Below are 264880 nucleotides of genomic sequence, written 5' to 3'. Positions count from 1 at the left end.
AAGTAGATTAAAACCGACTCTACAATCCCATAAGTCACATTTGAGCTGTGCAAGTCGCGTAGACATGTTGTTGGCATTGTTCCAATTGTTCTGAGAGTTTCCAGTCACTAGACATCTTCCGTCCTGTGACCTGAAGACATGAAACCCAATAACGGTGCATAGTTGGTCTTTGGGACCTGTCAGTCATTTGTATTGAAATTTTACCATTTGTAACAAACTTACCAGCACACATCCAAAGATCATGTAAATGAGCGAACGTTGGTAGACGAAATCCAGTTGCTGCCGCTTTGAGGCATTCGTATAGCCACACAAGCCCAAAGGTGACCAGAGATAAGGCAATTTGAAGTCTTAGGAACATGCTTGGCACCAGATGTTGCCCTGATATCAAAGCAGGAATGATCATGGCACACCCGACACTGTGGCTTAGAGGCCCCCAAAGGCACGCAAGGCCAATCCATGTCAGAAGTGACCTCGAGGCAGACGGAATAGACTCCTTACTTGCCGCCCAAGGAGTGGCGATCATTTGGGTGCAACCAGTCACCCACCGTCGCCTCTGCCAGACGTGGCCTTCCAAGGAGGTCGGCACGCGTCCAAGCTGAAGCATCTCTTCCAGGGCTAGTACGCGTTTTCCATATGCTGGTAGTATTACCGATAGAGTAACATCCTCGATTTCGTTGATTGTAGGAAAGCCTCCCACTTGGATCGCCAATTGGCGGCGCATAACAAACCCAGAGCCAGTTGCTATACTTGAGCCCAGTTCGTTTCTTACAGGAAAGATGATCTCCCGGCAAAACGCTAGATCTTGGCCAAGCGGATCTCCCAGAGGTAGGTTATAAAAGTCTTGATGTGCACTCACTAGTCCAATAGTATCATCTTTCAATAAATGGGGAAGCGTGGCGCGCAGGAAGTTCGGCGCAGGAAAAAAATCAGAATCGAATCCAACGATGAATTCGGGCGGCTGTTCCATCTCCCCATGGATGTCAAAGAGGGCGTGGTTTAGGTTTCCTGCCTTGGCGAAGACTTTTTGGCTCGGCTTAATTCCTCTGCTATAGTAGAGGAGATTTGGCCAAGTATCGCGTAGCTCCTCCATCGCCTCTCTCAACTGCATGGAATTTCCATCGTCCAGGACGAGAATCCGAAATGAGGACTTGGGGTAGTCGATAACACAAATAGCGCGTATAGTATCAAGAAGCATATCTAGTGGCTCCCCACAACAGGGCAGGAAAATGTCCACTGACGGCAACGCAGTTTCCGTTGCTAAATGAAGTCGTTTTGTAGTCTTGCCAGGATTTTGAGGGAGCTCTATGCCCAGAGATTGATCTATAGTCATTGGCAGATTTACAGTTTCGTTAGACAGTCACGGCACCCCTGTTGATATTTCCAATAGAACAAGAGGTATACATGAATAAAGGAATTCAAATATGAAGATCATCCACATCCAGCAGTTCGTCTGAGCTGCAAATATCAAACATGACAAGCGGGTGGCAATATAGACCGTGAGAAATAACAATCCTGCTAGACGAACTCGACCGGCATGTTTCTGGGCGAAGAGTGTGAAGGCTGTCTCCATGGCCACGGATTATACATAAATACCTTGTCCAACCCGAAATTCATAATCAGAGAAAACTAGGACTTGAACAGCGAGATGTTGTGGTGGGTTGGTCAGAGTCAGCAGAAACAGTCGCAAACTCGATCACAGCATGGGAGAAAACAAAAGTGTGAACATGGAATTCGTGAGCCAGAGGCCTCAATGCAAAATATAAATCGAAATTTGGGGTGGGGTCCTCAGCCATTGAGAATGGAGACAGATCACACTGGAATGCTTGAAATACCCCTTTGTGGACAACGGCGAGGACAGCTCACTGGATATCCACAATCCCACATAGCTGTAACCATTGAAGATATCGTCCGTATGCATATCAAGGTTTAATAGCGGGGCGTTAGTTCGTATCTCGGAAGGGATAGTACGTGGGACTATTATCTTTAGATATTATTACAGCCAACTTTAGATACTGTGACTCCACTTTTCAGCTGAATGCCAGCATGCGTATCGCCGAAATCAGGGCTATGTTGGGTCTCACGTGCTGTCTTTAACTCGTGTTCAGGTATAGAACTGCACATGGATCTTCAGCGTTAAGCATTTCCCAAAGAATAGTTTAAGCTCCGTTCATAATCAGGTAATACCCATTTGACCATCCACTCCGATTTTAGCACCTCTTCAGCAGTCGGCCGCTCTTTCGGCCGGAATGACAGCATTTGGCGCATCAAATCCAGGAACGCAGCTTTTTCGTTTTCTTCAAACTCGTCGCCCACTTTCCGTCTCCACTTCTGCACACCGACCTCAAATGAGTCCTGAAGCGGAGGCCATCTATTTTCCCTATAAGATTCCGTTGGAGACCCCTCCTCATTGAAGAATCGGGATCGTCCTTCCCACTGCCGTCACCACTCCGAAGGCATAGGTCCAAGTACATCAATGCACTGAGATACTATCTCATCCTCATGCACGAAATCGGTGCTAAAAATAGCTTTCATTCCCACGATCTCCCAGATTGCCGTAGCCAGACTCCAGATATCAGAGGGATATGCCAGGGGGGTCTGCGGTTCGAATTTGGCTTCTGGAGCTCGAAACGCGGGTGGCGTATGACAGTCTTGCCCAAGACGAACTTCTGCAGCGGGTGAAAACGCCTCACCAAAGTCACTCAGAAGCAGGTGCGCATCGGATAGTGAGAACTCCTCCGCATATTTCCCCAGGAACAGCGGCACCACCGCCTTAGCTGGCACATTAGGGGGTAATGACTCCCCGTCACATCGGGTGATAGGGACTGTCTCAGGCTTGCCATACTTTTCATATAATTGCTCGATGGATAAGTTATCGAAGCTAGACGGGAGTTTGACCAAAATGTTGCCTAGATGAATATCTAAATCCACAAGTTCTAAGTGTCAGTTTACTGATATCAGACCGGAGTGGATACCGTAATCGCATAACGAACCTCCGTGAACATAACCTTGAGAATGTGTATAAGCCACGGCCTGCGTGAGTCCATATGATAGTGCCCGAGCAACGTCGAGGGAGAAAAGACGGCTAAAGGAAATCTCTCTGAGGTTGCATTGAGCAGGGTTCACCGTGTAGCACGTATGCTTTCCATTTGGACCCTGCACTTTGAATTCGTCCAGGAAACAAGGTACTGAACCACGCCCGGGGTGTACGGGTGAGGATGACGGAAGAGGAGCAGACAGAGTTTTGAGGACTTTTGCCTCACATGGAAGCGAGTTTGCTATATTGACCTTCACTGCAACGTATCGCGTTAGATGAGTATCTAGAGCAAGCCAAACCGTCGAATAGCCCCCAAAGCCAAGTTTGTCTGCAATGTGGTATCTGTCATTTAACACGTCCCCGACCATGATGGGATGGTAGCCTCCAGGCTGATATTCTTCCAGTGTCTCTACACCCTTGATCCAGTTGTACTCGATGCGATGGTTCTCGGCCATCGTGGAGTCCAGCCGCGCCCCTGGCATGAGCTGTTGAGGGAAGGAAAGGGATTGGAATATTGCAATTGAAGGTCTACGTGAGGGAAGCGGTACACAAAACAACACAGAGTTCGTGATTCTTTTCAGGCAGCGGGCCATGGTATATCGGCGTGATCGTTCAAAGACATTGGTGGAGGCGCCCTAGAAACATGAAACGTAGGCTATCCTAAAGTTCACGTCTGTAATTTAGTCAACTAGCCCCCTAGATTAGTCATCTGTAACTAGACCTGGCCTGGGCTGGAAACTGTGAAGTTAAGCTGAAGCGTTTGCTATGGCATGATACTTAACTACAGTCATATAGATGATTTTTTTTCTGCAGCTTGCTGCGTAGAGTCTATAGTACACCGAGTTGGTTTGGAGTCGGGGAGAGTTCTGGTTTTATGTCTTATGCAAGACTTATCGGCACTTACTGCCCAAGACGTACCATATCTGTCCAAGGGTCCACGATCGGTTTCTCGATAAAACGTAAGACCGACGTTAATATGATCATTCAGGGAGGAGTTGGACTATTTAGACAAAGTAGGAGATATTATGCGTTTGTCATGGAGCAAGGGTGAGGATATGCTATTCTGCTCCTCATAGGGCTCTACGAATTAACGAAAAGGAATGTGTATGTAATATCAGCTGCTAATCTATGAAAAGGACAACTATGTATCTCTACATCGTAACCGCTAGGTATTGAATGACAATATCGTAACATGCACATAAACCCAGGATATCCAGACGCCTAACAAGAAGTCATCATACACAACGCCCTAGAATATCCGTGTAATGCTTGGCTTCACCCACATAGGCTTCTCGCATCGATGCGAATCCCGCCAAGTTCGCATTTTCTCCACATCCCACCCGGCAGAGAGCCGCACTTCCTGCGTAGGCGGCTTACTATGGCCCAGTCGCATTGTCCGCACAAAGATACAATGGCCGGAATGATCGTAGGTATACGACAGGCACTCTGGATGCTCATGGCAGGCAGTCCGGCAGGCTTCCATCGAGACGTGTGCCGGCGACTCATTGGGCTCTCTGAAACCACCCCAGTCCCCGTTATCCCAGTCGGCTTTGCTTTCAAAGGTCCCCATGCGCGTGTATTCAAACAGATCCGCGTATAGCAAAGGTTTCTAACAGTGGCAGTTAGTTGTAATTGACGGGAAAATGGTTGCTATTGGACAAACCTTGCGATCACGTTGGTTTTCCCAGTCGATCAGTCCCTTCATGTCTGACAACAAAGTCTTGTGCATGCTGATGACCGGCTGGCACCAATACGCATGGTCGAATGGGATGCTATGGAGCGGATGCGGGTTAAACATGGGCCACAACCCCGACAGTTTGACGCCCTTTTGGTACAGCGCCCAGCCCAGCACGGAGTCCCCACAGCAGTCGCCCTTCACTATATCTTCAAACTGCATACTCAAAGATGGTTCGATGTATTCACCCATAGAACCGTGACGCCTGTGCACCGCCTTGTTCATCGCGCCCCTGGAAAGAACAAACCCTGCGCCGCCGTACGCAAAATACATGGGCTTTCCTTGGGCGATCTCCTGTCCGGGTGACGGCGACCCGAAATACAAGGGCTCTGACGGGTCGTACTGATCAAGGAGGCGGAAGAGATTGTCCCAGACGTAGTAGGTGTCGGACTCCAGGAAAACGTACCACTGCGCGGTCGGGTTCATCTCGTGGGCGCGTTCGACCATGGGCAAGAACTTGAAGCGATCCAGATACCAGCCTTCGTCGCTTCCCACCGCTTGCTCATCGCCCCGCCTCAAGGCCTCATAGGGCTCAAGGTCCGTCACATTGAAGCGGAACGATTCGGGAAGTGTCGCGAGGATGTCGTGCACGCGATGACCATTAAGCTCGCCTTCGCGATCGGAGGCGATGAGGAGGTTCGGAATACAGCGGGTGACGGTCGAGATCTGAGCGTCCACGCGATCAGCGGGCTCGGACGCCCCGATCTTCAGCACGACCTGGATACGTGACAGCACATAGGTGGGGAAGGAGTCACAAAGATGGTCGTCATCCGTGCTGGAACTGGCGGTGAACTGATTTTTGGGAGGAGCGAAACGCGTGGTGGTTTCCCATTCCCAGTAGTCTGCTTCGCCTTTATCCTGACCGGTGGTATGGTGGTAAAGGCCTGCCGGGTGTAGGGAAGTACCATGCAGACTGATCTTCAGCACTGAGGCCACGATCGCCACCAGCAGGATGAATATCAGTAGATTCGTGGTTTTGCGGGACAACGTCTTCCGCGCCATTACCTATGGTGGAATGTCGAGGGATTATATATTGACCTCAATAAAACAAAGTTCAAGATAGTACCAAAAGTGATCGGCCTAGCCTCCATCCATGTAGTATGAATCAATCAGTTAAACAGGCAAAAGGTCACTAAATGTGCTGTTGCACGTTTGGTCACATGGGAAAGAATTTACAATATAGAAGAAGTATCCACAGCGACCATGGTACAATAGAAAAGAAGACCGGAGAAAGTGTCAGGAACCAAAAGAACAGGATAGGTGGCGGAGAAATTGATAAAGGTGGGTTAACTTAGGTTTAAAAGTCAAATCTCCAGACCCAGCTAACGGACGATAGCGGGCGAAGAATCTATTGCTCCATCCCACTTATCTAAACGGATTAAGCCAACATGAAGAGTTAGTCCCTGGGCCAGAAAATTAAATTTCATGGTAACCGTGGGGAGTTTGGGCCCATTGATTTACGTAGGGAAAAGTGACTGGTGGCGATCCATTGTGTCATGGTGGGACCCTTTTCAGCAATATCAGAACCATGGAAAAGAGTAGATGGATTGTGATCATCCCGTTACAGTGAATATCAAGAAGTCCGTCACTGTTGAAGCATTTCAGTGCTCTTCGCATGGTAAGAAGGGGCTCACCCTGTCATATCGTTCTTTGGCGGAAAAACCCTGGCATTATGACAGTTGCTATTGGAAACAAAGTCAATCATCATGTCAGAGAGAACCAGCGAATCAGCCCCAGGCCCCTGTTATAGGCCAGCTGGAGGTCCACTGCGGAACCTCTTGATGGGCCGTTAAACAAATGAGGTTCAGGGTCCATCACCTCACCTGCTGCCAAGAGCCCTGGCGGCGGACGGTCACTGGACCACTTGCCAGGAATTAAAACTGTTGCCTGAGGCGTGTCGTGTCATGCTTGCCAAGACCGTCTAGTGCTCTTTATTACGTACCTGGGCGATCCTGGTGTCGCGTCGAATATTATATCAGTCAAGATAGACACCACTGAACAGAATATGGACAGAATTACTCCGTAAAGTGATGGCCCATGGCGATTTTCCATTATTGTCTATGTTTTAATCAGAAATATCAAGGACTTTTTTCTTTCCTCTTTCTATAGTCTAACGTACACATTAAGGTCAACTTTTCTAGCCGGGTCACATACACACATAGAATCTACACCTTTTGCCTCGCTGCATTTGTGAATACCTTAGACATGAGTCGTGATCGTTGCCATTGCAGCGCTGTCTAGTATTGAACTCTTGGCCCACTGGGCTAGGTCAAGCTGGACATGCAGAATGATGCCTCGGGTAGGAGGTGCGCCTAGAATGCCGAGCAGCCCCACAGGAAGAAACCATGGACCATGCTGAACCACAAGAAGCTTTGACAGAACACACGTGCTCTGGCACTGTTATAGCAACTGTTTATATTGTCGTTGAATTGTAGCGTCAAATCGGTTGATTGTTTCGGCAAATTCCGAGGGCTGCACCACGTGGGAGATGGCCGCACGTGAGTGGTGGACATGTCACAGTCCAACTTCAACTCATAATTTATAAATAAAAGCCACACGCACAATGGCAACAAGATGCTATCGGTGTACGAAGGTCTTCTAGAAATGATTTCACTCATTTTAACCCTCCTCTCCGGGACGCCATCGTTCGCGTCTCGAGATACCTTCTATCCGCCCCTCAACCACACCACCTTCATCACCAATGCCTCCCTTGGCACGTACGGCGGCATCTACAACGCGCCGGCCGACCAAAGCAGCCCCTTAGGTGATGTATACAACTACTGCAGTATGCCTCATCCTACCGAGGATACATACTCACTGCCACCTCCTGTTGCCAATCACTCCATTACCGCTCGCCTTGTTTATCTTGAGTATCTCCAGCGCCATCAGCGTCGCACTCCCTATAACATTCTTCCGGGTGGCGAGGTATGTCGTGGTTTACGGTAGCATTCTCCAACTATTTGCTGATTGTCACAGAACCAAGAGTACAACTGCGACAACATTCATCCCCATCTCTACGCAGCACCAGCTTCTCAGTGGACCCTTCCGGCGACAGTCTATGGTCAAGCCTACTCCGACCCGTCCAACCCATTCTTGAATAGCTACGTCAATGGATCCTGCCAGTATCCGCAGCTTACGATCGGCGGCCTTCTAGACGGTTACCAACACGGTCGCGATCTCCGCGCCGTGTATGGCGACCAGCTCGGCCTGATTCCCGACTCGCCCGAGGGGAAGGTCTGGTTCCGCTCTAGCTCCTCCGCCCTAACCCAGGGCTCAGCGGGCGGTGTCCTCCGTGGAATCTTCCCCGAGCACTCAGGGCCAATCCCGCTCCACCAGCAGGCCTCCAGTATTGACACTGTTGACCGCGGCTTTCCCTGTTCCGCTCGGGACACGCTGCTCTCATCTATTCAATCCACCGCGGAATGGAACGAACATCTATCCGTCACTGAGCCACTACGCACGCGCTTATCTACCATGTTTAACGCCACTGGGTCTTGGACTTCGACCTTTGACCACTTCGCCGACAATTTCCAGGCCCGTCTATGCAACGGCTACGAACTTCCCTGCCGCGTAGGGGATGAATCCGACTGCGTGACAACCGACCAGGCAAATGAGGTTTTCCGCGCCGGCGACTGGGAATGGAACTACTGGTGGCGGACCAACGCGAACGCCACGCAATACATCCAACTAGTGGAGGGACTCTTTATCGGAGAAATCGTGAGGAAACTGGAGGCCGTAGAACAGTCCAGGTCCGACTTAGTGTACAGCCATAATTTCGTGCATGATGGCGATATCGGACCAATCCTTGGTGCGTTGGGGATCAGATCACTTCGCTGGCCGGGAATGGCATCGAACATTGCTATTGAGATTTGGTACGCTGATTCCTCTTGCTCGTTTCTTGTGATCGACCTTAGCTAATCAGACAACAGGGAAACCTCCGAGTCGGAATTCTACGCTAGAGTTCTGTACAGTGGATCTGCGATTGAGACCATCCATGGTACCCTGGATTGGATCCCGTTGGCTGCGTTGATCAACATCCTGAAGCCGTTCATCCCCGACGATATTATATCGATGTGCAACTAATGATGATTATTCTTGTATAATATTATACCATGTGCAACCGAGTGCATCAATCAGTCATCACAGCAGTAACAATACACCCCATCTGTGCAGCACTGAGGAAACCGTCCATGACAACACACCGCGTGTGAACAAGGGGAGGAGCATGTGTAGCAGCCTAGAATGCTCAGTTCATCTCCACAGCTAAGATGAATAAAGACGTAACGTACGGCTCTCATCGGTCCCGAGCCCTAGAACACTCTGCTCCGACTTCAAGGCTGGGATTTTATGACCCTCCTTTGATGTCGTTCGTAACGCTGCATTTGTTAGCATATCTGTTCCATTCCCATCAGAAGGTAAGTAGTACAAGTGTATTGATGTTGCACGGCACTCGCGACACCGACGACGGTGAGGAGCATCGTGGTGATAGACTTTAAGTTCATGGTGGATGGTAGGATCTCAGTCGGTTCCGGATAACGGAGACACAAAGACGTTAATTCAATCTACTTTCTAGCTCGAAGATAGTAGGGCTGCTTTATACGTATATGTTAGAATCAGGTGCGGATGTCATCTGCTGCTGGGATTGGGTGTCATATGCCCTAATTCATCAGCTGATCACGTTGCATTCCAAGACCAATCCCTGTGCTTGTCGCAATGCTGTCATGTTTATGTGATAAATGGTATTCTATAAATGTCTATATGAGTCAATTGCGACATGCAGATAGAAATGTGAAAGAATCATGATAAATACAAGAACTGGTGAAAGAAAAGAATATGCCCGGTTCTACCAAGGGTATCCAACAAGACAATCAACCATGCTACACCGTGCTTACAATACCCGAACCACTGATCTAGGGGAGATATAAGTACAATGTCTAGCGAATATGCAGAAAATATAAAAGATGTAGAAAAGTAAACTACTGATCTGGACTCAGGTTCTCCTCCGAGGTCTTAGCCGTCTCTCCCATCGCCCTGTCTGAGAAGGAGCTCCTAGAATTCTATTAACTAGCCGTTTGAGATGAAGTTCCCGAGCTAATTTCAATGCAGCTTTTCCATTGGCGTTAACAGCCTGCCGTTCAGGATACCGATCCAGCATCCTATTGCAAGCTTCGCAGGCGACGTCCATGATCATTTGCTCCTCGGCTGACAGTGGACGAGGGCGCCACCGTTGCTGATTCTGGGCAGTACCATCTGGGTTACGTGCTGGGGCGGGCGGATTCTCGTTATATATGTGGCCCCATGTACTCGCCAGTAGTGTGTGCAACGGTGTTCCCTGCGCGCTCCCAGCACCGATATTGACATCGATATGACGAAGGAGCTCCTGCAGAATATCCAGATTCACTGGCCTTTGTCTACAGGCGAGGTGGAGAGCTGTTTCTGCGATCCCAGCGATATGACCCACATCGACGCCACGCTCAATGTAGAGTTTCGCGACATCTGGCTTCCCAGACTCTACAGCCGGGAATAACGGGGTGCGACCTTCGGAGTCGTAACTATTGAGGCTGGCAGCGCACTCACGACACAGTACGTGTATCAGGTCCATTGCATCATCGCGGAGTGGTGCAACGTGCCATGCTCCTTCTTGTGAGGTCCGATGTGCGGCTAAAGCCAGCCTCAGTCCCATACGAGCCGCACGCTCGATTAAAGGAACCGGAAATGTCCTGACCACTTTGTAGGTGGCATCTGGAGTGATATTTGGAAGCAGTATTCTATGCTGTTGAGTCTGGTTATAGTGGTCAAAATGATCGAGCAGCCTTTCATACCCATATTCATACGTCTTGTCCCCGGTAAAGGTCATCAACCAGTTAGGAGCGCTAGCCCGAATTCCGGTATCCTGTCGTAGAACGTCTTCGTCAGGCTGTGCAGCGCAAAGCAAATCGAAGCACCTGTCTGCTCTGTAATGAACCGCCACAGCGAGGGGACTCCAACCACACTTTGTCCAGCATTCAGGCGGTAGCCCGCCCTCCAGCATAAACTGCAGTCGGTCGTGACGATCCAGCGCAATGCAGTGCGTTACGGGGTCATCGTCTCGATAGACAACGGGTCTTCTAAGATGGCCGTCCTCTTCCAGCTGTCGGAAATAGTTGTCATTGCGCCAAGTTCTCCATTCTTGATCGTTCGTGAAAACATAAAAACGGTTGCTGAGGAGTAGCTCTCTTAGCCGGACCTGGCTGAGAACCCGAATGCCAGCTGACTGGATTTGAGTTACATCAATCAATTCCCATAGGTCCGTCATACGCACGAAGTCGATGATTCTTCTCATCACCTCCACCGGGACACGCTGCGTAAGGTAGTTCGGCCCCATTGCATCTTCGCGTGAGCTGGCGGATTCCGCTTCGTCAGCCATATTGCACAGCAGAGCAGATTGGGATCTTCAGATTTAACTAAGAACGCTTAGACAATGAATGTTTCTCGCTATTAATGATAGTATAGACTGACATGACTACATTTCAACTTGGAAACAGCCAGGGTTTTAAATCCATACAGAGCTTCGACATAGTAGGTCCTCCCCATTGACCTAGCCCTTGTACAAAGGCCACTGAATGAATAATATGAAGGACAATGTCGGATTCATACTGTAAGAACGCAAATTGAAAAGGAAGATAAAGCGTCTCGTACATCACAGTATCTACCGTAGCTTAGGAATGAATTGCATCGCAGCCGATCCCAGCATAGGATTGGTTTGATGGTGATAATACCCATTGTTAAAAAGGAGAAAACGTATTTATGCGAAACATGGCTCTGGAGGAGACCTGATCAAACACGCTTTGTTTTAAGTATAGGTCAGGTATGAATCTTTCATGCTTTCTGAAGAAAGCGTATTGAGCTTATAATGCTATTCTTTGTAAGTAGGATTTCGCCCAGCACCAAAGGTCTCTTTGATCATAATGTCAACATTGGATGCATTATTTGCCATATTGTAAGCTTGCTTATCGCAAAAAGCATTCATTTAGGTAAGATAATCATAAGCCCATCAAAAGAAAGAGACAGCACAAAAGAACAGGGATTAACAGCGACAAGCATGGAAATGCAAACGCCTGTAGTGAAAACAAAGTAATACAGAGAGTACATATGTCTGGCCACATGATACAATTCATGCGTTCCAAGATGATCGGCACATAGGGCACTGTGCTTGACGACCATCCTTCTGGCATGCTTTTGTCCACTGGTCCATACAAGACTTATGGAAGTTGGCACCACATCGCCTCTTGCACCAGACAAGCACCTGGGCATGTCCTTGAAAGGAGCTGTTAGGGGCTGAGAATTGCTTTGTTTGGTTTCCCCCCCTGGAATTCCCACCGTTGTTACCACTGGGCCCTTCGCCATTGTTGGTCGAATGTTCTGACTCCCCTAATGGCATTAAGCAAATTGAACACTCCCCGTCGACCTGCCCACGAATTACCGAGGACCCTGCAGAGCCCGTGGATCCAAGTCTTCCTGGAGCTGTCATTGCCGCGATGTCGAGATGTTGGGTCCCTGTGGTTCCAGCTCTTATGGCTAGCGACTCGAGTGGGTGTCCAGTATGACCAGCCATTGTCGACAAGTATCGTTCCCTTTCCCGTTGCAAGGTAGCACTTGCAGGTATCACAGCCCTCGTCGCATGAGCGCCAAGAGTCCTTAGGCCCGCCGCTGTGGCGCTCAGTTCAGAAAGTTGCGTGTGAAGCTGTGTGACAACTTGAGATGTCCGGTCCATCGTGTGCCGCAGTTCTGTGCTAAGGTCGTCCTCCAACCATATCTGATCCATCAACGCCCTTAGATCCGTCTGGAAGCGTTGTATCTGCGCGCCCCAGGTCACAATTAGATCGGGTGCTTGTGCCTGACGGTGAGTTCTGCAAAGAACTAGTGATGCCAAATCCTGAAGGTAGTGATCTATGGGGCGTCCGACATGAAGATCCTCAGTGGCCCGGTCAAGGAGCCTACAGGCAGCGGTGGAATCGGAAGCGGGGATATATTGATGGCATTGGTGTCCTTGTGGGGTGGCGTATCCAGCACAGCAAGGGTCTTCTCCAGGGTGGAGGTTTATGATATCGGCAACATGACGGAAAAGTCGACCTGTTGAGGGTATGGACATGGTGACAACCTTCGCGTTGAGGACAGAGTAAAGTAGACATTTTGTTCTCGGCGTGGTGAGGTAGCTATAAGCAAAAGGAGATCTTCTGCTTTGAAAAGGGATGATCAGCCAAATGACTTACGATGGGGAGGGGTTTTGAATGGCATTTTATATCCGATATATACTGGCGAGGGGCAAAGCCATACTCACTTGCGTTGCCACACGGTCGCAGTTGGCCTCGGGATCGACCACCATCAGCCAGTTCGGGCAGGATATTCTCGTGGCTCAGGATTAATCCCTGGTTCTAGACTATCCAAGAAGCTGTTATTGGTAGAGGACATCAATGTGAAGAGTATTGAATATGCATCCCGGGCGGCACGAACCTTAAGTTAAATACTCGGCACACATTGTGATAGGTTCATCCGGTGGTAGACTGTGCACTGTTAATAGCCAATTCACCAACAGGTCTTCCAACAAAGACATGTAGGGATTCCCTCTTAGCTTTGGGCTTTGTGCCAATGTACTTGTACCGATTTGGTACTGAGCTGATTCACACGTGAAACCAGAAATAGGAGCCAAACCTGTTTCCATGACTGTTTCTGTAGCATGGACCATGGAACAAGGACGTGGCTGGGTTCTATTTCTCACACTGTCACGTTTAGATGGCACTCATTGTAAGGTTACATCTGTATTCTAGAGTTACGGTGTGCTTGTGCAGCGGTTCACCGTCTTGCTATGCCTCAATCAATCCGTACAATGCAACAGCGATAGACTCATTGCAAAGGCATCATCCTCGATAGACAAATATAAAAGACGTTAGCCATACATACATTATGCCGATAGCTGCTGCGCCCTTACACTTTCTACCACTGATCTTGAGACCAAAATCTAAACTTCGCGTATCCCAGTTGGTTCTCTAAGGCTATTCTGGGTGGAGATGGAAAATGATGGAGATAATCGAATTAGTTATATGACATGGAAATGAGAGACATGTTGTTTGAACGATCATAAGGAGGGTCCAAGCCAGAGCCAGCTGCATTGATAACAATCAAAATGAGATCAAAGATATTTCAGGACGCAGTGATGTAAGAAGAGGCCTGGCAGTAAGCCATGTATTTTTGAAGCTCTTGGCTACCTTACTCGTCGCAGTCCTCTCCAGCGCCAGCATCAGCGCCAACACCGGCATTGGCGCCGACGTTTCCACCGACGTGTCCGCCCACATTGGCACCGACCCCTGCACCAGCATTACCAACAAGACCAGCGATACCACCGAGGATACCTCCAACATTGGCTCCAACACCGGCACTAAGATCACCGTTAGCACCAACGCCAGCGCCGACATCACCACCGACATTGGCTCCTCCACCAACATCAGCGCCAGCGTTGCCGCTAACATCACCTCCAACGTTGCCACCGACATTTGCACCAGCATCCCCGTTAGCACCGACACCTGCGCCGACATTGGCTCCTCCATTGACATCTCCGCCAGCTCCAAGATCACCACCAACGTTGACACCGCCAGAAACATCTCCACCAACATCAGCGCCAGCGTCACCACTAGCACCAACATTACCACCAACATTACCACCACCGGAGACATCTCCACTTCCACTGGCGCCAGCATCGGCTCCAGCATCACCACTAGCACCAACGTCACTGCCGGCATTGACACCTCCTCCAACAGTGGTACTACCAGAAGCATCACCACCAACGTTAGCTCCGCCGCTAACATCTCCTCCAGCGTTGGCACTGCCACTAACGTCGCCGCCAGCACTCGCACCGGTATCTCCGCTGGCGCCAACATCTCCACTGCCCGTGGCACTCACGCCAGCTCCGGCGTCACCACTGGCATCTCCTCCAACGTTAGCACCACCGCTAACATCTCCGCTGCCGCTGGCACCAACGTCAGCTCCAACGTCACCACTAACACCGGCATTGGCACCACCACCAACATTGGCGCCGACACTACCACTACCACTGACGCCTCCGCTCACACTTCCGGTAACACCACCACTGACACTGGCGCCTGCAGAGGCACTAGGGTCGGTTCCGAAGCTGACGCTCACGCCAATCCCATGGCCATTCTCACATTTTTCGCAGACGGTGGGAGTCACACTAACAGCGCCGCTGCTAGTCGCGCTACCGGAAGCCTCGCATGTTTCACAAGAGGTAGTGGAAGTGGCCGAGCCGTGATGGCCGAGCCATTCAATAAGAGGCAGGAAGGTACGAGACTGCAATCCAGCACGATCTCTGGATGGGGGGGTAATGGGGGTACCGATTCTGCCGGGGACGTTCGGCAGGGTACCATTGTGCGGTATCACAGACACCGGGACCGCCAGGGTCGAGGTTGCCCCAAGGGCGAGGGTATAAAGAGCGTAACGCATATCGAAAATTAACAAATATAAAACCGTTTAACGAAAGATGAATGACTTTTTTGTGGATTTTTGAGTGAAGTGGAAGGAAAGAATGTTGATGCTGGCTGGATGACAGGATAATGGGAGTGCATTGCAGGCCTTTATATAGACGTGACTTCTCCCTTTTTGCGCACTTGATGTTGCTATCCAGACTCCGATGGAACCATACCTCCTAATTGAACTAACGATGAAACCATTCTACTCATGGCATGGGCAAGATTAGCTGTAGATCTGCGTTTCACAGAAGGACGCCATCGAGAGACCCAACCCTAGTGTGGAAATGTGCTTAGCTAGACCGGATTGGTAAGTCGGGCTTTTGGGGTCCTCGGTTTATACTTCAAGAACAGTATAGGCGCTGGTGTACGGTGACCTGCTTTTTTAATGTCTTATATTTGTGATCCCCTTTACTACATAGAATGCAAGTAGGTTGACTGATAATCACGATATTTTGCAATTGAACTCGAGAAACAACAGCGGCTCTGCAGTGTCTTCTCCAAACACCATATCTCTTAACCCGATAAACGCACCAAGTCAGCGTACCCCAACACCCTATCCCCATTCCGACGGACGGGATGCCCTGGCCCCTAGGGCTCGGAGTCAGGGTTAGTGTCGGTTCACTCCAAAACCTCTCCATGAATCATGCCCATCGACCATCGATCTGAAGTATAATTAGAAACCGTGTTTGCATGAATCAAGCTACAAGCGCAAATAAACTTTTTAATGTGGGGAAATATGGCAGCAAAGGAACAATAGAGAGAACGCATCTTCAATGTGAAACGGTCGGGGAGGGTCTTCGCTTTTCTTGTGCTAGGGCTACCCACGGTGATTTAACCATAATCGGTAAGCCGGGATTGCCGGCTAGTTTTCGGGTCGAGCTCTTTGGTGCCCTGAAGGACTCAAACTCAATTATGAGAACTTCCTTCCGATATCGCCGGGCCAGTAGTCTAGGACTATTCAGCATGATGCAATAGGCCTACCTCTTCTACTTTCCGGTCTATAGGAGAAGTATACTATGGATATTGAAGAGTTGAGATGTTTGGCAAGAGAGGAAGCGTACTGTTAGAACGGCTTCCCAGCAGAATATTCTTTCACAGCCAGTGCATGTAGAGTGACTGACACGAAGCAATGATATTGCCAACACCGTATTTCGAGGCAAGACAACCCGCATGATTGAAACAGACTAGCCCACACTGAGACCATTTAATGGGGCTTGATCTCTAGAGCTCGAAAGGTGCCCCCCTTTTTTTAAGTTTTCCTTTTGCTCAACCCTTTTGGGGACTCAAAAGTCGAAACAACTCTAAAAGATCCACCACAGCCACTAAGGCCGATCTGGAGCAGGGACGAACGCATCATCGCCCGCACGAGGGGAGGTTCATCGACCACTCGGGAAGTGGATCAACCGTAAAATACCCGAACCCCTGGATCGATGCCGAGCCCTAATTTACCTGAACCACCCCAGGAGTTTCTGGTCGTACATTCCACAAATAGGATAATGATCTCCCAATGGTGTAAATCAGTCTGTTCCCAATTATAGGACAAGCCTTCTGCCCTGGTGCTTGTGGTTGGTTAGTTGTGGTCAGTGGTTCGGGTTCAAGCTCGGGATCGAAGTCCCACTCAATAGGGTTCGGACTAGGGGAATAACCATCAAGAACCGAAGTTGACCCGGGCCCAATGTTTGATCATGGATGGTTCTATTTTTGTACTACTATATCACGGAAAGTGTTGCTCTGTATTTGAATATCATTCTGCCGGTTATGACACATTGTGCAGTTTAAGAAATATGTGCCTGCATCTAAGTAGGGAAAATTGCTCCCCTATCCTACAACTCGCGGTTGTTTCTGTCGATGCTTCATGTGCGCGCCAAGCTGCTCAACAGTGCTTGAGTGAACACTATCTTAAATGCGATCACGACCCTGGGGCCTAACTCTTCCAGATCAGAGCCACACAATATCAGTGTGCCTTTGAATGCATCCTTCCGTCTCTAAACTGGTCTCCACCACGATGATCTGTAGGATTCTGAGACGATGACGGTCATAGCACTCTCCGCTTACATTCCGAGTACCTAATAAGCACCAGAGATCCTGCAGGATATCCAATCCTTGCGGAATGTCTCAAGTATTCCATTAGTCCTAGCCTATGGCGACTCCACTAATAAACGATCGGCTCATATACTACTCCATGGCAATAACACGGGATTCCAAGCCGAATCCACAAACAACAGTCTATATAGACCCATGGAACTGCACTCAGGTATTCCGCTGAATAATACGGTCCAGACGGTTCTACCCATCAAGGCATCACACAATATGTTCCGCGATAGATCGAAGACAGATGGCCCAGAACGCCCTATTCGGCATTTGGCCTATCATGCCAAATAGAAAAGTTGTTTCGACCATCCCTAGAATAGAAAATGTTTAGGTTCTTCCATGGATGTGCTTTGAAAATCAAGGCCTGAGGGAGTGGCGGTCCAGAGACCTGGTATCCCTAGCCGTGCTTCGTAGAATAGTCCATTTTCACTCATTGATGAAGGTCACAGGCGGGGTACGCAAGGGAAAGGAAGGATGAAGCAATGGTACGAAGGATGCGGCCATGTCAAATGGGGTTGTGATCTGAGTTTCTCCGAGATCCTTCCGCTATGCTTTCTCGTCAGTAGCGGTCCATAGGAATAACCTCTTGCTCAACGAAGGAAGCTCTTATATCTGCCCGAGCCCGGTAAAGACAGTCGTTAGTCACATCGGATGTTTGAGGATTCAAATTTCTATACAGCAAAGGCCATAATTTCCTTAGTTTTTCATTGATCGTGCTCTACCAATCCCATGGTGGTTTATACATTCTACAGTATGATCCTGGTTCTGTACCAAGATATAATGATGCTAGAAAGAATCTGAGAAAGTACACAACATAGCGGGGAGATGTCATGTAGCTTTTACCCGTTTAGATACAATGTGATAATTCATTGATGAGCCCTGTCGCCTCAATGATGGTTTGACATACCCAAAGAACCAACCTTGTAGCCGTATCCTAGAGTAAGAAGTCTTAGAAGGCTATCACATGTCCCAGTGTGTCCCTGCTTACTTTTCCTGACGTTTTCGGGACAGAATCAGAACAGTCAGACACGAAAAGCCAATATATATATATTTCCCATATAACATATTGATCCTCATAACAACAAAATAGGCTTTAGAGGGAGTAATAAAATAACTGGAATAAATCGTGAACAGAACAAGTAATACGAGTTCTTTACTTTAATGTGCTAAATTTATTTGTATCTTTTGGGAGACAACCAGCATTCGGTGGTGTTCATTGTCTCCATCCAGCATCGCGTATAGAATGCGCTATACCCATATAGGAATGGACACTAACGCTAGATGGACTAGAAGATACCTAAACAGGTTAGACTGTCTATGTTTCTACAGAAGCTTAAGAAGTTGTGCAGCGATGGAAGGGAAGAGCTAACTGGAAAAGTGTAGTCGAGCAATCCTCCAGGTCAAAATAACATCAGATGATAACTGGACACCCAACTTACTCACGGGTGCGATAAGTTACTCTTTCCACCGAGCCGAGGGCTTGATGCCTCACTTGGACCACACTACATACATGCCTATCATGTAAGGCTGAACATTAAACTGAACATCAGCTAAGACTCAATAAGACTTCTGATAAACCAGTCAAAATCCAGAAGCATTATCTCCATGAGCCATTTTTATGACTCATAGTACATTCAATCGGACGCCATGGCAATTGCTCTCTCAGTACAAGCCATCCGGAAAGCTTGGGGGAAGCGCCAATATCGTTGCACAAAATACCCCCTCTTATAAATCTCGACCGATTTCTTTGATTGTCCGTCATCTTGAGGTACACGTCCTCCCGGTTACATATTTTCAAAAAAAAAGGGGTTATTTGTCAGAAGACGTTGTATAGTGCGTGATATTTCCTAGATTAGCCCACTTGAGCACATATCATGAATCTGTAGGGAGCAGAATGTAAATTGCCATGATTATAGTCGAGCGGGAGTTTCGAAGCGCAATCTTGTTATCTAAAAATATTTTCTATAGATCTAAGATGGGTTGGCATTTAAGGTCGACATAAACCTTTTTGGATCATTCGGAACTGGGGACCTGGGAGGAATCAATGTCCTGGTATTTTTCTGGGAGGATCTTGCTTTGCATGCGGGGGAAAACCGATTGCCCTTCCTTTTCTGGTTGCCCGCAGTATTGGAGAGACTTCGATCGTATCGGTAGGCGAGTCTTATCTCCGCCGTAGGCTACGGACCGTAGGTCTAAAGAAACTCTTGGCTGTCGATGCGCAGAAGAATTGTCTGGCAACAACACGCAACGGCAATTTCTGCGATTGTGTATGTTGGGAATTGACTGATAGGATGCTATCCAATGCATCGTAACCCTTGTCAGAATCCTTCGATGTTAATAAAAGCGAAAAGAAATTGTGAACGTCCGGGATTCATAACCCTTTAGGGTTGTTGGATGCCGTATCCGTATCCATATCTCGGCAGGTCTTCCGAGAATAGTTCCTCCCGCCAGTCTACGGACTCTGTACCCATAATCTCCTACGATGTCGACTTAGGCTCTGCTTAAAGCAACTAGAACCCCACAACTATAGTCTCGACTATCTCTGTCGGTGAGCTATCCCCTCATGGTGTTTCCCCTCACCCCTCACTAAAGAAATTATTTTCTTTCCGTCGTGGGTCTCATCTCATTTCCGTCTCCTTGCCTCATAGTTTTGTTTGTATGCGATGCACCTGCTTTTTTCAATAGCTGCTGTTTTCTTTCTTTCTTCCTTTCTTCTTGAGCTCTTCTCTCCTTGTGCATTTCTCAGTTTCTAGAATAGAATTGCTGAGCGCACTTCATCCACAATGGCTAGTACAGTTGGAAAGGTATGCCAAATCCAAAACCCTGACCTTCCTTGGAAATTTACTAACAATTAATAAATAGACCATCACTTGCAAGGTACGAATTGATGCACCATGTATCGAACAGAGAACAGATACTGAGTATCCAACAGGCCGCAATCGCCTGGGCAGCAGCAGAGCCCCTTTCAGTCGAGGATGTCCAAGTCGCGCCACCAAAAGCCCATGAAGTCCGCATCAAGGTCCTCCACACGGGAGTTTGCCACACTGGTGAGTTGGGATTCCTTTGAAAGTCGTCAATTGTCGTGTAACGGCGTTATCTAATCACCTGCAGATGCCTACACGCTTTCCGGCAAGGATCCCGAGGGTGCTTTCCCAGTGATCCTGGGCCACGAAGGTGCCGGTATAGTTGAGTCTGTTGGCGAAGGTGTTACCAATGTTAAGGTCGGCGATTATGTGATCGCTCTCTAGTATGTTTCGATCCCCTAAAAAAAATACAACGAGCTGCTAACAACATAATCAGTACACCGGAGTGCGGAGAATGCAAATTTTGCCGGTCCGGGAAGACGAATCTGTGCGGCAAGATCCGGGCCACGCAAGGCCGCGGTGTCATGCCGGATGGAACGACCCGGTTCAAAGCCCGCGGAAAAGATCTACTCCATTTCATGGGCTGTTCGACCTTTTCCGAATATACCGTCGTCGCCGATATTTCAGTTGTGGCGGTCACTCCATCGTGTCCGACGGACCGTTCCTGTCTTCTGGGGTGCGGTATTACGACCGGGTACGGTGCCGCTACGGTCACCGCTAATATTACGGAAGGAGCAAATGTGGCGGTCTTTGGCGCTGGCTGTGTCGGTTTGTCGATCGTCCAGGGCGCGGTGAAGAAGAAGGCCGGAAAGATTATTGTGGTGGATATTAATGACGGAAAGGAAGCGTGGGCTTACAAGTTCGGAGCGACTCATTTCCTCAACCCTGCTCGACTGAGGAAAACCGTTCAGGATGAGCTTATTGACATGACTGATGGTGGATGTGACTACACATTCGACTGCACGGGCAACGTCAGCGTCATGCGCGCTGCTCTGGAAGCCTGTCACAAGGGCTGGGGTGAGAGCATCGTCATCGGCGTGGCTGCTGCTGGTCAAGAGATCTCAACCAGGCGTATGTGCAGTCCTTTAAAGCTCCTATTGTGCCGGTGTGTACTGACTTTGAACAGCATTCCAACTGGTTACCGGTCGCGTATGGAGGGGATGCGCTTTTGGTGGCGTCAAGGGTCGTTCTCAGCTTCCGGCCCTTGTGGAGGATTACCTGCGGGGTGACTTGAAAATCGACGAATTTATCACACATCGTGAGAAGTTAGCCAATATCAACGTGGCCTTTGAGCAGATGAAGCAAGGGGATTGTATCCGATGCGTTGTTGATACGGTGGCATCGTGAGGCAACGGGTCAACTATGGAGTTATGAATTGTACATATAGAGAACGACTGAAAATGATGAAATTAACGTGATGATCGATCTAAATATCTTGCACTGGTCTTTTCATATTTCGGGCTATGAGATTCAGTAGTATAATGGTGATTGACTTGTTGTAGATGCATATACATTCCAACACTTCGCCGTAAGAATGGACGACGGCCCTGCTTCGGATAACCCGTGAGAGGGAAGTAAGGGAAGTGAGAACTGCCGATAGCACGCAATGGAGACAATCTCGGGAAGGGGTCCGAGCAAAGATGGTCGATTTGGTCCTCCGTAGCCCGGCCACGGGGCCGGAAAGCACAACCGCATTGAGTAAGGAAACCCCCGGACCGGCCGACACGGTCCGTCTACGGATCTGCCAGCCGCGACGTGGAGACTGCAGATAGAAAACCCCTCAATAATTCACCAATTGGTCTTGGAGTTTGGTCTCCTCATGAGGGGACTCGTCGTACAAACCATGGCGCGATCATGGCTTTATATCTTTATAAATGTGAGGACCGTGTAGGAAAACTGACTTGTAGTATTCAGGAAAACTTCACATAGCGAAAGATATCTTACCAATCGTTTCGTTTCTACTATACCTAATCTACACTTCTTTTTTTGAACACCAATCAAAAGCCGCCATGCCTGTCTCCCTCCATCCTCTCGTTGACAATGGCCTCGCCAAGGGCGACGCGAACTTTCCCGGTGGAAACCTCTACTGTCTCTGCCCTCAGAACAAAGTCACAGTCGCCCTCAAGGGTAATGTCGCCCACAACCACGCCTGCGGATGCTCGAAGTGCTGGAAGCCCGCTGGCGCACTCTTCTCCGTCGTCGGTGTGATCCCCAAGGAGAATCTCTCTGTGGCTGCCAACGCCGAAAAGCTCCACATTATCGACAAGGCCGCTGCCATCCAGCGTTACGCCTGCAAGGAGTGCGGCACCCATTTGTTCGGACGCATTGAAGTTGACCACCCCTTCAAGGGCCTGGACTTTGTCCACGTCGAGCTTTCGGACAAGAAGGGCTGGCAGGAGCCCCAGTTCGCTGGTTTCGTGTCCTCCATCATCGAGCAAGGCTTCCACCCCAGCGGAATGGATGAAGTTCGCTCCAAGTTCCAGTCGGTCGGCTTGCAGACTTACGATGCCTTGTCTCCGCCTCTGATGGATCTCATTGCTACCTACACCGGCAAGAAGTCCGGAAAGCTGTCTGCCAACCTGTAATGCGGTTCGCTGGATCGACTGCGACAGTGTGAAAAAATAGTGGTATACAAAGCGATTCTGTTTTTGATGTATTCTGGTGGTTTGGGGATGTGTTATGTTTACTGATCAGCGTTGCATGAGGGGAGCGGGTGGATGTTGTTTGGCGGGTGTGGTCGGATTTCGATGTAAAATGGTGGGCTGGTGGGCGGGAGTTAGATTATGATTACTATGTGAATGAACAAATTTTTCATATGTGATGTCCCTCTTCTACGAATTGTAGTTACTGCTCTGGGTGCTCACCCATCTGCCTTGGTGACGTTTAGGGTTGCCCGCACATGACGAGCACATGCCCTGCCCTAAATGGGAGCACGAGAGCGTGGGTCTACATGCTCGTCATGTTTTTCCTGGGGTTCGATACTAGAAGTCTGAGTGCTTTCACATTGTCACCGTTCAAAGATAACACAGGAATTCTGTGTAGATCGATACGGTGCTCGGCTGCCTGGATAGATTCGACGTATGTTTTATCCGCTTCTGTGCGATACAGCCTGTGGCCCATGGTTGAATCGAGTGTCCTAGCTTTGCATGTACTGCTAATCCTAATTCCTATACATTGGCGACATTTCTTTATTTCCCACGAGGATTGCTTGTCCCTTTCTTACAGTCCTCTAATAACCTTCAATATCGTGTTCCATTAGCTTCTTTGTGCGTTTGACACCCCGCAGTCAAATGGATCACGACTTCAGTTTCAATATCACGCTGTATGCTCGCCATTTTGACTTTGCGTCTCCTGGATCAACACAGAATGCCTGAGTTGGTCCGCCTCAAAGGCGTCTCCATTGAAATGATCCGGCCAACCATGCTTGGAGTAAAGGTCTCTCAAAGGAAGCTGCTCGTAGTCCCATTCGGGTCTGGTATTCTCACCACCACCAGGCATTATCTCCAATGAACGATACCAGCGGGTCATATCTCTGAGCACATCACCAGCAGGGCGACTAGGTACATGCTGAAAGCTGTTGTCGTTGTTGCTTTTCTCCCCACACTCATATTCATCACCAGCCACGCTGTCTGGCATGTTCCTGAGCGCAGGATCACTTGTGTTCCAACTCTCCTGATCAATGATCCATATCCGATGCCGCCGCGCATCATAAAGAATGACGCTTTGATGGTTCCCTATCAATGAGAGTGGGGTTACCCACGGCCGCATGTACGGGCCATCTTCATCGTCATAGTCATCGTCACCCGGACAAATATAGAACGGGTCGCGTCCTTGCTCTATATCTTCCGCTTGGCGGAAATCTGCGAAAATGCCCCCCTTGAAGAAATCGGTTTGGCCAGCAAGGGGGAAGTCAATGTACGGTAAGATGCTGTAGAGATATATGATCGAAGGGTCCAGGCCCAGTTCTTCACACAAGTTAAGAACATTGCCCATATTATGTGGGCCTTTGATGATTCCGGCAGAATTGAGAAAGCGCATGTTGGCGAGAGTTTGGTAGATTTCTAGCATGATGTCAGCGACCTCGTGCAGGTTCGCTTTCTGTGTTGACGTGAGTTGCTGGTCCATTGTGCTTGGGGGTTTGTTGGAGTTTGCCAATAGGGCTTTGCAATAGTAGTACCCTACGATAAGGGGTCGGGTGGTTATTTAAGGACCACCGACCAGGCATCAGCGGTCCATTTCGTATTCTGCACTCTTAATGCCTTGGGTCCACCGCGGAGCTTGCAAATCAACGCCTTGGCTATGAAGTGTGGGGCTGAACATAACTCATCATTGGTGCTGTCCTATAGATCGTCAAAGGTATATCTGTCCTGAGAATGACTCCCTCGTACCTGAGTACGTGTCAACGAATACGGGAGAGCGCCATGACGAGGACACAGTTCGCGTCACCAGCTAACATCGCCCTCCCTACTCCTCTTCTCGGACTTGTATCACTTGGGAATTAAGTTATGAACATCAGTTGGAGGTGGATGCATTGAACTGGCTATAAAGCATCGACGAACGGGGTCCAACCAATACATGCATAACGAGTCCACTATTAATGCGACTTGCATATTGCGGCAATTCAACAGGAACTCACTGCCTGCATTGACACCACATACACCTCGAAAAGAAAAGCATTATTGCTGATCAGGATCCGCATCGGCAAAAGTCGTGCCAGCAACGATCTCATCATACCACACCTGGCGTGTCCCCTGGGTTCCCTTCATACCACCATCATCATACCAGCCATTAGCATACAGCCCAACCCGGAACTGGAACGGCCGGGGATCATCAACGGTGGTATCAATATTATACTTTTCAAGCACCTTCTTCCCATCAAACCACATCTTATAGTACCCCGTACCGTCCGCCCGCCACTTAGCCTGGATAATGATCTTATGCCACACGCCGGGGCTCACAGTGGCCAAATTGCCAAAGGTAGTTGTCTTCTGCGCGCACACGCTGCCCGTCTTAACCCGCGTAAAGAGCTGGTCCCCGATAAGCCACACCATGCTGGACGGCATGTAGTCGTCGCAGCCTGTGTCGCCGAAGTCGGCAATGAACTGTGCGATATTGTACGATTGGGCCGGCGAGAACTGCCACGATTCTTGGAGACGGAACGTGAAGCCGTAGAAACCTTCGTCGCCCAGCTTGTACATGTCGTTGTGCACCACCTCCGAGTGGTAGCGACCACTGTAGCTCGAGTCGTAGACCTGCGTCATTTTGAGCGCGGTTGACCCGCCGTAGACTACATTTGTGACTTGTTGCACCGTGCCCTTGTGCTCGTGGTTGATGGAGCTCCAGCCGGAAGTGGTGCCTGTGTTCTTGAAGGTTTGGGTGGCGTGGATTGTGAAGCTTAGGCTAAGTAGTAGAGCGGCTATTACTGATTGAAAGCGCATCTTGAATGGGAAGATAAATGGGCAATGTTTCGTTGTTACTCCCTGTCATTCTTAGCCAGGTGGCACTTTTGGAGACTTTTGTACTCTGAATCCCCATCTCATGTAATAATCGAAACGTGGCAAAGAGCTCCCTCGCAACTAGGTTGTTGCTCGTGTCCAAAGTGGGGACTTGTGCAGCCAAGCTACTCTCTAACCTGCTGGGTTGCATCCGCTCGGCTGGAATTTCCTATGCTGCAGCAGAGTGGAGTCAATTTATCAGCCAGTATTCCGAGGCTGAGACTAATGCAAGTGACTGGTGCAGTTTCACTCCTAGGAGGCATAATTGCGTTCATTATTGGTCATGTTTCGCAAGCCACTTGAGAGATGCAGCTGCTATTTTAGGGAAATGGTCAACAGTGGCCGGAGCCCCGGACTTGGCCACAATTTATGGCTATAATGTCAGCACACGTTGGGCATATATCAAGTACTACCTCTTCCAATTGTCACTATTTATTGACTGAATTAAAAGCAAAATAGCACGCAACAACCTGCCATAAAGCTATAATCGAAATATTTCAAGTACACCATTGAATACATCGCTTGTCTACCAAAATGATCGGCAGAAAATAACATGTAATTGACTCACTGTACCTTCACTGAGTTATTCTTTACATCATGATAGCATCAATCAGCAGCTACCGTAGCTCCAAGGTCTTCACACCCCGTACAACATTACAAACGTGCCAGAGGAGCCTGCGTCTCAGAGTCTTTCTTGATCATATCACTGAGCTTATAGGCCATGGCCCCAATGGGGGCAGTGGGATGTCCACTAATTTGCTCCGGGAACACACTGGCATCCATCACCCTCAGGCGTTTGACACCATGCACTCGACACTGTACGTCGACCACACTGTCCTCAGGAGACGTTCCCATGCGCGCGGTGCCGACCGGGTGGTACAAGGTAAACGCCTTTTCATCCATCCAGCGAAGAATCTGGTCATCCGTGATGCGATCAATGTCGCTGCTGGAGTACGGCCACCAGTAAGACCAGGGATCGTCATTAACGGGCACACGCTCGAGGTACTTCTGAAACACAGGACTCCGCATGATCCGTAGGCACACGCGGATGCCTGCCAGGAGAACTGCGCGGTCGTTACCCTCTTCATCGCTGAGGTATTTAGGGTCGATTAAGGCTGCCGCAAGAGCGCCGTGTCAGTTTGCGTTGTTATATTAATGGGAGAAGGGAGATGCTCACGATGATCAAAGGGGTCCCTGCTCTTTAGTGTGACAGTTCCCTTGCTTTGCGGACGAAGGCTGATCGGGGCAAGGGTGAATACACTAGCCCCATCCAGGGGTGGCTCTTCACCATGGTGGATGAAGCCAAGCGGTGCGCCTATGATTTCCACGTCCGGTCCAATCGACCCAGAGGTGTAATCCTTTGGCGGGCTACGCTCAGAAGATGAACCCGGGAAAGGATAGTGCTCCCAGGATCGAATGAATGCAGCTGTTTCGCCCGCATTGTGAGCCAGGGGACCTCCTCCCAGAAGCATCCATCGAGCTAAGGACGGCAAGGCCCTGAGAGGACTTCCGAGATAATCGAGGGTGGCTCCCGCCTTTGCCTTGCACATCACGGCGGTTGTCACCAGGTGATCTTTGAGATTTTTCCCTACTGCATCGCTGGCACGCACAATGGGAATACCATGCTTTTCCAATTCATCCTTGGGCCCGATACCGCTCAAAAGCAACAGCTGCGGCGTGTTAACCGTCCCGCCGCTGAGAATCACCTCTCTGCGTGCATGGACATGAAAGAACTCTCCTCCTCGTTGCTTCTGAAACTCCGCTCCAATCGCTATTGGCTCCTCGCCGCTGAGCGGGTCGAAGAGCAGCCTAGTGACATGGGCATGGCATGCGATGAAGAGATTCGGGCGCTTCCTCACTTCCGGTGTCAAGTATGCCGTCGCCAAGGAGGACCGCTGTCCCTTGGGATCAATAAACGTCTGGAACCGAGTGGCGCCCAGGGTGCCGCCGGGCGTGTTAATGTCTTCGACAGCCGGAATTCCGGCATCATAGCAGGCGGGCAGAAAGCCCTTTTCGCCAATCTCAGTCAGGTATGAATACCCGGTTTGCCACTCACCCGCACTGCCCCGATGCTGCAGGTCAATGCGTGGACGGTTTGGATTGGGGGTGAAGCGCTCCATGCGCTTGAAATACGGCGCCAGATCGTCGTAGCTCCAGCCTTGGCATCCGTAACGAGACGCCCATTCATCGAAATCTGACCTGGAGCAATGATGGTACATCATGGCGTTGATCGACGAGCTACCGCCGATAATGCGACCTCGAGGCCAGTATAGGCGACGCGACGCAAGGCCGGGCTGCTCAACGGTGTAATAATCCCAGTCATATTCTCCGTGGAAGAGCTTTGGGAACCCCAATGGCATTTTGCTCTCCGTGACGCCGGTGTCATCCCCTCCGGCCTCCAGCAGGAGAACCGAGACATTGGGGTCTTCAGAGAGCTTGCTGGCAAGCACAGAGCCAGCGGCACCCGCTCCGATGATCACTGAGCGGTGAGTTAGTTTTGAGAGACATACGCGTTTCTTCTCAGCTCACCATAGTCATATCCCTTCAACAAGCGTTGGGCGGAGGAGTACGTGACCGGTGGTCCTGCGCTTGTTTGCGGTGTCGCATAGTGCAGCGGGTTAGATAGCGGATTGCGATTTTTTCGACTCATGGTGAAGCGCTGCAGACCAAAACACCACGCGTCGGGGGCGCTGGTATTTATTGGTCTCAACAGGATCGACACTGAGCGGGGAAGAGACCCCACATGGGAGACCTCTGGCCCGAGGCATCGTCGTCGCAAGAGCTGCTGTCAAGGTTGTGAGGGATGGGTCTGTGCTGGTGACAATATACACTTTGTGGGGCCGCAACAGCTTATCAGAGCTCTCCATGGTATGGTCAGTACCGCGGGTCCGCGGGTCCGCAGGACGAGAAATGCAAATTCGAACATGCCCGAGGGCTATTTTTCACTACTGATTCCAATTAAGGCTTAGCTGTCCCCTGAGGTGCCTTCATCTCCTTGCCTGGTCTCACTGTTTCGAGCCAATCTGGTGCCGGATTATTTTGATGCAGCATTTGGTCGGCCATATGTTTTGGTGACATGACAAATTTCTTGACTGCTGTGTGGTTAGATAGTTGTTCCTGTTTAGTAGGGCATGCTGAATATGACTTGGCTCTACACTAACGAACATACAGTGCCATGGTATATTTTTTAACTGAAGGTACAGGGTATAATATTGTAACCATGTTCAAGTTTTTGCACTCCTGAACCATCTCGACCTGGAGTCTTTGCGACGAAATCCTAAACTAGCGATATATTTCAGGTTACATATTTGGGAACTAGCGATTTCGGTAATCCTGGCTGTTCGATGAGCGTACAAAATCTTCTGCAGCTGGCCAGGTGGCAGATCGGCAGATATCCGAATGCCAAGAGGTTGCAACAAGTGGCTAGTGTGCCTGGAGAATTCGCGCTCGACGCTATTGATCATATAAAAAGATAAAAATATCCTTGGAATATGTAGTATAGGTCGAACATGGTAAATGCAATGAAGCCCCTTTTTAGGACATCAATTCGCGTCTGTATAAGTGTAAATGGTCGAACTTCCTCTGCCTCATAACTGACTTTTCAGGCGTACCACATAGACACTACCTTCCAGCGTAAGCAGAGTAGATGGCTCTATTGGTCGCGTGGACAACGACAGTCTCCCACTTATCACCTTTCGCATGGCACTCCAGCCGCTCAGAGACTTAGGGATATAATTATATATTATGATTTATGGAAGAGGTGTGTTTGGATGGCTCCTCAGAGGAAAGCTGATGCGCGAATATCGACGTGTATTGGCAGTGGCCCTACTAAAGACCTTGCTATCTTATGATCAAGAGCAAAAATCGGTACCGAAATTTGAACGTACGATCTTGACCGGGGTCTCACTATGCATCGAGATGATATGAAGTGTGTGCCTGTTGCAACGGTTTCACCATGATACGTGTGAGATCATCGCGCAGCTGAACCCACCCTTCCCAATTGTGTGTCTCTCACGGCAGCTACAAACAAATATCTCTTTAGTTTAGTAAAAAGTGGAAGGACTGTGATGCTGTTGTTCTTGGGGAGCGATAGTTGAGGATGGCAGTAGGGCCTTGTAGAACGGATATCCGGGAAATATGAAAATAATCGAACCACAGCTCTACGGCACTGTTGTTAAAGAAAAAGTCGTAAAGACTAGAATTACCCAGTAGTGTGACCAGGACCCTGACATGCAGGGACCTTTGCCGCTTGTCTTGCTTGGTTGGTATATCGAGGTGGTGAGAAACGTTCTACATACCTCAACAACGGGCGGATATCGTGGCCTACTCCGCAATAATTCTGTACAATATGATTAGACGCGACTGAACAGGGGTCGCCTAGCTCAGTATTGCAGTGGCTGTCCCCAGGGCTTGGCTAAGCAGACCCTTTGCTGACACTACCGACGCTAACATGCTTCAATGCAGGGTGAGCATTTTTTCTTGGCAGGGCTGCTCGAATCCGCTGAGGTGTATAGACACTACCATTTGGATAGTTTTGTATACTGAGATACACAATATAAATATGAAGCTCTTTCGCGTCATTCAGAACTGGTATCACTCAATCAGAAAAAACAAACTTCAATTCTACATCCAAAATACCAACAATCCTCACATCTTGTACCTGAGCTCACAGCATCACCAACCCCCGAATTACCTGGTCCATTGGTGCACGCAACAATTCACCATGCGGGCTTCATTATCTGCTACTATTTGCCTTAGCCTCCTCCTTCCCGCCGTTCCCACCCTTTGCAACCCTCTATCTGCAGGAACCTCGAACACTGATTCCATCCGCCATGAGGATGTTCGAATCCAACCATTGAAATCGGTCAACACCGCCCATCCGCTCGCAGTACGCGCCCCCGACGACACTTCGCTCTGTAAGAGTGACGAGAAGATCTGCGCCTTCTGGTGTATTCCCAAGGATCAGCACTGCGGCTGGAATGACGGCCCGCACCCTTGGCCCAGGAGCTTGGACAGCCCTGACCCTTCGCAGGAGTTGACAGCACGCTCTCCTGACGGCTGGGGGTGCTCCGATGATAATTACCGATGCGGTATAATGTGCATTGGCAAGGATGAGCCATGCAATAGTAAAACAGGTGGCTGGGATTGGTGGCGACGGAGTCTTGAGGAACATACTCATGCTTTGGCCGCGCGCTCGCCTGATTGGGGATGTGCTGAGGACAACAAGCGATGCGGTATAATGTGTATTGGCAAGGATGAGCCATGCAATAGTGAAACCGGCGGCTGGGGTTGGTGGCCAAGGAGTCTTGAGAAGGACAATTCTCATGCTCTGGCCGTACGCTCGCCTGACTGGGGATGTGCGGAGGACAACAAGCGATGCGGTCTACTCTGTATTCCAAAGGACGAGAAATGTGACCATAACTATGGGTGCTCTGCCGACAACAAGCGGTGCGGCTGGATGTGCATTGACAAAAATCAGGAGTGCAATGAGGAGACTGGCGGTTGGAATTGGTGGCGAAGGAGTCTTGAGGAGGACAATACTCATGCTCTGGCAGTGCGTTCGCCTGATTGGGGATGTGCTGAGGACAACAAGCGCTGCGGTATCATGTGCATTCCAAAAGACGAAAAATGCGACCCGAACTACGGGTGCTCCGATGATAACAAGCGGTGCGGCATGATGTGTATTGACAAGAATACGGAGTGCAACAGTGAGACTGGCGGTTGGGATTGGTGGCGTCGAAGCCTTGAGGCCAATCCCCATTCTCTCGCAGTGCGCTCACCCGATGGCCTGTGGTGCTCTGATGACAATCAGAGGTGCGGCTGGATGTGCATCTCCAAGGATGAGCAATGTTGTGGCAACCAAGGCAGCTGCGGTGCGAATGAAGAATGCCACAAGAACGATAACGGGGAGTATGGCTGCTGTGCCAAAGGAGAGACTTGCACAAATAGCAATGGCACCTGGTTCCATGGCGTCAGGCAAGTTGGCAATGATATCAAAGATGGCGTGAAGGATGTTGTCGGTGGTGGAGCTGCTGATTTGCGGCCTGGGATGGCTTCTGTCTGGATGTTGACCTCTACCTTTATTGTCGCTCTGATGCTTTAGATGGTAATGGCTGGACCGGCATGGTATTCAGGACGGTTGGGCATATTGGGAACTGTCTTGTATCATTTTTCTTAGTTATTCCTTTGCATGGTTATCTGATTGAATGGGCATCCACACCATCCTGGAGATGATGTGGCTTTTCGATTTATTGCTTCTTGCGTAAAGTATCCCTGATTAGCTCTTGTAGGAGCAGTACCCAAGTCCTAAGGAGTGGCTAATCTTATGGAGTGGAAGTCTGTTGCGTCACGCAGTGGATCGCGCCGCCATTCAACGCGATGTCTTCGAGATAGATCTGGACCACCTGTCGGATTGGAAATGTCTTTTGGAGTGTTCGTATGGACATGGTATCAGCCTTCTCAACCCCAAAATGTGGAGAATTAACTGCACCATTCACGAGCACAAATTTCACGTAGCTCAGGCATAAACCCGCAGCAGAGGGAATAGGCCCATCCATGCGCGCTTCTTGGATGTGAAAAAGTTCAAAGTACCCTCTTTCACGTCTGTAGTTCGGCTTAGGAACTCCCAACTTGTGCCATAGGCCGCTCTTAACACATCGTTATCTGAACTTGGCTTGCTCAGGACAACTTTACCGGGAGCCACAAAGCGGGCCCAGTATCGCTATGCGCGTCGGGCAGTTCATAATACTTTAGACCAGGCAGCCACATTATTTTAGATAGACTTAACAGCCTTTGAAGCTTGTTTTAGATTGTCACTCGGCTCACGCTCGGATTACGGTTAGGGTTGTGAAGGGAGCGTTCTGTCGCTAGAAAGGTTATTTCTCCGTCGGTCTCCAACGCGCCGCCTTCTAGAGCGATTGAAGTCTCCACATGGGGAATGTGTCTATCCAACAGAAACTCCTTCGCGAGAAGTGTATTGGTAGTGGAGGGATATCGGCCGTCAGCCATTGAAGGTAAAATCAGCCCCGTGCAGAATCGACCGGGCCGTGCCTTCACTCATCACAAATAATGGAACTACATCGGGCATCCAGAATTTCAAGTCGCCCATTTCAATGGCTGGGATCTCCAACCCATGACTGTCATAGTCTTGGGATACCCGTGCGGCTTCAGGTACCTCGGTGGCAGGAACCAGAAGAATCACAGTTTGAAGCTGGCAAATAGCCGTCGCAATACCGATGAGCTCGTTCTTTATACGGGCAATCTGGCATTTCTTGTAATTTAAGTTGCCAGCCCGGCCAAGCCATGATTATCTTCCTATGGCAGGAAGCATGCCCTTCAAGGGTCATGTAGAACCTCGCGTGAATGGCCATGGCGCTCAGTGGCAACGCAAGGGATGGCAAACAAGGAGCAAGAATGTATGAAGGAAAGTCCATTCATCGGAAACAAAGTGGGTGATAAATATTAGGCACAGTGTCATATTTAATGAATCCCCGTCAATGTTGGAATGCAATGCTGGGACCCTTCACTTCACCTGTCATCAGATGAAATGCATTCTGCTTCCGGTCTATGCCTCCATGAGCTACTACTGAAAGCAATTGCAAAAAGCAAACCAAGACATTCTACATAAAGTCCCTGTCCCAGGCCACAATATTATTAATTCTCACCATCAGAGAGTCTTCTCCTAACACATGACAACTGCTCCTCGACTGAACACTGAACAAATTCCATAATGGGTGGCTACCTGAGCACCAACCGGACAGCGTCGTCCACTACTAACAACGAACAACACAAACCGCGCAAGAACGACGCTCCCCTCGAAACGGGCCGTTTCACCTTCCCCCCAGAATGGCACCCACATCTTGCAACCATGATGGGCTTCCCTTCCAGAGCCTCCTGTCTAGAATTCTTGTGGGAGAAGAACTGCGAGGAGATCGTTGACCTTGCCGCGGCAATTGCAGAGTTTGAGCCGGTGCGACTGTATACTCGCCCTGAAGATATTGAATATGCCCAAGATCTCATCAACAGGAAAGTACGCATCCCATCAAAGGTGCACGTTATTCCCATCCCAATCAACCACTGCTGGATTCGCGATACAGGCCCAGTCTATGTCCACGATGCCACGGGAGACCTAGACGCACGGCAGCGGCTAGCTATTGACTTCAAGTTCAATGAATGGGGGAATAAGAACGGGTGGGAGGGGACACATGGTCACTACCGCTATGGCAACCCCTCGATGACCAAGAAGGAATTGCAGGAGAATGCTGATTTCGCACTCAATGTGATATCTTCTGATCAATTACCATCACCTGCGCAGCGAGTTGTGCCCAAGATCCGAACTGAGGGCGGGGGCTTGGTCGTTGATGGAGACGGCACGCTCATCGTCGCGGAAAGCTACATGATCTGTGAGCAGCGGAACCCGGGGCAAAGTCGGGATGAGATTGAACAGGAATTGCGACGCCTCCTGGGGGTTGAGAAAGTGATCTGGGTCCCTGGGCGCAAGAATCTCGACATTACCGACTGTCATTTAGACGCCGAGGTGCGGTTCGTACAACCGGGAGTAGTGGTCCTGACGCGTCATAGCCCTGACGCAGTGGATGGACCAGAATGGATGAAATGCGGGCAGGAGATCTTGCAGACGTTGCGGAACGAGACTGATGCCAAAGGTCGTCAGTTCGAAATTCATTTCATCGACGAGCCAGACCCGAAAAGTCTTGGGATCTCGCCGCAGGATGAGTTTGTCTCGTCGTATCTCAATAGCTACTTCTGCAATGGTGGGCTTATCATCCCCGCGTTTGGATCGGAGGTTCACGATCGGAAAGCTCTAGAGACCTGGCAGTCTCTCCTGCCAGACCGTAAAGTGCGACAAGTTCCTCTTCGTACGATCCCACTTAGTGGAGGTGTTATCCACTGCGTTACCCAGCAGGTGCCTGCGCCACGAGCGTAATATAGCATTCTTTCTACATATGGACTGTTTTATGTGGTATGCCAGTCTTGTCTGATTCTCTGATCACTGTATAATATTGCACTCAATTGCTTGTGGATTAGCCATCAAGTCTTGTTGAATCCATCATCTGTCACTGCTGCTGCCGCCAACTGTTTTCACATCTCATCATGTCCGGATAGGTGGGTGTCCAAGTGGTCCTTACAAGACCAGCTCTCTTACAAAGCTTTCGCCTAATATGGACATAACAAGTTCCAGTGGTGGAAGGAGTCAAAGCCCATTCCCACCAAGCCTTACAGCGTAGCAATAAGAATGAGGCATTTTACAACTTGCGGCATTTTTCAGTGCCACGGTGTCATGTTAATTTAACACCTTCCCGCAAGACTGGAACAAGCATAAAACATTTTAAACTATCTTCAATGCACGTTGTGACGTGGACTGGTGGTCTGGCCATCATACTCTTAGCTACTACTTTAGGAAAATTCCAAGAACGGATTGTATGATCACGAAATATACATACTCCAAGCACGTCATACACAAGGAGATATGCACCTATACGGAATCTGGAACGACGTGCACGGACGCTTGTGGGTATATATTCATGGCTGCCTGAAAGGTCCCTCATGCAAGGGATGAGGCAGGAATTGAATCTCACTTCCGGAGTTCCGGGTATGATTGCAGGCGAAGAAGGTAGGAGTCTCATCCTGTCAGCGCCGGATCCGGTGATGAGGCAACCTGTCATTTTGAATTGTTCCTGCACGGCTCCACAGACGATGTTTTCGACGACGGACTAGAAGCAGACACAGCTGCTACGTGTCTGGATTTGCAGGCTTCATACATTTTGGGCCGTGGTACGACATTTGCTATATTGGCTGAGCTGCGCATTGTAAAATATAGAAGAAGGGGTGCATCCCTTGTTGCAGAGTATTTTGACATCTGGATCATGTGTCCTCTAGTTCACCATACTTCGCTCCCATCTGCTTTCTTTATGTGATCGGCATGCCAAAAACAGAAGATGACCTCAGGTCCGAACAGCTGGTCAATCTCGCCATTGAGTTCCAAACTCAGAGAATCAACAGCGGCGTGCCAAATGTTGAAGATAATCCATTCTTCGTCGCAGACCTAGGGCAGGTTACGCGTCAACACAGAGACTGGAAGCTGAACCTTCCCAATGTCCAACCATTCTATGGTAAGCGGTCGTTTGTCAACTGAACAAATAGAGGTTCTAAGTGCTCAACCAGCGGTAAAATGCAACTCAGATGCTCTGTTACTTCGCTCCCTCGCAGAACTGGGCACCGGCTTTGACTGTGCCTCGATAGAAGAAATGCGTGCCGTACTGGCTCTGGGCGTCGATCCATCCCGGATCATATTCGCCAATCCGTGTAAACCAGCCACTGCGCTCAACTATGCCAGGGAGGTTGGTGTTGTGACTACCGTCTTTGATAATTTAGACGAGCTTGAGACAATGCATACCTATATGCCCCATGCACAACTCCTGCTACGTATTTATGCCAATGATGCCAGTGCCTTGATTAATTTTGGAGACAAGTTCGGAGCGCCGGCAGGTATGACTCGGGATTTGCTGAAGCGGGCAAAGGAACTCGGTCTTGATGTTGTTGGGGTTAGTTTTCATGTTGGTGAGAAGACCCTGCTCCTTTTTGTGGATAATACGATTTCGATCTAACCAACGAGTAGGCACCGGTGCCAACGATCTAAACTCCTTCCGAAAGGCCATCAGAGAAGCGAGACAGGTCTTTGACCAGGCCGAAGCCCTCGGCTTCAAAATGAGGATAGTTGATGTCGGGGGCGGATTCCAAGACAAAAACTTCGGAGAAATAGCGCGCACAATCCGTGACTCGTTAGCTGACAACTTCCCCAGCACCACCAGATTTATCGCAGAGCCTGGTCGGTTTTACACTCGATCTGCGTATACCCTAGTCTGCAGGGTGATATCCCGGCGGCGACAGGTTAGAGAGGTATACAAGGATCAGCCAGACATGTTATACCAAAACGATGGACTGTACGGGAATTTCATGAATTGTCTGATGGAGAAAGAGATTTTCCATCCCATTCTTATACCGGATGACAGTGTGTTGGGGGATAGGGAGGTCGGGCCTCATAGGTATACGATCTGGGGGCCGACTTGTGATGGATGCGACTATGTTGTTCGAGATACTACTCTTCGGTGTGAGGCGAAGGTCAGGGATTGGTTGGTGTATAAGAACATGGGAGGTGAGTTGAGGTTCACTGATTGTGGACAAGGCTGATAGAGATTACAGCGTACACTAATGCAACAGCTACTCGTTTTAATGGTTTCTCGAGTAATCTCTTGACTTTATACGTGGACAGTGAGCTGTGTGGCAAGTTTGAACCCCAGATATACGGCTGAGTACTTAGAAGCCAGGCCCACAGAACAGATCAAATCCAGGGTCCCAGTTACTGCCATCATCTGAGTGAAGTAAACTGTTGATTGTAAAGTCGGAATCAAGGAGTTCCGGGAAAGCCCACGAAACATCGCCGCTGCTTCCACCGTGGTTGCCACTCGAGTCCGGTGCGACATACGAGGGGTCAAGGATTTGGTCCAGGATGCGGGTCAGTTTCGCCTTGACCTTCTTGCAAAATCCCAGATTACCACTCCCAGGCCTAGCTACCCAGCTTAGGCAGGAGATGTAGAGGGTCAACTCCCGTATTACCTCTGCCCGGGGCAAACCAGGATAGGTGGGACGACCCAGTAAAGGGTTGGAGGATTGGAGTAACTCCGTCGCAAGAAGTTCGGCACTGGGAAGACCGTATGGTAGGAACTGCAGCGTGCGTTAGCTTATCCGTGAAGGGCTCATCGTTCTAGTCTCAACGCACAATGCTGGAAAAGTCACTTCTGACCTCTCTTGCTCTTTCCCGGTGTTCATTGATCACCAGGACGGTGGAGAGGATCGTCTTTGCCACAAGGAGAAGCTCCTTGGGCTTCTCATTTTGGCATTCTTGGTTCGCGAATCGATGCAACAGGAAGATTGAGTGAAGGTAATCCAGATAAATGGAGAGAAGAGCGATAATATCCTGGCTGGGCATCTGTTCATACCACATGTCCGGTGAATATTTCATATGACTAGGACACGTATCCCAAATTGATTGCAGACTTTGCAGGATATTGCTATAGACGTATTAGCTCAAGTAATGGTGCTGGCCCTTCAAATACCTCATACCTTGTTTTTCCCTCGATGTCGACGTAATTAACCCCAAGGTGTAGCTCAAGAATCTCCTCTCGGACTGTCGCCAGAAGGAAGCGAAGACGAACTATAGTCGCGGGACGTCGTTTTCCGTCAGTATTCCACCCATTGCTATCTAGCATTTGAAGACTGCGCTCGTAGTCTGGAAGATCTATGTCATCATCAATGTCCAGTGGCGGCTTTAAGACACAATAATGTCGAGTCATTGACGGTGGTCGACCAAGTATTGTGGCAATGGTTTTATCCATACTATATACTACGGCGAAGCATCTCCTCTGCCACAGGTCGATAAACCCCGGATACTGTCCCGTAGGGATGTTGTATTGGTGGATTCCCGTAGCGTAAATACATGAAGAGAGTTCCCCAAGCGAGGAGTATAACCAGCGGCCTAGACGTCAAAGGTCAATACTACTCTCGCAAGAAACAGGGCCGTCACAGCTCCATACTTGAGTCACCAAATCTCTGAGAGGCGAGCATCATCTGATAATATTTCAGGCACACCATGAGCTGATTGACAACGGGCAGTGCATTGCTCAGTGGTAAGAGTTGGTCAATGACCTCGAGCATCTGCGCGAGAGACTCATCCTTGCTTCTCTGCTGGGGGTCAATCTGGGTAACATCACGCTCGGGCATATAGATCAAGCCCATGATGGCAATCTGTATCACGCTGCCGATGGTTTCCCACCTGACATTCTTCCCACTGATCCAATGGCTCAGCTCACCGGCATGCATGGCAAATTTGCGAGGGACTTGTTGGTAGGAGTTTTCGAAAACACGAACAACTGTGCCTAGTCTTGATGGTTCATCTTGTGTCATATAGTCCCCAAAGGTATCCCATAGCATATCGAGCGCGGGAAACATAAGCACTTCCGGGACAATAGGCGAGCGTCCAAACACATACACCTTTCTCACTAAACCGCTCACGAGCTGTGCATTATCGGCCAGGAAATCCAAGATCTTGAGTCCCTGATCGAGTTGCCGCGGGTCGATTGTATACGTTGTACGATCAGTGTCTGCTACGCCAGGGTCACTATCACTAACGCCCTCACTCATCAAGGAGCGATAGCTGGTTGGACCGAGGAAGCCAGCACTCTCCAGTGGCGGCGTACTCACCACGACCGCCTGCCCATGCGATGGAATTAGCTCCAACGATCCCGGTGGGTGTACATCACGACTATTGCAAAGGAAGAATAATGAGCAGCAGGTTCACAGTCATTCAGAGAAGCGGCAAGACCCACGATGCGGGTGATCCGGATATCCTTGGCTTCCGTCGTCCTCTGCTCTTGGTTTCTGATAGAGGTCGAAAAGCCCTTGTCATAGGCGCCGGAGCATAAATACACACAGCATTCTTTTGTGCACATCGACCGCACTTGGGCAATGCGTGGTCGCATTTGGTTTTCAACTTCCGACATGCTTCACACGAACGTCGGCTGCCATTACGACGAAACAAGCTTTGCGAAGGGGAGTCCATAGAAAAAAGGGCGGAAAAATATAAATGAAGACTTATAACATAATTAGCCAGAATTATGCATGCCTTAGTTCAGGCTGGCTGGTATAGTATGATACTAGTATAATGGTATGATAGTATAGTAGGAATGGAATTGTGGTCGTCGGGAAGAATCAGAAAGACGGAAGTCCGGTCGGAGGACCCGGAGTAAAATTGCCTAATTCGGAAGACCATCCAGATCCACTCCGTTGCTTGATTTTCATCCAAAGTTGTTGCCTTCTGGAACTTGGTATATAAACATGCGATTCATAGCAAATCTTAACTGGGACATACTAGTGAATGTCTCTAGTTCGTGGTCCTCGTGTTGTCTGTTGACACTAAGTTACTAAGCTTGTTTGACTGGTGAGTTTCTCAAACATATATCTACTAACAACTACAACTAACTATATAATCATAGTTTTTTGCACAGAGATCCACCTGCCTACTTATGCGATGAATCAACACTCTCATCAAAATCCTCCCAAGGAAAGGGAGGACCGAGACCTTGAGCAAGCACAACCCGAGCATGAGAAGAGTGGTTCAGAGCCACCATCGAAACTTGTACAATACCAGACCCGGACGCCCCTTCTCGAAGCTGGTGTACTGACAAGCTCAGGTGAAATGGGAAAGTCTTGACGATCCGGAAAATCCAAAGAACTGGGAGACAAGCAAAAAGTGGATGGCAGTGATTACTGTGTCGTGTTTTACATTCATATCCCCAGCCTCATCCTCCATGGTAGCGCCTGCCCTTAGTACCATGGCGAAGGATTTTCATATCCACGACGAGATTGAGTCTCAGATTATGTTATCAGTCTTCGTCCTGGCATATGCTGTCGGGCCACTTTTTCTCGGCCCTCTCTCAGAGATCTATGGGAGGGTGCCCGTCCTCCAGCTGGCTAACTTATTCTACCTTGTGTTCAACGTTGTTGGGGGAGTAGCAAAATCCAAAGGCCAGATGATTGCGTTTCGCTTTCTTGCAGGACTAGGAGGCAGTGCTCCTCTAGCTGTAAGTTGTTCTTCCTCGCCATTTAATGGCATGACTAACTAAATCTCGATGTGTACTTAGATCGGAGGCGGCGTATTAAGCGATCTGTTTACATCCGACGAACGTGGGAAAGCTATAGCTATCTACAGTCTTGCACCTCTGCTCGGCCCAGCCATAGGACCCATCGTGGGTGGATTCATAACAGAAAATACCTCCTGGAGCTGGATTTTCTACGCCACGTCCATTGCCGATGCTGTGATCCAGCTGTTCGGCCTCTTCTTCCTTCGCGAGACATACACTCCCGTGCTGCTCAAGCGCAAAGCCAAAAGGCTTCGTAAGGAAACCGGAGACCCCGGATACCAAACAGAGGCCGAGATGTCGCGCGACCAAACTGCCCTCCACATACTACGTGGTTCCCTAGTCCGTCCCTTCAAACTCTTAACCACGCAGCCCATCGTCCAATTCATCGCCGTCTACATGGCCTTCATGTACGGCCTAATGTATCTCGTGATGGCCACATTCCCCACTCTCTGGACAGGCCCCTACAACGAGAGCATCGGCATCGGGTCCTTGAACTACATCGCCTTAGGTCTGGGCTACTGGGCCGGCTCCCAGATCTGCGCCCTGCTGAACGACCGCATCTACCGCAGACTCAAGCAGCGAGCCGGACAGGGGAAGCCAGAGTTCCGGATCCCGCTGCTCGTTGTCGCCGTCGTGTTCACGCCCATTGGGCTTTTCATATACGGCTGGACCGCCCAAGCACACACGCACTGGATTGGACCAGATATTGGCGCCTGCGTCTTTTCCATCGGTATCATCACCGCTTACCAATGTATGCAGACCTACATCGTGGATGCTTACACGAGGTACGCGGCCAGCGCACTGGCCGCGGTAGCTTGTTTACGTTCGCTCGCCGGCTTCGGGTTTCCACTTTTTGCCCCGTATATGTACCAGGCGTTGGATTATGGCTGGGGGAATAGTCTTCTGGCATTTGTGTCGATTGGACTCGGGCTACCGGCGCCTATCTTCTTGTGGCTCTATGGTGAGAGGCTGAGGAAGATGAGTACGTATGCTGCTGGGTGATTATGGCGTGTTGCATCGCACCTGGGCTCTGGCCAGTAGATGGGATGCGTGGGTGAAATGCTAAGAGCTTATCGCTAAAATAAAACCAAGTATATAGATGGATAGACATATATACATACATAAATAAGAAGCATATAATATTATTCCCTCACAGCCCATCACCACTGCGACCTTTGACGCTGGCTAATTCGCAGGTATCGTCTTGCCTAGATAGAGTCATATGTGGCAGATTCCAGAAGAGAACTACTTGTAATCGCAGATTCGGAATCTTGGAAGAATAGGAAAACATAGATAGAGCAGTCAATTGTCTTCAAGTGCCAATCTAAACAAGTAGGCAGTTTGCTATGAGCAACAGATAATCCAGGATCCAATCTCCTGCCACATATAAGGAATAAATCAACTAGAGGCCTTTAGTAAAATGACTGGACGCTCAAAATATAGAAAGAGAGAAAGGAGCAAGGTAGTCAGAAATCCAACAGCCACCTGATCAAGTAAAAACTAGAGGAATTCTAATATCCTACCATCGTTTTTATTGGGCTTCTAATCTAGACGGATACCGGCTCGTCGTATGAAGTCGGCCTCCGACTCCCTTTCGATTGCTAGTGTAGATACGTATTATACAATGTTAAACTCCTGGATACTCCGGATCCTTGTTGATCATCTGTCGGTACCGCAGTATCATGTTGTGCAAGCTCGGGCTTACTTTGAATAGGTGGTTATTAATTAATATCTGTTCGCTGGGAGGGTAAACCCCCCATGTATATGACAGGGCATGAAATTTGCCCCGGATATCAGCGAGAGATACTGTAGCCATGGAGCATTGCACTTCATTATTGGGGTGCTCTTTGAAGGCGGGTGCACGGCCAGCACATGGATTTCCGACTTGGCCGAGTCTAGGGTACGATATAGTGGCTCCATGGAAGGTGATTTGATGAGAACATCTCAAGTTTGCGATTGATGGTCACTGGCACCCAGGATAAAAAGAGATGACTGAGAACCCCAATAGTGGGGTTCTTACTTGGCAGGTCGGACCAAATGTCCAGAGACAATCTTAGCCATTGTTGATCATTTGAAGCTATATCTACGTACCAACACCCACGAAATCAGGATTCAGATAAGAACTCGAGTAAGAGTAACCGGCAGCTGCCTGTCCTGATACGAACAGCCTTCCAGCACAATATTGAGTAGTCGCTTCAAAGGAACAATATGTACAACGTATACCAGGGCGTTATTTACAGTGTCATATCGTTGACCAGCGTCCGTGACATATCGCAAAGGATGCAAGGAACCACGTCATGCAAGGTTCATAACCTTCTTCAAAGCTTTCAGTGAGATGGGTTTGACCATGTAGTCATCCACACCGGCGGCCAGCGCCTCTTGCAGGGTCTCCGCTGAGCCCAACCCGGTGACAGCCATGATCCGCGATGGCTTAAGCTTCCGTTCCTTCTCATACAGTCGGATGTGACTTGTCGACTGAAGCCCATCCATTACGGGCATTGATATATCTAGGTTTGTCAGACAGGAGCGCTCCTAGCATAGGGATCACAACATACCCATCAGGACGTAATCATATCGTCGGGGGGAGTCTTTGTATTTATTGAGGGCTATCAATCCGTCTGAGGCAGTGTCGTAGCTGCATCCTAATTTGCGGAGGAAGGTAGACAGGATCTACCGAGGGAACCGTCAGTACACAACCAATGGTCACATACATCGTAGCCAACAGTACTTACTTTTAAATTGATGTCATTATCATCAACGACGAGACAATGTATCATATCAGGGTTCTGGGGCGGCTGTGGAGCACGAAGAGGCAGTGCTACTCCCTTATCTTGTGGAGCGTCTGGACTGGCTGGTAACATGAGCTCCGGCGAGGGACGCTTTGACATAACTAGCTCGTCGGGAGTGGGAAGAGGAGGACTGGGATTTTCAAGTGACTTTAAATAAAGTTCCTGTGTCCTTTGAAGCACCTCTTGGAATTTTGCCGGTCCAAACGGCTGAGATACACGGATCACATTCGGTGGTAGGTCATGTAGATGAGGCTCCGTACCACTCAGAATGATGAAAAGGTGGATTCCGGTTTTCTCGCGAAGTTCGCGCGGTAATTGACCGTTGCATGTCGCCTTGGCGTATTCCTCCTCTTCAATGATGGCCACATCACCGTGAGCATTTTCTATAGACTCCGCTATGGAAAGACTCCAACCGCATTGCGCCATCAGCAAGGGGGCCAGTGAGCTCCGAATAGCGAGTTTCCTCTTGGCCTCGACAGCCAAAATCCCTGTGGGGGTTTCCTTTATATCTGGATATCCTTCGAATCCAACCAGGCAGGCCTTCACTGGAGCGCTAGACATGGAAGTTGAAGAGGAATAATCACTGGCAAAGCGTTGAACAGGGATGTAGATGTCAACCTGTGTACCAACACCAACCTCACTTCTAACATTAACATGCCCGTCCATGGTGTCAACTAACTGACGCACGATGCTGAAGCCTAGTCCGAGGCCTTCCGATAAAGCATTCTCTTGTGCGAATGGGGAAAAAAGCTTGTTTCTGAGGAACATCGGATCAATCCCTCTACCGGTGTCAGTCACACAAAGATGAGCATAAACTGAGTCGGGGTCCGACTGCTTCATGACTTTAGAGAGAGAGACCTCCACAAACCCAGAACTTGTGAATTTCAGCGAGTTGCCGAGGAGGTTCATGACAATTCGTTTCCAAGCCCCCGCCAGGGATCGCACTTTCCACGCATGCCGTTCCTCAATGCGAACAACAACCGTCGTTTCGCCGCTGGAACCATTGTTCTTGGGAGTGGCTAAGGGGTCCACAAAAGGCACAGTCGCTTTAGGTACCCGTTGACCAACATATTGAACCCTTGTGACCTCCTCAATCAGGTTAGCCAGGTCAAAAGTCGTCGCCAGACTGCCGTCGGATGCTCTGATGCGGCCCTCCCGTGCGGCGTCCTCAGTAGTTAAATTGTTGATCTTGGCAAAATCGAGCCTGCAGGAAGAATAAGCAAGTTGAAGCAGAGGTTTTGTTAGACAGATATTTTCACCCACAGATGATTCAATGTATCAAACAAGGCCCAGCCGCATGTCTTTAGCATGTTCATCCAGTGAAGCTGGGTCGGTTGAAGAGGAGTACCTTCGAGCACTTCTGCGCTAGCTAGGATGCCATGCAGCGGCGAGCGGAGCTCATGGCTAACTGACGAGATGAAATCGGATTTGGACTGTTGCGTGGTGGACCAGTCGATCCGAGCCAATTCGGAGATAATGGAATCTCCGAGTACTCTCAAGTACGGCAGGTCGTACACTCCTAATGCACGATCGCTACCACGAGACCACGCAAGGGTGCCGGCAACCCACCGTGATTGCCTCCAGCACCACAAGGGCGACCAAAGAACACTGTACGCATCTGGAATGTGGTGACGGAGCTGTCGGACAAGGTCACGCAGGTGTTCGGGGTTCGCCCCATCATCCTGTCGTATTCCTCCATCTGACTCACATCCATCCTCATCCGCCCATTCATGGAGATTAAAGAACTGACCCTGCGGAAAAGTTGCAATCAATTGGCTGAGAAGTCTCTCGGTGACCGCTACGGTATCAGAACCTGTGGTTGACGGTGTATTTTGGGACCAGCCCAGCACTTCACATGGTTTTTCTGCAATTTTGGATAGTGATCCTACCCCCGGTAAATCAAGCGGACTAGGGAAGGGGTCGGCAAGGAATTCTGGATTTGCTGTGGTGGGAAGCGGTTCCCAACTTCGAGCCTCGTCAGCCGATAGCACCCTACTTCCTTAGTTAGCGACCAATCCAGTGCAGCAGACAATAAATACACTTACACGCCCGAGTTACATCGACTCGCATCAAGGAAGAGTACCCCATCTAGATCCAGGGAATCCTGCAGGGAGACACTAGCTCGAGTAAAGACCCGAGCGATTTGGTCCGCATTTCTGACGCCGTGTTTCACCGACACCGTGGGCGGCTCCTGGCGCTCTGGTGCAGCCTCCCGGGGGCTCAAAGTCTCTTCGGCTGGCGTTGGCGCCGCGGACTGTGATGAATTGTAAAAAAAAGACGACGTCTTGGTTTGTTCGGACGTCACTCCTGAGAATAGCGACGACAACTCCACCTCGGACGCAGTCGAACCGCTCATGATCGGACCCTCTATGTTTCCAGATCCCCCAGCACCTGTGGTGGGGAGACTCAGCGACGATCGATCGCGAGGAGAGTTGAGTGTGTTGAGCGTTGATTGTCTGCTGGTAGGCAGGGGCACCTCGGCCGGGTCGAACTCCCCATGGTCCTTGACAAAATTGGTCAGGCCTTTAATCAGCTTCTCCGTCCGATGATGATCAATCGAGATGCGGACTTTATCAAGATGTAATGCTACCGCATCAGCGATCTCTTTCAGGGCATCCACTTCTTCTTCTGCAAAGTGCTCTCGTGGTTTGTTGTCCACGACACAAAAGGACCCTAACACGACGCCGGAGGGGCTAAAGAGGGGCACCTCGGCATAAAAGCGGAAGTAGGGCCATCCCACTACATATGGGCGATCTTTGAAGAAGTCCTCTTGGGTGAAATCCTTGACAACAAAGCGGGAACTATTCGCGATCATGTTAGGCGTCTCGACCGCCTTAGACATGTCCTGGCCGGTAAACAGGGAGATAGTATGCGGGCACACCCCCCAGGCAAGATCGATCGTTCGCACACCAAGGTAAATTGCATCATCTGGGGCATGCCGATCCTTGTCACGTAGCGAGATGGAGCCAGTAGCCTCTGCGATAAGATGCTGGTTCCCATCATCGATAATGGAGATAAAGGCTCGATTGCATCCGAAGCGCAACACGGCCAATTGACTCAGGGCCGTGAGGGTGATGTCCGAGGACAAACGAGGTGAATCCTCGTCAGCATCTTCTTGTCCTGCTGTGGTCCGTTCCTCATTGTTGGGCTGCGGAAGGGAGGGGATGCGATCGAGGGTGCAGTAATACCTGTGTAGTTACCGACGACGGAAATGATCAGCGGATCAACAACCATACAGAATCACCATTGACTAGTACTATATTAAGTGACTTACCTGGATAACTCTCTGATCCTTTCACGTTCGGCATCTGTGGGGGGAGGCCGCGGAAAGGAAGCTGCCATCCTCACATATCTTCCAGGGAAGTGTTGTTGTTACGATTGTGGAGGAAAGAAAGAGAAAGGGAAAAGAAGTGAGAGGAACCTGACTGCCTGAGGCCGGAGTATCGGGTCCTGAGGTACACCAGGATTCCCTTGTTCTAATTGGCCGGAACTGGGTCTAGACTCGTCTGGAAACATGGAAACCAAGAAAAACGTGTCGGGGTGGCAAGCCACCCAATCACCTGACCTATGTGGCTCTCACTGGTGGACCCGATGACGTCGATTCTCTCGAGATTTATACTGTTGTTCGCCGTTGAGTACGGAGTGACTCCCCCACATCGGCCCTGCAAACCATTGTCCCTTCGGCCGAAATGCTGATTTACGATACACAGTACACTTGTTCCTGGCTAACAATACGCTAAATCTTGATCAAACATTTAGTGACCTTATCGTATAACTGAATCTGCCCTATTCCTCGGTTATCGATTGTGCTTAAATCACGTGATTGATTAGACACCTGAGGAGACAAAGGTGTTCATTTCCATCCCCTTGACATTTCCATACAGCTTAGTTCTAGTAGTGGGATTTGTATAGCTCTAGAAATCACTCTCTATCCTCATCTGAGGTTGTCTGGTGGAACTATGGCAGAGCACATAAACACTCACCGATTCCTTCGTTGTACCGCCACAACATATATAGTAGTTCCAAATTGAGATGCGACCCGAAAGACACAACATTTACTGGATGAACGTCCACCACTTTCCCAGTAGTATCCTTTTACCCAATACTGGATGTGATTCACACTGATTCTAGGTATCTTCTTTCAATGAGGCTGTAAACAAAACCATGATCACAAATAATGAACAAAGAGGCCGCGGCAAAAGCCCTTAGTTTAAGAGCGTTTTTATTGGTACGTGAAGTATGCACTTGGAGATAAGTAATAATTCATATTATTTCCCGAGCCTACACCTATGATCTGGAAAGGCCCATAGCTACTCCAGTAACAATGTCTATTGTTGTACACGGTTTCACAATCCTTTTCTCTGATAGACATTATAACAATAGTAATGCCCCCCATCACTGGGATATTTCAGCCGCGTAGAGCAAATGTATGTAGTGGAAGTACTGGAAAGCAGCGATATGCATAATGAAATAGATTGCACTTGGAGTCAACTTGCAACGTATAAGAATTCCATCGAAAGCCTGCCGAGTTGAGTTTCCAGTGCCTTGACATCTATCATACACTGCTCAAGACCTAACTCCGCGACGAAAAACCCAATTTCCTAGCATCTTCTTTAACCCGGTTAACCAGATTCAGAGACTAACAGTATGGTCGTCATCTACATCACCTATGCGTACAGCGCCGTATTCACGACCGAGAGAACCATATTGAGGTCCGCACACAGCCATATTAGTCACGACATGTTCTCACTGTCGTGGCATCCGCCCGAAAACGACCTCCCGCCTGGTAGGCAGTGTCGAGGGATCTCCATCAATCCTATCTGGACAGGATGGGACGTTAACCATCACTGGCTGCGACTGGCTGTTAAGGATCGCGCGTTGGAGGAACTTGCTGCAGAGTGGAGAGGAGAAACTGGTGAGGAGTGTATTTGGAGGACTCTGAACGAGGGTGTGCTTCCCCCAGAGAGGGAACTGCGCATAAGAAGACGAAATAGAGAACGGAGATAGTGGGTCTAAACTGATAGGTTGCGCAGGTTTGGAGTTGGTAAACATGGCATTCATAGAAGAATTTTTGCTGGTCTTAGACAGACAACAGATCATAGACGAAAGCAACGAATATTTGTGGTAGCCCATGCCATGTTAATTGGCGCTGGTCATGGGGAAACAAATATAAAGAGGCGAGTTGATCAAACTTGCACCCGTGACGTGGGTAGATGACGACCCTTCTGAATGAACCGGGACACTATTTGGCTCCAGAAAGTATGTATGTACGCTCCGTCTTGAGCTTCCGTGTCAAGATCGCGAAGGCTTCCAGTTCATAGGGAACGACAGACCATGCTCTGGAGATTAAGACTTGTGGACATAGACTATTCAAGCACTTCAGTAGGCTTTCTATGCCGCTTCGATATTCGCCCATCTAAAGTCAATTGCTTTATCTAATTGACCTTTGTGATGAGAGGACGCTTGACGATGAGGTCACTAGCATCTTCAGAATCCTGGTTATCTGGCTCCAAAAGCCGCTTAAGCACGTTAATGGTACTGCCCTTAGCCCAAGGCGGCCTACATGTCAGGCAAACATGATCAGAGATGAAGAATGTCTCTGGAATGGCTCCATGGAATGTTAAGGTCCACACATATGGTTCGAGATCCGTGTCACCTCCACAATAAACGGTCATGGACGGGTGTGGTCTCAGTTGCAGCTTCATGTTGCGGACTGGTCTCTTAGAGTGTCATAATTGGTTGAGTTCCTGGCGTTGACGGTGATGATATGTCCAAAACCGGAGAATTCCTTCGGAGAACGCAGTCTCAGTCCCATCGTAATGGCCTGGGGGGGAAGCCAATATAATCCCCGGAATGATATCTTGAATAACCTAATGGCCAAGATCCACGAGTGCCAGGGCAGCAGGTTGACCCCGTGTCTGTGACCGTATGTCGGCATTCGATTGTTTCAGCCAAGTCCTCGTTGCGTCGATATCATTCCGGAGAGCACTTCTTGAGCGCTGCTAATATAAGATGGGTGACAGTGTTCATAGATGAATGGACATCTTGCAGCCTCTTCATTACTTCAATGCATGATTCAATGTCTGTCATGGTTACCCGTTGCTTTACCGGGGAAGAGGCCTGAACCTCTGCCAGGTGGATTATCATCGCAATCAGAATAGTTGTAGAACCAATAATCGGGAGCGAATGCAGAAGGTTCATGTCATCTAATTCGGTGGCGATCTCGGTGATCTGCCTAGCAGCATGCTGCATGCGGGACGTCGACGATTGGAATATTTGCGACTGATACAGCACGCAAACCACTCCCTGATAGATCATGTGCAAGACGTTGCGGTGGAGCGTAACTAGCGGGCTTTCGTGGCTGTCGATCCCAAACACTGTGGGCGGACGTTGAGATATGGGTGATAAGGAATATTCCCAGTCGGTTAATGCCTTTTGACACATCCAAATACTGCTGAGGTAGTCTGAGTGGTGCTTGTTCGGAGACTCTGGTGGTGTGGCGATGGCATCGGAGGATATTTCCGCAGAGTTGCGCCTGGCCTGCACGTTCAGCACTCTTCTGATGCACAAGCATAACTGTGTTTGAGAAACGCAGATATCGGCCAGATATTTTTGAACTTGGACACAACGAATAAATGTGCACCAAGGAAGCAAGAGTTGGCTGTCCATGCTTATGTGACCAACATCAAAGTCATCTTCAGTTAAGAGGGAAACGTTGAAATCAACACTCCGAATCAACGGCAGGCATCTTAGCCTAAGGGCGATCAAGGAGTCCGCCATATAACACGTCCAGGCAACTCTTCTGTGAAGCTTCTGATTGTAGTGTCTACCATAACCAGTGGGAAGGTCTCGAAAGAGCCCCATCATTAGCGCCAGCGAAATGGCAACCTCAATCCAATATCGGCTATCTTTCCCGTCCGTGGCTTTGGCTCGGTGTGTCATGAGAAGCAGGGCTTGAAGAGTTGTGAGTGGATCCGATTCGTAATGCGATTGGTACAAAAGCTATAATGTGGTTAGCATGAAGAAGCCTTGATGAAGTACGTTGGGAGTTACAAACATGTGCTCTTTGGAAGAAAGCTTCATGAGCTTCCTCACGGCTCGAGTAGCCAGCCTTTTGAAGGTCGTCAAGATCGACAAACGTGGTTGCCGAAAACATGATAGCTTGGAACAGGAGCAAGCTGACCTTGCCTTGACTACCTTCTTTATTGCTCACACTATTGATAAACGTCTGCCAGTTTATGATTGGCATAGTAGGCAAAACACATTCGAAGAATGTTTGTAGTAGGGCTTGTTGAAGTGGAAAGCTTGGTAGGGTCAATGCCCCTTGTAGTAAAAGTTGTTCATACCTATCCTCACCTATAGCAGTTGAGATTGGCCTCACAAATCCCGGTAAATCGCTTGCCAGGCATGTCTCAGGAGAAGATGACAGTGATTGAGGGGTTAGGTCAATGAACACGTTCCTGGAATCCTCTTCTAGATAATCAAGTAGTACCTCCATTTTTCGACGACCGGAATTTGAGCGATTTGGAGGTCGGTAGAGCAGCTTAGCAGGTGTAGTCTTTGTGGCAGGTCAATGAATTAAAAAAAATATATCGATCGCCAAGCTTTGCGCGTGCCAACCCAATGAGGCAGAAGGGCTGAAAACATAATTTTGCTGCCTAAAGCTATGAGCGAAGTCTTCGGATTGGGTTGAGAAATATACCCTGAGAAAGCTGACGCAGATATAAGGACCCCTGCTTCGTCCATGCTACATATGTGCCGCTGTGAGACAGGAGAATGGATTTGTCAACACGGAGAGAATAACCAGCCGACGGTTCCTCGGAGGCGCACGGAGCTACCCCGTATCTACTCCGTCGCCGAGGACGTGTAATGTGGGGAAGATAGTCTGGGGGAATGAAATCGTATGGTCATTGTGGTTAACTCTAAAACCTAGTCGTAATTGCAGAGCCAGCTCAGCTGCCTTCAGAAGTGAGATACAGTGTGGGCTTAATCGTTCGTCTCCCAAAATTGTGTTAAGATTTTGCAAGACACCGCGGAGCCGCGGAGCCTAAAATGGACAACCAATCGAGGTCGTCGCGGCAACTTATCAAGAATTTAAGGTTAGAGTGTCGAAGCAATTACAATGGTCTGGTTATAACCCTGTATTAAGGTATCTGCAGTCAATGTGGGATCTATGTGGGATCTGAGGAGGCGTATTTGTAGCCCGCAGGTACCGAGGTAGGGATTTCCTGGTTAGGTCTAGTCCAGTGCTGAGTCTGGAATAGTTCGCCAAGAAAGGAATCAATATCGTCTGTAAACGGTTCCGGTGTCCCCAGATAAACTCGGTTATCCTATATAGGTATGGCCCCAGAACCCATGAGCGTTGTTCCAGCCCTAAACTTCACAGGATTAAGCCTTTTCCAACCTAAGCATGTACCTCCTTCTGCTGGCTCAAGGGGACAAATCGAGCTTCACAGTCCGCTAGGGTTTGTTAAGGCTACTATTTCGTGGAGAACTCTGAACTAGTATAGTACAATACATTGCGTAGAAGGCCAAGATAGTCGGTTTCGCCTCACCAGACCATATCTTATCCTGGGTTTGCTTAACATAGACGTGAAAACATAGGTCCTGTTCATTGTATGCAATGTCCATAGTATTGAGGTAGGACACAAATCTAATGATATATATAGTGGGAAAGCACAAGTCACGCGTGTAGATGTCACTTAAAAGCACAAAGATAATAATGCAACATGAATCATAATTTGCTCTTCAAGGCACCGTGATGGTAAAGCTTGTTAATCCCTTCAATTGCCAACGCTGAATCCCGTTCGACACGACGAACTAGCTCTTCACATGTAGGAATGTCCTGGATCAATCCGATAGCCTGGCCGACCGTCCATACCTAGAATGCCACTGTGTCAGCTTCGATTGGTTTATTATTGACTCGGATGGTCCATTAACTCACCCCATGATTGATATTCCCATTCAAGAACACCTGCCGACCACGCTGACCACTAACAAAGGGCGCAATCTCAGAGAACTCGCCCGATGGCGATTCTTTTTCAATTTTGAGCGCAGCTTCAGTCACAGTATTCGCAAAATAACGACTGGTGTTTCTCCATCGCCGCATCACCAACGTAGTATCCGTTTCCTGTGCATTGACAATGGCCTCCTTAATCTTCTGGTGGATAGGAGCTTCGACTGTGCACATAAACCGAGTACCCATATTGATTCCTTCTGCGCCAAGAGCCAGAGCAGCAGCTAGTCCTCGCCCCTCCGCAAACCCACCCGATGCAATGAATGGCACTTTGAGTTCTTGTCGAGCGCGCCCAAGGAGGATGAAGCTTGTCAAATCATTCTCTCCGACGTGGCCAGCACATTCGAAGCCATCGATGGAGAGGAAATCCACACCCAGCTTGATGGCCGACTTTGCATGTCTGATAGTAGTACATTTGTGCAAGATAACTATATTTGCCTTCTTCAGCTGGGCAATGATTGGCCCCGGATTATGGCCTGCTGTTTCGACGATTTTCACACCCTCTTCGGCTATCACGCGTGCGTAGGCTGCGTAGTCTGGGGGGTTGAGAGCGGGTAGTAGAGTAAGATTGACCCCGAACGGTTTCTTGGTCATGGACTGGCATTTTCGGATCTCCTTTCGTAAATCATCAGGGGTGGGATGTGTGAGTGCACTGAGCTGGATAAGGAAGAACCCAAGGAGCTGTTAGAGTAGGTGTACATATCAGAAATGGTATTCGGACGTAAGCGACACGTACTATTCCCAATCCACCGGCGTTGCTGACTGCGGAAGCAAGCTCTGCATAAGCAACCCATTGCATACCCCCTTGGATGATCGGGACTGTGAGATAGTGAGCAACTGTTTGAGCGGATATGGGGGGATACATCACCTGCAATCCCTAACTTCCGTGTCAACGCGGTGTTGAAAGGCATTTTGGCACAAGATAAATTTGCTAAGATAGGTACGATGCGGGTAGGGTCTGGAATAGATTAATCGAGGCTATGGTAGAAAATCGGGGGGAGAGATATTGTTCACTTGGCAAAACCTGGGTGGGAGCGAGTTAAATGCTCAATCACTCTCTACACTATAATATAATCTTTCATAGAATGTATTTGCACATAACCCTTGGCACTGGATTTGATTAGCTGCATCAGTTATATTGTGGAAACAATCCAGAGCCATGTTGTTTTCATGGAAGTTTCATTCTTGAGATTCTATACTTACTTCCAAATTAGGGAAATATTGCGCCCGAAATTAAGGTTGTGCCATTTTAGATGCCAGCCACAGCAAGGAATATACAGCCCTACTGTCTTATTTTTGTGGGGTATAGCTACACTGATGGGCGATTTCTAGCAGTGAACCGGAGCCGCGTGGGCCGGCTTTGAAATCAGAAGAGTCGAGAATGTTGGTGGTTGATTTCCGTCACCGTACGCTGCTAGAACGCCTGTAATGAAAGATACTTTATATATCTACATTAAATACTAGCTTAATATGGCATAGTGCATGGTAAGATTACCGTACGATAGTAGTTCTAGAGTAGGAAAACTCTGAAAGTATGCATGTTAGGGCTATTATACTGGATCCAGTATCCCTGCAACAAACTTTATCGAATGGCTACGGAGAGTTGATGGAAGAGGTAAAAGCCACTACTAGGTACGGCGTATGTTTACCCATAAAGAGATTAGCATTCAGCATTGACAAGGTGTCGAAAGACGTCATAATTGAGGCTCGAGCATAGATTCGCGTTTGCAAGGTTTGCCCCTGTCTACTCAGTACGCAATAAATGAAGTGGATGACTCCCCGATCATCTCAACTTGCCTCGGCCCCCCGAAGTTTCCAAGTGCGAAGGTTTATACTACCCAATAAGATTGATAGCGTGTAGAGAGGCTCCGACATAGGGTTCAACCTGGTTCCACATATACCTCGGTCGATTAGGTTTCTGGGTGGCTGTACACGGTCTATTACGTTTCCGATTGGCAGGTTTACCTCGGATGGCGGTCGTATGTCATCAGGATTAGCTTGGTGACCCACCCCCTGACAATAAGGCCCACATTGTATGATGAGCTTTCACTAGGCATGTTGGGAGTTAGGGTCCTCTCAACAGCATTGTTTGGTTATTTGCTTGGCAGTGACTGCTGTCCAGTGCTGACTTGTGTCGTCGAGGGCTGATCTAGGACAAGAAGACGAAGAACAGCGTGTCATACTTGTTACAGCGAAAGCTGGGAAGCAGAGAAAACGATCCCAGGAGTCTTATAGAGCTATATTGCTTATATTTATTAATTAAAGGCGCCATGAGAGTTTGAAATGTTGGTGGGTAGTCGCCATACTAGGAGAACCGCACTCCTTTGGAATTTAGGGAGCACTGCACCGAAGTAAGGGCCATCTTTGCATATGGCCTACTTTATATCATCAGGCTTTTGTCGATAAAATAGAGTGTAATAAATAAAACTAATGGCGAAAATGCCGGCCACAGTCAATGACGACCAATTCATAAAATACAGCATCACGGGGAGAAAGAGTGGGAATGACGCCCAAGTAATAGCCCACATATTCCAGATAATATCAATTGTAGGCAGAGGACTCCCCCCCACCCCTACCCCAGGTCAAGTCAATGCTGTGGATCAAGGGAGTCGCTGTGGGGTCCATTGATGTTATGATCGGTGCCTCATTTCAGAGTCCAGCTTCAATCGTTGCGCATCGGGTATTCATGTATGAGCTGAATTGGCGGCGCAATTGGCGCGGAAGATGTTCAGTGGCGGTTCTTGAACGTGGCACTTTGACAATCGTGATGGCCACTAACGACATAGATAGTGAATAGCGAGGAAATTCTCTATTTACAAGGATTACTATCTTGTAAAGATGCTATGCGTTGAGCACAACGCTGTTCAGCCACTCTCACGCTGGTTGATATAGCCCGATCCTGTCGTGGCCGCCACCAAGAATTGGTCTTTGAGTATAATCCATCCATGATCAGATCTCATTGAACATCGAAAATAGCAGATCTTTTCCATAGCCCAGGCAGCTTAAAGACATGCACTCCGTGTGCATGAGACATGGATTAGGTATGGATGTGGATTCTTGGCTGGGTTCGGCGGGTTTCATGGCTTTTAGCAGAAACCATCGCTCTCACAGTTGTATCGCATTTAGACGTAGATGGAGGTCCGTACTATCCATTCAGGATGCAGTGCGGACGAGTTCTGGATCACCATATGTTTCTTATAACATATTCGGGCACGACAGGAGTGTGCGACCGTTGAATATATGATGGGTTGAATGGTTAATGTCTTCTGGTCTTTATCCGGTTTTGTACACTTATTGCTTTTTGCTATGTAACTTTGAAGCTGCTACGAAAGATATGACTCAATACTTATTTGTACGTAAAAGCAGATTCAATTTATGCATTCATCACCAAGCCACACGATAGAATTCACTCCTCCAAGTTTATCACTAAAGACATATACAGGTACTTGCATACAAACGCGTCCGGCAAGTCCATTCACTCAGTATTCCATGGCATCATTGATGCCCGTCAATCGTATTGGCGAGAGATTGTAGCATAGCTACTTAGCCACACTTCCTGCAGGAAGCCTGTTTCGATAGTCAGAATAATATTACTTAATAAAATGACAGACAGTGTGAAGCTCACAGTAGAGGTACCGACAGAAGCGATACAAGCCGCATCCGCGATGGGATCTAAGAGCCCAAATCAGTAAGACGTCCAGCATATCGAGAATGGAAGAAGGAAAGCATACTAGCACCAAGCTCTGCTGCAGCTGCAGCACACGCAGCGCTCTCTCCAGCAAGAGAGGAGACGCAAGCTATTCAATAATGTCAGTAAATTGCATGGTGAAAATCCGTCGCCAACCACCTACCAAGCCAATCACATCCTGAGGCCTTCTTGGCTTCCATAAAAGCAGCGGCGTTGCTCTGGACGTCTTGAATGTTCTGCGCAGTCGAGGCTGGCGCTGCAGTGGCAACGGCCAGAAGAGTTGAGATAGCAAGGAAGAAACGCATTGTGGATTTGGAAGGGCAAAGACGTTTTTGATTATGCTGGTGGGAGTTTGGATATGTGATCTCTGTGTTGATGAATTAAGAACTCTAGAGAGGGTGAGGCAGGCCTTTATATAGATGGAGTTTGGGCTTGTGTTGGTGATGTCCCGCGTATGACAGACTCCATCTCGTATTAGAATGATACCCTGTTGTGACTCTCAATGGCTATCACACACTTTGTCTCCAGTTCAGTTCTATTTCGAGAATGGCGAGGTATAGCAATACGAGAGGCATACTGCTACACGAGAGATCTTCATCAATACGGTGTCTATCGACCTCATAGACATGAGGGATCTTACCCGGTGGAGTCGAGCCTTCGAGTATAGTCAGATAATAGAGACTGGGGTTACAGTGGGGTATCGATCGATTATGCATCTGGGGCACACCAAGGCACCGCTCATATTCGCCAGTATATCTGGACTTGATTATACTTAGCGGAGGACACGCTAACATCTCGTGTCCGAGTGGAGCTTTACGTGAGCTACATTTTAGTTTACGAAGTTATACAATCGATCATTTTCTATGTCCTATACTGCACCCTTTATCATTCATGAAATTTAATAGGTTACATCTACCTACGTCGTTATTTCACTGTCCAATATCGGGTCATGCAAAATCGTGCAAGGTCTTTCACTCCTGGTCGAACGGAAGATGAAATAGATCACGATGCATGTAGCGCTAACCCGCAGATCGATATCAGTACATACCAGGCGCATCATGTAACCCAATTGCCGATCAGTCCAGATGAGTCGTATTACTCGGTTAAATTCCGTCGTGAGGAACAGTCAGCGGGGAATTTCAGGGTAGATCTGCAGAGCCCTTGCCTTGCTAGACATTCCGAAGAGGAACATCAGACCACCAGCCCACGAATGAGAATTAAGCATCGTGGCTTCTGCCAAGATTAGCTTAGTTTAAACAAGACATTCTCTTGGCGGGAATGGTAGCTTATGCCTCGCGCCTCGTGAAGATGCGGATACGAAAGAACCGACCCACCTTGCGCATGGTGAGACCAACGGGAACAACTGAACCAGGGATGATCGGCATCAGCCCGCGAGAAAAGAATGTTTCCTTCCCGGCTTCTAAAAATATCTTTGTTTTGCTTTTCTGCATAGGGAAGTGACTTTAGCACTCCTCTGCATTTCGATATCGATACTCAACTCGAATCATGGCATTGCCCGGCGAGATGATATATGGCAAAAGGAATAGTGGCCCATGTTAGCGTGACTTACGAGGGAAATACGACTTTGGTCCACGATTGGCTTATAGACGACAATTCCAGGTCGTGTAGGTCCGTCACTTTCTCTTCTGCTTGTGCTAAGGTAGATACCAGACGTACAAGATCTGGTAGCCATGCGGAGAGACTGAAGCAGTAAAATATTTGGACCGTATCCTCCGACGAGGCCATTTCCGTATTCCTTGTTCCCCGCCGTGGGGCTTAGGGTTAGAGATGATTGATGGCGTAATATTCTTGCCTGATATGACTTACCCAGAGGATCTTTTTGGAAGAAATGGAATCCTATCACTACTTTATGTAGGCTTTCAAGGGCAACCGAACGTGGCACCCCAGTTCAGCCCAACCAGACAGGGATAATCAGGTTTGCGTTACCGTATAAGGTTGCCGTGATTTGTAGTGTTCTATCACCCCTTCTTGTTCTCCGGGCAGCCTCTATCGCAGAGTCTAGCACAATAATACTAGATATATGTCGGAAGTTCTATATTTGTTCCAGTTGCTTGCGAAGGTCCTTTCAAGGACACAGCCATGACGGCCAGACTATTATTGGGTTGTATGCAATTTATTTATATTTCTACCCTTTTGATGCGATCTTTTGTGTAAGCCTGCTCCGGGTTGGACCAGTTTATATCCTACCCTACACCTTCATTATCTCACAACCGAGCCAGCGGGGATAGCTTGCCAATCCGTCCAGCCGCCAAAGAATTGGAAACACCAATCGAACATAGAATTACAGACAATCAAGGAGATGACGGCTATTCGTATTGTTATTGTAAGTCCGGACTAGCTCCTTCCTGCACGTGATGGTGATCGTTGTGCGGAGAAGGCGCTTTGGCGTCTTTTCTTTGCCCCCCACCACTTTCCATCCAAGTCAGACCCCGACATCGAATTGTGGCCTCGTAGTAGTGGCGATTCATGCCTGAGAGCCTTTTCTACATGGCGTACATTATCACTGGTGCCAATCCAAAGTTCTTGGATCCGACATACCGGGCTAAAACCGGAGACTTTCGAGACGCATTTGCTCGTGAAGCAACCAGGCGTCGGGACGAGACACGGACGAGTAAAGGTCCAGTTTTCAATAGGGAAAAAGTCTATACCAAGTCATATAATGAGCGAAAACGCTTTTCGTGGATTCCATACTTTTCTCGTACCACTGACGATGAAGAACGCCCGAGAGATAAGCTAAACAAGCAGTTCCGTGAGGTTTGTTTACTCCTGATTAACGTCGACTAGGCCTAGGCACTTGGAACTCACACGTTGTGAAGAATTCTGACCTGCGTATACACCGGATGCGAATACCAATTGCATGGAGTCGCATTCCCGTTGGTGGTGGAAAAGATACCCTTTTCTTAGCAACGGATGAAACCTCACAGATGAGAAGTCCGGGCCCAGGAAGCCGAACACTTCACTGGATGTGAGAAGACACAAGTTTAAATTGTGTCAATTAAACTAATAGGGCCATCCAGACATATACAACACTGTAAAGGAATTGAATTCGATACATTCAAGGTATGACTTTCAGATATTGCTGTATCTCCGATGGCTGATTCACCATGTTTCCACAAAGTCTACAGCATTGGACGGAATAGACCTTCCGCTGAATGCGAAAAATATGATAGAAACATGGATTTCAGATATTTATTCTCTAGAAGCGCAAAGGATATTCGGCGGGAAAGCTCTGGATTCATGTTTCCAGAAACAAAGGCTGTCTTCCTTAAGTGGACAGTCTCTTGTTTGTGTGTTCTTCGCCCTTCCCTACCTTCTTCTCAGCGAAAACTGCCAGTCTGTAGCGGATAAAAATGCCAATACGGATTTGCATCCGATCAGAGGATTGGTTCAGTCGGCATACCGGACCGACTCTTCATTCGCTCGTGAAAAGTCGCAGGCGGTCCGCAAAGTGCTAGATTTAGAGGGGAATACGCTGGTCTACGTCCCGCAGCTATGGGGTTTGATAATCGGAGATTGTACCCTACCTTCCACTTCTCTGCTTTTCTTTATCTTGTTTTACGATGAATCCCACATCTTAAAACATGGTACACAACTGACATGTTGCTAGATTACTTGGTTACCTGTGCTCCAAGTCAGCTCCATACCCATCGACAGAGTTCAATTCTCCCTCTTCCCCTAGAAGAATTTCCGCCAGCGATCCGCCTAGTGCACGAGGATGACAGCATATTTTATATCAATCTGACTGAATGCCCTACATGGTTTGTGAGTGAGGTCGCACTGAACAAATAGCAGGATTCAGAGGTTGGTAGCTTGTGCTGACCCTAATTAGGATTTCTTGATCAGGATCCATCACATTTACTCGTGTTGGCTAAAGAAGCATATTGACGCTGAGAAATGCAGGTTCTGCGATGCAGAGACGGGCGAGGTTCTGACCGCTGACTCCTGGCCTTCTGTTTTGTATAAAGCAAGGGCATGCGGTACTTGCATCACCGTTATTGTTGTACTCTATACACAACTGATAGTGTCTCCTGGACCCAATCGGGAGAATGAGGCATACTTTATCGAGCCAGATACCGATACAAGGACATGGGTGAGGGTTTCAAAAAGGTTTATGGACGTGGAGACCTTGGAAGCGTTTAATCTACCATGGGCAGAGGACACCAAGGTAAACCGTTCTGTTACCTAACTCGCATTTACTGCTCTAATCGCCTATTAGGACTCGACAATGCTCATAATCCAGACGTACGTAGATGTCGATTTTACTGAAGTTTTGTTCGAGCACACCCGGAGGTCCCGAAGAATGAGACTAGAAGATGAAGTTCGTGAGTTGCCAGAGAATGATCCTGAAGATGGGAAATCTGTTAATCAAAGTGGACCTGCTTGGCATTGGCCTGGTTGCTATGAAAAGGACCCTGCCGATGAGCTGAGAAGGGCCGAAGGCGAAATACTCTGGACTCCAAAATCATCTTGGCTAGATGGTTTGTTTTCAGAGATTGACAACTACGAGAGCCCTGGTTCAGCCCATGATCCTTCGGGTGCTTCGATCAAGTCCCCTAGACTGTCTACAGATAGCCGAGCTCAAACAACTATCCCGCCGTACCTATCGTGGCCACTAGCTTCTGAAATGTCTGCCCTGTCGCGCAGTCAAGGTCAGAAAGCAGTAACACGAGTACCCGAATCACAGAAAACACACAACTCGAAACGTGTTTCCCCTTCGCTCCCTGTTAAATTCCTGTACGCGGTGCTTCAAAAAGAGGAAGCCTTTGCAAAGCTGCCAAGGGCCAAGAAAGAAGATCTAGTTGAATTGCAAATGTCGTTCTTCGGTGGGGTTCCAGCCGCGAGTTACCATCCGGAAATTGCATTATGTAGTTCTCTGTGCGACTTGGTCGATCACTTTCTCCCAGACGGGACAGAATCCTTACTCAAAGATAAGATCCACGGAGGGGTTCATACGATTCTCAAGGTATGTTTTGTGTGTATGGATACATGAGAGGCTGTAAATAGACTGAGGTTTCGTAATAGGAGTGTTTTATGTCCTCTCAGGAAACAAAGCTCATCAGGCTCCCGCTCCTGAAGGACTTTGCTGACTGGTCTTCGAACATGTTGAAGTTTTCTAGCGAAGTCCGTGCTGGCATCCAGACCGATATGAGCCGCCTACCTCTTCTTACAGCTCATGTAGAGTATTTAAAGGAGCTGTGCAGGGTGGTTAGCCAGCTATGCTGCTCTATCCAACAGGCACTGTCGGCCGAATCAAATTATATGGGGACCCGACCGGAAACGAGTCACCCAGAGCCAGATATCCTACACAAAGCTTCAGACTTGGATGTTCCCACAGAAAGCACTCCCAAGGCAGAAGATGGGGACCCTGATTTCAGTCCGCCTCCTGAGGCTTCCATCACTGGAATATCCAAGATAGAAGACCGACAAATCTCTCGGAGTACACCCCGTCAGTCAAAAGGTACAGACGGGGCTTGGGGGAGTGACAATCCTGTCCCATCTCGTGGAACATCAAGTCGCGCTGCTTCTGTTCAAAGCGATCGTAGTATTGGAAATACGAGGACTCCTCAAAGGCGGACAACAGGCTCTCAGAAATGGGCTGGGGATGACACCGAGAATGATACAGAGCCTGAAGAGGAAAGAAATCCCTGGGTTTACGGTAGCCAAACTATTAAAAAAGCCGAAGATCTACTGATTGAATCTAAATATTCGATCATCTGCACACTAACGGAGACAAACCCTCTAGATATTGATGAGTACTTCGCCGTGGGACCCTCCCGTATTGCATCTTCGATTTTGGAACACATCTGCTTTGGGCTGAGTGACCTGGAAGGCGCAGGGTCTTTTCGTCTTGAGGAAGTTTATCGGCAGTATTCTTCTCAGTTGGTATGTAATAAAACTTAACCCCTTCTCTGGTCCTCCCGGTCTCAGTTTCTAATGGATATACCTGGAAAGAGAATCAAAGTGAGAGATAAGCCTACTCGAACTTTGCTAGATGACCTGGACCTTCTTGAGGAGGAGTTGGAAACCATTCTCACGATAATGGGGAAGCAGAAGGCACTGCTCGAAAAGTTTACATCCTTCGTCGACGATCCCGTTTCCAATTCCAAGAGAGGACCAAAAGATGCAATGCAGAACTGTATCCGTGAGCTCGATGACAAGGCAGCTTTGTACAGTGAAATGGGCATAGGAATTGAGAAGCTAAGGAGAAGGGTATGTATATATAATTCACCTACTGGTACCCTTCTCCGGCCCAGTTATTCCGTGTCCCATTTCGACCTGAACTCACCCGTTACATTAGGTAGTACGCCAAGTTGATCTCCAGCAAGATAATAATAGCAAAGCGATCCTCGTCTTTACTATTGTCACTGTCGTATTCCTACCCATGTCATTCATGACGAGCTATCTCGGTATGAATACTAGTGACATAAGGAATACAGACCGCGATCAGTGGCTGTTCTGGGCAATTGCTGCTCCTCTTACGCTGTTCATTGTTGGCGTGTGCATGGCCGTTGCTTACGAAGGCGAAAGGATACGCGATGTAATTGTGCAGTCTCTGGTCAAGAGTCGGAGGGAAACTAGGAGGAGCAGAGAGGATATGTAATATTGGCTCGGCAGACCTCTCGCATGCCATTCGATCAGAACAAGAGTATGGAACAGATATATTAGACCGTTGAATTACTTTTAGATGTTCACCAGATCTCTGAACAGGTCAGCCCGGGCGCTTGAGCATCTCAGTCCGCTTCTTCAGTAGCTTGATATGAGTGAGATGGGTTGAGATTTGAGAGACTTCATGGGACACTTTCGCAATATTACTATCCCTTGACAAATATAAAGACGATATTAAAGGTCGCGACTTGCCGTTGTTAAGTATCTGGAGCACATCCTTCCCTTTAGGTTCCGCTTCCAATGTCGTCAGTTGCACAAACCCAAGAAGCTTCTTTGCACAGGCTGCTGCGGTGGCAACTGCATATGCATGCCATTGGTCGTTCTTGTGAGAGTCCGCATAGTTGGATATCCCGCGGATGACGATGCAGGGGAAGTTGTTGATCAATCCAGCTGCCTCCATCTCCAGACAGATAGCGCCATGCCTCTGCTTGATTTGCTCTCTAGTTGGCGCATCTTTCACCACTGCACTTCCTGTGGCCACAATCCCATAATGTATTTCAGGGGAGGTGTCAAGTCGATCTTCTCGATGTATTTGCTGGGAAGGATCACACCCTGCGCAGGATCTACCACCTACATGGCAATAGTCCTCTCGGAACAGTCGATCGTTGGGAGAACCAGGATGAGCAAATCCTTTCATCCTCATGTGCGGATACTTAAGTAGCATACCGTCAATGTATTCACAGATCCTATTCTCACGAGTCTGGTGCTCTGCTTCCATCCTGGCTAGGGTAGTACGCAAAGGTCGGGGCGGTCGATCCAAAGCATACATATTCTTGAATGAGCCATCGGGAAGCCACTTGCCAAAGTCATACACAATAGCCCCACTCGAGCCCCTATCACTGCCTATCACTACATCCCCTAAGCGGATGTCACGCGTTTCATTATCATCGTAGTAAGGTATTCCCGCGCCGACTCCCACCGTAAGCCCAACTCGGATGTTAGGAAAGGTGAACAGTATGGCTCTTGCTACAGCAGCTGCAGAGCTAGCGCCCAGTTCATCCTTTGGTAAGCAAGCGATGACGACCCTGAATCGGCGCATGGATACTAGGAGATATGCATTGTGATCAGCCTCCTGTGGAGGCGTTTGTGGATCACCGTGCTCTTCATCCAGCATGCCTTTTGCTGCTGCCATGTCTATAGAATCTGTCGGGACCCAACCTATTGTGTATTCTTCGTTGCTGTACGGGGATCTGCCTGCCTCGGGCCCTGAGACTATATGGCCCTTTATCTTCTTCGTATCATTCTCACTCTCCTCGACATCAATCAGATCCAGTGGTCTTTTCCCCATTATGATTAATATGGCAAGGCAAGTGCTGTTGTGTCGAAGGATTAATTAGCAAGTACAATTCAAGAATGGATTCTATGGCCCCGATAAAACAGTATGATCCCCAAAACGATAGGTAAAGCAAGGCTGTGCGGATACGCGCCGTCAGCCTCTTCGGGTAGCTTTGAGTGGGGATGCTCGTTTGATGCCCAATTATATACGATGTAACCTTGTCTATATTCTAGATAGACTAGTATGTCAGTTCTGTGGCTGTCCACTGGGCTTGGCGTGAGAGTAAGATGTCCTAATGTTGTGCTGACACTCGGCAGTGACCAGCAATTTATATTCGAGGCATACCCATTTTAGAGACCTGATACTTATCTTCTGTCGCTTTGCAGTCTTGCTTGAGCTTAATATAATATAGTCATCCAGTTTCGGTGTTGTTGTTCGTTTAGTACTTGCGTCTTTTGCGTAGAACTATTCTGGCGCTCAGCAATGTTAAACCCATGGCAATGAACAGCCACGATAGTAGCCAGTACCAGCATCGATTTAACAGTTTGTTACGATCTAGTGATAAATCCCCGCCACCTACCAAGGACCTCTTGTACCAGGGCAGTCCTATGTTGTTAGAATATCATTAGTAATTATCAGGTACTATTATTACGGTTGCTCCGTCCTCTCCACTATAAGACCGATTTGAATTGGATGAGCCCTAGCTACCAACCTATCTGATTTACGAATTTAGATTAACCATACAGAATGTGAATTTAAATAATTGTCCTACCCCGTCAGCATTTGCATTGGCAACGGCTTCAGTTTGAAAGCATTGACAATTAGGACAACGAACATCACATAAGCAGCAAGACACAGAGAGCATCTCTAAACTCGATAATTACCACTCCATTTGTTATAAATATACCATGCTGTATTATCTCGGGACCTCAGTCTGCTACGAGACTGCTTATGTATGACTACAAATTCTACACGATGCGCGATATATATGTAAACCGCGAACTCTGCACTGTATGTTGCTTGAACTCAGTAATACTGCTTGGCAGCTGCAAAAAAGACAAAGCTACCGAGCTTTGTGGAGCATTGCATCGAACTTCGATGCTGTTCTAGGCAAAACATTTAAATAAATAAATAAAAAAAACATACAACAGGAGGGATTCGCTGGTGGTCACCCACCTAACTACTAACCTCCCGGCGTGTGGCTTAAGTACGGCTGAGCGGACGGGAAGCCCTGTTCTCCACACCCTATGGTCGTATGTACTAGTTTTCTCGAACTATAAGACCTATATGGCACATTTTGCAAAAGTACTCCAAATACTAAGACAAGCAAGCCAACGTGGAGGCCAACTAAACAATGGTTCAACACTGACGATTTCTGTAATTCGGCATTGTTACCGTAGGAGCAAAAGAAATGACTTATTACTTATTCTCACACAGTACACTCCTGAATCAGCTACCAGACAAAAAGCCAGCGTTTAACTAACTACTGGGAATGCAAGGCCACAGATTACCCGGCGATTCATAACTTTCAAGTTTTATATATCTTCCATGCGGACATTTCAGTATCACACAACATGCAATATTTTGGATTTTCTACGTTTCCTCAAAACGCCAGGATACCCCAAATAAGTAGAAGGCAGATCAGCACAGTTGTTTGAATTTGTTTGTACCTCCTGCTCTACCAATCTGTATAAGCAACCACAGATGTTCAGGTCGGCTTCTCAACATCAGAGGCAAAGTCCCTTGAGCAATCTTTATACAATCAAGCACAACCACAACAAGACAACAAGAAAGGAGACCCTAATACTCTACGGCATCAATAGCATGGAGAATGAAAATTGTGTTTGTATTTTAGCATTATTACTCAGCTTTGTGAACTGAGTATCAAGAGGAAAGTCTCCTTGCTGCATATAAAGAAAATTACGAAGCCAACATCGCAATATTTTGCTCGTAGAAGTATAACATCTTATTCTAGGGGATCATCACTGTCTGTCTAGGATGGTCCGCCGGCTCGGTCCGACCCCTACTATCCGCCATTCGGCTCTAACGACACACCTCCACATGCAAACCCGTCCTAGACATTTCAACAATAGCAGTCAGATCATCAGCCCTGCCTTCATCTTTTGTTGTCGCTTAAGCAACTTCAAGTGTGCGCTGACGGTATAGCTTCAACACTAGACTTCTTTTATGTGACTATGCCCTTATTTACCTATGCACCACTTCCTTCCCAGCCCCATTCTGCTCTATGTATAAGTCCAGTCAAACCCCATCTCGTCAACACTTCATTTTGAGCAAACAAATATTAACTAACTGTGAATATCGTCTTGCCAGGGGCTTTCATATATAAAAGGGAGAATCGGCGCTGCAGATTTCTATCATCCCAAGCCGAGATTGCACTAAATGGGGCATCGACTCAATGACTATCCTCGCCCAGGGGCCATCAATGTTGTCGGGGCAGAATCCGCACCTATGATGTATTAATAGAGTAATATAATGGAATATCCTAACATAGCTAATATCTGTGAAAATCTTTGAACGTGTTGTTTACATTACACATAGGAAAACACATGGAATTGCCAAGATGGAAGTACAGGGTTCGGGATTTGCAAGTTTGATACCTTAGAGTGTCCCCCCTCTTCGTACATTAGGAACAAGATGCAACAAAGGCCCTTTTCCATACGAAATAGACAGTAGTTCGCAATCTAGCAAGGATCAAGTCATGCAGCCTTGGCCCTACACGTTGTATCGGAAGAAAATTGATTTCCGCCCGATGTCACTTGGTTATGTTGTAAAATTAATGGTTCTCCCGTGGGCCTCCATGCAGAGACTCCACATGTTCGAGTTCGCCCAGCATCAGGGGGATCCACTGCACCAAGAACAGCACTATAAAACCGTTGCAACCTTAGGAAAATCTGATGGCTGATAGCCCTTGCAGACTTAGCCAAGGATGAGGTAAGAGAACCAATATAAGCCCTGATTAGTTCGGGGTTAACTTGTACGTAGCTTCACTGGTCGTGGATTGACCTTTTGCTCTCGGATAAAGAACCCATAATCCGCGACTAGCAAGGGGGGTGCGTCTTTCTAACTGACTACGGCTAGCTCCATACCAGCACATAATGAGATACTACTGGTTTTCCGTGGCCCGTGCGGAGCTTCCAGGCACTGTCAAGTCTGCAGCATATATACCCAAGAAATGAAGTATCCATAGTCATGGCGAACGCGCCCACCACTCCCAGTCTAGGATTGATATACCAGATGAACAACTACTCAGATGCTGCAGGGTGAGGACCCGTCTTAGCAGTGCGGAGTGAGATATACGCGAGGCAAATGTGGTGCCATGTATGCAGCGTAAAGACTGCTGATATCAAATGTAATTTCTCTCGAAACTAGTTTATCTAGTGAGGGGATGTATGCAACTAGGTCCATGCATATATATTTGGATAGCACAGACATGAAGAGTTTACGTAAACAGCCCCCTCCATGGCATACCATGCCAGGCAGTGGACTCCTTCTCTAGTCTCTTGGCAAGCGACTCCGCAGTAGCATATCGCATAGAGTGCAAGTTCACTCTTGGACCCGGTTACTGTCGGTATCCTCGCTAAGATCCAATGGGATAATTACTTCCATGTCTTGCAAATTATGGAAGGAACGTAGTGAGTATACCCTGTACTCTGTTGTCTGGCATAGAGCCATAGAATGCAGCCCGCGGTTGTATTGGCTGAACAGCACTTGCCAGGCCACCCCAGATGAGATGTACGGCTGTGGAGAGTCCGGACAAATGTCTCAATATCATCCGTGGTTCTCGAGCGGCCATGAGCACAAGTAAGACTACAAAGATATAAATAAGGGCACCTTCCCCTGCGTTGTGAAAGATTGTAAATCCTACTTACAACAACGTTCTAATCATTTTCCAACCCTCGTGACATTCTCAGAATTCTCTAATTCGAAATCATGCGTTTCACCACCATTGCCCTCTTCGCTCTCAGCGCCTTAGCGGTTTCGGCTGCTGAGTGCGGCTATCCCAATGGCAACTGCTACGATAACGACTGCAATGGGCAGCTGAGCAACGACAAGATAACCTGTACTTCGGTATGATCCTATCCAAGCCGCACCACTCTCGGTTGGCTAACTTGGCGGCAAACAGGGCCCGTGGAAAGGCTGTCCATGCGGGTACAACTGCGGCAGTGATGTGGGACCCTGCGATGCAAACGAGTGCAATGGTGTGGCTGGCCGTTGCACGAACAAGTACCTTGGCTGCAACTGCCGCGGATGAGAATGTTGAGCTTGGATTGTTCCTTGGGATGTTCAAGGGCGTTGTTACAGAGAGGTTGCAGGTGCTATCTACTTGGGGCATAAGTATCACGCTCAAGTTGGTTTTTCACTCATGTACCGTATTAGGTAGAATGATGGAGTGACATTGCTTAGATTTATTCTTGACACTGTAGTTCTGTAACGGCAAATAGACCCCATGCCAAGCGACTACTTTCACCGATGCTGGGGGAGTGGAGAATATAGTGCTCCTAATTAGTCTTTGAATCTCGACATACACAGGTGGTCCACGGGTGTTGCAAAAGGTTTTGCAATAAATATGGCCCATGGCAAATTAGTATCTGTAGGTATCTATCGAGGTTGTCACAGTGTTCGTTAGTTGTAATACTTACCCTGCCTAGCCTTGGATGTAGCATATGGCGTAGCCACATATCTCGATAGATGGCCTTGTCTCGCTATCTGGGTCCGTCCAGCCTGCAGCGAAGAAATGCCATGAAAGAGCAGGGTCTACTTATCTTTTACGAGGAGCCTGTATTTCTCAGCCGCTTTTCTACAATTCGGGCCCTTATCTTGCATGGGGTAGAAAGTTCTGCTTTGAATTAGTGACTAACGAGTAACTCGAGTGCCTCATGTTGGAGATGATCCATGCTTCTGTATCCACCGTGCCAACACTTCTTGATTATCCTGCCACAGAGAATATCATCAACATTTGGGAATGAAGCCGGCCAACAAAGGTCAGGGTTCTCGGCATCAAAGAAATAGTACTTATGAACCTTCCAGGAAATACTAGAGTAGAAAATCCAACCGATGTGTAGTATCTCAATCTGAACATTTAAACCATCTTCGTCCGTGCAAGTAATATCGGCATCAAGTGGTAATAAGATTGACTGGCCAAAGTCTGCAACTTTAAGCTGATTGTCTATAATTAAAATATTCCGAAGAGCGATATCATCCACAAATACCTTGCAAGAGTGGATATATGAGAAAGTCTGGATAAGACTTAATATCCACTCAACCTTCAAAGTGTCCTCGCATTCTGGATGGGTTTCTAGGTAGGACTCCAGATCCTCCTGCGCACGGGCTAGCTCAATTCCATACTGGGATATTTTGAAGTAGGGGATAATTCCTTCGCAGCTGCCAAGGCGTTCAAGGACTTCGATCTCATTCTCTAGGGTTTGTTGGTTGATCTTGTTCATGTATTCGGCATCACCAGCGTCTGGAAGCTGCAATTGCCTAGCTTTCTTAACAACACGGTCTTGTCCCGACTCGTAAACAATCCCAGTCATGCCCACCCCTAATACGGGGAGGCCGATATAGGGATCATGGGCAAATGGAAACTGACGAATGCTAGACTGGCCATCAGGAGATTGATAAGGCTCTGTGTCAATTCGGGCGGGTTCGGCGTCGATGGGGCCGTGTCGCGGCTGTCCGAAAAAACCCCCTTTAGAAGTTGCCAACCACAGTAAAGGTTATTTAAGCCTACCTTTGTATCGCGAGCTTCCTGAGTGGTGAGGGAGCGGATCATATTGCTGATCAAGTGGCAGATTTTGGGAAATACTCTTACTAGAAAACCAATACTCAAAGATTAACAAACACAAAGAAGAATAGAGTGTGGAAACATCAAGGGATCGTGGTTTAATATAGCCAAAGTCGCCAAGAATAATCAAGCCACAACTGGCTCCACGAAGGAGCCAGATTAATGCGGAAAAATGCTGTTCCAGGGGTTGCGATAATCATCATTAATGGACTAAGATTTCTAGGTTCTACCTAGCACCTCTATTAATATGGTATCAGGTTAAAGAAAGATGTCTGTTAAAGAAGCCTTTTTTAAGCTTCAGCCTTTATAGACTATAAAAGACTAACTAGAATAACTCAATGCCATTCCCACTTTCGCTACTTATCTCGACAGCTCGGACACACGAATCGACGATTTGTGCTTGATGCTTTGGAGGTGGGCGTAGGACGGTCAGGACACCATGATGGGGTTGTGCCGCAAGGGCCTATTATAAGCCTAAAGATTGAACTTAGGCTTACTAGCTAGGGCCCATGAATGGGCCCTGAAGAAGACCAAATATAGTATCCGTCGCCAAAAGAGACCTATTCCCGATAGACTTTAATAGATTATGCCACTGAAATTTACAAGGGGTTGTTAATGAATTAAAACTTTATTCCAATTCTTAATCTACTACGCTCAATGCCCGCTGTTTAAGTACGCCTACTGTGGGAGCCAAGAGCGCCTGGACCTTTATTCTCTGCCATGTCATCTTTGTGGCGAGTCTGGCGACTTTAGGTATTTTATCTTGCTGCCGATTGGAATGGCAGTCATAGCACGGTATGGTTAGGCTTTAACAGCCCAGCCGAGGTACGTATATAAATTATTTTAACTTTTGGCTGATATATTGAAGAGCTGAAAAAGCACCCCGCCGAGCAAAGCTTTGCCCCACCAGGGCTGAAACCATATTATGCTGCCAGCGAAATAGTGGTCCCCGACCAGTGTGGAGGATCTCAACTTCTCTTGAGGCGGCGTGTTAGCTCTGAGAGGGCTCAGGATTTCAGTAAAGTCTAACGGGGTCATTCAGGATGTGACCTGCAAGGCCATCGTGTGGAAGGAACTGCATAAATATATGCCCCTCGACGTGATCATGTTATGGTAGGACCACGCTTAGCCCACTAGTTATATTCTAGCATCGAGATTCTCCCCACGATCTTTAAGCGAACTGCTCCACAGAGATCGACACGATAGCCTGTGGACCAGCCAGATTGCCCGGGGGCGGAAGTAGATTTGAAAGTTTAGCACAGCACTCACTGCTTTCGTTAGTTAACCTAAAAGGTTTGTCTTCTCTATTAATAAAGCTTGTGCCCTGCCCCTCCCTCCGTTCCATCTCGCTCTGTTTCTCTGCCGGAGCCTTCACCACAGAATGATTCGTGTCACGGCAACCTTTCTTCCACAATTCAACATGTCAAAGGCACTCGAAGCGGCCTTGAAGGTCACGCGTCTGGCTACGGAGGCATTCAAGGAGTCCAAGCCGCATCTTGAAGATCTGGATGGTATGTTCTGAGCCCTCTGTTCCTGAAAATATACAAAGGCAGAAACCGCATTGGAGCCAGTTAACTTAGAGGTACAAACAGAAGGCGACAAGGACGCTGCACTTGAACAAATTTATCAAGATAGAGGATTCTATAGTTCCGGGATTTGGGAAAGTGAAGCCTCTTTATTCGCGTATAAAGCGCGAAATGATAGCCCAGTGGTCCGCTGAAGAGGTTGATAGTATCAGGGAAGCCCATCTTGAGGTAACGTTCATGAACCAGATTCATCCGCTAAAAGGCCCCTCTAGTTGCTCACTTGTATTAGCTTTTTAGAGCAGCGCGTGATTACGTCGTAACCATGCGAGACGCAAACCCTTCGCAAGTTCGTTACCATGCCATCGCAGACGGGAATATGCGACATGTTTATCACGAGATGCAGGTCAGTGTTTTTTTCACCTTATAGATGTGTGCTGTGCTGGGGCTGACAAGTATAATTTCATTGTAATAGTATATAAAACCTGGGAGCATTGGGGAGCAATGGCGTCACTGCAATCCTTTTCCCACCAAAAATGATCAAAGTGAGCACCGCAGAAAAACAAGGTCAAGAAAACTGGTTCGATGATGACGACGGCGATGGCAACGGGCATGACAACAGGGATGACGATGGGGATGAGGACTACGGTGATAAATCTTACGCCGGTGAGAATGCAGGCGATATGTGGCTCAAGTTAGCTGACGTTCCTTTCACTACTCTGGTAGCATGGAATGGCGGTGAAAATTTTCTTTAGCTAAAAGGCCCTATTAGAGAGACATGGATCAAGGACTTATTCAGATAGATCCTGCAGTGAAACGATCGTTATAAACATTATACATCCGTATTTCATAGGCCCGGAGAACGGACACGGGGCTGTGCTTCCCTGTGGATTCCGAATAAAACAGAGGGAAAGCTGCATCCAGCCCCCTATTCTCCCTAGTCTTCGTGTTGTGGTATACTGAACCAATCTATATAGACTCCTCATAGGTTTAGGCCCAATTATGGGCCCTGAAGAAGACTAGACGAATCTACAAAATCTAAATACGTACCAAGCCTAGTATAGATTACAGCGTAAATTGTAAACACCTCAAGAGCGAGGGTTAGCGTACGAATACTACTACTGCTGCCACTACTGCCCGGGATAGTGGACAATATACTGATTCGTTCATGACAGAATACAGTAGCTCTACCATTATCACCACTGCTCAACAAAATATCCATAAAAAACGCTTCGCAGTGGAGCGAAAATTAATTATCATGTACTGACTAATGAAGGCATTTTCGCGAAAGATCGCAAGAAAGAGTAAGTCTCACGTAGATCTACATTTCTCTGTCTTGTTCTATACTTGGTCGCCCTTTTTGACCACCCTTCACACTGGATAGTACGACTAATGCTGTATATGGTTACTTGAAGCTGAAGCCTGTCCTATAGGAGAATTACCATCTTGTTAAGGTATAAATGGGGCTTCTCGCAGAGGCGATCACAGGGAGCTTTAACCATAATGGGTGAGAGTCTCCGGGGATATCCCCACTTATTTGGGAGTCATATTGGTGACATAGCTAGCGATAGTGCTTGAATGGCAGCCAGCTGTGTTAGCAATCTGCGAGAAGGTAAGTTCATTGCTCAAAATCATATCACGGATACACTCCAGGTCAATAAAGTTAGATTGGGGGGTCATCGGATTCTCCTACGAGGATGATCAACATGATACTCTGGAAGGATCCTTTATAGGCTTATGGAGATAGATATATCTACGTGTCGTCAACGGTGCACCCGTACGTGAGGATCCAAGTAATGTAAGACACCCTGAGTCATAGGACAGACCTTACCATTCAATACAGAAACACATAACAAGGGTTATCGGAGAATGTTGCAAAAGAGCTTGAGCATGTTTCATATGACCACTGAAAATATCCCAGAGCATAAGTATTTGCACCGGTTCAGCACCCAGCTACGCCGTCTGGAAGATTGGAGAAGAGATGCTCGCATTTGAGATTGAGCACTCCTGATGACACAGTCGGTGATGTTAATCTTCCTGGGATGAAGGGTGTGTTATCTTCAGGGAATGGAACAAGCGTACCTGCTTCTTGTGGAGTAGTGGCACTGTTCCATGGGGGCATGTGGGGGATGAAGGAAACAGAAATAGATATGCAAACGTATACATGCCTCTCACTGCCTCATGCTTGTTTACTCCTGAACTCTCAATCGTCCAACAAGTGGGGGAACTTGTCAAGGAGTCAATTCAAATTTCTAAATTTAAAGGAATTACGCAGAGTACCACGCAAGGACTGGGTTATGCTTAAGATTTCAACGAGCGAGCTTACGAATCCACTGGAAGCTTGCCCCGTACCCTATGCTCTGCTGGAAAAAGATCGCTATATATCCAGCGCCAAGGCTAGTGATCTTCATATACGTTACGACGACGTGCTACACCACCAGGAAATCGTCGTGATAATCTCCCAATCTGGGGTGATGGATCATCATATCGAGGTCCTAGCAAATTACGATTGATAAAAATAGAACTTCCATAACAAATATAGCTACGATTGTGTGCTGTAGTTCTAGTTTCAACATCCTATAATTAATGATCTCAACTCTAGCTCAGGTATAAACATGCCGTAAATCATCCGTCCGATTTCCTCTCATTCTCACCATCTGGCCAGCTTACGGCCAATGACCACCATACGCATTACCCCCTCTGCACTCTCCGTCAAAAGTCGTTCAGCCTCCGCAATAGCCTCATCCAGGGTGGATGGGCGCTGGAGGATTGAGGCATACGCATTGATTCCAACGTCGTAATTCACCTCTGCCTCGTCTCCGATTGTACCTGCCAGCACAATAACCGGGATCTGACGATTCTTTGCGCGTATCGCAACCTCCGCTGGGATCTTTCCCCTCGGAGTCTGGTAATCAATACCCCCTTCAGCAGTAAATACCAGATCGCAATCTTCAAACAATCCGTCAAGATTGAAATACTCCATGATGGCCTCGTATCGTGGACGAAGCATCGCGCCTAAGAGCAGCAAGCCAGTACCTAACCCGCCGGACGCTCCACTTCCTGGCATCTCAGATACATCATGGCCTAAAATGCGCTTACAAACAGAAGCGTAAATATCCAACGCAGCTTGCAACAGCTTCGTCTGTTTGGGAGATGCGCCTTTCTGCGGACCATATGTACACGCCACTCCGTTCGGCCCGCAAAGGACGTTCTTCCAGTTACAAGCAACCTCGATCTCGACTTCTTTCAGACGGGGATGCAATCCGGAAAGATCGATGCTCTCCAGTGGAATCAAGGACTGGCCCCCTGCAGCCCAAGGGATCTCAGTACCTTCACGATTGATCAATCGTGCCCCAAGGGCCTGGAGCATCCCGGCCCCACCGTCACTGGTGCCAGAGTCTCCACAGCCCACAATGATACGCTGTACTCCTTCATCCAGCGCGGAGGCAATCAGCTCCCCTACCCCGAATGTGGTTGTAACGCTTGGGTTTCGGCAGTCGTAAGGCACTAGGCTCAGCCCAGCTGCAGCGGCAATCTCGATAACCGCGGTCTTGCACTGGCCTTGTGCAATGACCCCATAGAACGAGGATATCGGGGCACCAACAGGACCAGTGACGATGGCCTCACGCATTTGGCCATCTGTAGCAGCAACTAGGGCGTGTGTAAACCCCTCGCCGCCATCTGCGAGTGGTACTTTGCGTATCTTGGCAGACGGCAGAGCGCGCATGATGCCCGCCTCGATGCAGTTGGCCGCGGTCTGAGGGTCAATACTCCCCTTGAAGCCAGACGGACAGACCAATATGTTCATTGTGGACAGTCAAAATAAAAAGTCAATAGAGAGAAACGAATGTTATCGGTGAAGCTCTTCTGATGATGAACGAAAGTATGATTATGAACGAGTGTTGTCGATACTTCTTGACAGAAACAGAGATGCCATTGAGGCCGCAGCGCCATTATATACAAGATCGAAATCCAGGAAGCTACAGCGGGGTGAAACCACAAAGAGTCATGTGTTAATGTCCTCCTGTCTCTTTAGGCCATCTCTGTTATTCTCTGACAGGGCATGGTCACCACTAGCATGCCGTCGATATCGTCTAACTGATGAGGCACGGCCACAAACCACGCCTTTGAGCCTGAGACAGAAGCCACTGAGGTGACAACCAGGCATGGTTTCTAAAATTGTTTAATATGGTTGCCTGGACATAAGGCATATACAGATCCCGCGTGCCGTGGTAGACCAGCTTGGCGGGGAAAGCCCTGAGCAATGCTGTGGTCGACCGCAGAATATCTCCAAGAATGACGTCTAAGGGCACGCTTGGGGGACTGGGCTACGAGGCAAGATCGGATTCTACGGATCCACGAGGACAATTTCCCGATTCTACTTGAAGCTTGCTCACACAGCAAAGCCACTACTCCATGCCGTTAAACTGCTGCCTTTCTCCTTGGCCAAACAAAATTCGAACGTCACTAAATTTGACAATGTCTACTCTTCTGCACAGCCTTAGTAGATTGTACCAGATTTGAAATGCGCTTGATACAGGATCAAAAATAGAATATTGGGTATGTAGAGTCTCTGCGGAGTGGGCGCAGGTTGACCAACTCGGATGGCAGCAAGACTTGAAGATGAACATAAAACTGCACTGAAGGTCCAATAGCACCACATAAAAGACACCCCGCGTACACTTTCTTTTCCTTATATCCCTACTTCTATTGTCGCTCGCTTTACCCAGACATTGCTCACACCATGTCACATTTTGTCCCGAGACAAAGTCGTGACGAGGAGGATCGAATGATTCCCCTACCTTCAGTTCAATGCTACACGGAATACGACTCTCGATATGACATTCCCGTGCCCGCAGTTCGTCTGAGTTCTGGCTTGTACCAGAGGCACGGTACACCGTCAAATGGTACACAGGTCGATTTTGAATCGGACCAAGACCGCGGCAAAAGCAGCGGTGAACCGAATTCAGGCTCTCATGATAGCCAACAGAGCCGTCTTTTGTTTGCGGATCAGGATTCATTGGTATGTCTCCTCTCAACTCTATTCTTAGCCCTGGCCTATGCGAGGTGCTGATATAGAATAGGTGACATGGTCCGGCCCAGACGATCCATCAAACCCTCTCAACTGGAGTCGTCCGAGGAAATGGATCTCAACACTCTTAGTATCCTGTTTTACCTTCATCTCACCCGTGTCCTCCACCATGGTAGCACCTGCTTTATCCACCATGGCGGATGAATTTCAAATCCAGTCGGATATCAAGCAATATCTCCTCATGTCGATCTTCTTACTCGCGTATGCACTGGGGCCGTTTATAATCGCACCACTGTCTGAGATGTACGGACGTGTTGTCGTACTGCAATCCGCAAACATGTTTTATTTAGTGTTCAACACCGTATGTGGGTTTGCTACCTCTGGGAACCAGATGCTCGCTTTTCGGTTCCTCAGTGGATTCGGTGGCAGTGCCCCGCAAGCGGTATGTATACAGATTAACATCTTCACGGCGGATTCGCTAATTTCTGTCTAGATTGGTGGCGGAGTCCTCAGCGACTGTTGGCGCAAAGAGGAGCGCGGAGCAGCTACGGCACTTTATAGCTTGATGCCGTTTATCGGGCCCGCGATTGGCCCTATTGGTAAGTGCCGAGAGGAGAACTCCGTAATGCCCCACGATACAAAGAAGCCCAAGACCTAATACGAGCCTTGGATGCAGCGGGTGGGTACTTGACGAAGTATCTGTCGTGGCGATGGATCTTCTGGGTTGTGTCCATGGCCGATGCTCTGGTGCAGCTATTAGCGTTCCTGTTTCTGCGCGAAACCTATGCCCCCAAGATTCTTGCAACTAGAAAAAGAAAGCTGCAGGAATTGACAGGTAACCACCAGCTCCACACCGAGTATGATAGGCCCGATCGGACCTTTGGCCAAGTGCTTCGGAAGAACCTGATTCGCCCGTTCCGGATGCTTTTTACTCAGCCTGCTATCCAAGCCCTGTCCCTATACAGAGGCTACCAGTATGGGCTGATGTATCTTGTGTGAGAATATCTCCAACTTCTGTGATCCCCAAGTTTCCATTACTCATACGCAACAGCCTAGCATCGTTCCCTCTAGTCTGGGAGGGAGTATATAGCCAAGCAAAGGACATTGCCAGCTTGAACTACATCTCGCTTGGCGTAGGCTTTGTAATCGGGCTTCAATTCTGTGGTCGCGTTCTTGACACAGTAAGTATTTCATTCGAGAGTGACGGTGGCTGACCTCCATACAAAGCATGCTAACCGCAGAACTTGAAGATATATGTGCACCTGCAGAGACGTTATGACCATCCAGGACGGCCCGAATTCCGCATTCCGCTGATGCTCCCAGGAGGGCTACTCGTCCCTATCGGACTATTCATCTATGGATGGAGCGCTGAATATCACATGCACTGGATCATACCCAACATTGGTGCCGCAATCTTTGCGATCGGGCTGATCATCTCCTTCCAGTGTGCTCAGACTTATGTTGTCGACGCCTATAGCCGCTATGCAGCCAGTGCTACTGGCGCCGCGGCATTCGTACGAACATTGGCTGGGTTTGCATTTCCATTATTTGCGGAGAGTCTGTACCGTGCCTTGGGTCTGGGATGGGGAAACAGTCTGCTCGCATTCGTCAGTCTGGCGCTTGGCGTTGTGGCGCCGTTGATGCTGTGGTACTACGGGGAATGGCTAAGAGCCAAGAGCCCGTATTGTGCAGGATAGAGTATGTCATGTCATTATCACGCTTCTGCTCTGTTGCCTAGACCGTGGGAGAATGTGGAAATGGGAAATTGCTTTGCATTTCCCTGTGCAAGTGGTACATTGGGACCAGGAAGGTGGCAGTGCATATATCGGCGCGCCAATCGTCGTCGTCGTCCAAACGTCTCGCTGGCGGAAACTCTAATCCCAGTCTTGGTATTTCTAGGCAAAGGCTAGGTAGTTTCTTGGTAGTCAGGTAGTACTAGGATGTATATTGGGTCTTAATTGCATAGACAAAGAAGCTGTTATGGATGATCAGTCATTACAATCTCCGCATTGGCTTCTATTTTTGGTCCATAGAAGTCCTTCGCCATTGGACTGAGATAGCCAAGAGGCAAAGCATATACCAAACTTTCTAATTTATGGATACATAGGTGATGGCAACTATCATTCCAACCAGCATCTCCAAGCGCAGTGCGTGATGTACTCTTGTATTCAATTTCTCAGTCCTCTAATAGGACACTCATCAGACCTACCAGATTCTATGTACAACAACAACCCATCCAACAAAAGATTTCTGATATGGGCCAAGACTCAATCAATCTTCGAGATGCAGAATCCTTTGTCTCCTGTGGTCTTGAGGCAGCAACCTATTTTTAAACTAGATCGCATCATCACTAGGGCCATGTGTAACTCTTCCGTGCTGTCAGGCGGGTAGACGTCATTCATATTCTACGCTCCGCTCTTCATGTCGCTTTAATCTACCTATGTATTTGGGAGGTATTGCAGCTCGCAAATCGATTTTCTTGTCTAGTATGTACTAGTCTACCCTAAGTCTTAATGATATGTAGCACACATCATCGGTGAAAGGGAACAGTATCTTTTATCTACTGTCTGCACTAGAAGGAGTCTTTTGTCAAATAATTACCCAGTCAATGCTTCGATGTCCCTGCCATCCGGGCAGCAGTACGGTATTACTACCTTCCAAGACCCACTGGACGTATGAACCGCGGTGTGCGCGATTGTTGAAGGGCTTTACCACTCTGAAAGCTCTGCAGTACATAACATATCCTAAAAGGAGATATGCTTTATCCCTCATTTACTCCACTCAGTTAACTGAACCATACATGAACGCTTTGCTCCTGGTTGCCACATAATCTCCCAGTTGGTGTTACGGAGCCAATATAGAATCGGCCTGTAGCCAGCAGGCCGCACGGATCCCCCGAATACCCCGGCTCTTCATACATCGTACCTGGTTCGCCATTCAGTCTTGAACCAGTCTGCTAGGGAGATTACCTGGGCAATCAGCCCATTTGTCTTTTCGCAATCTCACCAGGCGAAGGACGCTTCCCGGTTATTCAAAGAGGTGATGGGGCCAAAAGAAAGGAGATAAGAATTATTTCCTTAGTATTCGTTTGAATATCCAGTTAATAAAATAACGTTGCTCTTTTCGCTGCGTATCGTTACCTATCTATCCGGCATAGTAGATACTGCGTTGCATCTTACCAGCAAAACTGGTTAATCCACCTCATATATCAGTAGTCGTATTTGCATATCGGCCATATCGCTTACGCTAAAATAAGTCGCGGTCATCCAGTGTGACGGCGATTCTAATCACAAAGTCGTCAACCACCAACACATGCCACAGGATCGACCATGTAAAAACATGTGTCACGCCTCCAGTTCTAACAGCTTCGCAAACGCTCCATCCGGCTTATCCAGCAACTCGCGCGGATGGCCTGTTTCGATAATTCGACCACTATCTAGGACAGCGACCCGGTCGAAGTCCAACAAGGTATGAATCCGGTGGGCCACCATAATCACGGTACAGTCTGCGAATGACTCTCGTATGACCTTTTGTACTCTGGCATCGGTTTTGCTGTCCAGACTACGGCGAGACTCTAGTTAGAAAACCAGACTATGTTAATAGAGGCCATGAACATACCTGCTAGTTGGCTCATCAAGCAGTAGGATTTTACTCTTCTTCAACAGCGCCCGCGCTAGACAAAACAACTGCTTCTGCCCATTGGATAAGATCTCCTCGTTGAATTTGCTATCTAGCATCCTCTCATCATTGCCACCATGGTGGGCAACGAGAGCATTCCAGACGCCAACACACCGCAGCGCATTGATAATGTCCTGGCTCTCAAGTATATTCAGTGGGTCGACATTCTGCCGGATAGTGCCTGGGAACAGAAATGGCTCTTGACTGAGACAGCTGATGCGCTGTCGGATCGTGGATCGTGACATGGCGGAGATATCTTGTCCATCGATGAGGATCTGTCCTGACACTATCTCGTTGAGGCGGAGGAGGGATAATGCAAGGGAGCTTTTTCCACTAACAGTGCAGGTGCTGGTTAGCCTTGTCGCTGTTGGAAAGAGACCTCCCCCTAGATCGCGACCAGTACATATATGTGTGGCAGTGACTTACCTTCCAGATTTACCACACAGTCCAACCTTTTCGCCGGCACGTATGTGAAGATTAATGCCATCTAGTACGGGCTTAGCCCCCTCCGTGGCATCATATGCGATACTGGCATCGACAAACATGATCTCCCCATGAGGCGGCCATTCCGGACGTGGTTCTGCAGTCTGAGTATCCAGTCCTCTGTCCTCACTGGGCGTATTTTCGGCGAAGTCTTTGATCCGCGCAATCGCCCCCAGGGACGTCTCAAGCAGTGTCCAGTTTTGAATCAGCTCTGACAGAGTCTGGCCTAGATCAACCATCAGTACTAGGGCGACGCCCAGTAGACCAGGGTCGACATGTCTGCGGAGGGCCAAGCCTGCTCCAACCAGGAGCACTGTCAGAGCGGCTACGATTAGATTGAGTACCAAGCTGAGCCAGCGTTGGATGCTCAGTAAGAGATAGAAGGGCTTCTGGGCTGTGTCAAGCATGGACAGCATTCGGGATACAGAGGCGTGAGTCCACGAGAAGGCGCGGATAGTAACCACTCCGGCGAGTGATTCGATAAAGTGGGTATATAGAGGGCTCTTAAGCTCAATTCTGGAGTGGATTGAGTTAGATTGACCAGTTCACAGCCGATGGTGATGTAACATGGGTACGGGTTGACGCTCACTCCAATAATCGCAGTTGGCGAGATGTGCGCAGGTAGAACCGCTGGACAAGGACAAGCACCCCAATGAGAACCGGTAGTGCCGCTGCCATGTAGGGAAGTGAAGCTATAACGACGGCACCTTGAGCAAGAGCGCCGAAAAGCACTAGACGCCGGGCAAGTCAGCATGGAGTTGATTTCATATTGCGTATGCCCCCTGTACGTACGGAACCCTGTAGATATAAAGCCACGAGGCAGGATCATGTCGACCAGTCTCATATCTTGGCTGAAGCGTGTTACAAGAACACCAGTCTCGGTGTTAGACAAGAAGGACAAAGGTGCACTAGAGCACTTTAGTTAACGGCGTGCTCTTCTAGCTATGTGAAAAAGGGCAAACACAAACTTCATACAAGCCCGGAGCACTATAGAGTGCAAGTTCTTAGACGCAGCAGGGACAATGACCACCCATGTCCAGCTGTCAAATGCCAGTGAAGTTAGCGCACGGTGTGTAGCAAGAGAGGATGGCGAAACCTACAATACAGCAAAGATAAGGGCGCTGGCTTCAATGACAGCCAATGCTGCATACAGTCCAAGCCGGTAGCCTAAGCGTGAATTTGAGGCGCCGTCACGACTCGAGGACCATATGTCCACCCAGACGTCTATAAAACAGTAAGTCACATAATACAATAATTGAAGATTCAAGAGAGGGTTGGGACGTACAGCGGAACCCATCAATTCCAGCATTGACGATCAGGAAAAGCAGTAGCATGGAGACGCGCAGCCCGCCCAAACTCGAGAAGTAATACTTATACACAGCTAGATCATTTGCCTGTCGAGTAACATGAGTAGCAGAAGGAGCACTCAGAGAGCCTGTTGCAGTGTTTTGCGACTGGTGATCCTTCTCACTAATGTCAAGCGTTTCGGCTAACCTATCCGTCTGTATTGATTGCATCCCTAGTGTGTGAATATAGCCTCCAGCGTGGCTTCGGAGCTGGGCATAACTGCCTTGTTCCAGGACCTTGCCATTGTTCCCCAAAACGATGATAAAGTCCGCATGTGGTAAGTGGTGGCCTAGATGAGGAGGATCAGTGTGAATTCTAGGTTGTATCAACTTAAATGTTTAAGGAAGTAGGGAATGAATACATACCGCTGTGGGTAGCCAAGAACGCAGTGCAGCCCAGCCGGCGTAGTAATCCAGCCGGACCGAAAACATTGTTGAATACCAGATGAGCTGTTCCATTGTCTAGACCACTGAGGACATCGTCGAAGCAAGCAATACGCTTTCGCGCATAAACGGCTCGCGCTATAGCCTACGGTAGAAATCAAGCTGTAAGTGTTCCACTCATAGCTGGATAACACATAAATATGCGACTCACTATTCTTTGCTTCTGCCCACCGCTTAGTTTAGCACCCTTGCTGCCTACAAGTGTTTGATCGCCGGCCGGCAATCTCTTGAGATCTGGCTCCAGTCCACATGCTCTGACCACGGTGTGATACCACTCAGAATCGAACAAAAATGATAGGTTTTCTCCAATAATGCTTTCTCGGATTGATGTATTTGTCAACCATGAGGCTTGCTCACAAAAGGCCAGATCCGGGTACTTCATAAAGAGTTCCCCCTCCAGCACGGGTGTTTCACCAGCAAGTCCTCTAAGGAAGGTGGACTTACCACTACCTACTGGACCGACAATCATAACAAGGTTACCATTAGGAGAGGATCTCAAAGTAAGCGAGAGGCGAGGTTTATCGGGTAGAGAGTCTTTCCATCCAAAGTGGACATTGTTGAGGGACAGAACGATGTCAGGTTGCTTTTCTAGAACAGGACTGGCCACATGCTGTTCAAGGGTGGGTAGCTCGATAGTAGACGAAGATGGGGATAGAAGGGGAGGTCTGCCTGCTATCTGGGCTATTTGTCTCCTTTCTGTTCGTAGTATTGAATAAGTTACTTGGTTGAGGATATATCTCGAGAGCCTGTCAGACGATAGTAATGGCTGGACGACTTACCAATGCGACCTGGCTTCCTGAGGAAGTCCTGTATTCGGGTGAGACAGCCTATTGACGCGAATGTATCCGGAATCGCCAGCAAGAGATTAGAGAGCGGAGTAACCAGAAGATTGACCAGTGAGAGAGACGTGATGGCTTGCGAGACCTTTAGACCCCCAGAGCCTTGCACCATAGCTACTATGGCGTAGCCAGCGAAGGTTGCGAGCTGCCCAACAATAGTGGGAAGGTTGACTAACGCTCTGTATCAGCTCAATCGTGATCTATTAAGATACATATACATAAGCGAAGGTTAAGAAAGAACGCACCCATGCAGACACGAACGGTCTGGATTCGACGGAATCTTTTGGAGACTCTGAGCTCGTCAACACGCAAGGCGTTAATCATAGCCCCCATTATTTCGGTCAATCCAAGGAACTTGATGTTTTGGATAGACCCGAGGATACCAGTGGTGAAGTTGATGCGTTTCTCAGTAGCCTGGAGCCAGGATTGCTGCCGTGCAGACACGGTATTTCCCATGCCGAGCGATGCGACGGTGAAGACTAAGCGGGAATGGTCAGGTAATGAATATGTGAGCTGCGTCGATAAGTAGACTTACTTATTACGACCACAATGGGTGCGATACAAACAGCGCCTACCTGGGTTTGAAGAAGCCAAGTGGCTAGTCCCAGCTGTATGATATTGGCCCAAATCTCACAAACTGTTGACTGGAAGTATTCGGCAAGCATCTCTATATCAGTGCCCATGAGGGAAATAGCACTAGACTCGTCAACGCTACCTGACGGTAGATTCATCAGGTGCTGAAAGACAATCGCCATAAGACCACCACGGAGCATCGTTGTAACACGATACCCCAAATGCTGGTAACAGGCTGTACACACCTATATAATAAAGGTCAGTACGGTGTTTGCCGACAGAATGAAGCTAGTAATGAAAATCCGGAGATATGTAGCTTACAGCAACTCCGATAAATACAATAGCGGTGGCTCCGATCAAGCTGTAACCCTTATCTAGCGAGAATGAATCATTCTGCTCTAGGATGGTGACAGTCTTACCCACCAGGAACGGCTGGGCGATACTAAACCCCACAACACAGATTCGAGGGAAAGCGATCGTCAGTATCTCCCATCGTAGACAGCTGATTACAGTCAGAAGTAGTGCATTTTGGCGGCTCTGATTAGACGAGGTCCATGATTCCGCAAATTGGGCAGATAAGTCGCGCGACGCGAGCTTTTCATGGATTCTAGGCAATGAATTCTCGGACAGCAGCATGGAGTATCCTTTCCACAACAGGCCGTTCAACCAAGCGAAGAGGCCGCGGCTGAATAGTCCGCTAAGGCTCTCACTAGACCTCATCTTCTGACTAGGCTTCAACCATTTTCGCTTCTCAACATTCTCCAGGATTAAGAGGAGTAATTTGATAGTGAGAGACAAAGAAAGGCAGCCTGCGTAGGCTTGACTGTCTGATAATAGCCAAGCATTACGCACTCGTACCAGGTCACAAAGTATCGTGGCAAACAAGTAGGCAGAGACAAGGAATGAAGGTCGAATGGAACGGATGTGCTCAAGATCAGTGATAATGACAACGGCAAGCCCTGCTACAAGCTCAAGGATGGCGCCAGCAAGTGACTCGCGTCTCCGGATAGTAGGCTGTCTAGCGCCAAGGGCAACCAGGGTGATCTGAACTACGAGCAGAGATACAGCAAGAACCTGCATGAAACCTCTCTCAAAATCTTGTTTTATCGGATGGAGATCGGGGAAGGAATTGAAATACGTACGCATGTCACCACACGTATTGCAGATGAAACTACTTTGGGTGACTCTCTGGACAGTTGAAGTAACCGAAATGGCGCCAACAATAGGAAACAGGCGGCCGGAACGATCGTCAAAATGCTTGCTTCGAAAAGGAGGGTGAAGTCAAAGCCTCCGCGACAGAACGTGGTAACGAAAGGGCCAAATGAGTCGTCGCCACATGGGTTTATCGTAGATGGGGAGGACATTATTGCCCCCGGTCGGAGAATTCGGTGGCCTATCGATCACCCCTTTCGATGTATGTACATATGTACTATTAAATAGCATTAAGAGCCACAGGAATGGAGAATGGGTTTGCCTGTCCTCTGAGGCTGTGAGGTTGTGAAGCGCCAACAGGTCAGTCAGTATTGATGTGTCACACGAAACGGGCTTTTGGCCATATATCCACTTCTCCAGTCCAAACCTTGATACGGAGTAGTTACAGAATGTTTCATGCCATGGCACGGTACAGGGGCCTTATCAGTCGCGGCCTCAGTAGCGCCGATTTCGCGCTCCCAGCCCACTTATCAGCGTCTGGGCCTTCTTTATCTCCTCATTTTGCTTCACTGCACTTAGAGATAATGACTTTTCTTCCAAAGTTACATCCAAAGGTTACATGACACCCCTGTCCATGGACAATAGGATGTACATTACTTATTGGTGATTGGTGTACGATAGTACTTTGTAACCCCAACCAGTGGCAATTATACACTACGGCCGGGGTCCGTCACTCCTACGGAGTACGGGTATCACACCCCGTCGGGTCTTTAGCTCCAATGCCTCACGCTAGTGAGCTTGACCTACCCTAACCCCGGGTTGGCTGCCACCGGGCCGCTAGGCCGCTGTTCTTGACGCGGTCGGAGCTTTCCGGAGCTTTCCACCCCGGAATCCTGTGATACTAGCTGTGACTGGTCACTGAATTAGACAGAGTAATTTAATTTGTAGGCTAATGAGGCCTCTATATGTCTATAGGGCTTAGTGAACTACTTGAAAGATGCTGGTAGTTAGTTAGATAGGCCAAATCAGCGGACTTATCCGAATTAGTACGGATAAATATAGTCATCTGGAATTTCTAAATAAGCTGCAACTATATTTTCCGTGTGTGGTGTGTTTGTCAATACAAGGGTACCGTTGGGTAGCGCCCCCGGGTTTTGGCGAGGCCTAAATTTCCCTATATCGAGGTTTGGGGGAATTTGTGTGGTGTTCTTATGGCGGAGTCGCGTATGGAGTACAGAGTATAGTGTATCTTCGTGGAGCGCTGCCTAGCAGCGGACATGTTTCTTCGTGCATGCTTGATCGCTTGTGATATATCAGAAAGGAGAACGTTCGACGGAGACAATATGGTAAAAAACCAATGCTTGTGCACACTTGGCTGTGCGCTAGCAGATGCAACGCTGTGATAAAGGAATATTAGTAGCAACTACTAGGTACAAGGGTGTATCAAACAGAATTACGAATATTTCTGCCTAAGACCCGTCCTGATCATCTGTCTTCCGCGGGACTTTTGTTCAGGACCACGATAAAGCGCAGCCGTGACTATTCCCCGTCCTAACTTGATCGACAGTAATGATAGGGTTTTGCTTATATGACTGGGCACTGTATTACTCCACCTTACTCTCAGTGGCATTGGAATTGGTTTCGCTTGTCTCGGATCCCTTTCCATGAGTACTAAATGGTCCAGGGGAAATATTGCACTCCCAATCTAGTTATGCTTACCGGCTCCTGAGAATATAATTTTTATGTACAGAGAGAGGTCTTGTTGCGAGATGACCGCAGCGGGTCTTTGCACCTTCGGGATAAACAACTTCCCAGTCGATAATAAATTACAACAAGTGTTCGAGCCAGTCATGTTACAATATAATTCTGGACGCAATGTGAGTACAGTTACATAATAAGATGTGAATCCAGGCAGCACAAAGTCATAATATTCCCTTGGAAAGAAAGCCGTCTGATCTTCCAACCGCTCCGCCGCTATGAGGCTTCATTTCTTTCAACCGCTTTAGCAATCAAGTAAATTTTACAAAGGACTCCTCTAGAGTCTTGGCAGGTCGTGATGTGATTATTGGCAGAGTCCAACCTATTTCAACCTCCTTGGACCCGAACGGCATACACCTCGTACAGTTGTCCGAGTATCCGCCCGAGTCAAAACTATATACTAGAGGACTAATAAGAATTTAAAGCCCGCGCTGAGTACTTATATTTCTTTGAACAGATAGTGGGCAAGGTATGAAAAGTAGTCTATCAGTACCTTAGTAAGAAAATATACGAAAATAGAATTTATGCGGATGGGTGGTATCAGCCTGCATGGAAGTATCTATTTACAACCGAGCAATCGTAGCAGGAAGTTGCTCCATTCCCTCTAAGAACACATCAAACTCTTTCTCAACCTCATCCATATTCTCATCGACATCATCCGTCCATCGATGGATATAAACCGTCTTCATGCCGATCTTCTTCGCTGCTCGTAAATCATACGCATGCGCTGCCACCATGACTACTTCTTCCGGCTGAAGTTTAACAAGCTGTAACGCTCTCCGATACGCCTCCAGATTAGGCTTGTACAGTCCCAGTAACTGGCTGGAGAACAGCATATTAAAATTCAGCCCCGAAGAGCGGACGAGGTCAAGCTGGAGGCGCGTTGTCCCGTTGGCATGCACGAAGACTTCCAAACCGAGATCTTCCCGGATACTGCGTATAGCGATCGGCACTTCTGGCCAGGCAGGTTGAGCGTGCCATGCTTTGATGAGTTGTGCTTTGGTTTCGATGTCAAAGTGGGATGTATACTCCGAGTACGATTTGTTGAGTACGGCTTCAAACACACGAGCCAGGGTGATGTCAATATCTTCGGGGTGTAGATTCCGTTGGAAGCGCTGCTGGTTTTCGATAAAGTACTGCCTGCGCCATTCCAGTGCCAACTTCGATCCTTCATCTCTGGGAATTGACGGGGGCAAAGACTGGACAACACTGGTGTGCCAGTCGAGACATGTGCCCATGAAATCGAAGAAGACTGCTTTGAATTTTGGTTGTTCGGAGGACATGATTTTGTTACTTGTCTCGATGCAAGAAAGTAGTCAAGTCTTTTCCAGGTCAATGTCAAGATGTTTCGGTAGTTGGGCTTATATCCTCAGTTAGGCAACCCATATGGATTTATAAGCGTCGGGTTATAAATAGATCATCTGACCATGCAAGAACTAAACCCATTCGAATATTTCACTCGGTAGTCCTTTCTATGGAGCATTTTGCGAGCGTGCTTCGAGCAATTTCAAAGTGTTGACAATACCTAATAAACGGTACGCCACAGATATTTCTACTCCAATTCATAGTCAATAGTACTGCCTCTAACCATGTGGTTGGCGACGGTATCTAAATACCCCGCATTATCAAAATTGGATAGGTCATCATAACACAATGAATATTGAAACACAATCTATCTGTCTGCGAAGACTTTCTAAATGCAGCGATTCTAGTGAGATGCAAGCTGGAGTCTTTTAACAGTAGCGATTGAGGTAAATAGTTTGGGAATATAATGATCAATATATAGGTTCAACCTCCAGTAAGGCCTCAATGATGTTAGAAGTAGTACTGATATAGAACCAAAGTCATAAAGTAGACTATGATAGTCCTGAAGGGGACATCTAGAACTGCCGTGATGATTATTAGCGCAAGCACTGGTATCTTCGTCTGCAATAAATCACTCGTATTGTGGGTTTAGGTAAACTGGCTGCGAGATGGAAGGAAGTTAAGGATGAGTTAACCATGGGGTGCGAACTCAGCAGATATATATAAGGTGATTGCAGACAGGGCCATTCATAGCTTTGAGCTATCATTCCTACGGTCTTGGTGAATCTATAGCCGAACTCTAGCAATGCTCTGGGTTTCAGAAATTCAATATTATTCAATACTCCAAGTCAGTGAATTGAATAACCAAGTGATTTGCCTAAAGAGGGCAACGGTAAGTTTGACGTTGTGGTGATACTAGCATCCCATGAGTCCTTACAACCTTACCAACTTGATATCCTCAAACCTCCGCTTCCCGAGTATGGGTCATCAAATCGTACTTTTTAACTATAAAACTAGGTTGGCTGACGCAAAGTTACGTAATAGAACAAGAAACATGAACACGCCCGCCATCAGTTCGAACCCGGAGACCCCAGTCCCACATGCCGCAAGATCCTCTCCTCTCATCAATATGGCAGAGTTTGGAGACGGTGAGTTCCTGATGGATTTACCTGAAGGAACTCAAGAACTTGTCGCCACCAACAAACGGGCAATCAAGAGAGCGCTGGAAGCGAAGCTTGACGCGAATAAAGATGGATCCGAATATACCGTCTTTTCATATGTTGGGTCGCACGTTGCTGAGCAACTAAGCAAGGATGGAGGCTTGCGTCGCGAGATCGGCATGAGGATCTTCTATGACGCTACTTGTCGCAAGTTGATTGTCAAGATACCCACAGGGGCTCACGAAGGGGCTACTGGGACCCTCTCATTCCTCATCCTGGAGGAGGCTTCAAGGCAGGGACTGAGGGGCAAGCTGAGAACTGCTGGGGCCCAAACATTTGTGGATGACCCATATCGCAAAGAGCCCGATGCGTCATTTATCCCGGAGGTACCTATTCCAGGGCGGGACAAAAAGTGGCCTTCTATTGTTATCGAAACCGGTGTTTCGGAGAGTGTGCCAAGGCTCCGTATTGATGCTTCCTGGTGGCTTGCCAGATCGAGGGGCTTGGTGAAACTTGTGATCTTGATTTCAATCAGTCGGGTTGAGGCCAAAATTGCGCTGGAGTGCTGGAACTTTGGGGCTGTCCAGCACTCCCATAATCTTCGGAGTTTATCCCAGTTCCCCCTGCGTCCAACCAAGACCCAGACAATTACGATATCTCGCTCTGGGGGTAGTACAACTGTTACCGGAGCGCCATTGGTCATCCAATTTCAAGACGCGTTTATCAACCCCCCTTCTGGCCCTCTTCAAGGTGATTTCATTTTCGGGGCCGCGCTTTTGGAAGAGATTGCTCGCTCAGTTTGGCAGGCCCAGGGTATCATCTAAGATGGATCGCAACACGAAATTGGTCCTTATCATTCTGCTATGTTCCCCCTTTTCTCCTCTCTTTTCAGCTTTCTTTCGATTAACAAAGTATTTTAATATTCTGGGATGAATAACAATCTCTTCGCTATGAAACGTACCGTATCCCACATAAAAGCAATAGAAATGTCTTGTAACCTCGGATAGTAAGCCAAGTTGTAGATTAAGGAAAGATCAATCAAAAGAATAAACAGAGAATCGCCAGCTGCCCCGTTCCCTTGGCCCCTGAGAATCTCTTTCATGGATAAAGTCAGTTTATGTATATAAACGAATGCACCGGGTGCTAAAATGATGGAAACAGGGTGTGAGGTATCTCCTTACCGTTCCAGTATCGACTAGAGAACGTGCTAAGAATTAACAGCACCATATATGACACAGTTTCTAAATGAGCTTTAGGCCAGTCTTCAACATAAGAAGGGACAAACTCAGCGTACTAAGATTTAACCGCGTTAGAGATATATTTAATCACATCTTTAAGAATCCCAAGCCAGGAAAGGTACAACAATACTGCTCTGTGGTATTTTTCACCGATGGTCCATAATTTGGACAGGCATATGGCCATAGCCTAGGATGTTTGATTCTTCTCAACCTCTACCCAGCTAGTTTAGAAAACCCGTTACCGCAAGTAATGATGCCAAAGCCTCCATTCTATCGCCACGCTTACTATCGCCACCAGCCATATGTCTACTAAGTCCACTACTCCAAGCTACATTCCAGGCGAGAACTACATAGAGAAAGAGAATAGTAGAGTCCAGAATCACCTGAATCCAACAGATCATCAGAGTTGACCAGGTTTAACGAATCTATCTAACCCGCTGACTCTCTAGAACCCTAGAACCAGGAACTCGGAGCGCGTTCCCTGCTCCACTCTACTCTGTGGGGCACTAGTCGACGGCTAGAGGACTCTGGGGATCAGATGCACACCCCCGATGTCACCAAAGTCTATTGCATCCTGTTAAGACGCCCAGATCCTAATGCTTGAATATTAGCTAGGTAGACCTTCGGCAAGACTGCATTTCACCCGGTCGATGGGAAAGAAGGTGATGCCCGACACTGAGCAAACCTTGCGTCACTTCGCTCTGGATACAAGTACTAGGTACATACTCTACCATCCAACCAGCTTCCGGTGTGCGCCTGGAAGTCAAACTTGCTACAGACATTCGGCACAGCTCAAGCTCCAAGCGGAGCGCAAGGCCACTGCATCATAGGGCTGGTTATGAGAAAGTCGGTCTTGTTCTCACACTAGGCATCACATGCAGGAACCTGGTCAGTTTCCGTGAAGGTAAATAGCCTAAATTCTGGGGGAGCGCAGATGAATAAGCATGTCGATTTTAGTATTGATCGACATATATCTGTCAAGACAGGTAGCAGAGACCTGGAGTCGGCAGTTGTCAGATGGCTTTGGCCCGACATGACCTCTCAGGACCCAATGAAACGTGGAAAACTGGGGTGGGGCTTTTGGACTCAGCTTTCTACGGGGCTTGGACCCGGTGTGCCGAGACTCAGGAACGGCTGCGAGGTGGAACCAATGCGCTATCCCCACATTCAGTGCTGCCAGGCATTACCCCATCCTCCATAGACGTATTTTCAGCGAGTGTCGACCTCACAGGGGATAGAAATGTACTGGTATTCATTATCCAGATACCTAGGGAGACTATATAAAATACATAGTAACACGATGCTAAAACAAACTGTTTCCACAGTACCTACGTGACAAATGCTAAGTGGTTGGCTTGTAGCGTGGAAAATGTGGTAAAAATCACGACAAGGCAAACGAGTTCAACACCACACTTCCTCCAGCCTCCGTCGTTGCAAAGTTGAAGATACCAAAGCGATACCCCATGAAGAACTCCCATTCATTGTTCAATTCATAGACGTCCCCCAAGTTTGTGAACGTCGCACCATCCAGACTGTACGAGAACTGCCCGCTGCCCGCGTACGGCGTGATATCTGCTTCCACACGAAGCCATATCTCACTCCCAGAGAATTCGGCCGTGGCACTCTCAGTCCCGGTGGAAACGGTGTTCCAATCCGAGTCCATCTCCAGTCCCGTGGTAACGGCGATGTGAGAGGTAGCTCCATCATTGACTACGCCAATCCAAGCGGAGGAATGACGGAGCAGGGAAAGACCCGCACGGTCGCCGCTGGACATGGAGCTAATGTCAAGGTGGATGGTGGCAGTGGAGACAGGGCCTATAATTCGGTGGGTTAAGGTATTCTTCGCTGCGTATAGGTCGTCCGTTACCGAGGCAGTGGTGAGCGTGACCCCGTTATTAATGGACCACTTTTCATTGTCAGGGTTGTGGTTCCATTCCCACTGCGGTGAAAGGGTATCCCCAGTGAATTTATCGGTATATGGTTCAAAGGATGAGATGGGGGTAGACGGCGGGGTGATGTTCAGCGTGTCATAAGTTGTGCTCCATCCACCGTCAACTAACTCCACCGAGGGCCAGCCATCGCTTCCCCAGGTCAAAGGAGCGAGAACGGGAAGTCGTCCTCCCGGATAGGCATCGACAAAGGCCATGTAATACCAATCCCCATTCGGGGTGTCAACAATGCCTCCCTGGTGCGGGTATCCTGCCCCCGAGACAGGATTTCCAGCATCGGATATCAGTAGACGACGCTCATAAGGGCCGAATACACCAGAGGTCGACATAAGAACATGCTCCTCGTTGGCGGGATGTACAACAAAGATGTAGAAGTTCCCATCGTGTTGGTAGAATCGGGATCCCTCCAGATATCCAGCATCGTCCGGAGGGAAGACCATCTGCGAGCTCACTTCACTGAGCCCGTCTTCGGAGAGCTCGGCAACGGTGATCCCATTGTTCCCGTAGGCAACATACATTTTGTCATCGTCTGTGATGAGCAGACCACAATCATAGTAGCATTTATTGATCGTGGAGGCTTGGGTCCATGGTCCTTCGGCGTTGGGGGCGGTATAAATGTACGTGGTACCGTCAATGCAGCCCATCCAGTAGAAGGTCGACGTACTTGGTCGATAGTTCAATGTCGACGCCCATGTACCGCGAATGTAGGCGTTGTCGCCACCTTCGAGGTAGTAATTTGGGCCGAATGTAAGCTCTGGAATGGAGTGGCTAGTAAACTCCCAATTCAGAAGATCGTATGAACTAAGGATTGGAGCACCGGGAGAGTAGTGCATATTCGAGGCGGAATAGTAGAACCTATCACCCACGCGAATGATGTCAAGGTCCGCAAAGTCCTCCCAAAATGTTGGATTGGAGATCTGGGATACTGCTCTGGTAGCCATGCCCATCAATGGCCCCCAGAGGAGAAGATTGGTTTTCATGATGGCTCGTGAAAATTCCCTGAATTCGTAAAGATGCAATTAAGAAAAATTATCTTCTATCTATGGTACGAATGAAGGCTTGGGTATCTTGTCAGCATGCGACCAACTTTTGAAGTAGCTTTTATGCTCGCCGACTTTGAGGGATCAAGTGGATGGATAGCAATGCCACATGAGGAAAACTTCCGTTGGTGATGAAACTTTACTAGAGAGCAATATGAGCACTCCGTAGCTACTAGTAATTTTGACTGGAAGAGGCTACCTCCACCGGAGTTGTGAAGTATGGTAACCCTTGAGGAGCAATATATCCCAATGGGGTCAGCTGTGCAAGAAATCAGCATAGCGCCGTGGGGAGATGAATATGCAACCTAAACAGATGGATGTGGCAACGTTTCATGCCCCATGCAAACCCCTCCCATGGCGCAGCGCTAAACTACTGTTCATGGTGAAGGTATCTGTGCATCACTACTAAAATGGATATAGGCTATTATATGGTTAAGGCCGGGCCAAACCCCGCGAGTCGGACCTGGCCCGTTTCTTGGCGGGTTTGGGGTTGTGAAGAATGGCTTGCAGATCTTTCGGCTGAAGGATTGTTTAAAGCCAAGTGAAACGCGTACTAGCGATGAAAAAGGCAAAAGTCCGGTAGGTGCTCCTGTGGGTAGCATCTACCGATATACCCTGCAGCTCTGTGGATATACTTGAACGCATGAGACACATTCGCGGCTGATTGGTTTCGGATTTTAGCCGGTGCCCCGGATGGGCAATTAAATCAAGGATGTATTGGCGCTATAAATCTGGCCTGGTTTCGTTGTTCTACTTTGCTACACCATTATTCTCCACCTTTGTTCTCCCTGTGTATCATTTAATCCAGAGTTCACAATGAAATTTGCAAAGACAATTGTTGATCAAGCCCTATGTGGCGCAGTATTGCTTTCCTCAGCGCGAGTCGCGGCGCAGTGTGCCCTACCATCGAGCTACAGCTGGACATCAACTGATGTGCTCGCGGAGCCTAAGTCAGGATGGGCTTCACTCAAGGACTTCACCAATGTTGTGTACAACGGTCAGCATATCGTCTATGCATCATTCGCCGATACCTCCGGGAACTACGGATCAATGAACTTCGGCCCTTTTAGCGACTGGTCGGAGATGGCTTCGGCAAGCCAGAACGCCATGAACCAGGGGACTGTTGCACCCACACTCTTCTACTTTGCACCAAAGGATGTCTGGATCCTCGCCTATCAATGGGGCCCGACCTCATTCTCCTACAAGACCTCCAGCGATCCCACCAACGCTAATGGCTGGTCCGCGGCTCAACCTCTCTTCTCGGGGACTATTTCCGACTCCGATACGGGAGTCATCGACCAAACTGTCATTGGTGATGATACGAACATGTATCTCTTCTTTGCGGGCGACAATGGCAAGATCTACCGCGCCAGCATGCCCATCGATAACTTCCCGGGTGACTTTGGTACCGAATCCGAGATCATCCTGAGTGACACGAGAAACAACCTGTTCGAAGCGGTTCAGGTGTACACTGTCGACGGCCAGAACCAGTACTTGATGATTGTGGAAGCCATTGGCGCCAACGGTCGCTACTTCCGCTCCTTTACGGCTGACAGTCTGGACGGTGAGTGGACTGTCCAGGCGGGCGACGAGAGCCAGCCCTTCGCTGGCAAGGCCAACAGTGGCGCCACCTGGACCAACGATATCAGTCACGGTGATCTGGTTCGCAACAACCCCGACCAGACGATGACTGTGGATCCTTGCAATTTGCAGTTGCTCTACCAGGGACAAGATCCTAATGCCAGTGGCGATTACAACCAGCTGCCGTGGAGGCCTGCTGTCCTGACACTGAAGGTGTAAAGTGGTGGCTACGTTATTGGCTGTGTCTAGTGGCTATAGTGAGGATTGGAGGGTGTTACTATTACCTAGTAAATCTTGAGCGCTCGACTTGGTCACGCAAGGCTGGACACGGAAGGGTGTGGTACCAACAATAGGTTATTACAATCCATGTTTTGTAAATATTCCAAATCTTTCTTAGGCTGAATATGATCCCAGTCATCTCTTGCCAATCGTTACACATTGACTGTCAATAGGGCTTACTTTTGGCCGTCCATGATGTCCAGGCTTGTGACCTCGGCCGGACCAAAGGATAGTGAAATGTCTACATTATGATAGAGTATTGAAATGGACCATACGTAGATTTCACTGTCATTGACATTAACCTTCGTTCGCGGCTTCTAACGTATTCGACGCTTCTCAACCATACAAATAAAATTCAACTAGTTTGACTAGTAGTAAACTTTGAAGCTATTTACTGGAGCAACTTCTTATGCAACCTGAATACATGTATCAAGAGAGAATAGCCTAGTATTTGTGCAATAGACGACACGAAAAAGGTTTTCTCCATCCTCCCCTCCATAATTCCATTCCAAAGCAGGTCCGATTGATCCAACTTAGAACTGAGAGAAGAACTCCCAGATAAGACCAGGGGTAAATGAATCCGAAGAACCCGCGTCCGAAGGAAGTGGTTCGTGATCGCCATCAAAAGCAACCCACTGAACAGGATGTCCCTCAGAACAGCCCGTGTAATCAGTGACAACATGTGTCCCGCTTCCAGGCTGCGGCTCAGGAGGAGTCGCGGCATCACAGCCATTCACCTGAACATAGTGGTCTCGCAATGTACGGCCGAGCTCGACGCCCAGCACGCTATCGCTAATTCCATGCTGACCAAAGTACGCAATGGGGACACTACCGCCATCACAGCCACTGATTTCACCACCAGAGAGAACCGCAACAGCGCGGAAGACGTCGGCTCGCGAACAGGCCACCGAGTAGCTCATGCCTCCGCCCCAGCTCCAGCCGGTGGCGAAACGGCGGTCCTGGTCAATGCAGAAGGAGGATTCTATCGCTTCGAGGATTTGGTCGGTGAAGGTGATATCGTCACCGTTGGTGTTGGCCCAGCCGTTGCCCAGGCCCTGGGGAGCGATGAAGATGGTGGGTGTGTCCCCGGCGAGGGACTGCAGCCCGTAAAATCCGTTTTCGACGACATTGTTCATGGTGCCGTCGCGCCAGTGGTACCCGATCACGAGTTTGTGAGGAGTGCTGGCGTCGTAGTTGTCAGGAGCCTGAATAATGTATTCCCGAGGCTGCCCGTTGACGTCCATGTAGTTGAGTCCGTTGCTGAGGGATGGGGTTGTGCCGCATCCAGCGGAGCTAGCTGCGGCAGCCTGTATGACCAATTCGGTCGCTGCAACGCAGAAAGAGGCCCAAGTGCGACGCATATTGAGGGAGTATAAACGTGTCCTTGAGATAAAATGTGAATAAATGAGGAGTTGTTTGTTCCAAGCGGGTGTTGCTGTATGGAATCGAGAACGATGATGTAGATTTTCAGTGAAAGAGCGATGCTGAAGACAGGCTTTCGGCTTCTTTTATGTCCCCAACCTGCTATTACATATACAATACCACAGTTATCCAGAGCTCAGACTAATACTGTACGATTGATATCCTGCGACAGACAAGACCCCTACTCTGGCGATCATTGCCCACACGCAGGGTGGCATTTGAGGCTAAATTGTTTATCCAAATCACACTTAGATAATGAAGAAATTCAGCCGGTTACTTTAAAGTTAGATCGGACAGTCCGCATCATAAAAAGCAAGATCGCGGTGGGAGTGTTGTTGATCAATGTTGAAAAGTACATACGTTCGGCAAGGAAGTCGCCGTTGATTGCCGAGCGCGTAGTCATCTTAGGGTATTCTCGCGCTGACCAAGACCTTAGTAACAACCCCCGAGGCATCCCTTGTCTCACATTGAGACCTTTCGACTTTGCAGAAATGCTGGATAGTAACCCCTATTTTTAGGTGATTCGAACACGAATGGGCAAGGCCATTCTCGTATGGAATCCCCGGGGCAGACCCAAGGTGATACCGCAGAACCCCACATGGTTGGTGACCTCAAACTCCTGGCCAGTTTTCCCGCAAAGAAGTAAGGATGGCTTCAAAGCAGTCAGTTGCACCTCACTCCCCACTGCTGCTCGCTCGAGGTAGCGAGCGCTTGGGTCACAGACTCGAGTTCAACACGGAATTCGCGAATCGTTTCTTCGTGGACTGCAAGCTTTCACCAGCTTGGTGGAGAGACGTGCTACACAAACGCAGCGAGCGCAACTAGGCTCAAGGCCATTGATAACGGCTCTACCATGCTGAATTTGGTTCTGTGGTATGGGAATCACTGAGAACAAGCAGGAGAACGGTCTTGGGACGAGGGAATGTCATGCAAAGTGAATTTTATATTGGGCATGGCGCCTCCGTCTTGGCCCACCGACATCGAAGATCTCGCCAATGAGAATGCGTACCTCCATTTCCCACCCGAGCCAGATTACCATAGCGATGGTGGGGAAATGTTCTGGCAAGGCGCCCACACACGTCAACCACCCCTCCGTCGAATGGCACCACGCTCTCCGGATGTCTTCAACCTCGTGCTAGTCCATAGAGAGTTAGGTTTATGATCAACAAGAGAACCCTTGGCCGTCACTGAGCCCAACCATTTCAGAACACGAGTCTCTCACGGCGACGATCCTGCACTCGGGCGCTTGTCTACTATCAGCTGTTCGCACAGACCTGGATCGTTCCTGGAGTCTGGCCAACTGAAACGGATTTTGTCCGCACTATCTGGGTGGTCCCTTCCCTCGCGACATTTTAAGTGGAGTAATTGGCTGAGAAGCCGCCTGCTCAAGTCATTTTCTCAGATCGAACGCTCTGAACAGCCTCATTTTCCACACCAGATCTGCCCAGACCACCCACATGGGCGCTTACCTCTGACGTCTCATAATCAGTCGCCATCGACCCGCTGCGCCGGGCGGACAAAGTATAATACCCAGCCCGATCCGTCGCCCTTGGGTCGCGCGCAACAAATCCCTGGTCCACCATCCTCGGTTATCTTTCACCCTGAGAAAACCACCAAAACATGGCAGAAACCATCGGCCTGGCCTCCGGACTGCTAGCCTTGGCGACTTTTGCATTCCAGTCTAGCCTCACCCTTCACGAGACCGTGAATAGTTTCCGGTCTCACACCAAACGCGTCCGCGACCTGATAGAGGAGCTGGAGGCTTTGAGCGGGGTTCTCGCCCCACTGCGCGAGCTATTAGATACGCCCAGCGATGTAGATCTATCGGCCCTCGAATTGCCTCTCCTACGCTGCGGCAATGCCTGCACCGAGTTCGAGCAAGAATTAATCAAGTGCTCGTCACGCTCTACTAACAGAACCAGCTTCCGAGACTGGGCCAAGTTACGGTACATGGGTGATGATATCGATGGTTTCAGGCGAATGCTTGCCGGGTACAAGTTGACTATCAATATTGCCCTGACCGATGCAAACCTGTGAGTCTTTGTGGTCTTGTGTCTACCCATCAGCATTTTTTGTTTGCTGCCCTCCCATGGCGCTGCGACCCCGTCTACCATTCTTCTACTCGTTTTCTAGGCGTTCGTGGCTAACTTTATACCCAGCCGCAAGAGCTCGGTCAACGCCGAGGCCATTGAAAGCTATAAGGCGCTCATCGAGACTGCCAAACTTGACCTTGAGTCTCATCTGGAAAGCATCGACGGAAAGCTTGAGGTGATCTTTGGGCAAACCGTGACCGCATCTGATTCAGATGCGTTGGAGCTGCGGCGAATCAAGGAGGAGCGGTTGAGCACCGAGAAATGTCTTCAAATATGTGCCCAGTTATCTGAGCATATTGATCAGATTCAGCTCTCCACCAAGCGCAGTGATAGTTCGCCGGGATCAGATGATTCTGACGCTTTTCCGGAAAGAGTCACCAACGAGGGCTTGGAGGAGTGTAAGAATAAACTTGCCGTCACAATTGCCAGATTGGAAAGGCATATGCAAGACCTGATCGACCGATTACTGGTGAAATCGAAAGCAGCGATGACGTCGGAGGACGAAGTTACCGAACTGAAAAGACTGCGGGACGAGTGGGAAACCGCCCGCCAGTGCATGGACATCTGCTCCAAGGCAGACAACCACCTCAAGGAAAATATCAGCAGCATTCACAACTACGGGGCCGGGGATGCGTTACAGTTCATGGTGTCGACGACCGGAAAGACCATTCATGGCACCAACCGAGGAGTGGGGTGGAGAACTAGGCAGGTTGGAGGTCACCTCAGTGATGCCTCAGTCCAACAACTGTCGCGAGATCTGACCAATATTAACTTTCGGGTGATCGACGCCGACGGCCAACCGATGCGAGAATATACCAACGCAATTCGTGATCGGGATGCTGATACCGGATCTAGGGCGGAATTCAAGGAACGGTATGGGCGAGGTTTCACGCTCACCCCCAAATCTGAGACCCTCCAGATGTCGTCTACAGGCTCTCAGTAACAGATGGGATGGACTGACCCGGTAGTCTAACGTGACATGAAGGTACTGGAAGTCATGGTGGTCTTTACCGATCTATTCTCGTAGTTTCTTGATACATGGCTCCCGAGTTGATGCTTTGGCACTTGAAGTTTTGAATTATTTATTGTACTAAGCGTTGAATAATTTCCATGGCTACTTCAACTTCTGCTTCTACCAACTAGCTCATCGCCCTGACATCGCTTTTCTTACTTCACGGAGTGGTCAGGCCAAGTCATCTTTCTGCATTCGGCATGCCAGCGCCAATATCCTCTAGTTTGTATAAATTCATGAGGTGACCTCTACTACGCCCGGTGGTCCCTGGATTGAAGTATCATGGTCCAAGATTCGAAGTATCCATCGATTGGCCATCCAAGGTTCGTCGTAGCCAAGCTCAAATCCGGGGGAAGGAACAGATAGATTAGAGCCATTTGGCCAACTTGTTTATTGAGTACCTTGGCCTGACACGCGAACATTGAAAGGTCGCAATATTGAATGTGGTTAGGTCGTAATGAATCTGATGGAGGTGCTTCATACTTAGTTTACTTCAGTGAGATACTCAACGGAAGTTGCAATCAAGTGTGACAGATAAGAACACCAGGATCAGATGGCTGATATAGTTGTAGGAAGCTCTACTACAATAACCTCAATTCATACATCCACGCTTGTAGGATCATATCAATATATTAATAGCTTTCTTCGCCTAATTTCCGTGTTAGATATCGATAAAAGATGCAAGTCAATTTACAACAGGCTTCATTGTACACTAAAGCTCAACTTAGGCATCAATTTAATAAGTACATTCATTGGCCTCATTAAACTCAATCATATCCATCATGAACTGCCACTGATTGCGATAATGAGAAGCTATACTAAAGGTGCATTAACGAAAGGGCTAAGCATGTGGATCCTCAATCTCCCCATTAATGATCTTCTCTGGAATCTCAGTCTGCAGAACACCATCCGAGCTTGTATACTCAGGCCGCGAATAAATTTCAATAGCATCGGCCCCAATGCTCCCGACCGCGTTCCAGAACGTCCAGGCTGATTGGAAGGGAACTCTCCACTTCCACCAGATCGTATCATCGGATACCTCCGCAGGCCCTGGAATGGGGTTTGGACCCCAACTTGACTTGTCGTATGTATAGTGCATGACCACTGTGCCCTGCGAGGGCGATTTATCGTCAAGTACCGCAAGCCACGAGTCTGAAATACTCGTTGTCTGAGTATCGGTATGTTTATCAAGGCGTTCTTGGAAGAATCTGCGTAGCTCGGCGTCACTTTTGCCTTCAAAACCGGTGTCGAACTCTTGGACAGGGGTTTGAGTTTGCCACTCGTCTAAGGTTTCCTGGTTTGGGGTGCGGACTAAACTGAAGATGTTGAACGCATCTTCAGGTATGGCACATTCGTTCATCAATCGGTTGATTACCTGGAAGGGTTTAGTAAGTAGTCTTGGAGTGTTGCATGGGAGCACGAACGCTGGCGCGGACGTTTGAAGTGCAGAACAGGAGAATGGCGGACATGATGGGCTTGGCGTTCTTATGTGATCGTTCAAGGCGGTTGAATCATACGGTAGAGGGAGAGTATCGATGATAATGAAATAGGCAGCCGAGTTGAAAAAAAGGAGATTAAGTGAAGTCATATTGACCAGGTGGAATACGATAGTGCCTGATCGGCCAGGCCAGACCCCCCGCTTTCGAGCCCCGCCAGAGAGTTAGTCAGCCTATAGTCAGGGATGTAGCCCTAAGCTGACAGAAGCAGGAAAACAGGGCGATATGAAAGTACCTGCATGTCAGACACACAGCTATGCGACCAATTTGAAGGATCACTTCAGCTGAGTATGCATTCTACCACGCCACCCCTTCATCTGGTTGGTTCCGTTTTACATGGAATGGTTGCTTTTTCTGAGCAGCACCCACTGCAACCACCGATACAGCCGATTGCCGTCGCTTACGAGTCACGACCTTAACAAACGGAATAAGCTGACGGGCCCTGCATCAACAACTAGTTTCAGTCCACTGACAGTGCAGCTAGCGTTACATTCAGCCCCTTGGGGGCGTCATGCGCCGCGACAAACTTCCAGCCCCCGGTGGCACTATTGATTGACTCGATAGCTAGGGACTGCAAAGCGATACGGCTGTACGAATTGAGTTCATCATGATGGACGATAAAAGGTGAAGAATTGCCCTGAAGAAATCACCAGAGTCTATTCAAGCAATTACACTTTCTTAGTCCCGGTCACACCTTGCTTTCAAAATGCTGTTCACCAAGTCCCTCCTGGTATTCGCGCTCTATGTGTTTGGCACGCAGCATGCGCTGGCTGTCCCTGTCAACCCCGAGTCTGAAGTTGCACGCTCCGTAGATGTCTCTCTCAAATCAGGCAGCGGTGATACCAAAAGCGACCCGATCAAGGCGGACTTGGAGGTCAAAGGCCAAAGTGCTCTACCATTTGACGTCGATTGCTGGGCTATTCTGTGCAAAGGCGCTCCAAATGTCCTGTATGTCTCGCTCTGTTAAGGCCCCCCGATGTTGCACGTTTGAATAACATAGGTCGCATCCCTAGGCAGCGCGTGAACGAGAAGACGAAAAATAGTAATCGCGATCGGAGCGGTGCGAACAAAGGGCCTTTCAAAGATCCTACGAAATGGGGCATCAAAGCCCTTCCACCTAAGACCCCGGCTTGGAGCACACAGGACTTCAAGTCACCCGAAGAATACGCGTTTGCTTCTTCCCTTCAAGGTGGAACAAAGTATGTTAAACTCGTCAGAGCCCCGATCAATGGATTGTTGGCTGATCAGGTGTGACAAAGTGCCATCCTTGCACCCGTCAACCTCGCTGCTCAGAATTCCCAAGGTGGTGTCCTAAACGGTTTCTACTCTGCGAATAAAGTAGTGCAATTCGATCCTAGCAAGCCCAAGGAGACAAAGGGTACATGGTTTCAGATCACTAAGTTCACTGGTGCTGTTGGGTAAGAATATCCTATCCAGTATTCTCATCATATGCGGCATACTAAGAAGACACTAGTCCTTACTGCAAGGCTCTGGGGAGCAACGATAAGAGTGTTTGCGATAAGACCAAGGATATCGCAGGGAGCTGGGGCTACGACCCTGCGAAATGGGCATATCAGTATGACGAGAAGAATAACAAGTTCAACTACGTTGGTAAGTAGTCAGCTTGCTTCTATGGCAGGAACAGGGCTTGGATATACATTGTATGCTACTCAGTTGATCTTTTCTGCGCACTTGGTATGAGATATTGTCTAAAGGTGGTACGAAGTCTCAATGATTGCTTGTACGGACAAAAGAATGTACATGAGCTTGAGCTATTCTAATTCCCAATAGAGTATTCATGATTGTCATAAAGAAGTCAGCTTACGTGGCATTCGTTGAGCAATACTAGCATTAACCAGAAAGTAATGTTGTTCAAAACCAGCTTAGCAAGTAAATGTTCACAGATCAGTGAGGACACAAAGTCTCACTATGATACAATGGACATTGAGCTACACTTAAAACAAATCATAAAAACAATAATAACATAGTACAAGATAGAAAAGCCACCCCTTCGTGACTATCAAGCTACATACAATTAACAAGTGTGAGTATCAATAATCAAATGTATTGCTTGGCTCCAAAATACTGAGGTGAGAAATGTGAGGTTTCTTGGCGCCATTCGAGATTGCCTCGTCTTTCAGCCTAACGCGGGGTAGCCCGGACCGCGAGCAGTAAATGTTTATGTCTACGGGGTAGCAGTAATCAATAAATCTTCTTCAGTCATGAGGAAGTTCAATGAACTGAGGAGTATAATATCCTCCAAAGCAAGAAGCAGACATTCCGATGAACCCAGCCAGGGTATCAGTCCAAATTCCACGCACACAAATCAAACTGAACAGCGAGCCTCTCAGCCTATCTCCCCAATTGATAATGACAACAACAGGAAGCTGATTTCAATCCATGAGGACCTTTGGAATAGAGCTTACAAGGAGCTAAAAGCGGATCCGGGCAAGGAGAAGTACATAAAGGCCTATGAACAACTAGTATCGGACATCTTCTTGGGACGACCCACCAATAGCTCAGCGTGTGCCGAACCCATTCATGGACCCAGACGTGATACTGACAATACACCATGGACCGAAGACCAGCTACAGCATATTATTCAGAAAGGGCTGGAGAGAGTCAATGCAAGCCAGAAGCGGATTGACAGTACGTCCGAGGTTTTCGGGGTGGTGCAGAATTTGAAACCCATATTCAACGCCGTCCTGAGCAACACCCCACATACTGCACTTCCATGGGCAATCGTTTCCTCCACTATCGACGTAGGAAATCCGTTAAAATATTGTTGTGAGTTACTGCTAACTCATTTAACAGATCCTTGCAAATCCAGTTCGATCAACCAAAGCTCTGTACGATGGAGTCAACCACGTGGTTGATAGAATGCAGTGGTATTCGAAGATAACCGATAGTCTTCTTCAGAATGGCAGCAATAATAGCCATCGGAAACTCGAAGAAGTTCGTAAGCAGCTAGAGACTGGTATGCTGGGTATGTACAAGTGTATGCTCTTTTATGAAATCAAGAGTGTCTGCTTCTACCACAAAAGCCAGGTTGCGGTCTTTGTCCGTGGTCTTTTGAATGTCGATGACTGGGATGGAAGCCTGGCGATAATCACTGAACAAGAAAACGCTCTCCGATCTGATCTGCAACAATACAAGCTGGAGCAGATCCTCACAATCCTTGATCAGATGGCCATCAATAATAAAACGCGTGATGGGGCTGACGATGAATATCGCCAGTGTCTGAAGTCCTTGGGCGTGGTAAATCCCATGCTGAGAACTAAAGATATTATAGCACGGAAGAATGAGGTTCTTAAAGACTGCTATAAGTGGGTATTTCAGACGAAAGCCTATCAAGACTTCATAGAGTGGCAATTCAAGGACATGCCGAATCTGCTATGGATCCAGGGGCAAGCGGGCACCGGCAAGACAATGCTTCTAGCTGGCATCATGGAAGAATTGAATACAACTCTCGCTAACTCAGTCTCTCCAACAACTCTACATTTCTTTTTCCAAGACAAGGACGGCCAGGTTGATCAGAGTTTGATGGCAGTGAAGAGCCTTCTCTGGCTATTGTTGAGTCAATACCCGTATCTCGTTCAATATGTTCATCAGGAGGCACAGAGTTCTCAGGGGAATTTATTCGACGGCGAATATGCCTTTACCGTGACGTGTGATTTGATCAATACAATGCTCCAAGATGATAAGATCGACCCAGTTATCGTTATACTCGATGGTCTGGATGAATGTGAGTATAAGGCTAGAACAAGGCTAATTAACTTTCTTGGATCACTACTACAGTTGAACTCAGTCGGCAATGTGAGGGTCAAGGTACTCATATCAAGTCGTCCTCTGGAGGAGATTAAAACAGCAGTAAATGGCATCAAGTCAACAATACCAAGGGCTACCCTCGCGGTGGACAACATTTCACTTGAGGGACCTATAACCGCTTTTATCGAATGGAATATTGATCGATTAGAAGAGTCTACTGAAGATAAAACCCTTCTACTGACAATCAGGAGAGAGCTTCGCAAACGGGCAAGCAATACCTTTCTCTGGGTTTCACTGGTGTGCCAAGAGCTCAACCACTATGGACTTCATATGTGGGAGAATATACTTGGTGAAATTCCCGATGGTCTTGTAGAACTGTACGACAAGCTTCTTGCCATGTTAGAAGGATCAAAATACAAACGTCATGTTCAAACTTGCAAGATGGTTCTTACCATTTCAATATTGGCACGTCGCCCATTGAGCCTTGGTGAATTGGCATTGCTTGCCCAGATAGGGGAAGGCATGATACGATCTATCGTCCATGACTGCAGGTCATTCCTCATTATCCAGGGAGATACGGTCTATCTGTTCCATCAATCGGTCCAGGATTACTTGCAAGATAACTACTGCCGACTTCAAGATAAGCCTTGCGAATACATCCACCGATCAATCTTCAGCTTGTCATTGAAAACCATGGAAGACAAATTACAAAGAAACATGTATAAGCTCCCCTATTCAGGATCCACCATCGATGAGAGCCGTCTCCCAGATCCAGACCCACTGCGTGCGATCCGATATTCGTGTCGCTTTTGGGTACACCACCTGAAGCACAGCGACTCCATGTACGATGCAAGTGAGATGATTTACTCGTTCTTCCGAAAGCATTTTCTCCACTGGTTAGAAGCTATGAGTCTCATGCATATGGTGCCCGGTAGTATCAGGATGATGGACGACCTGAAACCACTAACCACTGTAAGTTTCTCTTTCTTCCTGCTGATCCCAAGGTTGCGCTGATTCAAAAAGTCACACTTTATGCTGCACGACTTTCTTCAAGACGCAAAACGGTTTACGCTAAAAAATCAAGCTATCGCTAGTACTGCCCCGCTACAGCTTTATAGCTCTGGCCTTCTATTCTCACCTCAGTCTAGCGTTATTCGACGAAAGTTTGAAAAGGAAATTCCCGCCTGGATAATAAGGCGTCCTTCGGTTGAGATGCAGTGGGATGCAGTCTTACAGTCACTAGACCATCCTGCCGCTGTACGCTTCGCATGCTTCTCACCCGATGGTCGATTCTTAGCATCCAGCTCTTGGGATGATTCATACTACAGCGTTATAAATGTATACGATTCAAACACGGGAGAACTAAAGCAGAAACTGAAATTTTCCAACGGCTTGAGCTCGTTAGCGTTCTCGCCAGACAGCCAACACCTAGCTGCGACGTGCTGGGACAACTGGATCAGGGTTTGGGACACCGTGACATGGACCGAGTCGGAGATTTCTCTCCAATACGAAAGGTCCCTAGTAGGGTTTACTTCAAGAAGCGAGCTTCTGGTCGCTACAGCGGGATTCTCGACACTTTCAATATGGGATATAAGCGCATCAACATCATACCCGAAGATCAAGATTGACACAGAGGCGGAAATTGGAACAGTGATCTTGTCACCTGATTTTCAGCTGCTCGCTCACACTCGACGGGATAAAACCATCAAGATTTGGAGGTCCTCAACCGGTGCACTTATACAAACTCTCGTGGACCACTTAGGTAGTATCGAAGGTGTCTTGGCCTTTTCCCCTGGTAATGATATGCTCGCCTCGGGATCTCGCAATTCTCTGCGATTATGGAAGATAGCGGCTCAGGAGCCGGTCTTTGCTTTCCCATACAGCGGGTCAGTTAAAGCAGTAGCTTTCTCGAGAGACGGCAGCTTAGTTGCATCAGGGGGCTCGGATTGTATGATCCGGTTGTGGAACACACGAGAAGGACATCTCGAGCATATCCTACAAGGCCATGGATCCATACCGATCTGTTTGTCCTTTTCAGTAGATGACCAAGTGTTGGCATCTGGCTCACAGGATCTGACCCTTAAGCTCTGGGACCTTACACAAGGGACACGGGACCCAGCACGGGATTCCGAACAGATACAGCCCCAACAAGTGAACAGCCAGCCGGATATGATCGCTACCATCGATATTTCCCCTGACGAGCAACAGGTCGCAGCAGGATCATGGGGTGGTGTGGTTACCCTATGGGACTTGAAAACAGGAAAATTGCAATATACCCTAAAGCATACAAGGTCTTGTACACATGTGGTGTTCACGCCAGATAGTCAGCAGGTAGTATGGGGAGGGTTTGACAAAGGAAACCACGTGTGTAATGCGAAAAGCGGGAGTTATGAGGGGGAAACAGTGGCACGTCCGGCCCTACTACGTCTAGAGCGTGAGTCCTCAACGCGTAAGCCTGAGGTGCTGTTCGAAAATGGATGGGTAGTAGCTGCCAGCAGCGGACAGAGAATCCTATGGCTACCGCCTGAATACCGTCCCACCTATTGGGTGGATTGGAAATGCATTGAACATGGCAATATGCTGATCTGCGGAACTGATACAGGCCATATCCATCTCTATGAGTTTCAGATGGAGGGGGATTTGACCTGATCCTTTGATTCCATAGATCAAAGTGGGTACAACTGAGTAGAACATATATGCGAAGCCTGATAAAAGAAATACATAGTACTTAATACTTAGGAATCTTCCTCCAAAGATCATAGTTCAATATTATATGAAATTCGGCATTCGATCCGGCTTTTGGCAAATTCATACAAACATTTTGCAAAGAACAGAGACCAGGCAGCTTCTAGATGAACTAGATCATGGTCCCAAATCCTCACTAAACGTCCATGACAGGAGCCAACATTTCCCATAGTACACACCGATCTTGTTGAGTTCCTGGAATGACCTCCATTGCCGTCTGATTTGTCTGTATCTTCAGCCTCTCTCCTGTCCCCCATGGCATCCAGTAAGATGTACCTTCTGCTCTGAAACTGTTAGGATCCAACGTCTTCACAAAACTGATATAATAATTCATGACAACAGGAACAATTCCAGCGTTGATATTGGTAATGCTGCTGCTAAGTCCGCCTCCGTAGTCCGGTCCGAAAATGGCCTCCGTCTCGAAGGTATGGGGGACTCCCAGCCCCTTTTTAAGCGTTTCGGGATCCTGGACATTATATCGATAGCTCCAAACCTTTTCACCACCCACCGGGTAGGATCCTGCCACTCGAGTGCTCATATGTATGCCTGGACAGGTGAAGACGGCATCTCCAAACGCGGCGGAAGCGGCAGGGAAGTATTCTGCATGTAGCGGAACGGACTCCATTCCCTGATAGGCGCGGTTGATCGACTGTAGTTGGTTTGAGCTTAGACTAGGGTAGAGACTAGTCAGGAACGCGGATATATCGGCCGGCCTCGTGGCATTGTATGCGAAGTAGGAGCCTTCGTTGGTGTCTCCGCCAACAATCAAAGGAACACGGATGAATTTTCCCTGTGCAAATAGTGGATATAGACGGTCCTGGATAAGAGTCCCGTCGACAACTGGGACGAACTCCCAGAAGGAGGGCGTTGTACGTGTGGGATCCGTTGGATCTGGTGAAGTAGCCTGTGCTTTCTGAATGGCGGTGATGTTGGCAGATCGCAAACACGACATCGTCGAGCATCCGACAGCCTCCATGAATTGACTGCACTGTGTCTCGGATTCAGACTTATTCCTTTGAGCAGGCCAGAACGGACTCTCAGCCACTGCCCCAACGAAAAGACCATCATTGCGGCCCCCGTATGCTGCAAGATGGTAGGCCACCGAGCCAGCGCCGGCCGACGCACCATGAATGACAACATGATTTGGATTACCGCCAAACTGGGGTCTGTCAGATTGAGGTGATATAACTCGAAGGTATGATGATTCTATTTCCTTACCAGATTAATGTACTTCTTCACCCATTGTAGGGCTTTCCGCTGATCAAGCAAGCCGACATTGAGATCACCGTCTTGCTGGACCTTTTGACCAGCTAGAAAGCCCAATGCTCCCACACGATAATTGAAATTGACCAGTATAATTCCATGCCCGGATTCCTGGATCACCTGGGTACCATTGTAGTTTGCATTTGAATTTGTCGCATATGCACCGCCTTGGATATACACCCAGACAGGGAGGTCGGATGCTGGTGTGGCATTGGATGGGGTAAAAACATTGATGAAGAGACAATCTTCGGCTGTGGCTTCAGTGACATTCTGGCCGGTACCTACACATACTGGGCCAAACTATCAGAGATATTAACAGCCCGTCTTTCTGGGAAACCTGCATCCTCTTACCACCGATGCATCCTGGACGGAAGACGCTCGAACGGGCTCTCGAGGGGCCCGGAAGCGAAGTCCTCCTAGCGGTGGCGCTGCATATCGCATGCCCAGATATTGATCTACTCCACCCGGGAGTCTCGTCCCTTGATATTGGGCATAGTCAAGGCTGATTGTCGGTCGGGGCGGATTACTTGGGGCAGCATTTTTAAGCTCAACCAAAAAGCTTAATAAAGTGGACAAAAATATGGCCAGCCTCATTTTTCCCTCCAGAAAATGTTATTTAAAGACAGGAAACTTGGTGCCACGGCACTATTTATCCAAGGGGCAGGGTGTTGCCGGACGATCCCGGTTGTTGCGGGGCCTTGAGTTTATATAGCATTGCTTTCATGAATTTTTCCTTGGAGCAGTTGCATGCGGGGATAGTATGGTAGGCTATCAGATGGAGTTTGCCATGCTCCAGTAATGAAGCTAGGAGAAGGCACTTTCACGGAAAAATTCCCTCCGCGCTGCTAGGATAGAATTCCCAGTTCTTCATCGTGGGTTGTAGAACATTATCCATTTATGTACGAGGTTCCGAGGTCTCTATGGTTGTGTAGATCATGATAGAGGGAAAATTATATGCAATGCATGCGAGAGCGATGGTAGGAGGTACACTGTATCAACATTAACATCACCAGCCCCGCAGGGTTCCCCGCAAGCCGCCGGGATAATTCGAGCCGAGCCTCTTTAAATCGATTTATGGTATCTCTGGCTTGTTCCTTCCGGGCCACTACAGTTGAGAATTCTGTCTTGTTGTTCAAATCCAACCGTAGTAAATCTCGTTGACAGTCCTGTATCAACAGAGTTAGAAGACCAGGTCTTCGATGGGTATGGTTTTTAGTGGGGCTGTCCGCAACTATGAAAACTTAGAAACTTAGGTTGTTTACGGTCACGTGTTATTCGGGCCCTAAGCCCTGATTTAGTGTTAGTATAGATCGACCATACTGAAGGATCTGTACAAAAAAAAATGAGATACCAGTTTTCATACATTTTAATGGTCTAAGGCTTGAATTCAGCGTATACATCCGAATATGCCCATTTATAATATCATGTTAAATATAATAAGCTCAATCAAGAGATTTCCCAATATTCCTTGATCCACAGTTAATCCCGAGTCTCAATATATATGTTTAGTCGGCAGTCACAAGGCATAAAACCAATATCTACCAGTACAAATCTTTATACAACATTCTTTTATATATGAATTGTACCAATATAGTATAGTCGAAAATGCTAAACGAATTGTCATTGGACTTTTGTCATGCTCTTCCGTGATTTATCTATTTCGGGAATTAGAGATGCTGCGGGTTTGTACCCTGCGGATGCCGGGTCTAGATTCCAAAACGGCACCGCTGCGGGTTTGGTGCGGGTTTGCGGGGATTGGGAACAGTTCAGGGCTACACCATTGGCTTTCTCGTTGAACAATAGAACACGCTGATCAGGATGTTCCAAATTTCTCTCGGCGTGGCTAAGTGAGAGGACTCTTGTGTATATAAACATTGCCTGCCTTGCTTTGAAGCGAGAAAACGAAATGCCAAGAACGCAAAAGATCTTCAATGCAATGGCCGTTCGGACATACACACAAGCAGGTTGAACTTTACGAGAGTAAACTGTGTATATGAAAGGATACTTAAAATAGATCTTCACTGACAACCGTCACAATAGTCTTCCAAGAGTATGGATGAAATCCAGTATGTACGTATTCCTGGTACATATCAAACGCGAACATTGTTTGAGCGGCTCCTGGGGCCCGCTTTTTTCTCTGTCAGTCACTTTTCCACCCTTGATAAGATGAGAGTCTCGCGCACAACGCGCATCATACACCCGCTACGTCTAAGTATTAGCTTCTTCATGCTATGAGTTTTGGCCTTCATTTCGCCAATGTCTCTATCTGTATCAAGAACAATACTGCAAGTACTATTATTAGGATGCCACCGTTGTTGCATGCATCATACGGCTTTTGTGGAGTTACACACCCTGATGTGAGTAATTTCGCTAGTCGCCGTAGCAAGAATACCTCTATCTGAAGTCCCAAGAACAGAATAATTTACTTTGTTGTACCTCCGTGATGTTGTTGCTGGTGGATGTTCTCTGATATTCTTGGCATCAACTATTCCTAATAGGGTAACCAAGATATCGGCAGAGAGAGAAAGTACGAGTACCCGCCACGCAGGACAGAGATGACAATGTAGCACTTATCTAAGTCCTATGGATCTTGTAGATTTTAGTTTACTGGATTATGTCCAGAGTCAGTCGAAGCCTACATGGACCAGTCCTAAGAGTTCTTACGATCGACGAACCCGCGTCACGGGCTCAAGGCGGAAGCGGACGACAGCCAATCACAAGGCAGGACCCAGCCCTAGGCGAAGCGGGCCGTCATGTGACGCACACAACTCAATCTTTTCGGCCACAAAAGAATCTGTTGGACTTTGAAGCTTTCCGACGACGACCCCAACGACAACCGTACCTGAGCCCTTTCACGATCCCTTTTAGGAGGCTCTGTCAAGATGACTGTCCAGAACCACAGTACGTGATTCCTTGAATTTCGATCCGCCGATATCTCTAGATCCTCCCAATCGCTGTCTCGTGGTATCCGGGTGGAGTGTTACATGGTCCGAGTATGCTGATGAATCGTCCTTCAGGTTTGGCCTCTTCCCGCCGGAAGTCGCGCAAGGCGCACTTCAACGCTGGCTCCGGTGAGCGCCGTGTCATCATGAGCGCCCCTCTCAGCAAGGAACTCCGTGAGAAGTACAATGTATGTTCGAACAACACCGGAAACGATCTGCACACCCCTTGAAGAAGTCGAAATGGATTTGGCATGAACCCTCTCTCCTCAGTCGGGATTGGGCTCGCTCGCCCACTGGATCTGGGATGGAGATGGGAGGAAAGCAACACCAACGACATGAAGCTTGGGGTAAAACAAGGAAAATATAAGGAGCATAGTTCTGACGCAGTCCTCGATAGGTCCGCTCTCTCCCCATCCGCAAGGACGACGAGGTCACCATTGTCCGTGGAGGCCAGAAGGGCCGTGAGGGCAAGATCACCAGCGTTTACCGTCTTAAGTGGGTTGTCCACGTCGAGCGTGTCGTCCGCGAGAAGTCCAACGGCCAGAGCGTTCCCCTCGGTATCCACCCCTCCAAGGTCGTCATCTCCAAGCTCCACCTCGACAAGGACCGTGAGCAGATCCTGGAGCGCATCGGAAAGGGACGTGAGGCCGCCAAGGCCAAGTCTGCTTAGAGGGTTTTGTCCGGGGTTTAAGTTCATGTTGCAATGGCGGTGACGGCGCTGGAGTTCTGAAAGACTCGCCAATGCGAGATCCAACCTCCTATGATCAGGATACATCTGCTGGAATGAAAAACGAAAAAATCTACTTCCTCGGTTCATGGTCTGCGCCACGGGTTTTTAAGCCGTAGTGCTGGACTGTTTCCCCTATAAGCGTATCTAGGGATAATTTACCGGCAGCGACTCGATTGTCGGAAGGCCGTTTTCCTTTTTGTTCATTGGGTTCATAACCACCGACTACTGTTTGATCATCCCTCGTAGTGAGGCCCTGCATTTCGTTCCCTTTCAGCGTTACCGTTCGGGTACCAGAATGTGGCGACGACAAATATTCTCGTCAATCCCGTTTGAACAGGCCCAACAGTGGTAAGGGTGAACGAAATGTGTAGAGGAATTGTGAAATCACACTCTGTAGTCACCAACCAGTTCGATTTTGATGGTATCCTTTTCAACAGTGGGGTACGAGGGCACATCAACATACCGAGATCTCTGTAGGACAAATAAACCTTCGAATGAACTTGCATTATGATTCAAAGCGCAGTTTTGATAGCACCACCTGCACACAATCTATTTGTAGGTCTCAATTGGACCTTAATCTTTGAAAAGATAGATATCTATTCATGGAAATATTGGACCCTTAGCCAATGATGCGAATGGGCTAAAGGTGTCTATTTATATATATCTGTGGCTCCGCTGACACTGGAGTTCATCAAATACAGCTCAGCCGCGTAAGAGATTGTTTTCAAATTCTTGTATCAATAAATACCGAGCAGTGTCGACCATAAAACAGAGACTGATAGCTACCTTGCATCGCAAAGACTGATGAGAGCATATTGAAGATCCACGTTTTGACTTTCAGGAACCTGATATTATCGCCACCGCCTTTGTATTCCGCCTCCCTAAACAGGGAGTTTAGCGGCAGAACTCAGCTTATCAGGTCGCATAACAAGTGCCAGACCTGAAACCTCTGCGAATGCCAGTAGCTGTACAGTTATATTGGACCTCACTGGCTTACAAAATATCTACTCTGCCAAGCTTTCTCCTTGACGGCTTTTTCGAACATGTTCGTCTCGTCATCACTCCAATCATATCGAAAGATTAATCTTATAGTCACGTGAGTAGACACTAAACTATTTTGGGGGATTTCGCATGTTCACGTCTTAAGCGAACTTGCCCGATAGGTCAACCAACTCACCGCCAGGCGTCACTCTCATTCACCTCGTCTCTACTCCGCAATCTATATCGTGAAGGCGAAGAAAATGCTCACGATGAGAGAAGCTATTCTAAATGGTTTAAATTGGCAGGAGTTGACTCCAGGGTAAGTTTAAACTGGTAATCTGTGACTGGAGATGTGAACGGAGAGGCAACATCTGTGATATTTTTCATCACCATACTATTTCGCATCGGCGCCTTGAGAATAGAAGTACAGAGTTAAACTAGCTATTGACTTGCGCTATTTATTTGGGGTCTCTTTGGTCTACAGAATTCATGCTCTGTTAGACGACTAAGCCAGCCAGAGCCTAGTTTCTTGTTCCGAATCCCTCGTCTCTCGTACGCTGTCCTAGGGGAGATAGCAAAGATCATGCAGTGTAAGCTCCGGCTTTCATGATCAAGTGAAATATTTGGCTATCAAACTCCGTATCTTCAGTCATGGTCTTGACTAGATTTGACTTTATAGTTCAATCTAGTCGAAGAGGAACAGAGTCCATCTAAGAGTCATAGCTCACCACAAAGCCAGGATACTAGAAAGGCACACGTTCGGTTTATGTTTATTGCTCAACAATATCCTGGCCTGAGTCTGGAATGTTGACTTGCTTCCCAAATGGATACCCAAGGTTTGTTTCCAGGACCTTGGTTGGCATACCCAATGCCTCCCGCATCGCGGACAAGTCAGGGCTCCCTAAGCCGCCGAGGATACGCTATCTCATCGGGACCCCACATCCTGACAGCTTGCCTCACGAACTCTGTAGCGTGTGTCATTTTCTCTTCGAGATCTTCAGGGCTAATGAACCTCTTTGGGAAGGTTCCAGATTGGACAACAAAAGCAGGGCTAAACTTTCAAGGATGTTTCTGTCAGAAAGTATAAGGTATACAATCCCCAATCTACTTAAGTTCACTCCCTGAAGTACTGCTGTCTTGTATTTATGATACATGATTGCCTTGATTCTTATTATTTGCTTATTTGCACCATCAAATAGTCCTTAAATAATGATATAATGCCCGTGCAGTAGAATCAAATGTGCTATTCAAAATATGACAATGTTACATAGAGATCTGACATGTCAATATCAGCCCCTGAAGCGCAATTCAATGGCTAGTATATAATAATCCGCATACTCATCCTAGTTCTGACACGTTCTAGTCATTTGACTATTTACTTCCTGTGGATCCTATTTAGTTGAGCACAATGACCTGTATGTTTAATCTAATGTGATAACATTTGCATCTGCATCCTCTAAACTCCATTCTACCATAACCAGAGGCAACTAGTAAGCAGAAAGTACGATTTTCTTTTTCTACTAGGCAACACGATCGGGTACCTGCAAACTATTGGTACTTTACTGCACATATTATTACTATTATGTGATAGATAACAACACCGCTGATCATATTTCTTGATGAAGAGGAGATATTCTGGGAGAGCTTTTTGTTGTTGCACATTGAATACTTGTCACTTTTTGCACCAATGTAGTTGTCATGCATATCACAACCGATGATCTGAGAAATACAATAAAATAGAGGAATAATAAAAAAGAAAGGGTATAAGAAGGACGAACCCTCCCACGTACATTGTGACTGTCACCTCCTTGAAAACTCTCGATTTCCATCATCAGACGAAGCCTAAACTCTTTTCCAACTACGTTGTACCGTCCAAATTCAGCTCCTCAAAATGAAGTTTTTGCAACACCTCCTTCCCTTGGCTGTGGCCTTTCTGCCCATGACCAATGCACGCCAAGATCCCGTGAGTAGTTCATTCAAAGGATTGAGTCCCAAGCACAAATCTAAACAAATGACTATAGGACATGGTTCAACATGTTGAGCTGAATGCCGACCCCAGTCCACCATCCTTGATCTACAACAATCCTGTCGGTGGCGACGGTGGAAAGGACTTTTCTGTCATTGGCGAACCCTCTGAGACAATTGATACCCTTCAGTTCTGGGTCGGGGAGGACGCTGGTCAACCCAAAGTACTCCGGGGACTCCAAATCACCTGGTCCGACGATCGGAAGAGCACAGTCTACGGAACAACGACGGATGAGTGCCAGTCATTCAAGTTCGAGCCAGGTGAAACCATTACGGAGATGCAGATCGCCGGGGGGTTGCGCGCGGATAGCATCTCTTTCACAACAACATCCCGCTCGTTCTTTGCTGGGGGTCAGGGAGGGAAGAAAGTTACGATGGATGTGGGCAGCGGCATACTTGTTGGTTTCCAAGGGGGCGCGGCGAAGGCCATTGATCGCCTTGGGCCTATCTTTGCACAAGCCCAGGGTGCGACTTTGAAGGTCGAGCAATGCATGGACTGTAATTAGTCGTGAGGAATGATGGGCTTGGGGAATTATTTGGGAACAGACATAGCTAATATTAGCTATAGTGCGAGGGGATATAGTGTATACTGATTCGTTAATAGTAATATTTATGCAAGTTCGAGTCAGGTTCCTTTGCCAAGCTTCCGACAACGCATTGCACTATATGACTGAAGGCACGAGGAGATTTCATCTGGACCAAGCAAGTAGAAGCACTAATTGCTGGGGCAGGTTGACAATATACCAGTCAAGAAGGCATGTAGGGCAGGTGTGGCGCAGCAGTATCTTTGTCTTGAGCACAGCCTCGTCAGTCTTTTTATTAAATACCACGTACGCAGACCCCAGATCACTAAATCAAACATCCAGCTGTCAGATAATATTATCCAACTAGTGGCTTAACTCTCCCAATGATCATGGCAGCAGTGACAACTAATTTTTCCCAGTTTGCTCGCTTCACAAGTCTCCCTCCAGAGCTGCGCTACCTTATATGGCGTTACGCATTACCCGACAACATTGGCCAAGTCCTGTTCCCCTATAAAAAGGGGTGTTGGTGCCCTCGGTACTTGTCAGAATCTGACAAGGCATATAACGAATGGTGCAGTACAGTATTCGAGTTCCGGCACGATTTATTAGACCCGGTCCAGTTTGATGTACCACTAGTCTTCGTTAACAGGGAATCCCGGGCCGTCGCCTTAGCTTGGGTTCGAAAAATGGGCATCCAGGTGCGCTTTCATAGGGACAAGCAGGCCTTCGTCTTTGTGCGCCAGCTATACCCTGTGCGTGATGTGTTATACGTTCCGTTTGACAAGATAGATGAATTCATACTCGAGCCTATCGATCGCCAATTTGAGCCAGATCTCGTCGGCCGGATGGTGGACGTGCAACCAAACGTCAGACACCTCGCCGTGCCAGAGGCGCTGTTGCAGAGTGACCCTGCTGCACTACGCGAGATATTTGAATTATTATATCATCCAGAAGTATTATTTATTTTAATAGGTGCGCAGCCGGATTGGAACGACAGCAACACCAACGTATACCAACGATGGGAGCTCGATATCACGCAGGGAAGAGGCTTCTTCTGGAATTCCGAGCATGGCCACTTTGACTGTGACATTGGACTGCCAATTGGGGGTGAAATCCTATGTCAGCGGATAAAGCGAGCTGTGAAAGACCTCGGGTCATTACTCATGGGAAGCCATGTTGTAGACGGCTTCGAGATCCGGCCTGTCTTCGCTGTTAGAAAATAAATGATGAGGGGGCTTTGTATGCAGTCTTGACTTGGACTTTTCATTTGCCCCCGGCGTTCTTGTGTATACCAAAGTCAACATTTCTCGAGAAACAATGAGAAATGTTTGTAGAAAAAGGAGAATGAACGCATGTTCCAAGCCTATTGGAATCCAAACTCGCAATGATTTCGCAGACAACCTTTAAGGTTCTAGTTCCTATAGCTAGGCTCGTCCTGAACAAAGCAGTGCTTCTTAGGATCTTCACGAAAGCTTTACGTGGGTTCCGGCCAACATTTGACTACGTTATTATTACTTCCATCAATAGTCAGGGCTACTCGCGCACCAAGCTCCAACGGAGTTCCATCGGATATGACCCCATCGTCGGACGTTGGAAGATTAAGAATTTCTTCCAATTGTGTTGAAACCAGAGAATGTATGTACGATGTACCACCCTCAGCGCCTATGAAGCAGTTAGTGTTTGTTTTAAGTTAATTTGATTACTGTAACTTGCCTTCACCATCATTCGCAATGGCGAATTGCACGCCCACTGCTTCCAAGGTTTGCATGAGTGATTTCGTCAGCGGTGGACCCGGTAACATCTCTCTTTCTCAAGTGTATCTAGCTGGCCCCGTGGTGCTGTGATAGTAACTGGGACGTCCAGCCAGGTAGGTTTGTCAGTCACGAGATGAGCTGCTTCGGAGGCGCCGGCAAGCATGATTCTTATGTCCAATTGTTCCTCTTCAGCCTTAAGATTTTCTGTATATCATACTGGTCCTCAGCATACGCAATAACTGGAATCTCACCCACAACTGCTCTCCCGTAAATATTTTCCAGAAATATTATATATTGATTATTCCATAATTAGCAGAGAGGTTCATTTTTTTGTTCCATTATCTTCAAGTCACTAGACTAAAGTACCATATTCCATATCCTTCGGTACAGAATGAAAAAAAGCCATGGTAGCCCTAAAATGAGAGTTATCCCACGAATTCATAACTCTGAGAAACAGTAACCTCCATACGTATACCATGGCGACCAGGAGTATTATTCCGCCGAGAAGGCAGGCTTGTTAACGATCCCTCAGGCGCCTCAGCACATCCAGCAATGGAGATGAGGTGGGTCTGATCATTCTGCTGGGTTTGAAAGGAGTTCGTATGGTTATGGTTTTTGGAGCCAATCATCTTCTTCCAGTTGTCGAGCTCATGGCTACGCAGATAACTGCCACTATTGACGTTGCTGTTCTTGTCCTTAACAGAGATGACATATGCGCTCAACGAGGGAAGACACGCGCAGATTAGCCCGATGGCTGCTTCGGCATTTCTACGCGAAGATTAGTTCAAATCCTAGCTGCTGAGAATGAGAAGGATGGGCCTTACGCTGTCAGCACAACATGGATCCAGGCCCATGTTATATCTGCTGTCGGGGGCTCCCTCACCATCATCACTAATCGCCAGATACTAAACGCAGTGGCTATCCCACCCGCGCTCAAAATACCGATGACCCGGAGCTTTTTTATGGTTGACATGTGCAGTGACCATAGCAATGGTGCCGGTAGGACCAGGATCCACAGGTCGCTAGCAATACTGATGGCTGAGTCGGCGATGATGACTTTCCGCTGGTCCAAGCATGTCCCGCCGTTACTCGTTCCGTACCAAAATGCCGAAATGGGTTTGCAGAAGAACACTTTGATGAACAAGGCTGGGATATAGTATAGCAACAGCACAAGCAAGCTGATGTGAATGACAAGGACCTTGCGACGGTCGGGGGCGAAAATCCGTAGCAGGATGGAGAGGAGGGCGAGCTTGACAACATAAGCCATGGGGACGTAGATGATGGTGATTGCATAGGATGCCTTCTCTCGGATACTCATTAGTGACTGTTGTTTTTTCAATTACAAGGGTAGGAATTGGAGGTGGCTTCCTTCGCTAGGTTATCTACCTTCTGGAAGTCCACGAAGTCACTCTTTGGGACATCCCATCCATGATATCCACCCCCGTAAGCGTTTACTACCTCTGTTAGATACTGTTTCCTACGTTGCTTATTTCCATGGTGATGGGAGCAGACGTACGCACAAGCATGTTAATGCAGAATCCAACGAAGAGTATCTGTTGTTGGACTTCAGTATGTGGTCAAGTCGACTCAGGTATAAAAGGGTGGTATACGCATCCTGCAACAGCTGTATCTATAAAATAAGATTGGTCAATATCAGTATGATAGATTATACATTGCACAGGGAAAGCACGTTACTAACAGTCTTCCCATTCCAGCTTCTTTCGAAGGCGTATCTTCAGAATTACGCGCAATGTCACAGCAACTGTCACAGCGATGATGCACGAGAGTTGCGTTACCAGGTTAATCGTGTGGAGGACGTCGGTCGGATGTGCGAAATTGGAGGTGATCCCTGGAGGGGGAGGGATCAATGGCTCTACAGTCATATCAGCTTGGCAAGGCTGTCAATTGGTAGATGGCGACGAGTATACAGGGGCGTGTCAAGTCGTCTGTAAAGCCTGTATGTAGTCATAGTCTCTGGTCAAGACAAGTCTATCAACTTAGACCATCGTCCACGAAGCAAATGATGACCAGAAGAATTTTTCGGATATGGGATGAGAGGATGGGAGAAGAAGTACGAGAATATGCGAGTGGGTCAATTGCATCTCATGCATCAAATGCCACTAACACCACCCAAAGGGGCACTATGATGCCTCTACCTTTGCGATACTTTACGTCTCCCCTCGTAGACACTGCTTAGATAAGGAATTAAAGAACGAGTTGGTGGTTCAATACGCTAGATCCATCGCGTTTTACCTATCAGCCTTACGTCTCGGTGACCCGTCCCAACAGTCTTCACCCGACACCGTAAAGCATGGAACGGATACTTAAATGCATAGCTATAGCGGTTCTTCACGCTTTAAGGATTCTCGCTTGAATAATGCATTGCCAAAAAAAGACCTGCGCTGGTGGAGCCAGAAGGGGGTAACGGTTTGATCGACCTGATTCCACAAGGGATAGACCCTGATTCAGCCTTAACTTGGCACTTATCTAGGGTTATTTAAGCATTAGTATTACGTTACGGAATGCTATTCTCTGGTGTTTAAGCTCTGTTTCATCCAGAATCCACAGACGATGTAACCTTACAGCAGATAGTCAGTGAGTCTATGCAATGTATCTTCAACGGAAATATTTTCCATTACTCAATCTTTCATAATACCATCAGGGTACATTTTCACCCTCGTCAACTATACCAGTTTAGTGCGGTTTCAAGGAGCAAATGTATGGTTACATCCTGCGACGGGTCGGTGGAGTCGTGAAGGATTCGACGTGGAAATTAATCAATAACGTCTGTCGTGGAACTCCTACACTTCATATGCCCCATCTGCACCCATGACCATTGTTTGTCTCAGGCATAGTGGGGCGTATAATTCTCTCGTCGTACTATAGTAGATCAACAGTAGAAAGTTCGGTCAAACTAAGGAACAGGTCAGACACGTTCCGGCAAGGGCTTCCTAGAGCTTAGGGCATTAAAAACCTATAAAAGCCTTGTTCTGGTGCTCGAGAACACATTACATAGCTACATACAGCTTTGCCTCGCACTACCAGTTACTGTATAGTGTTAAGGATAGCAATGGTTATAAGAGTGAAAAAGGGAAAGAATCCAATGCCGGAGAATACAGCAAGCTATGTGAAACGCTGCCAGATACACCCGAAATTCAACAACTATTGATGCAGTACGTACTCTATGTTACTGGGAAGTAATACGTTTTTTTTTTTTTTGCTGTACCTGTATTTAACATAGAGCCAATTACATCTCAGGACGAATTTGAGTTATCTGCACAGCTGAATGCCGATCCTTTCAAGTCAATGTCAGTAAATACTTTCCTACGGGATAGCCAGCACATACCAATAGTTCCGGAACTGTAGGCATCAATAATCTGGATAACGACACCGTACGTCGCTCCAACCAGAAATAAAAGCCCCAGAAGCACCAGGCCGCAATGAAGAATGAACACGGCCTTGTGTTTCACAGTACCATTCTTGTAGTGCCAGTGGTCGTATAGCCACAGCCAGCCCGGAAGGCTCATGGCGAGGGGGGCAAAACACACGGAGCCAATAAGGGCAATGAGATAGTTAAAGATTGGAATCGCCTCCGCCAAGATGAAGGAAAGGGCACCGAGGATGACAGTGCTTGCAATCCAAGTACCCCAATGGACGACTGTGTTGGCCTGCAGATGCCGCGAGTTTCCTAGAATGCGTACGAAAACATACTTGGCCGCCACCTTCAATGTTGCCATTCTGAGTCAGTCGTCTAATAAAATACATCTGGTTGGTGAAGGGAGACCGTTGAGAAAACGTACATGCAGGTACAGCGTAGCGCTCACGATCAATCCCACCAACGCAACACCGTAGGACACCATCTTTATCGTTTGTCCTGCACTCTATATGACATCCGTTAATAAATCCTCCTCCATGGAACTCATGAGAGTCTGGGAAAGCAATACGCACCCCCAAAGATGGGCTCGCCACCCACTTCCCACACCAGCGATAGACAACCAAGCTAAAGGCGAGGTACGAAGTGGTGACAAGAGTCATACAAAAGTATAGCGGCTTCTTGTAATCTTTTGGGTTACGCATCTCCGAGATGACAGGCAAGAAAGCACTGGTGCCGGCTGATGACACAAATATCGTGCAGGAGGCGACCATGCCGGCCGCAAATCCAGGATTATTGATTGCCACGAAGCCTAGTTCATATGGGCCCTCCTGAGGTGCAGCTGCTGGTCGGTCTCGTGTAGTTACCCCAATCACAACGATTAGTACAGCGGCGTAAATAGAAATAAAGCCAGCATAGGTGAGCCAGCCCACATGCTGAAGTTTGCGCATGGAGGCGGTCACGATAATGACAACTGTGGCAAGAAATGACCACCAGACAGTGCATGCGGCATGGTGCGAAAGGGCATTCAGCGCGGTCGACACACCAACAATGCCACTTCCTGTCGCCAGGACATAGGCAATGATATACAATAACCCCGTTGCCTCCTTCGCAACTATACCTCCGACAACCTCAGCCATGTCAGCGATCGAATGGCAGTAAGGGTGTTTTGTGCGAAAGTTGCCTAGAATGACAAAACAATAGGTATTGAAGCATCCCCAAGCCACGATGCTAATTGAACCTCCTATGGCTCCCAGTGAGTGTAGCGCTGATGGCAGTGATAGGACCCCTGTCGCAAAGAGTATTTTAATGAAGATCACACCCGCATTGAACCACCCAACTTGACGGAAGTTGACTCCAATATCAGTCTTCTTGAAGACCTCTTTTTCCTCGAATACTGACCAATAGGGATTTGTTCGATCGCCATCATACGCCGTGCTGGCCTTGCCCTTCTTGTTGTCCAGCATGGGGAGGAGTTTGGTCCGTGAGAGATGGCTTCGCTAGACGGGATGGAGTCTGGGAACTGTGGATGGGCAGACTGTAAGAATAAAAGATAAAAATAAAACATTTCATAGGGAGGAGGCATCAGTCTTGTCCTTATTCTTCTATTTTGGCCTAGCGAACACGAAATATGGTGCAGGGAGGTAATGGATGATCCTCCTCAACGGTCAAGCATGGTCGTTACTCTAGTTCGCCAAAGCTTAACGGCCTAGGGTTTTAGTAGCTCACGGGGAGTCACGGCCCACTTAATGACAGCAACAGACAACATCCCAGCCCGCCCGACTGGCCCACTCAGTGGGTTGCCTAGGAATTTGCTAGGGTGATAATTTGATATGGTATGATCATTGATCAGCGATATGCCATCCATTCCTTGTTAGTGCCAAATTAGCTTTAATAGTCCAAGCTACAGGAAGTGGGGTCTAGTAAGAAGTCCAGAGCCCAGAGCCCATCTCAGAATGACTAATTCGAGTTGAAGCATTAGCAGAATCGGAAGGATGATTCGATAGAACGGTGGGGTCGAAGACAGACAGAAGAATTTCTGCCCCTCGATATTCTCAAGGGAGCTGAAATTGATTGTCCGGATCCTGAGAGTGGATCTCATTGGTAAGATGTGACAAGTTAATGTACCGGTTTAATCCAGTCCGGAGAGTTGCTGCTTTGCCCGAGAACCATGGAACTACAGAGCCTATTGGTATCTCTCCTTGAATTATAGACATCGGCTACTACCCAAGCTAGTTGTGAAAACTTACTTACCTTCTCATTATCTCTCTACAAGGTTACAGCCTTCCCTTAGTTGAGCACTTTATGTTCTGAATTTCTACTTGCACCACAGTACTCTCCTATCTTTTTACATATCACCTCCACAAGGGGGCCAGTGAAAGCACGGCCCATACATCAAGGTTCAGTAGCAGGGACAGGCTCGAAAATATCTTCTGTGCATAATTAGTGAAGCTATCCTGAACTCCTCTGCTTCAGGTTTACCCCAGGCGTTATACTCTTATCAAGGCCGAGGCTCGGATAGCAGCCTTGCACGACTTGACCGATTACATTATCTCGGCCATAAGATGACTTCAAAAAACATGGGATTCCTAGAACTACATTACTACTCTGTGATGATAATGTATACAATGGTCTATATCAATGTTTTGATTGTCCCAAATCTTGCCCTGCTCTTTTCCACTTATCAGAATACCGCACTACAGTATCAACACCCAAGCATCAAACAATATGACAAACACAACGAACCCACCAGAGTCCTATGAAGCCCTTCCTTTCAAGACCATATCTATTTCCCATGTCCCAGAAGCCTCACCCACCGCTACCAAGGTAGTCATCCTAAAATTAAATCGCCCGCGCCAGTTCAACGCCGCGACAGCGGAAATGATCGAAGAGATAGTGGCGGCATACCAATACTTCGATACCGATGACCGCGTCAAAGCAGTAGTTGTAACAGGATCAGGGCCAGCATTCTGCGCTGGCGCTGACCTCCGAGTCGGGTTTTCTACACTGATCGATGATCTGAAGAAGGATCCCTCGAAGATCGAGTCCCACAGAGACGGGTTCGTATTCCTACAACTATCATATATCCTTCACATAAAGCTTTTCACTAATATAATCAGAGGCGGGCGAGTTGCCCTAGCAATTCACAACTGCTCCAAGCCCACCGTAATGGCCATCAATGGCCCCGCAGCAGGATTCGGAATCACCCTAACACTACCCGCAGCAATCCGAGTAGCCTGCGCAAACTCCAAAATCAGTTTCGCTTTCTCACGACGCGGACTAGCAATGGAGGCCTGTAGCTCCTTTTTCCTGCCGAAGCTGGTGGGAATGTCGCGTGCGCTGCACCTGGCGACGACCGGCGCAACTTATACCGCATCTGACCCATTGCTGAGCAACCTCTTCTCGGAGGTATTGCCAACTCCGGAGGAGACTGTTGCCTCGGCGGTTAGAATTGCTGGAGAGATTGCCGCGAGCACATCTACTGTCAGTACAAAGGTGATGCGTGATTTGATGTATAGGGCTCCGGGGAGCGCGGAGGAAGCCCATTTGTTGGAATCGAAGGTGTTTCTTGGTATGTTGATGTCCCGAGATAGCGCGGAGGGTATGAAGAGTTTTGTGCAGAAGAGGAATCCCGAGTTTAAGGGAACTATGGGTCACGATGCGCCTGTTGGTTGGCCGTGGTGGGAAGCCGTTGACGTTGCTTCGAAGGCTAAGCTGTAGACTGCCTGTTCCGAGGCCAGGTAGCGCCAGGCCGAATAGATATTGCGCATTTATATGTTGTCACATAATCTGCTCCATTGCGCGTGTAGTTATAGTCGAATATCGTCCATAGTGTATGATTCTATCGCGTTAACAGTTCACATACAGCACTAGAATACCACAGAGAAATATGTTTATAGGAGATATCGAACAACATATTACAATGGTGGCACAGTTAAGTCACAGGTAAGTAGTTATTCTCTTATCGGTGTATCATCAATGCAGTTTTGAAGGCTGCTTCGACATCAGTCCGTCTGAAACTGGGCGCCCGGCCGAGGATAACAACCCCGCGGAGTAGCACTGACGCATGTTAGCACTAACACCTAACAGAATGGTATGAAGGATCATCATACTGCTAAGAAACTGTTCAATATCGAGCATACGACTTTTGAGGCACGCAGAGAAAGTCGCGATATCGGTTTCTAGGCAATGTCAGTGCTCTGGATCTCGTCACATCTGCTTTAGCTATACCTTCGTGAGAGTGGGAGTCAAAATCATTTATCGACTGGTAAGCGTCCATATCTCCAGCTTGTCCGTGTGTTTCAGTTGACTGCGATATCTGACTACTCCGTTGATCATGTACGGAAGGGAAGAGAGAAGACGCATCCAGATCCACCCCTTGTTCTCTTAGGAATCCCTCCACATCTCTGCAATCAAACCATTCACCGCCATATCCGCAAACTTCTAAGAATTTCTGATGATCTGGCTGTTGGCCAACTTCGCCCATCCCTCCTAGAGGCTGGAACAGTCCGAGGACTCGTTTAGGGGTCCTCGTATTAGTAGGATATATGGGGTTTCCCAAAGGATCTTTCCTGGGGTAATGTGTTCCAACTCCCCCGATAGAATAGAGCGGAAGGTTTGGTATCTCCAATGCATCTTTTGCTCCGGCACTGACAAGTTTCCGGAAGTACGGGTACATCTGCGTCCGGTCTTGTATGCAGGGAACCAATCTGAATACTCTGTAAACCTCAAGCGGGTGGGATCGTGCGTCAGTGAACAACCGAAAGGCGTACTCCAGGCTGTAACGCTGGAGTCTCCGGCAGAAATCTTTTTCTTGGAACGAGTATGTGTAATGAGTGTCTTTGCTGTGTAGTCGTGCGATGTGCTGAATTCGTGTTGAACGGCTATGCGATTTATCTTCCAGTTCATCACTGAAAGACACATGTCGAGATCTCTTCTTCACGGAGCCTACCGCAGACTCCTTATGCTTCTTATGTTGAAAATCCTCCAAGCAGCCACAATCTATCTTAGGAGTATCTTTAATAGCAGGGTCATTGTACATGGCGTTATGTTGTGAAGTATCCTTATCAGAATCAACACTTGAGGGGGTACTAGTCTGTGTCCTTGGGTGTGTAAGGCGTTCAGAAGTTGATGCCAAAAGATCACTTATGCAATCGAGGTGTCTAACGAGCGCAGGATAGCTCGATTTTATCTCGGACGGAAACGCAGCTTTATAGTCAGCGACTGCGGTAGCAACCATAGTAAGCCTGTCCTCCAGACCTGCTGCACGTTCCTTGGCCTTCTCAAGAGCGGCTTCTTTTTTGAGTCTGTAGGTTCGTTGAGCGCGTCGGATCTGATCTCGACGATCCTGTATCTGGGTCAGCTTACATTGGCTTCATGCGAAGTCTCCCGCAATCATACCTCTGACAGAACAGCCCCACCACTGCTAGCATCCATTCTAGGTCTCCCCGCACTTCTTCGCACATGCAATCGAGATAGCACCTTTGGCATACTGTCTGAGGGGGGATCCTGATTAGCTTTTTCCGTGGGGGACTCCGAGCTCTGAACTGCGGGCGACGAAATGATCTTCTCGTGTCCCTCGCTAGGAACTGCCACAACGTTAGACACGGGCTCCGGCTCCACCGAGGCGCCTCGGTCGGCTGAGATATACCGGCGAGCCGAAAGTACATCTTGTAAGCGAGAGGCCTGGCGAGTTTGACGCCGGTTCTCCATGTTGGCTAGAGGCCGTGCGCTCGGCTAATGAGTAAGAATATGATTCTGATAGTTTAAAGTTTCTATTTGGCCATTAGATCAGTCATAAGGTGGAGTGCATCGGTTCGGTACGTTAAGTGCAGGAGAAAATCGGGAATTGAAGGGCCCGTTGCATCAGAAATGAGAAATTCTTATCTGGTTGCGGCGATAATGTAATCTCGATCGCCTCGGCTTCCAACCGGGCCAACGGTTGGGGCAGATCTTCGCCGTACCCTAACTTTATTGATGAGAATATCTCCACTTGACCCAACAGCATCTCCACCGGCTTAATCTGATGGCAAATGTTGTCAAAAAGACTACCAAAACTCTGTCCATTCCTCTCCCTCATCTATCTATATATCTCTAGTCTATGCTTACTTTATAGCTCACTATGAGCGTCATGTAGCACTAGCCAGTACCCTACTCATCGCCACAGGAGATCAGTATACCGACCCAGCACCTTAGTAGCATCCCCATCAAAAGTATTATGCACGGCATCCCATCCGATCTTCAACTGCGCAGCTTCCAAATCCCGCTTTCTCCGCTCTTCAATCCCGCTCCACGTAGCCACTCCCTCGCCTTCAGACATACTATCCTTAGAAGGTAAAAGACCACATTCAACAAGCATCTGCTCCGGCGGAAAAGTCTTACGCCCCTGCTTAAACACATACCGGGACGCAGCGGATGCGAACACCTGTTTCTCCGGCGATGTATCGGTACCAGGCTTCGGCCGTGTACGGTCCCCGGGTGTATTCGGCTGCAGCAAGAACCTGCGATGGGGGAATGCGCCTCTCTTCACAAAATGCGACACAATGTAGATCCATTTCTCGTCCCAGCTGAGAACCCGGGACCAGACTTCGTACGGCTGGTAGGGCTTAATCTCTCTGCGGAAGACGATCTGCACTCCGCTCAGGATCATGACTGCAGTCGTTGGAGTAGGGCGGAACGACAGGCGTTGGCTGAATAGCAGGAGACTCAGATTGCCGCGGGAGATGTCGAGATCGGTGAAGTAGGTCGAGTTGGACTTGTGGATGTTGTAGTCGCATTCTGTGAGTGGGGATCGCATGCGATGGACTGCTGGAAGAAAAAGGCATTCTGGGCTGAGTTCCTTGTGTGTGATTGGGGTTATGAAAAGCCGTGTGATTAGAGCTCGAAGGAAACGAATCTGCTGGGATGTTAGATTGGAGTGCATTAGTGCACTATGGGTGTGTTACGCACAAACCACACGAAGGGTAGGTTTTTATATGCAGCGACAAGGATGCACAGTGTAATAAGTATCCAGTTATCAAGTATCATCTTGTCGATAGTTCTAGCAAGAGGCAACTTGCTCACCAGAGAAGACCACAGATGACAAAAAATTCTTAGAGAGAGGATACTGGCTTCCAGGGCTGCCCACTATTTATCGGGAAAATGAAACGCTGCTAGAGTCTTTTGTTGGGACTCACCAACAACATTGAGCGGGTCAATGTCAATTCCCTGGTTGGAGAGGATAACCAACGAATGAGTCCTGCTATTAGAATTTCTCCTATCGGATTTCAGTCTTTATTAGTTTTTTATTCTGTTTTCGTTCTGCCTATAGCCCTATATCCACTCTCCTAGTCCCAATTGAATGGATTATTATGACTTTGCAATAGTTCATCAGCTGTCAACAACTGATAACTTAGTAAAGCGCACCGAATTCAGTAGACAACGTAGTACTTTCTATTCCGTAGGACGCAACTGAGTTCAGTCAATCTTATCACTAAGTTCTATCAAATTCATGCATGGAAAGGGCATCCAGCAGCATAATTTGTTCCTTTCAGGCTCTGGAAAATAGCCTCCATCTCATCCTGTCCTCTTTTCTCCTGCGCTGCAGGGCCAATGGTCCGCAGGTCGTACCCTGACTCCTTGTACGAGTCAGCCTCTGTAGGAACAGCCCCATTCCCAAAGAGCCGTACTAGAAGGGCCTTTGGTCCCCATCTGTGCTTAAAGGTGGGTTTGATATACCATGGATGCTCGATCCAGAGATTCCATGTATACAGCCCCGTGGTCGGATCGGGGGAATCACTCAAAACATGCACAGCTTTGGAATCCGGTCTGGGCAAGCTGAGATAACGCAGTATGAACTTTCGCACCACCAGAATACTCTTTGCGAATATAGAGACGAGAATGCCTGGCTTTTCAAATCTTCACCTGGGGTTAGCAAATAGCTCTAACGGAGATATCAGACGCGAAAAACTCACCCCATACTTATTCTGCTGTGTTCTTCTAATTTGGTGACGACAACGCTTTCGATCAATGGCTTTAGTGGCGCAGGCATATTGCATTTGGCCAATTCCATCAGTCTCCGGCCAATGTACCGTGTCGAATCTGTCGGTTGAGCTGCTACCTTCTCATATGCCAGCGTCCAGTCATACAGTTCCTGGGTGAAGTGTATTCCGTCCTTCCAACCAGTCTCATGAGAAGGAAGGAACGTGAAAGGGATTTCCATAGCATCACCCAGAGCCTTATGGAACACGCCAATGGCACATCTCTCTACATCTGTCAACCGACGCCATTCATTCCTATCAACACCCCTGACGATATCCACAACCGCAGAGCCAAGGGTATGCAGCATATCTTCATCCAAGATTTTACCCGCCTTGCGATACCGAGCATGCAGGTAGTTCATCCGTGCAATTCCCATTAGATGGGACTCAGAGCCGGGCTCCCTGTCGTGAACCTCATTGAGGACCACCTCGGTATCCGCAGCCCGTTTGGACGCATTCTTCTCGTTGAGCTGGCGGGTGGCCACGAACAACTTAGTCATTGTAGGAATCGACCCGGTCTTGACCCTTGCATTAGCTTCGATTTCCCACATGATATTGTATAAGAGAACTCACTTTCAATAATGATAGCTTCATGGCGCTGTGCAGGGTATACGGGAACTCCAGTTCTCGCAGTTCGCGGAAGATCTCATGGGCTTCCTTCACGGTCATGTTGGACAGAGAACGCCCGTTGAACTTTGCCTCGATTTTGCGGGCACGTTGGAAACGAAGCCGCTTCACAAGAAGTAGGTATGGCAGCAATACTGCCGCCGCAATTAGAAGGCGAGCAGGCGTTATGCTGAAATGGGCCATGTTGTTAATCGAGAGCATGTTGTCGGTAGGTCTGATGGACTCAGAATTCTAAGTTACAGGTTACCGGCGTTGGCAACTACGTATTGCAGGACTTTATTTATCATTTTAAGGTTCATTCTCTTTCATATGAGAGCCCAAGGAGGGGAGAAAACCGTTGAGCCGAAATTGATGTTGAGATTGTAATAATCAGATTTTGCGGATATCATCCGCCGAGATAATGTAATCCATGCAAATGGCCATCCGCACTACCTTGGTCGAATCTACACCAATATGTTTTCCCATGTGTGCATGTTATGCAGGCATGTGGCATCACGATCAACTCTGTTCTACCAGCATAAACTCATTCGGGGGTGGTTGTGTCATAGTGCCCGACTTGACCTAAACTGTGTCGAGTGGATGGTTAGCTTGAGTACCTTTGTATGGACTTTAGCCACCTTCTCTTACTTATACGATCACACTCTTCATGGCTATGGAGTATATGTTTCAAATGATGACTACCTCTATGCACAGCTTGGGTAGGATTCGCCACTGTACGAAAGGATACCATCTTTCAATGTATCTGGCCGCTCAACAATCCCGAACAGACATAAATTACCCACCGAGAAACAAATTCATAGCAATATATACAGTCTTCGAAAAAGAGAAAAGCGGGATTCTACTCCCGGTCTCCAGTATCCTCGAGATCATCTCTTACTTTTCCATCATCCCGGGCAGGTCTCCAGCCTGTGCCCGCTTGGGCGACCGTTGCTGCCAGGGCCAGAACACAGCTTCCCAGGAGCAGCGTTTTAACCGCTTGTTCATAGCTCTGTACTGCGACTAACCTTTCAACCCCAGTTAATCTCTTTACCAGGGCCGGGCTACCGAGCAGCTTGCGGATAAGTTCATCCCGTTCGGGTAGACCATGGGCTGCGAAACCGGTCTCCAAGGATGTCTTCAACTCGCGTTGGAAGAATCCTCCGCCAATGGCAGAGCCAAAGCTTCCCGCGAAGCCTCTCGACATGGCGATCAGGGCGCTCACGACATAATGCACGTCTGGTCTGGTGAGATGCAGTAGATGGGATAAGCTGTAGTTCATCAAGGCGCCGGCCGCAAGACCGTCCAAGAATGTCACGGCCAGATAGACGATAGTAGGCGAGGTAGGTGTTGAGAGAATTGCGAGGACGAGGTTCGCCAGTGCAAACGACAAGAAAACGATGATATTCGAACTATTTGTGTTTGAAGGAGTCAGCAGGGGTGATAGCAGCAGGGCATGGATCGGTAGCCCTCACATATAATAACTTCCGGTTTTGCGAATATGCAACCAGCCTACAAGAAGGCCTCCAAGACCAAAACCAGCGTTTGTCGGCACTAGGATCAGGCCGGCAGAAGCCGGGGACCAGTTTCGGACGACCATTGCGTACACGGGTGTGAAGAAGAGAACTGACCAGCGGGCCATCATTGAAGCAAGGCCTGAGAGACAGGTCAAGACAACACTTCGCATGCCAAGGACTTCTACCGGGATTATGGGCTCCGACGTAAATCGGGATTCAATCAACAAAAATACGGCGAAGGGGACAAGGCACAAGATCAACGGTACAAGTTGAATCTCTGGCGAGGCAAGGCTGAAGAGAAGCAAGAAGACAGAGATACTCTATGGACAGTCAGCAGCTGCTACCACGTTAGCTTGCCGATGTGTTCTTACCAAAGCTAAGGCTCCGCCATAGTCGACTTTAGCCAGTTTCCGTACCAAGGCACGACCCCAGAGGGGCTCGTTATCCGTTGAACTAGGGGGTATAGCAAGGTACTGAATAGGGCCCAGAATGAGGCAAAGTGGCGCTTGAAACCAGAAGATAATGCGCTGGTGGAATTTTTAGTGAGGGTCTTGAGAGAAAGTATTAGGGCAACCTACCCATCCAAAGGCCGGCGTTAGTAATCCAGCCAGCACCGCACCGGTAGAGACACCGGTCGTCATGCCAACATTGATCAGCCCAATGTATAACCCTCTCCGCTTTTTGCTGGTCAGGTCAAGTGTAAGGATTATTGTTGTGACCATTATACCGCCGCCTCCACATCCAGTAAGTGCCCGCCCCAGAAGGAAGACGGTGAGATTTCCAGCAGCTGCGGTGATGAAAAGACCTATCGATAGAAGTACACAAGAGAAGAGAACGTATACACGGGGAGTAAATATTTGGGAGAGTCGACCAGCAAGTGGGGTGACACTAGACAGTGCTATCTACCGATAAAGGCGGGTTAACTCAGAGACTCTGCACAGGCTATTACCATGAGCTTAACATACTAGATAGGCTGAAGTAAACCATGTTGTTTCTGAAAACGCGTCTAGATCTGCTGCAATATCCGACTGGGCCGTTGTCATCATGGACATGTTCGTAGCTATGATCGGGCTCAGTCATTTGCAGCCCCAAGGCGGTTGCATGCTAGGTCGGGAATACCTTGGGTGAAGAGGAGAAGTCCCATTGCCGACACAATTGTAAAACCTCTGGGGAATGAGATAGGAACATTGCTCTCGTCTAACTCGGCCGGCGAATTATTGAGGAGAGGCGTTGCCTCCGAGGGCAATTCCTCCGTATGTTGTTCTGCAACCATGGTATAAGGCTCTGAAAGACTGGAAGGTAGTCGGGAGGAAGATCTCGAATTTCCCCTCAATTGGGCATATATCGCTACCAATTGAGATGACGTGCAAGAAGAAGATTCACACGTGCTTTTCTGGGGAAATATGCACAAATACTTAAATAAGCACTACGGGATGGCGCCGGATGTGCATTTATAATCAAGGCCGGAGATAAGATAATCAAGGATCAACAACGGTTAATAGGTGCCAAGATACTAGGATGTACCACGGAAATAGACGTGGGGTACTGAAAGGAAATGTGTTGCATTGGTAGAAGAGAATAAAAGGAGAAGATGGAAGAGGAGACAAGAGATAGATGCGTAGAATCACTAGCAATGGTGCCAAAAAGCAAAAAGCAATGACCAGACTGGGGCTCGATCCCAGGACCTTATCGGTGTTAACGATACGTGATAACCAACTACACCATCCGGCCGATTGTTGAAAACCTGCTATGTAGTTAATAATATTAAGCTAGCAAATAATCAGAGAGACGCTGGACAGGGTTCAGTCTTCCATGTAAGTTTTTGAGAGCAATTGAGGGGTTAGAGGAGTATTTTCTGGTTGGATGTATTTGTTAAGCATGTACTATATGTTAAAGATGGCTAGAGATCCTTACACAAGGCTCTGCGATGTGGCGACCGGTAATCTTCTATATCGCACTGTTCACAACTCAAAGATATATATCTTTCTATAGGCCATCCTACCCTATTTCACATCCCCTACAACCAAAATGCCAGATATCCCAGAATATTGGTACACTAGGCAATATCCAAGTAAACCATATTAAAATAAATTCAAAGAATGTATATATGCCCAGAAATCTATCTCTTGCTAGATGGAATATGCCTCTACAGAACGGTGAGTCCATAGCATAATCTTGCAGCCTTGGTGCCTGACACGGTCTTGGCGGTAAGGCCGAAGATGTTCTGCAGATTTTCTCCGCGATCATTGTGATCTTATCGCTTTTGCGACTTGCTACACATTTACGCACCCGCTGGATCAACTACTGGATTTGTACCGCCCTATAATCTACCAAAATGCCACGTGCTGTTCGAGGTATGCGCATATGGCCTCTACCATCCCTTCCGACCGAGCTAACATGAGGTTCCGACAGGAGTCCTGATCGAATGCGATCCATCCGTGAAAGCCATTATCCTGAAGTACGACGAAGAAAGACACGACTACATCGTGGAGGACCTAGATGATGACCGCCACCTGGTTATCAAGGAAAGCCAACTGCAAAACCTGAAGATCCGGCTGGGAAGGGTATGCTTCAGAAGACGGTTCGGTTGGTGACTATACTGACGACGCGCAGGAACTCGATGAAAAAGTCATGCAACCCGATGAGTCGGAATCCGATGAATGAATTTGGATATTTCAATATATCTCCATCGCATTGCATCCACACCGACGCCATCCTTTGGTCGTTATACCCGGGAGGGATGAGGATGATTCGAAGTGTCGTACGACATCGCGACCGTTCTACAACTACCAAAAATCGAAAGAGAACACCTCCATATGGTGAATTCACGAGGCACCACGTATGTCTATCATGTAATCGGCCAATGACTCACCCTGGCCAACAGGGCTGATACAAAGGAAGATTTGGTCCAAGGAAGTGGCAACGATGGGCTCAGTGCTTCCCATCACATTGTCTCGGATCGGCATCAAGAGAAAGGCCGAGGAACTTCAAGCTTGCCAACAGTATTGATTGTTACTTGCTTAGTGCTCGCATAGAACTGGAGTTGACGTATAGAAGATCCTTCTATGTATTGATCTGGCATGGGATTCCCTGTTTTTCAGTTCTTTGAAAGTGTCCAGAACCAGGTGACGAGTGTGAAGAGTGTACAGTACTTTCTAGATATCCAAACTACGAATCGCCATCTAGAGGTCCCACAGCCAATCAAATCGAATCGCACTGCAGACGTCGTATGATTGAAGGTACGGGCTATCCAAGGGTCAAGGTTCTAGCCGGACGGAGACTCCACCTGGGGAAGCGCAGTTGCTCCAGCGGTTCCAACGGCGATCGCCATCACGTGACAACATCGAAACGCCCAGAAGGCTCCCGCACCAACCAGAGGCGCCCAGTGGAAGCTCGAAACGTCTCGACACCTCAGGCACCGTCCAGGTCATCCTGAAGTGATGCCACCAGCACGTCAGCTGTTGGTGAATCGCAGTTTCTGGAACATGGCTGACAAGACATATAAGGGGGCACAAGGCCTCGTCGAGTTTGCACTTCTCTCCATCAGAACAACAGCAATCAAACACAAGAACAACAGCAATCGCCTACAAACCAAACACTTCTTCCACTACTACTTCTACCAGAACAAACCTGCCTCTACTTACTCTTCTAAACACCCTACCTCAACAAACCACCAAGATGTCTCTCTTCCGAACCATGCCTACCGCTGGCGACTTCTCTCCTCTCTTCCGTCTCTTGGACGACTACGACACTCACCGCCAGAGCCGTGGCCAGGTGTCCAGCGTGCGCTCCTTCGCACCTCGCTTCGACGTCCGTGAGACCGACGATGCCTACCACTTCGACGGTGAACTCCCTGGCATTGCTCAGAAGGACATCGACATTCAATTCTCTGACCCGCAGACCCTCGTGATTAAGGGCCGCTCTGAGCGCGAATACCATACCCCTGAGGCCGGCGAAACCAAGGAGGCGGAGGGCGAGAGCAAGGCAGTGACCAAGGCCGAGGACAAGCCTCGCTTCTGGGTCAGCGAGCGCTCTGTCGGCGAATTCCACCGCACCTTCACCTTCCCGTCTCGTGTCGACCAGGAAAACGTCAAGGCCAGCCTTAAAAACGGTATCCTGTCCTTGGTCGTGCCTAAGGCTGCTGCCTATACTGGCAAGAAGATCACCATCGAGTAAACGAGCCGCGAGATGAAACGAGTTACGACCTAGCATGGGAGTTGGGCAATCAGGTTGAGCATCATCGACAGTGATAATTTCCCGTTTGACTTTTATTTAATTCGACCGAAAAAACCAAAAACCAAAAAAAAAGTCTACCTCAGTCGTTGAAGTTGAAGATGTTGATTCGTTTTCATTCCTTTGACTCTGGAGTGTGATGGTGGTGGATGATGGATTTGCTGGCATTTCTTAATTCTGCCTCTTTGTACTTTATCAGTTCACCGTCTAATTAATTCTCTATTTGAACTTCTCTCCAGTAAAGCTCTACAAACGTAGGAACACCCGTAGTAACAGACGAATTATACACATCTGACTAAGCCACGTGAATGCCAAGCCGCATAAATGATTATGTGATCAAATGACATCATGTGCATTTCCCCTCTCGATCCAACTCAATGCAAGTCAACAACACAACATGTAGACAAAAGTATGCAGACACATACACCATGAACATGAACATTCCAAGTATGACATACACCATAAGTACTTATAACTACCCCATCCACTGAATTGAGTAATAGCCTGGAATGCTCCGATCCATGGATACGACCACGAAAGCGTGGACCATTTCCGTGAACCGAGGCATGTGAAGTTCAACCGACGGTTATCAGATCATCATCTTCGTTCCAAGTCCTCCAATTCTTCTCCTGCATATACCCACATTGTTGTACGTATCAGTATATTGGCACTGTATATATCATTCCAATCTATATCCTTCATTGTACAGCCCAACAGTCAACCCTTGGTACCACCAATAACACCAAAAACCACATATCCCCAACACAAACCAGCAATCCAAAATGACGACCTCCCTAAACCCCAAATACTTCAACATAACCTACCCCCAAGAACATGTCGCGCACGTCGAGATCAACCGTGCCGACAAAATGAACTCCTTCTTTGAAGCGTAACTCCAACCCCAATTCCAAAAAACCCTGCCCAGAAGCTAACCACACGGAAAACAAAAGCATGTGGCTCGAACTCCACACAATCTTCAACCACCTCTCTCACTCCCCAACCGTCAGAGCTATCGTCCTCTCCGGCGCCGGCCCCAAAGCCTTCACAGCCGGATTGGACGTCAAAGCCGCCAGCCAGGGCCTCCTCTCCTCGGACGACGACAGCCAAACGGATCCCGCCCGCAAAGCCTTCCACCTGCGCCGCCACATCACCTCCTTCCAGGATTGCATCTCGGCTATCGAGCGCTGCGAGAAACCCGTCATTGTGGCCATGCATGGCTTCTCGCTCGGCCTGGCGGTCGACATCGCCACGGCGGCCGATGTGCGGCTCTGTGCCGCGGACACCAAGTTCGCCGTGAAGGAGGTGGATATCGGTCTTGCGGCGGATATCGGGACGCTGAGTCGGTTACCGAAGGTGGTGGGGAATTTTGGGTGGGTGAAGGAGGTGGCGCTGAGTGCGAGGGTGTTTGGGGCCGAGGAGGCGCAGCGGGTTGGGTTTGTAAGTCAGGTGTTTGGCAGTAAGGAGGAAGTGCTGAAGGGGGCGCTGGAGATCGCCGGGTTGATTGCTAGTAAGAGTCCGGTTGCTGTGTTTGGGACGAAGGATATTCTGAACTGGAGTCGGGATCGGAGTGTGGCGGATGGTATGTTTTCTTTTTCCTTTTCCCTTCTTTTCTTTCTTTTTTCTTTTTTTGATATATGTCCTTCTTGTTGTTGCGTTGGTGCTGGCTAGGGTTTGCGAAAGTGTGCTGACTTGCTATTTAGGTCTTCGGTATACGAGTGTCTGGAACAGTGCTGCGCTGCAGACGAAGGATGTCAGTGCGGCGTTGCTGTCGGGGATTCAGAAGAGGAAGCCTACGTTTGAGAAGCTGTGATCATTACCATCGATACTGCTGTAGATATCTATATCGGGGTAATTTGCATGGGACTAGATAGTACTGTATCATACATCAGACCTATTGATTGACCTCGGATACCAGCCTCTCTCTACTCAAGAACAACCATCCTACACCCTGTACCATATAACTACTAGAAGACTATACCTACATCCCCTCGGTCCAAAACACCCCGAACTTCCACATCCCCGAACAATAACCCGTTGGTGGAAAAAACCAGCAAAGGGCCTCGTATTGCTCAAGGCGGGGCCACAAGGGCAGCCCGGCAAGCACGTCACTCGAGTGATTCTTCACGGAGCGGATAAGCTTCCCCGTTTTCCACTAATAATATATGCGGGGGAGGGACGGGGCGTCGGTTCCCACAAATAGAACCGCGGGCTAATCTATGCACGACGGGGGTACGACGAGATCGACCCCGAGTACTGGTTAAACTATGTACAAGTGACGGAGGGGTGGGGTTGGGTTCTGCTCCTGCGGCGTTGTGTGTTTGGGGAGGAGAAGGGGTGAAACTTCCGTCGGTCCGTGGCTGATACGCTTTTTGGTACCTGAGATGGGGGTTGTGGTGATTGGGAGGTTGGAGATGGGTGTTTTTTTTTTATTTTATTTTGTTCTTTAATTTTTATTTTGATTTGGTTTGTACTCCTGGGCCTTTTTTCCGTTTCTACATGTAGATATTCCGTGGCAGGGGTTGTGTGTGGACTTGGCCTTGGGTATAAATAGCTTGGAGCTGGTCGTGTGCTTGTGGTTGATTGTCCATAGATTCTTCACTGTACTATTACTACTACTCTCATTACAGAATATCTCGATTTTCATCATGAGATCCGTCCTTCTGCCGCTGTCCCTTCTTCCCGGCGTCCTGGGTGCCACCATCTATCTGGCTGGGGACTCGACCATGGCTGCAAACGGCGGCGGATCAGGCACCGACGGTGAGAATGCCCCGAACAGCACCGCGCGTGGAATGCGAACTGACAAATGCAGGGTGGGGAAGTTATGTCGACGACGTATCTGTCACCGTCTCCAACAAAGCGATCGGCGGCCGTAGCGCCCGCTCCTATACCCGCGAAGGCCGCTTCGATGCCATCGCCGACGTCCTGCAAGAAGGTGACTACGTGGTGATTGAGTTCGGACACAACGACGGGGGCTCGTTGAGCACCGACAACGGTCGCACCGACTGCCCCGGGACGGGCTCGGAGACGTGTGAGACCGTCTACGACGGCCAAGCGGAAACCGTCCTCACGTTCCCAGCATACTTGGAGAACGCGTCCAAGACCTTCGTGGGCAAAGGAGCCAAGGTCCTTATCTCCAGCCAGACCCCGAACAATGTCTGGGAGACGGGCGAGTATGTCTATTCGCCGTCTCGCTTTGTCGAGTACGCTCGGTTGGCGGCCGAAACGGCGGGCGTGGACTATGTGGACCACGGCGCTTACGTGGCCGCCCGGTATGAGGCACTAGGGGCGGACACGGTCAACTCCTACTACCCCAATGACCACACCCATACCAGCCCGGAAGGGGCGCAGGTCGTGGCGGATGCGTTCCTGAAAGCGGTGGCATGCAGCAATGTCGCGCTCAAGGATGTCTTGACCAGTACGGATTTCCCGGGCGACTGTCTGTAGATGGTAATGCTTGTGGCGAAATAGTGGATTGGCAGGGAATATGCTATAGCGTATTATGTATATAGTTCTCGATACCCACGCTTCCAAATGACAATTTGGGTAAAGACAGATTCCAGATCCGTCGGCATTATAGGTACGCCATGGTCTTCATAACTTCGTATCGTGAAATAGATCGGAACCAACGTGTAAACAAGACTAGCTCAACTCCTCCAGCGATTTCTTGACAAAGCCACGGTTCTCGACCCGCTGGTAGTACTGGGCCAAGTTGCGATAGGCCTTCACTGAGAATGGCCCACGGGCTTGTACAATCTCCCTCAAGACCGGCCAAAGTGCACAGTCGTCCAGCCCAAACGTGGGCCCGTCCAAATAATACTTGCCAATCAGGGCCCGCTCCCATGTATCCAAAGCCCGCAGATGACCCTCTTCTTCTTCTTTCTGATGCTCACGCCAGCTCTTCAAGAGTTCGCCAATCTCCGCGAATCGATCACCCCCATGCAATGGTTCTACCCCGGGTCGGTTTGACTCCGTAGAACGCCGGCTCAAGTGGGTCAGAATATTGATATCCCCAGAAACCTTGGTGCCGTCCGTATCGACATACAAAGGTCCAGCGTTCCGCCCGCTGCTGGGGGTCTCCAGATTGTACCGGATGCCATGCTCACTCAGACAGAGCAGCACTCGCAGATTGGCCACAACATCTTCGCCGGCGACGAGCTTGTTCGCCGACGCAGTGACAAAGTTAACCCCATCGAACCCTGCCCCGTAGACGGCGTCCCAGTCAAAGTCAATCGCGTGATTTTCTTCCCCGAATGCGCGAATGAGCCGCTCCGTCTCCGTGGGATTGCCATGGATCACAGCATTGGCCTGGTCCTGACTTTTGGACACAGCGCCCTGACCCCAGATTGTGTCGCCGGCGGGATTCAAGAACGTGCCAATTTGGCGGAAGGTGAGCGAGATTCGCTCGCCCCCGTAAGCTCGTTCTTCCATGGACTTCTCCGTGTCGGGGCGTTTGTCGGGACGAATACCGTGGAGCCATCGCATATTGGTTTTCTCGCCGAGAATGAAAAGGGATTCATGGGGCATCGGCACCCGCTGTGTCGCCCGACTGGACTCCCCCTCTTCGGCCTCTTGGGATTGGGCTTTGCTACGGAGGACCATCACCCGCTGCGCGCCAAGGCTGACATTGCAGATCGAGGACCCACGGACGATGTCCAGAGTCTTGTCGGAATGCTCTGAGATACGGTCTTGCCCGTCACGGTAGAGCTGAATGAGGACATGGTTCAGGGGATGCCGCAGGATGCGTTCCACGATCATGCGTACTCGGTCCACCGTGGTCGTGAAGGGCTGCAATGGCGGCGATTCGTCGGCAGGGTGGCGATAGATGGGGATGGAGCCATCCGACAGTGGCTGCCCTTGAACGGCGACGAGGCGCGGAACCTCTCCAGACATGTGGTACATTTTCTGCCAGGCTACCTCCGTGCGGATCTGTTCAAAAGCATTGGCGGGAAGATCCAAATCATAGACGATACGCGAATCGCCCTCCCCGATCGCATCTCCCGGTTTGCGAATATCGCGCGACGGTTTGGATTTCGTGCTTCGTCGACTTTCAATGCGCGATGTGGATTCGGTTTTCGAATCTACCCTCTGCGTTCGGCGCGCTTTCACGCGCGCCTTCTGCGCCTTCTCCGCCGCTCGACTGTGGCGGGTGCGAGCCACTGAAGCCAAAATATCATCATGATCCTCCAGAGGGTCTTCACCTGGACTGGCGTCGAGAGCACGGGGCGGGGGAACCCGCGGCATTGGTTCAGGTTCTTCCATTTTGGCGGGTTTGGCTGGCTTGACGTCAAGGTCATCCATGACCCCCTCAATCCCAGAGGACGTAGCATTCCGAACCGGTCTGTGTCCACCTTTGCGTGCGATGGCATCGGTTTCCTGCCAATCGAGCTCTTCGTAGAGTTCCTCTGTCGTAATGCCATTCGCCCCGAATATGTCGGCCATGCGTCGCATTGCTTCTTCATAGCGGGGGAAGCTGCGGAAACCGAGGCAATCTTCGATCAGGGTGACGGAGAAGCCGTGCCGAACGGCATCGAGAGCGGTGGCATACACCGACGCGTTACACAGAGAGCCACACAGATACAATTCCGTCACAAAACGAGTGCGGAGGGACAGAATTAGGCCTTGACTTTGCAAGGCGGAGTAGTCCGATTTGTCTACCAGGGTGTCCGACTCGGCATCAATGGCGGCTAAAATAGGCGCGGGGAACTGTGCGCCTGGCGTCTGCGGGCGACAACATTTGGATGTTTCGCTCGACAGAAACGCCTCCTCATCCACGGGGTCTTGGGGATCTACGCTTGTTGGACCAGGGGGTTTATCCGACCGAAGTCGTTTGGTAGCCGTCTCGGGGGCCAACACGACATATTCCTGCTCGTCTGGGCCGATCCATGGTCGGCACGACTCAAATTGCGTGCGTACCCAGATGACTTCGCCAGTACGACGGAACGCGCTCGCTAACTGGGGGAGCGTTTCCAAGAACTCGGCAGTGTTGGCCACATGCAGAGCTCCCGACTGTCGCACAAAGTCATTTTGAAAGTCCAGGAGAAGCAACGCTTTCCGGGTTTGAATGATTGGTATATTACCGAGTCGGGATAAGTAAGTCATGGTCAACGCATAGCGAGGATTGGGGGGTAAATTAGGAAATAGTCAGGATGATAAAAGAGAAGACTATTGCCAGATCACCCAAATTACCCACTAAGGAGAAAAGATTATGATGGGGAGTGGGGACTACCAGCTGCAGCGGGCAAAGTTTAACAGAGCAGAGAGATGTTCCTCGCGAATTCTGATGATATGGCCCGTTGGCGATGGTTTTGTGGAGAGTTACCGCCAGACACCTGAGGCATCGGGTTTGCTGGCCTGTTTTGGGGTTAGTGCATGGACCATTGTTTGTACGTACGGACTCCGGAGTATAGGACTTGTAGCATGAGAGACATCGCAAATGCCAGACAAAGACGTGGGGTAACCAGATTCTGGTTCGAGATCGGAGATTCTAGCCCATGACTCACCATGTGTTTAATCAGGGGTCTTTCTGTCATAGACTAATTGTTCGACTTCGGGGGGACAGCCCCAAGCGTTCCACGGAAACGAGGTGCGGACTGATAGAGTATGACTACAAGGAAGCCTCCAGCACGACAAAAACGGCCCCGATCGAGGGCTGACATAATCCCGCTCGAGCTGTCCCCGCCAATCAGGGAGCTTCCAATCCGACATCGGCCGGGGAGGTCCGCAGCAACTCCGGATCACGTGCCGCCCCGACGACCCCAGCAACCAGCTTAAAATGCGAGTCACATCCACCTCCAGCTCTCCCCTTTCTCTCTTCTTCTCCATTCTCTTTTACTATCAATCCCATTCCAATCTCCCCTCTTTCCCTCATCCGCCCTTCCTCCATCCTCAATTCCTCCATATCAATTCACAATGGCTGCTCGTGGACTCCCCCGCGCCCTCCGCCTGGCCCGTGTTGCCGCTCCTCGCTCCGTCGTCTCCGCCGCCCTCCCTCGTCCCGCCCTGGCTAAGGCTGCTGCCAATGCCCTCCCCCGTGTGACTCTGTCCTCTACTCCCGTCCGTGGTGTCAAGAACATTTCCTTCGCTGGTCACGAGGAGACCGTCTACGAGCGTGAGGACTGGCCTCGTGAGAAGCTCCAGGAGTACTTCAAGAATGACACTCTGGCTCTTATCGGTTACGGTTCCCAGGGTCACGGTCAGGGTCTGAACCTCCGTGACCAGGGCCTCAACGTCATCGTTGGTGTCCGTAAGGATGGTGCTTCCTGGAAGGAGGCCGTCCAGGACGGCTGGGTTCCCGGCAAGAACCTCTTCGACGTTAACACCGCCATTGAGAAGGGTTCCATTGTCATGAACCTGCTCTCCGATGCTGCCCAGAGTGAGACCTGGCCCGCCATCAAGCCCCTCATCACCAAGGGCAAGACCCTCTACTTCTCTCACGGTTTCTCCCCCGTCTTCAAGGATCTCACCAAGGTCGAGGTCCCCAAGGATGTTGACGTCATCCTCGTCGCCCCCAAGGGCTCCGGCCGTACTGTCCGCACTCTCTTCCGTGAGGGCCGTGGTATCAACTCCTCCATCGCCGTCTACCAGGACGTCACCGGCCAGGCCAAGGAGAAGGCCATCGCCATGGGTGTTGCTGTCGGTTCCGGTTACCTCTACGAGACCACCTTCGAGAAGGAGGTCTACTCCGACCTCTACGGTGAGCGTGGTTGCTTGATGGGTGGTATCCACGGTATGTTCCTCGCCCAGTACGAGGTCCTCCGTGAGCGTGGCCACAGCCCCTCCGAGGCCTTCAACGAGACCGTCGAGGAGGCCACTCAGTCTCTCTACCCCTTGATCGGTGCCAACGGCATGGACTGGATGTACGCTGCCTGCTCCACCACCGCCCGTCGTGGTGCCATCGACTGGTCCAGCCGCTTCAAGGACAACCTCAAGCCCCTCTTCAACGAGCTCTACGACAGCGTGCGTGACGGCACTGAGACCCAGCGTTCTCTGGACTACAACTCCCAGAAGGACTACCGCGAGAAGTACGAGAAGGAGATGCAGGACATCCGTGATCTCGAGATCTGGCGCGCTGGAAAGGCCGTCCGTGCCCTTCGCCCCGAGAACCAGAAGTAAATGTAATGTGCATTGGGATTTGGGAAAAAGTTATGACTGTACCATGATGCCTTGTTATATTCCAGTTAATTAATTTCATTATACCACGTTCAAGCAATTTCTGAGCATTTGTCGTAAGAGTGTCATGTAGTGGAATCAATTCCGTAAGACTAAGAGTTCAAGAACCTCACATCGACGCTTCGAATATCTCCAGCCAGCTGGTCAAAGCTCTTCAACCTGATTTAACACATCGCCATTGACCTGTCCAAAACACAGTTTCAACGGAAATCCATAGATTGACTTCATGATGTGATAGAGTCGTGCTCCAAGTGAAAATAACCACAGACCTCCCCATTTCATCACTTTCAAACCGGAGAGCTCTAGAACACGTATTGATACATGAGCGAAAACCAACAATCCTGATATAATATATCAAAACGAAGTAGAAGCCAGTTGCCTGTTGTCTTCCTATCATAGCCCATCGGGAACAGGACTCCAGAAGAACCAAAAGAACCTAGTGAACAAACAGATCATCCTTGATCAGTATAATAGCGCAGCACAACCTCCCATGTACGGAGTACGGGGTATGTACATACATCTATGGATGCAAAATCCTTGCTACGACCAATGAGATCAAGTATAATCTTAGATGCAGATCGTGCATGCCGAGTTAATTGAGGCTAAGTATGATCCAATAGAAGCCAGGTATTCGCTACTAGCTGGTCCTCTAGTGAACTAATCTGTCAAGGCACTTCAGATTAGGTTCTGAATAAGCACCTTACTTGGACAAGCTGTCTGGATCAGTCGGGGATGGTAACTGGGGGCTCCGTAATCGGCGGTTGTTGATATATTCGGCAACTGACTTGAAGGGTATGGCTGGAATCTACGACTATATACTGATGTTTGTTTATATTGGTTTTGTTCTTTAGTTCTTTTGTACATTTGCTTTCCATTACGGTGTTAGAGGATCTTTCAAGGGGTTCCACTGGCGTGGTGGTGTCCGTTGGGTAGACTTTACCGCTGCATATACGACCTTCATGTGTTCACTTCAACCCGACTCAATGCTCTATACCCCGAGCACTCAAAGATGACAAGAAGCTTTATCCCCCAGTCCAGACCGTATGAGGGGACTTTACAGTGAATTATAAGGTTTACCGCTGCACTAAGTGACAAGGCTAGTAGACTAAGACTGAGGCTAGTATACATAATCTTACGTTCAAGAGGCTCAGGCCAGGCACCATGACAGTTGTAAATAATTAAAGTGTCAAGATAGTAGAGCTTTAGAAGCTGGGTATTCTATTTTTGATCCCCCTCTAATAATTTCGTAAAATGTATCCCATTATCTAAACACGAATGACAGTTCCATTCTCCTTGCGAACAAAGTCCAAAAAGACATCCAGCTGAGGGCTACGCGCATGGTTGACAACAAACACAGCCGGCTTTCCATAAGGTGCATCAACACGCACTGTCTGTCCAGCGTGGTAAGTCTTGCCGGACCAGACATGGGTGTAAGTGCGGTTTCGGTCAGTGCCGGGCAGATACACATTCAACTTGGTAGTCTTGGGGTCCAACACCGGAGCAACGTAAAGATCGGCGCCGAGGTAGAAGCTCTGGTAGCTGATCTGGCGGGCCTTGGAATCGTCCGGGTGGTAAAGGACTGGCATTCGCAGGAGAGGCCAGCCGCGGGTCTTGCTTTCAGTGTTCAGAACCTGACGGCGGTAGGGGCCGAGACTCTTGAACATCCGCGCGTTGTATGCGTAGTAGGAGTATGTGGAGCTGTTGCTGTAGAACTGAGCGTTGACCTCGGGCACGTTTCCTTCATGAGACCGGAAGACCGCGCTGGAGACTGCGGCCAGTTCTCCCCAACGTCCGAGGATCTCTGCCGAACGTCCAATGGCGCCGGATGAGTTGGCCACGGTAGGTGGGTGGAAGGCGGTGGTATAGCCACCGAGGTCAGAGTGGCTCTGAGCATAGCCGGAAATACCCATCTGGCCCATGATGGTCACGGCAGATTTGATGCCGTCATTGACACCCCAGACAGTGGTCTGATCTCCGACCCAGAACAGGTTCAGGTGGCGGTTAGAGCCGAGCGAGGCAGAACGGTGGAATGTGACCATCTCGTCGAACAGGGGCATTTCCTTAGCCACAGAGCGCTGGAATATAGCCCAGTCACGGGGGTATTGGTTGTGATAGAAATAAGCATCTGAAGAAATGTTCGCCAGCTTGGTGTCTGGGGTGATGGGAGTGTACTCTCCGAAATCCCACATGACACCGGAGATGTTGGCGTTCCAAACTTGCTTGCGGAGGACATCAGCAAACCACGAGCGTGTCTTCTGGTTTGTAAGATCCAAAATGCCGGCCTGGATTCCCTTGCCACTGGAGATAATGGCGGTGCCATTCGTGGTCGAATTCTGAACCATATATCCACCCTTAGTGGCCTCGAGGAAGAGGTTGCGACGGTAACCATCGGCCTTGGAGCTGACATTGGCCACGAAGGGATTGATGTAGGCCAAGGTCTTAACGCCATACTCTTCACGAAGGTCCTGCACGAATTCAGTCCAGGTTGGGTACAGTTTGCTGTCGGATTCCCAGTTCCACCAGAGACGAGAAATCTGCATGTTGCCGTATGGTGCATCTTGTGAGTGGGTGCCAGACCTACAGATGTTAGCGAAGTTTCTCTAACAGGCTCAATCATTCGAAGAACATACCAATCTTGAAGCCACACTGCTGCAACAGGGCAGTCCTGCTTCAGACCCTCTTTAACGATGCGCTCCACCTTTTCTTGTCCGCCTTGAATACCCAAGATGGCGCCGTGATCGACCCATTCGGGCAAGGTAGGCATCTTGCCAACATAGTCGGTGAGCATTGTGATGGCATTGAGCATATTATCCGCCTGCATCACGTGCCCGCCAACTGTTAGAGCATCGTATCGCACAGTCACAGCATTGGGCTTAGTGAAGTCGAATTCAGCAAAGGCTGTGTCTTCTTCCCAAAGGTAGAAAACTCTCGCAGCGGAGCTGATATATTGTGGGATGGCAGTATAGGTCGTGAATTCATTACCACCACTGAACCAGCTCTGAGAATCTTCCAGCGCGGTGATGGGCTGATCGCCACGGCCCACACCCTGTTCACGGGTGAAGATGGGGATAGTCTGGTTCTTCATGGACGCAAAGGATGCCTGAGCACCTAGACCATAAAAGTCCTCCGAGGCATCGGAACTGAAGGTTACATATAGCTTTTTCATTGGAGAGGTGCGCTTGTGACCAGGCTCGACATTGATGTTGAAAGCCACACGATCCGGAAGGGCCTTGGGCACCCAGAAGCTCATGGTATACCCGATAGATTGATCCCCACATTGTTGCAGGTATCCTTGGATGGAGACATCCTCACCATTAATACTATCGTCACGCGGAGAGTGAGTGATTCCAGTGACATTTTGACCCTGGCAACGATTTAGATCAACGTTGGTATAGTTGAAATTGCCATTCGCACCGACCCATTGCTCTTTTCCAGCACTTGCACTGAGGAAGTTCTGGCCAGGGACGGTAGCGAGCAGGGTCTTATTGGCCTGCACAATTGACAGTTGCTGGGAACCCGACTGCCAATTGACTTCAATACCCTGTCCCAGAGTCCACGACGATCGCGACTCGCCCAAAGCGGCCGACGCAAAGACGCTGAAAGCACCCAGATATGAAGAATAGGGCGGCATTGCTGCAATATGGCCGAGAGACTATGAAATTCAGCCCAGAGGGACAGAGTTTTCAGCGGGACACATGCTGGATTTATGTCTTCCACGCCCTAACATTGAAGCTATCATGGCAGAATAAAATGCCGCAGTAAGTGGAGCGTTGCGACTGCCGTTCAGCACCGTCATCCACGATGCAGCGTAGTGTTTCTTGGCTTCAGGTAGTCAGTACCGTTCCAAAACCTCCACCCCGTTTTTCTCTTATAAGCGATCTGGTTCAAAATACCACTATGTGGAACCAGTCGGCAAATTCTTCCGAATCATCGGGATCAAGACAAGCAAACGCCAGACGGTGCCCAGCCGGGGTGTGGGCTTTTCTCCACAATTCCCAGCCCATAACCTGGAGGCTCTCCGCTCTTTCGTCGCTGGGGTTTGTTGACCAGCGTGAAAATTCTGTACACGAGTCATAACCAGACCGAAAGGGGAATGATCGACGTCTTTTTTCCTGCATGGGAAATCTCTACGCTTTGGCTAAATCAACTGCAATCAACCTCATTCTCTCCGGATAATCGCATCTACCACGTGACGTCATAGACAATACTGCAATGACCCACCGATATAGTGAGAATTGTTGTTTCAGGGCTTGAACTAGTCACCTGTCAGAGCTACAAATCCCCAGAAACAATATAGAGATAGAGATAGAACCGTTGATTTAGCTATAGTAGCTCTGTAGATCTGGATTTATAGAAAAGATATGACTCAAGTAGAAGTGAAGAAAGAACCTAGAGAATTGAAAATAAGATTCACTATATAATACAACGGAGGAAAACAGAATCGGCTCCATAGGCGGGTAGGTGGGTTCTACCAAAGCCTATAATCACAATTAATTCAGCATGTCCGCATCCTCAATCTCAAGCATATCACTGTCGGAGTCGGTCTCGACATCAGGGTAGACACCCTTCTGTTGCAGGTACTTGACAGCCGAGTGACAGGCCTCGGCGCGCACCTCACGGGAGGACTTGCCATTCTCAGGGCGAACGGCGATAGTTCCCGTGGAGAAAACTGGACTGGCCTTGACGAGCATGCCATTGTAGGGGGCCAGAATGGTCTTTAACCAGTCCTCCGCATCGACCTGTGTTTTTCGGCCCGTCAGTAACACTGGCTATAAGCTATTGAGGGTTGTGTGCAGGGATTATGCAGGGCTGCAGGCAGGAACAAAACACATACCTGTCCCTTCAGCGATTGGGGAATATAAGCAATGGCACAAATGGTCCCATTGTCACAAGAGAAGATCATCTTGCCGAGCTGCCCAGAACCACCCGTGCGCTCCTCCTTACTCTCATCTGGCTCAGCGTTCATAGCCTCAAGAGACTTGGCTAAAAGATCAAGATCGCCCTCGGGCTCATCAACAGTGGCGCTAGATAGTAGTATAAAAGTGTCAGCAAAGAACGAGCTCCAGATATATACACTAAATATCTTGTGTATCGGATATCCTGGCAATAGACACTAAGCAGAATAGCTCTCTCACGGACAAAGTACTTACCAAGCGTATTGCATACCACCGATGGTTGAAACGCCGTCGAGCTCCACGATGACCGCCTTCTCGGAGGACTTTCTCAAGTTTTGTTGTGTCAACCATTGTCTAAGTACGAATGTCAGGTGAAATGATTTACTTTCGCAATTGAATCTATATTATACGTTACCCAAGACGACGTAGATAGAAGGGAGCAGAGGAAGAGCAGTTACAAGCCAGGTGGAAAGTTCAAAGAAGAGAGATACAAATCTTTGTCCATGTCTAAGTGATAAGCCCCTATTTATCAAGCGTCGGCTCTCAGCAAGAAATCTAATAATAGACATTCAGCTACTGCTGTATGCCGATCCCAAAATCGCCACGTAGACGTGCGCAATGGTTCTACGCCGTATGGAACTGCAACATGTCCTAGCCTCATCACAGGAATCTTATTGATGAATCTTGACTGCCACGTAGGTAGTAGAAAGTTTAAGGCCCATATACTCAAGCGAATGGAATTGTTGGACCAGCCACCTCACGTTAAGCTAAAATAAGTGAAAAAAATACACGATGGAATGGGACTACTCAATATTCGCCTCTCTTCCAAGAAGGTTTAATATCTCCCGTTCAGGTAGAAATTCATTGAAATACCTAGATGAGACAAAGGTGCAGTCATTTGAGTTTCCCAAATTTGAATTACCAAGTTGAAAAAGAGCTAAAAGGGGCAGAATCTGATTCAGAACAGCGGGCTTAAGGGGAGGGCTAAATAGATAGATAAGAGAAGTTAACACGAGTTATCTAGTATGCTGAGCCGTACCATATGGCCCATGGTCGTCCTTCGAGAGCGTGAGATCGTCGTGAAGAAGCCAGTGCGGGGCAATTTCGGCTCATCTTTTTCACTATCGAAATCTTCCATGTCCTAATTCCTGAAAGTTTGTTCGCTACTACTGACTGTTGACTGTAGATATATATAACTCACACTATATATTCCACAACTTAGGGCAAAAAAGTACATACGACCACAGGGTGTGGAGAACAGGGCTTCCCGTCCGCTCAGCCGTACTTAAGCCACACGCCGGGAGGTTAGTAGTTGGGTGGGTGACCACCAGCGAATCCCTCCTGTTGTATGTTTTGGGTATCTTATTTTTTTTATGTCTAGGTAGAATAATGTTATTCCCGAGAACTTTCAAGCAAGTCAAACAATGGCGTGTGAGCAAACCCTCGAATGTAAAATTGGTGGTCCCATCAGGCATGCAAGTCCAGAGCACTTGTCATTGATAAATCGAATTGATTGTCTAGAGGGTAAGATTTGATCTACACAGTATATAATAATATGAATAGTAAAATATTCAGTAGTATGTAGTTCAAGTATAATATATTTAAGCAATGCTCAAGCTCTGGTCCTCCCACATAAAAGGAGACGGGCGCTCTCAATTTGGACCTGGCTTGGCTTCACGAGGGAGACGCTATGTAAATTGGACACGGATCCGGCTGTGCTGAGCAGTGGTCAAATGCGTTGGATTGGAAGACTAAGATTACTATAATATCGCGTCTTTTGGTAGTCAATGAACTGCTCCGAAAAGCAAATTCGACTATATCTTTGGTGACATATGAGAGTAGGACCCGTTTAAGATTCCTTTGTCGCCTATTACGGGCTCACACACTGGTAGTGGAGCAGCTATATGGTACGGATCAGGTTTAAGTTCTCTCAGATGGGCATCTTCGTCAGGAAGAGCCATGCAGGGGGAATGTTTATTAAAGAATGGGATCTGACGCCGTGGAAGCTGACGGGGTCGAATGGATTCTCAGAGTTGGTGATAGAAGACAAAGCCGCCATGACCTCCGAGGCGAATGAGATGAACGATCTCAGGTGGGCAGCAGGGGGTTCTGCTGTCTATACATATTATTTGTGCTAAGTTGGGTGGACGAACGCTGTGATATTTGTCTACTTCGTGACTATGGATATCTTCTCTAGCGCTTACAGCCCTATGTGGATTCTTAGTTGTGCTACTCCCGATATCACTGACATAGATTTTCTACTAGAAATTTAGCTTGAGCAAAAGGCTCACCATAGCGGAGGCCAAAGGGCACTCTATGTCACGGTGTATTTTGTCCTCGCCATTTGCAACACTGTCGGAAATGGTGGGTAAGTTTAGTGAGGTGCTCTGCCTGGTAATGAATCATGGCTTAATCCTAATTAAATTATAGGGCTATCCTCATTTTAATCTCACTATCCACAGCGCGCCGACTTCATGATGTCGCACTGAAGACTGTCATGATGTACATTCAGTTCTTTTTTCTCGCGTCAATACTAAACCGATTTAGCCAGGATAGGACCCTGATAGAAAGCGGTTTGCCTGTTGGCATATTGATCACGGTTTCCAGTAAGACCACTACCACTCCACTCAATGGGAGTATGGCATTAGCACATTATTAACTAGAAGATGATGTATATAATATGCGACAAAAGATTGTTGGTGATTTCCCTGGGATATAGAGGATTAGTAAGCACATAGGACACGATGTCAAGACTCAAGCACCGCAAAGCTTCAAGGAAACCCATCTTCAGTCAAACCACCAGACGATCGCTGATTACCTAAGTTGATATTTACTACGGCCATGCACAATGGAGAATAGCAGTATAGATGAAATTCAGTCTCGCAAACGCACTGCCGTGGCATGCGACTCGTGCTTCCATAAAAAGGTGACTATGGTTTGGGCAGTCTCGCATCCGAAGTCTGACGCTTCTTAGATCAAATGCCACCGAGAAAGGTACCCATGCGAATGGTGCTCAGAACGTAGCATACCATGCACATTCGATCGAGGCCATCGCTTGACTCGAAAGCCTCTCCCGGCCGAGCTGACGTAGGATATCTCTTAGGTGAAATATAAGATTATCCAATCATTAACTTCTCTGACAGGTCGGTATTCACATTGGGTGAGAGTAGTCCCCATAATCACACTGACACTTGGAGTGCACCCGCCCAATGCAAAGATACAGTGAGCCAATGCACTTCACTCCAGCAACTACGAATCTAACGGAGGGCAGACAGATACCATGGCGACAGCTCCAGTGGCCTTGCCACAGCAAGGAGTGGCATCTCGAGAGTTTTACTTTGCGGGCCATGTTCCCAGTCATCTTCGTGCTTTCAATGGAGACTCGTTCTTTTCTTTGGAGAGTCAGCGATGGATGGCATCGTGCACGGGCGAAAGGATCAATTTTGATCGATTCTGCTCACTCGGTCTGCCTTGGCAACGCCCACAACACTACGGCTTTGAGGCTACTGAACAGTTCTTCAAGCGCCACTGTCACCCCGACCTTCCTGACCGGAATGTACTCTTCTCTTTTGTTACTCACTATAGGTCATCCTTTGCAAACCGTTGGTTTCCTTTCATCCACCCTACTCTTTTTGAGTATACGGTAAAGGCTGCATACGATCATCAGCAGTCAATTTATTCGCCTCATATCCCAAGTGCCACAGCCTGTGTCTTTGCCTTCATGGCATTTATGAGCTCATCTTCAAGCATGACGAAACCGCCCATGAATATCGACGGTCAGAAGTATGGTCATGAAGCACAATATCTTCTCTCGAAGATCTTTGATAGTACAGCCACCTTGGATGGAATACAAACGCTCCTCATGATTGTAAGTAATCCCCACGCAGCTACTTTCTCGCTCTATCTTCAATCACGATTTCATGCGCTCTATGTATAGCGATCTTTACGATGGTACCTCTAAGCCCTCAGTTTGCTAAAACTGTCCAGACTCTCGACCGTTCTCTGCGATTCGGCGATACCTCCTTCATTGAAGTGTTGTTCTCTGCTGCTACACGTTTCATCTTCACTTTGCGAGGAAACCAGTACAAACACATTTTACAAGATATGAATGTGTTCAACGTACACTGTAGATTTCTATTCTGGCTGGCCTATGTGTTCGATAAGGAGATGTCTACACGGACGACTCGCCCTCCATCGATATGCGATGATTACTGTGATTTGACGTTTCCGAGTAAGGAGGAGATCGCCATAGAATTCGACCTTCCCATTTCCCAAACCGAAGGAGACACTCTACTCCTTCTGTTTCCTACCGACCTCGGCCTCAGCCTTAACCAATCAAGAATATATACAAGCCTTTATTCACCTAGAGCGCTACAAATGTCAGATGCAGAGCTGTTGAAAGCCATCCGAGAGCTTGATGATGCTATGGATGAATGGTATAACCGCCTGCAACTGCAACACACATTTGACCGGCTTCTCTCTGGAGGGATAGCTTCACATGAGGAGGTAGCCCATCGCTTTACGTTTATCCGTTTGCAGCGTTATTGTTGTATTGCTGCTATTCATCAAATGAGCACCGGATGCGCAGCATGGATGGAAGACCAAAGTTGGCGACTGGTAGGGATAAACCTGAGCCTGGAGGTTGCCATGAATGCTAGCCGTTCTCTTCTACGGGAGTTTCTCGAGGTTCTTGATTGGGCCCAGAGGGATTCATTCTGGTATGTTATGCCTAACCTTGTGCATTGCTATTTCTGTCTAATGGTTGTTGAAATTCAGGGTTTTCTACATCCTATCCCCTGTGATGACAGTCTTCTGTAGCATACTTAGGAGTCCCGAAGGGCCAAAAGCTAACGACGATCTCGCTCTCCTCGAAACAGTTGCAGAGCGTTTTCGTGTATTAGCGGACACTCAAGAATTTCTAGGTTCATTTCAAGATGGGAAGTTATTGAAGGACTTTATATCTGAGTTGCAGCGTCTTGCGAAATGTGCCATATTATACCGAGGGAGCTATGCGCTTGCCTAGCTGAAGCGAAATACTCGATGTTTGATCACGGCACGGTGCTAAATCAGGTACATCAAACGTATCCATGTCACCTCATATATTGCAAAGATTACATTTAATCTAATAATCTATACTTGGGATCCAAAAGATTCAAAAACAAATTATCATGCCTCATTAAAATCACTCTTCATCTGGTGCTCCCATGTGACCAGCCCCTGCAGCGGTTCTCTTGCAGGAATATAATCTAGCACACACCCCTTCCGCATAGCTCGCACCGCAACGAAGTTGAACAGGAACCACCGGATAATTTCACATGGCATGATGTAACGAGCCATGATGTAATAGAAAGCATTGGCCCAGGCGTGCATACGTGATATGGACAACGATTCTTTAGCATCGTCCCGCAAGGGGGCTTCCCTCGACTTTTGGTATTCCTCAAAGACATTGTGCAGATGAGCAACATCAATCGGACAACTAGAATTTGACCTCAGCATACCGTGAAGCTTGTTGCACAGCACCACAACATCCTGAATTCCGTTATTTAGCCCACGGCCAGCGTTGGGGGTGTACTTGTGACATGCGTCGCCTGCGAGAGCAATTCGTCCCCAGCTCCAGTACTTCAGAATTCCCTCTTCCAGATTGGCCATTCCTGCCGTCAGTCGCTTCGCATAGACATCCTTTACCTTCAACGTTCCCGAAATGGGATACTCGGCGAACTCCTGCGCAAAGCTTTCTATGTCCTGATCGGTGTAATCAACACGCTCGCTCGTCGGTACAGGTAGCTTCTCGTACAGGAAGATCCAGCCTCGCTCTTGACCAGTGATGAACATAACAGAGCGGTCCTTGGACTGTGTTTCGCAAAATTGGCCCATTTCTGCTGGTCGTGGAAAGCTACACCACATGCATCTGTATTTTGCCGGAAAGGGTTTCTCCTCGTCCCAGTCACGCTGGGGGTTCTCCGCTATAGCCAAACTTCGCATCAACCGACGGGTTTTGCTATGCGTACCATCTGCTCCCAGGATCATCGATCCATGGTATGTACTGCCGTCGGCACAGATGACGTTGACGCCTTTCTCGTCCGATTCGATTCCGGTGAGCTTCTTATTTAGAAAATACCGCTCTTTTGCTTTGGCCGGAAGTCTATTGTAGAGGATTTCTACGAGCTTGGCCCGGTGAAATGCTACAGGTGCTGATCCATGGCTAATCCACATTCACGTTAGTATGAAGAGATCAAAGCCAGAGAGATCTTGAACTACTTCTTTTTTATTATCGAGAAAGTATCTGAATGGCAGAATCGATATCCTTCTCGAGTAAAAGACTGGTGGCACTGCAGCTCACATCCAACCTTCATCAGCTCGTCCAGCAGACCGAATTGGTGCATTACTCGTAGACTATGTGCTGCAAGGACCAAACTGGCACTCTGGTCAAGGACAACGGACTCCCTTTGCTCCAAGACGACAAAGTCTATGCCGGCGTGATAAAGGGCGTGGGCGGCAGTAAAGCCAACCGGGCCGCCACCAACAATAATAACCTTAAAAGATGACGATTCCATGAGTTGTTAAAAGTGAATTAAAGATTGGATTAAAAAGAATGAGCAATGAGATGGTCCATAGAATGAAGTACCTGGGAGCTACATGTTACATGGCCACACTTATATATCCGATTCAACCTGTGCCACGCGGCATTCGGAACATTCCACACTCCCTTTAGATATACTCAGTGACTAGGTGTAAAACGTACGAGTTCGGATCCAAGCAGGATGCGCCATCTCCTGAAGGATCCCGTCCTGCTCTAGCCAGATTGAGCATTCCAACCGCTTAGTCATTAGGGCTAGTAGACGGGCTAACTGATAATGGTTAGCATCCCGCTTTGTAATTGTTGCACTAGCCAGATCGGGAGGGACTGTTAATTTACTAACTTTACCTAAAAGAAAGCAGATCCGTGCACTCGATATTGATCTCTTTGCTAGTATCGGTCTTGCCTCCGCAATGGTATATCCTTATAACTCTCCCGCATTCAACTGATGCTAATAGACTACCTGACTAATCCGGTGGATGTTCACAGCATTGTCTGTATGTTTACCTGTATTTTAGTGCTGAACGCAGGGAGCATCTGGGTAAACAAGGCTGAACGAGATAAAAGTTAGAAAGATATAACAAAAAACATACAACAGGAGGGATTCGCTGGTGGTCACCCACCCAACTACTAATATCCCGGAGTGTAGCTTCTGAGCGGTCAATAGGTTGCTGCGTACCCCTACAGGGTGAGTATAGATAATGATATCAAGTCGTCGCGCGCTTAGCGTAGGTATATTTTAAAAGGGAGTAATAACTTACCACATCCACCATCTAGCGGTGATAGACCAGAACATACAGTCGTACCCCGTCTACGTCTATCTAGGCCATCAGTACTGCCAGTTCTCTGATTAGTGCATAGCCCGGTTTGGTCAGACGTCCAGCCTCTTAGTAGCTGTACTTCGCCACCTTTCCCACCAGTTAGCAAAAGCTAAATAATTGAGATTCGGACGTGACAAGATAAACATATCACAGTCTCCTAGGTTAATATCATCCAGTTCCGTCCGGGTCTTGGGCGAGTCTCAGAGATATCCTTGTGCAGGCCGTCTCGACAATCTCATATAAGCAGTATGGAGGAAATAACGTAGCCGGTAAGCGACCCGCACCTCAACCGCCATAAACAAAATTTAAATAGTCAGAAAATCATCAATTTTGGTTCCTATATAAAACTGAATGGTTCTACCGATTCAGGCAGTGTGCAATTTTATGGGCCTGTGTACCATAGCCAGAATAGTTAGATGGGGCGCGCCTGGGAGCTGATTTAATAAGTAAAACCCTATCTCCCTGTATAGCTTAATCTGCCTGATTTCTGCGCTCTATAAGAATTCAGCTTCAGATACTAACGTGCCTCGTTCAAAATTAATCTGTATAGTAAAATACCTTTGCTTTTTAGCCTGGTTTTCATGTACAGCCTAATGTTGCTGAAGTTAATACTTCAATATCGTTATATTATATAAATGTTACGCCCGGGGCTTCGACGTCAAGTCCTAGACCAGTTAGTTGACCAGGCATCAAAGGTTACCAACCTGAAGTCGTTCTTTGATTTCCGTTGTTAAAGGGTTGTGGCCTGGGCAGGACGGGAGTCGATACAGGGCTTCTGTCAACACAAGACTGCCGTCGATACTGGACTCGAGTCAAAGGGCCAGACCTATTGAGTACGTATATCCAATAGTTAGAAGTACGAACGAGTTGAAACTAGTCTTGCTACCAAAGGTAACTCTGTAGTAACAAGATGGATTGATCATGAAGAGTAAACTAAGTACATGAATGAGTGTCCTTATATATCCCGAGCCATCCTGCCTTGTAGTTCCTTTGGTATATCGTTGGTAGCGTTCTGGTGTACCATAAATGCTCTAAGTCGTCTAATGGTTTTTACTACGATACTGTGGTTGACCTGAACAAGTATGTGGGAAATAAAGACGGCGTTCTTATAAGAGGGTATGCGCTCTATAGCTTATTTTGAATCTAAAATTTATATACTATAGCGAAAACGTTCTGGGAAATATAGAGTGTAGTATATATCTGTCAATAGAAACGCAGATTAGATGCATGTGTTATGGAAGAAAGGGGGTGTTGGCTCTATCTTTAGTTTTGAACTTGGGTATAGTGTATAACATGTCAGCTAGTCGAGTATCTACTAACTATAGTAGGCGATTTTATTAGCAACCAAGGAGGAACGATAACCTGTGATCAAGAGGTCCAGGTAGCACCACGATAAAACCAGTGATGAGACTAATCTTGTCATTTGTTTGGCCATGGTATCGTAGTACGGACGTATAGAGAAATAAATCTGGCACCGGGAACTACGATAATCCTGTTTAATATTTACATACTCCGTCACTGTGTGGGCTTGCTTCAGGCCGTCGTTTCCCATATATTGGATCTTACTTTGTATCTAGCTGAGGTTAGGTAGGGCTAACCTGTTATATTTGGCATATAAGTGTATATCTCTTAGCACATTATACATGCGGTCGCCTTAAGATCTTTTGAATGAATCGTTAGCTATATATTCTTACTCTTGGGCTGCAGAGGGTCTAGTTTCCACTGTTACCATTTAGATTGTCCAACGGAAATATACTATACCTCAGCACATCTTTCAAAATCGGCCCGATAGTTTATTACTTCATCAAGGTCCTCATAGGTAACGCAATACTGGCGTATAATGGAAAGCATTGAAATGCTGCAAAAGAACAATGCATGGCTGTAATTAAGATCTATAAGCATCTATTGAGCATTATAGACCTGGTTACATACAGGATTTTCGAAAACGCAACAACCACAAGTAATAGCACTTCTAAGTCAAGCCAAGGCATGTCATACCTTCCCTGAGCTTCACCAATCCGCTGGGAATACCGAACATCCTACGCGACGTGTGTTCCTGCCTGCCCGAATATACAGCTTTCCCTTCACCTTCGTTGTCCCGGAGCGACTTCCTTCTGCCACATATAACCACGCCAGATGCAATATCCACGTCGGCCGAGCTCATACTTTGCTTCCCCCGAGCCTAGGTGGCCCAATTCTCGCCAGCAATGGCCGGTGAAGAAATCAAAATAATATCATATAGTTCGGTGGTCAATATCTACCATACATTTGCCTCTTATTCTTTTACAATGGTAACTTTACAACAAACAATGATCAGCATCTCTCACTACCGCGCGCGATACTTCCCCGACCACATACTTCATAGAAGTACGAACTCAATCAGGTAGTATAGGCTGCCAAGAGACCCTGAACAATACCTTCTGCCTCCCAATCATTCTCCGATAAGCGGTCATCTTGGTCCTCTTCCTCTTCCTTTTCTTCCTCTCTTTCAATCTTGGGTGATGGGGGCGGTAAGACAACAGAGCTCGCAGCTTTTGACTCTGGGGTATGGGCTTGGGGCATATCATTCATCTCGTCTATTGCCACCTTCAATTTTGGCCTTTTACCTGGTGGCGGACAAGGCAGAGATCGGTCCTGCTTGTCAAAGTTCCAATCAGGAAAAAATCTCGAAGGAGATGGTAAAGGTGAAGCCTCTGAGCTCGTAATAACGGTCAAAGCTCTGGCCTTCGGCGTCTCCAAACCATGGATGATTGGACCATACTCGCCGAAATGTATCCATTCTAATCTTGCCTTGTAAAATGGATACTGTGTGGTGTGACCTATGAGCTTATTCATGTCCAATGCAAAGCGCTCCTTGAACGTCAGGGCCTGTAACTGCTCACAGATACTAGAAGGCGTAGAAGATTTCCATGCGTCCAGTTGGGATTTAACCTCCTTCGGGGAAAGGTTGATCGTGTGATGGCGGTGGTTAATTAGGATATCGTTGTCCTGAATCGAAGCTTGTGGCGTGAATATATGCATGGTTAAACTCTCTGATGCAGGCTCTGCTGGCTCGGAAATGGTTTCAGTCTGGGTGCATTTATTTTGCCTTTGATAGGTAGAGAAGTGTTTCCTGTGACATTATTGTCAGTACTTGGGTGAATTAGGTAAGTCAATAGAGGAGCTGTACAGCAACTTTCCGCCTGGGTCGGGTATTGGGTCAAATATAGAACGTTTTCCGGCTTTCGGATTCGATGTTGATTTGTGTACATTAGTCTCCAACATTGCCTCTGAGCGTTTACAATGCGCAGTCGTCGCGCGGGCATCTGGCAGCTGGCATGTATCTAATTCAGACGGAGCAACTCTCGTCGGTAGGCTGTCTTTTTGTGGGTCGGTCTCAAGAGTCTGCGTTTTGCGAATGGCCACGATCGATGTCTTAAGCCATGTTAGATCTTCTTGAGAGTATGGAATGATCATTGTATTGTGTTGGGGTTGCCAGTTGGGTCTCCTTAGGTGTTAGTAACGAGTTTCCCTTATGAGTGAGAAATGCCCTCTACCTTTGCATTGCCTTGCCCAAATAGGCCAGCATAGCAACCTGAAACATTAGCGTCAACGTCCCCCTGGCGTCCTTCAGCTCGTCGCGCATTGTATCTATCTCTGGCTGCAAAAATGGCCACTTTAGTCTCTCCACTCGGGTGAGCTTGACGCGAACGATCTTTCCCGATCCATTGCTCAGCTGTCTACTTGCGTTCTGTAACCGTTCGTTCAGACCGCTAAATATATCCTTGCATTTAGTGGCTATCTTCATAGTTGTCTCCAATCCCGAAGTATTGAAGACACCCTGCTTTGCTTCCGTAGACTTAGCACCCTCTCCTGCGACCATCGAATGCTGCTCTTGGTCTCCTTCATTCTCCCAGCGGTCGGGCAGTTCACCACCATCAATGCTTTGCTTGATCAACTCACCCACCTGCTGTAGAATGCTTGTGTTTAAGGAGACATCTTCTGCAATGCGGGTAATTCGCTCGGATGCTGTCTTGACCTGCGCTGCAAATGAAATCAACCTAACGGAGCATTGGGCTCCAACTGTCGCGATCGAGAGGATGGCAGATGCGGCGCCGAGGGCTTCCATGTCCAAAATTTGTGATGATGTTTATCTTCACTACAGTCAGCTCAGCTCAAGCCGCAAAGGTTGAAAGTCGTTAAATGAGGGGGTGCAGGTGGTTTTCATATATGTACCCAGCCAACCCCACTTAAGCCATCTTGGCAATGCAGTAAGCGCCGACCCTAGTTGTCCTGCTTCTATCGCACTCTTGGCATAGTACATCTTCTCGTCAACCTGATTGGGCTTGACATTCAATTCCTCTATTGGGGGCAGCAACCAACAGACCTTTAGGCAGAAACACGTGATTATCGAATGTTTTTATAAGGTTTTAAACCTCATGTGTATCCATGGAGCGGGGTGAGAAGACTTGGGTCAACTTATACCTTTGAAAATGCCCAGGTCCGATCCGACAAGATTTGTGGGCTGGAATACCCAGACGACCCATGTATGCGATCGATGCTGGCAAAATTTCTTTGACACCGGGGCTTATGAGCAATGCTGTACTTGGACTCATTCTAATTACGACTACAAGGAAATAGGGATTGAAACCACTGCTACAATCAGTCAGATCAAAAGCACTCTCTGTAACTGGTGTGCTTATGTTACGAGTTTTATTTCCGACGCCTGGATGCCAGAAGATCGGATTACCACATATTTTGCGCCAACAGTAATACCGTCAGGCACACCCACAGGGAACAACGTATTTTACCTAAGCATCTCATGCCATTCTCCAACGGGGAAGTGGAGAGGAGGTGCTGCTCTGCTTCTCCATGCTTGTACAACAGCAGATGATCCGGCTTCAGACTATGTGACTGCAAGGCCATTAAGGACCGACATTAATAGTGGCGCAGCAAGGATGCAAATTAGGACATGGCTGAGAGAGTGTAAAGGGCACAGGTGCTGTAGCACTTCACATCAGGAATATATCTTACCCACAAGAGTTATCGAAGTCAATCCACCAGGACGGCAATATGCGCGAGTCTTAGAATCTAACAATCTACGTGGGCTCTATGCCACGCTGTCCTACTGTTGGGGAAAAGAAGCTTTTCTGACTTTGAATACTTCGAATTATGTTCAACTGGCTCAATATCTGGATGAAGAAACCCTACCTTCCACCGTCCGCGATGCAATAGCAATTACTCGCACCTTGTCTATCCCATACTTGTGGGTTGACGCGCTCTGTATAATCCAGGATTCTGAAGAGGACAAAGCCAGAGAAATTACAAGGATGAAAGATATATATGCTTCTTCAACCCTGACGATAGTCGCTGCCGCTGCGGAGAGCGCCTCTAAAGGATTTCTCGACCCTCGGGCAAACCAGGAGATTCTTCACACTATCCCCTTCCGGATCAAACCCAACATTTTTGGCCGTATGTCTATCAATAAACTCGATGCCGCATGCTATGATGAGCGACTTGAGCCCATTGCAAAAAGAGCTTGGACTATGCAAGAGCAGTTATTGAGCAATCGCACGCTCACATTTACAACACGGACTATGATGTGGACATGCCATGAGGGCATAAAGAACTTTGCCAATTCCTTGTATTTTCCGCATGACCTTGATGCAGGTTATAATGCGAATGATGAAAAGTACAGCCTTAATCTGCACTCTTTACTTCTTGATCCAGAAGAGGCTTGTGCTGATAAGGAAAAATCTCTAAGTTGCTGGATGCGCCTCGTCACAGCATACTCAATTAGGATTACAAGCTTTGAGCGTGACAAATTAAATGCTCTGGCCGGCATCGCCTCTCATCCTTCATTCACTTATGCTCTTGGGCCTGGTTACTTTGCTGGACTCTGGCAATACAATCTCGCGAGACAACTCACATGGCAAACGTCAAGTTGGCACAGAACGCTAGCCGAGGATGAGAGTTTCACTTTTAGCAGGTCTGTGGCGTACCAGGCTCCTTCATGGTCATGGGATAGTCTTAATGGTAGACGAAAGTTCAAGTTCATATCTGACCGAATTGAAAGGACTTTAACCCCATTTGCCCGGATTTATTCCGCTTTTGATGCCGCCGGGGTTCTGTCCAGATCTCACTGGCGTCGGCGTCATAACATGTCGATTCAGTAGACGAACGAGCCCAGGTATGTCTGGGTAAGCTGTGGAGACAATCAGTTCTGCGAACTGTTAGCAGCCCTGCGATAGCATATCTAACTACACAGAGTTCACGTTCGTACTACCTTTTCTTCTTGTTCGTCCTTTGCCCGAGAAGGTAACGTTGTGGGGAACAGGTGGTCAATTGGTCGACTGAGAAGTTAGAGAGACTGACGAGGGATTAATGTATGCTGCGATCAGATATGCCTACCACAGTTGTGGTGTAGCCGGGAAGAGTAGTCAATGCGACCTGACAAGGTCAACGTTCAACATTATCACGAGAGTATTCTCCTGAGTAATCCAGCTTGCTTTACATGACCGACGTTTATGTTGTCGATTCTATCCGATTGCCAGCATTGCCAGCACCAAAGAACTGTACGCCACGGCAGGGGTGTTGGCGATACCCCATGAGATGTAGCATATTCCGAAAAAGCACGCTTGTCGTGGGTACTGTATCAGTACCACTACAATTGAGTTCACGGGAGTATTATTCTTCAGTCGCTTCGATTGGAGGATTACCGGTGGTTATAATCGCTAAATACCTGACAACTGGACGGTGTATAAGGAACCGTCGTTTGACCAATGCAGCAACAGATGCCTCAGCCTAGGTCGCCTCTGACAGAAAATGTTAGTTTGTGCGTTACTCAAGGTCGCATGCGCCCTACTGGGCTGAATGCAAAACATCTTTACGAAGTCATCGGAACCTGGCCCACTAGAGGAGAATCTCACATATGTGTGTTTCACTCCTCGGAAAGTAGACTTCAACCAGAAGTGGGCTGGTGCAAGCGGCTGCAAAGAAATGACACCATCTTGATGGCTAGCTGCATAAAGAGGCATGGTAGTACACTGGACTTACTTTATAACACAATAAGACGCAGTCGAGGTAGCTGACGGCATGGATGAAGTAGAAGTATCTGCTGTTTGACTTTCCGAACAAAGTGCAGACTTGGGCGAAGTACAGATTTCAAACTTGTGTAAGTTTTAAGACATGAGGATAGCTATTTACCTCGATAGTATCACTGTATCAGAAGATGTTTCTGAGCTTTGAGTCGCTTTCTGGCTGTGTGATGTATGCGAGACCGGTGGGCTCTGTTGTTCCTCGGTAGCTTGTTGAGGCGGAGTGAACTCAGTCTCGTTACTGGCGATTGTCATGCTGGGCACTGTATCGACTGTGCGCGACTCAATCGTTGCTGGCACAGACTCAGCGCTTATCGTCGATGATGAAGAGCGGCCAAATGATAAATGGAATTCGTTGCGATTGTAGGGACGATTCCGTCAGACCTGATTCGTTGTCAGATAATCTCCTCAACGTAGAAGCCTGCCATCCCTACAAGGAGTGAGTACTCTGCCCAAGTGAGCTTCACAGCCCTTCATGAGTGTGTAGACCATGTGTAAGCCTCTGTCAGTTCATTATTCAGTATCGTATGCCCACTTGTGTGTACCCTGAGGCACCAGCAAGGACATTGCACGCATTAATGGATAGCTTTTGTATTGAATCCGACTTCTGCTGGCTTTCAGAGGCAGCGGAACCTGTACGGACAGCCAAACAGATACACAAAAGAGAAAAGAATCTTGGTTGCCGGGAGCAGCCAACAATGAGTGACAAGCGCCATCTTCCAATGAATCTCCGAGGATGCTGATTCAAAGGACAAAGAAGACTAAAAGCGACATCGGCAATACTGTAGGACCCGAAGCAGATTCATGTATTTGTATCAGGACAAGACACCTCATCATTCTTTATTTTCTCTGGTTTTGAGTGCAATGCGAATAATGGATTTACGCAGCATGTCCAAAACAGATGGGGTTCACCGGGTAACAAGGAACGTCCTGGTTGTGCTCAACAAAGGTTTGTTGGTTGAAGGACATTGTTTAGAGAACTCCTTGCGCGTCAACCTGTTTCGCTTCGGTCATTTGCAGAGTTACACAAGATCTACTGGTCTTTCCGACCTCAATAAGGCTGTATAAAAAAGATGCGACATTATAGCTCCGAGAGGTGTTTCTCCACCAATTGCCAAGGTATATTCGTACATAGGACCGTCTTGCAGAGTTTGCTTGACGTATCCGTAATCGTAGTAGTCCAACAGACGGCAAGTGCTGGATATCTCTTTCGCAGGAGCAACAAGATCCCCAATTTTGTGTGGATCGTCTCAGAGTCTTTCTGTATGAACCGCGTCAATGGCCGTTGTACCTACCCAGTTGCAGAAGAAAATAGATGAAGTCCCTATGTTCGACACGCGTGCACAATTGTTCAATGGCACGGCACAGGTAATGTCACTCACATCGCTGAGATGCTGTATGTTCTACGAGCAAAATCGGTCCGTTGGTCTAGTGCCAAGTCAGATCAGAAAACGATCTCGGCCCGACAGAGCTCTCCCAGGTCCTGCTCATATCATGCCTCGCTTAAGTACCCTCGTCGTGGAAGCACTTGCACTGGCGGGAAACGTTGGGACGTTCAAACCCTTTTTTTCGTGTACAGTAAGCTTGATCCGACATGATACACATCTGTGGCATTGTACTGTGCCATTCCGCCAACTGTAGGATCATATATGACCGAAGCACCTGTGCGGGCATTCTTACCAGCATCTAATCAGCTTCTACCTTGAGCAATCGCCTAGATGCATGGATCGCATATGTCCATCCCAAGAAGAACAATAGTAGACTTCATTCCTCATTAAGGCTTTGACCAACGGCAAATAGGCACAACTCCAGATCCAAAGACACCTGGTTGGATCTCTGGATCTCTAAGCCTAAATTTCCTCGTCCAGCTGAAATATATAGATGATAATAAGATTACGACCGTAGGACAGGCAGGCAGTGCTGTGGTGTTGAACTCTTATGTTCTAGCTAAGGTTTGCAGAGCCTGATAGTTCAACCTGCACACTTAACCAACCTATTCTATGCTTCGGCTTTTGAACTCAAGCGCCAAGCAAGAATATGAGGACAAGATTCTTAATGAGGGGTACGTTATCTATAAGGCACAGATATATTCCGATGAGAGGGTTTTCAGGACGAGCGTATCATCCTTACTGTAGTCATTTTTGATAGATATACAGAGCAAGCGAAGTCGAATATATCTGAGAGCCCGTCCAATTCTACCTCCCGAGTATAGCCCACTGACCCAGCGTTAAAGAATTCTGAACGCAACACAGCTGTCGCAACATTTGGATCCAAGAGTGCGCTTAAGATTTCAACAGTGAATAGATATCTACTCACCAATAAGTACGAGAATATGCTGCACAGATTCGACAAAAACTGTCTTTATTTTAGGGCAGTGTCGGAGGCGAATACCATGGGTCCTTATGAATCATAGTGGCGGCCGCTTTACTGCACACCTCTCTCAGAAAGCGTCGTTTTAGGGCCAGCAGGTGGAAAGAGACACGCCACAAATATCTACATATGAAAGTCTTGTTTTGCCGGACGAGCGTCGTGCTTCTTGGCTTCCTATAAGTTGCTCTGGCAAGGGCGCACCTTCAAAAGCCCATGTGAAGTCAGATTGAGTTTTCGCTTGCCATTATGGTGGTCATGATTTCAACTCTTCTTTTTGCTGCCATCGCATCAGCCATCTCTACTCCTCTCACACCCAAACCCTCGCCTACCCCTGGCTTCAGCCCCATGCCCCCACCTCACAAAGTATCTGGTCGCCTAGCCGCGATTAGGGGTAACACAACTGACATGAATTGCTATGTCGAGCTTTCTCACGTGTATGGTTGCACGGGCCAGAGTGACCCAGTAGGAATCTTTGAAAGCGGCCTTTGTCAAAGCTGTTAGTTGCCCGTTCCCTCAATATACACCACTGACATGTCAAGTACCAGACGGACCAGATAATGTGACGGTCAATATCAATATCTGTGACTCGGCTAAACTTCTTTTGGATTTCAAGGAGGCTCTGCTCGAATTTAGTAATCCTTCTCATGACCTCCAAGTATGGAAGCTTCCTCAGGGTGAGCCCGGGAAATTTATAGAAACCGGCGTCGACTCCGGTGGTGCGGATCAGCCATACCAAGATAATGTCCTTTCATAATTTCGGGGACCGTCTTTTGAGCGTTTTTCCTGCCATGCTAAGGATACAATGGAGCTGCTTACAATTATATAGTCCCTTTCATCTCAGGTTCAATTCAAGTCTGCCTCCATTTTGCAAACGTAGTCGATTGTATCCATCCGAGTTCCATGGATTCTACCTTAAGCTTTGGAGTCGAGATTAAACGGCCGTCTGTATACGGAGTAGTTATGACTGTGAACAATCTTCTAGCGGATAATGCAATCTTATATCGTTTTCGCAGTACCATACTGTATTTCCAAGGAAACATAAATGGTGCAGTGCTTACAAGAGTGAAATTCCCAGTGGTAACTTCGCCCCCGTAGATTCCGCCACATGTCCATCAGTAACTGTTTGAGACAAAAGCACGGCATTCAGACAACGTCATAAAGTGCAAGCGGATACACAACCTTATGAAACAAATTAGACATCAATGGCACTATCACTGCGTCTGCCCCTTGAAATTTCGTCCATTCCCTCGGCCAGTGACTTTATTGCGTTTTTCGTTTCCTGTTTATCTTCACCGAGCTTTTCGACTTTCGTATTGGTGCTCTCAATGGCTCTAACGATAGATTCCAGGGCCCCTTTAAAACCCTTGAAATCTTCCGTAAGACCGTCAATGTGCCCTTTAAAATCCTTGAAGTCTTGCGCAAGATTGTCAATGCGCCGTTCCACTGTTTGGACTCGGCTCTCTGTCTCCCCCTGGGATGCCGCTTCCTGGCCGAGGGGAATACCCCGTCGAGCATAAGACTCCTTTTGGACTTGACGCCAGGTCTTCCCCTTTCGCCCGCGTTGCCCCTGGTCAGAGTCATAGGCCAGATTTACTTCTTCGTATTTCATGGGCTCCTCTTCCATGGGTAGGCGTTGGCTGTCCCTTCTTCCGGTTTGCTTCACCCACTCGTTGACCTTCGCTTCCCCACACAATTGTCTAAGATCGTTGAGAAGAAGGACTTTTACCCCTCTGATGAGGTTGAACTCGACGCAACATGTCGTATTGGCGTCACGAGCCATTGAGTCTTTATTGCCTCTCTGCAGCCGACGACAAGCATACCAGTGGAACTTCTTCACTCCCCCAGTCGTCTTTCTGGTAAACTTCTCCTTCTTCGACCCAGCATGGATCACCATCTTTGACTCTAATGTGTTCCAATCGTCCAACAGCGGCTCTACCTCCGCAGCGGATTTTATTTGGCGTTGGTAATTCCCAGTTTTCTGGTCCTTGATCTCAATGTGATAGTAGCTCACTTTCCCATTCTTTGTCCGAATCGACGTTCGCTCAGTCTTTTCCTCGGCTAGTAGGGTGACTCCATCACCGTCCTCGAAGGTAGTCACGTATTTTTAGTCCATGCTTTGTCCAGGTGCCTTTGGCTGACCTGTTCGCCGGATCCACTATACTACTGGATGGTGCTCTGCCATTCCTGCCAGAGCCGTTACCATTGGTAGCGGGGCTATCAGTGTCGTCCTTGTCGGTGTTGTCCTTGTCAGTTGGGTTGTTGCCAGTGCTGTGGCTTTCTTTGTGTTGAATTAATGACGTTTACCCACTCAAGCTGCTTCCTTCCCATTGGATAGATTGTCTCTAGGATAAAATGGATGAGGCCTGAGAAACCATAGTGATCAAGCAGATCAGTGGACGAATAAGGTAAGGATCAAACCAGGGCGATTGTACAATAACTGACCCCTGCTACGTTGCGTCTTACTCATTATGTCGAACTAGGAGGCTTTTGCACGTATCATCATATGATACTACCACCCAGAATGTCCGCTCAATAGCGCCACTTAAGTATTTTGTGTACTATTTGGAGAACTCACGCTGTCCCGACCACTCTCCTCTTTTCCATGTCACCGTAGACTTTCCCTAAAGGCCAATATGTACTTCATTATCCTTCAACCAGGTTACCGCTATAAATTCTATTTAATGACCTGCCTAACCCCCTGAGACATTTCTTTGATTTTTTTTGTCTTCAGCTGGCGACCCCACAAATGGCCTGCCGGAAGATCTAGGATAGACCCCGAGCTAATCAACAAAGACGACGGCACAGCTAATGATTGGTCAAATTTGTGGGCGCAGCGAGTCTTGCGACAGCTGTCTTTACTGCTGTCCACTAATTTTAATTCTGGAAGCGTCTCAGATGTATCCGAGGCTGGTACAGCAGAGAACTGGTTAGCTTGCTTCCCCCTGGTTCATTTGGTGCCGGTCTGCACCCTTGTCGCACAGTACCCCCCACTCAACACTAAGACAATACGGCGGAAGGAGAACAAAGAAATATCAAGGAAAGAAACGGACAGAAAAGGAGATGAGAGATTTCCAGTCTGACCCTTCGCCGCTTAAGTACATAGTATCTCATAGTATCCCCTACTAAAATAACTTATTACAACACAACGAGACGCTGGAATACTATTGAGCTAAAATTCTGAAACTGTACATCTTAACTCTCATACACATCAATAACTCTCAAGGACATGCCGTTCCAGATGGGTAGTCATTAAGCCGTCCAAAATGGATTGAGGAAAGCTACAGCAAGAGGATGGCCATGTAGGACCACCCATCCGCAAGAGTGTAGGTTCGCTTATGAGCGCGCAGCGCGACCCTCTGAGCGAGCACTGAAGATTTCTGCGAAAAAGAGCTTGGAATGCCTGGAGATCAGGGAAAGCACATAGCCAGTCTGGTGGATTTCGACGTAAATAAATTGCCTACAATGGGGTGCCCGAGAAGGCTCTTGTGCTGACTGTCACAGAACTGGGTCCCAGACATACCAGCACGGTGGCACGCATACGGAGACGGTAGACCGGCGACCTTCATGGGAACTTACCCTTTTGAATCCCTGCGGTTTTAATCAGCCGCGCCTAGCCCACTAGAACATCCGATTCACGAGACTCTCTTAGTGGGTGTATCCTAGGGATCGCCTAGTCGAAAAAGACTGGTGGGCACTCGAAACATCGGCGATTCTGGTCAACATCGATGAGAAAGGTAGGTGCTCGATAGCTTTCCCACTCCGCTATTTCGTTCCTGGCTTTTGGTAACCTGGCCTTCATTCTAGCACTTGGGTTCTAATGTGTTGACTTTTACTTCGAGATCCTCAATCTGTCCTTCTACCCAATGAGTATATGTACCACTAGTTGTAAGTCATCTCGCACGCTTCCGCTACAATCGCAAAATTCCCCTCGCTTTAGTATAAGCGTATCAAGACATGCACCCGAAAGATTGGTGTACTTCAGGGTAACCCTTTGAGATAACAGTTTCCGAACTGGATCATCTTGTTTCAGACTATATGTGGGATCATAGACGACGCGAATAGCGGGAGCAAAATGGAGAACAAGTTTTCGTCTCACTGAAAATAAGGGTCTGCGTAAGACGTTGCAGGCAGAATTTTTGATCATGAACGATGAAGCTATCTGAAAAGCAATAACTTAGCATGTAGAGGAGGTTGGACCAAGCGATAATCGTCCTATTGAGGTATTTGTTCTGTGAGAGCACTCTCCGAAACCGCCAGATGTTAAAAATAGCAGTAAGTGTGAGTCGCTAATGAAACCATCGATTCAATACTCACCATGCCAAGGGACTTTGCAACTACGCGTCTCGGAGTCTGATCTCAGCCAATTCCTCAAGAGGCGTGAAAGGAAGCGCGATTCCTTAAGCGTTGAGTACTTAAAATACCATTCAAGCTCGCAATGAAACCCTATATCACACTCTTTACCGTTCGAGCTCATACTTGGGGGGTCTTCATAGGAAGAAAATATCAAATATTCTAGAAATTACAAGTTGACTATCGTTATGACCCGAAAGCTTTGTCCGACTCCAGAGTGGTTCACCTGTCTTTTCTGCATGCATAATGCGACGGTACAGTACCACAAGCTCGCGATGACCTCTACATCGGCCTCTTTACAGTGTGAGTTCGAATTTGGTTGGCTGTCGTACGGGAGCGTTCGATAAAGTTTTGATTCCGAGGATATATGTTCGTGGCCTAGTACTGCACTCAGCCCATCACCTTGGCCTTTGCATCCATACTTATAATTGTATGTGCATGCCGAGCCACAGGTAACTTAAACCTTGGTCAACTTCCAAACGGGGTGCTGTTAGACCCCATTTCTAAGCACATGACGTCCTTTGTGCGTCGCTAAATCACCCTCACTGACGTTTGCGGCATTGCAGCGGACGAGACCATCGTTCGGCCCTGGTATTGGGCTGTTGTTTGAATTCACTGTCATGTCACAAATGGAATAAGGTTTGGCAAAATGTGCTTGTATGATTTCGTCATCACTGATGTTTGCAGCATTGGACTTGACGAGACCGTTGTTAGACCATGGCATTGAATTGTCTTCTCAAACCATTTGATGTATACATACATCTCTATAGTTTATTCAGCATTACAAATGCTAAGAAGAAGCTTAGTACTATTGGCCAACTAGATGGCTACGCCATCATGATATTTGCAGAGCCGTTCATTACATATCACAGGAAGAAGCATTATAGCTGAGTCATGTCAATGCCTTCTAGGCCGATGGCAAGCAGTCAGGTGAGACCAGTCGCTAACGTCATTATTAAATATGGCACAGCCGTTCATCACCATATAAGACAAGCTGTTCTCTACTTGCCCAACGGTGAGAGATCAATACCAGGAATAGTCATTGCATCCTTGCCGCAATATTAACTTGAACATTCGTATATCTCAAAATTCTAACCATGGGCAGAACAGTAGCAAAAGAAGTTACCAACCGCAATGAGGTACGAGCTGCCATCGCAGAGGGGGGATGGAACGTTGTTTACGGAGATCTGATTAATGAAGGAGACGTCCTTACATTCATCATCTCCATACCTACAGGAGCTGTGGGAGGTTGGGTTGCTCAGCAGGTCCAGGCTCAGTTGGCGAAGTTTTCTCAGAGTCTGAGTGAAGTCTCTGATGATGTTGTTTTGCAAGCGACCAATTATCTGGGAAATCTGATAAAGGGAGGCGGTTCTGGAGAATCAGATATCCATGGATTGGGAGTCAAAGGAGGCTTTGCCACCTATAACCGCCATATGGAATATTTTCTTTGGGGTAGGAAGATTGGCAGTCATGATCTGCCAAACAACCATCAACCATACATTGCTATACGCGTTACCAAACCTCTGCCACCACAGGGAACTGTGCCGCAAGTGCCACCTATAACCACGAAAGGGTTAGTTCTTCAAACAGGTACATCGCTACATGAGACAGACAACACGTTCGACTTTGCTGTGGGAGACTGGAATCAGGATGGAAAACCTGACTTGTTTGCCATCAAAAAGAGCAACACAGGCTCTAACAGTACCGAGGTCCATATACTCTCCGGTGCCTCGAACTTTCAGAACTTTATCTTTCAAAAGGGCACAGCCTTACATCAGACAGACGATACGTTCGATTTTGCTTTGGGAGACTGGAATCAGGATGGAAAACCTGATTTATTTATTATTAAAAAAGCAACACGGGCTCCAAGAGCACCGAGGTCCATATACTCTCCGGTGCCTCGGACTTTCAGAAGTTCATCCTTCAGAAGGGTACACCCTTACCACAGACAGACGATACGTTCGATTTTGCTGTGGGAGACTGGAATCAGGATGGAAAACCTGACTTGTTTGCCATCAAAAAGAGCAATACTGACTCCACAAGCACCGAGGTCCATATACTCTCCGGTGCCTCGAACTTTCAGAACTTTATCCTTCAGACTAGTACGCGCTTACATGAGACAGACGATACGTTTGACTTTGCTGTGGGAGACTGGAATCAGGATGGACGACCTGACTTGGTTACTATTAAAAAGAGTAATACAGGTTCTAAAAGCACTGAGGTCCATATACTCTCAGGTGCCTCGAACTTTCAGAACTTCATCCTTCAGACTGGCACACCCTTACACGAGACGGACGATACCTTTAACTTTGCTATGGGAGATTGGAATCAGGATGGGCGCCCCGAATTATTTGCAATTAAAAAGAACGGCACCGGCTCCAAAAGCACCGAGGTCCATGTCATCTCACCCTAACCACGCCTTGGCCCAGTCGAACCTCAGCAAATATCACTGAATATGGCTAAGCAATGTCTCATCCAATGAAGTTCAATCTTTTATCTGGTGATTGTGGTCTCCAGATATTGCCTTCGACTTACAATTTTGGATTTTTTCACTTCATTTACTTTACTGAGAAATTTCTCTAGTAGGTCGCAAATTGAAGCCAACTTCATCAAAGAATTGTGCTTCTCCTGTGATAATTTCTGGCAGCCGTAGCCACAAAATTCTACTTCAATATAAAGATCCTTCTAGACCGTCCTTTACTGCTGACAGGTAAACTCAATAAAAAAGTCAAAAATAGCATTGGTCGGACTGATCTAATGAATGAAGAATAACTGTCGTGAGGGTTGGTTTTGCCCACCACCAATGGTACTTTTCTATGTCATACCTTGTAAGTGTTCCAGGCTGCAGAAATATGCGGAAAGCTCTGTAATAGAGCGGGCTAAATTATGGACGTACGTATTAGACCTATGAGGAATTATCTGTGCCATACGGCCGCATCGTAAACACCAATTTTAGATATTTGATATTTGAAATTATTCCCGCCCACCCACGCTGAAATCTATTAGTATGGATAATTCTGACCTCTGTAAGGCCTGCGAAGCCGCTCAGGCCCAGCAAAGTCTGAATATCTCAAATATTGCGCGTGGCACCGGTGTTCCTATCGGTACACTACGTGACTGTGTCAAGAAGGGCGCGCAGCCTCGCATTGCAGTGAACCAGCGCTTGCGGTGCGTCTTAGTCCCAGCCAAATAGTGGAAAAATCGTGATTGAAGCCCGCATTCGAGCAGCTACTGTTTCCGACCTTCGTTATACATATCGTAACTGATTCTAACACGGTAAAACGATTACAAACACCATGATTGCGTAGAATGGGCCTATCATTCTGACTTTCGAGCCCGATGATCTGCAAAGCATGCCCAAACTCGAGTGGTATGGGATGCTTCGCTAAACCAAGGCGTGGCTGTGGAGGAGTGGAGGAATACTGCCTGGATCTATTTATGACGATATGAAGAGCACATAATGGCATGACAAAGGTATGGTGCACTCTCCGGGAAGCTCCGACCTATTAACATTACAGTCATACGAGCGTCGTTCATGAGGTCTGGGCAGCCGAAGACCATGCAACTTTTGGTTGCGTCCATGGGCGACCCATTTTTACGGTCATGATGATAAAATGAATAAATTGGCATACCTACCATAAGTAGCCACTCTCCGTTCACCTTGTCGTATCGCATGACAGGATATTGCGTAGACGGCTTTTGATCCCACATCAGGGATGAGCTTGATTGTTCTTACTTGTTAACCGAATAGGCTTTCCCGGGTCATCTGCGGTACGTCCCTCTAGATTAGGCTTAAGCGGCTATTCAATTCAACACCGATTGGTTCCCTGACTTGACACGGAGAGACCGCCGCGGATGGCCAAACCGCGGCAGTAACTAAGGTTTGGGCTCGGATGATCGACATGGGCTTTTACGGCACCCGAAGTCGGCTGCGGTCATCTGCTCTGGGTGCTGGACGTTTTAAGAATTAGTTAGCAGTTTATTTTCATTGCCACATGATATGTGTTCATAAATGCATCATCTATCCCCGTTCTACCCCACCTACGATCAGCCCATGCAGAAGCTTGGCAACTCCGATTGACTCTCCTAGACCTAATCTTTCTGGCAAGATACGACATGCCTCAAAGAATCGGTAGACCGCAATAGAATCATCGAACTTTGTATTCCATAGGCATGACCTTGTCGACAATTTCCGACGTCATATAAATCTACTGGCTACTTGCCGTTCGTAAGTTAATAACCCAGCTTGATCTAGGAGTGTATGTATATTTCACCATCGTCTTTATCCTTGCAGATACTTACAGATATATCAGTCCGTAACAACACTTGATTATCTATCCTTATATCATATTCAAGCATGACGGAAAGACTAATCGTAAGGAGCAGCGCATGAAAGTTGCAGACGGCGGTTGGACCATTCTTTATGGAGATCTTATCAACGAATGGGATGTAGTTACGGGTCTTGCCTCTATCCCCATCGGCGCCGCTGGTGTCTGGGCTTCCGAGCAGATTCAAGCTCAACTGCAGAAATTTCAACAAAGTCTGAGTGATGTGTCCGATGATGTGGTCAATCAGGCAACGAACTATCTGAAACAACTAATACGAAACAAGTCCCTCGACGAGCAAGATTTTGATGGATTAGGAGTCAACCCTGGAATTATCACATATAAACGTTGGTTGGAATTCCCTTTTGGGCTCAAGACTGACCTGCCGGACAACTATCAACCGTACGTTGGTTTACGCATCACCAAGCCTCTACCTCCAAAAGTGCCAACTATTACAAAGAGTATAATGGAGAACAAATTAACCGCTGTTTCTTGGGGCAAAGATCACCTTGTGGTTTTTGTTGTTGGGGCTGACACTGCTTGTTGGTGCAGGGTATGGGATGGAGTCCGATGGGAAAATTGGGAGACGCTCGGTGGCAAGTCTCTTAGTTCTGTCACAGCAGTGAGCCGGGGACGCGGTCGAATCGACCTTTTTGGAATTGGTGTCAGCAATGCTTGCTACCACAAATGGTGGGAGGGAACCTGGGGGCCATCTGAGACAGAATGGCAGGAACTAGGTGGAGTGTTCACCAGTCCTATCCATGCTGTCAGCTGGGGGCCAAATCGACTGGACTTGTTTGGCCGCGGACAAGACAATATCTGCCTTCATAAGTGGTGGGATGGTGCAAGGGATGGGTGGTTTGGGTGGGAGTTGCTACATGGCGTTTTGCTAGGTGGTCCTCCCACAGCCGTAAGTCTGAACGGGCTGGATGTCTTCGCTACCGGGACTGATAATGCTTGCTACCATGGATGGTGGGACGGGAGTGAGTGGAAAGCATGGGAATCCTTGGGAAATATTTAGACTGCTACCAAGCTCCGCTCCGGAAGGGGCGATGGCCAAAACAATATTTTCTGATCGTCTGTAGTTACCATCTCAGTTAAGCTTCAAGACGGGACCGCAAGCAAATTGTGCTTGTCTAGACCAGGACACCCCTGCTAGCAGCATTTAATCAAGCGATCTCCTATTCGCCTCGTTTTCAGTGCCCGGCATATTTCGAAATAGCAGATAGAGTGATTCGCTAGTTGCAACCATCGATTCAATACTCACCATGCCAAGGGACTTTGCGACTACGCGTCCTGGAATCTGATCTCAGCCAAATTCCTCAAGAGGCGTGAAAGGAGGCGCGGTTCCCTAACGGTGGATAATTTTAAAAATACGATTCAAGCTCGTTATGGAAGAAAATATTAGATATTCCATAGTTACAGGATTCAGTTCATTTGTCGTGCTGAGACTATCAGTATGACCGGAAAGCAGCTGTTTTGTCAGGCTCCGGTCTGGTTAACCTGTCTTTCTGCATCCATAATTGCAATGGTATGATCGCGTCGACCTACGAATTACTCAACCCTTGTCAACTTCCAAGCGAGGTATGATGGGTAATGTTGGTCCAATCTCTAAGCACATACATATGCTATCAATCATCTCTGTATTCACTGTTTCACTCGGGGGCTGGCGACATGACCCAAGTATAGGTGAGAACCTCCAGCAACGAATGCGCCACCATCGATGACCCTAGACTTAACAGAAATCGCTTGCCATTTCAAGCTTGGTGTATATTCAAGATTCTGTGGCACATTCCAATAGACAAGGCCTCGGGTCTCACGATGCTTGCACTACTCTGTCAATTACTCGCGAATAACTGGTATTCGGCCTTTGTTGATATGAATTATTAGATCCACAGCCTCAGTTTCCAATACATTGCTTGGCATATTTCTTGACAGCCCATCTAAGTACATTCTTTATTCTACACTACTTACCGATACCATGCAATATCGGGCACACGAGGCATGAGAGTTTTGGTCAACCAACCTGCCTCTGAGACCATCTTGCATGGCCTTCAAATGCTCCCAGCTCAGGCTGTCCTCACCAAGACTCCATGCCATCACTCCACCCAGCTTCTCGGCATCCACAATTTCTTTGAATTTGCGAGTAATCAACTCAGGGGTGTCCCAAGTCCAGAAAAGGCTGGCCTGCTCGTCCCAGTAGTACTGCCCGCCGGCTTGCTCGTCCGTCTTGCCGCCCTTGAGAGCGCGACGCCACGAGTCGATGACCGAGATGCCCTTGCACTCGCCATAGTCGGAGAGACAGCCAGCTTGGCAGAAGTCGTTGCCAGAACCGCTGATTGAGCTTGGTTCATGTCATTCAGAAAGGAGAAGATTGAGCGTACCAGTAGCCATACTGGCTGCAACATGAACCGGCCGGGCATTTGGTCCCCTTGGAAAAGCCGCAGGTTCCATCTGCGGAGACTCTCAAATCACCTGGAGCAGCCGCCATAGCGCTTTTCTCAAAGGTCAAGGCTCCTGATGTGCCTGCGTCTGAACCATTGGGGTTCTCCAGGGCCAAAACCCCGCATCCAAGTGGATGTTCATTGCAGTTAGAGTTCGGATCGGTCATGAACCACTTGGCGTAATACGCGAATCCCAGGTTGATCTTGGCAGTGTCGAGACCAATCTCTTCATACGCCTTGATAGCGTCGAGTGAACCCACCACACTCGTGTGATGGTTCGTGACTTTATCCCGACGATTCATCAGATCATACGACATGACGTTCACCAAATCCACAGACGGCCAGATCTTGGTACCTTGTTCCTTCGCAAAGGCCATCATGTCGGTTTTTTTTTTCAGAGACTGCAATTGAAAGGAGCTTGTCCGGGCCGATGGCTTCACGAATTGCGCGCAGAGAGAGTGGATAGGTTTCGATTTCGTCCGTTTTACCGCTGTTAGGTACCTTCATATAATCCCCGCCGTTCCCACCAGGATACTCCCAGTCGATATCCAGAGCCCAGCTCTCAGTATCTTGGATTACTTGCTATTTTCGTTACTCACCGACACCGTCAATGCCTAGGTTGTCGATCATTGTCGCGACATTCTTGGCGTAACGGGCCCGGGACCCATCGTCCTTTGTGCCTTCGGAGAAGCCATTGGTATCGCCCCAGCCTCCAATAGCAACCATGACCTTGGTATCGGGTACAAAGCGCTTCCGCATAGCTTCGACAGGCTCAAAGGGCTCGAACTTGGGGGAAGAGTTAGAGTTGAAAATACTGGAGTTCGCAAAGGCCATTATCGCGTGAGTTATGCCTTCTGTGCGGTCATTACCGGGGAGAGCAGCAGTATGATATCTGGATCGTTACTATGTATAGCTTGTTTAGAAGCGCGGCTCTTACTCATCTATATACATGACGAATCTCAAGCCCAATGTGGCCCGGACAGCCAGAAGGCACAGGAGAGGGACTCTAAGCATGCCGTGCTATGTCAAATCAGTTGACAGAGAAACCGAAAGGAGAGTTTGATCAAGCACTATTTGAACCAAGAAAGCAACCAAGCAACTGGAAAGATAAGTAATAGTGAAACTTACTGGCAGATGAAGCGCGGTGCACTATACCAGGTTATAATAGTCGTTCCTACTAGCATTTGACGCGGACAGTATCATAGCACCTGCCGCCTCAGATCCAGAGGGACCGAAATGATAAGGAAAGTTACAATGCGAAAGACGTCGCAGGATATCTTGACAGTGACCGTGTGCGGCCTCCAGGACGTATTAATTTGGCACCAACATATAAAAGGGCCCCTAATTTTGATCCGGACAGAAGAATGCATGAAAACGATATTACTGTACAGCCGGTGCAGCTGATCTTTAGTTCTACCATTGTGCTTGGTGATCTGCGTTTTTAGCGGGCGTTGCGTGACCTAACGCGTTCTGGAAATTAAACTATCCCTGTAACAATACAGACGTGGTCCTCCTACACGAACAGCTCAGTGTGGAGGAGAGAGGAAGGGGCAAAGGCTCTGAGGTCTGAGACAAATTTCGGGCCATTAGAAATATACCACTATCAGCACCAAAAAAAAAAAAAAAAAGTGGGAAAATCTAGTGTATCGCAAATTTTGCACTACAGTGTGGATTGTCATTGCTGACGCCGTAATGCTCGTTGTCGTGGGGAAACATGTTGCCTCGCCGTGGAGATGGCGAACTTGATTACAGGTCCCTAGAGAGACCAAAGCATTATCTCAGCCCATCAAAGTGCAGCAGAGCCATACAAGATAGCAGTGTCCAAAATTGTTATTGTAGCTATGCGCAGCCATTGACTGGGTCATTCCATCTGGTTTCCTCGTGTCTCCAGTGAAGGCCAGACATAGCCAGGATTGGTTGATGACAGGAGCCCAGTACAATAGATCTTGAACTTGCAGTGGTATGACGCAGCAGATGCGCATGGTCTATAGATAGTATCAAAGTGAAGCGCAGACAGAGGTAACCCACGTTTACTACTACAGGGAAAGCGAGGCCTGTCCCCTGAGTTGGATGAAGTGAGGGACACATAAAGGGCGCTTTCACCCCGTCTAGACTCCCCAGTACACTATTGATTTTCCTTCCTACCCATCTCATATCAAATCTTCAGTACAAATCTCTGCTCGCATGGCTCCTGATCCGTGGGGAGACACGATAGACAATGCCATCCTTATTGACGATGACGATGAGGCTCCCGGAACTGCTGGCAGAGAGACATCTCCCGAAATGACAGCACTGCCTGTAATGATGGCTCATGGTACCGTCGAGAACCCTCCATACGGACTTCCCTTAGGCGTCTTTCTGGACGATGACCAGCATACTGAGTCCACGGAAGTTGCAACCCCACCCCCCAGTCTCATTGAGGACATGGCTGAGGGAATCTACACACCCATTCCCCGGGCATTGAGCGGGACCAGGAGCCAGAAATCACTGACTTGGGAGTTCCTCCTGGTACGTTTGGCTTGTCCTGGATTGAAACGATTGTCTTACTTCTCATTGACATAGTAAAGAATTTATCAATGCCGACACTGAAGGCGAGCATAGGTCTCGCCAACCCGCCATTGGTGTCTCCCACGGCACTGATTATGTCCATCTTGATCACCCCAACCTACCGAATGAGGTCCAGGAGCCTGACAGTACACCTGGACCTGCCACTAGCAACAACTCGGGTTGCAGTGCACCAAACTCGGAAGCATTAAAGAGTTAGCTATTCAGTGTACCACTGAGTATACCTGGCGCTAACTTCAAACAGGCTCAGTCGCCCTAGCACACTCTATGAATTCACTTCTCTATTTCTGCCAACATGGACGATTCTTGATGTTTGTCAAGGCAATGGTCACCTCGACGTACGATTCCGAATTCCTTACGCGGGGGCGCGAAAGAGGTCTGGCCCCGAACCTGAGTCTGCTGCGAATGATGGCCTTGTTGAGGATTCTGCGCCTCGGCTCCGGAGATCAAAAAGGGTGAGGTGGGCAACGACGGTCAGAGGAATATAATACTGTAGCATACGAGTAGATCCCAAAGTGTTGGATACGTCAGAAAGTTTCCTACTCCTCAGAGGCTGGGTTGCTAGTATAGTCTTTCCGTGCAAGCCATTTTACCTCGTCATTATGTTCACTCGGCACTACATGTCCCCTAGATCACAAATGTGCTACTCTGCCTAGATAGTCATCCGCCAGTAAACGTGATCCAATTCGATGAGTTGATTGTGGCCCGCTACTTTCTTTCGGCAGCCGCAACAGGCTGTATATTGGAGTGTACGTTCCTTACTCTTCGATAGTACCTTGCCACCACTGTCATTCTGGTTGCAAATAAAAGCTGTACTAGGACTACAAAAACCACCTTTACTGTTCGTCCTCTCCATATAGCTGGAATACAGTGTCTCTTTTGTCTCCTGAGCTTCCAGCATCCACTTCACATCCCTACCTCCATCTCGTCCTCCTTGAGGGACCATTACTGTCTTTTCGCGTCAACCTACCCTTTATACCGCGAATATGTGAGTACGGCCGTTCGAGGTGGCGTCCGTTGTATCTGGTCGCGCAGCGACAATTATGCTGAGTCCTCAGTCGGCCGACCATACCATGCTGATGGGGCACCCATCACGAGGGACAGAAATGAACGTCTCGGGCTGATACGGCAACGGCAATGTGGCCTCACTGTTCACTACACCATGGTGGCTATCGACGGAACACTGCGCTGCCGCGTAGATACGTGCAGCTGGGCCTTTGGACGATGATCCAGTATGTCTGATTCGCACCTGGCACTTGTTAGGCGACCCGTATAAAGTTGCAAGCCTCTCAGGAGTCGCCTAGCACCGCCGCCCCATGGAATGACACTGATTGCCGTCGGATCAAGCTTCATGAACCTTCGACCGGCTGGCTCGCAGGCTTCCTTTTCAGCACAATATAGTTCCATTTTTAGACCAAGGTAGCGTCTTCGTGCTTAGGTGCATACAGTACCGAGCCCCAAAGTGCCGTATTGATGTACGCTTATTCTTTTTCATAGTTCATGTTGTGGCAGATGCGATGTGGGACTCGTTCCAGCCTAGCACGTAGTTGGCGTTTGAGGATATATAAGTGCCTGTCTGTTCCCCGAACTCAGTTTCGCTTCTTCATTCCAACCTGCACCTTACAAGCCCAAGGAACTGGCAGTATTCTCACCCTACATTTGTCACAATGTCTCTCTTTATTTCTATCCACTGTACCTTCGAACTGCACCTGGCAACTCCCAATAGTCCTGCTGCTCTCGTCCACACGGATTCCAAGACTTCTCCCAGTGTCCAGAATGCCATGGATATAGGAGGGCTGCCGACACTACCGTGTACACTTCCAGGGACAAGCTACGGTGAGCCCTATGTTTGGATTCTTCAGCAATCTACTTACGAGGTTGCAGAGAACCCCATTCAAATCGATACGTTCGGTGACGAAGAGTGTGACTCCAGCCTCTGCCCAGAGAGTCCGCAGCAACCAGGCGATAGTATCGGTAACGTTTCAGTTTCACTACGATCAGAACATGCGCTCTAATTATAACTTAGACAACGCAATTGATCTCGATGCCGCAACATCGGCAGCAAGTAATAAAAATGCCATTGACAACCTACCAGACAGATACCGTCAGACGGAGTGCGCCATCGATGGTAAGAGTGAGCTCCCACCCCTGGCTGGCGTATTCTAGTATTAAAATAAACTATAGGCCGCTCTTTAGAGGAATACTAATGTCCTAGACAAAGCCATGGGAAACCAGCGTTTGGCCTGCGAGTACCTAGCAAGCCGGCAGTATAAACCACGGTGCCCATTTTGTGGGAATCGTATACGGGGCCGATATGCTGGTCAAACTGATCGTGATTGCCTGGACGGCGGATATGTCGGTCTGCGCTGCCCAGATCCGGAAAGCTCCCATTGCTTCATTAAGGACTACATGGTGCAGGGTATCATATTGAAGATACTTTGATTTAACGTCGTTTTTTTCATGTACCGTTCCTTTCGAGTGCTCCTTAGTTATCTACGTTCTTGTTACAGTATCAGTCAATGTAGCGGCTTCCACCCTATTTCAGCAGCTGACTACCAGACGGCGGAAATGGTTGAGTGTCTTCAGAACAGTAATCCGACCAAAAACAAGAAACCGCATACGATACGTCTTCCCAGCTGTACCGTATTGGCTGAGATTCATATCACCGCTGTTGTAGGGCCCTTGCTAATATTTTCAGTCCTTGAGCTACTTGAGGTTTCTGTTACAAACATTCGGACCCTTCGGCAATTACCTTTTTGCCTTAGGATAGGCTTCACCTAATAATTTAGTTTCCCGGTGCTGTTATGTGAAGGCAAAGGTTCCGTGTTTGATCTCAGTCTGATTATCTGTTGTAGACAGTAATAGTTCAGTGTTCTTAATGATGATTTTGATTATTTCTATGTATCTTTGTTCGTAAACATAGCCGTGCAAATTGACAGACCACGTGTAGAGTTATATTTTGCTGGTATCTTTCTTTAATTACAACGGCAGAACAGGCGCGAGAAGAGGTCCAGGTTCCATATTGTATCTGCGCAGGCTGTGTGTCCACACCAGACAGTTCAGTCCTCGAAACCCGGTTAAATCCTGTACTTTGGATCGACCCCAAGAAATCCCAATTGGATGGCTTAGATATTCAGTTTACAGTATAGGAGCGTGACGATATTTTCTAATCAGGATTTGAGGCCGCTATAGCTACTGCAATCAGACTGCGTGCTGCAGCTTCCTGCCATATGCATAACATGATCTCGGTCCGACTTCGCGAATCCAGTCATTGCGTGGATCAGCAGCCAAGAGCAAGCGACGACAAGCTATCGTCCTAGTCTGGAAAGGTTGGTTTCACTGCACGTTGGTCAGGGAAAAGCACCTATATACGGAAGTAACCTGCAAGGTATGAGAAGCATGGTGCAAGGCTCCACCGAATACACTATTATCGCCATTCACTGCACAGTTGCCTTCCATTACAGCAAGGGTGAGGGCACGAAACATTTCCTTCGGGGGGTAAATTCTCCAGGTGTCTATCAATATGGTTTAACAATGTGGCTTTCTTGACCCACTGTTGAAACCGCTCATCCGCTCTCTTTTTCTCATCACCCAGACAGAATGGACATAGACCCGCTGCAACTAGCGTATAGCGGAAGGTTAAGAGCCCGCACCTCGGCTGTAGAGCATGCAGGTGAGATTGGCAATGTTTGATCCAATCTCCTTCGTTGCATATTAATTCAGCGCACAAATAACAGAATTGAACGAAACTTCGACGGGTATGGCGATGGGCACGTTTGCCATTTCTGTAGGTCTGCTGGTAAGGTGTCGCATTCAACGATTTGCGTTTGCACTGCAAAATATGCTTTGACCGTTCTTGGAGACCAATGCTGGCTAACATTAGCAATAGAAAACAACTACCACCAAAAAAACAAAAAAAAAAAAAAAAAAAAAAAAAAAAAAAAAAAAAAAAAAAAAAAAAAAAAAAAAAAAAAAAAAAAAAAAAAAAACAAAGAAAAGAAAGAAAAGAAAAAAGCACACGCAAACCTTGACATCTGCTTGGCACATATTGGACATTTTCCCTTTACGGGAGTCATGCCCGGATAATATGCCACCTTCTCGACTGAAGTACAAAGACTAACTGCATCACGTAAACATTGCCTCCCAAGATCACTATCAAGAGGCACTTACTTGAAAATATTGTCATGTAAGCGTGCTCTTTCAGGCATATATTTAGGGTAGATTTGAAAAACGCAAGTAGTGTCGCGTTCGAAAAAGTCGTTGCCAGTAATGTACTCGTCGTAGCAAACATTCTACCAATTTTCAATGAATTCGGAACGTTTAGTGCAGAGCTTCTTGGCTTTCTTCGTAAAGTTTCGATCTTTCCGATACCAAGTCGGCATGTTTATCAGGCCGGCCACGAATCTCCTGCGTCAATTCACTGATCCTTTGGTTACTCAGAATCACTTCCTCATCTTTTTCAAACTCTACGAGAGAGGCAGCATCAAGTCGAAGCGGAACATTTTAATCACGGTGGTGGGCCATGCTCTGTTCCATTTCACGACATTCATAATCCGGCTCCAGGTTATAGTACAGAGCCATCATATCTACCGCTTTGAGCGATGACTGGTATTTCAAGTAAGAGTCATGATCTATATGATCTAACGCCTGGCCGCGGGTCGCGGCTGTTGCCTTGGCTTAGTAAAAATTAGTTAGCATGATATTCCTCCGAAAATTGATGCACAGCTTACGATCGATTTTATTTACTATAGTACCCCAGATTTCATACACTCGTAAGCGGTCTTTAAAGCCATCCCGTTTAATTAAATTAATAAAATAATAACACAACGAAAAGAATGTCTATACTTCGTTTACTTATATATATAATTATAATTATTTTCGCTAAATAGATAGTAAAGAAAATAATTTATATCTTTCACTATTATTAAAAATTATTCTCTAAGCTTAGTAAAAATACTATATCTTTCTATTAATATAGTCTAGATATACTATCTATAATTAATTATTTTAATAATAAATATTAGGATATAAGCAGCCCATATATTTAAAACATCCTTTTTTAAACCTAGAGAAAATATTTGCGACGTTTCACGCTCCCACTTAAAGATAAAATAAATAAAATTATTATATACTAACCTTTGAGAGAGCTTTATCTTTTGGAAAACAATGTAGCTTTCTGCGAATAGTTTTAGTTGCTGTAGCGTCAGGTCGGGATCTTCTCTGGTAAGACTTGCATCCTTGGGTTTGTCCAGCAACCTTGTCGAGGTGCTCGTTTGAAAACATGGTTATGTGATATCACGTGTTAGTATGGATAAAGAAAGGCAGACGTGTTGAGAATAAAACAAGAAAGGATTTCTTTAAAAAACACAAGATATATTTATCTATATCTCGAAATCCCGTGTCTTTCTAATTTTGGTATAAAAAATTATTATAAATAGCTCTATTATTAGCTATATTATCTCTGGTAAATAGAAATCACCGCTAGTAATAGTTAAATATAAAGCACTTACTCCAATTACCTGCACTCACCCTAAGTCAATAGTTACTATTATTTCAACTTTTTAAAGGGCTAAAGACCACTATACTTACTGACCACGCGTAATATATGGCTTAAGTACGGCTGAGCGAACGGGAAGCCCTGTTCTCCACACACTATGGTCGTATGTGATAGTTATGGCTCGGCTAATAGCTAAGGAGAGGGCCGATTCGCAACTTTTTGACATGGTCCGATAGAATCATTGAGGCTATATCACAATGCATGTTTCTGTCATTTAGCCACATATTAACGGTGCTCTTCTTTATTAGTTCTGTGGCTGCATATCTCGTGTCCCCTAGGGTTTCTTTTTACGCCCGGCGACGATACATGACCGTAAGGTCCAAGGGTATCTGTAGTGCAAATTTGGTGCATGAATTATCAACCCTAGATAGAAGGGCTAGGCCTATTGAGTACGTATACTCAATAATTAGATAGTACAACGAGTTGAGCTGGTAGTAATACTAGAATATAGCGATTAAATAACAATTATAATTGATTACAAAGAACTAAGCTAAATATATAAGTATCCTTATAGTGAGGGTGTGCGATCCAGGCAAACACGCTCCTAGGCCCCAACTAGGCCAAAAGGTCAGATAATTCTGATTCAGAATACCCTGATAGTATACCGCTGTTACACTTATAAATCCTTGGTTCTTGTATACTATAGTATTATATATACGAATCCACATATCCATGTGTCTAATATTATCGCTCCGCTAGTTTTCTGCTAGCTATAAATTAAATATCCCATTTTCTATAGAATATAGAGGAGGCGGGGACACGTTCACTCACCACTAGGTAGGACATGCGCTATACAAAGGCCGGACTACTACTAGTTGGTTAGGGCTGAGAAGCGCGGCACGGGTATTTATCGAAGACCATAGAGGGTCCGCTGTACCCCGCTTCACTTTTCTTGCAGCCAAGAGTCAGTCATCAAGTCAACACGTCAAGGAGCAGTCGCTATGCTATCGTTATTGGATCTCCCCCTCGAGCTTCGGGAACTCATCATCGAGCTGGTTTTGAATAGCCAGCGCATGCCGCCTGCAGCACCATCCCAATCCAACCGAGGGGATTTCCGTGACATCAAGTACAGGGCATGGCGCCATGACATCTATTACGAGCGACGGCAAAGCCACTGTCCCAACAACGCGAGTGGCCTCATCCTGACCAACCACCAGCTCTCGGAGGAGACTCTGGCAGCCCTGGACCGCATCTCGTCTACGCCATACATCCTGGACCTATCGGTCCTCCATGAGGTCGAGCTGTACCCCACCTGGCTGTCTGTGCCGCGACTCACGCACCGAGTCTCGACGCTACTTGTCAACGTCCGTCTCTTTGGCCATATTCTGTCGCGCGCCGCCGCTCGCTCCCAAGTTGGGGCCGGTGGTCATCTAGGATTCCAATGGAGCTTCTACGCCTTGCTCGAGCGGTTCCTCCGGTATGGGCCCGTGGATGAAAAAACAAGCCGAAGAGAAGTGGGTCCCTCCTCCGCAAGTCCCATGTACGCCGACCGGGATGTGACCGTGAAGACACTAGTGCTCGACTTCCAGTCCGCAGAATCAGAACTCTCCTTCCCACCGGACGAAGTCGACTACCCCTGGTGGCGTGATCGCCATCACCTGCGGGATCCTCTTCCTGGAACCCAGACTGGAGTCGCTTTTGAGTTGTCTAACCACAAGGCCCGGCCCGAATGGTTCGCAAAATATCTGTTAGGGTATATCTATGGCCTTCTCGGGATGGGTTACCACACGGCAGAATATGGCAAGATCCTCTACGAGCGGATTGGAACTATCAAGGTTCTCGTGAATGGGGAGCCGAACGCGGAGATTGATCTCGCCGGTCCATTGGCACGCCTGCACTTCTCTCACGTGCGAGATACATTCGGCCATGTCTCAACAGAGAGGCGACTGTCGGCATTTTGGGATTGGAAGAAGGAGACCTTAGCACGAAGGGAACAGCTGGGATTCCGGGTGGTGTGGCTGCATGATCCCGACTTTGCGTAAGCATTCGTGAGAAATATCTCAATGTATCAATGTACTTAAGCAAATGGTGAAACGTGCATAGCCGTGGTGTTGTTTAGCGCAACTTCAGCTATTTATAGGCATTGGGATTCAGGCATAGACCTTACCTTCAATCGATCTGGAGGCTGCTCCCTGGCCATACATTTCAGTCCGCTTCCATGCGCTTCTTGTAGATGGGTCGTCGTACCCCACAGAAGATGTCTAAGAAAGAAGCCGAATTTCTATTTAGATTTCATGTGTCCAAAGATTAAAGTTCGTAGAGATACCTATAACCGACCCCTACACCAGTTCTGCGGTCAGTGATAGATATTCAGCAGCTGCCAGGACAAGGATCGCGTGCGCGCATACCGCGATCAGGTCTGATTCCGGCGGGGAAAATGGTGCTGCCTTGGAACTTATCCTGAAACGGAAAGGGTTTCAACAAGGAGGATGTTTATTTATGGTGATGGAAGAGCCAGTTTGGGTGGGCGACTACTGTATTTTATCACGCCATCTCCATCGCTAACCAGTGAGAGCCACGGCATAACCGCTAGCATCTGACAACCCCTGTCTAGGCGTCCCAATAAGACAGCCCGGCGGCACTGCCGCGCCCAACTTGCAGTATAATGTCACGTCTACTAGTCTGCATTTGATTTATATTGCATAAAAGCAAGAACCTGGCCTTGAGCTGAGCCACGCATATGTGGCTGGACTATCGTACATCCCTCTCGCGCCTTAGGCAGACAAGTAAGTACCCCGGTCTTTCAGGGGTCATATCAGGGTATATAGAGAGTATGACTTTCCTGCGAAATATCCTACAAGTACTACGCCCTAGAGAACACCCAGCTTCCTAGAAACCAACTCGTAAAATCATTACTATGCCTTCTCCATACTCACGAGCTCAAACAACCTTCCTTCCCCACCTCTCCGAGATCATCCAAGTCTACCCAGAGGGGGAAAGATGGTGTGCAGGATACGCTCCATCACAGGGTCGTCGCTGCCATCAATCAACAAATGCGCGGAACCGGCAAACCGCCATGTACTTATTAGATGAAGGGACAGAAGACCTCTATGCGGGACGAGACATCAACGACCTGCTCGAGGCTTTGGCTCCTTACACTCTGTGCACACGGTGGCACAAGTATCAGGCCCCCGAACTTGCCGCAAAGTGGAAGAGGAAGGTTCAACGATTCTTGGGCTCCTGTGTGTCTCCTGCGCCTACTCAGCGAACTGCTGGAGAGCGACAACGGACTAGCCCTGCGGCAGGATCCCGGCGAATTGTAGAGGTGGAATGCTCCAATCTGGAGAACTGGGCTCTAGTCCGTATTGAGGGGCGTGGAAATCTACGGACTGTTAGAGCGTCACCAACACCTTCGCAAGAAACTCGCGTCAATGGACGCGTCACTCAAACCACAAACTCCACCGATAGACGACACGAGCTCTCTGTGAGTGGTGCTGCAGTTCCAACAGAGGAAAGAACGAATAGAACAAGAGCAGTAGCCTACAGCTCCCAAGCAGGCCTCCAGGTTGCCTCCGTTGCAGCATCGAACCGTGGACTGTCGAATATACCAACAGCGACTATTCGCGCGACCTCTAATCGTGCTCTTCTTGGCAGTGGCTCGAGAGCTGCTCTGTCATCTACGGCATCCTCATGTTCTGGCGATTCTACTCGCCGACCTATTGAAGGAGACTGTAGCATCTGCTTTGAGTCCCTGAAAAAGGCTCACCCTGGAGCTAGGCATGGCGCTCACCATGATACGGAAGACGAGGAAGAACAGCAGGAAATATCCTGGTGCAAAGCCCAATGTGGAGTCAACTACCACGCGACCTGCATTGAATCGTGGCTGAAAGTCTCCCCTAAGTCTACATGTCCGACGTGTCGGAGAGCATGGAAGGCTTAGGGTTATATTGTCTTGTTTCAGTTTGTACAGCATGTGCGTTTAGGGTTTAGTCTGGTAGACTAAGCTCAAGATACCCGATCTCGAATACCCCGAACAGAGCGTTCGAAAGTTTGATAGCATTTTGTTTTATTTTTATTGTTATTTATATTCTTTTAACATAATTCTTGGCGTAGAACACGGATATTTAAGGCGATAATGCTAGGTATGATTTATACGCAGTGATCAATAACAACACTGAGAGTCCTTCTACTCGTTCCAAATAACCTTTTGAACTGTTTTATCGAGTAGTCTGTAACTGTTCCAGTCGTACACGTAGTAAAAAGTACCACCCCAAATGGAAAAACATGTGGTCAAGTGTTTATAAACTGTAAAGCGAGCAAGTACCAACTTCTTCCTCGTTCCTGCCTCATACTCCCATATTTTACACCTACTCGGTGGTACCTGTTATTTCATTTTCACCCACTTCAGCCTTGTGCTCTTTGGCAAGTTCCCTTTCACCCTTTCCATCAAATCACGGCTGCATCCTCAGTGCAGTGGCTGACGTCTCCAGATCGATTTATGGGGCGCTTCAATTGTACAGAGTAAATTATGGGCGGGGTCAACGAAGGATTGAATCATAGTCAGGCAGAATTGCAGGTATCCATCAGGCATGGAATGCACTCCTCTTTATTTCCATCGAGTGGCCCAGACCATTACGAGACCTCAGCCTTGCATAAAAAGAGGGGTTTTAGCTTATGGAAAATTTGCCTAGTCAGCCTCGGTCCCTTTGTCGATGTCCCGGGCACATTTTCACAAGTTACAGGGGGTTTGCAGTTAGCCTCGGCTTGAGGCAGGGAGATATAAGTGGAAATGCCGCTGTGAAGTATTTATCATAAAAGCGGTCATTTTCTGCATGTTGTTCCACAAAGCCTCTGATTCCTTAAGCGATGATTTGGAACAGGAACAGAAAAGGCAGGTATATAATAAAACAATAGACGCATGTAAATGAGTGGTTGTATCTAAATCCACAGGTGGATTCGTTCAGCATCCCCACCACCAAATCAAGCGTGACCGATGGCTTCAACCGCAATTGCCTTGGAAGATTAGATATAAACCTGGTTTCGGAAAAGGTCTATGGTGTGTACAGACATTCTGTCAATTACTTCCGGTAGTTTAGTCTACAACAGTGCCTTCACCACCAGGCAGGCTCTGCATACCCACGCATGATGCGAGGTTCCATGTCATTGATGGATAGAATTTATACATAAACGCGCTCTATTCAGAAATGGGGTGGGGATGTTGGGAACTGCAAGTCAAAAATTAACATTCAGCATTTTGCTGCACACTTCGATGAAGAAAGCCGAAGCTTTCAACGTAGCTGTCCTTGTCTATGATTACTGGGTCAATTATTAACATAGAAACGAAGTGATTCCGTTCCTAGATTCAAGAAGCGGACAGATCATCCTCGATTGTCAGCCAGCTTCGTCTGGACCCGTCATATTTTGCTGCGAACAGGCGCTGTGAATTTGTGCGTCGGAGATTGATTATGTTTTCTCATGCTACGATCGTGACGTTGGAGGATCTTCTGGGGTGATCGGTTTGGCCCAGCCCCTTGAAGGATATATCGTCAATTTTACTGGTTACTAGCTAGTCCCTTTTTAACTATACGTGTAGCCTGCACGGAGCCAGTGGCTACAATTTGTGCTAGGCAGCGTTCGACCATCAAGGGACATACTAAAACGGTACTGTTGCTTTAAGATGTGCAATAAATTTTGCTGAAGGGCTGGCGGCCGCGCTGCTCGCCTTCAGAGGAGGAACGAAAATGATAGATCACTCGAACATGGAAATCAGCCGACATGGTATGAGAGGTGCCCTTGATCGACACTGCATATGATGTACTCTTTTTTCTAATGAGCAAAGCTCGCAGCGTGTACCATGCGACCCCATCGAATGAATATGAGCTGGCTGAACAGCTGAAGCAATGGCTCTAAATACACTGTAGTCTATTGTCAACGCTATTGAAAATAGTCACCAATGCATCTCTATGTTGCATGCAAAGAAGAGTGCCAATAATTTTGGGCCCACTTTCAGATCAGTTATGAATTCTGAATAAACGAATCATGTCCCAGCTAACAAGATCTGGGCTATTATGGTATTTCATATGTCTCAAAAATTAATTCAATTTTACGCCACTATCGCGGGACTATCGAGATCGTCATGTCGATTATTTGCAAAACATTCGCAAAACAAGAACAGGGGAGTATACTTCCAATATGCTCTTGTAATAATTAAAAAGAGGTAGACCTTTTTCCGATCAATGATATAAAAGAGGGTTGTAGCTAACTCTTTTCATAGTCTATCCTCCCGTTCGTTTCATTTGATTTCCTACATTCCAATCTTCGAGGATTGAGGCACCTAAATAACTTGTTTCCTATCCTTTTAAGACGAGATGCGTTTCCATGTCTTGCCATTCATAGCTGCTATCTCTTTAGGTACTACAGCTGCAGCAGCTTGCAAGAGTGGCTTCTTCAACGACGTGAATGTCCCAACGGCCATGATACCGCAAGAATGCAGAAAGGGCGCGGAACTTTACGTCAATGAAGTAGATAAATTTTACTGTTGGGCCATGGACAACTTCTGCAGTAAAGGGTTTGTCGTGACATACCCAATGATTTCCTTTTATATCGAACCCCTCCTATGGAACAAAAAATACGGACTATTTCCATATTTGTAGTCAAATCTAGGGGATATGCCTTTAAGATTTCTCGAGGCAAGGAATATATACGATGACATAATGAAAAATTGTGTGACAAACAATGCAGCGATTATGGAACACCCCAACCTCTGCAGTGTTATGGACGGTGATAAAGTGCTGACCAAGTTGGCGAATGGGTGCATCATTCCTAGGCTCGTTCCACAGCTGATGCTTAAAGTACCACAGTTCATCGACTGGTCCAAATCACACTGCTACAAAGTGGAAGATATAGTTAAAAAGACTCTGGTGCGTACAAAGAGTACGCAGCTAATTTAGCCCATGATCCCTTCCCATGGCCAGAAATTAGCCATTGATACCTACTTTCTTATTAAGATACTATGCTAATACAAATAACCAGCTGGCAAAACCCCAAAGAGTTTTTTCAACCCATATAAGGTCGTGAATGGCTTTGCTAAGAAGGTATGTGCCCTAACCATCCAATCTTCACACACCTTTCAGCCCTTTCCCCTGCTCGTCACTCGCTAACTATATAAACAAAAAGGAGTATGGGGTGAAAGCAGATCCTAAGATAGGTTATTATCCAAAGGTCCTCCCATAGTTATTGGGACTGCAGCAAACGTGCAGCAACCGGTTATTACATATTGTATCGCCAGATGTCTTCTTCCTTTCATTTTTCTTCTTTTATTGCTTCTTCAACTTAGGTTTTTCATTCTATTTTGCCTCGTCCATTTGATTATATGTCTGGATATGAGAAATACAGACAATGGTGACTTTTATAAACTCGAACTATTGGCATTTTAGGTGAATCTGCAAATAATCGGCTCCTTTGATTTAACCATATTGCTAGTTTGAATATTATGCACCAGAAAATCTCGCCGTTGATAGAACTGCTCTAGAACCCCAAAAACGAGAAGATTCTCAAAGATGATTGGAGCTATATCAGTATGGCAGCTAATCGCAAAGGCAATACAGTTCAATTTAAACGCTCGACATACTGCTACACGTAGGCTTTCACCGAGTCATGCATGGTCTTTACTTCTCTTCTAAGTAGCTAGCGACAAGCTTGCTCACATAGATTACTCAATGCTTAATCAAACAAAAATTCCTTTCAAGCAGAAAGCTCAGCAGCGCGTGGTTTAACAAGTTCAATCCCACATTATCTATCGCAACCCATGAACAGCGGTGAAAGTAGGGACACAGTACAACAACAATAACAACAGAACAACAAGAGTAAAAACAAAGCTGTTAGTCCATATTGACGTATATCATTTCATGATGAACCGTCACAGCCCCACTGTGAGTATTGCTGTACGGAGAGCGTAAACCCACGGGCATCCTGCTCCTGCGATACAATCCTGGAATTATTGCCACGTCTGATAGCCCTTCGGAATGGAGACACCCCGTAGTGTTGCTTTGGATCATTCAGCGAGATCCAGCCCTTCTGCCGGTCGACCATTGCGTTCATTACCAACTCGTTCCATACCTGATCTGCGGGAGTGAAAGGACAATCAAACCTCCACTCCACTCGAATTTGCACGTCGTGTTTCTCGGGTAAGACATCTGCCTCTATTGATGGAGTGTGAAAGACTACCTCGACAGACCCACCATAGCCGATCCCGCGTGCCAGCCTCTCTATATGAGCTTTCATCGCAGCGCAATCGTCATCGGGAAAAGAAACTAGTTTAGAAAGCGTCCAGCTGAAACTTGGGGTTCTATTAGCATAGTAATAGATATTGGGCTAAGAAAGCATACGATCGCCCGTCCGTACTACCACCCAGCCGATCATTAAGCCAGCCATCCAATATCTCCTCGAAGTTGCAGTTGTCCTGGTTGGCGGAGTAATTCCAGGACTGGCAATCGCTTTCACTATTCATCAGGAACTTCCCAGATCTGATTCCTGCTATTTTCGAACAGTCAATCCAGAGATCGAAATCAATCACTTTGATCTGCTCATTCGAAAAATGTGTCCCGAGGATTTGTAAAGATGCTTTTGGTGGAGAGTTAAGCTGCTCCGTCAGAGAAGATTTCGGGGGATCTAATGTGGGAGTCATGTTTTCGTGGTCGGTTCGGATCGAAGGAATTGACAGGTAGGGTTCTGAGAATATTCCCAGATGATTATTTATTGAGCCGAAGCTTAGTCAGTTCAGTTCGCGTCCTGCTGCATCGGTGAATGACAGGCGATTTACAGTATTTGAATAGTGTATGTTATGTTGATGTAGGCCTGGAATGAGGGTTCTTCTAGCCGCCAAGGATAGGTTCCTAGGCTTAAATAGCCGAAAAGAAGGAATAAGAGCTTGATGATGATGATCACAAAATAGGGCCTCAACGTTTAACACACCTTTATCTAACGGGAAGGACTCGATTTACCACTAATGAATCTATAAACCTTCCTTCCTACTATTTTTCTTTTTCTCCCTTGAACTCACCCCTGATGTCCTGGAGGCAACAATTGGGGACTGTCGGTGTCTCGAGAAATACTTGTCGCATCACTCTCCTCGACCAAAAACCAAAATAAATACCTCGCAACATCTAGAACGTGTCTCGTAATACTGCTCAGCCTATTAGTATATGGATGAACTCATGGAGGACTAGGAAGCAAGCTTCCATGAGGGCAAGGCTGGCCAATTCGCCGATATGAATCGACCGTCCAAACAGTATCATATGATTGGGACTAGGGTCTCAATCCTTTGACTGGTTGATCGACACCAACTGTCTGGCTTATGCAGGGTTTATCTTAGCAGGTACCCACTTAGCCAAAGACGAGCGATAGCGGAGGGCCTTAGCCCTGTCCTAGCCTATATCCACACACCAACCATGCCCTCGGCTAATGTGAATCCTTACTGAGACTGAAATTGGGATCGGCATATAGAGTAGTCGGTATAGCATGGTAGGGTTACATCGGGCCAATTCTACGAAATGGCGCTTAACTATATGATTAGTTTCCTGCAAGTTGACTGCGGCAACGACGGATCGGATTAGACCTACATTAGACCGGCACGGGCCGGGCGCGAAGCTCAGGCTCTGAGAATACAGGGAGATGTCATAAGTACATCTCCCATCATAGGATTAATGACAATAACACGGTAGGGGCTTCGTCCTCGCCGGCTGGTGCAGGCATCCAGGACTATGCTGTAATTCCTTGATTTCTGCGTTTCTACTGTATTCCTTGTCCTTTCCCCCTTTTTGCTCATGTTTTTATTTTTATTTTTATTTTTTTTTTTCCATTTCTAAAATACTATGACAGCGGGCTAATTGATATCGAGCAGGCCACAGGATGCAAGAATAAGAAACAGACATCATTGGCATATTCTCCTGTAGAAGGAGCAATGATATAAAGAATCAAGCAGCAGAGAGTCAGGATCCCACAGCTACCATAGCAGTCCCGCTCCACCTCCATAGCGTCGAAACTTATACCGGAACTTTTTCATCGGTGTGAAGATTGACAGACTTTATTGACCCAGGTGTTGAAGGGGCAATTGCACGACGGCGTCGCTTTTCAAGGCTCCTTGCAATCTGCAGGAGTGCGATAACCACGACAAAAAATAGGGCCAACTGATATGGGCAATGTCCTCGAAAGCTGTCGGCCAAAGCCCCTCCTAGTGCGGAAGGCGGTCCAGCACCCACCTGGCGTAAGAACTCGCCATGAGGCTTGTACGATTGGAGATGCGTGATATCGGAGTGTGTCGGATGGGCATTATTCGCCCTTTGCCGCGGACTGTCGTCTATTTCACGGTGATATACAGGGACTTGGCCATTGTTACCCGGAATAGGTGGATGGTACTGTGCATCCTGCCCAGGCTGGTAGTTTTCATTGTGTTCTTCGAGCCATCGCTCATAGTCGGTCTGCGGTCTCTGTAACGACCGTGACCGTTTGCCGAGAGCCATTTTGACTGACACTGTCAGTGCCCCGATAGGTCTGTGCTTTCTGCTGCCACTGTTAGTCTTGTTATGTAACCGGGGCTTTAGTACATACTGGTGTCTAGTTATGTATATATCGAAGGTATCGCAGCTCTGTTCCATCAGGGGATGGCAAGTATAGATGATATATAATCCGCCATTGAGCATACCCTAGCTCGGGCGACAGGGTAAGGTATCTATTGTGCCAGGAGTTGCTCGCGCAGGCGATCAAGAGAGCTGGAACAGCCGGGATAGGTTAGTTTTGCTGGTGGAGGGCTGGGTGGGCAGTTAAATTAGTTCGGAGACGGGCTATGGAGCTCAGCGCTAACTAATATGGTGACTTTCGCGGATGATGCGGAGTTTCATCTTAGCGCTGTGTACTTTGTTCCTGTTAGGGCTTGATACAGGCTAGGATCAAAATTTCCAAACAAGGGTTCGCCCCAACCCTGATGGGGTTAATAATAAGAGGCGCCTATATTTAGACACTACACATTCTTTGGCGTCATAGTCTGAGGAGGAATCAGGGAACAATTTCTACCGTCCAATCTCCTACTTCTCAACCCTTGTCCCCGCCCCACTCTCATTTTATCGTATTAAAAGATAGATACAACGCTGAAATAACCCCAGTATGAAGTTACATTCTGTGGAGGCCTGCGTCAGAGCGCCTAATCATCTGTCTAACTATTTATTTCCCACCAAGTATAATCTCACATGATCATGTCTTGCCAGCTGCCTAAGTCTATCCTGGCCAAATTTCAAGACCACAGATCAAGCTTTTGCGAGGCTTTGATTGACATTTACAACAGCACTCGGGATGCATTACGACACAGTTCGTGGACATCTGGACTGATCAATACTAGAAAAGGCGAACTAGCCACAGGAAATGACGTGGGAAATAACATCTTCGATAGAGTTTAGAAGCTGACATGTGTCAGTTTTACATTCTTCTACTGTCCTCAACACATGTATCCTCATGTCGTGGGTAACTTGGCTTGGTGACATGTCCAACAGTCGCTACAATCCGAGCGCGGTATATCTCAACGCGAGTCTCCACGATTTTTACCTATTCCCAAAATTCTCAGATAGTAGAATAGCACCCACTCGGCGGCCCCCTCTTCGAAATGCCATGGCCAACTTTATAATGGCAACAGCAAGGACGATGGACAGCAATAAACTGCATATGATCGAATAATTACCGAGACGATGGAGTCGACTTGTGGAGGATGCAATAGGCATGTTGTGCTGCCCTATAAAGTGGCCATGATGCGTCGGTTCTTGATGACCATTCAGCATTGACTTCTCCCCATCTTTGTTTGTTCCACTATCATCAAGGTCGTTGGTGCCTTCCATGTTTGGTCCGTAAAATGGATGATCCGCAGGCTTGAAGTCCTCGTCTTGCTCGCGAAGCCATCGTTCGTAGTCGGTTTCAGGTCTCTGCAGCCCCTTTGGCTGTTGTGGGCCATTCCCCATTCCGTTCGAACCTGCTCATGGGGTAGACAGTGATCAGTATAGGGTAGGTGTGTAGAGTGGTCTGAGTACCTGCCTCGTACAGCAAAAAGCTAAGTTGATGGCCAGGATCTACGGAAAGTATCTCAAAATGACATGAAACGCGCCGCTCCCATGCGATATTTGTACACAGTAGCTTGTGAACGGATCGTGGGGCTTTCGGCCGGGGATTGACCCGCTTAGCATGCTTACTATGGGTCGAACCTCACGAGTCGGTGTTGGCGCCGGGGAAACCGATGGGGCCAACCCCTGGTCGTTCCCCAATTGACTTAGAAACCGCTTGCTCAAAGCCAGGGTCTAATCCTTGCTAAATCCGAAGCTGTGTCGTTTCTTGGCAGCCCTAAAGCTCGAAACAGCATAGGTTACCATGTCCACCCTGTATGTCTTGAAGCCATGATGATGCCCAGCGGCTACTGCAGCAATTGATTCGCTTAAAGCAAAGGCCCCGTGGGCCTCGCCTCGTTCCATACCCTGGTAGATTACAGCGCTAGATCTGGGTCCCATCGAAAATAATTCATAATTCATATTTCCCCGCTTCTTCCTCGCAAAGGGGGTGCCTGGGTACTGGGATCACGGTTGCCCCTTGGCCTATATTTACGGCTCAGGTGAAGGTTCCGCATACAGCACGATTAAAGACTTACTAATGCTCCACTACGGTAGTTATAACTTTAGAGTAAGATGTCTGAAGGCTATTCTCTACGGCGGGAGAAGTCCTGCAGGGACTATGAAACGGACTGCGGCAAAACCTGGGATGATTTCGTTGCCTGTTGCCCCTCCGATTCATTTTGCCTGGTTGGGGAGAATACATGCCGGAAATCGCACGTTGGAAATGTCCCGGAGCAATGCGCGAACGGTACTTGGAACCTCTTCCACGCGATTGACTTTTTTTGCTGTGACCAAGGAGAATTCGCTATCAAGACAGTGAAAACCGGAAACAACGTTCCAGATGGATACGTCGGCTGTGTAATGTCTGATTATCCCTCGAAGGATTGGCTAAGCACCTTAACAGTGATGAGGTCTGGAACAGGTATGATTGCATTGCTCCATTCTATCTTTTCGCGGTGAATCCTATTCCCCATTAGCTTTGGCCACTAAGAGACGGATAGTTTCTTCGACTCCCACATTTTCGGCCACTCTATCCTCTTTCTCGACCGTTTCAACTAGCTCAAGTACCTCAACTACACATACCGCAGAGCCCACAACATCCCACACCCCTGAGCCCTCTCCACCATCATTCAGCACGAATACCGGCGCCATTGCAGGAGGTGTTGTTGGTGGGGTAGCCGGAGCAGCCATCCTCGCTGCCTTGGTTTGGTTTCTCGCACGTCGCAGCAAGGCGGAGAACATGGTGTCTCCGACAGGTGTCCACAGCGCTTCGGGTATGCGGACAGTCGACCATGCATCCAAGATCCAGAGGCACACAGTTCAGGAACTTGACGCTGCGCCACCAGTCTATGAACTACCTGATGGCTCCGGCGATCGACAATAATGGATGCTTTCTAGAGTATCGGCTCTGTACCTCCTTTGTCATAACCAGGTTGTGCGACACTTGTATCTATACCACTGTTTATATTTCGAACATGCAGCTTCTCAACGAGCTAAGTATTCATGTACATACCTAAAAGTCCACGATTATACAGAAGGTTTTTCAACTCACGGATTCGACCTATCCTCAAGCATCTGGTCTGAAACCAGGCGAGATATCCTTCGCCAGGTGGGATTACAGCGTCTGCATTATCCGGATTAGCTAGTTGCATTTTAAGAAATAATACTTATTATAATCATGTTGACCATATCGGGAACTTCCGTCTTTGGCACTTGCTCACCGTGTGTATTGCACGGCAAAACTAGAAGCCAGCTTCCGCGAAGCAGCAGGTGCCGTGTATACTTTTGGGACTGTTCATGGAATGGAAATACTACGGTTGCTGCCGACTTGCTTTCCCTGTGTAAATCCATGAGTTGACTTTCTGGGCGGAAGGAATAAGTGAAGACAATTCTGATAAATCCCGGCATTTTCATTAGCATATTATTCATCAGATTGAGCTTTGGACAAACATACATCATCCAGTGAGGATCCAATGCGCTCTTTATCAGTCGCTATGAGACAGAGAACTCTTGTCATATACAGAGCAGAATAAGTTTACGGGGCGCAGATTGCTGCTTACCGTAAGAGTGATTGTATCACAACACCAGCAGGGAAGATAAAGACTCTTTGCGTGCCGACAGACAGAAGCTCTTGTTCTTTCTCGTCTTCGGTGAACTTGAATCTGCCAGGCTCATGGGCACGTACAATGCTACGCTCGTTGTCGATATTATCTCCAGCTGATGCCTTCGTTCCGGAAGATTTCACAAAAGGAGTGGGTGTTTCTTGTCAGATGCGTGGGCGAGTTGCACCTCCTTGATTGACAATCCGGATGAAGCCCATATGCATCAGCTTGAGGACAGCCACCGGTATACTACTTCGGATGGCATCGGCAGCCGCCGCAACGCGGTCCAGAAATCGTTGAATGACACTACCGCAACGGAGTGCTGCTTTGGACGGACTGCAAGCTTGATTATCGTCTCTGTCACGGTACCAGTCGTGCCCTCGGACACTCCAATTATGCCGTTCAGGTTATACAGCATTACCGGGGGCATCGCCGAGTTTGGAGAATGGAGGCATCTGCTAGCAAAGCAGCCAGGTTGGTAACCTAATCCCTCATGGTTCCGTAGCGAACAGCGTTGGTTCTGGAGAAATTGGTGCATCATGCTACCTATTTTTGTGGTGGTTGCTTCATCTGGCACGGAGGATCGAGTACTCACAAGCTGGGATTCTGCGCGAAAAACAGTATCCACACATTCAGCTGGGAACTATGACCATGCGAAAATCATACTCAGCTGGCGAGGATCATTGTCAGAAGGGGCTAGTCGTAGATGTTCGTCGAGGATACCGCAGTTATCTGGGTAGCATTCCTGTCGGCGATATTGGCCGTAGTTAAGACTTATATACGGAGTACCTACCCTCTTCAAACCATAGCTGAGCTTTTATTTCTCATAAAATATTAGAGAAAGCACTGTTGCTCAGTCTTATCTTGAAATCTCCCGGCGGCAACGCGACAACCAACCACAATGGGCGAAGGCGATGGTATGATAACCCATCTATTTGCTTAATTCGTTTTTACTAACGAATAGCTTTTTATTCGATAGTTACTCTTACCCTGCAAAAGTATGACCTCAAGTCTAGAGGTGCCACTCCCACAGCAAGGGCCATAGCTCCGAAGGAATTCCAAGAGGCTGCACTACAGCATCTGCGATGGTACTTGGTCCACAACAAGCGGCTGCCAAAAGAATAGTAGGTAGTTCCCTGCACACTCGAATTACTATACACATTGTCTAACTCTTTCAATTATAGCGTGAACCAGAAGTTCTGTGATAAAGAGGGTGCCAATATCCCGGACGACACAAACTTTGACGTTTATACCAAGCTCAACAAGGAGTCGGAGGAGGTAAGCCTTGTTCCGTGACTGTTACCAAATCAGGGGGCTGAGAAATTTAGGATTCGTTCAACGTTTACTTCATAGCGCTGGGCGAGCAACAATCGATCTGAACAGGGATAAACGCTGACACAGCTGTCTTTCTGAAGGAAGGGCTCGTTCTCAAAACTGTACACGATCCTAATCAGCAACCCCTTGATCATTTTGTTCATATCAATATAGTCCCTGAACATGCCCTTTCTGAACCGATCTCTGAACAAGCTTACACCGTCCATCAGAAAGGATGAGTAGAAGGCTTCCACTAGCACGGCAACCACGTAAGTGGATCTCTCGATCTCTCACGGTTATCCCGCTCGTCTAACCGATAGGTACAGTCATGCCGCAGATATGAATGGGCACCAATGGGGTATTGTGATGAGAAACAACGATCTGCTCAACGGCAAATTCTTTGAAGGGGGTGATACTGATGATAAAAGGGCTGTTCTGACCAACATCCATCGAGCCAGATATACCGGTGGGACAATATCTCTTTGATGAAGGATATACAATATAGCTACGGATCTAACCATTTATCTTGAGCAGCATTTGCCCTCAAGGAAAGAACCATTCCTCACTACAGCATCACTTTCGAGGTTAGGAAACCAGTCCCTTCCCAGTTGACAAAGCCTGAAGTAAGCTGCGGTCACTTGGCAGCAGGACTTAATCGGTACATCAAGGCTAATCATTCTAGGTCAAATTCCGTATCCCACGTTTTCAGATCTGCGATAGCTCCAGCGTCGCAGTGTTTGAGACTAAGAGTTCAATCGCTGACTCAATGGCGTCGAATGGGTTCAGTCAGACCACTGTCGAAGCCGCTGCGTGAGTAGAAGAAGTCTTGACTATTGTTTAAGTGCAAGAGCTAATTCGACGCCCGGAATAGAGGTGGCGGAGCATTCGGTGTGAGCGTGGGAGTAAAAGCTGGTGCCACGACGTCTGAATCTAGCTCTTATGCACAGTCATCTGCCAGCGTTGAAAGCCTTCTGCATGTGGTTTACTTGGTCCGATTCTACCTAATCTGTCTAAAGGAATGGGATATCTAACTGGCTCTTTAGTTTCCCCGAGTCGAGCTTTTCTTCGATGTCGATGATCTCGAATTGACCGAGGAATGCCAGCACTACTTGGAGAAAGTGCGAAACCCAGCAGCGAAGAAGGAAGACGCGGATACTTTCTTCCAGAAGTTCGGTTAGCCATCCAATCTCCTCTTCCTTGCCAGAGATACGAACACAGCTTATAAATTCTAGGCCATGTTTTTGTCCCCCATATGCAATTAGGTGGTCGGCTTCACTCCAAGGAGTCGACTAGTAGTATCGCCGGAGCGACTACTGCAGAGAAGGCATCCACTCTCAAGGCAGCGGCGAGTGCCTATGTCTCGGGATACGGATTCCAGGCTTCTGTGAGTGCCAGCCATGAGACGGCGAGTAACTCAAAAACAGAAAAGTCTCGTAGTAGCTCAAATCATTCCATCAAATGGCATGCCGATGGAGGAGATACTTTGCTGTGCAACAAGTGAGTACTCTCTTCATATCCCTAACCCAATCTGAGAGCAAACTTTGATACTGAGAAAGCTTCCTGCACAGTCCCCCTGCCTGGTGCCCCACTGTTAACTCATTCTACAATAGGCGGGTGATGAATGTAAGTCTGTCATAATGGATATAAAAATACACGGCGTGAGAGGAAAGTCTCTAATCCTGATAGCAAAATTGGCATGATCGATATCGTCAAGCTTATTGGCAAAATGGATGGCTGGCATGACATCCCTCGGCAATTTGAGGAGATCTACTTTGGTACTGTCCAATTCAAGGTCTTAAAATGCGAATCCGGCTTCAACGTACCATCATACCTGGGAATGGTGGGAAATTGTCAGTGATTGAATTCAGTCTTACCATGGCAAACTAACAAGCGTTACAGCGGAGCTTCTTGAGCGCCCCTAGGCTGGAGGGGGGAGCTTTTCGAGACGCGCCACGCGCTAAGTGCTGAGCAAATCACACACTTGCGCAGAGCATATACCTAGCAGTTTCGAGGTTATTGCACTCAAGCACTACCTGGTGTGGGAAGGTGACGATGGAACCACACCCAGGGTAAGAAAGAACTTGCTTGGCGGCCACTATCCAGCAAGAAAGGAAAGGAACATAGGAAAACTGACACGCTCATAGTTCAAATATGGAACCTTCTATCCACTGCGCTTCTGCGCCCGGGACGGACAGATACAGGAAAAAGTTTACTATACCGTTCGGCCGACGACGGGAGCAGAGCACTATCAGAATGAGAATGTCTTATATGCCGGCTTGGATGAAGAGCCGAATGTGCTGGTGAGGTTCTGCAGGCTATACCAAAAAAATGGTCAACTCCCTTGGCTGCAAGATTTCAAGTCTTTCGAAGTAGCGCAGAGAATTGGCACGCACGACATGGTTCAGATGGACTTCTATGATCTTCAGACTAAAGAGTATGTCGGCTGGTTGCAAAATAATGGGGGGATTGCAAAGCTGAGGGCGTACGAGACGAAGCAGGTCACCGATCAAAGCATGTTGAGGTTTATGTATGTCTAGGAGGGTTTTCATCGGTTCAGGCCCTCAATCCAACTGACCAGAATCTTCTCTTCTCTCATATGGGCTCTGAAAAGACGAGGCGATGTGCGAGGCAGCTCTCTGAGTTAGGGTATCACGTGTGTTGTTGTTGTGCAGGCTTGCCTCGGCAGATGTGGTGGCTCAGAGTGATATGAGATAGCAAAATACAAGGGCCGGTGTATCCAAAAGGGCTGGAGATTCTTTTTGTTCCAGGGTCTAGAAGAGGGCGTTACTTATTACCCTAGCTCGTAGAGGACCATATACCGAGGTGATATAAGCGTAACCAGGGCTACATGGTTCCATTCAATGAGGTAACCAACCTGGAGGAACAGGCAGCCATCATGACTAAGCTCAGGCCTCACCTCGAGGTATAAAAGAACGGCCATCCCTCATGCAACTCTCCATCCGTTCGATAACCAGCACGTAACCATGGCATCTGCTAAGAGTGAACTCTCTCAAACGCTGCAGGACATTACGCATGCCAAGCTGGGCGAGCTTTCCAGAAAGCAAGAGATCTTCCTCGGCCATAAGGCCACGACCCTACAGACCGCGCAGGCGTTAGACTCTCCCATCGACAGACTGTCAGCTTTATCTGATGGTCTCAAGACGTGCTTCGGCATCCGGGTGGCGGACGGCCAGATGGTCCGTGGGCTTAGCAGCAGCCATGAGCGCCTGGAGATTACGCTTGCAAATATAGATCGGTTTCTCAAACAGGTTCAATATGACCCCTCTATCTCACCATCTACGATCGAACGATGGCAACAGTCTCTACTCAGCAATCTTGATATGCAAACCCGTAAATATGAGTTTGCCACGCTTTTTGGCCAGCTGACCATGGAATGGCTGTCGACTAAGAAGAACCCCCTCCCAGACGACGATGTATCCATGTCTGAAGAGCCAGAGCAGCTTCCGGGCGCTCAGAAGTTGGAATCGAGAAAACAATGGGAAGATGCCGTCTTCACGCCGCTTGAACTCGACACAAATGATATCAACCTTCTACTCGGCGAGCTCTTCCATAGCCCGTCGAAAAATGCCAAAGATGTACGAATAGCTTTTGAAGAACTCCGAAGAAAAGTGCAACGGCACGAGGAGTCATTGGCATACTCTCGTCTCATTTGTGTGAGCACACTACAATGGACGATCTCTGGCCTGATCGCGTCCGACCTTCTGACGGAAGAAAAGCGGACGGTGCTAAAAGACTTCTTGAATAACACTATTATCCTGGATGAGCTCTGCGACGTGCTGAATATGCGCATGATGGCCTTGGATGCTTGGTCCTGGGGTACAGAAGTTCCCGTAGAGCAGCGGCGCCAACTGAATGGAACTTATAACATCTACATGCACGAGGATCTGATCCAGGCCATCTTCTTGCAGTATATCGGTATTAAATGGTCTGTTTTCTTTAAGAATGCTTTTACGGAATTCAGAAAGGCTAGCGGGGTGTGGAAATCGCCGACAGATGACATCCCAGGAATTGACAAGAGCCGTCGCGAGTTCTTCCTAGATTACAAACCATCCAAGGGTGCCGTGCAAACCACACGAGAGAAAATATATCATAAGGGATACTTTGTCTCTCAGCTTATGGACTATGAAGGGCAAGACCGAAGCATGGACCAAGGGGAGGAAGAGGCCGACTTTGCACAGTTTGCCCCTGCACAACGAGCCCCAGCCCCAGCCGTGAAACGTACCATGCAGACAGCGCAAAGATCATCACGCATGATGAGACGCGCTAATGGGGTCACAACCTTCTTTGAAGAAGAAGCGGGGATTGGCGATGATGAAGATGATGATGAGGATGACAACGATACTGATGATGACGATGGGGGTGAGATTCTCAACCCGAAAAATCCAATGGATGCCAAGCAAAACCTACTGCACCTCTTAACCACTGACATTTTGATCAAGACTCGACTTGAGGGAGGGTTGACCTGCTTTCGTTCCAAATATGAATCGCTCAACCCCAATCTATCTCATACAGCTATTCATGCAGTCTTGAAAATCTTCGGTGTTTCTGAGAAATGGCTAGGGTTTTTCCAGCGCTTCTTGAAAGCACCGCTCAAGTTCATTGACGACCCTCACGCTGAGCCTCGTCAGCGTCAGCGAGGTACTCCTGGCGCCCATGTCCTCAGCGACGTGTTTGGAGAGTCCATTCTCTTCTGCCTCGACTTTATGATCAATCAGAAGACCGAGGGTGAGCTCCTCTGGCGAGTTCACGATGATTTCTGGTTCTGGTCATCAAACCATCAGACCTGTGTGACCGCATGGAATGCGATCCAAAGATTCAATAAGACAATGGGAATTACCCTAGATCCCTCTAAAACCGGTAGTGCCCATATCTTGAACAAAGACACGGCAAGCCCGACTGGCCTCGACCCAGCCTTACCTGCCGGACAAATCAGATGGGGCATGCTATATCTCAACTCCGAGTCGGGGCGTTTTGAAATCGATCAGCAAATGGTAGACAGTCATATTGTGGATTTGAACCGACAGTTAAAAGAGCAAGCCAAGAGCGTCTTTGGTTGGATTCAGGCATGGAACTCGTATGCTACAACTTTCTTCACGTCCAACTTCGGCAAGCCTGCCAACTGCTTCGGCCGTCAGCATGTTGATATGATGCTCGCCACTCATGAACGCATCCAGCGCAGAGTGTTTTCCATTGATGCAGAAGGTGGCAAAAGTGACGTGAGTGTAATCCAGTTCCTTCGGGATATAATCTGCTCACGCTTCAACGTCGCCTCTGTACCGGACGGTTACTTTTTCCTACCGATCGAGCTTGGCGGTCTGGAGCTGTCGAGCCCCTTCATCCGTCTGGTAGGCCTACGCGATTCTGTCGTCGAAGATCCGAGTATCCTATTGGATAAGTTTTTGGACGTCGAACGGGATTCTTACGCCTCGGCTAAACTGCGCTACGAGAAGCGTTTCAACAACAACCAACATATAACTGCGCATAACCAAGGGTTTATTCCGGTAGACGCACACACCTTTATGTCATTCGAGGAATACATCCGGTATCGTGAGCTACTCGGCTATGGATACATTGGCGAGCTCAAGGAGGTGTATGACACGCTTCTGCAACGCCCGATGCAGCAGCATATTGAATGTGATCCGAACGGTGCTGTCTTCCGGGAGCTGAATCAACTTTCCAGACATCAGAACCTGAGAGGAATTAAGCGTAATTGGAGAGAGATGGACGCGTATTGGAAATGGGTAGCTCAATTATATGGACAAGAGATCATCGACAGCTTTGGTGGGTTTAACATTGTAGACCCTGGGCTGTTGCCTATCGGGATGGTGAGTTTGTTCCGCAGTGGGCGGATCCAGTGGCAAGAGTGAGATTTCACATACTCAGATTGGATACATTTAGTACTATTACTGTGGACTGTACTATGTACCGCTTTTCCTCTTTCCTCCTTGTCCTGCTGTTAAGTTAATTTTTACTAGTATGAAGCACACGCCAGGGCAGCTTATCCTATGGGTTGCCCCTTCTGCGACGGATGTTGAAATCCAATACAGCGATGTTTAAATGACGCTCTTCCACTCTGCAATATCATTCAGTTATTACAATATTGATTGTAGGTATGACGGTAGTTTTGGCTATAATACTACTGTTATATTGTACACTCGCTCGGTACAGGGTTGGCTTAGTCGTCAAATCCATCTATTTGGCCCTCTTGTCAAGCCTCCCTTTCTTGCTCCCTTTTGCAACTCGAAAATTACAACTAGGCCCTTATAGTATCTCTATTAAAAGCATGCACGACTTCTGGAATAGCGTTTGTAACGGAGGGATGCAAAACTGACTGCTTGGACAATAGGCTTGATTACATCATGCTGGCGACGCTTGCCGAGATATGATACCAAGATGGCAGTATCTATCAAATTCTGATTTTGATTATTTCCGCTATGCCACTCTGACTAGCTATCTAAAGATGACCAATCCGACCGAGATGCCCCATTCGGTGTGTGAGTGGCAGACCGTTTGCCATCACTAACCCGATAGCCATGAATCGTTTCCTTCTGATCGGCGTTACGAGTCATCAACCTGAAGCATCACTCTAGTTAGCGTCACCTTCGCCTCTGAACATGTCGATACAAGCGTGAAAAGAGACAACCTACCAAAGACGAAGTGTCGTTGAGCGGGCGAGGGATGTACTTGTTCGACTGGGCGATTCCCTTCTCGGCCGCCTCCCGAGAGGCATCAGTAGAGTCCGTGATGGCCTTTGTCACTGGCTGTGTGGGCGTGACGGGCACAAAGTCCAATGAGTTGGCCGCATCTGCGGCGTTAGACGCAAGATTATCAGTAATATCTTGTTGACGCTGTGGCAGTTTAGAGGCAATGCACAATATAATGGGGGTAGAGACCTTGAGGCGGCCAGTGGACAGCTTACCGACTGAACAAGCTGTTTGACTCCTTCGATGGAGCTGCTGCTGAAGTCACTGACTTCTTTGTTTCTCTGATCCAAGATCTATGAGTTGGGTCAGCACTCCTTTTCCGTGATTGAGGAGTGGAAAATTGAAGGAAACTGACCCTCTGCTTCTGCTTTGAATCGCCGGCGCTATTATACTCCGTCTGCAAGTTATTAACCATCTCAAGCCCCTGCCTGATGAACCCATTGTGCACCTGGAGGTACATCTGCCCGATGTCCCGGAACAGGTCAAAGAAGGACCTGATACTGAGGGCGTAGCCGAAGATCATTTGCTGCTGAAACTCAGTGAAAGAAAAGTTTAGGAGGGAGGGCCCCCCAACACTTGTGGAGGCCTTGAGATAGTCCAGAAAGGGGGAGACCTGGTTATTCACGGCGTGGTCGACGAGAGTGCTGACGGCCGCGAAGAAGGCGACAAGGCGGTTGATCTGAGACTTAAGTTGCACGAGAATCTCAATCGACTTGACCAGGATGGCTTTTATTTTGTCCTTTGTCAGGTATATTAGTTAGTTGACCCGATAGATAATCTCGGATGGCATACCAGATTGATATTGGTGGCCTTGAGGCTGGCGAGCTCGCCCTGGATCTCGCCGATTTTCTGCTGCACTTCCACTAGATTCGCGCTGGCTTTCTGATACTGCACAGTAGTAGTCTCCATAACCTGTGAAGTCATCTGCAGCTTTGTCGTGGCCGCGTCGATGATTTGTTGACGAAGGGCACCCTTTTTGTCCGTGGGAGTGCTGGTCGCCTTAGTTTCTTTGACGGAAGGGGGCTAAATAGTCAGTCTACTTCCGAACAGCCTCAGGAGAGTGAGTGAGCCAAATACCGAAGATGCGGTCGCGAGGTTCTTTGAGTCAGTGTCGAGTTGCACTGCCTTGGCACTGCTAATTTGCATGTCCAGCTGCCACTGCTTGACATCCTTTGAGTCCGGACCAGGCAGAGCTGACCCATTGAGGGTTTCATTCTGTTTGATAGCTTCTTGAAGGCCATCCGTAACCTACACCACATGTCAGCTTCTGTACGCGCGCTCAAGCAAGGCAGAGCATATTTCAAGAGTGAGCGTACAATCTTTGTTTTGTTAAAAACATCGGTGAGATCCGTCGAGGGCGGATTTGACGACGGTTTGAAATTGTCCTGTGCATCCTGTAGCAGTGCTGCTAGCACTCCCAACCCGTTGTTCTGTTTGTTTGGATCTTTGTCTTTGAGTAGCTCCCAGTCGACGCCACGGTCCGGTCCACCAGAGACAAAGGACGAGACTGTCGTTACATAGTTGCGAATGGGCCCGATGATGCCGTACGCTGGGTCATTTGGATACGGCAACGTGGCGCGTGGCGTCGGCGAAGGCACACGAGTGGCTTCGGGCACGTTGGAATTGTCTACCTTGCCGTCACCTACTGAGCCACCCTTGGCGCCGCCGTTGTTGCCCTCGAAGATGTTAACACCTGCTTTCATCTTTTCCGTCATACTATAGTTCTCGATGAGAGCAGGCACAGCCAGGTTAATGGCGTTGGTCAGTGAGTCTCCTAGGTCGCTGACCAGCTGCTGCGCGACGAGATCCCAACCTGAGGGAAACTCATCAGCCGCCTTCTTGTACGCGCTGGTGGCCATTTGGAGGCTGTTCTGGAGGGTGTCCAAGCTCTTTTTGGCCACCTTCCTGGCTTCCTTGGTGCTGGCCAGACGCATCTGCGCGGCAGCCAGCTGGACCTGATTCGCTGTGCGCTTCTCGGACGCGTTAGTGGAGGTTTGCACCACGCAGGCGTGCAGCTCGCAGACCACATCAAGCCACATCTGGAACGCTTGCTCCATCTCTCTGGCCCTGTCCTCGGAGGCTTTCGCAACCTCGGTGAGGGTTTTCATGGCGGGCATTAGCTGACTCTCGACCAAGTTTGCATCTCCCATCGCAGCAATGATTTCGTTGACCTGAAAGGTCAGTTAGTAGGATGGACATATAAAGTAGAGGTGGGAGGTGGAGAGCACCGTCTGTTTGATAGGGCCGGTATTGAGGACGATGGCGTCAAACGAGTTGGACGCGGTGCTAAACGCCTTTGCTCCAGTGTCCGAGCATTGCACAAGGCACGCATTCAGGGAGACGTCGGAGTCAAAGTTTGCCAAGTACTTGAAGCCACCCTTGGGCGCGATGATGGTGATATCCGTGGCATCAGGGATGGTGGATGCGACAAACAGCGACCCAAGCAGCGACACTGAGATAGGGGCAGCCGAGAGTAGGTCACTCCAGTTGAAGCCTGGTTGGAAAAGCAGGGAGTTCTTGACATCCTCGATGTACTCCTTAGTGGAAGCTTTGCGGATTTTGTTTTCGTGAATTTTCTGTAGGGCCTGCTCCTCCTCCTCCGGGGTGAGTTCGTTGGCGGTGGGCTTCTTGGAGAGGATAGCCATGATATACAGATATCAGTATCGGTTTATGGGCATAGATAAAAATATAGATATTGAGTTGAACGTAAGGATATGGAGCAGAAAGGCGAAATGGTCTCATATATATAGCTAAACAAGTAAAGGAACTGTGTGGATGGGATCTACTACTTCGACCGACCAACCGCAACGAGGCTGCCTTGGCTGCATCAATTCGGGTCTATCGTACAATCCAGTCAGAAGTCTTGTACATACACCTATATGAGCAAGCTCCAATCAGATCTATCCCAGACCCTGCAAGGCCGGTCGCACCCGTTGACCGATTTCAGCAATGCCCCCGAATAGGTTCATGGATGTACCGCTTGCTGCCCACGGAGTCCATCCGTATGGAATTGATCTTCCCCACCTCCCCTCGCTCTGAAAGTACGAAGCATGATCTACTTAGGACTATGCGGACGTAGAGGCTAGTCAACACCACCCCTCAGCCAGCCATAAGGAGGGTTTATGTGCAAGGGGCTGATATTCGTACATCTGTATGGACTTACATCTGTATGCACTGACAGCAAATCACTTCTCAGGCAGCCATGATGGCGAGTTTTATGCAATCTTCCATACTAAAGTGGGGAGCTAAGGTTCACGTATTATGTATGCACTGACAACACAGCACCCTACAGCCTGCCATTATGAGGGATTTTGTTCGACGTTCTATCGTGGAGGGGAGAGCTGACCTGGAATGGCAAATAAATGAAGTGTCCACCATTTGCCATGAAAAGGATCCATAGACCTTTGACCCTATCCTACCTTTCTCTGTCCCCCCCAATCCAATCTTATTCCCCCTGCTCTCACACATTCAACCATGACCGAAAATGAAGGCCAGCAGATTCAGGACTTGACATCCCAATTCTCCTCGCTGCAGTCCAAGTTCCAAGGCCTCCAAGACCTTGCGAACCGCCAGCTCGTCAAGCGATATGGTGAGCTGGATACCCAGATAGGAGCTGCCCTGGCGGCCACCTTGTCACTGGCCCGTTTGCTGAGCGGTGACTTCGATCCTCACAAGCCGCCAACAGCGCTAGCCTCGACCGTGCAGACAATGACATCCCAGTGGACTCACGCAAAGGATACTGCCACGCAGGGCTATGATGAGGTCTGCTCGTACTCTAGACAGGTACTCTATGTTCCGACCTCCCACTAAACGCAAAACTAACCCTCGATGTCACTCTAGATTGTCCAATTACACGATGCTGAACTTGGTAAATGGACAGAGCGTCTCAATACAGTGAAGGATAAACTGCAAGCAAAGCTCTCGTCAACCCATGATGCTCTCCGTACGAGCAGGGCCACGATGCAACAACTGGTCGAAAAAAATGAGAAAGTAACCGAGTCGGCCAGGATCCTTGAGAAGAAGCTGTACGAACAGAAACACAAGTATGATGAGGCTGACAAAGTATGATCCTTCCTCCATTTAGTATTCTAGATTCTCATCCTGTCAGTGGACGTGGCTATACCCTCCCGCACGCCTCGCCCTGGAGGCTCTCAAACCTATCATCGAGGCCATCACACACGATCTCGAGGGCGCTCAAACTGCAATGATGACTGCATCCAGAGAGCTCCAACAGGCACAGTCTCAGATTCAAACCCAGGAGGAAGAGGTCACACGTCTCGGTAATCTTGCAACCAATCAAGCTAGCCTAATTTCTAAAGGAACGGCACTTATGGGGCATTGTGACCAACTGGTGAAGGCGGTTGAACAGATGGAGAAGGAAGTTGCGCAGCACAAGAATGACTGCTCCGAGGCCTGTACGGAGAGTTCTCAGTGCTTCAATCGTGCCCAGATAGCCAACTATGCACTCACCAAGGCAGACTATGCCACCGCAATCCTGAAAATTGCGAATGTTTCGGCCAATGACCCTATCGCCCACGCTGTCTTGACTGAAATCGTTAACGAACTAGGCGATCATGATGACAAGAATGGTAGTGTCCGCCAGATTAAAACTGATGACAATCTGCACAGCCTATTGAACTACGTGAAGAGCAAGCTGCAGAATCAGAATGCAGTACAGTACACTCTAATGGCAGCGCCCTCCGGCAAAGCACCAATCCGTGGTATTCCTGTGGAAGGACGCCTGAAGCTGATGCGCTCTATGGTCGCTCCTCTACTCAAGCCCCGCGGCCAGCCAGGCAGTTCGGACATGTATGATGTGGACCGGGTTCATTTGCTGGCTCTGGTGTCTAACCTGTTTGCCACCTCAGCTGGTGTGGAGGGCTGAGAAATTCGACAGAATATAACGTATGGGGGGTGTCTCGCCGTCATACAGCTGCCACGGTCATAGCGCTGCGTAGTTTTGCCTGCATTAGAGTTGTAGTACGAACAAAGATCTTCTCAAACCATGAAGGGCTAGTCTGATATTTCGTCCGTTTGCTTTACCTCATCTCCATTTTTTAATCCCGTGGCACGCATTCATCTAGTAGATACTGGCCGAGAGAACATTGTAAAGAGGTGGTTCATAGAGTGGGTCTATACGGCCCTAAGCATGGCGGGTGAAAGGCCCGAGCCATCCCGCTACCGCTGGACCCACACATCCTTTACGACCGGGGTACATCCATGATGCCCCTCATTTCTTCTCCTGAATTTGAAGTGAAGGCATGCAAAAATACCCAATTCTGCACCTCAAGGCAGGAAAGGCCTTAGTACTACCACATTACCCCTCCTTCTAGCAATAGAAGGGGGCTAATGAACCTTCATGTGCATACAGCCAAGCAGCGCCACTTGGTACTCACGTGTTTAATCCCCTTTGCATAAGTACTATTCTTTCTCTCGAGGGTTACCCTGCCCCGTTACATGTGGGTATGCATAAGCGCATAACTGATACGTAATGTTGAAACATATGGCTGTTCGCCATGGTGACTGTGATATATCACACCAGCTTCCTCTAGTCAACTGATTATGAACAGCTTGGCCTGTGAAACCTCTACAGAACTTCCACAGTTGAGCTGTGAAGAGATCACGCAGACAATACCACAGCAATTGACAGTAATACTTTGCTAGTTGTTGATCAATTACCGCTCGGACACCAGCTGAAATCACTTGACAAATCGGTATATGCTAAGAGTCAATCATACCCAATACCATCGCGCCGAGAATCACCCCACTTCGAAGGCTTTCCAAATACAAAGACATAGCGTTGATCTTACCTCAACACCGGTCCATGGAGTGGGTGGCTAGCTGAACATCCTGCAACACTTCACCACCTCAACCGAGAAGCGTTCGGGTTTACTCCCCATTTTTGCTACTAATGCAGTGAGACCGCGCTGCATCTCAGCTCTGAAGATGGTGGATGTGCGTATTCGCATATCATTTGCACCTTCGCAGGAACGCATTTGCAAGGGCACATACCCATTGTAGTTACGCAGGCATACGTACCCACTGATAGAACATCCGATGTTAGCTACAATACGTTCGGTAGTATGCCAATCCATGAATGCTTGCAGCTAGATACATGCTTCACTATTATAGCTGCCCGCAACGCGGCCTGTGGTGTACAGAAGGGGAATGTTCGCCTGCGATGGGTCTTTTCATCTTAGCCTTCATCCTCGGTTCCCAGGTATATTGTACTTGGTTTTCAGGTAAATGAAACTAGCATCGAAGGTTCCGGCGCCAGGAATCGGACTGCGTAGCTTCCTCATCCATATCCGGGGCTGGTCTTGCTTTAGTCCAAGCGTCGATGTGGCCAGTTTCGCGTCATACGATGTTGAGACCCCGGTCATGGTAGCCATGTTTCTGGGCTGAACGTTTGGGAAGAACACCAAGATTGTCCCGCTTAATAAAATCGACCTGGCTACAGATCGGTACAAACTTGACAATAGAAAAGCTCGCAGTCCCTACAGCTTTACTCGCACCCTGAAGGGTAGTTGACCCAATCTACCTGCAGTGGAAATATTGATTGTTTGCAAATGGATAGCTTAAATGCTTGAGCAATCCAACTTGCGCCTATAACACCAGTTCCAATCACACCCACTGTTTTAATCACAGGTGGTTACATGCTGCGAAGAGGGAATATAAACACTACGAAGGTAGCTGCAACGTCAAGGGTTGATGCATATTTAAAGATAGGTAATCCGCGTTGATATGTCTCCTAAGAGAACTGCATAGGAGTAGAGGCTGTCGTAATAAGTAAGCGTGAGTGTTAGACGGCTTATTTTCCATGCACTGCTAGCATGCCTCGGAAGCAGAGCTGCTTTCCACAGGAATTCTACTATCATATAACACCTATCCATCCAATTCTAGGTGGGATAAACGGATAATCAAAGGTAAGGAAACGTACCTCGGAATCTAAATCTCCTCGGGCAACTGTAGCCCCACCTGGTTGACTGGCTAAAAACAGTCCTACTACCTCCCGCGGCTTCGTTCGTAGATGAACTAATAAACCATGGACTAGGTATCCGAGTATAAATGGGAGGGGTATTGTGTCCCGCTGGGATGCAGTATCTACCTGCCAGGTTCATTTTTATTCCAGGCCAGAAACATTTGGATTTTCACTGTGTTTTGCTGGATGAAGTGGCAATGACCATCCTTCAAGTCACAGTCCTTTTCCTCGTATTTACATTAGTCTACACGCGCTCCCGCCGTAGTGGTCCCATCGCTTCTCAAACTTTGCCTTCACCGGCCTCCTTCCGCATCTTCACACCATCAGACCTTCTCGATTTCAATGGTACCAATGGCAAAGGAATCTATATTGCTGTGCGTGGTCGTGTGTTCGACGTGAGCACGAGCAAGAACTTTTATGGGCCGGTACGTTATACGATACGGTTCTCACCATCGTTCTGCTGGCAAAGCATCACGCGCGGCAGCTAATTTAACCTTAAGGGAGGGCCGTACGAGAACTTTGCGGGACGAGACGCAACCCGTGGACTAGCCTTGCAAAGCTTTGACAAAGAAGTGCTCACTAAAGATCTCAACGGACCTTTGGACGACATAAAGGACCTCACTCGAGATGAGCTCGGTAATCTTGAGAGCTGGGAAGAGCGATTCTTGCTCAAGTACCCAATGGTTGGTGAATTGGTTTCTAATGATGACTTTGAGCTCCAGCAGCAAACACAAGTATCCGCCTAGGGTGGCACAACAATCACCGGGTATTCTCTGTGGAATGATATTGAGTTACTTGATTTTCCACGACCTTGAACTTGCAGCTATATGCAAGTAGGGACTATTGCTTTAAAGATATTATCTGTTTCTTATTCCATGCAGGAGATTTGGAGCCTTATAGCAGCCATCAGAGTTATTTTATTCTTCAAGGTATATAAGGGTCCCGTGTTATATATACCAATATCCAGAAGGCCGGCTCTGCTGTATCAAAGGTCAACGACATTGGTGAGTTGCTCGCTCAAGAGGGTTTCCAATACGCAGGCCTTATGAGGCAAGTTAGTTGACAGTTGGTTTTGTTATTTGGCAAAGGCCTTGCTTCAACTCGATCAACGCTCCTTTGCTAGTGTATCGAAACTGGATCACTCCTTTACTCTCCTTTACTGCCATGAACCTTCAGCTTTTCTGCTGGAGCCTTGACAATGCTCTATATAAATGTCCCCAGTACCTCAAGCTCAACATGTACTTGTTAACTATGGAAGGACTCCAGAAGACCTACATTATTGTGTCTCTTTATTGTGGAATCTCCGGAAAGAGTGTCAAGCAACTCTTTTTCGGTGGTGCAGTGGGACCGCTGTTGTCTGGTCAAGCGGCTGAAGTAATAACAGAAGACTCATCCGACAGCTTGGAAGGCATGTTGAGTAACCATGTCATTGGTTGTGTAAGGGAACAATCAGTGGCCCACGAAGGAGCTCTGCTTGCAAAGGCTCACCTCAGAAAATGAACCAGATGAAGGGGTTTTTAGACACAAGAAAGCTTCACGGTTCAGTTTTGTAGGACTGGTTCGTCGACAACAAAACTGGAACAAGGGGACTTTTCTCTTTGTATAGGCAGTTTTCTCTGAAGGGTTAGTAAGTATCACAGCAGCTTCCACCCTGCTGGCATGTCGAGATATAGACCTGCATGCATGATTTTTCCTGAGTCCCCCACAGGGCAGGACATGTTTTACATTGTAGCTTTGTCATATCAACCATACACCACTACACATTTCACTCTGGTGTATCGCCAAATCTGGTGGTATAGCACACATCTTCTTTACTTTTATGTCTCTGTTGCTATGAAAACCCTAATATAAAAATGTATATATTATGCTATTTACGATTCCTTAAAGCCATAGGGGTACAATGAGGTTTCTACGATTGTGTCTCGATACTTTAGGTATTATCAAGGTAGGCTAGGCTTCTATGAAGCCTAGACCCACCAGACAACGACAGCAGGAATGTCCATTGTATACATAATCCCAGATGACGATGGACTATATTGGAAGTACAGGTTACAATTTCAAAGTTCAAAACGACGGAGTATTTGGGCTCCTACTAGCTGCTGGGAGAGTGTTAATATATTGTCCATATCACCGGTATTCAATTCTGCCAGGTTTTATCACCAGGCCTAGTCTTTTTCTGTGTTATAGCTCAGTCAGATTTCAATTAGCTACATCATCCATTACCAACCTGGTCGTTGACCCACCATCGTATTCGGCTCCTTAGGGGGCGATCAGTCAGACTCTAGTTCCCAGCATCGCACACCCAAAGCAGCACACAAGCTTAGGAACCAATCCACCTTTTCCTTATAATTGTTAGATATCTACAGGGGGCAGGCATTGACTGGCAGAGAACCGAACGGCCCTGGGCATGTCTTTGAGACAAGCCCCTCGAGTCTAATGAAACAACATATATGATGCATGCCATTTACTTAAGCCCGGCCCTAGGTAAGATCATAAGAAGTAGTGAGAGTGTTGGATGGGTCCAAATTGACTAATATCTTTCGTGTCTGTGCTAAACTCCAATAATAACAGTACTAGAATGTCTAGTGCGTTTCCTTTAATATGTTACCTCGCCTCGTTAGTATTGTCAAACACTGGAAGTAGCTCAGGAGTAACACATCAACCTATTGTCTAAGCATTAGTGATCGAACAGTATGCAGAATCTGGGAATGCACCATACCAGCGTAATGCAGGCTAATAGAGCCTCGGCAGGTGTATGTACCGCGCCAGAAAGTCGCTATTTGCAGTCCTTGGTAGTTATACCGCTTTGGCACTTTTATCACTGGCACCACGAACTATACGGCTGAGGTCGCCAACAGGAAGGGTGAATGGGAAATCAACACTGGCGAGCATCTGAACTAACAGGAAGTACCATCCTGATATGGCCCCTACAAACAGGCAGGCACCACCTGTCTTTATCCGATGCGGAATCGTTGTCAGCTAGGTTATTTGTCTAGAATACGAACAGGCGCCGGCCTGATATGGCAGAAAGAGGCAGTACCGACCTTTTTCAATGACCTAGATAAATCTGCGTTCCCATTGGCTAGTTGCCATGAAGTTCCTGCGAGGAAGCTAAACCCAAGCGTGAGGGCAAGAAAAATGACCACAAAGCAAATATTGGTTCGTATGCTGCATATTAAATAGATGAAGCACAGGAGACCCATGAAGACCTCGAAGAATGCTAGAGTTTGGAAATCTGTTAGTATATCTGAGATATCCCCTAGGCAAATACGTACCATAGGAATTGTTGAACCCGGGGTTTGTAGGGTCTGATGGCTCATATGCCGTATAGGCTGCGTAGAATGGCGTCAATGTCGCAGCCAAGGAAAGCCAAAATGCGGCTATTAGCATGTTAATGAATCATCAAGGGTATAGGTGGAAGACATCCCTCTCATATACGCACCATAGGATGAAAAGACGACAAAGATAAAGGTATTTCCTAAAATAAATTCAAGAACCGCTGCCAGAATCATAAGTAATCCTCCAAAGAAATAGGCAGTACCACTGAATGAAGTAAGTCAGCTGTGCTCAATATCAAACGGTTAATTTAACAAACACTGTCGCTGCCCCAAACCCCCCCGCCCCTCGCCATTCCATCAGGTCACAGGCAAGCGGAGTTAAGCTTAAGATAAATCCCATAACACCACTAGAAGTGTTAGCACAACGGAGGTCGAGCAAGATTTAAGATTGTACTAACAGAGGGGTAGGGTTGCCAAGTATAGCTCTGAGTTCTTCTTTCCTGGAAGCTCGCGATACATGAACATGTCCTGAATACTCCAAAGGCATTCCTTCCTCTGTCATCATAAATCTCCTAGTAGAGTTTGCTATGCTCTCCTGAGGTTGCCGATTGCAAGGTTGGTGTGGGCCGATGATAGACGTGTCCCCGCTTTCGCCGTTGTGCATGGCAGATAGAATAATACTCACTGATAATGATAATGCCCCCTCCCGAACTATTGTATTTCCCTTTTAAATAGTTATAGTAGGTAGTTCATTGAACCCTCGGTACTTCATACGATGTGTCTAAATGGTTGCGCCACTGGGCAGCGAGCGGATTCGAGATGTTTACGGGTAATAGGGACGTGAGGAAGCTCACCCGCGGAATCTGCTTGCCCGAGTATCCGCGGATGACCGGATCTTGAGAGAGTGTAGGTTCATTGTCCTCGGTGGTACATTGGTTCTCCGAGAGGTGCACTTTCCACGGTACCTGCAATTTTTGTACTCTGAATCTTCCAGCCACTAATGCACGGATACTCCTACTTGTTTCTTATGTCATCAGCTTTGTGAACTCATTTCTACTTGTTCTATATGCCGTCGAAGTCCCCACTGGATATTTCGCTTGTAGAGATTACCATCATATTATGGCTGTACTCTTCACCCGCTAGAGTGCTGTGGATATAATTTGAGGACCGCATACCTTAGCCTAACCCGCAGCGCGGTCTAAAATATTTACTTTAGTATGAGTCTCTAGTGGCTTCCAGGAGCAGGGATGAAGCGATTTAAGCAAAAGCTTACTTTTTTCTCAGCGTACTTTCAACTATATACTCTAATAATGCTGCTAGTTAAAGACTCAGTTTTTTTACATTTTGAACCCCTTTGAACATTACCCAGGTGAATAGTAATGTATATAAGCCGTCCTTTAGAGCAAGAAAGATGAAGGCTGTACGAGCTAAGAATGAGTAGAAATAAAAAGAAAGCAAGAAGTCGGGCTAGAATAGGAAATGAAAGGGTTTTGATTGTATAGGAAGATAAAAATCGCGTTCCATAGCTTAGTACGCCCCAGCTTAATGAAGAGCCTGGGGAAACTATGCCTCTACGATGAGATCCGCAACACTGTCGTGGGTAAGACTTAAGGTCGGCATGAAGTTCCTGAGGCATTTACCTCTGCAGTTTTCACCATTAATGCGAGCGCTTTAAAATCGACGGATAACGTCAAGCGAGGTAAAAGTATGTAATGTCCACCATAGGAAACGTGCGGTACAGATCAGCCTCTACACCTCTGCGAATAAATAATTATACAAGGGAAAGATAAAAGAAGGGAAATAGGCGACTGAGATTGTCCGCAAATATTAGCGAGGCAATTAGATATATGACTCACGCCTGTATAAGGAAGCTGACCACTATCGTAGGGTAGGATTACCGCTAGCTTCAAGAATTAACAAAATTCGGCTGGATATCAATGTCCAATGTCAAAGATCCACTCGGAAGACCTGCATGAGTGGCCTTGTATCCCAGCACTCCATGCCTAAATTTCCAGAACGGAGCTCACGCTCACTTCCCACTTAACAGGAAACCTGTACAGGAAATGTCGCAAAAGATGGGGGCTATTTCCTGTCGCTGAGCGTATAGATTGCCACGCTAGAAACTATCTCGACAAGATTATGAACAGGCCCATCGAAGATATACGGAAGAAATGGGACGGCGAATAAACCCATCTAAGCGTGGCCAAATTAGTGACCGAAGACTGGAGCATTGAAAGGCCGGGACAACTCACTCCAACGGGCATACAAGACCGGGCCAATAATGTCTTTCGCCCCCCTAGATACCTTCCCGAATACCTGACAATCCTGTGTATTGTGAAAGTGGGCAGCCCGATGCTTGCTAGACCTTGGAAGATTGCTTGCTTTACCATGATGAAGCGGTAGTCATCACCCAGGGGAATGTGCCTGGCCGGCCAGGGTTCCAGACTGTCCACACAACCATCGTCATCGTCCCAGCCGGCGCTCTGACCTTCAAGTGCCAGTGTGGACGACTTGGGGGCATTGACAACTACGGTTTGCCTAGGGACTAACGGGATGTTTGAGTCCCGCGCGTCCATATATGCCTTGCTCGGCGGCGCAAGAACGTCACGGTTTCGCAAATATGCCTGGTGGCCTTCATGTACTACATTATAAATTGCATACGCCCACGAGACGGCGGAAACTCCACGAGTCAGGTACGGGCGCTCAACAGATCGGAAACTTTCTGTCATACTGCAAGCACGGGTGGCATATCGCCGAGCAGCGTGAAATATAGTCCGAACTTGGGAGGTATAGGCGATATATCGATATGGAGTGAGGGGTGCGCCTGGTGAGCTGTCTACTATTTTAGCATTTGTATCATACATAGAAGGTGAATCCAAGGGGACAGGGACATGAGCTGTGGATACCACAATCGGTTTGAAAGTATTGAAAACGGCCCATCGCTAATGAGCCACTGATGCTGTCTGACAACATTGTACGGACAGAGACAGTATCAAGATGCAGACTGAAATGGCAAGGAGTTCACTTTGAAAAGATTTATTCCTCTGGGAAGGGCTGATACAGAGAACTCACTATGTAAGGCAGGTTTGATCGTAATATTCATCATTGTCCACTAATGCTTGCAGCTCGGGTGATAGAGGCTTGCGTGGTACCGACTGTTCGTTGAGATCTGGCCTGCGGCTATGGGCGACGCTGTCTCCTTGGCAGCTTCCTTCGGCCATCATACTCAATGTTTCGATACAGTAGGGAAGAGAACTTGCAGAATAGACCACGGCGTAAAATGTAGTGTTGTATAGGCCGAAAACTGATATGAATTTGGTGGAATATTAAAAAGACAGCCATGATGATTAAGGCCAGCCCGATTTCTATTGCTTATAGTTTCTCTTGTCCTTTTTTTCCAAACTTGCTGCCCCATGGGTTTTCCGAGGCAGCGAAAGATACGATCTCAATGAGACCGAGGTACTACAGTACCGTGGGATGACAATAATGGGTGCCATGACAGTATGGTACCGAGGGAAATGGTATGTACTGCCGGGCCCCGTCAATACAAGTTGACGGCAATGCATGCGCACCTACAGAGGAATCGACATTTCTGGTGCACTATCGGATTTTTCGTCCGTTTTGAGTTGCGCCGTCCTGCGCATATGGGTTCCGTCTGCATCGAATGACACTTGTAACGGGCTAGTCTTTGTTTTTCTGCAATCCACGATGTCTACTTGCTTCCTCAGGTGCTCCGGAGGAAGTGGAGAAAGCATAGAGATTCCTCATTCTGGTGACAGTTCTGATTGAGCCTGCCACTCTACCATTGGGATGAGCACCAAGGTCTTGGTAAACATCATAGAGACTTCTAAAAACAGTCACCCTATCCATTGTACCAAGAACGGGTGGAAGATAACCAAACCTCACTTATTTTGGACACTGGGCTGAGTATGCGAGAGAGATTAGCAATGTCATCATGTTGGTTGTGAGAGCAGACGGTGGCTAAGTTGGCAGGGCCGTTGGGAGACCGGGTCGTCATCAACCGATGTCATTGCCGCACAATGGTCTCAGATCTTATTGCCTACATCCAGATTACGGCCACGGGAAAGCATTGCTAGACTCTCTTGTAATATCTAATCTGGTCATCCTAAATGGAAAGCCTGGAACCAGGTGAATATTTAAACCGGCCTGAAAAATCTAGAACCTGTAACTCTCCATCTATACGTATCAGATATGTTATCGCCACTACTGAGCCCTCTAATTATTGTGTAAATGGACCAGACGCCTCTGGAAAGGTGTTTCTCGCCAGATGGATTCTGTCAAAACCCTACGAAAGGAAGACAAGATGAAATTCGATGAGATTCCCGAATGCCCACCCTACAGTGCAACATTTGAACGGGCTACATCTTAATCCTTCCCTGAATATTAGAAGACTAGGTTATTTGAAACGTTTTCAGATCTATAGAGGTAGAGATGGACAGGTTAACGTTCCTAATGACCCTTGAGCAGAAACTTCCGGGGACAACGAATGGGGATACAATCGCAGTGACTTGGACACCACATGTGAGCAGAAAATATTTCAGTGCATTCAATTCCTCAGTACATTCTATGCTTCGGCGCATTCTATAGGCAGTAAAATATGCACGAACGACATTCAGTGCTCCTATATTCAGTAAATACAGTACAAAACAAGCCTCCGTGCTTAGGCGATGTTGCTCTGGCTCGATCTTGGTGGCCACTTGACCCGTCTTTCTGCACGTACGTAAAGGTTATTCGGTCGGATCAGCTGGAACATGGGATCATATTCAATCGGCCCGTCGCCCTCCCGTGAAAACTTATAGCGGTAAATGAGCTTGGGCAGGAAGACCTTGATCTCCTGAAGAGCAAAGTTAAACCCGATACACATGCGGGGCCCCATGGCAAATGGAATATAAGCGGCCTTGTGGCGGTTCTTCACCTCCTCCGTGTCCCATCGGTCCGGATTGAACCGGGCGGGGTTATCCCAAATTGCGGGATTATTATGGATGTGATGAAGTGCAGGAATAATAACTGAATCTTTCGGCAACTTGTATCCCCCAGGGAGGACAAGGTCAACCTTGGCAGTACGTCCGGGCTGGAAAGACGGGTTATGCCGACGCTGAGTCTCCTTGATATACTTGTCGAGGAAGTCTAATTTATCTGTGAGCTCTGCGGTCATCTGGGTATTTTCATCAAAGCCGTGATCAATTAACTCCTGGAGAAGTCGCTCCTGCATGCCCTCATAGGTACAAAGCCCGTAGATGAGCCACGAGAGAAGAGAGCTTGTAGTAGTAAACCCGGCCCCAGTAGCAACGACAAGAGCCCACACCAGACTGGATTTAGGTAGCTTTTCGCCCTTGTTATCCGTGGCCCGGACCGCATAGTCTGTCACGAAAAGTCAGTTCTCTTGCCGGCAAGCTAAGACCCTTATCCCTATTAGGCTACTTACCAACCATGTTGCTTGCGGCTAGAGCTGCGTCTTGCAGAGGTAAATCATCCACTCCACCTCGAGAGGCCTTCTGAATAGATTCATCCACCATCTCTTCAATGCGGGCCTTCAAGGCTTTGAGGCGCTTGGGGTCACCAAAGGGCAGAGAGCTGTACCAGTCACCCTTGGAGGTAACCTTCTTGTTCAGCGAAAGGAGCTCTGCAATATTGTGTACCATTTCATGAACCGGGGCATCTGGTGAGCTGAAGTGCTGGAAGTCCAAGCCCAGGGTGAGCTTTCCAACCGCTTGCGAGCCGAGTTTCAGCATATGCTGGTAAACATTCCAGGCCTCACCTTGCTTATCCAAGTAATCAAATACTATAAATGAATCCTCGACTGTTTTTTGCATAGTTGGAGCGTAATGGCGAACAGCCTTAGGCCCAAGAGCGGGAGGCAGAAACTTGTGGGCTAACCGCCACTCCTCAGTATCAGTGTCCCCAAGGAATACTCCAGCCGATGGGGTCTTCAAAGCGAACAAAGGGTGCGATTCATTGATCTTCTTGGTGAAAAAGTCGGACTCAGAGAAGGCAATAGCCGTAATCTTGGGGTCATTCGTCTGGTATGTGACACGACCCATGTTGCTTGTCTTGATTACAGGCCCATACTTCTCAAAAAGGCGCTGGTGGTTGCCGAGATGGTCAGGATAAACTTCGAAGAATGTTCCAACGAAGGGTAATGTCCTAGGGCAGGGTGGGTCGCGGACAGCATGTCCGTCAACCGTAATAGGCACAGGGCCAGTCGCAGCGACTATTTCCGATGTCTCCGTAAGAACAGCACCATTACCCTGGAAGCCGATACCTAAAAAGACAGTGATCTGGCGTCAGAAACCAGAGCATTATAACTCGAGAAAGTCGCCAGGTTCAGGTCAAATTCTTGGCGATCGAGCAACTCACCACTCTGATCCACAATGGCAAAATGAGCAGCAATCAAGAGTTTTACTTCATCAATGCCCTGTGAAGTATTGATATCAATCTCTTTAGCGGTAGAGACATCCTCTCCAAGGAGGAAGAATGTCTGTGAAGGCATGGCTGAGTCTGCTGCGCTATAGTCTCAGGAAGAGAAGAGTAGGTAAGTTAAGAAGCGGATAGGGCGCAACGAAGAATGAACACCGAGCAAACCGAATCTTTATATACTAAGGAACAGCATATGCACGAGCGCATTCTTATTAAGATCGCAATCATCATAGGACATTATAAAATCACAAAACCTCGAAAGTTTGAAAAGGCCTGCTTGTTGAGAGATCCTCGGACTCTCACATTGGACAGTCAGGGCTACCGCTTTTCCGGTTGGTGCTCATACTACCTCGGAAAAGCAAGGCACCTCGGAAAAGAAAGGCCTAGCAACAGGAATACAGTTGGAATAATGCCACTCTTCATTCTCCCGAGGGGTAAAACGGTAAAGCTGGGAGTGTGGTTCGTTTCAATGGTGCCTTTTCAGTCTAGATCTCTGCTGGTAGGCACCGCTAATTAACCTCGGAAGAGAAGCCTGCAACTGGCTCTCCCAAGTATTTCCTGTTCTCTGTCCCTGACTGGTCTTATAAGAAGGATTTGAGGAACCTCGTGGTTTTTCCTTGGTCAACGTGTACTGAGTAAAGTCCGACTTCAAGATGACAGAATTTACTATGGAAGATGTTGCTGCCCATAAGACCAGAAACGACTTGTGGGTTGCCATCCATGGAAAAGGTGAGATCTTCTCTTCGCCTTTCGTCCGTCATCGAACACCCTCGTTTAACCAAGTGTCCTTAGTGTACGACATTACCAAGTATGTGCAAGACCACCCAGGTGGAGCAGATGTTCTGATCGATGTGGCTGGGCAAGACGCAACTGCCGCATACGAAGATGTTGGGCACTCTGAGGATGCGAACGAGATCTTGGAAACATACTTTCTCGGCACTGTGAAGGATGCTGTCGACTACAAGCGCCCGTCTGCTGTGCGTCTGATCCAACAGACACCTACTAAGGAGGTCGACACCACACGGCCAAACGCTACTCGTACGCTTGCAGTCGCGGCCGGTTCCCTCGGTGGAATTGTTTCGCTCTACGCTGCGTCCACTTCCGCCAGAAGCCACATCAACCTACAGGATCTCCTGAATACGCTTCCTCGGCTTTCGCAGCTTACGTCAAACAAGATTGCCGTCCCCCACTTGCAACAGGGAGGGTTTGTCAATGGATTCGCCGTGGCGGCTATGCTCTCTGCTGTAGCTGCCACCGTGATTGCATCCGGACTCTCCAAATTCACGCAGATTGATTCTGGCTTCACCAGATATCCGCCAAGAATCCACCCCACCACAGTCGCCAAGGAAAACCCCCATCTAACTCCAGGATTCCTTCACCCGAAAGAATACAAGTCTCTGCCCTTGGTCAACAAGGTCCTCTTGGCCCCGAACGTCTATCGCTTTGTGTTTGAACTCCCGAATAGCACGGATGTGATAGGGCTTCCCATCGGCCAGCACGTTGCCATCAAGGCAACCATTGATGGACAATCCGTCTCTCGGTCCTACACCCCCACTTCCAACAACCTGGATCGTGGAAGACTGGAATTAGTGATTAAGTGCTATCCCGACGGCCTGCTCACCGGCCGATACCTTGCCAACTTGAAAGCTGGTGACAAAGTACAGTTTCGTGGCCCAAAGGGTGCTATGCGCTACAGGAAAGGCATCTGCAAGAAAATTGGGATGATTGCTGGTGGGACTGGCATTACTCCTATGTACCAGCTTATTCGTGCTATCTGCGAAGATGACACCGATACTACCGAGATCAGCCTTATTTACGCTAACCGTGCAGAGGAGGATATCCTGTTGAAGCAGGAACTCCAGGCTTTCGCTGCCAGTTATCCGCAGAACTTGAAGATTTGGTATATGTTGGACAACCCGCCCCAGAAATGGGCTTATGGGAAGGGCTATGTCACAGCCGCTGTAATGCGTGAAAAACTCCCGGGTCCCTCCCCAGACACAAAGGTTATGCTTTGTGGCCCACCGGGCATGATCAATGCCTCGAAGAAGGCTCTGGTGGGCTTGGGCTTTCAGGCCCCTGGTGCAGTCTCTAAGATGAGTGATCAGATATTCTGCTTCTAGACACTGGTTCCCCATGCCGGAGTTGTGTATTATTTATTTGTGCCTTCGACCTTGCAAGCAAAATACCTAACAGCTATCTTCGTTTCCTGTCCTTTGTTTTGTTCCTATGATTCTTTGATAAACCTTTAAATAGACCTGTATAGACTCTTCCCCACTTGACCCGGTCACTTCCCCTCGCTTTAATAAATATACTAACAGAATATTTATTATTGCACATAAAAGCCTACATGCAAGCCAAAAGACCTACCTCTGTCTATTGTTGCTCCGAGAAATTCATAGTTTGCACATCTTGCGAGCATTTCCACAGAAAGTCTTGATGCTTGTATGTATGAAGGATGTTCAACTTGGCAATAAATGGCTATCCGACTGCTGCACGTTCTCTCCTTATCTAGATAGTGTTGCTCGATGGCTTGCAATACGAACCCGAGCTACAGGGGTAGTCTGCGGTAAATAACAGCAAATATCGTGATTGATACCAACTAGGAAATGACAGCTTCTGAGCTTCTACTATGTACTTTTTGCACAAAAGTCTACATAATTTCCCGCAACCACCTAAATATTTATAAAAGGGGGAATATCCTAGTCGCCCGTAAAAGATATAGTCATTATTAATTTCTACGTTAATTGAGTATGCGATGGTTACACCGCATGTGGATAATACTGTATATTTGCTTTTAAATTAATAGTCTGTATGCCGCCCCTTTGCCTCCAAAACAGCAGTTATATAGTCCTTGATAAGGAATCAAAATAATCATCCCCTAAGTTTTCCCTTGCATCCTCGAATACCTTATAAAATTGCACTTGTAATCAGCTATTAATTCTACTAAATTAGTAAAGGTCTGGATTCACGCAATCGTAAGTTACAATTTGGGACGAGTGAGTTCTCCGAAGGCACTCGTAAGTTTACTGGGTAGGAACGCCTTTTTATACCCTGTCGCTCGGGTTCGATTAACTACCTTGCTCGATTTTATTTATCTGCATTCTCCTGTTTAGATATCCTGTTTGTATGGTCAGCGAATGGCTTCGCTAATAAACTGAACGCTTTCAATCGTTCAGGTGCATAGTGAACTGGATCGAGATCACATATATACGTTCTTTTAGATTAGCCCAGCCATACTCGGTAGGGTTTATATCGGGTGAGTATAGAGGCCAGTGAATAAAAGGAATACTATACTCGTTAAAACAATTCTTAGTATTTCAAATCCCACCCATCTCGGAACACCCGTAAAAGTTGTGTGATGCAAATCTGGACTTTTCTATAATTTTTGCCTATTTCTATATAGAACTGGTAGATATATAGATATATAGTGCCTTAAAATCAACGTAAGTTTCGAGGCTAAACCTGATTAGATAAGGCATTGATTCCTAACTATCACTTGACCCATTATGCCTATTAGGCCGATTAGCAGTTTTTCACCGTTTTATGGGCGGGTGTGAGTTGTCACAAAAAATACCTACCTTGGAGTCGGGAGTCGTACATTTTGACCCCAACCCGATATCAACTCTATGGACCCTACTTATTCGGCAGATTTCTGTCTAGCCACCACTCCAGATTACTACGCAAATTGCAATAGAGATTGTTTGCCCTTTATATCAGGGATAATATACTTTTCCCCCCATTTTCTCTTTAGGTAATTGACATGCCATACCTATAACTTTTCTTTGCTTTGCTATGCTCAATGGAACATTTATTAATCTACGTAATCTTGCTTCACTGTTTGTACGTCCATTTTGTGCATACATATACCGCTCATAGTGTAGTTTAGCTATTTCCTGAGCCAAATGAGGTCTTGTCTCTGCTCTCCACTGGCCATACCCAGATTCTTCCAACATGCGCGCAACAGTGCGTCCAGAAGCAGCCTTGTCAAGTAATTTGAAGATATTTTCTTTTTAGAAATGGGCCGGGCTTAACTTGTAAAACAATACATCGATGATCACCATCAGAAAGAATCAGTAGCGGTCTGGAGTGAGGAGAGCTAGTCTCAAGAGTAGAATTTGATATGTTTCAATGGCGGTGTGAACTGTTGTATATGACCTATCCATTGCGCCTTGAACATCAGCCATTTTGTGGCCGGCGAGCAATCGACCAACGATAACTCAACTCTGAAATGGTTTTAATTCATGCCTTATAATCCTGTTAAAACTACTAGACAGTAAAGGAGTGCGGGGCATGGTCCCGGTGTTTCAGAAGGTGAGATATAATATTGGGCTGCGCGTCGCATAGTGCGGAATTACGTCAACTTTTGTGATCTGACTGTAATAAGCATTCATGTCATATTAATCTCAATGTTCTAACCAGCATGAGGGACGGAAGTTGCGTCACCGATATTACGCCGGGGATCGTCGAGGGGACATCGCTAGTATATAGAAGAACATTGTTCTTAGGATAACGCCCTTCCAAATATAGGCAAGCTTGATCAACAGTCACCTCGGCGCCTCTCATACCAATCGGAACGTTGGAGCAGCCCGTGAATAAAAAGAACCAACTTTTGAAGGGTAACATGTTGCGGTGTTTCAAACAAACAGCAGTAGGAGCTTCATCGAGGCTCACCTCGGTGTTTCGCGTTAGCCAATCGGGAACCCGCCTCGCAAAGTGTTACTCCTCGGAACTTGTAATGGAGCTCTATCAGGAATTTGTCTACACGTCCCTTTACGAAAGGTCCACCTGCCGCGGCCCTTCTACGGAACACTGGCCGATCGTTGCGGTATATTCTTTTCCATAACGTTGGTCTGCCGATGCCACAAGATGCCGTGATAAGGAAAAGGGAAATCCATGAACTATATATTAAGAAAGAGTCACGGCACCTTCTCCAACTTCCTGTAGCATCTACTTCCTTTTCCACATTCTATCAGCTGCTAGGCTTTCTGAGAACCATATACACCTTCGTTTGAACAATCTAGTTCTGGCCACTTGGCTTAGTTGTACCTTTTTACGCGAAAATGACCCGCACTTGGCAGCCGCCCACGGACTATGGCAAACGTCCTGTTGCCATTCTAGGCGCGGGCGTGCTGGGTCGTCGTATCGGTAAGCAAGGCATTTTCAATAAATGGTGACATTTATGTCTACGATGTCCATAGATCCTAACGTTTCACGAATAGCATGTATTTGGGCATCAGCAGGGTATGATGTCCAGGTCCGTGACCCTAGCCCAGAACAACGCGCAGACTGTGTCGCGTATGTTGAAGGAAACGTGGTGTCCTATGCAGAAAAAACCGGGAGGTGCCCCGGTAGCATTAAGGTGTTCGCAGAGTTGAAGGATGCAGTCAAAAATGCATGGCTTACCATCGAAGCCGTCCCCGAGAAGCTCCCCCTCAAGGTTGATACCTTTGCCGAGCTGGACAAGCTTGCTCCTAGTGACTGCATCTTAGCCTCTAACTCTTCTTCATACAAATCTTCTGAAATGTTGGCCAAAGTATCGGACTCGACCAAGCGTCGCGTTTTAAACATGCACTACTATATGCCCCCCCAAGTCATGGTTGTGGAGCTCATGACTAATGGACTCACGGAGCCGTCTATCTTCCCGTTCTTGGTCGATCGTTCGAAGGAGGCCGCAACTATTCCCTATGTTGCTAGGAAGGAGTCCACTGGCTTCATTTTTAACCGCCTCTGGGCCGCAATTAAGCGAGAGGTTTTGACCATCCTCGCCGAAGAGGTCTCGGTGCCGGAAGAGATTGATTCGATGTGGACGGAGATGTTTATCAAGGGGGCTGTCACCCCGTGCAAGACTATGGACGGTACGCATCGGACTTTATTTTTCCCTCTCCTCGCTGTTGTCTGTGGCTTCCTTGTGTCTCACTTTTACTTGTCCTTCTGCCTGTGTTTGATAGTGCTCATCTTTTGAGTCTCTAAAACTCTCTTGCCATAGAAGCTAATAACGCTGCTTAGACGTCGGCCTGGACACCGTTGGTTTCATTGAAAGTCATTACATCGCCGAGCGTGGCCTCTCTGGCGAAAAGACGGTCAAGTTCTTGCAGAAGAACTATTTAGACCAGGGCAAGCTCGGATCGAAATGTTCCAAAGGTGGTCTGTTCCCACCTGCAGGGACCAGAAATGGCAGCGCCACGAAGGCTAAGATCCTTGTTCTTGACATTGGATTGTCAGCACGAGTCCCGAGCACGAACGGGGGCGAAATCCTCGAAGTATCTGCCGATGGACGTGAGCAGAAGGTCCTTGTTACCGCCCAATCTCTCCCCGACGGTCTTGCCATCGACCCTTCTAGCGAGCGCATGTTCTGGACAAACATGGGCGTCCCTGGTAAGGATGATGGAGCAGTCTATTCTGCTAACTTAGACGGCACCGACATTCGTGCCGTCCTAGCTCCTGGTACTGTGAATACCCCGAAGCAGCTGGCATTGGACACCAAGTCTAAGAAGATCTACTTCTGCGATCGTGAAGGTCTTCGTGTTCTGCGTTGCAACTATGATGGCTCCCAACTTGAAGTCTTGGTCCAGACTGGTACCTATCAGAATGCCGAGGATGGTCAAGATGCCACAAAATGGTGCGTTGGTGTTACCGTTGCTCCCAGCCTCGGCAAGTTCTACTGGACCCAGAAGGGGCCATCTAAAGGTGGCAAAGGCCGCATCTTCACCGCGAACATCACTACCCCGGAGGGACAGTCTGCCACGACACGAACTGATGTTCAGTGTATTGCGAAAGATCTACCCGAGCCCGTTGACCTTGAGATTGATGAGGATTCTCACTCTCTTTACTGGACCGATCGCGGTGAAATTCCACTGGGAAACTCCCTAAACCGACTTCGTCTCGACCACTTTGGCCTGCCGGTGCCCCATATGTCCTCCCATGGATACGACATCCTCCTCAGAAACCTGAACGAAGCTATCGGCTTGAAGCTCGACCTGGCGAATAACAGTATCTACCTGACGGATCTCGGTGGCAATATTTACAGATGTAATGCCGAGGGGAAGCAGAAAGTGAGATTATATGCGGACGAGAACCGAGCGTTCACCGGGATTGCCCTTGCTTAGGGTCTGGTATTGGTTTGCCCGCACTGTTTTCGAGAACACTTTCGTGGATCTTTCTGCGTTTCATTCACATTAAATAGAATTTAGATCATAGTCACCAGAATTTGAAATCAATAACTCATCTCTCTAATTAAAAATATTGGCATCTCCAAATCCGTTAGTGAACTCATTGGGTCTTCAACCTTTCATCTATACTTGCCCGAAGATCTACAGGTTGATTACGTCGACTATATGGCTCGTTTGCTACGTTAAACGACCATATGATTGCTGGTCAAGAAGTTAAGCTTGGACGGGCTGTAACCCTGTCGATAAAGCTGGATTTCACTGGCAACACACCCAGAAGCGCGCACAGCGGTTTCTAAAATAGAGCAATTACAACAACAGGACCACACAACAATGGCTACTCATCACTATATGAAAGACATATATGACTATTTTGGCAATCCCGAACGCGAGCAGGGAGGCGAATCTGCCGACCCCGACGATCTATACTAGATGAAGCCTCAGCAACAACCTGATCTTGACCACTGATATACTTCATAGTTCTTATAGTTGAAGGTATAGAGGCCTTATTCTTGCCTCCAGCGAGATGAATAATATCATGTTACACTTATGGACTAGCCTTTTTGGGGTAAGATTTTCCTCGTCCTTCCGGTGCGGCTTTCAGACGTTTGCCTACTGATGTATCTCCTTATTTAGAGCTCGAATTCCCTTCCATTCTTCCAATAAAAGCTATTTTTGTTCTTCTCCTGTTCCCAAGGAATCTTTCTATATGCTTGGCTGCTTTATCAAGTGATATAGCTTCCTCCTTCTGAGTCTGAAGATCTCAAGCTTGTTGCATCCTATTCGGCGAGTAGACAATTGCAGTACCACCTTCTAAAGCCCACAAATCAAATGGAAGAGGGAAGTGGGCCGTTCTCATTAGATAACATACCACCGAAAGAAAAGGCGACGGTGACGTGGCCATATGGAGAAGGCCGGACAGTGAGATTGGCTTCTCTCCTGCGCTTCAGCGGCTACACACGCTATGCATGCCTCCCGACTATCCCTGTACGCTGCATCCTTTCTGCATTTCCCTCGTGTCCGACCTCAAATTATTTTGACGGAGTTGAATAAGTCAATAGAAGATATGTGGAATTGTGTCATTACATAGCGTGTTCCATTACATGTTCTTGGGAGACTCTGAAGAAACAGTCTTACCACGAACTGGACTGGTGGCTTTCGTGAGAAACTACATTCAAGTATTCCAACAGCTGCCACTTATGTTTGCTCTGTTCTTCGCTTTTAGTGCCAGTGGGTATAATAAAGAATATATACCCATACAGAATTCATCCACTTACCGTTTTATGATTTTATCGAATTTCTGAGACTTGAATGATACCGGGATATATATCTCCACAGTGCGAGACAGGCAAGTCTGTGTAGATAGACCAGCTAGGTTTAAGCGATCCGATTGGCAGAGGCGGAAGGATATGAAGGTAACCACCGCAGCTCCAGTACTTCTTCCTTCCTACAGTCTTCCCCGGGTCAAGAGGTGGTCATGGAGGGTGAACCTCGGAGACTCTGGGTGCGGGCGTGAACCGCGAGAATTTTGGGGCAACCACAAAACTGGAACCGCGGTAACTTCGAAACGACCGACAGAGTAGGCGAGGCAAGAAAAGTTTGTGCACCCCGGTCTCCCCTACGTGGTCCCAGGAGAGGTATAATCTAAGAGTTCTCGGCCTCAATGTCAAGGTTATTCTTGTGTCCCCCTCCATTGGAAAACACACAGTCATGGAAGAAAATCGCTCGCAGCCACAGCGTCATGAGGTCCAGAAAGTTCGTGTTAACCAAGCCTGCAGGGCTTCCCACCATCGAAAAAAGCGATGCATTACCACTTTGACGCGTCACCCGTGTACCTACTGCTTCACGTACGGCTATCGCTGTATCCCTAGGGCGCGCCTAATGAAGTATGGTTTTCGGTTCTTCGTTACATTAAGAGAGGGAATGATAAAGCTGATTCAACAATGTCCAATTGAATCTACAGATCTGCCCGAAAGCATACAGTCAAGACCTCTGGCAGTCAACACCAGCAACAGCCCAGTTATAAATTTGATTCACCACTGCCGCCAGGTATCGACCACGAGGTCCTGCTCCCCCGCTGGAGCGCAATCTATTCGCTTGTCTCGGAGGTGCTGCGACTGATTCCACCCAAGGGACCGCAGCCAGCTTGTGATGGAAAGTGCACGTCTGCCATTGATGAACAGGACTCCAGTGAGAAGTCTAGTCATCAAGGTGAAAGTCGCCTATCGCGAGCTCGAGGCTCTCAAAAGCATACACCCTGTGAGGTGAATACCGTCGACTTTGATATGAGTCTCTTCCTCACCCCAAAGTCTTGTGTAGATGACCATCCGGTTTTGCCATGAGCTTCTGAAGGAAGCAATGCGACGAGTGTCTTCTCCGACCTTGATAGTTTACCTAGGCTATGAATCGAGTTCTAGGGGCAGGCAAAATACTCCGCAAGGTCATGAATTTCCAGGAGCCACCAATAATGACACTAAAATTAATCTGCCGGTATAAAAAGTCGAAACCTGTCCGCCTCTGAGAAAAAATACGTTCAATGCTCAGCATAGCCGGGAACTGTGATCCAGGTTGAATGGTTGCGACTGCTACGTGCCCCTGTTCCCGTAGTCCCGACGCCGGTGTGCTTGGCACCTGGTCTCCTACTTGCTAGACGAGTGAAGGTAAGGCCGTTTTGAGTTCCATCAAGCTATGGAAGAGATATGAATATATAAACAGGACACAGAAGGCTGAAAACAATACCGAGCTACAAGAACGATGATGGCCCGCGTTAGGGGAATGGCCCATAGAAGATTCGGTTTGATCGGATCATGATGTGATAGAAGTCTTCAAAAAGATGAGATCATTTTAAGATCGTGTCAGTGTCGTGGGATTGTGGTCCCATTAGAGTGGATACCTATCTGGTTCTCATGATAATAGCTAGCATTGTAGGATAGCCCAATGCATGAGCCCTCTAGCGATGCGTCCCTTGCCACTTTTCTAGTTTCGATTCTGTCGGATACGGAATATGAATTACCTTTAGCGGATTCTCCGGAATGGGAAGACTTGCAGGAAGTGAGGTACGCTCTGCCCAAAGAATTGAGATTGACAAAGAATGCTAATACTGATACGGTAATATCCTGTTACTGTCGCTGGTTCGGTCACGCGAGAGGAAGAGCTATAGCGTACGCCGGCCAAAGCTGAGTGATATTGCAGATTACCTTAACGTAAGATACCTTCAGAGTGGAGGCGTGCTTTATACGCTTCCCAAATGTCGGCTTTACCATACGAAGCTAGCGTGTCTCAGGGAGGGCCGAAATCAATAGAAACCCTGAGTCACCTACTATATATAAAGGAAATATTACCGGTATCGGAATCTGCCGCAACCTCAACAGGCATCATTGTTCACCCTAGCAATTACAGAAGATGGAATGAGACGCAGCGCAAAGTCTTCACGTATGGATGGCTGATCAGGTAATAAAATATTCAGCTTCGCACGACAAGCCAAAGCATAGGTAGTATTTTGGCTTAACGTATGACTTTATGGAGCCCTCTGCCACAGTTCAATCATTGGCTCGATCTCTTAAGACTACGTTCCGTTTCTTCCGGCATATGTCAATGGGAGCTAGAAATTATGACATCGGACTGCGTGCATTAATGCATTGAGATCCAGATTGACTGCCATTTTCATACAGCTCTCCCCTTTGGAGACCACGTACAAGTTAGGTGTTTGGAGGAGGATGCACCTCATCATCGTCATCTGGAATATATACCATCCATTCCCGTACGGGCACAGGCATCTGTTGGCCCAGTGTGGTTGTATAGCTGGGCATAGTCTGGAGAGACCGGAAATCCATTGTCATGGCATCTGGGAGTGATGAAGGATCCGAACTGAGTGTCTCGGTCATGGAGCTCTCAGTTTGTGCTATATGTTGCTGTTGGCTAAGTTGTCCAAATATGGTCGCATGAACTGATGCAGATGTGCTGTGATCGAATGGGAAAGCTGCGCGTCCGGTTTCACTGTCAGGTATAATTCCGCTTGACCCTTCATTGCTATGTTCATTCGGATTGGGTGCCGCCATCTGGTTGCTCGGGTCACCTTGCTCGGCTCGAATGTCTTGCCTGTTCCTGTCCTGGTCCAAAACACCTAATCGGGAGAGTAGGTCGTGCGTGAGAGGTTGGCCCTCGGTTTCAGGCCGCACTGCAAGGGGGGGACCAGGCCATCCTTCTCCGTCCACAGACCGTCGGTAGAGCTCATGGAGCCCGTCTACCATCTGGCTCTGGTGCTCTCCCATCATCTCCACATATCTGACCCTGCATCAATATGACAGGTATACCGAGTAATCGTCATTAAACCTTACCCTCTGGGATATGATCTCATAGTGGACCTGACCTGCCTGAAAATGCACTCTGCATTGGCATCTGAGCAATTATCGCACGGTTTCCTGCCATTACACTGTAAAGCTTTAGTAAATATAGTCAATCGTCTCTTCTGACATGATATGATCTGCTAACGAACCCTGATTTTTCTTACTCTGCATCTGTCGCATGCTATAGTGATTCTTGTAGAAGTCTGAGGTCTGAGCCCTCGGTCATTATCCATAGATTATTGCCAAGGCAGAGCTTTGTGCGGGCGGAGCGTTATTATTCGATCGAGGATAGGAAATAACAAATGTAAAGCAACCGTTGGTCGTTTGCAGGTAGGAAGTCTGGTCTTTGCCCAATTTTGCATCGTTTTGGAAGTGTTTATATTATATTCTGTGTCAACCCCCTTTTTGCCTGTATATCTCGGCACCTCGCGTGCAGTTACCGCGGAACTTTTGCATCCTTTCTCATGTAGCCCGGATGCGCCCCACTCTTGTCGATTATTACCGCGGAAAAGCATCTAAAGTCACAACGGTCAGTCCAAGTAGAGAAGATCATATTTTTATGGAATGATAGGAGTTCAGTATTCCGTGCTTGATGGTATCAGCTTCACAACTTGAGTTGGAAAACCGTCACAGCTTCTTGACAGACAGATCAAGCTCTTGGTGACCCAGCACCAGGAAAAGACATATGTACATGACTCTGTGCGCTTTTTCTTACTGTAGTTGCAGGACCTCCCTTCCGTGAAATTCACATTGGATAGACGAACATTTGATCTTCCCATGTAAAATCTATCTGGTTGATTTCTATCTCCGATTCTTAATATTTAGAGGAATGAAAAAAGCATGATCAGAGTAAGCGACGCTTTTGTGACCGCTTAGTTGCGCGAATCTTTTTTAGCATGTTCAAGGGGCAGACAATCCTACGCCACACCAGTGATCGAGACATTCCTAGGACGAGGATGCGATAAAGAAGGGATATTTATTGAAACTATAATATCCCCTGATCTTTCTATATACATTAGGATTTAACGCGTATGATGTTTTGACGTATTTTGGGTTATCTGTAAATTCTAAATTCTGGGAGGGCCCAGATACCCCAAGAAACGGCATGTTAAGGATCGCAAGATACGAAAGTTAGAAACAATTAGATATATTCGTTCGTTAAAGGACAACTTCGTCTAGCACTTTTTTGGCTGTCGCCGCAGCTCCCCATTCACCGTACCCCAAGGGTGCACAGAGCCGTCTGAAAAGGTGACAGGTCCTTTTAAGAACTGCTCATCTCCAGTCTGGTCTCTTACGTATATACCAGAGGCTATATCTTTCATTGACTCTTCCAACTTTGGCGGTTCCCCCCATTCCCACGATAGCAGGCCACCATATTGCTTTGGCAAGTTTTGGGGATCAATGTAGGTTGACAGGGTCATCTCGGTCTCTGAATGAGGCAAAATGAGTATTTTAGAGATACTAGCGGGGTCGAACCATTTTTTTACGATCCCCCACACCTTCACGAAAGATGGAGGGGCACCGACAATCTGTCACAAATATTCATGTCAGTGAGTCGGGGCGGGAGATCGGGATTCGCTAACTCATGAGACTCACGAAGATATGACCTAGCGTTTCTGGATAATGAGTTGTGGCTATTGAGATCGCCCCCTGCAGGTACTTTTTAATCTTCCAAAAATGCCCGAACCCTACGCCCGTTATGTCAATGATGTGTGTTGAAGCCGAAACCGGGGCCCTGGCATGAGAATCATGGAATTCGCTGCAAAGGGGCATCACGAATTTCAACATATTTTCGTACAGGGCATGAAAGGCAAGAATATGACACGGTAGATCCTGTGTTTGAGAGACGGTCGTCACAGTGGTGTGATCATACGTGGATATATAAGCCTCCATCCTCTCGGGTGTAAATTGTTTCACAGGAAAGACGTACAGGGGAAGACCCTGTCGGTCACATCGCCCTGTCCATTGAGCGAACTAGCAAAGCTGTCAGCTCAAATTCAACAAAGGGTGCTTGGAAGAGATAGCCAATCGGTAGACGAACGATGCATAAGGTGAGAAACTGACCATCTTCCGGTAGTCTTCGTAACACTGCACATCCATGTAGAGATAAGAATTGTCGATGGCATGATTCGCCCTCCAATCTTGGACAACACGAAATCGATCGATTGCCTTGTTGAGATCGAGATTGTGTGCACGTAAAAACCGCCTATTTAATTCGCTTAGTTAATACCTAATATTTCTCAAGGAGCTGTGATTGTTGGACGCACAAGAGGGTTGTATCGTCGATGGTTGGTTGTCCATCCTCAAGCCGCTTGCAATAACCATTCTCTTGGCAGTAATGTCGGAATCTCCTCAATACTATGTCTTCCTCCGGTGATAGCATCTTGGCATGATCGATACGCTCTGTTTTCTCACCGCGGTGCGATGAGGAATCATTGAGATAGGTAGAGGAACGCTCGTCCATATCATTGAACGGCATGCTGTTGGTCTTTCGACATACGACAAAAGCAGTCTGTGACCGATCCACAAGCCCCACGAACTTCAGAAGAATGCACTGGGAAGTGCCCTTTCTTCTTGGCGCCGGAAGATGTTCTGGGCATCAAATTTAAACACGCCAAAGGTCGTTGAACGGCCTACCTCGGCATGATTTGGGAAACCGTGGTTGTGCCAATCAGAGGATTGAAATTTGCCTCGGGATTTTTTTCCCGAGAAAAGAGAGCTCATACCAGCCATTCAGACTGAACCTTTGGGAAAGATCGAATACCCTAGCGAAAGATAATAAGCTCGATTAGTACATGGAGCTAAGGCTCCCCGCCGACACGAGCTGGAAGATGTGCCAGATTCCCTCATGTTTGGGAAGAGCTGGAAAGGCGCAGCTTGCCTGTCACGAGGCAGGATTTTTAATTCGAAGCAATTATGGGCATAGGATCTTGGGTTCCTTACACATAAGGCTGGCTTCTGGTAGCACAGTAACGAAAGTCTCTGTAATACCGACGAAGCTTCTTCCCGTCTCAGCCTCGACAAAACCCGGAGGATGATAAGCACAAAACTAAGAACAGCCGTAACCTTAAGAGTCGGATGCAACGTGTTTGTGATATTGAGATGATCCTTATAGAAAACCACTAGACACTGAACTATGGCTATCTCCAATTTCCCATCTTGTATTATCTTGCTCGCTATTCTCATATCTGTTGAAAGTAGGGCTGGCCAGACGGCTCCCAGTCATGTTCAATGCACGGTTGCGCAGAGTGGTGAGCGGAATACGCATTGGAAAACTGGCCAAAATTTCAAAGAATAGCAATAGTGGCGCACAAGCTCCCGGGGCAAAGTATATAAAGAGTGTGAAAGAACACGACTAAGTCTTGTTTCGGGGGGGGGGTTGGTTTTGGATTATAACCAATGTTGGATATCAAACACATAGTAAGGGGGGCTTGCTTCATAGATACCTGACACAGTCTTCAGTATTGTTTATCTAAATATGTCTTGGGGAATCGTGAAGAACGACGGAAAGAAGCAATAGGGACTAATAGACTTGAGATAGATATAAATGATCGTTGATATTCTTAAGTGTTGAGCTCTGCCAACCCTACATCGCCAAATAAAGCGAGTTCGTCAATTGGGTATAGATCGTCATCATCAGTCGCACCAAAGTTTATACCATCCAAAATGGAGAGCCGGCGAGTGGGACAAGAGAAAAGCGAGGTTGATGCGTGCCCTGAGCTAGGTTGCAGCTGAGGTACCCCCAGTTCTGTGCTTCCGAAGTAGCCTGAGGATAGACATGGGGTTTGTTGAGAGTCGACTGCCAATTGTGATAGCGAGAAAGAGGGTGGAACGTGATATAAACATTCCCCATACAAGACCTCGGAAGGCACATATGCTAGGGTTTGCCCCAAATAAGAAATATCAACATTGTCCCTGCTGTCCACATTGTCAAATTTGTCTTGTGGATGTATGATATCGGGCTCCTGCTCTGTGTTCAAAACACCTAGGCGAAAGAGTATATCATGTGTCAGAGGGTGTCCATCCGCTTTCTGCCCGAGCGGTTCACCGGGCCAGCCCTTGCCTTCAATAGCCCGTTGATACATTTCTCGCAACCCCTTCGTTAACCAGTCTTGTTGCTGCTCGAGCATTTCAACATATCTAGAAATCAAAGTTAGGCACGGGCATACGCTCAAAGATTCCACCTAACCTACTCTGGAGGACGCTTTTTCAAAGACGTTTTTCTTTCAAAGATACAGATAGCATCATGGTCCTCACACCGACTGCAAGGTTGAGCACCATTGCACTGGCCCGGTCAGTATATTGAACCATTCTTACTTTCAGCGGTATTATCTGTCTTACCTTAGCTTTCTTTAATCTACAAGTGTCACATGCTCTAGGAACCCTGCTCCGAGCATTGCGTCCTTGGTTTAAGTTAGCTGTAGTCGAGGGGGGTGTGTCGTTCGTTTTGGTCGCGTGTGGTTCGTCCATATATGAAGCTGACAGAACGCGGTGCCGAATGTGTCGTTTGGAGTAATGGTTGTTTAAATTGTAGAGGGTGTTCTATATGAACGCTGGACCAAATTAAGCACGAGCGCAGTTATAAACCGGAAGCAAAGAGCCTAGTCAAAACGATATATCTGGTTCCTGTATATCGATGGACAAAAGAGAGGTCTTCGAGCGATGATATAGTGGTCATTGACCCCATCCAGCCTGCATCCAATAATGTTAGGCCTCTCGTTTAAAGGGTCCCCTTCCGGAAAAGGAAGTCAACCTGGGCAGCCAAGCACTACGCCCGGACTCTCATTGCCTATCGACAGTTTGTATGCCTATCTTACTCATCAAGAAAAATAAGTTTACTGTGTCTTATTATTGCTCGCCAGTGCACATGTTTCTGCGTTGAAAAATAGAGTATCTCTTGCCTTACTGCCTTCCTGGAGATAATTTCCCGTCAGTGGTGAGTCATGAATCATCCATGATGAATTTCAATGAGTAGCCAGGCTAAGATCCAGGGCTTTCATTGAAGTATCCATAATTTGGAAGCTGACCAGCTACTTCACTGGCCCTCGTAAAGTCACAATGTGGGGTTGCTGATGTCATAAAACCCCGTTCCGAATCTGGTGTACGGCGCGCTGTGTAGGCTAACGGGATACGATTTGTAGGACCAGGGAAAATAGAGTGCACTGGAACCAAAGAGCAACATGGTATATGAAATTAATGCATTGAAACTTGCCCTGTTCTGAGATACATCGTGGGTATTGTTCCGAATGAGACATGAGATCTGGTGGACTTATTCTTGTCTTGCTTTCTGACCCACCATTTCAAGGCTCATGCGGAACTCAAAATATTCATCATGGTCTGATCCACGTGCTAACATGGCCCACTATTCAAGGCTCAGACGGAACTCAGATTATCGGATGTTCCCGAAAACGATGTTAACTCTGAATCTCGCTGACCCACCATTTAAGGCTCACGCGGAACTCAAAATATCGATCACAACATGATTCACGTGCCGTTAGCGATCTGCGAGGTCGTGCCCAATGGGGTCAAAGCACATGGCCCACTATTTAAGGCTCAGACGGAACGCGATAGCGCAATCAATGAACCTTAATCCATATCAGGCATTAGTGGCTCTCCCTTGTCTGACTCGCTGTATGAGGTTCAGGATAGGTTGCGATAAATATTTTCGGTTGATTTTTAGATTGCAGGAGAACTATGACCTTCTCGGAGAGGAAATTCCGTATTATCGGCCGCGGATCGTATCAAGTATACCTCACGGACCAGCAGCCCTTCACGTGTTGAACCGTGGATTGATGACAGCTTTAAAGTCAGTATAGTATATGGGGCTTGGGCTTCTTGAGAAAGATTCGAAAAATGGAGCCAAAAAAGGCGTTTAAGTGAATACAGTATAGTATAATTCACTGGTAATTCGATGCTTTGTCTTTCTATTGGTCAGGAATTTACGTTAATTACTGTGGACCAGAACCCTTTGGCATATCTATGGGATCTCCTCCCTTCATGACACTTACCCTCCCAAGCAAATTAAATCCGTTAGCACCCCAAATTCCATTTCGCTGGCTGTAGCAAACGTCGCTCTGCTAATTTGTGCACTAGGCGGATTATACCAGGAGTCAAACACGTGCCGACAAAGGAGCAGCTAGACTAACAGGGCCTATAGCTTTCCAGGTTGATGGGCTTTGAAATAAATAATAAAATAGAGCAAGTGGTCTGAATGTTGTTCCTACATTAGGTTGGATTCCTTTGCAGCTCATGCCACCTTTGAATCACCATATTCTGCTCCTCCGTCGAGGCGGCACACATCTCTTCAATGCCCTGCGTAATACGCGATCGAATAATCTCTTTAGATTTACTTTTCGAGAGAGATCTGCGAACATACTTGTGGAGCCCATCTAGAGGGAATCCTGCTAGCCCACATAGACCTAGATATATTCGATTCAGAGTGTGTTTCATACTCTGAGAGCAGACCTTACCTGCAGCTGGGTTCAAAAAAGCCCCACCTACCCCTTTTCCGATTCCCTTCACTAGGCCTTTGCCTCCTGATTGCCGAAGGCCCCGGGAGGGCTGCGTGACAAGTCCAGACATGCCATTATACATACCTTGGTATAATTCCTGTGATAAATAAGGACATTATTCCTTGCGGAGATATGGTAAATATTTGCTTACCTTGCCAGCCGCTCGGAGTCCACTATTGATCCCGATAACTTTGGGCACTGGTTCAATTGTGTCGTCATGGTACAATTTGGGTGCATTGTGAAACCCTTTTGACAAACTGAGGGCAAAATCAGTTGGCAGGACTAGCACATAGTGCAGTGCATATTTTGCCGATTTGGCAGCCTGGTACCGCGTGTCCGACAAGGCTTGCCTAGCACGACCGTATTTGTTACCATGGTGCCTTTTTTCTCCCTCCACCATTACAGGTTGTCCTTGTATGTCCTCTATATTCTCGACAAAATGGGATCGGTTCAAATCTCCCGCCGTTTCGGCAGGCATGGTACTTGCCCTTCGGTCTGTGCCGAGGCCTCCGACAGATTCATCATGACTACTAAGGTCTGCTGCTGCTGCTGCCACACCTGTCCCTGCCTGAGAGTCTCTCCTGCCCTCTTGGTTTGACAGGCACTCTACAAAATGTGACATCGCCCATTCCCTTCCTCTGTAATCACGTTGAACTATCTTGGAATGAGACCCCGGAAAGACACCGACTATCAGGCCCGGTACGCGAGCAATGCCAATCAGAAGATCGGTGATAATACCGTAAAGAACCTCCGCGGTGGCTGAAAGAGGACCTCTCGGGTCGCGGTTAGTGTCATATTCTCTGACTCGATATCTAAAGCGGTCAGATTAGGTGGACAAAAAGACAGCAAGCGGGAAAGGCTCCGAAATACATACAACATTACATCTCGCGGTTTGACGTGGCCCGTGTGCACTAATACCGATATTGCGAAGGCGCTCAGCTTGATGTGAGAATGTCGGAGCCACCACACCGCCGGCCGATCGGGGCATATGGAGCATCTTAGAGCCTCAACATTCATATGCTGGTGAAAACTCTGCACTGCTTTCTGTACACCATCCTCTGCGCGCATATCCTTCCCGATTTGCCCAGCACAATTCTTAGCCCTTTCTCCCAAGGCGTCTTGAATCCCCGCGGCTAGCCTTTCAGGCGTCAATTCCTTAAATGGAATGGGCTGGGGGCCAGCGCCGGCTCGAGCAACAATGGAACCCCAAAATGGTTGGTCGCCGAAAAAGGGCACGATGACCGTTGGGCAACCAAGAAGGAGACCAGCAGCCGTGGTTCCAGCACCGCCGTGGTGCACAACGCATGAGACTCGCCGGAAGAGCCAATCATGGGGACACTTTCCTAACAAGAAGATAGTTTCGGGAATGTCAATTTCTCCAGCGCCGAGATTGCTCCATCCTTTGGAAACAATTGCGCGATGACCCGTCTGGCGAACAGCCTCAAATATCGTTTGTGTCAATTTGCTGGGGTTATCAACTACAATGGATCCAAATCCAATGTAGATTGGGGGATTTCCTGCCTTTAGAAAAGCATCAAGCTCCTCCGGCGGCTGATAGTTCGACTGGGCCGATAGAAATTGAAACCCACACACATCGATATTGTCGGACCAGTCCCGAGGTTTCGGAAGGAGAGAAGGCGACCTTTTTGCATTAGATCAACGCCGCAAAAAATTGAAGGACTTGCTTACCATAGGTATGTATATGGGATATGCAGTCGATGGATCATACTGGGTGCTCGGATGGCATCCAATGGATCCAAACCCAATTCTTTCTTGCGAAACTGGTTAATAAGGTCCCCAAGGCCTTCCCACATCATTACCTCCACTATCCCATACGAAGCAAAGTTCGCCACAGATGGCTTAGTATTTTGTGAGCGCACGTTTGCCAGCGGGTGTGGAAAGGATTGGGTCGGGGACCAAGGCATCCTAAAATATTCAGATCGTGTCTAGATACTAAATAAATATACGACTCACGTAAACATCATATTCAACGGAACGCCCAGCTTTTCAGCACAGCTGAAGTGAACAAACCCTGGTGGATTTGCAATAATAACATCGGCGACGAATGGCCGTGTGCAAAAGTCGATAGCACCGCCGCCCTGCCCCCGTTCAGGAATATGGTGAAGATCTGTTCCATTTCCCGTTTCATAGCAAGAGCGCCAGCATCCCGAAAAGATGGCCTTCATCTCCCGTCGCCGTTTCTGTATTGCACCGCTGCGGATTGTGCTCATTCCTGGTAACAAACCAGGGTTCTGAACCATAAATGCCATTAGCTCTTCCGGATTGCCGCCAATGTTAAAAAATTCGAGTCCTTTATCGGTCACATCCTGTTGGAATGACAAATGTGTGGCAAGGCGAACTCGATGCCCGTGTTTCTGAAGTTCTTTGCCCAGAGCGACAAATGGCTGGACGTCACCGCGCGATCCAACGACCTGGATCACAATGTTCAGGTTCAAAGGAAATCTGCCATGCTCCATGGGAACAACATTCGAGGGCCCCTGCTCTCCTGTGGCTGGTTCCAGAGGTTGTTCAACATGTCTCATCAGAGAAGCAAGCCAGGGTTTGTTATCTCGAAACTTAATATCCAATCTCCCGTCTTCTAGCTTCCTCGTCAGTTCGTGAAACAGGTGAAGATTTGGGATACAACGAACCCTTAACGCGGACTCCAGTACTGAGTCCTTGCTCACGAACACTCGAAATGTCATTATAAACCGAGGCTCTAGAGCCAAGATGCTCGCCTTGCCAATCTTCAGCTAAGACAGCATTTTGCCGTCTGGGTTCTTCCGTCGCTGACATCTCTTGGAGCTTATGATACAGTTCACTGAGTGAGTTTCCGAATAGTGTGTCAGTTTTTGATAATTAGTTCCACTCCTTCATACGATGTCTTTAAATGATTGTTGCCCTATAGTGAGTTTGACCAGATCCATCATCCCAGAGTTTGGTCGAGAGAACACTACTTGGCTGTATTACCTCTATGACTTTCACCTGGGATATTGATTAATCACCGGACCATCCAATCCGCGTGTGCCACTCGGTGGACCGACCAAACGTACAATCTCCGGATATTGCGGAAGTTACGCGCCAGAGCTTTCAAGCGCAGTCATTTTTTGTATTCCTATTTCACCGTGCGTCAGTATAACCCCAATATTGCCCTACGGAATACATTGTGATGAAATGGGAAAGTTGATATAATATGTCCGGAAAGCCGGCCCGTAAGGTTCTGTCCAAATAAATCACAATGCCCTAAAACGTGAAAGCCCAACATTAAATAATACCGATCAAGGGAATTTATAGTATCTTCAGTCTTTATTTCCCCAATCCATCGCATCAGGCTGCCTTCTAGGGCATTTCTCCGAACTAATACGCCCCCTCTCTGCAGACCTATGCCAAGTGCGCCTGCAGGTTCTTTCGCCAGACATGGGGCGCTAGGGATACATGATACAGGCGGAAGGACTCGTCATTAACGTAATGTATGATGATAAAACGTGTGCTATAGGTCAACCTTAATCCCAAGCCCTGTTTTAATCGGGTACATTCCGCGAGGCGTTGTAGCCATGTTTCGATGAAAGTCTGTAGCGTTACAATACAATAACCCAGAATACATACGATGTACTGAGGCTCTATTGGACCATATGTAATGGCTTGCGGATCTACCTACGATCGATATTTTGCGTTTCGTCTAAGCCTCTGGATGTTGTGTCGAAGCCAGTGGTTTTGATTGTGACCCGCTTTTGGACAGAGACCCAAGATTCGACCGACATTCTAGCTTCCGTCTGAGCCCTGAATAGTGGGCCATAGTGGGCCATGCTAGGAACTGGATCATGATCGATATTTTGAGTTCCGCGCAAGCCTTGAATGGTGGGTCAGAGAGCAATGGCCAGTGGATTTGAGGTTCAGAGTTCCGCCTGAACCTTAAGTAGTGGGTCAGCCATGGTATAAAATTGAGTTACTCTGTAGTTCGTATCCAAATAGCGCTACCTAACCATGTGAGGTTCAGGAATATCTGGTATGACGTTACAAAGTCCTGAAGCCAGATCTGTTAGACTCTTGTCGGCCCATCAATGGATGTCTATCCGATAATCCGCCGACCACTGAGCCCGCGGCCCACTTTCAATGGGTTGATGAAATCATCGTCAATTTATCCGCCAAATAGGGAAATCTTCGGCCGAGTGCTAACTTTACTAAGATTTTAGATCTAGAAGGGATGAAATGACGCTTTAGTTCTTATCTACCATTGCAGCTAGAGTTCATAATAATCTAGCTGAGGTGTTCCTAATGGCGTCATATCCTGACTAGCGAATCATATTTTGATATACTGATTCTCGTCTAAATTTTCTCGAATCCCCCGCATCCCAGGATCGGAAATGTTTGCTTATCTCCAGACTCCATTTGTTCCATTTGCTACGGGAGAGGAAGGCCTATTGGAGCGGGGCGATATTCTCAGTCGTACCGAGGCCACACGTAGTTGAAAAGTGGAGAAGATTGACCCTAAAGAGGCATCCTTCCGCTGGACATGATCGTTCGCATTACTAATAACTTTCCTGCAATAAGGATCCAAGGGAACGCGATTCAATATAACTAATAACTTCATAGCACTTAAAAACTTATATCGAAAGGAGATGTGCAATTTGGAACACCAACATGCCACACTGCCGAGATTATTAAATCCCTATTCAATTAGCAAGTCATTCGGCTTGGGTCCAGCCATGCAGGTCATAGATCCAGCATGTAAAGTTTATCCCACATGGGCCAGTGCAATGCCTGTAAAGGTAGCACCAACATTACACAGCGTTCTCTTGTTAGCTCCAGTTAGATCGGACCGATACACTGATCCTCCAAGGTCGGTATAGTATATATGCTTGTTGACGTGATCAATTCGAAGACCAATTGCCTACATGTTTAGGGAACCTCAGCCAACTTCCTTGCCTTGAGAACATTATGGAAAGGAATACGAACCTCGTGAAGATGACGGCTAAGAATCGTCGCCTGCTTTGGGCCCGGGGAACCGACAAAGGCCCGGTTGAGCGAGTTCCCCTGAGGATATTCCCCTCTATCGGTCCAGTAGAGCATGTCTTCGTTAGAGTCTATCTCCAGATCGATAGGCTCGGGTAGATGCTCAAAGAGCAGTTCGATGTCGGAACGATTCGACACGGTTTCACCGGGGGGCATATCAATATTGGCACGAAAGATGCGACCTTTGCCAGACTTGCTAGGCCCTTTTTGAGTCCAGTAGAACTTGCCCCGGTTGGCATCCACGCAGACTCCAACGCACTAAGAATGACGGTATTCATTAGCCAAAGCAGTTCTTGTACAATAGTTGGATGATGCTGGATCTACCCATCTTGTTTCGTCCTCCTTTTGTTCTTGATTATTAAAATCACCTGTTTCGACGACCACCTCGTGCTCACTGCCGTCGAAATTGGCTCGATGCACTCGCATTCCCTCCCGATCACAAAAATAAATCTTTGCATTCTGGTGGTCGATTGCAAGTTGCTTGGGGGTATGAACCTGATCCCTTGAAATGATCTCCTTGATATCTGATCCATCAATGTTTGCGGATTGAATGGACCCGTTGTTCTTTGATGGCTCCCCCATCTGTGACCAGAATATGCGGCCACAGGAGAGGCTAATATCAACTCCATCTGGCATTTCGAGATGGTGCAAGAGCGTCCGCGAATAGGAGCCATCGGCTGAGGCGACAATAAGTCTGCCAGCGTGGAGAAAATCCGCAGTGATCCCCTCACCAAACCCTATATCTAATAGGTAGAGAGTGGGGGCAGCCAGATTATCCGGTTTGGTTTCGCCCTGGCGTTGGATCTTGGTGGTGTATCCAGGGGGATAGAGGCCACCTTTGCCAGACTTGGCACCTAACTTCCCCTGCTGGATGTAATTCTTTCGAAGGAAGTCAACGGTATCAGCACCATCGAGGTGACGCTCTTGGATATAGTTGTCCTCGATAAATGCGACAGTGTCAAGGCCAACTGAATCCATCAGTGCGCATGGGCCTGGCTTTTCCTTTCCAAACATCTCGGCCTAGTTTTACTCAAGTTACTGTGTCATTCGCTTCAACGGGGGCTACTGGTAGACTCACCCACAAAGTGTCGATTTCCTCTGGGTCACTGACCCCCTGGGCAATAATCTTCAATGCCTCACGCTTGATCGCGGCCCAGAGACGGTTGAAAATAAACCTTTGTATGGTCAGTCCAAAATGAACTCAGAATGAGATACAAAGGATAGCCGGGCTGGCTACACACACACCCAGTCGATTCTTTGCGTGCCACTGCTGGTAATAATCCGATCCGTTTGTGCTGCTCAACAAGAAATGGGAAAATTGCTTCGTGTGTATAAGTGCTCGTCATCAATTCCACCGTCCTTGTTGCTGCAGGCATGGTGTAGTGGACGTTTAAAACCCGTCCCTTGCTTTCATCATCCATCTGGTCCAGCATCATGCTTGATTTGTATGAGGATGAGTTGGAACCCAATATGCAGTCCCTGGGCGCTTGCTCTGCAAGGTCCTTAAATATCGAAATTTTCAGGTCAAGCTTTTCTGGCACTGCCTCAACTACAAACCATGCATTGGCAACAGCGGAGCTGAGGTCTTCGACTGCACTGTATGTGCCCGGTCTTACAGAAGACACCCCAAGAATCCTTGCGAATTCTGCGACATTGTTGTCGAGGAAATGTAGGGCAGCCTTTCTCTGTTCAGCGCTGGGATCCCTGATTATGGTGTTGTATCCACCAGCCACCCAGGAACATGCAATGCGACGTCCTATACTGACATAAGTACCCTGGCTAGATTTAATTGCAAGGGTGGTTTTCTTTCTTACCAAGAACGCCAGCTCCTAGGACGGCAACTGTACGTTCATTGACCTCTGGTGCCTTCCACAGGGACATTATGATCTGCAGTTGGAATATGCTTTGGGTATGATATCTGGTTCTGACTTGGCAGTGGGAATCACTTGGAACTCTTGAAACGGAAACCTAGGTTGAGATAACAGGTAGAATTTATGTATGATATTGGCCTCAAAGAGAGCCGAGGAAGTCCAGGCAGCATGGACTTCTAGACCACGTATCAGGATGATCTACGAGACGAAGTCCCACGTAACCTTAACCCTTGGGAAGCTCTAACCCCATACAATCATACGCGTAACCATTTTGGGCGGCTAGGATGTCGCGGAAGGTCCCCCAAACAATTCGCTCATATAATCTCTGTTGGCTAAAGTTTAAATTGGTATGTTTGTATGTTACGACTAGTCGTGGCAAATCATGTTGACATTACTGGGACGTCAAATCATGATATCAAGACTGCTCCGTGACGTGTTCAGTCAGTTGCATAAACTTGCCTTAGCCAATCCGTTCGTATGTTATGGTTGAACCTTCTCACGGAAGCCCGGAGGTGATGCAAATTGAGTTAGGTATTGTTGTCATTGATCATGGGTAAGCTGTTAGACAGAAAATAACTGGGTGGCTGAGGTTGCCCCCGTCTACCCTGGTCTTCCTGTTTTAATAGTGCAGGGACTTGAAAATATAGTACAAAGGCTGCCCCTCCCGCCAATGAATCCGTACCCGACGAACAACAGTCGATAGATAACGGGTTTTATTGAAATTTCCACTTCTGTACTCTCATACCATCTTCTCCACTGTTTATCCCAACACCAACCGTGATGTCTGAAATCAAAGATACCGGTAGCCTGGAGATCATTTCCAAAAGGGAAGCGGCCAACCACACCACCAAAAAGGACCTATGGGTGATCCTTCACAATCAGGTACGCTGCCTTCACATGGACAAGTAAACAGACTGACAAAGGGGTGGGTAGGTCTACAACGTCACACCATACATTGAAGACCGTAGGTTTTTCTGTATCTTTTACGTTTCGTGAGTTGATCGCCAGGCTAATAAAGTAAAAAGACCCCGGGGGTGTGTCAATTTTATTAGAATCGGCCGGCCAAGACTGCACCGAGGCGTTTGAAGACATTGGTCACAGCACTGATGCACGAGAGGTGCTGGAGAAGTATTTAATCGGCAGGGTGCCGGACGATGTGAGAGTCAAATATTTCTGCTTCATGTCTCGTTTACGATTTTGGGATTAGCAACACTGACAAAAAATACTACAGGAACGTACCGAGACCCTTGTAAAAACTGTGGCTGAAGTTATTCCTCAAGATGACCGGGAGACCGAGAGCCAGAATATAAATAAGAAGCACATCCGCGTCATGTTGCCTACGATTTCCACGGGTCTTCTGCTCATTACGAGCCTTATTTGGGTTGGTGGACGAGTTATTAGAGGAGTTTCAACTCTTCAAAGCTCGGGAGGATTCTGGGTGGGGTTTGGAATTTCCTCTCTTGCCAGTATATCAATGGTAATGGCGACAGGGGTGTGGTTTAACACCCTTCTCAGGAGTAAAGCGAAGGATTCGTTCCCTACTCGCATCAAACCCGGCATCAGTGTTGCCAAGAGGCGATCCATCAATTCTGGTGTCATGAACCCGCGGCAATTTCGGAGTTTCCCTCTTATTGAAAAGCACCAAATTTCTCCGGACACCTATCGGTTTGTCTTTGGTCTACCTGAGCCGGGGTCTCTTCTAGGGCTACCAACAGGCCAGCATGTCTACATAAGACATGAGAATGCCAAGGGAGAGATGGTTAGCCGGAGCTATACACCGGTATCCACTAATCGCGAAAGAGGGCGCATGGAGTTGGTGGTGAAAACTTACCCGAATGGGTTTATGTCTCAATACCTTGCGAACCTTGCAATTGGTGATAAAGCTGATTTTCGGGGACCTGGTGGGAAGATGAAATATACTCGATATCTGACACGGGAAATTGGAATGATTGCGGGTGGATCAGGTACGTACCATACCCATATGCAATCGGCGCAGAACTCGACGACTAATGTGAAATGGGACAGGAATCACGCCTATGTTCAGGTGAAAAGTTCTTCATCCACATTCAAAAGAACCTGTGCTAAATGTGAATGCAGTATAATCAAAGCCGTTTGTACGACCGAGAAGGATAATACGAAGATCAGCTTATTGTTCGCTAATAAAACGGAAGATGATATCCTTCTTCGCAAAGAACTGGATGAATATGCCCAGAAGTTCCCCCACAAATTCAAGGTGTGGTATATTGTAGATACCCCTCCTCCTGCCTGGCAATACGGCACAGGGAGGATTGACGAGAATTTGATCAAAAAGCGATTACCGAGTCCGAATGGAGAGGACTCCAAGATTCTTCTCTGCGGCCCCCCGGGGATGCAAAAGGCTATGGTGAATACGCTGGTCGGCCTGGGATTCCGTCGTCCTAGCGCTGTTGCACATGTCACCGACGAGATTTTCGTCTTTTAAACTGCTTTTAACAACCTCTTTTTTTATTTAAAGTACCCTCACTTGCGTTCTATGGGTTCTGCATTATGTCGACAAAATACGTGGTGTACATACTACACAACCAAGCAAAGATGCAGCCGCTGGCGTTAACATGAGAGTCAGGCCGGAATGTACTATGCTATCCGCGGGCATATATTCACGAGTACTACCTGTCATAGATGTGATGTAATATAGTACATAGGCGATGGTCAGGCGGCTTGGGTTCGAGGTGGTCATTGGTGTGGTCGCTTTGGGCTGAGTGGTCTACCTGAACATCTTTCGGGTTCTGGCATAATATTAAACCTCTTGTAGTTATCATCCAGATTGCTGGTGCACAGTGTAGCTGTTTTAGGGTTGGATAATCTAAATAGCAAGGAAAGTCTGTATCACTGGCTGGCGTGGACACATTGCCTACCTGGCTTACCGATCCGTGTGGGCCTCCAGTCTCAAATAATTAAACTTGCAATTCCGGAACATCCTATAGAAGCTGGCTGGACGTACTGAATCTAAGTTTCGACATTCTGGTCTATGGACTGAGTGATCCAGCGAACCCCATTTCGGATTCTCAGGGTAGGTGTGGGCCCGAACACAAAATTCAACCAGAGTAACTTAACAGAAATGCGACAAAATAGTTTCTTGGGCATGTCCCGAGCCTGCCGTGGCATCCAACAGTGTGCAACGATTAAGGCGTGTTACACGTAATACACTACGTCACTAGAACAAGTTCAAGATGGTTCTTTGGCCTGAGACAGATCTGCAGCCACTCTATCTCCCGTATTTAAGGAGACCACAGCTGCCCGTGGTGTTCCAAATTGATACTTCATCTTCTCTACTTCGTTATACTCGCAAAAGAATTACGGTTGGAATCCGTTGTACTTACAATATAATTCATTCGCCATGATTGTCGACTTGTTTCTCATGGGGAAAGATCCCAATCAAGCCTCCCTAAAGATTGATATTGATCGGGTGGACGACTTAGACACCTTGAAAGTCAAAGTTGCGAGTCGGTTCAACATTGTTGTACCGAACAGTATCGATTTTCAAGATCAAGCTGGCCGTCAGCTCCTTGATATTGAGGATGTTCTGGATTGTCCCGAGGCAGTGGGAATCCTGGTGGATGGACACTCAGTCCGAGAACCTGTAAGCTGCGTCTTCCGCGGAGAGCGTTCCGGGATGTTAATACAAATGTGCAACACAGTCTGGACCGAAGGGGCTACCCTTTGCTGGTGCTTACTATGAGGTCTTCCCTGACCACGTTGGTAACCACGAGCGAATGTTCCACAGATTTGGCGGCGTCATAAAATATACCACGTATGGCCGCGATAACTACCTGACCCGCGACCCACGAGTCGCCGAGGTAGCGTTCGCAGAAAGCCCCTTCTTCACCAAGGCCACTTCGAACCCCAATCATCCGCTCCACCCTATCAGCAATCAGAACTCACTGTTCATATGCGATACTAATGAAAATTGGCGAATCGCCCATCGGTTCATAGCTCCGGCTCTCAACCCTAAAGCGATCAGGCACTACCACCCTATCCTACAATCCGTGGTGGAATCGTCATTTCCCGTGTTTGACGAACTCGATGAGCAGGGTGAAGCTTTCAACACTTACCAGTATATGATGAAACTGGCTAGGTATTTCTCTTAATCCTTTCGAATGCTTTTTATTAACGTATGTCCTAGCGGAGCGATCGGTCAATGTGCCTTGGGAATGGTGAGCGCCCGGGTCCTGGAAGTTGCATAGGTCCTGCAAAAGCTAATCGCGTGCAGAATCTACACCACTTTGATTCTATTGACGCACCAGTACATGACCTGGTAACTTCTATACAAAAGACTCTCCAATTGAACAAAAAGGTTGCATCTAAAGGAGACTGGTGAGTTTGTTGCTTTGAATAAAGCCTGCACACATGTTAACAGATCCCAGGTACGCCAAGGTGCCATTCGGTGACCCTAAGGAATTAGATCGAACTCAGAAGCATGTTGTCCAGCTTCTCAACGATGCTTTCGATACTTGCCCGAAATCTGGCGATGAGGATCTACCTATCAACGAAGCTGCTCTGCGGGCCGCATGCATTTTTGATTATCTCAACCGGGCAGTTGATGACGCTGGACAGAAATTGCCTAGGGAGCTCGTTGCGCCCAACATGCTCCCAGGTGAGAGATAACAGTCAATATATTCTTGGCGGTTATGAATTGAGGACACGCTGACACTAGTTCTATGCACACAGTTGTGGGAGCGGGATTCGTGACAACGGCTTGTCTGTTGTCTTGGTTGATCTATTCGCTCTGCACTTATGAAGGAACGCAAGACCGTCTCCTGCAAGAACTTGTGGATCATGGAGTTACCCACAATACGACGTGGGACCCTGATTTCGCTGACAGTCTTCCGTATTTAAATAAGTTCATCAAGGAGACGCAGAGGTATGTGTTCCTCAAGTCGTAGCGGTAATATTTTCATAAATTTTTAGCCATGTTAACAATACACCCTCTGTTAGACTACATAACCCCTCGTTCCAGCCTGGAAGGGTAGCAAAGGTTGACTGTGTCGTCCCAGGTGGATACCAACTTCCAAAGGGGGCGGCGCTGATTATTGCTCTGTACGCGATCCATTCTAACCCTGATATATGGGATAATCCCCATCGCTTCGACCCAGACCGATGGGATCATTTCAATCCAAAGGACAAACCCAAATGTTCCTATATACCCTTTGGGACGGGTCCACGCTCCTGTATTGGCTTCAACTTCGCTCTTGGAGAGGTCAAGGTCGTGCTCCCATCCCTGGTTTACAGGTATGAGTTTGTCCGTGAAGGGGAGAATAGCATTGAGTATGACCCTCAGTATCAGCTAATCCGCCCGATGAATTTGTATATCCGGGCCAAGAAGAGAACACACTGGCCGAAGCCAAGCGCGGCTCCAGCGTAAAGAAAACGTTATGTTATTTTTCCCAGCTCGGGATTTATGTTGTTATATGTACCCTAAATAGATACGACAAGGAAAAACATTGCCAATTGCTGTTAAACTTTCACTATTTATTGAATAACCACCACTTGGAAGGTGCTGGGGTTCCCGGTAAAAGGGAATATAGTACGTGGAGCTGATATTGGGTCGGGTTCAGGTACTAGATCGAGGACTTGCCCCCGGAAACCACTGGGGTCGGGGGCTAAGGGGCAAGGGGAACCCTGATCAACTCTAGTAATAAACCACGTCAGTTCAGCATGTTTTCTCTAGTTGCGTATGAAGTTCATTTGTCGGTGTAGAAAAGCCTAGATATGCCTTTTGTGGATTTACACCGATCATAGTAGAACACCAGGCACCTACATGCAGAGCTAAAATAGAGAAAATACATCGCTTCAGATTTGGTTCCACGTCTGCCAGAAGTCAAAAAGCGAGCCTTCATCCATTAAAACGTTCATTAAATCAGGTTCGTATGCACCTGCAAGCCCCAATTCATCCAACTGGTCATTTCTACCATTATTAGCGTCAAGGCTTTCCGTTTCCAAGATAGCACCTGGGGCATAACTTTCATTGGCAGGAGCGGGTATCGCAGTTGCTGCAGGGCTCACCCTCATAGTGGGAGCTGAGTAACCTGGAACAATCTGTTGAATCGCCTTTGTGAAAATCCCACGATATACTGAAGCAGCAGCGTATGTTTTCTGGAATTCTTCCAAGACCAGCATGCACATTTCAAGCTTACTTAGCCGGATGCGTTTTGCGATAGAATCGCCAGATTTGCATTGAAGCAAGTGCACTTGCATCGTTGGAACCAGAAGAGGAGGCCTAGATTATTTCAATGAGTCAACGCAGTGCAAAATACAGGCGCCTCCGGACTCCAAAGAGCAAAAACGACCCATGGATTGAAGATACTCACGTCATAGGCCCTGCGAACCCCAGCAGATTCTCTTGGACGAGCATGTCCAGTATTTCATTAGTTCTAGAGGCAGCAGCATTGGCCCTTAGACGCATTCGATGCTGCCAGTCATCCTTTGCCAGGGAAGTCAGGCCATCCGGGACTTCCGTTTCCCAGCGGCGATAGAAGGTAATAACCATTGCTCTGAGGGATATGTCAACACAGGAAACCATAAAAGGCAGTAGAACTAACTGGTAATGCAAGTGGACGTGGTGCGAATAGAACCTTGCTACGCGCGTTAGACCGACTTCGTACTGATCGGGCAGTCTGCTCTGTAGTAGCCGCCTTTCAAGTCCTTGCACTTCGTCTATCGACGCTTTGAGGCGAGCAGGCCGACGATTTAGGGCTAGGGTGTTGCCCAGCAGGCAGCTTACTTCCATCAGCATAACCCAGTATTCAGCCAATCTGTTCATGTCGCCAGGTAGGTACGACGCGATGGTGGACCCATCTGACTTCAGAGTGTCGAAGAGGAGGTCACCCGCTAATGGCATACGGATATCACAGTCATCCAGATTGACCCGCAGGGGCCTCCCCAACGTTAGACCGAGCCAGCGATCCCGGAAAAAGCAGCTCCACCAAAGCCGACACCAAAAAGATCGCTGTCGGTCGGTAATGGATGGCGTATTATTTGAGGCACCCGGATCGCGATGCAGGCCAAGGATCTGACCCAGGTTTATCGCAATGCCTGTCCAATACCACGGTTGTGCATGTTCATCCATGTCCGAGTGCCAAAATCCCATCAAGAGTGACGACTGCAATAGCACAATTTTGTTCCTTTCGTTTCCATTGTTGTACAAGCACTAATTACGACAGTTAGCCCAGTGACTTTTGCACGTGGGCAAGAGGCAGGGAAATCACTTGCCTTCGCTCGAGAGTACATCATAAACTTCATGGTCCGTCTAGAGGTAAAACCTTCTTCCTCGTATATGGTTGCTGGGATAAACTACACGGCTCGGTTAGCTGGACAGATATACAAATGATCTACACCGTGGCGTACATTGACAGCGACAAAGAAGACACTCCACAGGAGCAACAGGTTATAGTCCTGAAGCTGTCCAGCCCGGTGATGCTCCACCAGCACATCGGCTTCAATCACCGGGAGGATCGGATGTACATGGATAAGGTATGCCTCGATCATACTATCGCAAGCACGTTTGCCCGGGAGGGTAAACACGCCCTTTCTACGTAGGAAGTCGTGGTCCTCGTCAGACAGGTGCGTGCGGTGCAATGGTATGAGAAAATGCTTCGGCAATGAGTCATTGGATGAGCAAATGTTCAGGGCTGACGTGGGCCCAGTCTGTTCACCTATCTAAAGCATGAGTCCCTGCCGTGTTCTATTCTATAGTGAGTGGGCGGTTGGTTTCTGTACCCGTATAGAAGTGGATTTCCCCCACACTGTCCGGTTGGCCGAGCGCCGCTGATGCTATTTCAAGTGCATTGCGCTCTTCGTCTGCCATATTATGCACTTCGAAGTCCGAAGGGCTCCTGTTGGCGGTCCGCGTGGTATTTTCCGCTTGGGTGTCGCAGGGGGGAAGGCTTGGAGGTCTACGCTCATCAATCGGACACGGGGCAGGGTTCGCGGAGGCCGTGGAGGTAGCGATGTGTGAGTCAATTGCCCTAGCATGACCCTGCCGGCGACGGCGAGGTCCTAAGCGGTCGGTCTGCTGAGTACTAAGAGATGTTGCTAGGTCAGTACTATTTTGGTATAGTCTCTACCGGGCGCTCTGTCACCCTTTTCCTTGCTTTGTGTTCACGATACACTCGATGGCATCCTGGGTACATCCGGCACAAGGCACACCGGTGACGGTCAAACTGCATCGTACTTTGCGTTGGCGACAAGCCTGGCAGGCGACGGTAGACCTGTGGCGGCGGGTTCGAGGAGTTTGGTTCGTAGATGCCATGACCTCCGCGCAAGACCGCTCCCCGTATACCGCGGAATTATGGAAAAATTCACTAGTTGTAACAGTTTCGAAGGCGGGGGGCTAGGAAAACTGGATACCTAGCGACAGTGCCGGGGTCCCTGCTTGCGGATGGGCGGGCAGTCGAGTTATCTCAGCAAGAACCACTAGAGTTAAGTTACCTACCTACTCCCGAGGTTAGTAAACTGTCACAACCTCGGAGTTTCAAGCTGCCTTATGTAATCGGTCCCTGGACCTCGGGTTTTACTCGAGTTTTCACCAAGCCAACATCCAGAACGCAGGTCAACTGCTCCTCCCAGACCTCGGACCACCGGTGCCGATTTTCTAAGGATTCTATCATTTTATCCTATCACTGGTTAGCTAAATTTAGTATATTTTATTATTTTAAAGCTAATTTTAGAATTACTAAATAGAATAATAAATATATATAGAAAATTTAGAATAGATCCCAGAACCTAATAAATTATCGAGTGCTTCAGATAGAACATAAAAGGATTGCTCGGCTCTAGATATATATATATGTGTCGAGCTCGCTGATAAAATATGAAATTTATACGAAAACACAGAGGTACTGGGGTTTTTTTTTATATTTTAGATATCTCATGACCATTTAAGATATGTTTCTCCAAATTCAAATCAGAATTAAGTATGGTGGTGGTATATAGGAGCTTGAATAGCTTCAAATTTATTACTGTATGGGTGGGAATTATCGGTAAGTGTGGCAGATGGGTGGGTCTGCTGAGTAAGAGAGCTTCTACAGTCTTGGCAGCTGAGGGCAATGCAAACCCATATTAATATTCAGTAGCTGGGCTCAACATGGCTTTCCACAAATTCAGGTTAGAGGCTGGCAAACGGTGCCCTGCCCCGGTCTCAATAGCTCCTGCTGTGTCCCCAAGGGGACAAGACGGCAATGTGCAGCAACATTCACGTCAAGGAGCTGCCCTCCAGGAGTTATCCGATGAGAGTCTATGCAGTACAGTTCCGGCAAGGGGCAGATTAGAACCAGCCAGTTACCCTGAGCTATTTTCTCCTATGAATAACTCAAGGGTTCGTTGCAGCAGAAGGTTAGGATCCTGTCAGCCTGATGAGGCCATAATCTGGTTCGCAACTGACGCGAAGATCAGAGAAACCCCCAATTTGCGGCGGGGGACAGCCTGTACTGAATGCAGAAGCTCCAAGACGCGCTGCAAAAAGCTCACGACAGGAGGATGCCTCCGATGTTTGCAGCAGAACAAGGAGTGTACACTGTATCCGCCGTCGCAAATAGCTTCCGTCGAAAATTCTACGACCCTGGCAGCTTCTCGTTCGTTCAGTCCTGAACTGCATGCGCAACAGCATTATAGCAGAACAGCCTTCTTTGATCATCAAGGAGCAGGAGGGAGACTTGAAACTGACAACGACTTGGATATGGACGCATCTGCGACTTTTCAAGATAGAGTCACCCAAGCCACATTGTGTGAGTTCTCAAGGATCGAATTCGCTTGTTTTTCGATTATATCACATTCTACAACTGCTTATGACTTGCAATAGCGCCCCACCCATTATCTTGCCATTGGAGGGGGCAATTTGAAAGCATGATGAACTCTATAGTCACTTCGAAGATAGCTGAGCAAATCTTTCAGCGGTACGTAGACAGTTTCGCTCCGAAGTGCCCTGTTGTTCTGTTTCCAACTGGCACAACGGCCGCTCTTGTGCGAGAGACCAAACCGTTACTCTTCCTGTCCATAATCAGCATTGCTTCCGCTGGATACTGCACCGTCGCCCAGCAGAGACACTTGGCAGTTAAGGCCAGGCTTTATCTCGCAGACAGAGCGATTGTTTGTGGTGAAAAGTCTATCGAGCTTGTTCAAGCGCTTCAGGTCGCGTCTTTTTGGTACAGAGCACCCGATGATTATAAGCAGATGAATCTGAACCAGTTAGCTTCTATTTCCTCAACTATGGCCATAGATCTTGGACTGGATAATATTGAGGTATCAAAACCAGCTGGCACAGCCAAGGAAACGTGGGACCGGGCCGAAGCACAGCGTGCCTGGCTTGGTTGTCTTCTTTTATCCGCAAGGTGCATTTATTGGATAATTTACTTCTTTCAGCGATTGTCAAAACTGACCGTGTCTTAGTCTTTCCTTGATATTGAGACGACCCAATTCGCTCGCCTGGAGCTCGCACTATGATGAATATGTTGCCGATTTGCGACGGAACAAAGCATCCCCTACAGATGAGTTCCTCTGCACAATTGTAACAACGGAGCTAGCCTGCCACGCCATAAGTCGCGAGCTATTTCTGAGTGATCCAGCCTCTTCGGTATCCTTATCCGACCCGGATATATTAATGAAAGTTCAAAAACACAAATCTCAAAGCGAATGCCTGCCTCTTGACCGAATATCCTCTATTGATAAATGTGAGTGTTGTCCATAGATCCGTGCCCATGTTGGTCTCAGGTGCAAAGAATGACAGTTGCATAAATCAGCTTTAGTTGAATTTGGCAGCTTTGCTAGTTTACTGTACCTACATGAGTTGGTCTTACATGTCAACCACAACATTCAAGAGTTCAAAGCACCTTTTAGTGTGAAGTCCTTGGAGACGTGCAATTTCATCGACATGCACGGTCCTGACCCATCTTGCCTTTCTATGCTTCGCACTATAGTACGGGCGGCGCAAGGACTGCTTGATTCTTTCCTCAGATTATCCACGTCCGACATGATTGCCTTACCACCGCATATATACGGCGGTCGCGTGATATATGCCATGATCCTTCTGTTGAAGATACAAAAAGCAATAACATTATCAGGCCAGGCACTCAGCGAATGCATTACTGCCGACGAATTACGAGTGGAAGTGTACCTTGAACGCCTCGTGCTCGTTTCGAAGAGCCTTATTGCGGAAGATGCTCGCAGTGCTTTGAGCAGGGCATTCCTAGTCATGCCTCAGCTAAAGCAGTGGTTGCACACTCACCAAATTAAGAACTTGCCCGGATCAGATAAAACTGAGATGGTGGAAGGTCTCCCATTCCAGACCAGCGATGGGTCATTAAGCATTGGCATACAAACGCAGACAGCCACCCACATTGAGCCAACGGATGGACTTGGACAGCATTTCCAGCCTGCTGGAACTTCTGACTACCATACTGTACATATTGGGGGAACAGGATTTGAGCCATATCGGCAGGAACTGGCATCTGACTCTTGGTTCTGGGAATTCTTCAATGTTGACATGCTGCATCAGAATGCCCCTCCATCATGAGATTGAGATTTGTGGTTTTATTATTTCAGCCACGGCTATTTATGAAGCTCTGCGAGTAGAGAGAGTTCTAATTATATTATACATACATTCGCATTCCCTTTACATTATTAATGCCATCAGGAACGTTTCTGCTACCTCCAGCAGATTTGATTCAACACACTTGCACGCAATATGTCTAGAATGAGTTACACGCGTGCAGTACCTTCCTCCGAGTTTCGCTCTTTGGGGGTGCTTTTCAGGGATCGCCATTTGACACCCATGGCACCAAGAATGGAGACACAGGCCAAGGCCAACGCGACTACAAAGGTCTGGACGATGGCGTCGTTGTAGATCTCTAATACCCGAGTAACCACCGCACCGTGGCCCGAAGCGGCTTGCATGACTGTACGGCGAAGATCGGTCGCTCCGGCCTGAAGGACGATAGATGGGTCCAGCTCAGGAACGTGGGCGCGCATTCCCGTGATAATGTGGTTGCTGAAAATATTCTGACCCACGGAGACGAAGATGGCGCCCCCAAGAGAGCGAGCAAAGACCACCAAAGATGTCCCGATGGAGACATCCTGCTCGGAAAGAACTGTCTGAACAGCAATGTTCGCCAGCTCCATTCCAACACCGGCACCTGCACCGAAGAGAACTTGGAAACCAAACCTGGATACATCAGCCGAAGAGCTTGTGGGATCAATCCGCAGTCACATACCACATCGACGTTGGAGTGTCAATTTTGAATAGGAGAAATAGACCAGCGCCGACTGCCATTATAATTGAACCCGCAACCATAAATGGGCTGTAATACCCCACCACTGAGACGCCCAGGCCGCTCGCTATTGCAAATATCACTGTCTTTGTATCAGCTTGCATTGTTCTTCAGTTGATCTCACTTTGGATGGACCCCTAGCAGGCTATACGTACCGACGCTCAGAACAGTGGGGAGGTTATGGATGCCGGACTGGTCGGCAGAATCCCCTTTGATTGCCTGAAACCTGTTCTCGCCGTCAGTATCAATAGGATCAATATTCGGGTGCCTTGAGGACACTTCTCAGACATACCAAATTGGCAAATAGTATATTAGCAAGACAAACGACGCACTTGCAAAAAAAATATAAAACGTCGAGCAGACAACTGTGCGCTGCCGCAGAAGACGAAGGGGTACTGTAGCATTGTCGCCGGCTCGCCATTGCGCTACTACCCAAGCAATAATCAGCGCTCCGAATACCGTCAGTAGCGCAATCATGCGGCCATCACTCCAGGGGTATTGCGTTCCTCCCCACTGAAGTGCCATCAAGAGGCAAATGATGCACGCAACGAAAAAGATCGTCCCGACGGGATCAAATTGGCTTAAGGTCGCCCAGCCTTCGAGCTTAGGCCTGTTTTGTGGCTTTTGTGAGGAAAGAAAAAGAATAATGAAAGGGATAGTTATAGCACCGATTGGAAGATTGACTAGGGTCAGATTAGTTCAAGACATACTGAGAATAGCAGAAATAAGTGAGAGATACTGTAGAAGCACCAGCGCCAGGACACATGAGCTGAAAATGTGGCCTTGATGTTAGCAGCAATTTCATGAAGGGTAAACGGCGATGGAAACTGACTTGTAAAGGCGCCCCCTAACAAGGGGCCAACTACACTTGCTATACCCCACACGGCGCCGACTATTCCAGTAAAGGCTGGTCTCTTCGAAAGGGGCACTGATTTAGCGATGATGATCAAAGCGCCTGAGAAAATACCCGCGCCCCCAATCCCAGCAATGGCTCGCCCTATGATGAGGGCGACGGAGTTAGGGCTCGCGCCACAAATGGCTGAGCCAGCCTCGAAAACTAATACGGCGCCAACAAAGGTCCATTTGACTGACAACAAAGTATAGAGCTTGCCGAAAAAGAGCTGGAAACTGCAGTTCGTGAGGAGAAATACGCTACCGTACCATCCGATGTCTTCGACGCTATGGAACTGGGAGGTAATAGTTGGGATTGCAGTAGCGATAATCGTTTGATCCTACTCAGCTCTATTGTTAGCCACCAATCTTCTGTCCTTCGTAAAGTAAATCATTGCTGGGAAGCGATGTGCATTACGAACCAAAGCCACCAAGAATACAGTCAAGCACAAAGCCCAAAATACGAGGGCTAGTTTCAATCCCGAGGGATATGTTGGGCTCCTCGAGTCCACTTCTTCATTCAAGGGCTCAAAAGCAGTGTTGCCAGGGGCGTATTGGCTGTCATGCGAGGTGTCCATGCCCGGTGCCTCTGGTATTCCACCCTGTTCAAGTCCCATATTGAGTTATGGCCTTTTGATACGTCAAAGGGGAAATTCAGCGACCAGGTGGTATTCAGTTGCTCTCGATAAAATAAAAGGTTGAATTTCAACTGAGTTACAAAGTAAAGTATAACCAGCACCTCCAATTTCTCCAGTAGATATTTGTATAAAGCCCTAATTAGGCTCTTCTCTTGTAGCAGATGATATCTGAAGCTTCTCATTGGTCATTCAATTTCCTCTTTAGTCCTAGTCCAGGCGTTCTTCATTCGCATTTGCTTAATAATTACCCGATCCGGTATCGCCGACGCCGAGTCCGAGAATGGATATTTAGTAGCAGTTCCATGTCATACTTTGCCCCTAGGCGCCCTTATGGAGGAAAAGGTCAACACCTCCGTTGTCTGTTACTGTGCTCATTCTATCCAAACTTGATAAGACTTTTGAACATTACGTTTATCAAGGTAAAGCTTCCTTCACCGTGCCAAAAGCATCACTCAACTTCCGCAGAGCCATCACCTCCACCAACGTCTACGCCGCGCGAATGAAGGAGACTCAGGATAGCCTCCTGGAATTTAGGCGAATGTATGTTTCTAGCCATTCGTAAAGGACTTACTCCGGCGTATTTTAGATTAATAAGTTTTCTAGTAGGATCTGCGCCTATATCTAACAATGCTTTCACGATATTCGGTTTAGTAAACTAAATGACGCGGTGTAAAAAAGTACCCTATTTTATAGAGATTGTATTAGGATCGAGACCTTTGGCTAGTAGAAACTTAGTCATAAACTTTTTTTTAGGCACGCGTGGAGCTGTAGTAACAAAGAGTAGATCTAGTTCTAGCTTAACCCTGTATATAAAAAGTAGGTCAATTATAGATATATTTTTATCCCAAGTATGTTTAATAGTCTAGTTAAGAGGGATTACTTCTCTTGAGTTAGAACGGTTAGGGTCAGCATCTTATAAAATTAATTCGAGAGTATAGGTAAAGTTACTTATTAGACTATTATTAAGAGTAAACTATATTCCTAGAATATTATATAAATAAAGTAGATACGTATACTAGGATAGAAATACTATTACAGTAGCTGCTATTAGCGTTAAATCTATAGTTGAGATATTGGTAAACAATCTTAGGATTCTACTTTACTTTTAACTTTTCTAGAAAAGTAGCTACTGTTAAATCCGTTACGCGAGCGCTGGTATCGAAAAGCGCGGCCACTATATTAAAATACATATCCTTAGTGGCAATAGCAAGTCCCTTATCCAGGTCCTCGGCGGTTAGTCGTCTGTTAGTAGGGCTTCCTGGATTTTAAGCACTTTGCCGGTTTTATACGCAAGGTGAAAGATATCAACAAAAGAATCATAGTTGGATGCCATGATGCAATTGCGATAGAGATTCGTGAGGTCTATGTATGTACTGTAGGTAATTTAAATGTCGAATACGAAATCACAACAAAACAATACCAATTCATGCGTAACGGCAGGCGGTGGCGAAAGCGGAGGGAAGAGCCTTCGCGATTAATCAAACTAGTAGTAGAGGGGTTATAGCGCCAATATACCTCAATTAAATTTGGCCCTACCATCGTTTGGTTTTAGAGCCGCGTAGTGGGATTTGCCCAGAACCCGAGGAGCCTGCGATATGGGTCGGCAATTCGGCCGGTTGCCGGTACTATATTCGGACTGTATTAACAGAGAGACACATTCTTCCTACTAAACCAAGAGAGCGGTTCTTGGTGACAGCGAAAGATATATCATATAGATCATCTTCTTCGCCATCTATTTGGTGAAGAAGACCATGATTATGTACACGAGCGTGCAAGAGTACAGACTGCATGCTCGCTAGCTCTTTTTTCTGGTTCTGCTGCTAGGGCTGGTGCTATTGTCGAATCAAGCTCGTACAGGAAAACTAACGAATACCTCTACTATAAGGTAACTAATTTATATCAGAGGTGTGGTCTAAGAGGATGGGGTGGACCCCTTTCTACCCTCACTGTAGGAGTAGGTAATCAAAATAGAAAGTATGGCGAGCCAGCTATTTAAAGCATGTTGAGATGATGTTACCCTTGGCTGCATGCCCCGAGCTCTAAAGACCAAACCCTGGGCGTAACATCTTCAATAATCTAGCATGTGACGTGTGTCGTTACTTACTTTATCTAATTAAGCTAGATTTTTACTTATTTATATAAAAGTCTACCTCAATATAATACATTTCGTATGCAGGAAAAGACTTACAAACGGACGTTTATTATAGCAAAAATCCAACTTTTGTATGGAAATTGGAAGTTCTTGCCGGGAGAATCTTTTATACCGAGGGACCACTGGTACAGTGGTAATAGACTACTACAAAGATTCAGTCTTCTGGGGAGCGAGCAGAATGGCCGAGTATGCAGGTGAATGGGATTCACGTGCGGCAAATGAGTGCATTGGACGAGGAATCTGGCCAAGGACACCAATAGACTCGATGGCGACAGGTCATTGGGCTAGTAGGGCTTAGACCGTTGGTGAGACAAAGACCTACCG

At 47.9% G+C, this 264880-nt stretch overlaps 91 protein-coding genes and 1 non-coding gene across 92 annotated transcripts in view; 41 read left to right on the top strand and 51 right to left on the bottom strand.

Moving 5' to 3' along the window:
- The window catches only part of BDV37DRAFT_290728 (glycosyltransferase family 2 protein), a gene marked incomplete at its 5' end in the record, with an annotated part of 1966 nt that extends 396 nt beyond the window's left edge, over positions 1-1570 (bottom strand). Inside the window, 3 exons of the mRNA XM_032088786.1 lie at positions 1-167; positions 223-1320; positions 1402-1570. The exon at positions 1-167 is cut by the window's left edge and continues 396 nt beyond it. Of these exons, the coding sequence (XP_031944743.1) occupies positions 1-167; positions 223-1320; positions 1402-1570 (1434 nt within the window). The remainder of the gene's footprint in view (positions 168-222; positions 1321-1401) is intronic.
- Positions 1571-2133: 563 nt separating this feature from the next.
- Positions 2134-3489, bottom strand: BDV37DRAFT_290726 (kinase-like domain-containing protein; the record flags this gene model as incomplete). The annotated part of the gene is made up of 3 exons (XM_032088785.1): positions 2134-2433; positions 2470-2918; positions 2991-3489. 3 exons carry the CDS (start codon positions 3487-3489, stop codon positions 2134-2136), a joined length of 1248 nt encoding a protein of 415 aa, XP_031944742.1.
- Positions 3490-4145: 656 nt separating this feature from the next.
- BDV37DRAFT_240955 (uncharacterized protein) lies at positions 4146-6395 on the bottom strand. The gene is made up of 2 exons (XM_032081125.1): positions 4698-6395; positions 4146-4643 (listed from the first exon to the last, which is right to left on the bottom strand). Exons 1-2 carry the CDS (start codon positions 5769-5771, stop codon positions 4284-4286), a joined length of 1434 nt encoding a protein of 477 aa, XP_031944741.1. The 5' UTR covers positions 5772-6395; the 3' UTR covers positions 4146-4283.
- A 424-nt stretch (positions 6396-6819) lies between these two features.
- Positions 6820-9462, top strand: BDV37DRAFT_240951 (histidine phosphatase family protein). The gene is made up of 3 exons (XM_032081124.1): positions 6820-7694; positions 7746-8641; positions 8699-9462. Exons 1-3 carry the CDS (start codon positions 7344-7346, stop codon positions 8850-8852), a joined length of 1401 nt encoding a protein of 466 aa, XP_031944739.1. The 5' UTR covers positions 6820-7343; the 3' UTR covers positions 8853-9462.
- BDV37DRAFT_240949 (uncharacterized protein) lies at positions 8698-9462 on the bottom strand. Its single transcript, XM_032081123.1, has 3 exons — positions 9196-9462; positions 9059-9145; positions 8698-9006 (listed from the first exon to the last, which is right to left on the bottom strand). The coding sequence occupies exons 1-3, from the start codon at positions 9269-9271 to the stop codon at positions 8903-8905; spliced, it is 267 nt and encodes an 88-aa protein (XP_031944740.1). The 5' UTR covers positions 9272-9462; the 3' UTR covers positions 8698-8902.
- A 297-nt stretch (positions 9463-9759) lies between these two features.
- BDV37DRAFT_269214 (ankyrin repeat domain-containing protein) lies at positions 9760-11064 on the bottom strand (the record flags this gene model as incomplete). The annotated part of the gene is made up of 1 exon (XM_032084320.1): positions 9760-11064. The coding sequence occupies one exon, from the start codon at positions 11062-11064 to the stop codon at positions 9760-9762; it is 1305 nt and encodes a 434-aa protein (XP_031944738.1).
- Positions 11065-11922: 858 nt separating this feature from the next.
- Positions 11923-12900, bottom strand: BDV37DRAFT_279952 (uncharacterized protein; the record flags this gene model as incomplete). The annotated part of the gene is made up of 1 exon (XM_032086448.1): positions 11923-12900. One exon carries the CDS (start codon positions 12898-12900, stop codon positions 11923-11925), a length of 978 nt encoding a protein of 325 aa, XP_031944737.1.
- A 1115-nt stretch (positions 12901-14015) lies between these two features.
- On the bottom strand, positions 14016-15263 carry BDV37DRAFT_279951 (uncharacterized protein; the record flags this gene model as incomplete). Its single annotated transcript, XM_032086447.1, has 1 exon — positions 14016-15263. One exon carries the CDS (start codon positions 15261-15263, stop codon positions 14016-14018), a length of 1248 nt encoding a protein of 415 aa, XP_031944736.1.
- Positions 15264-20163: 4900 nt separating this feature from the next.
- BDV37DRAFT_269212 (uncharacterized protein) lies at positions 20164-22829 on the top strand (the record flags this gene model as incomplete). Its single annotated transcript, XM_032084319.1, has 6 exons — positions 20164-20184; positions 20313-20427; positions 20492-20627; positions 20681-21315; positions 21371-21570; positions 22152-22829. 6 exons carry the CDS (start codon positions 20164-20166, stop codon positions 22827-22829), a joined length of 1785 nt encoding a protein of 594 aa, XP_031944735.1.
- Positions 22830-23559: 730 nt separating this feature from the next.
- BDV37DRAFT_279948 (uncharacterized protein) lies at positions 23560-24369 on the bottom strand (the record flags this gene model as incomplete). Its single annotated transcript, XM_032086446.1, has 1 exon — positions 23560-24369. One exon carries the CDS (start codon positions 24367-24369, stop codon positions 23560-23562), a length of 810 nt encoding a protein of 269 aa, XP_031944734.1.
- An 87-nt stretch (positions 24370-24456) lies between these two features.
- Positions 24457-25721, bottom strand: BDV37DRAFT_240945 (polysaccharide lyase family 20 protein). The gene has a single exon (XM_032081122.1). It carries the CDS (start codon positions 25680-25682, stop codon positions 24921-24923), a length of 762 nt encoding a protein of 253 aa, XP_031944733.1. The 5' UTR covers positions 25683-25721; the 3' UTR covers positions 24457-24920.
- Positions 25722-26220: 499 nt separating this feature from the next.
- On the bottom strand, positions 26221-28389 carry BDV37DRAFT_290720 (GMC family oxidoreductase; the record flags this gene model as incomplete). The annotated part of the gene is made up of 3 exons (XM_032088784.1): positions 26221-26854; positions 26917-28218; positions 28269-28389. The coding sequence occupies 3 exons, from the start codon at positions 28387-28389 to the stop codon at positions 26394-26396; spliced, it is 1884 nt and encodes a 627-aa protein (XP_031944732.1). The 3' UTR covers positions 26221-26393.
- A 2073-nt stretch (positions 28390-30462) lies between these two features.
- Positions 30463-31959, top strand: BDV37DRAFT_290718 (uncharacterized protein; the record flags this gene model as incomplete). Its single annotated transcript, XM_032088783.1, has 1 exon — positions 30463-31959. One exon carries the CDS (start codon positions 30463-30465, stop codon positions 31840-31842), a length of 1380 nt encoding a protein of 459 aa, XP_031944731.1. The 3' UTR covers positions 31843-31959.
- A 1509-nt stretch (positions 31960-33468) lies between these two features.
- BDV37DRAFT_269208 (agmatine deiminase family protein) lies at positions 33469-34683 on the top strand (the record flags this gene model as incomplete). The annotated part of the gene is made up of 1 exon (XM_032084318.1): positions 33469-34683. The coding sequence occupies one exon, from the start codon at positions 33469-33471 to the stop codon at positions 34681-34683; it is 1215 nt and encodes a 404-aa protein (XP_031944730.1).
- A 996-nt stretch (positions 34684-35679) lies between these two features.
- BDV37DRAFT_269207 (type III PLP-dependent enzyme) lies at positions 35680-37069 on the top strand (the record flags this gene model as incomplete). Its single annotated transcript, XM_032084317.1, has 4 exons — positions 35680-35869; positions 35922-36317; positions 36376-36912; positions 36960-37069. 4 exons carry the CDS (start codon positions 35680-35682, stop codon positions 37067-37069), a joined length of 1233 nt encoding a protein of 410 aa, XP_031944729.1.
- Positions 37070-37073: 4 nt separating this feature from the next.
- On the bottom strand, positions 37074-39375 carry BDV37DRAFT_290717 (Zn(II)2Cys6 transcription factor; the record flags this gene model as incomplete). Its single annotated transcript, XM_032088782.1, has 5 exons — positions 37074-37481; positions 37537-37828; positions 37881-38292; positions 38351-39078; positions 39143-39375. 5 exons carry the CDS (start codon positions 39373-39375, stop codon positions 37074-37076), a joined length of 2073 nt encoding a protein of 690 aa, XP_031944728.1.
- Positions 39376-39916: 541 nt separating this feature from the next.
- BDV37DRAFT_290715 (MFS transporter) lies at positions 39917-41553 on the top strand (the record flags this gene model as incomplete). Its single annotated transcript, XM_032088781.1, has 3 exons — positions 39917-39990; positions 40021-40396; positions 40457-41553. 3 exons carry the CDS (start codon positions 39917-39919, stop codon positions 41456-41458), a joined length of 1452 nt encoding a protein of 483 aa, XP_031944727.1. The 3' UTR covers positions 41459-41553.
- A 1010-nt stretch (positions 41554-42563) lies between these two features.
- On the bottom strand, positions 42564-46700 carry BDV37DRAFT_17930 (hybrid sensor histidine kinase/response regulator). Its single transcript, XM_032079463.1, has 6 exons — positions 46520-46700; positions 45291-46433; positions 44509-45237; positions 43189-44449; positions 43012-43126; positions 42564-42963 (listed from the first exon to the last, which is right to left on the bottom strand). Exons 1-6 carry the CDS (start codon positions 46585-46587, stop codon positions 42752-42754), a joined length of 3528 nt encoding a protein of 1175 aa, XP_031944726.1. The 5' UTR covers positions 46588-46700; the 3' UTR covers positions 42564-42751.
- Positions 46701-49084: 2384 nt separating this feature from the next.
- BDV37DRAFT_17917 (fungal specific transcription factor domain-containing protein) lies at positions 49085-50786 on the bottom strand. The gene is made up of 2 exons (XM_032079462.1): positions 50303-50786; positions 49085-50247 (listed from the first exon to the last, which is right to left on the bottom strand). Exons 1-2 carry the CDS (start codon positions 50741-50743, stop codon positions 49219-49221), a joined length of 1470 nt encoding a protein of 489 aa, XP_031944725.1. The 5' UTR covers positions 50744-50786; the 3' UTR covers positions 49085-49218.
- A 1193-nt stretch (positions 50787-51979) lies between these two features.
- BDV37DRAFT_290714 (NAD(P)H-dependent flavin oxidoreductase) lies at positions 51980-53172 on the bottom strand (the record flags this gene model as incomplete). The annotated part of the gene is made up of 4 exons (XM_032088780.1): positions 51980-52126; positions 52190-52918; positions 52998-53080; positions 53130-53172. 4 exons carry the CDS (start codon positions 53170-53172, stop codon positions 51980-51982), a joined length of 1002 nt encoding a protein of 333 aa, XP_031944724.1.
- Positions 53173-55804: 2632 nt separating this feature from the next.
- BDV37DRAFT_279937 (fungal calcium binding protein-domain-containing protein) lies at positions 55805-56254 on the bottom strand (the record flags this gene model as incomplete). The annotated part of the gene is made up of 4 exons (XM_032086445.1): positions 55805-55828; positions 55887-55933; positions 55993-56058; positions 56113-56254. 4 exons carry the CDS (start codon positions 56252-56254, stop codon positions 55805-55807), a joined length of 279 nt encoding a protein of 92 aa, XP_031944723.1.
- A 2505-nt stretch (positions 56255-58759) lies between these two features.
- On the top strand, positions 58760-62829 carry BDV37DRAFT_17899 (uncharacterized protein). Its single transcript, XM_032079460.1, has 9 exons — positions 58760-58935; positions 58988-59030; positions 59089-59485; positions 59578-59732; positions 59800-60135; positions 60187-60933; positions 60993-61853; positions 61923-62180; positions 62269-62829. The coding sequence occupies exons 1-9, from the start codon at positions 58811-58813 to the stop codon at positions 62569-62571; spliced, it is 3225 nt and encodes a 1074-aa protein (XP_031944722.1). The 5' UTR covers positions 58760-58810; the 3' UTR covers positions 62572-62829.
- On the bottom strand, positions 62680-63924 carry BDV37DRAFT_279935 (nucleoside phosphorylase domain-containing protein; the record flags this gene model as incomplete). The annotated part of the gene is made up of 1 exon (XM_032086444.1): positions 62680-63924. One exon carries the CDS (start codon positions 63922-63924, stop codon positions 62680-62682), a length of 1245 nt encoding a protein of 414 aa, XP_031944721.1.
- Positions 63925-67863: 3939 nt separating this feature from the next.
- On the top strand, positions 67864-68185 carry BDV37DRAFT_279934 (uncharacterized protein; the record flags this gene model as incomplete). The annotated part of the gene is made up of 2 exons (XM_032086443.1): positions 67864-68001; positions 68057-68185. The coding sequence occupies 2 exons, from the start codon at positions 67864-67866 to the stop codon at positions 68183-68185; spliced, it is 267 nt and encodes an 88-aa protein (XP_031944720.1).
- A 595-nt stretch (positions 68186-68780) lies between these two features.
- On the bottom strand, positions 68781-69706 carry BDV37DRAFT_279933 (kinase-like domain-containing protein; the record flags this gene model as incomplete). The annotated part of the gene is made up of 2 exons (XM_032086442.1): positions 68781-69605; positions 69665-69706. 2 exons carry the CDS (start codon positions 69704-69706, stop codon positions 68781-68783), a joined length of 867 nt encoding a protein of 288 aa, XP_031944719.1.
- A 4126-nt stretch (positions 69707-73832) lies between these two features.
- Positions 73833-75049, bottom strand: BDV37DRAFT_290707 (glycerate kinase family protein; the record flags this gene model as incomplete). The annotated part of the gene is made up of 1 exon (XM_032088779.1): positions 73833-75049. One exon carries the CDS (start codon positions 75047-75049, stop codon positions 73892-73894), a length of 1158 nt encoding a protein of 385 aa, XP_031944718.1. The 3' UTR covers positions 73833-73891.
- Positions 75050-75985: 936 nt separating this feature from the next.
- Positions 75986-78428, top strand: BDV37DRAFT_290705 (MFS transporter; the record flags this gene model as incomplete). The annotated part of the gene is made up of 7 exons (XM_032088778.1): positions 75986-76264; positions 76326-76715; positions 76767-76872; positions 76950-77268; positions 77325-77454; positions 77524-77880; positions 78381-78428. The coding sequence occupies 7 exons, from the start codon at positions 75986-75988 to the stop codon at positions 78426-78428; spliced, it is 1629 nt and encodes a 542-aa protein (XP_031944717.1).
- Positions 78429-79617: 1189 nt separating this feature from the next.
- On the bottom strand, positions 79618-84716 carry BDV37DRAFT_279929 (multidrug resistance-associated protein; the record flags this gene model as incomplete). Its single annotated transcript, XM_032086441.1, has 14 exons — positions 79618-79834; positions 79892-80284; positions 80378-80950; positions 81024-81165; positions 81227-81342; positions 81403-81474; positions 81535-81658; positions 81720-82070; positions 82147-82309; positions 82376-82920; positions 83004-83234; positions 83309-83542; positions 83599-83881; positions 83958-84716. 14 exons carry the CDS (start codon positions 84714-84716, stop codon positions 79618-79620), a joined length of 4203 nt encoding a protein of 1400 aa, XP_031944716.1.
- Positions 84717-87019: 2303 nt separating this feature from the next.
- BDV37DRAFT_240932 (HAD-like domain-containing protein) lies at positions 87020-87989 on the bottom strand. Its single transcript, XM_032081121.1, has one exon. The coding sequence runs from the start codon at positions 87827-87829 to the stop codon at positions 87110-87112; it is 720 nt and encodes a 239-aa protein (XP_031944715.1). The 5' UTR covers positions 87830-87989; the 3' UTR covers positions 87020-87109.
- A 965-nt stretch (positions 87990-88954) lies between these two features.
- Positions 88955-89883, top strand: BDV37DRAFT_290703 (uncharacterized protein). Its single transcript, XM_032088777.1, has one exon. It carries the CDS (start codon positions 88981-88983, stop codon positions 89833-89835), a length of 855 nt encoding a protein of 284 aa, XP_031944714.1. The 5' UTR covers positions 88955-88980; the 3' UTR covers positions 89836-89883.
- Positions 89884-91630: 1747 nt separating this feature from the next.
- On the bottom strand, positions 91631-93178 carry BDV37DRAFT_279926 (putative xylosidase/glycosyl hydrolase; the record flags this gene model as incomplete). Its single annotated transcript, XM_032086440.1, has 1 exon — positions 91631-93178. One exon carries the CDS (start codon positions 93176-93178, stop codon positions 91631-91633), a length of 1548 nt encoding a protein of 515 aa, XP_031944713.1.
- An 876-nt stretch (positions 93179-94054) lies between these two features.
- Positions 94055-95038, top strand: BDV37DRAFT_290700 (putative alpha-L-arabinofuranosidase axhA; the record flags this gene model as incomplete). Its single annotated transcript, XM_032088776.1, has 1 exon — positions 94055-95038. One exon carries the CDS (start codon positions 94055-94057, stop codon positions 95036-95038), a length of 984 nt encoding a protein of 327 aa, XP_031944712.1.
- A 536-nt stretch (positions 95039-95574) lies between these two features.
- On the bottom strand, positions 95575-96736 carry BDV37DRAFT_290698 (alpha/beta hydrolase family esterase). Its single transcript, XM_032088775.1, has one exon. It carries the CDS (start codon positions 96457-96459, stop codon positions 95632-95634), a length of 828 nt encoding a protein of 275 aa, XP_031944711.1. The 5' UTR covers positions 96460-96736; the 3' UTR covers positions 95575-95631.
- Positions 96737-97911: 1175 nt separating this feature from the next.
- Positions 97912-99681, top strand: BDV37DRAFT_17853 (uncharacterized protein). The gene is made up of 2 exons (XM_032079454.1): positions 97912-98553; positions 98680-99681. The coding sequence occupies exons 1-2, from the start codon at positions 98141-98143 to the stop codon at positions 99554-99556; spliced, it is 1290 nt and encodes a 429-aa protein (XP_031944710.1). The 5' UTR covers positions 97912-98140; the 3' UTR covers positions 99557-99681.
- A 640-nt stretch (positions 99682-100321) lies between these two features.
- Positions 100322-101160, bottom strand: BDV37DRAFT_240927 (uncharacterized protein). Its single transcript, XM_032081120.1, has 2 exons — positions 101050-101160; positions 100322-101000 (listed from the first exon to the last, which is right to left on the bottom strand). The coding sequence occupies exons 1-2, from the start codon at positions 101092-101094 to the stop codon at positions 100467-100469; spliced, it is 579 nt and encodes a 192-aa protein (XP_031944709.1). The 5' UTR covers positions 101095-101160; the 3' UTR covers positions 100322-100466.
- A 400-nt stretch (positions 101161-101560) lies between these two features.
- On the top strand, positions 101561-102823 carry BDV37DRAFT_17846 (uncharacterized protein). Its single transcript, XM_032079450.1, has 4 exons — positions 101561-102069; positions 102135-102320; positions 102381-102539; positions 102596-102823. Exons 1-4 carry the CDS (start codon positions 101828-101830, stop codon positions 102738-102740), a joined length of 732 nt encoding a protein of 243 aa, XP_031944708.1. The 5' UTR covers positions 101561-101827; the 3' UTR covers positions 102741-102823.
- A 581-nt stretch (positions 102824-103404) lies between these two features.
- Positions 103405-107538, top strand: BDV37DRAFT_290695 (WD40-repeat-containing domain protein; the record flags this gene model as incomplete). Its single annotated transcript, XM_032088774.1, has 4 exons — positions 103405-103419; positions 103590-103883; positions 103936-105861; positions 105913-107538. The coding sequence occupies 4 exons, from the start codon at positions 103405-103407 to the stop codon at positions 107536-107538; spliced, it is 3861 nt and encodes a 1286-aa protein (XP_031944707.1).
- A 232-nt stretch (positions 107539-107770) lies between these two features.
- On the bottom strand, positions 107771-109491 carry BDV37DRAFT_279920 (putative carboxylesterase; the record flags this gene model as incomplete). The annotated part of the gene is made up of 3 exons (XM_032086439.1): positions 107771-108793; positions 108853-109197; positions 109249-109491. The coding sequence occupies 3 exons, from the start codon at positions 109489-109491 to the stop codon at positions 107771-107773; spliced, it is 1611 nt and encodes a 536-aa protein (XP_031944706.1).
- A 2288-nt stretch (positions 109492-111779) lies between these two features.
- On the top strand, positions 111780-112509 carry BDV37DRAFT_279919 (60S ribosomal protein uL24; the record flags this gene model as incomplete). The annotated part of the gene is made up of 3 exons (XM_032086438.1): positions 111780-111798; positions 111915-112027; positions 112237-112509. The coding sequence occupies 3 exons, from the start codon at positions 111780-111782 to the stop codon at positions 112507-112509; spliced, it is 405 nt and encodes a 134-aa protein (XP_031944705.1).
- A 3955-nt stretch (positions 112510-116464) lies between these two features.
- On the top strand, positions 116465-117383 carry BDV37DRAFT_240919 (2EXR domain-containing protein). Its single transcript, XM_032081119.1, has one exon. It carries the CDS (start codon positions 116483-116485, stop codon positions 117320-117322), a length of 840 nt encoding a protein of 279 aa, XP_031944704.1. The 5' UTR covers positions 116465-116482; the 3' UTR covers positions 117323-117383.
- Positions 117384-118278: 895 nt separating this feature from the next.
- On the bottom strand, positions 118279-119736 carry BDV37DRAFT_269185 (uncharacterized protein; the record flags this gene model as incomplete). The annotated part of the gene is made up of 5 exons (XM_032084316.1): positions 118279-118621; positions 118678-119177; positions 119240-119307; positions 119370-119417; positions 119553-119736. The coding sequence occupies 5 exons, from the start codon at positions 119734-119736 to the stop codon at positions 118279-118281; spliced, it is 1143 nt and encodes a 380-aa protein (XP_031944703.1).
- A 1226-nt stretch (positions 119737-120962) lies between these two features.
- Positions 120963-122692, bottom strand: BDV37DRAFT_290690 (putative neutral amino acid permease; the record flags this gene model as incomplete). Its single annotated transcript, XM_032088773.1, has 4 exons — positions 120963-121148; positions 121200-121575; positions 121654-121734; positions 121802-122692. The coding sequence occupies 4 exons, from the start codon at positions 122690-122692 to the stop codon at positions 121108-121110; spliced, it is 1389 nt and encodes a 462-aa protein (XP_031944702.1). The 3' UTR covers positions 120963-121107.
- Positions 122693-123953: 1261 nt separating this feature from the next.
- Positions 123954-124946, top strand: BDV37DRAFT_290688 (ClpP/crotonase-like domain-containing protein; the record flags this gene model as incomplete). The annotated part of the gene is made up of 2 exons (XM_032088772.1): positions 123954-124285; positions 124346-124946. The coding sequence occupies 2 exons, from the start codon at positions 123954-123956 to the stop codon at positions 124944-124946; spliced, it is 933 nt and encodes a 310-aa protein (XP_031944701.1).
- Positions 124947-125187: 241 nt separating this feature from the next.
- On the bottom strand, positions 125188-126938 carry BDV37DRAFT_279915 (bZIP transcription factor; the record flags this gene model as incomplete). The annotated part of the gene is made up of 4 exons (XM_032086437.1): positions 125188-125285; positions 125339-125407; positions 125457-126573; positions 126627-126938. The coding sequence occupies 4 exons, from the start codon at positions 126936-126938 to the stop codon at positions 125188-125190; spliced, it is 1596 nt and encodes a 531-aa protein (XP_031944700.1).
- A 442-nt stretch (positions 126939-127380) lies between these two features.
- On the bottom strand, positions 127381-128252 carry BDV37DRAFT_279914 (acyl-CoA thioesterase; the record flags this gene model as incomplete). The annotated part of the gene is made up of 2 exons (XM_032086436.1): positions 127381-128121; positions 128175-128252. 2 exons carry the CDS (start codon positions 128250-128252, stop codon positions 127381-127383), a joined length of 819 nt encoding a protein of 272 aa, XP_031944699.1.
- Positions 128253-128713: 461 nt separating this feature from the next.
- On the bottom strand, positions 128714-130054 carry BDV37DRAFT_279913 (uncharacterized protein; the record flags this gene model as incomplete). Its single annotated transcript, XM_032086435.1, has 3 exons — positions 128714-129122; positions 129179-129762; positions 129818-130054. The coding sequence occupies 3 exons, from the start codon at positions 130052-130054 to the stop codon at positions 128714-128716; spliced, it is 1230 nt and encodes a 409-aa protein (XP_031944698.1).
- Positions 130055-130068: 14 nt separating this feature from the next.
- On the bottom strand, positions 130069-132754 carry BDV37DRAFT_240911 (putative MFS multidrug transporter). Its single transcript, XM_032081118.1, has 6 exons — positions 132484-132754; positions 132330-132424; positions 131943-132266; positions 131736-131891; positions 131323-131684; positions 130069-131259 (listed from the first exon to the last, which is right to left on the bottom strand). The coding sequence occupies exons 1-6, from the start codon at positions 132635-132637 to the stop codon at positions 130710-130712; spliced, it is 1641 nt and encodes a 546-aa protein (XP_031944697.1). The 5' UTR covers positions 132638-132754; the 3' UTR covers positions 130069-130709.
- Positions 132755-133021: 267 nt separating this feature from the next.
- Positions 133022-133095, bottom strand: BDV37DRAFT_t46. The gene has a single exon. It is a non-coding gene; the product is annotated as a tRNA-Val (tRNA).
- Positions 133096-133699: 604 nt separating this feature from the next.
- Positions 133700-134028, top strand: tfb5 (TFIIH complex subunit TFB5; the record flags this gene model as incomplete). Its single annotated transcript, XM_032086434.1, has 3 exons — positions 133700-133718; positions 133777-133928; positions 133978-134028. The coding sequence occupies 3 exons, from the start codon at positions 133700-133702 to the stop codon at positions 134026-134028; spliced, it is 222 nt and encodes a 73-aa protein (XP_031944696.1).
- A 1014-nt stretch (positions 134029-135042) lies between these two features.
- On the top strand, positions 135043-135540 carry BDV37DRAFT_269179 (Hsp20/alpha crystallin family protein; the record flags this gene model as incomplete). Its single annotated transcript, XM_032084315.1, has 1 exon — positions 135043-135540. One exon carries the CDS (start codon positions 135043-135045, stop codon positions 135538-135540), a length of 498 nt encoding a protein of 165 aa, XP_031944695.1.
- Positions 135541-135808: 268 nt separating this feature from the next.
- On the top strand, positions 135809-137853 carry BDV37DRAFT_240900 (enoyl-CoA hydratase/isomerase family protein). The gene is made up of 4 exons (XM_032081117.1): positions 135809-136044; positions 136101-136486; positions 136548-137176; positions 137298-137853. The coding sequence occupies exons 2-4, from the start codon at positions 136380-136382 to the stop codon at positions 137405-137407; spliced, it is 846 nt and encodes a 281-aa protein (XP_031944694.1). The 5' UTR covers positions 135809-136044; positions 136101-136379; the 3' UTR covers positions 137408-137853.
- Positions 137854-137902: 49 nt separating this feature from the next.
- Positions 137903-139139, top strand: BDV37DRAFT_17611 (rhamnogalacturonan acetylesterase RgaE). Its single transcript, XM_032079414.1, has 2 exons — positions 137903-138354; positions 138407-139139. Exons 1-2 carry the CDS (start codon positions 138243-138245, stop codon positions 139039-139041), a joined length of 747 nt encoding a protein of 248 aa, XP_031944693.1. The 5' UTR covers positions 137903-138242; the 3' UTR covers positions 139042-139139.
- BDV37DRAFT_17597 (isochorismatase family protein family) lies at positions 139139-141827 on the bottom strand. The gene has a single exon (XM_032079413.1). It carries the CDS (start codon positions 141694-141696, stop codon positions 139237-139239), a length of 2460 nt encoding a protein of 819 aa, XP_031944692.1. The 5' UTR covers positions 141697-141827; the 3' UTR covers positions 139139-139236.
- Positions 141828-142439: 612 nt separating this feature from the next.
- On the top strand, positions 142440-143806 carry BDV37DRAFT_240896 (Ketol-acid reductoisomerase). The gene has a single exon (XM_032081116.1). It carries the CDS (start codon positions 142507-142509, stop codon positions 143707-143709), a length of 1203 nt encoding a protein of 400 aa, XP_031944691.1. The 5' UTR covers positions 142440-142506; the 3' UTR covers positions 143710-143806.
- Positions 143807-144954: 1148 nt separating this feature from the next.
- On the bottom strand, positions 144955-147397 carry BDV37DRAFT_290681 (glycosyl hydrolases family 31-domain-containing protein; the record flags this gene model as incomplete). Its single annotated transcript, XM_032088771.1, has 2 exons — positions 144955-146343; positions 146397-147397. 2 exons carry the CDS (start codon positions 147395-147397, stop codon positions 145032-145034), a joined length of 2313 nt encoding a protein of 770 aa, XP_031944690.1. The 3' UTR covers positions 144955-145031.
- Positions 147398-148256: 859 nt separating this feature from the next.
- BDV37DRAFT_279904 (uncharacterized protein) lies at positions 148257-149166 on the bottom strand (the record flags this gene model as incomplete). The annotated part of the gene is made up of 4 exons (XM_032086433.1): positions 148257-148505; positions 148601-148790; positions 148917-149015; positions 149120-149166. 4 exons carry the CDS (start codon positions 149164-149166, stop codon positions 148257-148259), a joined length of 585 nt encoding a protein of 194 aa, XP_031944689.1.
- Positions 149167-151941: 2775 nt separating this feature from the next.
- BDV37DRAFT_279903 (fungal specific transcription factor domain-containing protein) lies at positions 151942-153684 on the top strand (the record flags this gene model as incomplete). The annotated part of the gene is made up of 3 exons (XM_032086432.1): positions 151942-152529; positions 152649-153379; positions 153438-153684. The coding sequence occupies 3 exons, from the start codon at positions 151942-151944 to the stop codon at positions 153682-153684; spliced, it is 1566 nt and encodes a 521-aa protein (XP_031944688.1).
- A 143-nt stretch (positions 153685-153827) lies between these two features.
- BDV37DRAFT_290679 (FAD-dependent oxidoreductase) lies at positions 153828-155215 on the bottom strand (the record flags this gene model as incomplete). The annotated part of the gene is made up of 2 exons (XM_032088770.1): positions 153828-154863; positions 154920-155215. 2 exons carry the CDS (start codon positions 155213-155215, stop codon positions 153828-153830), a joined length of 1332 nt encoding a protein of 443 aa, XP_031944687.1.
- Positions 155216-158438: 3223 nt separating this feature from the next.
- BDV37DRAFT_279901 (uncharacterized protein) lies at positions 158439-159515 on the bottom strand (the record flags this gene model as incomplete). Its single annotated transcript, XM_032086431.1, has 2 exons — positions 158439-159171; positions 159229-159515. 2 exons carry the CDS (start codon positions 159513-159515, stop codon positions 158439-158441), a joined length of 1020 nt encoding a protein of 339 aa, XP_031944686.1.
- Positions 159516-159591: 76 nt separating this feature from the next.
- Positions 159592-160167, bottom strand: BDV37DRAFT_279900 (uncharacterized protein; the record flags this gene model as incomplete). Its single annotated transcript, XM_032086430.1, has 1 exon — positions 159592-160167. The coding sequence occupies one exon, from the start codon at positions 160165-160167 to the stop codon at positions 159592-159594; it is 576 nt and encodes a 191-aa protein (XP_031944685.1).
- A 1201-nt stretch (positions 160168-161368) lies between these two features.
- On the top strand, positions 161369-162214 carry BDV37DRAFT_279899 (uncharacterized protein; the record flags this gene model as incomplete). The annotated part of the gene is made up of 1 exon (XM_032086429.1): positions 161369-162214. The coding sequence occupies one exon, from the start codon at positions 161369-161371 to the stop codon at positions 162212-162214; it is 846 nt and encodes a 281-aa protein (XP_031944684.1).
- A 3537-nt stretch (positions 162215-165751) lies between these two features.
- Positions 165752-166259, top strand: BDV37DRAFT_279898 (uncharacterized protein; the record flags this gene model as incomplete). The annotated part of the gene is made up of 2 exons (XM_032086428.1): positions 165752-166001; positions 166051-166259. The coding sequence occupies 2 exons, from the start codon at positions 165752-165754 to the stop codon at positions 166257-166259; spliced, it is 459 nt and encodes a 152-aa protein (XP_031944683.1).
- A 438-nt stretch (positions 166260-166697) lies between these two features.
- Positions 166698-167399, bottom strand: BDV37DRAFT_279897 (uncharacterized protein; the record flags this gene model as incomplete). Its single annotated transcript, XM_032086427.1, has 1 exon — positions 166698-167399. The coding sequence occupies one exon, from the start codon at positions 167397-167399 to the stop codon at positions 166698-166700; it is 702 nt and encodes a 233-aa protein (XP_031944682.1).
- Positions 167400-174244: 6845 nt separating this feature from the next.
- Positions 174245-175201, top strand: BDV37DRAFT_279895 (uncharacterized protein; the record flags this gene model as incomplete). The annotated part of the gene is made up of 1 exon (XM_032086426.1): positions 174245-175201. One exon carries the CDS (start codon positions 174245-174247, stop codon positions 175199-175201), a length of 957 nt encoding a protein of 318 aa, XP_031944681.1.
- Positions 175202-176079: 878 nt separating this feature from the next.
- On the bottom strand, positions 176080-177638 carry BDV37DRAFT_290677 (putative class V chitinase; the record flags this gene model as incomplete). Its single annotated transcript, XM_032088769.1, has 6 exons — positions 176080-176515; positions 176565-176680; positions 176711-176986; positions 177027-177193; positions 177224-177516; positions 177562-177638. The coding sequence occupies 6 exons, from the start codon at positions 177636-177638 to the stop codon at positions 176137-176139; spliced, it is 1308 nt and encodes a 435-aa protein (XP_031944680.1). The 3' UTR covers positions 176080-176136.
- A 1170-nt stretch (positions 177639-178808) lies between these two features.
- BDV37DRAFT_279893 (uncharacterized protein) lies at positions 178809-179648 on the top strand (the record flags this gene model as incomplete). The annotated part of the gene is made up of 3 exons (XM_032086425.1): positions 178809-179136; positions 179192-179383; positions 179434-179648. 3 exons carry the CDS (start codon positions 178809-178811, stop codon positions 179646-179648), a joined length of 735 nt encoding a protein of 244 aa, XP_031944679.1.
- A 1208-nt stretch (positions 179649-180856) lies between these two features.
- On the top strand, positions 180857-181396 carry BDV37DRAFT_279892 (uncharacterized protein; the record flags this gene model as incomplete). Its single annotated transcript, XM_032086424.1, has 3 exons — positions 180857-181163; positions 181216-181317; positions 181374-181396. The coding sequence occupies 3 exons, from the start codon at positions 180857-180859 to the stop codon at positions 181394-181396; spliced, it is 432 nt and encodes a 143-aa protein (XP_031944678.1).
- A 4174-nt stretch (positions 181397-185570) lies between these two features.
- On the top strand, positions 185571-187097 carry BDV37DRAFT_240882 (uncharacterized protein). The gene has a single exon (XM_032081115.1). The coding sequence runs from the start codon at positions 185688-185690 to the stop codon at positions 186726-186728; it is 1041 nt and encodes a 346-aa protein (XP_031944677.1). The 5' UTR covers positions 185571-185687; the 3' UTR covers positions 186729-187097.
- A 345-nt stretch (positions 187098-187442) lies between these two features.
- On the top strand, positions 187443-188748 carry BDV37DRAFT_240881 (uncharacterized protein). The gene has a single exon (XM_032081114.1). It carries the CDS (start codon positions 187604-187606, stop codon positions 188624-188626), a length of 1023 nt encoding a protein of 340 aa, XP_031944676.1. The 5' UTR covers positions 187443-187603; the 3' UTR covers positions 188627-188748.
- A 3705-nt stretch (positions 188749-192453) lies between these two features.
- On the bottom strand, positions 192454-193716 carry BDV37DRAFT_290675 (uncharacterized protein). The gene is made up of 2 exons (XM_032088768.1): positions 193074-193716; positions 192454-193033 (listed from the first exon to the last, which is right to left on the bottom strand). Exons 1-2 carry the CDS (start codon positions 193370-193372, stop codon positions 192592-192594), a joined length of 741 nt encoding a protein of 246 aa, XP_031944675.1. The 5' UTR covers positions 193373-193716; the 3' UTR covers positions 192454-192591.
- Positions 193717-194645: 929 nt separating this feature from the next.
- Positions 194646-195756, bottom strand: BDV37DRAFT_17510 (uncharacterized protein). The gene is made up of 2 exons (XM_032079405.1): positions 195295-195756; positions 194646-195246 (listed from the first exon to the last, which is right to left on the bottom strand). Exons 1-2 carry the CDS (start codon positions 195384-195386, stop codon positions 194730-194732), a joined length of 609 nt encoding a protein of 202 aa, XP_031944674.1. The 5' UTR covers positions 195387-195756; the 3' UTR covers positions 194646-194729.
- A 1374-nt stretch (positions 195757-197130) lies between these two features.
- Positions 197131-198473, top strand: BDV37DRAFT_240877 (uncharacterized protein). Its single transcript, XM_032081113.1, has 2 exons — positions 197131-197751; positions 197831-198473. The coding sequence occupies exons 1-2, from the start codon at positions 197403-197405 to the stop codon at positions 198211-198213; spliced, it is 732 nt and encodes a 243-aa protein (XP_031944673.1). The 5' UTR covers positions 197131-197402; the 3' UTR covers positions 198214-198473.
- Positions 198474-199832: 1359 nt separating this feature from the next.
- On the top strand, positions 199833-200310 carry BDV37DRAFT_279886 (uncharacterized protein; the record flags this gene model as incomplete). The annotated part of the gene is made up of 4 exons (XM_032086423.1): positions 199833-199848; positions 199911-200055; positions 200116-200209; positions 200260-200310. 4 exons carry the CDS (start codon positions 199833-199835, stop codon positions 200308-200310), a joined length of 306 nt encoding a protein of 101 aa, XP_031944672.1.
- Positions 200311-200584: 274 nt separating this feature from the next.
- BDV37DRAFT_269167 (uncharacterized protein) lies at positions 200585-201276 on the top strand (the record flags this gene model as incomplete). The annotated part of the gene is made up of 4 exons (XM_032084314.1): positions 200585-200711; positions 200780-200868; positions 200928-201055; positions 201117-201276. The coding sequence occupies 4 exons, from the start codon at positions 200585-200587 to the stop codon at positions 201274-201276; spliced, it is 504 nt and encodes a 167-aa protein (XP_031944671.1).
- A 665-nt stretch (positions 201277-201941) lies between these two features.
- BDV37DRAFT_269166 (uncharacterized protein) lies at positions 201942-202782 on the top strand (the record flags this gene model as incomplete). Its single annotated transcript, XM_032084313.1, has 3 exons — positions 201942-202095; positions 202208-202314; positions 202390-202782. 3 exons carry the CDS (start codon positions 201942-201944, stop codon positions 202780-202782), a joined length of 654 nt encoding a protein of 217 aa, XP_031944670.1.
- A 4042-nt stretch (positions 202783-206824) lies between these two features.
- BDV37DRAFT_279883 (uncharacterized protein) lies at positions 206825-209615 on the bottom strand (the record flags this gene model as incomplete). Its single annotated transcript, XM_032086422.1, has 8 exons — positions 206825-206839; positions 206914-207114; positions 207186-207263; positions 207326-207709; positions 207763-207993; positions 208048-208218; positions 208287-209141; positions 209199-209615. The coding sequence occupies 8 exons, from the start codon at positions 209613-209615 to the stop codon at positions 206825-206827; spliced, it is 2352 nt and encodes a 783-aa protein (XP_031944669.1).
- A 4534-nt stretch (positions 209616-214149) lies between these two features.
- BDV37DRAFT_290668 (cytochrome b5-like heme/steroid binding domain-containing protein) lies at positions 214150-214698 on the top strand (the record flags this gene model as incomplete). Its single annotated transcript, XM_032088767.1, has 2 exons — positions 214150-214377; positions 214453-214698. The coding sequence occupies 2 exons, from the start codon at positions 214150-214152 to the stop codon at positions 214696-214698; spliced, it is 474 nt and encodes a 157-aa protein (XP_031944668.1).
- A 2050-nt stretch (positions 214699-216748) lies between these two features.
- Positions 216749-217777, bottom strand: BDV37DRAFT_269163 (GPR1/FUN34/yaaH family-domain-containing protein; the record flags this gene model as incomplete). Its single annotated transcript, XM_032084312.1, has 6 exons — positions 216749-216867; positions 216993-217187; positions 217228-217332; positions 217395-217495; positions 217548-217637; positions 217689-217777. The coding sequence occupies 6 exons, from the start codon at positions 217775-217777 to the stop codon at positions 216749-216751; spliced, it is 699 nt and encodes a 232-aa protein (XP_031944667.1).
- Positions 217778-219312: 1535 nt separating this feature from the next.
- On the bottom strand, positions 219313-220451 carry BDV37DRAFT_269162 (mitochondrial fission process 1 family protein; the record flags this gene model as incomplete). The annotated part of the gene is made up of 3 exons (XM_032084311.1): positions 219313-219423; positions 219483-220062; positions 220303-220451. The coding sequence occupies 3 exons, from the start codon at positions 220449-220451 to the stop codon at positions 219313-219315; spliced, it is 840 nt and encodes a 279-aa protein (XP_031944666.1).
- Positions 220452-221911: 1460 nt separating this feature from the next.
- Positions 221912-223741, bottom strand: BDV37DRAFT_269161 (cytochrome P450; the record flags this gene model as incomplete). The annotated part of the gene is made up of 3 exons (XM_032084310.1): positions 221912-222612; positions 222677-223513; positions 223609-223741. The coding sequence occupies 3 exons, from the start codon at positions 223739-223741 to the stop codon at positions 221912-221914; spliced, it is 1671 nt and encodes a 556-aa protein (XP_031944665.1).
- Positions 223742-224321: 580 nt separating this feature from the next.
- Positions 224322-225788, top strand: BDV37DRAFT_269160 (uncharacterized protein; the record flags this gene model as incomplete). The annotated part of the gene is made up of 2 exons (XM_032084309.1): positions 224322-224397; positions 224461-225788. 2 exons carry the CDS (start codon positions 224322-224324, stop codon positions 225786-225788), a joined length of 1404 nt encoding a protein of 467 aa, XP_031944664.1.
- Positions 225789-228728: 2940 nt separating this feature from the next.
- BDV37DRAFT_269159 (uncharacterized protein) lies at positions 228729-230774 on the top strand (the record flags this gene model as incomplete). Its single annotated transcript, XM_032084308.1, has 4 exons — positions 228729-228813; positions 228888-229523; positions 229675-230192; positions 230241-230774. The coding sequence occupies 4 exons, from the start codon at positions 228729-228731 to the stop codon at positions 230772-230774; spliced, it is 1773 nt and encodes a 590-aa protein (XP_031944663.1).
- Positions 230775-232544: 1770 nt separating this feature from the next.
- Positions 232545-233176, top strand: BDV37DRAFT_279876 (uncharacterized protein; the record flags this gene model as incomplete). Its single annotated transcript, XM_032086421.1, has 2 exons — positions 232545-232720; positions 232798-233176. The coding sequence occupies 2 exons, from the start codon at positions 232545-232547 to the stop codon at positions 233174-233176; spliced, it is 555 nt and encodes a 184-aa protein (XP_031944662.1).
- Positions 233177-234532: 1356 nt separating this feature from the next.
- On the bottom strand, positions 234533-235105 carry BDV37DRAFT_279875 (uncharacterized protein; the record flags this gene model as incomplete). The annotated part of the gene is made up of 1 exon (XM_032086420.1): positions 234533-235105. One exon carries the CDS (start codon positions 235103-235105, stop codon positions 234533-234535), a length of 573 nt encoding a protein of 190 aa, XP_031944661.1.
- Positions 235106-236355: 1250 nt separating this feature from the next.
- BDV37DRAFT_290667 (CRAL-TRIO domain-containing protein) lies at positions 236356-237659 on the bottom strand (the record flags this gene model as incomplete). Its single annotated transcript, XM_032088766.1, has 4 exons — positions 236356-236709; positions 236777-237154; positions 237245-237386; positions 237448-237659. 4 exons carry the CDS (start codon positions 237657-237659, stop codon positions 236356-236358), a joined length of 1086 nt encoding a protein of 361 aa, XP_031944660.1.
- Positions 237660-241405: 3746 nt separating this feature from the next.
- Positions 241406-244488, bottom strand: BDV37DRAFT_290666 (glycosyltransferase; the record flags this gene model as incomplete). The annotated part of the gene is made up of 7 exons (XM_032088765.1): positions 241406-241599; positions 241651-241789; positions 241844-242504; positions 242567-243334; positions 243382-243618; positions 243667-244291; positions 244344-244488. The coding sequence occupies 7 exons, from the start codon at positions 244486-244488 to the stop codon at positions 241406-241408; spliced, it is 2769 nt and encodes a 922-aa protein (XP_031944659.1).
- A 1939-nt stretch (positions 244489-246427) lies between these two features.
- On the bottom strand, positions 246428-248586 carry BDV37DRAFT_290665 (uncharacterized protein; the record flags this gene model as incomplete). Its single annotated transcript, XM_032088764.1, has 6 exons — positions 246428-246583; positions 246649-246963; positions 247030-247725; positions 247784-247880; positions 247951-248461; positions 248520-248586. 6 exons carry the CDS (start codon positions 248584-248586, stop codon positions 246428-246430), a joined length of 1842 nt encoding a protein of 613 aa, XP_031944658.1.
- A 770-nt stretch (positions 248587-249356) lies between these two features.
- BDV37DRAFT_279871 (uncharacterized protein) lies at positions 249357-251037 on the top strand (the record flags this gene model as incomplete). Its single annotated transcript, XM_032086419.1, has 6 exons — positions 249357-249458; positions 249510-249540; positions 249602-249732; positions 249808-250540; positions 250602-250620; positions 250674-251037. 6 exons carry the CDS (start codon positions 249357-249359, stop codon positions 251035-251037), a joined length of 1380 nt encoding a protein of 459 aa, XP_031944657.1.
- Positions 251038-251952: 915 nt separating this feature from the next.
- BDV37DRAFT_290664 (cytochrome P450) lies at positions 251953-253977 on the top strand (the record flags this gene model as incomplete). Its single annotated transcript, XM_032088763.1, has 7 exons — positions 251953-252195; positions 252254-252690; positions 252739-252769; positions 252826-252929; positions 252980-253209; positions 253284-253476; positions 253551-253977. The coding sequence occupies 7 exons, from the start codon at positions 251953-251955 to the stop codon at positions 253975-253977; spliced, it is 1665 nt and encodes a 554-aa protein (XP_031944656.1).
- Positions 253978-254405: 428 nt separating this feature from the next.
- BDV37DRAFT_269153 (Zn(II)2Cys6 transcription factor) lies at positions 254406-256863 on the bottom strand (the record flags this gene model as incomplete). Its single annotated transcript, XM_032084307.1, has 7 exons — positions 254406-254832; positions 254924-255106; positions 255155-255762; positions 255825-255905; positions 255960-256267; positions 256332-256633; positions 256694-256863. 7 exons carry the CDS (start codon positions 256861-256863, stop codon positions 254406-254408), a joined length of 2079 nt encoding a protein of 692 aa, XP_031944655.1.
- A 1595-nt stretch (positions 256864-258458) lies between these two features.
- BDV37DRAFT_279868 (uncharacterized protein) lies at positions 258459-260121 on the top strand (the record flags this gene model as incomplete). The annotated part of the gene is made up of 3 exons (XM_032086418.1): positions 258459-258940; positions 258999-259279; positions 259355-260121. The coding sequence occupies 3 exons, from the start codon at positions 258459-258461 to the stop codon at positions 260119-260121; spliced, it is 1530 nt and encodes a 509-aa protein (XP_031944654.1).
- A 185-nt stretch (positions 260122-260306) lies between these two features.
- Positions 260307-262344, bottom strand: BDV37DRAFT_290662 (MDR family MFS transporter; the record flags this gene model as incomplete). Its single annotated transcript, XM_032088762.1, has 7 exons — positions 260307-260769; positions 260819-260957; positions 261031-261101; positions 261168-261558; positions 261615-261644; positions 261708-262107; positions 262189-262344. 7 exons carry the CDS (start codon positions 262342-262344, stop codon positions 260307-260309), a joined length of 1650 nt encoding a protein of 549 aa, XP_031944653.1.
- Between the last annotated feature and the right edge of the window lie 2536 nt (positions 262345-264880).

This window comes from Aspergillus pseudonomiae (genome assembly GCF_009193645.1).
Source record: "Aspergillus pseudonomiae strain CBS 119388 unplaced genomic scaffold BDV37scaffold_11, whole genome shotgun sequence".
In the NCBI taxonomy this organism is placed as follows: domain Eukaryota; kingdom Fungi; phylum Ascomycota; class Eurotiomycetes; order Eurotiales; family Aspergillaceae; genus Aspergillus; species Aspergillus pseudonomiae.
The sequence above is the reverse complement of the archived record's forward strand: the minus strand, read 5'-3'. Positions and strand labels throughout refer to the sequence as shown.

Coding starts and splice junctions, on each gene's coding strand:
- BDV37DRAFT_240955 (XM_032081125.1), bottom strand. CDS start 5,771: ATGGCGCGGAAGACGTTGTCCCGCAAAACCACGAATCTACTGATATTC. Junction 4,644..4,697: donor AAAACCAACGTGATCGCAAG/GTTTGTCCAATA, acceptor TGCCACTGTTAG/AAACCTTTGCTATACGCGGA.
- BDV37DRAFT_240951 (XM_032081124.1), top strand. CDS start 7,344: ATGCTATCGGTGTACGAAGGTCTTCTAGAAATGATTTCACTCATTTTA. Junction 7,695..7,745: donor ACATTCTTCCGGGTGGCGAG/GTATGTCGTGGT, acceptor TGATTGTCACAG/AACCAAGAGTACAACTGCGA. Junction 8,642..8,698: donor AACATTGCTATTGAGATTTG/GTACGCTGATTC, acceptor ATCAGACAACAG/GGAAACCTCCGAGTCGGAAT.
- BDV37DRAFT_240949 (XM_032081123.1), bottom strand. CDS start 9,271: ATGAACTTAAAGTCTATCACCACGATGCTCCTCACCGTCGTCGGTGTC. Junction 9,146..9,195: donor CGTGCAACATCAATACACTT/GTACTACTTACC, acceptor TAACAAATGCAG/CGTTACGAACGACATCAAAG. Junction 9,007..9,058: donor GCTCGGGACCGATGAGAGCC/GTACGTTACGTC, acceptor TGAGCATTCTAG/GCTGCTACACATGCTCCTCC.
- BDV37DRAFT_240945 (XM_032081122.1), bottom strand. CDS start 25,682: ATGCGCTTTCAATCAGTAATAGCCGCTCTACTACTTAGCCTAAGCTTC.
- BDV37DRAFT_17930 (XM_032079463.1), bottom strand. CDS start 46,587: ATGGCAGCTTCCTTTCCGCGGCCTCCCCCCACAGATGCCGAACGTGAA. Junction 43,127..43,188: donor ATAATGACATCAATTTAAAA/GTAAGTACTGTT, acceptor TTCCCTCGGTAG/ATCCTGTCTACCTTCCTCCG. Junction 42,964..43,011: donor ATATGATTACGTCCTGATGG/GTATGTTGTGAT, acceptor TGACAAACCTAG/ATATATCAATGCCCGTAATG.
- BDV37DRAFT_17917 (XM_032079462.1), bottom strand. CDS start 50,743: ATGGAGGTACTACTTGATTATCTAGAAGAGGATTCCAGGAACGTGTTC. Junction 50,248..50,302: donor CTTTCTTCCAAAGAGCACAT/GTTTGTAACTCC, acceptor ACCACATTATAG/CTTTTGTACCAATCGCATTA.
- BDV37DRAFT_17899 (XM_032079460.1), top strand. CDS start 58,811: ATGCGAATACCAATTGCATGGAGTCGCATTCCCGTTGGTGGTGGAAAA. Junction 59,486..59,577: donor GGGTTTGATAATCGGAGATT/GTACCCTACCTT, acceptor ACATGTTGCTAG/ATTACTTGGTTACCTGTGCT. Junction 62,181..62,268: donor TTGAGAAGCTAAGGAGAAGG/GTATGTATATAT, acceptor CCGTTACATTAG/GTAGTACGCCAAGTTGATCT.
- BDV37DRAFT_240932 (XM_032081121.1), bottom strand. CDS start 87,829: ATGTCCTCCGAACAACCAAAATTCAAAGCAGTCTTCTTCGATTTCATG.
- BDV37DRAFT_290703 (XM_032088777.1), top strand. CDS start 88,981: ATGGCAGAGTTTGGAGACGGTGAGTTCCTGATGGATTTACCTGAAGGA.
- BDV37DRAFT_290698 (XM_032088775.1), bottom strand. CDS start 96,459: ATGCGTCGCACTTGGGCCTCTTTCTGCGTTGCAGCGACCGAATTGGTC.
- BDV37DRAFT_17853 (XM_032079454.1), top strand. CDS start 98,141: ATGGCAGAAACCATCGGCCTGGCCTCCGGACTGCTAGCCTTGGCGACT. Junction 98,554..98,679: donor GCCCTGACCGATGCAAACCT/GTGAGTCTTTGT, acceptor CTTTATACCCAG/CCGCAAGAGCTCGGTCAACG.
- BDV37DRAFT_240927 (XM_032081120.1), bottom strand. CDS start 101,094: ATGTCCGCCATTCTCCTGTTCTGCACTTCAAACGTCCGCGCCAGC. Junction 101,001..101,049: donor CTTCAAACGTCCGCGCCAGC/GTTCGTGCTCCC, acceptor AAACCCTTCCAG/GTAATCAACCGATTGATGAA.
- BDV37DRAFT_17846 (XM_032079450.1), top strand. CDS start 101,828: ATGCTGTTCACCAAGTCCCTCCTGGTATTCGCGCTCTATGTGTTTGGC. Junction 102,070..102,134: donor AAAGGCGCTCCAAATGTCCT/GTATGTCTCGCT, acceptor TCGCATCCCTAG/GCAGCGCGTGAACGAGAAGA. Junction 102,540..102,595: donor AAGTTCACTGGTGCTGTTGG/GTAAGAATATCC, acceptor AGAAGACACTAG/TCCTTACTGCAAGGCTCTGG.
- BDV37DRAFT_240919 (XM_032081119.1), top strand. CDS start 116,483: ATGATCATGGCAGCAGTGACAACTAATTTTTCCCAGTTTGCTCGCTTC.
- BDV37DRAFT_240911 (XM_032081118.1), bottom strand. CDS start 132,637: ATGGTTGCAGAACAACATACGGAGGAATTGCCCTCGGAGGCAACGCCT. Junction 132,267..132,329: donor GGTTTACTTCAGCCTATCTA/GTATGTTAAGCT, acceptor CTTTATCGGTAG/ATAGCACTGTCTAGTGTCAC. Junction 131,260..131,322: donor AAAACCGGAAGTTATTATAT/GTGAGGGCTACC, acceptor AAACACAAATAG/TTCGAATATCATCGTTTTCT.
- BDV37DRAFT_240900 (XM_032081117.1), top strand. CDS start 136,380: ATGACGACCTCCCTAAACCCCAAATACTTCAACATAACCTACCCCCAA. Junction 136,487..136,547: donor ATGAACTCCTTCTTTGAAGC/GTAACTCCAACC, acceptor GGAAAACAAAAG/CATGTGGCTCGAACTCCACA. Junction 137,177..137,297: donor GGATCGGAGTGTGGCGGATG/GTATGTTTTCTT, acceptor CTTGCTATTTAG/GTCTTCGGTATACGAGTGTC.
- BDV37DRAFT_17611 (XM_032079414.1), top strand. CDS start 138,243: ATGAGATCCGTCCTTCTGCCGCTGTCCCTTCTTCCCGGCGTCCTGGGT. Junction 138,355..138,406: donor CGGCGGATCAGGCACCGACG/GTGAGAATGCCC, acceptor TGACAAATGCAG/GGTGGGGAAGTTATGTCGAC.
- BDV37DRAFT_17597 (XM_032079413.1), bottom strand. CDS start 141,696: ATGACTTACTTATCCCGACTCGGTAATATACCAATCATTCAAACCCGG.
- BDV37DRAFT_240896 (XM_032081116.1), top strand. CDS start 142,507: ATGGCTGCTCGTGGACTCCCCCGCGCCCTCCGCCTGGCCCGTGTTGCC.
- BDV37DRAFT_240882 (XM_032081115.1), top strand. CDS start 185,688: ATGCTATCGTTATTGGATCTCCCCCTCGAGCTTCGGGAACTCATCATC.
- BDV37DRAFT_240881 (XM_032081114.1), top strand. CDS start 187,604: ATGCCTTCTCCATACTCACGAGCTCAAACAACCTTCCTTCCCCACCTC.
- BDV37DRAFT_290675 (XM_032088768.1), bottom strand. CDS start 193,372: ATGACTCCCACATTAGATCCCCCGAAATCTTCTCTGACGGAGCAGCTT. Junction 193,034..193,073: donor GGTAGTACGGACGGGCGATC/GTATGCTTTCTT, acceptor CTATGCTAATAG/AACCCCAAGTTTCAGCTGGA.
- BDV37DRAFT_17510 (XM_032079405.1), bottom strand. CDS start 195,386: ATGCTCAATGGCGGATTATATATCATCTATACTTGCCATCCCCTGATG. Junction 195,247..195,294: donor ATATACATAACTAGACACCA/GTATGTACTAAA, acceptor CAGTGGCAGCAG/AAAGCACAGACCTATCGGGG.
- BDV37DRAFT_240877 (XM_032081113.1), top strand. CDS start 197,403: ATGTCTGAAGGCTATTCTCTACGGCGGGAGAAGTCCTGCAGGGACTAT. Junction 197,752..197,830: donor AGTGATGAGGTCTGGAACAG/GTATGATTGCAT, acceptor AGAGACGGATAG/TTTCTTCGACTCCCACATTT.